Source organism: Thunnus thynnus, chromosome 21 (genome assembly GCF_963924715.1).
Source record: "Thunnus thynnus chromosome 21, fThuThy2.1, whole genome shotgun sequence".
In the NCBI taxonomy this organism is placed as follows: domain Eukaryota; kingdom Metazoa; phylum Chordata; class Actinopteri; order Scombriformes; family Scombridae; genus Thunnus; species Thunnus thynnus.
In genome coordinates this window covers 26414704-26703061 of record NC_089537.1, presented here as the reverse complement: position 1 = coordinate 26703061, position 288358 = coordinate 26414704, and the positions used below count along the sequence as shown (strand labels likewise).

General features: G+C 39.5%; 9 protein-coding genes and 2 long non-coding RNA genes across 23 annotated transcripts; 5 read left to right on the top strand and 6 right to left on the bottom strand.

Moving 5' to 3' along the window:
• Nucleotides 1–694: 694 nt before the first annotated feature.
• Nucleotides 695–27944, bottom strand: cnn3a (calponin 3, acidic a). Its single transcript, XM_067577938.1, has 7 exons — nt 27704–27944; nt 4842–4963; nt 4644–4710; nt 3260–3397; nt 3023–3139; nt 2507–2653; nt 695–1798 (listed from the first exon to the last, which is right to left on the bottom strand). Exons 1-7 carry the CDS (start codon nt 27758–27760, stop codon nt 1457–1459), a joined length of 990 nt encoding a protein of 329 aa, XP_067434039.1. The 5' UTR covers nt 27761–27944; the 3' UTR covers nt 695–1456.
• An 8156-nt stretch (nt 27945–36100) lies between these two features.
• Nucleotides 36101–45210, bottom strand: alg14 (ALG14 UDP-N-acetylglucosaminyltransferase subunit). The gene is made up of 4 exons (XM_067578450.1): nt 45030–45210; nt 44018–44169; nt 43225–43347; nt 36101–36423 (listed from the first exon to the last, which is right to left on the bottom strand). Exons 1-4 carry the CDS (start codon nt 45172–45174, stop codon nt 36193–36195), a joined length of 651 nt encoding a protein of 216 aa, XP_067434551.1. The 5' UTR covers nt 45175–45210; the 3' UTR covers nt 36101–36192.
• Nucleotides 45211–46216: 1006 nt separating this feature from the next.
• steap2 (STEAP family member 2, metalloreductase) lies at nt 46217–58034 on the top strand. Its single transcript, XM_067578397.1, has 6 exons — nt 46217–46778; nt 48354–48805; nt 49698–49864; nt 52919–53446; nt 54617–54781; nt 56617–58034. The coding sequence occupies exons 2-6, from the start codon at nt 48412–48414 to the stop codon at nt 56908–56910; spliced, it is 1548 nt and encodes a 515-aa protein (XP_067434498.1). The 5' UTR covers nt 46217–46778; nt 48354–48411; the 3' UTR covers nt 56911–58034.
• A 4746-nt stretch (nt 58035–62780) lies between these two features.
• mos (v-mos Moloney murine sarcoma viral oncogene homolog) lies at nt 62781–65223 on the bottom strand. Its single transcript, XM_067577715.1, has one exon. It carries the CDS (start codon nt 64751–64753, stop codon nt 63737–63739), a length of 1017 nt encoding a protein of 338 aa, XP_067433816.1. The 5' UTR covers nt 64754–65223; the 3' UTR covers nt 62781–63736.
• Nucleotides 65224–67029: 1806 nt separating this feature from the next.
• On the bottom strand, nt 67030–88768 carry plag1 (pleiomorphic adenoma gene 1). Its single transcript, XM_067577714.1, has 3 exons — nt 88615–88768; nt 77720–78076; nt 67030–77512 (listed from the first exon to the last, which is right to left on the bottom strand). Exons 2-3 carry the CDS (start codon nt 77965–77967, stop codon nt 76321–76323), a joined length of 1440 nt encoding a protein of 479 aa, XP_067433815.1. The 5' UTR covers nt 77968–78076; nt 88615–88768; the 3' UTR covers nt 67030–76320.
• A 319-nt stretch (nt 88769–89087) lies between these two features.
• chchd7 (coiled-coil-helix-coiled-coil-helix domain containing 7) lies at nt 89088–103446 on the top strand. Of its 8 annotated transcripts, XM_067578055.1 has the most exons (8): nt 89088–89402; nt 91909–91968; nt 92073–92171; nt 93682–97292; nt 99180–99290; nt 99956–100055; nt 102150–102284; nt 103186–103446. In XM_067578055.1, exons 2-4 carry the CDS (start codon nt 91915–91917, stop codon nt 93784–93786), a joined length of 258 nt encoding a protein of 85 aa, XP_067434156.1. In that variant the 5' UTR covers nt 89088–89402; nt 91909–91914; the 3' UTR covers nt 93787–97292; nt 99180–99290; nt 99956–100055; nt 102150–102284; nt 103186–103446. The 8 variants fall into 8 exon arrangements, with proteins under 8 accessions (XP_067434156.1, XP_067434154.1, XP_067434153.1 ...); XM_067578053.1 differs by lacking the exons at nt 89088–89402; nt 91909–91968; nt 92073–92171 and having other exon boundaries at nt 97180–97292; nt 99230–99290; XM_067578052.1 differs by lacking the exons at nt 89088–89402; nt 91909–91968; nt 92073–92171 and having other exon boundaries at nt 97185–97292; nt 99207–99290.
• A 4294-nt stretch (nt 103447–107740) lies between these two features.
• Nucleotides 107741–246956, top strand: arhgef4 (Rho guanine nucleotide exchange factor (GEF) 4). 3 transcript variants are annotated; one of them, XM_067577655.1, is made up of 16 exons: nt 107741–108153; nt 115283–115312; nt 172454–177298; nt 177780–177857; nt 179645–179917; nt 180318–180447; nt 224962–225113; nt 236736–236915; nt 237348–237548; nt 238551–238730; nt 238921–239153; nt 240209–240338; nt 240465–240596; nt 241752–241995; nt 242793–242870; nt 245467–246956. In XM_067577655.1, exons 1-16 carry the CDS (start codon nt 107962–107964, stop codon nt 245622–245624), a joined length of 7236 nt encoding a protein of 2411 aa, XP_067433756.1. In that variant the 5' UTR covers nt 107741–107961; the 3' UTR covers nt 245625–246956. The 3 variants fall into 3 exon arrangements, with proteins under 3 accessions (XP_067433756.1, XP_067433757.1, XP_067433758.1); XM_067577656.1 differs by lacking the exons at nt 107741–108153; nt 115283–115312; nt 172454–177298; ... (1 more) ...; nt 179645–179917; nt 180318–180447 and adding an exon at nt 186009–186626; XM_067577657.1 differs by lacking the exons at nt 107741–108153; nt 115283–115312; nt 172454–177298; ... (2 more) ...; nt 180318–180447; nt 224962–225113 and adding an exon at nt 229914–230336.
• On the bottom strand, nt 209851–212171 carry LOC137173690 (uncharacterized). The gene is made up of 3 exons (XR_010925227.1): nt 212091–212171; nt 211567–211674; nt 209851–210372 (listed from the first exon to the last, which is right to left on the bottom strand). It is a non-coding gene; the product is annotated as an uncharacterized lncRNA (long non-coding RNA).
• Nucleotides 246957–256369: 9413 nt separating the features above from the next.
• Nucleotides 256370–262714, top strand: LOC137173628 (uncharacterized). The gene is made up of 4 exons (XR_010925221.1): nt 256370–256789; nt 257699–257759; nt 258664–258792; nt 262592–262714. It is a non-coding gene; the product is annotated as an uncharacterized lncRNA (long non-coding RNA).
• On the bottom strand, nt 257265–263452 carry LOC137173627 (CBY1-interacting BAR domain-containing protein 2-like). The gene is made up of 9 exons (XM_067578529.1): nt 263087–263452; nt 262709–262943; nt 262564–262632; nt 261028–261129; nt 259593–259598; nt 259364–259468; nt 259147–259260; nt 258562–258768; nt 257265–257746 (listed from the first exon to the last, which is right to left on the bottom strand). The coding sequence occupies exons 1-9, from the start codon at nt 263104–263106 to the stop codon at nt 257573–257575; spliced, it is 1032 nt and encodes a 343-aa protein (XP_067434630.1). The 5' UTR covers nt 263107–263452; the 3' UTR covers nt 257265–257572.
• A 2330-nt stretch (nt 263453–265782) lies between these two features.
• frrs1b (ferric-chelate reductase 1b) lies at nt 265783–286603 on the top strand. 4 transcript variants are annotated; one of them, XM_067578226.1, is made up of 17 exons: nt 265786–266109; nt 267006–267100; nt 267725–267919; nt 268005–268156; nt 269321–269415; nt 270628–270763; nt 271701–271889; nt 273539–273637; nt 273740–273887; nt 274939–275052; nt 275755–275870; nt 276029–276115; nt 283558–283655; nt 283819–283877; nt 284734–284877; nt 285667–285734; nt 285870–286602. In XM_067578226.1, exons 2-17 carry the CDS (start codon nt 267076–267078, stop codon nt 285960–285962), a joined length of 1818 nt encoding a protein of 605 aa, XP_067434327.1. In that variant the 5' UTR covers nt 265786–266109; nt 267006–267075; the 3' UTR covers nt 285963–286602. The 4 variants fall into 4 exon arrangements, with proteins under 4 accessions (XP_067434330.1, XP_067434329.1, XP_067434327.1 ...); XM_067578227.1 differs by having other exon boundaries at nt 266951–267100; XM_067578229.1 differs by lacking the exon at nt 284734–284877 and having other exon boundaries at nt 265783–266109; nt 285870–286603.
• The last annotated feature ends 1755 nt before the right edge of the window (nt 286604–288358 follow it).

Here is a 288358-nt window from a genome sequence, read left to right as displayed (position 1 = left end):
ACGACACAGCCAGTTGAGTATGTGAATACGTGATTAAAAAGCGAGTATATCTCCATGTGCCGCTCATGTCCAACTTCCTGTGTGGATTCCCAGTAACGCATCTACATACTGCTGGATAACACTGGAGTTATTATTCCATACCCTGTCTGTGGCACTTAGTCCCTTTGTTCAAACTGAAGATGTAAATAATCTTTAAAAATGCCTCACAAATATATCGTTTCAACTTTTAAGAAGTCTCAGTTGGCAGGTGTTTTTCAAACAAGAGGAAACAGTACATTTGTAGGGGACTATTTTCAGTGGAGGATTAATACAAAATTGATGTGACTCATTGATGTGTTTTTTTTAATGGTTTTTGGACACCACAGGAGCTCTATGGCACAGAGATATATCAGACTTTGATACACACACAATACTTGTTAGTGGCATGCATTCGATGTATTGGACCTGCACAAGATTTGATGTATATTGGGGAAAAGATCGCCAACCTTATTCTTTAAGCTGGTCTCATTTTAAGCAGCTGGACAACTTTTAAAATTGAGTTTTCTATTACATATCTACATTCCACTTTGTTTAAATTATGTCTGGTCATACATTTGATTCCTTTGTCCTTTCAAGAAATATCAGTATGTATTAGTATGCAGCACTGTGAACTTTCTGTGTTTTTAACAATAGTGTGCAGACAGGCTTCCAGAACTGAAGAATTTAAGGCTTTATTTATAACATACCATTTTTCTTAAAGAACCATATAACAGTGGACTGGTTTACAACAAGAGTCGATGCAATAAATACAGATTGGGAATACAAGGGGATACAATATGAAAATATAGGCTGTGTGACGACATGAGGAAGTCTAGCCCTAGGGTCGAGTTAGCTCAGTTTGGTCACCTGCACTATCTGAACAGCCATCACAATTTACATGCTCATCATTTCAAGAAAAAACTAACTCTTCTAGTGATTATTACGAATTTAAAGAATACCAATATCACAAACTGTGGCCGCTTGTTATGAACACAGACAGAACAAAGAGGGGGGATAAGCACATAAATGAGCCTATTGTGTAGGACTACATGGATCATCAGCACAGTTTCAGTGCAGGAATACAAACATTGGAATGCAGCAGCTTCACCTGATGCTACATCATCACTCAACAAAGTTATCACTACTTCAGTGTTCCATCATTAATACATCTTTTAAAAAGTGGGTATTAAAAAGAATGTTGTCAAGCTTAAAAAAAACATTTGTATCACTGTATCTCATTATTCTATGCTACTACAACTTCTTACAACATTTGCTGCTCAAATCAAAGAGTTGAGGTGAAGAAGGAATGCACTCAAGGCAACATTTCATTTTATGCTTCAAGATAATAAGAAGACTATGAGGATAGCAAAAGACTTGCTCTGTTGTGGACTTGATAGAAATACACTCGTTAATACTGCTCTGGAGGTTGAGGTCTCCACTAATAGTCAATGCCCTGATCATTGTAATGGGAGCTGTAGTCGTCATGGTAACCTCCGTGGTACTCCTCCTCCTGGAATTCGACCTGATAGTCACTGTCGCTGATCTCAGAGCCGTTGGTGCCAGTGCCCTGGCTGCCGTTGGTGTGTATGACCGGCTCTGTTGGGGGGGCGCAGTACTTGGGGTCATAGACCTGGCGGCCCAGACCGTACACACTCATACCCCTCTGAGACGCCACCTTGTTGGTGCCCATCTGGAGAGAGATGGTGGAGTTGTCCAGAGGCTGCTGTGCCACCTTCTGGTCGTAGATGTCTCTGCGGGTACCGGGGGCAGACATGCCCGCCTGCAGGAACCAACACACAAACTTTACCACATGATACTATGCATGCACTCATTTTGTGGTGAGTTCTGTCTAATTGGACATTTTGAAAAAAATCCCAGTAAGAATGTTCACAATTCAGCAATGATGGCTTATGCTCATCAATCAAGATTAACATTAAACCTATTTTATTTTCAGTAATGTCAAGTTATTCCACACCTTTACAGACAAAAGTTATGATTTAAGGGGTTTCCTCTCCTCCCTCTGGTGGTTCTGGTTTTATTTGTCCAGGTACTCAGATATCCTATTATGAACGCCTCCACCCCTACACAATAGTAGTGTATGGATTTACATGGAAAAAATTGCAATGAATAATTTCAGCAGCAAAACCTCTTTTCAGACACAAAGTCTGTTACTCTGGATTATCCAAAGACTACACTGGAGACTGTTTTCACTAGAGCTACTTTGACCTGAGGAAGTTTAGTTTCCATGAAAACTGTTGAAGGTGGCTGATGAATTTTTCAAGTACATGACTTTCTGCCCTACAAACAAAACTAATTCTTCCTCCATTATATTCACATAGAGGCAGAAATAAGAGACGGATATCTCAAAACCTCATAGGTAACAACATGGATACCATCAGGTTTTGGATACATATAATACTCGTTAGTGGGATCATTAGTTGATGATACAGATACAACAACAGCAGGTAAAAGCTGAGGGGATTTTAACCTGGCTGGCTCCTTTGTTGGTTCCCATCTGAAGGCTGATGGTGGTCTGGTCATATGGTTTGTCAGTCTGAGTCTTTGGATCATACAGATGTCTTCTGGTTCCATATGCAGTCATTCCAGCCTGACTCGCACACTTGTTTGTTCCCATCTGAGGAAAACAGGCCAACAAAAGGATCTCATCAGATCTAACCATATTTCAGTCTAAATTGTTTAAAATATAGAATCACTGACTTCAAACCTTAATTCATTTTGCAGTAAACTGTTTCTTTATTTACGGATCAGGTGTTTGTCCTGCTTTATAGAGAGGTCCTACAACTGAAAGTATGGCTTTTTAATGAGAGTTTTAGTGTCCCATGACTGTTTAATTGTAGAAGAAATAAAATTCTCTTGGGAAAATGTGAATCTATTTACTTCTCTGGCACCAAGATATTTAAAGCTGCAATCAAAACAACGGCTCTCAGTGACGTCAGCCTAAAGATATCAGTTCAAGTGTAGTGGTGACTGGTTGCATAGTTACCTGCAGTCCAATGACACACTGACCAGCCTTGATCTTCTCATTGTCGAAATGTCGAGCCTGTTTGTCTGCATATTTCACCCCGATATCAATCTTTGTGTCCATGCCTTTGGTCTTTGCCTGAGAGAGAAGAAACACTGGTCACAGAGCTGATGTGACACTGCATTTGGTTTCCTATAACAACAGAAAACGTGCACCTCAGTAGACAATGACCTTGTGTACTGATGAGTGTTCACTCACCATGCTGGCCAGTGCTAGCAGTGTGGTCTGGACTTGAGTCATGTTACCATTTTCAAACAGGTCATTGGCCTCAAAGATGTCATTGGGCTTCAGGCCATAGGCCAGGATAGCTTTGATGAAATTCCCAAGGTTTTCCAGCTGCAGAGGGCAACAGAAAAAAAGTTTAAAAAAAAAAAAAAGGAGTGATGGGGGCTGGGACTGGGACTCAAACAAAACCATGAGGAAGTAGTAATGGCACAAATAAAGCTGTTACTGAAAAGGAGAGCCTGACGTGCTGCGAGTGGTCTGAAAGGAGCTGAATGTCTCCTTTATGATGTTGACTTCTGAGCTGCTTTCTTTATAGGAGTCTTTATTATCAGCAGACGGTGTGACTGAGCTGGAAAAAGTGCAGGGCATTCATCAAGCATCTTAAGACTGGAAATCATTCCTAACTGGTCAGAAATATCAAAAGTCATTGTTTTACCACACACTGAAGACTTGAAAATATGATGACGTGAAATGTAGAAAACAGCAGCATTTTAAAATACAGGCTTTATGTGTATAGGTAAATAAGGTTATATATGCCATAATAAAATGTCTAATTTAATAAATAGCTTAAATATTACAAAAATATTTACCCATAAACCATTTGCATAGGCTGTATCTCTGACAGGATACTCACATGGATTAAACAATAAATTGAAATAAAATACATTTAAATTTGTAGGCTAGATCATCTGATTCACATCAGTCATTCCTGTCCAATCACATCATTTCACACTGCCTTTATTAAAGCCACATCTTGCATGTATTGTGTAATATTGGACATCCAGCAATGATTATGATAAACAGACTATTAACACATGGAATTTATTATCTCTATCATCTGTCCAACTCACCTTTCAACTGCACCTCCTAATGTGTTCTTATAGTTGGGGGAAATGATTTAGAGTGATGCAACGTTGGGAAATGCAACGTAACAATATGAACATATCTTATTAATATTGCCTCACCATCAGTCATTTTAAATAATGAATAATTAAATAATGAATGAATGAATCAATGATTAAACAGGCCAAATAAACCCATGATTTGCATGAATGCTGCTTGTTTTTCCATACTGTCACGCTGAGTGGTGGAACAATGAACGGCACTCCGGATTATCTGCACTGTGTTAGGCCTATTACTGCTCAAACTCTTCTTCCACTGAATGTGCACCTGGAATCTCCTGCCTCTCCTGGAAACTCCTAACAGGCTGGGACTCTTCTGGAGCTCTAAATACTGTCAGAGGTAATGCTTTAACTCCTAAAAGTCAGATTGAATTTGTGTCACTCTGAGAATGATTGGCCAGTTAGGACCAACTTCATACTGTGAGATGCTTGATAAATATGGCTCCAGATCTTACCTTGTGCCAGTTCAGTTGTGAAAGGTTGATTTTCTTTACTGAACCAGGCTGAAGCTTATTAATCAATCTAAGAGAGAAAGAAAAACAAAATGTATCACAACATAATGTGATCAAATATGAAGGATGAATGTTTTGTCAGCATTAACTACAGAGTTCACATAAAAATCCTAACACCACAGTCTTCTGAGACACACTTACTCGCAGAGGATGACTCCATCCTTCAAGCCTTTCTGGAAGTTCTCCCCAATAGACATTCCTGTAACCTCCTCGATCCAGAAGCGAAGCTCCTCCTCCTTCTGTTGGTCATATTTCTGAGCAATCTGAAAGATAAAACATTTCATTAACTCTAAACTGTGGGGAAAAAACCTATAAATATCAATAAGAACTGATAACTTCCAGCTGCACTAGACCACTTAACCAGTCGGCAGTTCTGTATGGTAATGACAGGGAAGTGAAGTTTGAGTTCTTCACGCCCAGAAATCCTTTAAAGTACAGAAATGTCTTTCTGTACTGCCGTTCGTTTGTCTTCAGAAACCCAGCTGGTAGATCCTGACTATGTGATAAGTGATAAGAGTGGGAGTAAGACAAGGTCTGAAGCAGTGATTGCTTTTTAAATATCTCTATTTACTTCTCTGTAGACCACTCTCACAGATGTGTGAAACCAGATGCTTGACCTGGACGGTTTGTGCATTCTGCTGAAGTGTTTGCTCACTTGGGAGACACTTTTACCAATGAATTTGGATTTGTCTCTCCCTGAGTGAACATTACCCACAACAGCTGAATGTCATTTGTGCTAAAAGGATCAATTTATATTTTGCACAGAGAGCTGATGGTAAGCTGAGCTTCAACTCCACTGTTATACAAATCTTGCCTGGACTAAACTGCCCAGCTGCCACTTCTGACAATTTCACATCCAAATATGATCGATACCTAACACAGACCAGACAAAACTCACCTCAAAACAACAGTCTCGGCTAAATAAAACCTCATATTCAACTATTCTGATTCTGAAACATCTGTTGTTAGATGACAGCAAGATAAATAGGGAATCACACAGTTCAATCAGATTATCTGAACCACTTATTATTTGGAAGAGAAAACAAAGGTGACTGATGTATATTTTTTAAAAGGCCAATATTTTTTTTAACAATTAACTGGTAAAGAATCCTCTTTAAACTGGGTTACTGAGACCTCTGGACATTTCTGGGACATATACCAGAAGTAAAATAATGTAAAATAATCTAGTAAATCTTATTTTACTGTCCTCCTCCCATTAGCTCTCTGGACAGTGTAAACAGTCTTTTAGTGTTGGCTGACACTGCATAAACATCCCACAGACAGCTCTGCTCATCCACAGCAGGACAAAGAGCTGCTTCAGTTTATAGTCAGAGAAGGACCACAAGAGACAAACCATCTGCTGTCCAACCTCAGCACAGTCCACTCTGGTTTCCTGTGGACATCCTGCACTTACATACTGTCCCTTTGTCTTTCACACACTAAATATCACAATGTTGATTTCTCTTCAAAGTCTGATGTGTTATTTGGTAGAATTCTTGTGGTTTGACCTTTACAGGCACTAAGGTAACCAGGTTACAGTCGGTTTTCTCCTATAAGCCAATTTCTGTCAAAGCGAACACTGTTAGAGGAGCTTTTCTTATGTGCTAGTGAAATATTACCACCTGCTAACATAGGGGAGTTTTACCATTAAATACCTCCAAAGGGTTAGTGAATGAAGAAATCATTTTTTGGCAGTTGTGATAATACCAACTCATTTTCACTAAAAATACCAGGTTATATTAGAAGCACACATATTGCCCACTTCCAACAGTTGTTGTGTCTCCTGTCCTGCTAGAGAACTCTTCACTTGTGCAATTCTTTTCAGTAAGCAAAGTCTTTTTGTGATGAGCAAACCTCAGTCAGAAATGTTTCTGCTTACAGAGAGTGAAGACACAAATTGGAAGAAGGTCATTAATAAATAAATTCCAAACAAAAATAACAAACACCAATAAATCCCTGGATTTAAACAAAATAAAAATGGAAAGAGAAGACACAATGAGCTGCAGGCTAAATATAAATACTAATCAGTCTCCCAGCTGGGTTTTGCACATAGATACAGAATCTTGTTCTGCACTGCTAAATAGCAACCATACCACAGATCAGCTGTCACTGGACACCACACCACAGCTGAGTGAAAACCTTTTTCTCACTCATCAATTAAGATATTGCCAAATATATTCTTTGCAGAAAGAGACATGCCCTCAGTACTACTGTAGATCAAAGTATAGTGTGGCCATTATTATCTGAATTCATCGTTTAGTCTATAAAATGTCAGAAAATAGTGAAACCTGAGTTGAACAGAAAATCTGAGACATTGGAGAAGATGGAACCAGAAATTTCTGGCATTTTTCCTTGACCTGGACGGTTAATTGATTATAGAAATAGTTGTTAATTGACTACATGATTCACTGACTAATTACTTCAGCTCTAATCAAACCAAAAACTATGGTATTGTCCATTACTACTACTGTGCTTACAACTAGAAATGTGTCTTTAGGTTGAAGCACAATTGTGTTGTGACAATCAGCAAAAGTAAAGTGTGTAATAAACATTGCAGATTATTAGTTTATATAGACTCATTTGTCATTTTTTATTAAGCTACATAAGTCTTGAGGACAAAAACAGCTCTTAACTTTTCTCCATGTCAAAGAAAGGTTGTCTCATGTCCGTCCATCACTAGTCCTCCTACACTGAAGCCTATCAGCAGTCACATCCAACACTCAGCGCCAGTTTCTTCAAAAGCTAAGCCTGTTGTCATCTCATGAACAGACAAAGAATGGAATCTTCATGTGCCCTTCCCTCCTCCCAGTTCCTGTCAAAAGGCAAAGAGGATGTTGTGTTCTAAACTGTGACTCAGTGGAAGGATAGAGTTAAAGGTTACATGTTCTCCGGTCATAATATCAGGGTTGAAAGCTGTGTCATTTAGGAATTAATGTGAGGCGTTTGTGTCTATGGAGTTTGAAAACAGAGAGAACCCCCACTGAGAGGCCAAAGAGCTGGAATGATCGGAGGGAAGGGATTTTTCTCTCTTTACTTCTCCCAGCCGTTATTTTCAAGGAGGTTTGCTAAGAAATGAGCAGGCATTGGAAAAAGGGATCTAATTCTCTTGATGGAACCATTAAAGTGAGCTTCTGAGGGAAAAATCTGGAAGGTTACGGTTCAAGCCTGCTGGAAGTGAAAACCAGACAAACCCTCTCCCCATTTCATCTCTGTACCCAAAAGCATTTCCTGATGACAAGACAAAACTGCAAGCATTTGGAAAATGGGTTGAGTGAAGCCCGTGCTACTGTCCAACACTCTCAGAAGAATGCAGCGTATGTAGTCTGAACTGGTTTCAGCCAGAAATTCAGTCACACATGATCTAACCAGGGTGATTGTAATCTTAACTGAAACAGTGAGTGTGATAACAAAATCATCCAACCACAGTGGTTAGTCAGCATGAAGCTGATTGGCATTTGACTGATTATACACATGACCGAGTACTGAACCAAGGCTGAGCAAACACACCAGCTGCTATTCATTAATATATAACTATCTCTGAGCTTCAGAAAGTCGCAACATACCACATACTGTGGTGAGAGCAGCATGTCACCAACCAGTAGAAAAGCAATAAGTCAGAGTTTCAGGAAAGAAGAACACATTTTCTGCTGCAACTAATCATTATTTTCTTTATTGATTCATCTGTCGGTTATTGCTTTGATAAATCTTTGAGTCTATAAAACGCCATTAGCATCACAACTTCCAATAGTTTGCACCTAAAGTCCAACACCAAAACATAGAAAAACAGAGAAGCAGCATTTCCTCACACTGGAGAAGCTGGAACCAGAGAACCAGCTATTTTTACTTCATCAATGACTTCAACAATTCATTGAGTAATTCTATGTCTATTGACTAATGTCTTCAACATGAAGTAAAGCAGTCAGATGATGCAAACCACAGTCTGACTGAATAAAGACATTTCATCATTTCTTATCATATTATCCTGACTGCAGTACACAGAGAACCCAACACTGTACAGTTTGAGCATACACAGAATCCAATCTGTTAATACCATGAATCTACCAGTCATCTAAAAACCCACATGCTTGACCAGACTAAGACAAAGTGAGATAATGACTGACATTAGAATGGTGGACAGGGGCTGTGTGTCACACTGACTTGACGCAACAATCAGCCAGGTGTGTGCGGTTGTGTGAAAACAACCAGGGTTTGAAGTTGACAGGTTCTCCTTTTTCATTCTTCACACTTCTGTCTCTTTTCACGTGTAAGTGCAAAACTAAGGAAAGACTGTCCATTTGAATGATTTGTCCAATCGAGACGGCAAAGACACAAAGACACAGTTATTGGAGAGAGATCATGGCTGTTTGGCATTCCATACAGGTGGAAACACTTTGCCTTAAGTCATGGTCCGATGGCACGTCACATGGCCTAGATCTTTTTTTTTTTACCCTTAACAGTCTAAAGCCCCACTAGCGTCCCCTAGAGGCCACAATGTTTGTTGTATCCACAGGTGTAGTGTTTGGTATACGCAGGCATACTGTATATACCCACCTATATATCTGGGTGTCATCTTTGACAACAAACTTCACTTTGACCAACAGGTGAAGCTGGTTGTTCAATCGTGCTTTCTGCACCTTCAAAATATTGCGAAAATTAGATCTCTTTTTATCAGCTAATGATCTGGAAACTGTCATTCATGCTTTCATTACATACCGCTCAGATTACTGTGACTTGCTGTATTTCTGTCTCTCCAAACTTCAACTAGTCCAGAATGCTGCAGCAAGACTTCTCATAAAGTACAATAGAAGAGTCCACATCTCTACACTGGTTACCTGTACGCTTTAGAATCGATTTTAAAATTGTATTGATTACTTTTAAAGCGCAGTTGGGGTTGGCCCCTGATTCTGTCACCTACTTACTAACCCCTTACGGGCCTGAATGCAGCCTGAGATCCTCTGGCAGAGGTCTGTTAGTAATTCCTAGGTCGAGGCTAAAAAGCAGAGGAGAGCGAGCCTCGGGAACAACATGCCAGCTCTGTTTCTTTTTTGAAATCTCTCTCTTAAAAACACACTTTTTTAGAATTGCTTTTTCTTAAATCAGTTATTCTTTTTGTTTTTACCCTGTTTCAGTTATTCATACCTCTCTTGTTGTTTATCTGGTCATTTCTCTTGTTTTTATATCTTTGTAAAGCACTTAGTAACTTGTTTTTGAAAAGTGCTATATAAATAAAGTTATTATTATTATTATTTACAGTTACCTCCCTAAAATAGCCAGAGATACCATATACTGTAAAAAAAAATAGATAGAGATAATAGAATAGAGAATAGAGAGATACGCATTCTATTTTGCTGAACCATGCATTTTACACACGTGCAAATTATATCTGTGTGCACAAACCTTTTTCACACATGCACAAAATATTTTTTACTGCTGCAAAACTGAAACTTATTACACATTCATAAACCATTTCACAAGCTCAAAATATTTATGACCCTTATTTGATTCCCTACTCAAGCAGCCCAAAGTTTGACTCTGCTTAGAACTACATTTACACTAGTTGTGAAGTTGTGTAATGGGTCTGGATTGATTTGCCCTTCTGTCCAGATAAGGACAGAGGTCCGGACTTTGAGAAGCCCTGGTCTAGGCTGATAAACATGTTATCATTCCGGGGCTGAACAATAGTTTAAGGAAGGGAATCTTTCCTGTGAATCTAAAATTGGAAGCATCTCGCTGACATCATTACAGACTGGGTAATCACAGAGCTGCACTTAAAACAACACTGAGCAACAGGACTCTGGTGTCAGCACTTTGCATGGGAACTGACATGCTTGACTGCTAAAACTGCAATTCCCATCAGTCAAAGTGGAAATTTAAACCAGGATGGACCTGGGGCTTGTATCATGAAGCAAGTTCAACTTTTTCTTTGGGTTTGATACACTTGAGTCACCAGCTTTGGGGTTCTGGGACATCAAAAGATAACTTCAGGCTGTATTTGGGAAGATAAGACACCAAGGATTAAATATAGAACCTTACAAAGAGACAGGAAGTCAGGAAGCCTGGGAGTTCCAAATTACAACTACAAATTACATACAAACAACTTGTATTTTTGGTCTTTTACATCAGTTACGGCAGCTTGGCACACCATTGAGGAGAATATAGTTAAACCATGGCACAGTATTCCCTTCAAAATCACTGAGGCCAAATTTGTTCAGTTTGTCTCAGAAAAAAATGAAGTCCCTCCCCTGACATCATTCTCAGTTTCTTCTGTTCAGTAACTACAGTTTATCAACTGGTGGAAAGCCTTTTTCTTCCCCATAGTGGAGTGGCTCTGACAACATTTACCCTCTCTCAAAATGTACCAGTAAATTATAAATAAATTATAATTTTGTTTAACTCTACTTCCAAACAGCTGACACTTGGAGAGGTTGGAGTGAGGATATACTACCTTTCATTGCTTCAATTAATGGATGCAGAGTTTGGAAAAACATTCAACTTTCTTTGAGCAACACTCATTATTCATTGATCCATTATAAATATCTAAAGCATATTTTACTCCTTGGATTTTATACCAAACAAAGTTGTTGGCATCTACACAGCGGGAGTTATGCTCCAATGGTTCTACTAGGACATACAGTATTAGCTCACAGTATGAGCATACCAAGAAAAATCTCTGTTATGGAAAGTAGTGAGCATGTAATGTGTATAATTCTTTAGTTCCAAGCTATCATACAGCCGAATGAGTCTTTGCTTCATTTATCATGGTTACTTCACAGGTCTGTCAGCTGCAGTGGTTGCTTTGATGGTTGGACATGACAGTAACCAATGTTCAAAACAAGTAGCAGCCAGGAGACATGGGGCGAAGTCGAAACATTTAAAAAGTATTTGGGGGGCAACTTTTGCCCTCAGGTCTGTTAAAAATATTTGAGGAAATAAAAGGCAGTGTTTCACAAAATGCAAGCTGGTGACCTTACAAACAAATGTTTTAACACAGCAAATTGCTAAAGTAATAACCAATAAACTAAACTATTCAATAAGTCAGTCACAGCAACCAGCCGTACTTCATGGGCCACTTGAGTAGAAGTCATATTATACATGGGTGTCACTGTCAGACTCTGTGTCATCTATTTCCATTGCTGCTGCTGTTGGTGCAGCAAATTTACAGGATGTGCTCCTTCCCCATGCAGCTTTATTGCTGGGTGTCTTTGTATTTTTTTTCCCACTTTTAAACTAGCTTCATCAATAGTCACAGAGCTGGATCAACATCTGTATAAGGTACAGCCGGCATGGCGGGACAGGGAGCTGACTCTGTTGTGTTACACGTCACGCCGCAATGCTGTGTAAAAGCACACACGGTGGCGGCATTACGCCGGCTTTGTTTGGTTCAGTGTAAAAAAGCAAAGGCAGCGTAATGATGGATTCTTCATGTAGGCTGTACATGTGGCTCACTTCCGGCTCCGGAAAAGATGGCGATGTTCAAAATGCCAAACTCACATATCAATGTGTGACGTCACGGTGGCTATGTCCATTGTTTTTATACAGTCTATGTGACCATCACACACCACAGCATTAAACAACTTAAACCAACTGAGATGAAGAAAATAACGGTGCAGTGGAGAGGCTGCTTTCCACTGCTGGAGACATGACGTTAATAACAACACAGCTGAGCACCCCCCCCCCCCCCCCCCCCCCCCCCCCCCTTTGTTATTCTCATACAGGCAGGAGACTGGAAGATCTTTCAAATAAATGAATTCATTAATTAATGCAGTTAAATGTTTTAAAATAAAAACGCTGTGGACCATTTATCTTATCTGCCAGTTATGTTTCATATTGTATTTCAGTGGACTAAGGACAGTGGTGAATGCTTTGGCACATAGTAGGCCTATACTGGACCAAGAGACTGAAGATAGTGCCCCTTTGTCTATTCCCAAAGATTCATACCACTAAAAACACGTCTCTGGTTCATCTCGAATCTACAGTCAGCTAACATAAACCAACCGTGTAAAGCTGAGTTAGGAGATAACAATAAGATAGCTAGTGATTTTTAAATTGTAGGACAATAATTGACAGTTCTTCAAAATGTGCTTAAATGTTTTTAAGCATAGTCAAGTCTTCAAATGTTTAGCTTGAATCAGTTTTCATGTTTATTTGCATAATTATTTGCTTTTCTGACGTTATTTAAAGACTAACTTAACAGCAGCTGAGATGCTTTCTGTTTTTTCACTGACCTCCAGTGGTTCAACTTGTCACCTTGCAGCAGTGATGTAGAAGTGTGCTGCAGGGTGTGTCAGTACAATGTAACATCACCGATGGCAGTGACAACAGACAGACAGCACACTACTGGCCGTCAGTGAGATAAACCAGACTTCAACTTGCACCTGGAGAGGATAGTGACACACTGCTCAGCCTGCTGTTACCCTTTCATTATCATCTCTTAACAGTTTATAACTGCAGTAGGAAAAGGAAAAAAAATAAATTGGTGTTCTGTGTGCTATAATGGTTTGTGTTATCTGGAGAGACCACAATGCCACCCTCTTTAAATCTAGACTCTAAATAACAACATTCAATATTTATGAAATTCTTTTCATAGAAAAGAGGAAGTTTCAGAGTGAAAAGCTGACCATCACCGAGCTAACTGACATCATTTTGAGGTTCAACAATCATAGCTGTGCCCAAAAAAAAGGGCAAAATTGATTAAAAGTTGATTACATTCAGACCTTTTTAGTTAACTGAGTACAGAAGTCTCACAAACAATGATTTGATTAAATCTGTCAATCCAAGTGGTCAGTGTGTGAAAGATAAAAGGCAAATCATTTACTCCTACTCACAGATTTAATATAAGCTAGTAATCATATTTCATTCAGTTTAAAATATTATTAAGGGGGTTCTTTTTATATTGTGTAGTGTATCCTGATGTCGGATGTTAAACATGGTCAAAGTTCCAAAACTTGAGGTGAACATATGTAGAAATGCTGCCTGCAAATCAAAAGCCAGGGCTTCAGCATGCCTGCAAACAACAGTCTGTTCTGTAGCCTTGCTCGCTGAGGTCGTTGTTAAGGTTTTTCCATGTGTTGTTTAATCATTTCCATTTGGCCAATTTCCTAGAATGAATCCTACTTCCATTAAGTTACAAAAGGTACAAATATGCAGTGTTGGGCAATAGCATCATTACAAGTAGCAGCGTTACTAGTTGAACTAGATTTCCCATTAGCACGGTGGTAGCATCTCTGTTTCTGTCTCTGGGTGCAAAAGACGAATTACAATGAATAAACACACATAGGAGGAAGAGTTTAGATTACTCTGAAATATTATTTTTGTAGTTTTTTAACATTGACCAGCAGAGGGTACAACAAAAATGCAATTCTGTACAAAACCAAAGTATGAAATGTATGTACATGTAGCTACTAGTACAGAGTGATCTCTATCTAAGTGATACCACTTTTTAAACTGCCAATCATATCAAATACAACAATAATGAAATAAAAAAAATACATAAAAGTAGCTTTGATGTACCAAACTACTTTTGTCGTGTTGCTGTAGCTTAACTTGCTACATTTCTCTGGGGGATAGCTTTGGTGTAGTGGAGCTTCATTTCATGTAGAGTAACAGGTAGCTTAGCTCACCACACACAAACACAACCTGTCTGCTTGATTAGAAAGCCAGACGCCCACCCAAAGGCAAACTGAACATGACGGCTCTGAAAACAAACAGGATGTATGCTGTGGTTAGTATTTCAAGCCCTTTTTTGAGGCTGTATTCAAATTAGACCATACACACTTCATCAACAGCAATAAGAACACTGTTCAATAGTTTCCCTTTAATACATTCAATGCAAAACACATAACAAATATGCAAAGTTCGGTTGTATGAACAACGCCCAAGCATGCTCCCGCCTTGGCTCATAAACAGCCTATCATATCCCTTGATAATGGAGTGTGCTACAAGTGACACAGCCAATCATTTAACAGGAGTGTTGTTGACATGTGACACAACAACAGAAACAGCGTGGAGTGAGAAAATAAGTGCAGACAGTGAAATTCAAAGTAAGGTGGTTCAATTCAACCTTTTTTTCTCTTGGTCTTCATTAAAAATAGATCATAAAAACTTTGTAGATGGTGATATAATTGTTCCATGAGGCTTGAAGGACACATTAGAGTCTGCTTCCGCCTCTAAGAAGAAGAGACTAACTGGCAGAGCTTGATGAGCCAGTCAGCACGGAGTCCATGACCCTGGTGAAAGGAGCAGACAAGCTGAGAGATTCATGGGAGAGAGCTTTCCAGTTGCCAGACCAGTCAGACCTTTAGCCAACACTTCAACCACAAGTCAAGTGTGACTGCTTGGAAAAAAAGAAAACAACAGAAACGATGGACCTGGAGTGACCTGGAGTTCTTGAGAGGAATGTGCGAAGGTCTCAGGTTTCGCTTTTCTTTTGCACACAGAGCAGGATTAGGTTACTTTACTTCAAGAGCTGGCTTTTAAACTGAAAGTGCATGAATAACAGGACAAAGTCAAAGTTACAAACAGTTAGGCTTTGACAAAATAATGTGTCCTTTCAAAATATTCCGTTAGGCCAGTTTCTAATCGTTGTTGGAGATAAACACTCAACCACTGGAAATCATGCTGCTTTCCATCTCCTCTTGACATCTCAAAAACACACAGACCTTACTCTCCTGAAGGTGAAGACAGACTTTATAATTATTGAAACCTACATAGACTAAACACCCCACAAATAACAACTTATTTCTACTAACATACAACACACAGACATAAGAGTAGACTGTGATAAGAGTAACAATCCCTAAATCCTGCCATCAGTTCACTTTGCATGCAAGAGGCAAAGTGACTGAGGGCACATGAGAGGTGAGTGAACTGTGTAACAGAGAGGTGAACACCTGGACAAACAGCACACTGCACTTTTTTTACTGTTTCATGTTGTTTGTAATGTTATTTCTACAGTAGCAGCGCGTGTGTGCCGTGTCCACACAGACAGAGTTACTGCTGCATAGAGTTTGACTTTGATAATGACCATCAATAACAGAATGTTTCATAATATTTCATTATAAATTTCAACTGACAAAACTGACAACAAATAAGGAAAATAACACCACTGAATCTCTATCTGAAAGCAGGTAAAACAACAAGCAGTTTAAGCTGATATCACAGAGTCGAGAAAAGAAGCTCCGTGTGTCACCGTCTCTCTGTCCCGGCGTGCAACATGCAGGCTGACCCGCATGTGTCTGTGACATATTCTACAGATATAGACAGTGAAACTATAGTGGAGGGTGTATTGTTGCTGGTATGATGTTAATATGACTATCAACAGATCATTTTCACTGTCTATTTTGGATGAGAAGCGTGTGCGTCAAATGGAAAGCTCTGGATGGTGCGCTGCTGCACCCGTGCATTAGGCACCAGGCTGGAGGTTCCTTGACGCACACGCCCTGCTAACACAGGCACATACACACTCCACTAACAGCTAGACAGTTACATGTTCAACACATCAGATCTTCTTTTTGAATGGATAAAGTCCCAGTGTAAAACCAGTGTTGCATTATGGGTTGTTTGTAGCATCAATGTTGCTAGGCTAGCAAGTGTCTTACAGGCTGTCTATAGTGAGTGTGTTAGTGTTTGGTTAGTCCAGTTTAACCTGCAGGACTTTCTGAAGGCTCCTGAAACCTGCTTTTCTGCCACAGAGGAAATAAATTCATGAGGAGTGAAAAGGATCTCTGCTGCAGAAACGGAACATGTCAAGCTGCCAAATACCACAGTCACAGATGATAAGGAGCTTAAAAAGACAAACACGCAGTCTTATAAATCATTGAGAGAGAAAATCATTGATTTTACTGCTTCCTGACAGAAGAGTCTGTGTGTATGTAACTATGATGTTTCTATTCATACCTCCAGTCCGAGTATGTTATATGATCAAGAGCTACTGTGACTAAATGCATTGAAGAACACTTCAATGCATGGAGAAAATGGAGAAAAAGGAAGAGCTAAAATTCAAGCTAATGTTAGCTCTGACCACCTGCTGCTGACAGCTCTCACAAACGCAACATACATCACAACTTTTCTTCAAAATGAACCAGTTAGTTACTGGTTAATGGGTGTGTCTGTTGAAAGCAAAATGAACCAAAACTGACATCCCTAGGTCAAATCCAACATGTTTGATAGAGATGCACCAATCAACTGGGAGAATCTGTTGGAACTCATCATCACTACGTACAGTAACATGAGTCACCTGTCACTAAAAACTCATTGTCCAAATGAATGGAACAGGTAGCAGAAACACTGACTCCTGTGATTACATTTAGAAAGAATCTGTATTTCATGTGGATCAGTTACGTGATAGCCAATACCTGATCCACTTGATCCATTTAACAATAACCAGTTGTTCTTGTATTGTTTTTATTCAACCCTTCAGTGTGGAGGCAGACGTCTCCATCGCAGAAACTTTCCCAGGAACTCAGGAGCTCAACTTTTTACCAGAGGAAACAGGAACAATATTAGTTCCTGTACAATAGTTCTAAACTAGTCTCTCCTTTGGGGTTACAACCTTTTAATAGTTCAGTGACTTTAGACTATTACCCATTGATTATTAATATTAAAAAAAGAACACTTACATTTTTGTTGCATCTTAATTTGAGCCCCCAAGACACAATGAGATTTCAGGCACTACAAACCCAGGAACTGAACCCTCAAAAGAGTCCCTTCTGTCAGCTGGTCCTGAGACTTACTGATCAAATAACACCCAATACTATTCAACCTCAGACCAGCACTGCTTTCCAACCACCAATCACAGTCAACCAAATTATTAAACTAACAAAAGATGCCTATCTGGAACACTGAAAGAATCAAACCACAACTCCAAACAAACTTAATTGCTATCTGGCCCTAAACCATGAGTATAAATTGGCAGAGTATCTCTTTACTGTCAGAGATACAAAGCAGAAACAGATCCTGAGTGACCACAGTGGAGCCACAGAGAAAGCACCATACGACAAGTCAAAGAGTCTGTGGTCACTGCACGACAGGTGAGGAAGACTCAGAGATGCACTTCCTCCTAAAATGTGACAAATATAATAATATGGAATACTTTAAGAAATTTGATTAACAAATCAAATTTATTTGTTAATACCCTCCTTCATCCTCCCCTAAACTTCAGCCCTTCATCAGCGCGCACACACACACACACACACACACACACACACACACACACGCACACGCACACGCACACGCGCACACACACACACACACACACACGCACACGCACACGCACACGCGCACACACACACACACACACACACGCACACGCACACGCACACGCGCACGCGCACACACACACACACACACACACACGCACACGCACACGCACACGCGCACACACACACACACACACACACGCACGCGGACAGTTTTGATGTTGATAGATTGTCTTTTATCTAATATTGTGTTATTGCTAATATTACTGTTTTTGTGTATTTGGTCTGTTTGTTCTTTTGTAACTTTAATGCTATTAAAGCCTTTGAAGTGAGAGAGAGAAAGAGAGCAAGAGCAAGAGAGAGAGCAGAGAGAGAGAAGAGAGAGAGAGCAAAGCCCTGAATTGAGTTGAGAATTACAATGTAGAACATTCAATAAAATAAGGAACTTTAACAAATTCAACTCTAAAATTCCAGATTTTAAAGGGACGTATTATGCTTTTCCATATTTTCAGACATATATAATAATGTCACAATGTCAGATATTCATGTTAAAAGTGGCCGACCTGTCAAATAACAAGATAAATGTATGTAGCAGTAATCCCTGTGAGCAAAAAGCAGCAGCTTCAGACTGCTCTCAACACTCTGTTTCCAACGGTTTTTTCTACTTTCAGCCCAAGCTGATGTCAGTTCGTGATGGATTTCTTGATATGGATCTGCTAGGTGCACAGCGCGCGAGTTTGCTGCTCCGCTCCGGGAGTAGTTATGCCAAGCCACGATGCCATTACACAGCACAGTAAAGTAAAATAAGTATTTTACCTGTTGGAGCTGTGCTGGTCATCTGCAGCTCTTTATAAAACATCTCACTGTGGCTGTTTCTGCTTATACTGTTCCTCCCTGCATTATTTCTAACTGATCCACTGAACAACTAGCTCAAATAGCTCCATATGTTGTTTCCATCGGTTTTTAGCACTGCTAACGAAGCTCCACGACTTTAGTGAGGAACATGATTCACTTCCTGTAAATTCTTCACAATAAAGTCTCCCATTATTTAGTCATTTAAAAGATTTTAATTTGAAGCAGTAAGGCAGGAAATGTTTGGTTTGCTTTGGCGGTACTCTGCTTTGGCACAATTCTGATACGTAAAGCTGGCCAATCAGATCAGAGTGGGCTCATGGGAGGGGGGCCTTAAAGAGACAGGAGCTAAAACCTGTAAAAAGAAACTGTGTACACTGAAGGGCTGCAGTATAAGATAAATAAGGAGTTTTTTGAACTTTGAATCATGCAAAGCTACTCTAGTGGAGTCCAGAAATAAAAATTTAGAGCTGAAATGAGCATAAAAGATCCTCTTTAATGACCTCTCAAAATTAAAAATACTCCTTGGAGAAGGAGACAGGATATATCTTGCTGCCCAATATGTATCAACATGCCACAACCTGAGACACACACACACATATAGATATACTATATAACAGTGTTTCCCCTGTATTCATTCTGCAGCAGCACCAGTGCAAAATTATGCAAATAAAATTTCACACAATCATTAATATCAATGGGCTACTAATGATTTTCACTCACACACAGTGCGAGCACGATAGCACCCTACATTACCATGTTATCCTCCCTCTCTTCATTCTTCAAAGGACATCTACATGAAAGGTGCTGTTATAAGAGCAGTGTAAAAAAGAACATACACAAGGGCAGAACATCAGGGGAACCTTGGTGTGATATAAAGGAGATCTTTGTGGGTTAGATCAAGGTTAGATCAAACCCTGGGCATAACTGACAGGGATCTATATCTCTATGCTATTTATATACCCCCAGTAGATTGTCCTGATTTTGATGAAGATGTTTTTGAAACTCTCCAGTCAAAAAACACCTATTTCCAGGCCCAGAGATACCTGCTGCTTCTAACTGGAGATGTGAATTGGATGAACAGGAAGTGAACCTGATGTCACCGACCCACAGGGCAACAACCATGTGTTTAGTCAGTCTCCCCTGTGTACCACACCAGTCCTCAGCAGTTGGAACAACCTTGACTCTGAAATAAATCAAAGTGGTAGGGTGCTAGTGCATCTCTGTTGGGCCTTAGCTGTGTAGGAAATTTAAAAAATAATTGGTGGGCAACTTTTGCCCTCAGTGTCTAAAACAATGGGGCAATTATAAAATTTGGGGGACACAAAAATTGTCATTAATGCATAAAGTTGCTGTTTTTAAAGTGAAATGAGCCCAGATTAAAATGGATACAGTAATCACCACCTTAAATAAAAAAGCAGAAGTGTGTGTATGATAGATATGTACAGATACCATCTGGATGTGTGAGTGAAATATTATCTCCTAATAGACTTTGTATAATGCATTCGTTTATAGATCAGTCTTTCACATGTACTAGTTTATGGTCTTTTTGAAACATCCTCATTAGAAACTCTAGAAGGTCTATTAAAAATATTTGAGGAAATAAAAGGCAGTTTTTCACAAAATGCAAGCTGGTGACCTTACAATCAACAACATTAACACAATTCTGTTAATGTTGTAACACTGCAAATTGCTAAAGTGATAGCCAATAAACAATTAACTACTGAATAAGTCAGTCACAGCAACCAGCCGTACTTCATGGGCTACTTGAGTAGAAGTCATATTATACATGGGTCTCAAATCGCATACTTCTGAACTTTCACTTAACATTTTGAGTGCATAAGTGCATTCACACTGAGAAGTATGGAAAAATGCAGTGCACTGTAAGTACCCGGATGGTGCACTCAAAACGGTCAAAAAGTTGAGTGTGGAACAACGGACACTTCTCGCTCTCAATGGTCGCCATCTTGGCTACGCAGGTGAACATCGCCACATTATACAAATGTAAGTTATACATGTGTTTTTTAGCACTAAGCACCACTATACTGTTGTCAGATATAAGCAATCAGTATATTTTTTGGGTTAATTTAGCAGTTAAATGATTTGGTAGCGTGAACGATAACATGAATGCTAATGCTAGCAAATGCTAATTTGCGATCATCATTTCCGGTAAGTGCACAATGGCTGTATTTGATTTGAGACGACACTACTCTGTTGAAATTCACACACTACACAAGTAAGTACATAGTGTACACAGTGTACTACACAAAAGTGTACTAACGGAAGTAAGTGATTTGATTTGATTTAAAAAAGCAAAGGCAGCGTAATGATGGATTCTTACCAGATACAACGCAGTATCTCATATATATGTATATATATGAGAGAATGTAGAAAACAGCCTGTATAGAACAGCACTGATCACCCCACCAGTCACACATGTAGGCTATAACATTAACGTTAGCTAGTCAAATTACTTACACTAATGTTAGCTAATGCACCAGAACAAAGACGTTTTAAAGTCTCTAGTGTTAGCGTTAATGTTACTAACCATAAGCAAATCAAAGATGCTTGTTTGGTGACAATGAGCTGAATACTTTTTAACTTGTTTGCTTCCTTTAACAAAGTCGTGATTAGCTTTCAGCTGTCCAAGGCTACGTTTGTGTGGGTGAGCCCTGCATACTTTAGGAGAGTCATCTTATTCACCTCTTCAACACCAGGCCAGTCTATTTACCATTTTTCAATTGTAGAAACAGCAACTTTCTTTGCCATCTTATTTGCCGGGGGTAGTGTTGGTGACGGCTCTGGATTTAGGTTGCTGTCTTCAGTAACAGTTGGAGCTTTTTAATGAGGTACCAGTCCATCGCAGCAGCAGGACTGCATGGCCTCTGCCAGGTGTCATTATAGCAGTGTAGTGTTTGTGTGAGTGTGTGTTAGAGATGTAAACAGAAATTAAATTAACTGAACTGAGATAAAAATGATGGCTTAATGTAGGATTAGGATATTGGTCTAAACTGGTAAATATAAAATAATTTTTTCAAAATCTTGGGGGCAATTTTTGCCCTTCGATCATGGTATTTAGGGGCATTCTGAGGCCTTAGGCCTGTACATAGTTAACAGTAGGTTCAGAGGGGACTCTTTAGGAAGAGAGTCTAGTGTAGTAGACTATACAATCACTGACAGGGATCCCTCCACTATCAGTGCATTCACTGTCAGACAGTAATTCCCCCTTTCAGATCACAACCAAACAAACCTGTTCTTTAAACTCTCAGGTCAAATGAGAGACACAAAAAGGGAACCCAGTAAGCTGTATAAATTAAATCCTACTTGGTGTAAACAAGATCATTGATGATATCAATGATATTTCATAAGGCAGTTATTAAAGCTGACCTTACAAAACAAAAATGGAAGCCTCTTAAAAGGCAAAATGCTGACAAATGGTTTGATGAAGAATGCAAAACCATGAGAAAAGACCTGAGAACAATAACCAAACAATCCGGCCTTACACATTAGATACAATGAAACTTTAAGCAAATATAAACATACAATTAGGAACAAAAAAACTAAATTATACCCACATGAAACTTGAAGATATTGACAACACCATTAATCAAAATCAATTCTGGGATATTTGGAACAACTTCAACACAAAATAACCACAAGCATTACCTATCCAAAATAAAGATATACCAACAAATCTAATTAGTTCAGATCAATGTCTTGAAAAGAAAAACTCCAAACATTAAAAGAAACAATTAAAGACAACCAAAAGCCCCTTGATTTCCCAAGTACTTGGGAAGAATTGACCACACAGATAAAATCTCTCTCCGGCCAAGAAAAGCTTGTGGTCCAGACAGCATTAAAATGAAATGTTGAAATGCAGCACCCCAGAGATGCAGGGTGCAGCGTTGAAGTTTTTCAATATCGTATTACAGTCAGGATGTTTTCCTGACATCTGGTGCAAAGGGCTCATTTCCCCCCCTTCATAAGAGTGGGGACAAATCAGAGCCTGATTGGAGACAAAGAAACTGAATTCTTCATCCAGAGAAGAAGTCTTTGTTAGGGCTACAATTTCAGTCCGACTTTATTTAACGTGTATAGAAATGAACTTACTGTTCAGTTGGATCAATGTGCTGTTGCTAGACAGAGAAGTGAAGTCTCTGTTTTATACTGATGACCTTGTTCTACTGTCTCCTACTGAACAAGGACTACAGCATCAACTGGACATTAGGGATGTGCAGAGGGCCCAGTATTTGTATTTGTATCTGTATTTGTTGAGGCAGCAAAATTATTTGTATTTGTATTTGAATAAAAGTGGAAAGAGGCTTAAAAATCCTGTTTTTGTTTTTGTTTTTATCACGCTCTTAATTTTAGAAAATGAAAGTGTTACAATAAGTGTTCATAATGAAGGAGGTCCCCACACTGGGTCTCTAGCTGGAGTCTCCCAGATCATAGACGACTGCGCTGACTACTGAGCTAAAACTTTACTCATGGCCTCATTGCAGACAGACCTCTAACTTACAAATATTTTTTAAAATATTTGTATGAAACAAATATTTGTATAAAAAAAAAACCAAACATTATTTGTGCTTTGCCGAATAACGTATTTGTATTCGGGCACATCCCTACTAGACATAGTAGGAAAGTTCTGCATGTAGAGCAGAATTAGGCAGATACTCACTAATAATTAACATTCACAAGAGAGCACTCACATTTTTTAAATCACCTTAAATCCAGTCCCCTAGACACCCTCCATTTCAGAGCTCTCCAGACCCAAGAGCTGAGCCTAAAAACAGTCCCCTATGTCAACTGCTGCTGAGACTAACTGGCCCCTCTCAGACACACGCTGACCAGTCTCACACCAACACTGCTTTCTAAAACACCAATCAGAGTAAACCAAATGATAACGCAATGTAAAGAAACCTGTCTGGAACACTGGAAAGGAGAAACTAAAAGCCAAAGCAAATTAGAATGTTAACTAAGATTATGAATTAGCAGAATATCTCTCTACTGTCAGAGATAGGGACAGGCTCAGTGACCACAAACTGGCCGTCCAAAAAGGACGACACAACAAAAAATCATGACAACCAAAAGAAAAACAGAATGTGGTGGATGTTGGACAGGTGAGGCTGAGACAGAGGTACACTTCCTGATACTATGTAAATAATTCAATGAAAGAAGGAACAAGTTCAACTCTGTAACCTCTCAAAATTAAAAAGACTCCTGGGAGAAGGAGAAAAGACATATCTTACTGCCCAATATGTATCAACATGCCACAACCTGAGGGACAGTGAATGACCTAGACACACACACACACACACACACATATGTATATATTAATATATATCAATATTAATATAATTCATATATATATACACACACCAATCTTAATGCTGTGTTGTATGTTCATATTATTGTATTTTGATGCTTTGGCAACATTGTTCTCTAAACTTTCATGCCAATAAAAGCCATTGAATTGAGCTGAACTGAACTGAGAGCAAGAGCAAAACAGAGAAAGAGAGAGAGAGAGAGCTATGGTCGAGCGAGTTAGGGAATGAATGAGAGAGAGGAAGCAGTGATGAGAGAAGGAGAGGGGAAAAAAAACTTTTTTCACTAATAGCTTCATGACAGGAAAAAAAAAACAAACAAACAATAGATTGTCACTGGAGAGCGAGGCATTCTGGAGTTTTCAGTCTCATTTTCCATCTCTGCATGTCTCCTTTTCATTCATAAACGTGTCCTCTTATGTACACAATACCATGTACTGACCTGCTTTCCTTCTCTTCTCTCTTTCTCTCTAGTGTCTCATAAACCCATGTGGGCTGGGCACCTTTGGGTGTATGACACTTGAATAAAGACAACATTCATTCATTCATTCGTTTAATTCATTTCGTGCAACAGTTAATACAAAAAAACAACAGGACGACTGTGTTTCCTCCCAGGAGAAATATGCTTTTCAAACAGTCATTGTTCAATCCATCATGGATCTAATTTGCCTGATTTTCACTGGAAAATAGTGACTTCATTGAAATGATTTAAGATTAAAAACCAATGTATTCATCAAAAAAAAAATCCTTTATATCAGAATACTCTGTCATTTGCACCAGCATACTGTAAGCATGTCTACTATCCAAACTATAAAAACACTGCTACCACAGAGCAGAGGAGAGAGTGAGATGCAGCGGGCTGGTGGATGGGGTCCTCATCGAGGGGTTTGTGCTGAAGAATTTCAGGAATGTAATGTATGCAGCTCGGAGAAGAGCATGGACTACTGATCACACCTTATGCAATGAAACCCAGATGGGCCCCTGCCTGTCCTACTCCTTTTGTGTATGTGCACTCTGACAGAGGAGCTCTTCTCAAATCAACTGGGCCTCTGTAGACTGTAGTTGTGGAAGAAAACTGAGTCATCACACTTCACCGACAGCTGCCTTTAAATGGAAAAGAGGAATCCAGAATTCTTTCAAATGATCATCTGTCATACTTCATACACAAGGATAACAACGGTCAAAGGTCAAAGACTGCTGCATCCAGAGTGGACATGAATACGTCACTATCAAAGTGCTACAGGATGTAGTAACATTTTTGTATTCTCAGTGATCATTTGGTTTTTTTTTACTTGCCTGATAGATTCCATAACAGACATGTTTCCATTTAAAGTATAATGGATGACTGTGTAAGTGGATGTGTTAACACGTGTAGGATGTGAAACTAGTCTTTTGGACTGTGCTCCAACAGCCTTTAACAACAGCTTTCATCCAGTGTATCACACTCTCAGAGTCAAACTTTCCAATCAGCTGGAGTAAGACAATGTCCTAAAATCTGACAAGCCATATAAAAAAAGTGTGTGGGGGGGAGACATGACATGAGTGGGCTTGCGTCAAATCCCCGTACTCATTCTCAGAGACATAACTGTCAAATCTGAACACACAGACATGATACACATATTCCTCCTGAAGATATCATCATCATCTCAGACATGCATCGTGAATAAACACCCAGAAGTCTGCTTACTCGCCTGAGAATCATCACATATGAAGTTTTCTTCAGTATCAAAGTAATCCAGTTACAGTTGTGTGTACGTCCATGTTACACTGCCAACAGGAAGTGATAACACATCATGCAGGATGATTTTAATGTTGCCAATATGCCACAATGTGGAGTGATGATAATATTAACTTTTTTCATGTTGCACTATCAATAATTCTATGACATTACTAACACTCAGAATCTTATATAATCTAATACAACATATACATGTATAGTTTAGCTTCTACATGTAGCCGTGGCTTTCAGGACAGTAGCTTTACCATCCGCATCATCCTCTCATTTCTGTGTGTGAAGACCAAAGAACTCATTTCTCAAGATGCCAGTTCTACTCCTGAAAGTTCAAATGAGTCACTTCCTGTTATGAGAATATTTTCCACAGTGACCTTACACACGCTTGGGGTTTTAAATGGGATAACCATGAACGGGGAAAATCTACTGCATCACTTTGTATCACTCTTCGGTTTCTGTTCCAGCCTGTATTTGTGCTTCTGGCTAAAATATCACTGGAGGTTGAACTTTTAAACACTGGCTGATGCAGCTTTACGCAGCACACACGCCTTCTCTCCTCACTATACTGACATGCCTGTCATGAATGCATGTGTGAAAAGGGTTAGTTGTTTTCACACTTAACATGAAGTGAAGTGAAGTGAAGTGAATGAAATACAGAATTTTCAAATCAACCTGTTCATACAACTACACAACCCTGTGTTGGCAGTGTCAATATAGCAATGACAGCAGATATGCTGTTCCTTGTGATACAGTACCAAACTCAAGAAAACTTCAAGTCACTACATTTCACAATACAGAGAAATCTACAGCAGTCCATGGCTGCTGGGATGATGGAAAAACATTCAGAAATAACTAAAACAACAGCATGCTTTCAGAATGGAGAGCAGTGATGTCAAGTACATGTCATCTGTAGTCAATGACTGATGATAACATGCAAAAACTGTTTTAGTTCTCCTCTAATGAGCTTCTCTAGAGAGAGCTGTAGCCAGTGATGTACATGAGAACATGACAGTGATGCACAGTGAGGAGATGATAGCCCACCCGGAGGAAGATGTTGTACCTGCGCAGTGTGCACTGCTTCTGATGATGTCATCATTTCAACTTTTCCTACAACTCCAACAATCTGCAAACTACAATCACTCTCACATCACTTTTCATTTGTTGATTTTCTTTACTTTGCTACTGTTGCATATTAGCCTTAATTATCATTTTAATAATAGCAAGCGCCTTTAAACTCAGTGTGAGTGAATCAACAGATACAACCCCCCCCCCACACACACACACACACACACCCAACACACACACACACACAAACAAACAAACAATGCAGTGAAGTAGTTTTTTTAAATAAAAGATAAGATTATATCTGTAATGCAAAGATTAACATGAGTGTTTTATCTCTAGAAGTGCATTTTGAACAAAGACTGCTGTGGCCCAAACAAAGAGGACAGAAGGAAAGAATAGTTTCCCATCACTGATGGAAAAAAACGTTGCTTATTTAGTCAACAGATAAACTTTTCTACAGACTTTCATTTGTTTTATCAGCCCAGACAGACCTTCATATTCGCTAAAATCTCTACGTTTAAACTCTGTTCACATTTCTGGCTTTGTTGAGGTAAAGTTAAAGAATTAAAAGGTTGGGAATGGCACTTTTTTTTCCCGAAAGCAGCGCGCATTTCTTTATGTAACAAAAAGGTTCCCAAAATTGGGGAAGCTTTGGAAAGTTTGTGCAGGCTGTGTGAGAGCTGAGAGGACATTAAAGAGCCTCTCTGTGACTCTCTCACTTGGACAAAGAAGCACAGCTAACGGTTAAGACAGCACTGATTTATTTACATGCCCTATGAAGTTCGTTTTTTCCTCTCTGAAACACAAATGTAAAGACAGGACTGCAACACTTACTTTGCTTCTCACTTCAGCAGATAATCCGTAGGCTGGTCCCTTATTAAAATGAGTCATTTTCTTGATTTTTTCGCGTAAACCCAACTTAATATCCTCAGCTACAATGTAGCAAAAAAAAAGCCCGCTGTGGAAAAGTGCTACCAGGCAGCGGCTTCAGACCCTCAAACACTCAGAGCAGGAGGAAAGTAATCCGTAAGCTTCCGTGAGCAGCGGCGCACCACACTCTCCACTATCTGCCGGACAGGCTCAGTTTGCAACAATGTCGTCAAATGATTGACGCTGCCACGAAAGCCAATCAGAGCAGCTTATTTGTATCGGGTTCCTCCCCTCTCCTGATGCTCTGTTCTCAAGGATGGGATACAGTTCAACCTCAAAACCACTGCAAGTATTTATACTAAGTATTACTGATACACTCACTGAGTATTGTTTACTACTAGCTACCATCAACATAAAACTGACTTCATGTCAGTATGCACATATTTGGGTCTGTCTGTGATTTAAGATATACTGAGGTAAAAACAGTATAATAAGCTACAGTATAATAAGTTACACTATAATAAATAAAAATACGTTAATAAACAGATCTTACAAATAAAAAACATTAAAATAATAAAAAAATAAGCATTTCTAAATCATGAATCATATCCCCTGCACCCTCAGTTTGTAAAATGTTAGAATTAATCAGATGTTTTGTGTTTTATTCATTTAGTTTATTTTACCTAAAATATCCATCATGTGTTTATTTTGTTTCATCTTTATTATTTTTCATCTTATTTTTATTTTATTTTATTGTAACTGGCCCAGGTCTCTAAACCCAAATATTCCAGAACCGACATGACCAACTGTCCTCAATGGCTATATCTTTGTTCAGTTAATTATGTGTTCAGTTTTAGTTTCTAAATAGTATCTGTTTATCTATGATTTAAAAATGCTAAAATAAACTTCTTTACAGACGTACATTTGGAAAGCAGTCCAATCAAACAGCTAACCTGGAGGTGGGATGGGAGTTAACGTACAACCTGTCAGACACAAACCGTCAACAGGATTCACTGTTGCAAAGTTTGTAATTGAACTTTTGAGACCTCTGCAGTGACTTTATTTCTCATTTATTTGCATTATATGGTTCATCCCTCCATAGCAAATATATTAATATGCAAATTAAGAGCAATGTTATCCGTCAGAGTGCATATCACAGTGGCCTGTAGTCAGTCATTTTCCCAGAGTGTATGACTCCAATTACACTGGATCAACTCCATGGGAAATTCCCAGAATGCACTGAAAGTGGCAGAGGGCATATTTGAGGTGCTTCAATGACATATTTCCTTTTTCTACTACTTTATATTTCTACTCCACTACAATTAAGAAAAGACATATTGTAATTTTTCACTTTGCTACATTTATTTGTCAGACATAGTGCTTTGCATATTCAGATTTTACAACCAAAATATATAACCAGGTTCTAAATACACAACTAACACAAGACATAAACACATCTTATCTATACATGGAAGAGAAGATTCCACCCTGTTACACTGCAGTAGTATACACACATGTACATACATATAACTATTTACATAAAGACATACATTTCTGACTGCCTCTTGCTTTTTAAATAATATGAATATGAAAGTAACTGATGTTTTTGAGGTAATATTACATATATCCATGTTTACCATGTTTCAAACACAGAGACTTCTTGGCATTCCCAAACCATATGATAACATATCCCCATACAACCACTGAAGCATAGTTTCAACTGTGAAGATGCCGTTGTGGCCAGTATGTTATTTGATTGGTTGCATAATCACAAAAGTACCATTTTATTATAGCAGCTTATTGAGATGGAGCTGATTTACTTATGACCCAACAGGATAGTTCAAATTAGCTCCAACTCAATCAGCTTCAACATGACAATACTGCTTAACTGTTAATGTATCCAATCAAATAATATACAATCTATAATAGTATAGCACTCTGAAAGGGGCCATTCTACATAATGAGTGCTTTTACTGATAAAACTTACAGGACAGGTTCACAATTTTTCAAGTGTGTCTTAAAACAGCAGTCAGGTGTCCATATGAACAGTGAAAGAGGTTTTCCTCACTGTAATCATTCCTCCTGTTCATACTGGATATTAAAAGATCCTTCAAATGTGCTTTCAATGTAAGTGATGGAGGCCAAAATCCACAGTGTGTCCACACAGTCATTTTGTGCAAAAATGCATTTTAAAGTCTCTGTGAAGCTTATATGAGGCGTCAGCAGTCTGAGTTAGTCATATCAAGTGGATATCTGACACATTTTCTTTTTAGCATCAAATTCCCTCTTTGTGTTTCCTCGGACAGTGTTTCCCTGTTGAGCTGCAGGTGGAAGTAACAAAAAGAGGCACTTTGGCACTAAAAAGACTGTAACATTGAAAGATATCTACTTGATTTGACTCATTTGGACGCTGAAGCTTCATATTAACTTCAGATAAACTTTTAAATACATTTTTGCACCGAAGGAGGACTGTGAATATTGTTCCCCATCACTTCCATTGTAAGTGCATTATGAAGGGATCTTCTAATGGTCAGTATGAAGAGGAGGAATGATTACAGCAAGAAAAACATGTTTCAATTGGGTTCCCGACTGTTGTCTTAAGAAAGCCTTAAAAAATTGTGATTCCGTTTTTTAAGTATATTTTTCTGACACTATGTCCATGTATTTACTTCAGTAAGATTGTTCTTTTTAACACTATGGTTAAGTTTTCTTGAATAAATGAACTAAATACTTTGTCTACCACTGCCAATAAAATAAAGTATTCCCTACAGTATATGTCAGCATTGCAATATTTCAGGCATTAGTATATTGAAGTAAAGTAAAGTACTATACTTTTTCTTAAAGAGCCAGTATCAAACATGCATGTTGCTTTCAGTAGGTAGGCTTATCCATTATTATTTTTATGAACTGCAGCTGTGTTTAGCTTCTATGACATACGAATCTGTGATCAGAGCAAACATGGAAGATCAAACGTCATTGAAACAAAGCATATGTTTCACAGTCTGTGGTTTTTCTTTCTATGGCTTTTACACCATCTCCCCCCCTAACAACTCCAGGGAGATACAGTATGTAGCTATGTGACATCCTTGTCTTGCTATGCCTTTGAATTGTGTCACAGGTCACAGAGTCATCAGTTTCCCAGAGTTCACTGAATCAACTTGGCCAGTGTTAGGAATCAAGTTCACTGTAGTGATTCACTACCTGCTGAACCAGTTTCCGTGGGAGATAACCCGGTGTGAGTGCTTCAGTGTGAGCAGGCAGTGAGGAGTCTAACCCTCCTCTGTTATCCTGTGAAGCAGCTGCAGTTCTGTGTTTCTTTTCCACAGATACTCAGATCCAGTATGTCCTATAAATAGCCCCAGATGTCAAGCTGGAGCAGCAACTTTTGCTCCCTCTCTTCTCTCCTCCTCCTCTTTGGTTCCTCCTCCTTTAGTTCAACAAATTGTCCCCATGCTCTTCCCGTCCAGTGCTCCATCCAGGAACAGGAAACACAGCACAAAGAAAGAAAAACAGAGCAGTGACAATGATACCAAAGTAGCAACATTTTAAACAATACCCCTTTACTGGTCTAAGCCAGTAAAAAGCTATTCCTAAGTTCCTATAGGCAGTAACAGTTTTTAAACTCTCAACACACTTTTTAATTCTCAGCCTTTATGTAACTGTGGATTCACAGCAAACAATTCTACATAGATTTGTCTTCATTACAGGGAAATAAAAATTATTTTCTTTTATGGATGAAATCAACATTTTTATATATAACATGAACAAATGTAATTTTTAGAATATCAATGAATAAAATAAATCCGATACTGAAGTTAATTCTCAAGCTTGGGAATAGTTTGACAAAATAATCTTAGCTCAAGGTCCATTTGCTAGCTTTTTTCAGAGCTTTCAACTGCACCTCATGGGTTTCATCAATCAGCAGATGGTATTTGCTGTGTTGTCAGGGAGATGGATCAGTTATTATCACTGGTGTGCTAATAGGTGGAGATGGTAACCTCTAAATGCATCCTGATTCCATAAAGCATACTAATAGCACACAGTATATATTATATACTACAGAAGTGGAATTTTTTCTTTTATTTTTGCATTCACTCTGATCCATAGAGGAAGGCTGAACTGTATTATGATACAATATCATGTATTATGAAACAGTTTAGCTGCTTGTAGCACAGTGCGAGTGGGTGCATGCTCAGCTGTGATTAGCTCAGCTGCAACTCTGTATCATTGAAGCTAATTAGTTAAGATTGAACCTATGTAATATATAATAAAACAGTTGAAATTAAAAAAAAAAAAAAAAAATCTCGAAGCAACACTACCTTTACTATCAACTGACATTTCAATAGATTGTAATAATTTTCTAAATACATGTTTCACTCAAAGGGGGACTTTAGATGTTTAGATTCTTATCCATAATGCAACACCATCAGGGAGGCATCTGATTGGTCCCAAATGTATTGTGCAGCATGACAACGAGCCCAAACATCAGTCAGAGTCATAAAGAACTATCTTCAGCACCAAGAAGAACAAGGAGTCCTGCAACAGATGGTTTTGGGCCCCACAGAGCCCTGATCTCAACATCATGGAGTCAGTCTGGGATTAACATGAAGAGACAGAAGCAGCTGAGACGACTAAATCCACAGAAGAAGTGTGGCAACTTCTTCAAGATGCAGGAACAACCGACCTGCCAATCACCTGAAAAACTGTGTGCAGGTGTACTGAGGAGAACTGCTGCTGTTTTAAAGGCAACGCTGCTCACAGCAAATATTGATTTCATTTAAGTTTCTTCTGTTTACTGAACTTTGTATGAAATGAAATGATGAATAAAACTATTGATTTGAAACATTATTTTTTAAAGCATCCTCACTTTAACTTTTACCTCAAACCTTAATCTTTTGCACATTACTGTATGTTCAGGGTTTGTTTTCACATTCATCTGCTGAAGAAGGAACATTTCTCTGTGCTTACTTTAAATCCAACTTTAACACGTGCACTTACTGACTCAGTTTGTGACATCACAACTTTTTTGGAACTTACACAAGTGCGATGAGGAAACTTGAAGCCTCCACTGCACATACACTGAGAATGGTCTTTTTAGTGTAGTAGGAGACATCTTGTGTCCAGCAGTTTTACAATAAAAAAATATTTTTTTCAATGAAGGAGAAGAAGGAGATGTCAATGTGAGGATTATAACAAGGTAATTGAACTGTCTTTGTGGAAAAACCAAATTAGACATAAATTATTATTCAAAGCAAAGTATTTTTAAATATCTTAAAACATATCTGGAGGGGATCTGTAAAAATAGTCATTCCAGTCAGTAAGTCTTCTGAGACTAAATTACATCAACCATGATTATGTTTGAGAACTTCACCAAAAACACTAATAAACAGAGACGCTTGGGGATTTTGGGGGCAATAGATTACTCAGTAAGGTTGAGTTAATAACAAATGTTTCCACAACATGTCACAGGATGTGGTCAACCAAATGTTTGAACATTCCTTTAAAAGGGCAGAAGCTGGGGTTTTCAGAGTACAGTAAATGCAACCCTGCACCTCGACCTCACTTACAAGAAGACACCAAGAAGCTGATGTGATTTGATGCAAGCAGACAATAATGCTCTTAATTTGTACTTGCTGCTCCCTCCGACACAGACAGGCTATGATGTGTTGTCGCGTAAGAAAAACAAGTTGTCAAAAAGCCAGCAGATATAAAACATGAGAGCATCACCTTTTCATTCACACAGGAGGATCATTCAAAGCACTTCCTGCAGAGTGCTCAAAGTTATTATCTGATGGAGCAGAGAGGTGTTTTTATCAGCCTATCAATCTGCCATCTCGACTTTTTTGCTTGTCGTGGAATTCTCTCCAAAGCTGAACTGTGGAGATGATGTAATACTACCAGCATTCAGAGACTACAATAGGTTTGACAAACAGGCTAATGTTATTCAGAGAGCTCTTTTGAAGATGTGTTGAAGCTCTGCTTTTGAATAGTTCGAGTTATATTGCTCTCTCTATTGACCTTCTCTATTCCACAAACTAGGATTAACATTAAACCTGGATTAAATCATGATTTATTTTATAATCCTACTGCATCAAGCTTTACAGCTAACTTTAAACTCAAAGGAATTCATTTGTAATCTATTTAAATCACAGTTCAGTCCTCTCTAAATCTAGATTCATATCAGCTCTGTTACTCTGACCTTTTCAGCTCCAGTTTAATCTCTCATCACTGACTGACAGACACCCTGCTGTGGCTGCAATGTCCCTTTATAATTAATTATTATAAAATTATGGAGAATTTCCTCGCTGCAATCATTCCTGTTCATACTGACTATTAATGCATAAATGCATTTAAAGTTAATGTGAAGCTTATATGAGTCTTCAGCAGTCTGAGTTAGTCATATCAAGTGGATATCTGACACATTTACAGTCTTTTTAGCATCAAATTCCCTCTTTGTGTTTCCTCAGACAGTGTTTTCCTGTTGAGCTGGAAGTATAGTAACAAAAAGAGGGACTTTGGTATTGAAAGATATCTACTTGATTTGACTCATTTGGACGCTGAAGCTTCATATTAGCTTCAGATCAACTTTTAAATATTTTTTGCACAGAAGGAGGACTGTGGATTTTGTCCCTCATCACTTACATAGTAAGTGCATTATGAAGGGATCTTCTAATGGTCCGTATGAACAGGAGGAATGATTACAGCAAGAAAAACATGTTCCACTGTTCATTTGGCCTCCTGACTTGTGTTAAGATAGACTTGGAAAAACTTTGAGCCTGTCATTTAAGGCCTATTCTTGTGTTTCTATGACTTGAAAATGACATAATCCATATGAAATAAAGACTTGTAAATCTGAAAACTGAAAGTTTAGACACACAACAGCAGTCCCTTCAGGCTATACCAATCATCCTCAATAATAATTACGATAATGTTACTCATTGTGGGCCTAAAAATGCAAAGTTTGTTCTGAGGGTCATTAAAGGACCAGTGTGTAAAATTTAGTGGCATCTAGTGGAACGGACTTAGCAGAAATGGAATAAAATATTCATAAGTATGTTTTCATTAGTGTATAATCCCATGAAAATAAGAATTGTTGTGTGTTTGTTACCTTAGAATGAGCCCTATATATATAAATAGGGAGTGGGTCCTCTTCCACAGAGGCCGCCATGTTGCATGTTTCTACAGTAGCCCAGAACGGACAAACCAAACACTGGCTCTTGAGAGGGCCTTTTGCGTTTTTTTGCGAGTTTTGTGACCACTGTAGATTTTCCTACACACTTGAAGGGGAGGGGTATTCAGTTGGTTGCAATCTGCAACCTCACCACTAGATGCCACTAAATCCTACACACTGGTCCTTTAAGTCATAAGGCTGTACGGTAACTTTGGCATAGAGGCCACAGCTGGAGTTGCAGTATACACTGTTCAAAAATATTTTTTCCATACACAAGAATTACATTTGTAAAAATATATTTTTATGAATGTGACACACCTGTATAGTATGTACATAATAGCTATAATGTTAGCTTATCTTTCTTCAGCTGTTGTCCTTGTTTTGGCTGTATGTCTCTATGCCTCTAATTTGCATGCTCTGTGAGCCCAAAAACACCAAGTCCTAAAAAACATTTTTGATGTATGCACCTTGTGAGCAATTTACAATGAAATATATAGGAATGAGCAAAGTCACTGGAAAAGTAATAGTTCCTTGAAACTGTATGACTTACTGGTAGTTACATTATTATTACATTTTTGTATTTGTTTATTATACAAAAGTTGCTTGAACTTGGACGAATACGTCTACATTATCTGTGATATATCCACATCCATATATGTATGTCTGTGATACAGCCATACTGGTGGGGGGGTTCTTTTGTTTTGTGTTGTTTGCTTGTTTGTGGATGGGCTATACTATTACCACGTACCAGTTTGCATCCATTGCATCTCTCCAGATCTCTCTCGTGTTTTGTATCTCTTTATATAATAAATACTTGATCGCCAAAAAAAAAGAAATAAATGGGAATGTCATCTTGGAACACATTATTCAGTTCTCTTAATCTGTGGGTTTGTCCTTATAGAAGCATGAAGTACCACAAAAGTATCACATTGATATTAGTACTCTAAAATATTCTTTGACTGCAGCTTTTTAAAGACATGTACCCGCAGTGTGAGTCTTAACTCTTCTCCTTTCATCTTATTCAACCAGCAGCAGAAAGAAACCTGTCAGTGTTTAGTGAAACTATCATATGTTCATGTTTTTTGAATGGAAGCCAATATTTTTGTATGTACCTGTTTTGTTGAACCTTGCACTCTGTATGACACACACCTTCATAGATTTTAAATGATAACAATGCATAAACAGAAAGCAACAATAAAAATAGAGCATTTATTCAAGAACATTAGTACATATTAGATTATTATATTTCGGCGTACTTTGTGCCCGCATATAAAGGATGTCTTCACACTATTCTTCCAAGGAAAATGGATTTGGGGTATTTGTCCCTCAGACTGGACCACTGCACAAAGAAATAGTCTGATATGAGGTAGAGGATCTTCCCCGTGAGCGACAGCGTCTCCACACGGCAAATGCTTTCAACGTAAACTATCAGGACTTTCTTCATTCCCAGAATTCCAAGCAGGAGTCCTGCCACGCACAGGGGAACGCAGGTCCCTGGGCCGTTACACAGCACCTGAAACAACACACAAAGAAAGGAGGGTAAGCACAGTTCCAGGAAGCGATAATGTTCTTCACAAGCTACATAGAAAGCAGCATCCAATGCTGTTCATGAAATCTGTGACAGAATTCTCATGTCAAGTGGCAGAAACTGATTAAAAGTGTTTGACTTCATAAGCCCAATATCAATTTAATCACTGTGTGATTTGTTTTTTTTTATCAAGAGATACTATTTCCTTGTTCTCTATGACAAGCAAGAACGCAAGATCCACTGCTGAAGCCTGCAGTTGTCTCCAGCTGAACTGTGGCGTCTCCAAACAACACAAGAATTCACATGAGAAATATTCAGGTTTGCCAAACAACACATACACACACACTTTCTATATGTTCACTTGTTTTCTAGTTTGTAAATCACTGGTTCACAATTCAATACTTTTGTAGTCATGTACCCAACAGATGTCTGACTACTGTTGTATCAATCAGGTTCAAATATTTATTTTTCTTATTACACATACAGAATGTTAGAAGAAAGTTCATTTTAAAAATTGACAAATTGCTATTTGCATCAGAACTAAATGTAGTGACAAGTGGAAAGGATGTAAAAGTGTCTGAGAGGCTGAGGTTGAGCCTTGTTTGCTGATTGTCTGACACGCCACCAAACAAGATGAGCTGAGATCAAAAAATAAGTTTAATAACTTTTATTCATGAAAAAGATCAACTTATTATAACGTGCACAAAGTCTAATCAAAATAATCACAGCGATCAGATGTAAAACAGCTGTCAGCTCTCTCTCTCTCTCTCTCTCTCTCTCTCTCTCTCTCTCTCTCTCTCTCTCTCTCTCTCTCTCTCTCTCTCTCTCTCTCTCTCTCTCTCTCTCTCTCTCTCTCTCTCTCTCTCTCTCTCTCTCTCTCTCTCTCTCTCTCCCAACCATTATTATTATTATTATTATCAATCAATAATAAATAAACCAAAATAACCCAAAATATAAACCATCAAAAAATAACTACTTTGCATCCATTCATGGCTCCTACACTAAACTTTCATTCAACAGTGGCTCCCAGCCTAAAGGTTGGGACCTCCAAAGGTTCCTATGATAAATCTGAGCCACAAGGTGACTTGGGTATAAAATACTTCTGTTATCTGTCACTTCTTGTGAAACACTGGAAAATTTGACCTCTTAACATCCTTCAATTGATACAATCCAAGAACCATCCCTCTTGTGCTCACAGCTTATGTCCACGACCTTTGAAAAGGGGTCACAGGTAGTTTCATTTTAAGGGATCACAAGTCAAAAAGGTTGGGACCACTGAGCTGAGGATAAAACAGGAAAAGAGGCTGTGTTTGTTTGTTGCACTGAGATCTATGTTATAGTTTGCTTCAAGCTAAATATCACTGAGATGAATCTCCCATTAACACTCAGAGAGAAGAAACCTGTTAAATACTTAGTCTGACAATGAAAAAAGACAAAGAGAGCAGAAACTCACAACTCACATTTTGAGAGTGACTCAAGAGGAGCAGTGAAGGCCGTGCAGAGACAGAGTCAGAGGGGGAGGGAACTGGGATGAATGAGTAGCCTCGGGGCTGAAGGAGGCTGAGGGAGTTAAGGGAGTTTGGATTAACAGGAAACCAGACGAAGCTGCTGTGGAGTCTGGAGAAGTCATCATACAGCTCCACAGTGCAGACACTGCAGCAGTGTAATATCTTCTGCACAGTACAGAGCTAAACTCTTCTCAACACACATCCTTCATACACACAGAATGAAATGATTATGCATTACAAATCTTTCACTTGTTAATTGGTGAGATGAGATGGTCTGTGCATTCAATAAAACAAGCTAATCTTGGAGTCTGCCATGAACATCAACAGATTTCACCACTTGATCTTAAGCTCTCTCTGGCTGCAGTGAACTCTGAAACAGAGATGGAAATCTTATTTCTGCCACAGAGCTCCCGGAAGAATTTACACTTATATAACCTGCTCATTGTCAGCTCTCTGCATGAACTCATTTCTTACACTATTCAAAGGAAAAACATAGAAAATGACTAACTAGTAAATAAAATTAGTAATTAGTAACTGAAGAACCCTGATTTCTTGGCCACATATGCACTTAAGGCCAATTCATACTTTGCACATCCACGTGACCGTGAGGGTCTGCGCGGCCCCTCTGCAGACGTCGGTGTGCCGCAGACTATACGCACACAAAGCATGTCAACTGCGCATGTGCTAGAAAAGCAACCAGGAATGCCTGTATCGTCTACAGTAGCTTTTCTTTTTTTGACTTGTTGTTCAGCAACATACAGGAACTCCTCAGCTGCATTCTGACTGAAAACAGTCCTGTGTAAAACAATACAAGGGGCTGTGTTGTTGTAGACGTGTTGTTTAAAGTGCTAGTGAGACAATGAAATGTGATCATGCAAGTCCGGTTGGAGTAACGGATTACTGCATTTAAAGGCTGATTAAAAAAACACTGCACAGCAGTTTGTAATACTCACAGACTGGATTTTACAACTCTGAAAAATTATCAGGCTGCAACCCTGTTTACTGGAGGGAACATGTGGACACGTGTCTGTTTCCACAGACCTCCAAAAACAGTATGGATGGAAGAGCGTGTGCAGCTGTCTGCAGACGCGGAATGCTGAAAGCATGAATTGGCCTTTAACCTGGATCGTTTCTACATGTGTGCGTATGCATGACAACGACAGGGACAGTACTGCAGTGACAACAGCAGTGCTATGTCACTACTTAGTCTGGAGTGTAACATATCTCAAATAAAACAGCTGCATGTGAACACAGGTTTAACACAGTGTTCATGATATTCTGCTATAACCTAAAATCTCTCAGTAAGCTGGTTTCTTTAGCGCTGCAGTGGGCCACTGGAATAATTACAGTTTTACATTGTTTAACTGTAATCAAGTAATACATTGATCAATTTAATTGAAGCTATAATAAATGAAGTTAGAATTCAGTTTATGCATGAATAAACTCTCAAATGAATATTAATATTTGGTTACTTGATAAAAGTTAAAGAATGAAGATCATTTTATTTGCTGATTAATAAAAAATATTCTAGATTTAAATGAGGAGTTCCTCACATACAGTATGTTTGTCATTCTGCTCCTACACAGTGTCATTTCACTGTTGTTTTCTCTCTTCCTGATGTTATATCTGAGATTTCTCCCTGTGAAAGTTTCTTTTTGTTATTTGAAGCGAGGGCTTAACCGTAGACGCTTTTATATGTCGTCCACATTGTGAGGCAAAGTTGTGACTTTGGGCTGTATAAATACATTTTATAAAGGAATTGGGTAATTCCTTTTTTAAACGTTTTAGATCATGGTTTTTGTAATTCCATTTACTAATGAGTGCATGTATTCCATGTATAATTTATAGAAGCCTCTCTTTAATGGAAGACCTGGGAGTAGTGTACAGAGGAGCAGCAGGAGCTCTGATGGGTCTGACCCATATCAGACACATCAGAACCTCTCTGTAAAGCACACCACTTCATGTCTGCATTGTGGTCTTCACTGTGGAAATTCTGCTGGCTTCAGTTGTCTAAAGATGATCTGCTTCCCAGCAGTTGCACCAGTAAAATCCACTTATGACAGAATCAGTACCAAGCTCATGAGAGCGGCTGGGGGGGGGTTATGGCTGTTCTTCAGCCGCGCTGCAGTCATAAGCCTGGCTGGAACATTCCTGGCATGACTGCCCTGGCACTAAGTCCCCGGCTTTGTTTCCAACCAGCCACCAATAATCAGAGGGTTCTGCTGGACAGCCCCGCTGACGTCCAGAGTGACAGCACACAGGTCAGGAATCTGCTTCCAACAGAGCAGAGGCAAGCTGCATTATCTGTACTTTATCACAAGTGATGAAAGATTTGATTTTCCCTGATAAAAAAAAAAGTGCAGGTTGTCTGTCGGACAAAATAAGACACAGGTTGTGTTTGTTGTTGTTGTAGGGAGTACATATGGTGCAGACCATTTATACTGTCACTCAAGTTAGAGTCTAACTACAATACTCAAACACAGTGTCTTTAGCCTTCTGCACTGTGTCTATATTAGTAATGTTGTTGCTATTAAAAAGGTCAAAATCCAGAGAAATTAAGCATGAATGTCTGTTTTTGGCTAATCCAGTAAATTAAATACCTGACAAATATAAGGTACTTACAATGAATTTGCAACATTGCTCAAAATGTTCCAACGCAACCACAGACATTAAACTCCTGACAGTCCACACATATGTTTAAATATGTTATCTTGAATGTATAAATAATATGTTGTTATTAGATTATTATTTCTCTCGTCCCTCTGGTGGTATCCATCTATGCAGATAGATTTGCTTGTATTTGTCCAGGTTGGACATGTCTGCCTCCACACCAACACAATGGAGGTGAAGGTTATTGTGTTTGTGTTGCTCACAGCATTGAAAAATGACATTTAAGAAGTTTAACAGCAATATCTCTTTCCATAATCAGAGTCCCTGTCATTCTAGATAACACACAGAACACAGTCCACTATTGTCACAGGGACTATTTCTTTGGTATTAAGACGTTAAAAAGAAAGGAAAATACTAAAGTACAGCAGTTTTCAGTTGAAGCTACAAGGGGACATGAGATGAACTAACCTCAGAAGGCCAAAACTTTTGTCATAAACTCAGTTTGTACTATAAGATTTAGTCCAACGAACATGTAGTGAGGATGGAGTGAGTCACAGTGACTGAGCCACCCAAACCTCGTGAACAATCGTTGAAACTCAGCATTACAACTGTGACAGAGAGGAACATCATTTTCATGCCTGTGCTGGGTTGAGTGTGTCATCTCCACTCACACTATCACTCACGTGTTTGTCTTGATCAACTGCTGCTTTGCACAGCTGCCCAAAACAAACACCTGCCTCTGACTGTGCCATTTCTGCCTTTATTATATCTGACAGCTGCCGCAGTGTTCCTTTTACACTCTATTCTATTTAAGTTCTATTTAAACAAACAATATGATACAGCATGAACCGTATCTGTATCAGTCAGAAGGTGAACATAGTGCTTCCTTTGATCTACCATGTACAGTATGATGTGACCTTTATGACCACATATGAATGTTACAGATGATCAGAGGTCTGGAACAATGTCAGCACATCACCATTAATCGATGAGATTCATATCATTTAACTGACACATTCAACAAGACAACATGGGGAAAACTGCTGCTGTTTGCCTGTTAGCAGTGTGAGGTATAAGGCTTGGATATATAGGCTACACATTCCTCTCCCATCAAAGCTGTAGCTCTGTCTTTATTATCTCTGGCTTTATTATGTCCCTGTGAGCAATGCTGGAAGTGAATGAGTAGGACTGCTTTATGGCAATATTGGATTTTCAGATCATAAAACATTTGCTAGATCCAGTTTTAAAATATTGTTCTTCACTTTCTCCACACATAAAAAAACTTTGCTCCATCGTGCTACTAGTGGTCTACAACTCCAGAGGGTACCTTTGATTCCACTTCATTTAAAGTGACTATATCACCATCGCAGTCTACCCTGCACTGTGATCAATCATTTTATCCATATTAGCCACTATGAGGTATGACACCACTGGGGCTAGCTTGTTGCTTTCGCTATGTGAAGATAGACAGAGAAATATCACACAAGTCTATTGTGTGTTCACAGTGAAGCACATCAACAAACTGCATTTACAGGTGAAACCCAACAAACCCATTCACCATTTCTTCATGGGAGCCAACAGATGAACCATTCAAATACAGTAAACTGTGCCTTGTTGTTATTTTTTAGGCAACCCTAATACCTCTGAAACCCTAATATGTTCCAGTGGTGGACACCATCGTTAACTCAAACAGAGACATCATTAATAATCCCTCATTGCACAGGAAAGCTACACAGACTGAGAACTTCAACCAGTCTGTACACTGAATGTTTTCAGCAGACAGCTTAGAGCATTCTTGGAATGTTGACCGTCATTTTCTCTGTAAATTTCACTTGTCTAATCATCTGAAAGCTACATGACCTGTTGGACCTGTTGTTTCTGGTGATGTCACCACATCTCACTGATGAAGTCATGTGTACACAAGTGTCTGCAGTTTTTTTCTTTTGCCTCTACATGTTTTAGACACTATTCCACCACATACACTTGTATTCTTATGAACATTAGTCTTCTTCTTTGTCCTGGTGAATGGAATAATAAACAGCATTCTGCACTCATTAAGTTTGCTTGATCTTGGAATGAAATGTCTTTCAGAGGCCAGTCCGTTAACAAGCTGGAGGTTGTGTGATTCAATCAGCATGATCTTGTTATGCTCTCTGCCTTCTAAACTCCTCATAGTTAGCTTTTTATGCTTCTGAACAGCCTCATTACCTTGTAAAGAAATATTCAATGTATTTGTTGCCAATTCCACACATAGTTTTTTAAGCTTCCAGTCTCTGTTTTTAGTTTTGTGATTGACAGTGTTTTTCTCTTTCCCATCTGTTGATCTGCGCTGCTGCTGCTTACAGTTGCTCTTACTGGGATAAATACATGTGTATTGAATTGAACACAAGCTAAAAAGTCAACACTTTTTCAGTGTTCATATCTGTATGTTATCTGCACATACACCCAAAAAGTGCAGGACAGAGTTGGATGGGTTAGTGCTTGTCTGAGTGAAACTAACCTTTAAGGTCTGCTCTGGTGATTTAGTATTGTACATCTATGATTAAGGGGACTAACAAGAATGAAAACTGAAGCAACAGAGGCTGAAATTTCCTGACTTTTGGTTCCTTGTGCGGGTCAAGATCCAAAGTAGCAGCACTATCAGTTCTGTGGAGGAACAGCTACTCACCATGTCAGGTCTGAGTCTGAAGACCAGAGGGAGAGAGTAGCACGTGGCGCTCAGGGTGCTGAGCACAGAGGAGCTCCATGACTGATGTACCTCCCGGCTCCGCGGGATCCGATAGATGGTGAACTGGGAAACAGTGAAACATGTCTGTTACAGGCGCTCACACACACACATCACTGTCTGTATCAGATTATAATGTTCCATGGAGATTTTGGTTATTGACGTGTCTTCAGTTGAGATATAGATACAGCAAAGTCTTCTACTATTCCATATTCTATATGAAATAGAACTACTTTGCCATGAAGATAGTTTTGATGTCATTAAGAAGGTTGTAGTAGGAACTCTCCTGCATTGTAGGATATGATTATTTGGACTATGTTTGATACAAAGGTCTGCCACTTTTGTTTATTTTTATATTTTCATTTCTATTACTGTTCTATTTTTACAACATGTCTCTTTGTAATGTCTGCTTTTATAATATAAATATCTATTTGTAGCTTCAATAGAAGCTGTAACACAAAGATTTTTGACAGTTCATGAAGTTGTTTGTAAAATGTTTGTTCTCAAATGATCAATTTGTATGAAATGTGAGTAATATAGAGCACAATTAGATGATGATATTCAAACAAGTAAAGAAGACCGTGTGTTGTACTTCAGTCACAGGAGAGAAGCATAGATAAAAAGAGTACTCATGCCACCTGCTGGCAGTTATTAAGACACCCTCCACAGTGTCTCCTTCATTTCATCAGCCTGTCATTATCATTAAGTCATTATTTAGACTCAGACGGTTGTGTACCTGTGATTTGGAGTCAGAGTGTTGTTTAGAGTTTTCAAAGGTACAGATTTTTTCCTCACTCATCCTGTCTGTGTCTGCGATGACATAGTGTCGAGGTGTGTAGGCTGCAGACAGGCTCTCCATCAGCCGCAGGATCTCTGTAGTGTGACCACCTGAAAACACAGCAGACTCACACTCACTCAAACACACCGTGAAGATGAATGTGAACAGCTGAGAGACCTTTCTGATACTATGACATTAAGACTTGACTTGGCGGAAGAAAAACTGGCATGGAATAGATTTCTAATCGCAGTCTACATCACAGATTCCTCTGCTTCTTTCCTTACTCCTTATAATGTTTCTATGATGGAAAATGATCAGGTATATGATTTGTCTTTATAAAAATATCAATTATGGCAGAACAAAATCACCCCAACATCAGTGTTGCACCTCACTGATGCTCTTGTGTCTGATGGGAGCAAATCCCTGCAGCCAGACTTCAACAGTAGCCTGGAGGCTGTTACATGTTCAACACTTACATATAGCTGGAATGTTTAGGTGTCTACATACTTTTGGCCATATTGTAAATCTATTCTCATTATTATAATCATATATTCATGTGTTCTGTCTTATTCAGTTTCATTCAGTTCAGGACTGATATTAATGATCACTTGAATGTTTGCTCGTCACAGTGCCGGAAGAGTATAATATATTAAATTATTCATTTCAAATGAATTATTTCTGTAAAAAGCTCCACCCCCAGCCCACCAATGTTTTGATGACGTTATGGCTACAGGCCAGTGGGATAGGTCTTGTTAGCATGGAAGCTAAGGAAGTCAGCTAATGGCAGAACATAACTAATATTCTTCATGTTGGCGCCTGTATGCTAGAATTATAAATAATGCCTCCGCAGTCGGAAAGTAGGGTCTAACATACACTATGTAAGTTAACAGTTAGCTGAAGACATAATAATGGAAGTGTGTTATCAGCAGAGAACAGAACACAGCAGAGCCGCTGCGCTTCATAACGTTACCTGATCCTGCAACGACAAGAGCAGCGACCGGACCTTTGGTTCCAGGTTTATGGTTTGATCCAGTCTTCACAACAATATATAAGCGGATAATAAACAACAAACATATCAGTAAAACAGCTACAACAGCTCCTACGAGGAACGTCATGTCGGCTACGGCAGCTCTGAAGGACCAAATCGGATCATGTAGGCTTGTGTTGCGTCATTTTAACCCCTGAATATAGGCTTTCAGGCACATCCTCTACACAACCCATGTAAGACATGATGATGTGGAGCTCCCCTTCATGGATGTTCCCCTTGCAATATCAATATATCCGAAATCACTACAAGTGGAAATAAATACACTGACGTTTGTCTGTGGTTTTGAAAATATGCTTTATATCCTCCATGTAAATATTGCACAAGTAGCTTAACAAGATTTATATGAGAGATATGCACTTTTTAATGAAGTTCATCCAGCGGTCTAAAATACTTAACTGCTGGTGAAAAAACTCCAACAGTAAAGTAAACTATACAATATAGCATGCAAGTCCAGTTTATACTTGCATGCATTTTCACAGGTTAATATTCATTTGTTATCTCAAGTGAAACTTCTTTTACTTTGCTTGTTAGGAAGAATCATCACAAGCAAGAAAACTTTTCAACTTCTCATACACGAATGAAACAGAGACCTGAAAGGCATATTACAGGGCAAAATACACGTCTCTTCTTCTCTGCCTCAGCTGGTTGTGTGAGTTTTGTACTGCCCTCCACAGTCACTGCAATAATTTCTGTTTCAAGAGAATAGTGTGTAAGTATTTGGATGGTGACTGATTTACTGTCTCTGTACTGCAGAACATTGCAGTTGAAATGAAACTGAGGTGTTGACTTTCAGCTGCAGGGATGTTTCAGTGTGGAAATCGTAACCCTTTTACATTGTGTTCCCCAGGTTCTCAACTAAGGCCCAGGGTTGTTATTATAGTTACCCCAATATTATATAATGAAAAAGTGCTGTAGAAATATAGTATCAGTCAAAAGTTTGGACACACCTCCCCATTCCCTTGAATGAGAAAGTGTATCCACACTTTTGGCTTGTATTATATTCATATATATATTATATATATTATATATCATATTGTATTGTATGCTGTTTTGTTTTGGATTTAATTGACAGAGTACAAGTCAAAAATGTTGTTGGTTCTGTTGTGTGTGTGACTGTAAATTCACAGTTACAAACATTAACTAAACTGGAAAGATCAATAGTTTGTTTGGTGATCAGTCAGTATGTAAAGGATAATTGGCTTATAAACATATTTTCCCACAGTATGATCTACATTAACAGGAGTGTTCAACACAACAGCACGTCTCAGTTCTACACATATAGGTGAATAGAATGGAATGAACATCTTTTCAATGCAAATGGTCATTTACTTACATATATGTCAATATAAGCTAAATACACAATATACAGTGGTTCTTGATGTCAAGGGGTGTTGAACATGTCTTTCAGAGGTTTAAACTGGGTACTTTTGTGCTCTCTTTGTTAAAAATTTATATGTAAGTTCCATCGATAAGAACAAACGTCACTGCTCTTAGTCCCTCAAAAAACAATGCAAGATATTTTCGAAGTTGGTGTGTACGATCTTTGCCACAGTCAGTGAACACAGCATGTGTTCAGAGCGGAGGCTGAGCAGCAGCGGAGCAGGATGGGCAGCTAGCAGCTGGTCTGAATCTCTGCGTTCACAGCAGCATCCCTGAGAAGCTCGATGACAGGTGGGTAACCAGTGTGTCAGGTCTGACTGTGGACGTTTATCTCTCAGTCGTGTGTGTTGTCTTCAGCTTGCCGTGCAGTGTGTGTGTGCTGTGCGGCTCCATGGCAGCGCAGCAGCGGCGGCGGTGCTGCAGCGCTACAGGTGCACATTGCGCTCACACGGCCGCGTCCTTCACTGTCTCTGCAGACAGAAGGTCATAAGAAGACGCAGCTTCTCCCGGAGGACGATGTCCTCTCATCGGCTGAAACCAGCCCAGTGCCGTCCGATGGAGAGCAACGTACAGGACAACGCAACGACCCCCGCCGTCCTGACCCCTCCGCACATAAAGGCACACACGCACGAATCCATACAGTAACTGAGCAAGAAAAACAATTGGCAAGAGAGCCTGTCGTTATGTGGTGTTCTATGATAACTGACAGTGCGTAAAACTAATTAGAATATCACAGTGTTGTGAACTGAAGAGCAACACTGGGCCTTTAGCAGCACAGCATCTGTCCGTAAACATACTGACAAGTTCAAATATAGCATCAGTTGGTAGCCTATACAATTCACCTGCTAACAGGTAAACTGTCTTTTTCAGGAAAAAGCTTCAGAAAAGCATCTTTACTCTGGTCATTTAATTTTAAAGCATTCACTGTTGGACCTACATCCACACCAAAATCCAAATTGCAATTTACTGTAGTCAAACACAGCTGACTGTTTCAGTGTTTCTAATAAGTCACTGTAGTATAAGTTGTAACTAATGGCTTTATTAACAGTTAATAAATTATTTTCATCATAAATCGGTTATAAGCTATGAAAGAAAATTGGGTCGTGAAAAATAATTGCTGTTGAGTTAATAATCAAGTCAGGCCATTATTAGTTATTAATTAAATGTTAATAAGTTCATATTAATAACACTATAAGCATTAACTCAAGCAGAGGTGAACATTAGTCAAACTGAAGCAGCAGAGGCAGAGACATCCTGACTTTTAGTCAAGACAGTATGAGTCAAGCTCCAAAAACATCGGATCCTACATGTCCCATAATGCAGCCAGTATAGCATCACTGGACCTGCTGTCTGGTAAATGCCAACAGCTGTCAAACTCCCCACCCTCAGTTTCAGTTTCTGTGTCTTAAAGCCCAAGCTGAGATAACCCTGATGCCATCACAATGACATCATCAGGGTTTATTTTCAGACTTGACAAAGCTCCTCCAGCCACAGAAGACATTATTCAGCTGTTTACACAGGCTGTGTAGTTGTCGACTCCTCATGAGGAGTAAACTGATCTTCATCTGGCCCTTCAACAGCAAAACCAGACTCTGTCTGTTTATGTGGAATGCAGTTGCTTTTTATTTGTGACAGTTATCCTGATGTTTAACATGCTGTAAAAGTGTGAATTCAGACTTTGAGTGTAGGTGGAAGGCATAAAATCTGAGCATGTGCAGAGCTCATCACTGAAAGATTTGATGTCATCTTTCTCATTAGCGAACACCTAATGTCATGATGATGCGTAGTTATTCTGCCTTTTATTATATGTAGCAGCTCAAGAATAAATTCCCCAAAAACTAATTAAATGAATTCTTCTCCCCTTAGACCCACTGAAATCCTCCTAAACAGAAAACCACAGAAGAAGAAGCGACAGGGAGGAAGGATGGACTCCATCTCTATGATGGGCAGCAGCAGGAGCCCTGTGTTCCTCACAGCGTCCTCCTCCCACCTCCTCCACCAGGGCCAGGCCTGTTTCCTGCCCAACAGCATGAAAAACGGTGTAGCTGGAGACGCTGGGACCACCTGTCTGCCAGCCCAGCCCACAGTGGCCATCCTGGGCTCAGGTGACTTCTCCAAGTGCCTGACCATCCGCCTGTTGCGCTGTGGCTTCCATGTGGTGGTGGGCAGCCGACATCCCAAACTGGCAGCCCAGTCCTTCCCCCACGTGGTGGATGTGACACACCACGAGGATGCTGTAGGGAAGGCCAGCATTGTGTTCTTAGCCATCCGCCGAGAGCATTACTCTGTATTGTGGGACCTCAAGCATTTACTGGAAGGTAGATAACAACACACACACACTGATAATAGAACACTTACTGTTGATTTTATAGTGTACAAAATGAAGGAAACCAATGGCTGACTGAGTAAAGGAATGGTTGGTATGGTTTGGTATGACAGGTGTATAAAGTATATGTGTTTTGTATAAAAGGGATGAACACATGCAAGAACACAGATGATATGTGTCCATTAAAAGGCAGAGACGGTGCAGACTAGTAGTCTGGAAGGCACCCTGATAACAGTAGTGTAGAGCAACAGCGTCATTCCCTGCAGAGATGGGGGTACATGTTCACCTCACTTTTCAAAATTATGTTTTATTATCCACAGTTTTCAGTTTTCAGTGTCAGTTTTTTTGATTTCTCAATGTAAACACTGTCATCTTACTGTCTAGTTGCCAAAATCCAGACGGGAAAGGAGCTTATACCATGTTGATCATTAGGTTGCCTCTAACTGTTACTATGTGCTCTCTGCAATAAGCTTTACCAACAGCAGCAACATTCATCTATTCATTCATTTACAAATACTTAATCTATATTCTGATTTACTGGTGACAATGCATAATTACTGTATAATACTCTCTTAAGTGATGCTACTGATTTAACATGAATTAAAGATAAGGCAAACTAGTTGTCTTTAGAAAAAAGATAGATAGATAGATAGATAGATAGTAATGAATGAGTCAAACATTCAACTGTAGGAACAAGAAGAAAAACACATATTTGAGTGGAGGGAGACTTTAATATAGTATCTTCCAGTCCGTTCTCCAGTAACTCATCATTTCTACCATATAGTCCTTGAAAAATTGTTGTTGGCCCATATTAGAATATTGCTCAGTATATTAATAATGTTTTTACCACAGAAGTCATGTGAGTTTGGCTTGTCGTTGTGCAGGGAAGATCCTGGTGGATGTGAGTAACAACAGAAGGGTGAACCAGTATCCAGAGTCTAACGCTGAGTATCTGGCTTCACTGCTGCCAGACTCTATTGTGGTGAAAGGATTCAACGTCATCTCAGCCTGGGCCATGCAGCAGACCTGCCCCAAAGACGCCAGCACGCAGGTGCAAACAAAACAATCATTCTAACTCAAAGTCCATTTCATAGCTTTTTCTGAAGATTTACAGTCAAATGTTGCCACTTAGATTAAATCACTCTGTTCATCTTAAGTAGACATCATCACCTGTGTTTTCTCGTACAGCTAACACTGTGGCATTGACTGTTCAGTCTGTGTGTCTGTCACATCTCTGACACATTCACTGTCTTATAATTTTAGCAGGGATTATAAAAAGGCCTGTGAGCCTCCACAGCCATAGCAAATTAATTCCCACACAATAATAGAGCATCTCTGACTGACTGATGAGGATTTTTCTCTCCTGAAATAATCACCCAACCAGTCAGCTCTCCTTAGCAGTGGTTTGGATTATAAAACTATGACTTCAGTCCTGCCATTAAGAAGCTTCTTAAACCTAACATCAAAAGCTTAGAGATGGGTTTCATGGAGAAAGCTTAGTAGCAGTAATATTACAGCAGGAATGATTATTCAGGACTCAACTAGTGCTAGTGCATTTGAACAGGTTAGGTCAACTAAAACATTACATGAATATTCCCTGATTGCCCTCACAAGACATTATGAGTATTGCAGTGTTTGGTATTAATACAAGTTCAAACGGTAAATGGACTGTACTTGTATAGCGCCTTTCTAGTCTTCCGACCACTCAAAGCACTTTTACACTACAAATCACATTCACCCATTCACACACTGAATGGGTACAGGTCCCAACCTGCTCATCAGAGGAATCATTCACACACATTCTCACACTGATGGCACAGCCATCAGGAGCAATTTGGGGTTTAGTGTCTTGCTCAAGGACACATCGACATGTGAACTGGAGGAGCCGGGAATCAAACTGCTGATCTGATTAGTGGATGACCCGCTCTACCTCCTGAGCCACAGCCACCCCTTCATGTCAAGGTTAAAGTTCCATGCATTCATTAGATCAGTGTTTTTTTTCAGGGGCCTTTGAGGGGACACAAGAGAAATCTGAATAGGCTGCATTTCAGCTCCACAAAATTGTCCTCCTTTTTTCAAATCTTTGCTTTTTCTTGTGAAAGAGTTTTATTTCTTCAGGACTCTTAAAGGGAACATATACATGCTTTTTGTAATTTTCTGTTATTTATATACAGTAATGATGTCAGATATCTATGTTAAACATGGTCACAGTTCCAAACATTGAGGTTAACATATGTAGAAATGCTCCCTGCAAGTCAAAAGCCAGGGCTTCAACCTGCTCTCCCCAGGTTAAAAATACAGACCTGTATAAATAATCACTTTGCATCTTATATGGAGCTGTCAGACATTTCGTTAAAATAATTTCAAAAAATTTGAAAACTCACCCAAGGAACACTCTTTTTATTCTTAAATCAAACAACATCCTGATTCTTAACATTTCAAAATTTGTGTTACCATTTTCTAATGTGACTGTTGAGAGGATCCATTTAGGTTCAATTAATGATAGGTTCATGCATAGATTACATTATTCAAAAGAAAAGATTTCCGCATGTATCTGATATTTGTGACAGATATAACTTCTCAAAAGGTGCTCCAGGTCATCATTTCTGGTTTTGTCCTAAGATTGTCCCTTTTTGGCAGGATATCATTATTGTAAAATGTATGATTTACAGATTGAACCTGATGCACTAATTGCCTTGTTTGGCTGTTCTCAAGCTTCTCACAGCCACATACCATACAGCAGACCTGATGTTTGGTATATTAATAATTCTCAAGGAATGGAAGGCTACCAGCACTCCTTGTTTCTCCGGATGGTTTAGGGAACTGCCCCTGCTGCGTGATATCCCATTTATTCTTCACCACATGCTTTTCCTTTAATGATAGGCTGAAACATTGTTGTATTTTTCTGTATCTAGTCTGGCTTTTTGTGGTTGTTGAACGTGAGGTGTGTATGTTTGTGAGTTTGTTAGTAGATGTTATTTTTTTGTTTTGCGTAATGAAAATTTATTATAATTTTAAAAAAATTTACAAATATATAGAGACCTGAAAATTTGACCAAATATGTCCCACTGAAATGAAACAATCTGAGGAGGAAACAGTTGGTTAAACTGCCCACAGCTCATAGATGAGGGCAGTAGTGGCCCAAAGGTTAGAGAAGAGGGCTCGTCAACGGTTGCCAGTTCGATGCCAGGACCAGCAGGATAAATGTGGGCAGGGAAGTGAGTGCTTGCTCCTCCCTCATTAGCACCACTTGGATGCCCTTGAGCAAGGCCCTTAACTCCAGCTGCTTCAGTGGAGCTGCTCAGTGGCCAGCAGGTCAGACTGTGGTTATACTGGGCAGCTCCTAGGTGTGAATGTGTGTAACACATTGTGTGGTCAGAATGTTCCTGCAGAAGAGAGCTGGGCTCTCCCTGAATAAAAAAGTGAGGTGATATGGAATTAGCTTGACACAGCTGACCTGACACTTGATCCCAGTGCTGTTTAATAATGATGTAACCTGGGAAGAGTTTAAACTACATTTCACAAAATAACACAGCATACCTCAAGTTACAGTTGTTATATCAATAATATCAGACTAATGACCAAATAAGGTCGGTTAGATAATAGAATCAGATTTTTCCCTCTCACTGTAAACTACATCAACACTACTAAGTCTGAAACACACTGATGTATTCAGATAAAAATGAAACAAAGTCATACTGGCATTCACACAGTATTAGAAGTGAGGTTTAATATCTAACTTGGTCCCTTGAAACCGACCATAAGTCTTTACTTGCTGAGACATTTCCTAAAACCCAATTTAGTAGATCACCAGTTTGAAACAATAATACAGATCAACTTGTCAAATCAAGTCAATATACTGTATATATACTTATATATATTTATATATAATATATAGATATATATGTATGTATTGTTTTTAGAGAATGAAGTGTGTTCCAGGGGCTGTATCTGTAAGCTGACTGTGGTTGGCCAGTCAAGGTGGAAGTCTGGGGCTGTTATTATAGTTGAGATCTGGCTTTGTCAGGCATCCTCCCCTGTCTGTTCCTTCCGCCTTCTTTGTCTTCACTGCACCTTTAACCTCTGTAATCCTGGCTCTGTGTAGGTGTTCATCTGCAGTGACTCTGTTGAGGCCCGTCAGCAGATTATGGAATTGGCCCGCCAACTCAACTTCCAGCCAGTGGATATGGGCACCCTGTCTTCTTCACAGGACATTGAAAACTTGCCTATACAGTTATTTCCTGGCTGGAAGGGCCCCGTCCTCGCTGCCGTGGCCCTCTCCATCTTCTTTTTCGCTTACTCATTCGTACGGGATATCATCCACCCATATGTGAAAAACAAGCAGAGTGACTTCTACAAGATCCCCATAGAGTTGGTGAACCGGACATTGCCCACTGTTGCTATCACCCTGTTGGCTCTGGTGTACTTGGCGGGTCAACTGGCTTCAGCCCACCAGCTTTACTACGGCACCAAGTACAGGCATTTCCCACATTGGCTGGAGGGCTGGCTGCAGAGCCGCAAGCAGCTGGGCCTCCTCAGCTTCTTCCTGGCTGCTGTCCATGTTCTCTACAGCCTCTGTCTGCCCATGAGGAGGTCTGAGAGGTACCTGCTGCTCAACACTGCCTACCAACAGGTCAGTTGGGAACCATGTCCACACAGACCCTCCACTCAATGTGCATTAAGTAGGGAGTGTTTAAGATAGCTTAGCATAAAGACTGAAAGCAGGGGGAAAAACTATCCTGGCTCTGTCCAGAGATCAAGAATAATTATAGGAAGAAAGCAAATAGGCCTATTTCCCCATACTGTTCCTTTAAAGATCCCCTCCAGACATGTATTAAGACATATAAAAATACTCTGCTTGGAACAATATGTGTGTCTGATGTGGTTTTTCCAGAAAAAAAAGAATTACCACGTTAAAATCCTTAAAATGGCATCTACTCTGTCTCCCTCATTAAAAATTCCATAATCTATAAATCTGGCTTCAAGTTTCCACATCACACTTGTGTAAGCTGAATATTGGATCACAATTGGCTTCCATACTAGTTGTGATGTCACAAATCAAGCCCAGAGGTACACCCCTTAAAATCAGATTTTCAGTGAGCACAGAGAATCTTTCTACTTTGAGCAGATGAATGTGAAAACAAACGCTGCACATGCGTCATTCTGCACAGTGAAGCTCAAACATCAACTGTTGGAAGAAGAAAAAAAATCATTTTAGAGTGGAGGGGGACTTTAAGCTTTTAATATACATGAGGCTCTGATTGGATAAGTTAAAAAACACTTGTAATAGTTGTGGCCATCTTTCAGTATAATCAATCATTATTGCTAGCCAATAAAATGACAACAATAATAATTCTTTTCTTAGTTTTTATAAGGTAGTATACATAACTGCACTGCTCTGTACAAGCTTTTGACATGTTCTTTCAACCACTGAATAATGTGTATGTATGAAAAGAAAGTCTAATATACACAGCCCTTTATATACTAAATACATACACAAGAGACGCTGACATCATTATGGACATTGTGACATGTTTAGGCATGGAACATGTCTACGTTCACATATCAGGCTCTCTCTTGAAGAGAGAGAGAAAATACAGTTTTAGGAAATTCATTATTGCAATTTTGTGCTAGGTAGTATTCCAGCATAAACCACTGCAGCACACTGCATTATGGGTAACAGGAGGTTAATAAGGACCAAGCTGCAGTTTTACCTCTCTAGCAGGTTAATGGTTGCCATGCATAAAAAAACAAGTGAAAGATGATAAACGTGATGAATCTTGAACATCCCCTGTGCTGGCAGGTCCATGCTAATGTGGAGAATGCGTGGAACGAGGAGGAGGTGTGGAGGGTGGAGATGTATGTTTCTTTTGGGATCATGAGTCTCGGGCTCCTCTCCCTCTTGGCCATCACCTCTATCCCGTCTGTCCACAGCACGCTCAACTGGAGGGAGTTCAGCTTCATACAGGTACAAACATACTGTATATGCTTAAATGTAACCTTGTTTGTCTTTTGCATTTAGTATAACCCAGAGGTTTTCAATCTGTGAGGCCGCTGATTTGGCTGCTTATCAACACGGTCAGTAGTTGGAGCTGCAGCAGTAACAGTGACACACAGCTCACTGAGGCAATGAAGGTACTTTAAAACCCTTAGTACACAAATGCCACAAATTGCATCAAAATGTGTACACCTTCTCAGGGTCATAAGTCAGTCAAATCTGAACACAAAGACACGATAAACATATTTACGGTTCTGTGTGATTTATACTTTCCAAGATATTATTATCACTGATGTGCATCATGAAGAAATACCCATAAATCTCTGTAGAAATCATAGAAAAAGAGGCTCCTTGTACGTCCAGAACCTGCCTGAGAATCATCACATTTTTAAGCTTTTGTCAGTATGAAAAGAATCCAGTGATAGTTGTCTGAGCATCCATAGCTAACGAACAGGAACTGTTAATAGCTAATTCAGCATATTTTTAATGAAAACATTTAAACCACAAATGAACAGTATTTATCCATGTGATTCTCAGTGAAACTGTGTATTATTCATATTTTGTTACTGTGAACAGGTTTTGCAAAACTTTGTATTTGTGTCTTATTAGCTGCTGTAACTATTCAGACGACCTTGTATGACTAATATTTGAATGAAAAAATGTGAACAAATATAGGTTAAAAAAATGGAGCTCAAATTGTAGCCTTCATATAGCTGAGACATGGTCCTTTCATTTGTCACTAGTCTGTATTCTTACATCAGACAATAAGAAAACAGTGAAGATAAGAAGCAGAGAAACAAAAAGTCAATCATATGTCTGAGAGCCACTCACAGTTTTGTTTTCTGTCAGCCAACTCACACAGATGAGTTTATCTATGTGATGTGGAAGTACAGCAGTGTCGTTAACGTGTGGTGTCATAGCTCTGACCTCATCACTCCCCACAGCATACATCTATGGGTGATTGCATGGTTATGATAACGCATTCACTCCCCTCAAAACTACATCTCATACAGAGTCTGACTCCTGGATTATAATGAGGAATCTTTTCTGCCTGAGCTGATGTGAGTGTAGCCTTTCTCCCTCTAGCACCTCAGACCTTGAGGGCAATGTACTGGGTACATTCAGTTCACTAGATAGTACAATCTGCTGTGAACTAAGATGGATAATCTCAACCTACAGTTGCAGAGTAACATGTTTATTGAGGTGATACAGGAACTCATTCATTTTTGAGCAGACAATATCTTATTCCAATGAAATCTAATCACTCCCTCCAGGAATTCATGCTCTTACTGATTTATTGCAACAATCAACAACATATTGAACCAATATCTGCAATACTTGTTAAAGCATTACTGCAATTTTTCCACATAAAATACTCACACTGGAAGACAGCTTGACATTTTACTAGTCACTGCAGTTTTCCACATCAAATTAAATTCATAAACATTTTTACAAGCCAAAGTTGATGAAAAATTAAGAGTCAGTTTCAACAAACCAACTTCCTTGTAACTACAGTACAGTAGGAGAAGAGTTAAGGCAGAAAACTCATTGAGCGTTTTTAAAGTTACATCACCAAACCAGAACAATCTCTAACCTAAAGCTAACCATTTGTGTTATGGAGCTTGCTGGCATTGATACATATGTGGTATGGTAGCAGTCTCTACCTCTCTGTGTAGGATATGTGTTTGCAGAGAGTGGACTGTGTCACACGTTCCTGAGCAGGCTGTCTTTGCTCTCTTTGCTGAATGATACACAGCAGTAGTGAGCATGTTATGTACCACCATGTCTTTCTTTCTTTGCTCCAGTCCACTCTGGGCTACATCGCCCTGCTCATCGCTACTTTCCACGGCCTGCTGTTTGGCTGGAAACGAGCCTTTGAGGAGGAGGCCTACCGCTTCTACCTGCCCCCCAGCTTCGTCGTAGCCCTAGCCCTGCCAGTGTGTGTCATACTGGGGAAGGTGCTGATGCTGCTCCCGTGTGTGGCCCGCAAGCTCCACCAGATCCGCCGGGGCATGGACAGCAATCAGTACCGGTGTCAGCGCCTGGAGCCAGTGGGCTCAGCTGCCCATGTTTCACCTGAGAGAGTCACCATCATGTGATCACTGCAGCACAAAGCTGTCTGCTCCTTTATTTGGATTTGCACATATACAGTTAACTGTTTCATTGAAGCAAATGAACAATATTTATTCATGTGATTCTCGGTGAAACTGCGTATTATTCTTATTTTGTTACTGTGAACAGGTTTTGCAGACGTGTGAACTGTGTATTTTTCGCCTTATTAGCTGTTGTAACTATTCAGATGACCTTGTATGACTCTTATGTCACAGTTGTGTTCCCATTTAAATTGTAAAACTGAAGATGCATCCCTTGTCAGTATCTTACCAATATACTCCCAATATTGTACCAATATTTTACCAAGACTTTACCCTGAGACACCAATTATTGGTCACTACTTTAAGGGAGGAACTACACTTTTTTTTTTTTTAACAGGAATTGAACTAGTTGAACCTGTGAAAGGAGCTGTATAATGTGTAGTCTGAGAACATAACCCTGATGATGTCAGAGTGATATCAAGGAGGGTGTAGACAGCATTTAGAACGGAAATCTAGTGTTTCAAAAATGTGGGCAGGCGTTTATAAGACATGTTGTTCACTGGGCAGGGTGGATCTAATGAAAAGACACTACTGAGTTGCAGCATTCAGTGCTTATTCTAGGCATAGTAAGGATATATTGGCTTCTGTTGATTGGATTTTTGACCATTCTTTTTTAAAATCTGTCTCTTGTGAGTCCATCAACGTTATATACTAGGTCACTGTAGTACCACTTTAATCACGGATTTCAGTTTATAGGTTGACACATCTACTCAATAAATAATTATAATAGTGTTTTTTGTTTGGTTTGTTTGATGTTTGTTTCGATTTTTGCCTTTTGGGGCTTTTGACCACATCTCATGAGTTTTGGAAGACCATGCTATGTGGTTGAGAGCATTTAGCTTTTTAAAAAAAAAAAATTATCACTAAACTACTAATTCCAAGGTGAAGAATGAACTTTCTCACTCTGTTTCAGTGGTTCCTTTCACAGCCCACAAAATAACATGGAATTGTCAAATATGTACAGAATAAATCATTTATTTATCAGTTTACAGAATATTACTTGTTACTGTTATCTTCTCCAGTGTTTGAAAGCATTCTCATCATTAAAATGTCCCACTTCAAACTGATAACCAATAGGTGTTTTGGTATCTGTTTACCTGTGTTGTTTCTGCTTTGTATTACTGTACTGCTCAGTGTTGTGTCCATCTGTCACACTCTAGTCAAGGAGAGATGGCTTTCATTAAGAATTGAACACATATTTTTTATTAACTGTTACCACTAGTCTTGTTAGTGACATTGCAACATACCTGAGAGCAGAACTACAGTAGCTGATGTAATGATTGAGGTTTACCTGTGAATTAGCACCACATCAAAATCAGTTTGCCAACCTCATTATGCTTAAATCCTTGTCAGTGTATTAGATGTATGTGCACACATTACGTCAGCACTGTGGGTATAAAGTTTCATAGTGGTTTGATTCTGTTCTTTTCAACACGATCAGTCAAATGTTGTATCTTCAAGACAGCCCACACATACAAAACTTTTGAAATCAGTCCGTTCTTTTAATTGCAGAAGCTCAGAGTGATTTTCACTGTGATCTCATGTTTCAACTATCTGCAGGTTCATTCTCAGACTGTACTGAGATGTGTCAAAAGCAATCGCTTCCTGGCTGTCTTAATGTAAAGTATATGTTAATGTAATGAGGACAGTTTGGTCCTTTTTAGTCTGATATTTGATGGAGAAAATGACAAAAATGCTACCAGATTTAGAAAATACAAAAAATAAAAATGATTGTCAGAAACAAAAGGTCCAGTTTTGAGAGATGATGATGGAGCAGCCAATAATGTAATAACTACTGTTAAAGTAATAACTGACAATAACATATTTCCATTCTTAATGTAATTAAAGTTGATAATTTAATAGTTTTCCCATAATGTAATAAAATTTCTAAACCAATAATGTAATAACTTTTTGCACATAATGTAATAAGTTATCAAATTATTAGCTGAGTTTAAAAAAATATAAAATGTAATTACTGGAGCCGATAATGTAATAATATACTTATATCACTTTATTCAAGTTTCTAGGAATTATGACTGTATATTTGTTTGTGGTACTTGATGTTAAGCTGATTTCCAGCCCTGCCTTCCACTCCTTAACCATTTGAGTAACAAATGAAGTGCGAGCACATCTTTGCAAACACAGACAATTATTCTTATGTCATATAATATGAAATCTAAAGCTCTTTGAAGATGCTTTGTCCTCGAATACAAAGATCACCATCTCTTTTCATGAAAAATGTCATCTTTAATTAAACATATTTAAATCACTTTTTCAAGCAAACTGTTTCAACCACACTATTATAACTACTCTAATCTGTAATAATGTGGTTGAAATAGTTGACTTGAAAAAGTGATGAGTGAAATGATTAAGGAGTAGCAGGCAGGGCTGGAGATAAGTCTAACCATCAAGTATCACAGACAAATATATAGTCATGATTCCTAGTGAGAGAGTAGGTGTGTGTGTGTGTGTGTGTGTGTGTGTGTGTGTGTTTATGGAAGTGGGACACTTTATAGCAAATAAATAAAGCTTAAATAAAGTGATACAAGTATATTATTACATTATTGGCTCCAGTTATTACATGTTTTATGATTTTTTTCTTAATCCCAGCCAATAATGTAATAACTTATTACATTATGTGCAAAAAGTTATTATGTTATTGGTTTGGAGCTTTTATTATATTATGGGTAAGTTATTACATTATCAACTTTCATTACATTAAGAATGGAAATATTATTACGTTATTGGCAGTTTTTACATTATTGGCTGCTACAGATGATATAACCACCATAATACATGAAGACAACAACACTAGAGAAAAGAAGAAAAGAAAAAGCACAAACTCCAAATAAAAACTACAAACTGTAAAATACAAACACAAACATTATTTAGTCCACTATTTGTATGTATGTCTGCTGTCCTATCATCTAATGTTCTGCTTTCATTCTTGAGGCAGCAGTGACCTCTGCTGTCTGTGATGAAACCTGCCAGCACTTTCACTTCACTTTCACTACTTCATTTTCACTTCTCTCTCTCTCTCTGTGTATGTGTGTGTGTGTGTGCGTAATTTACACACAAACACATTTCCCCTGGCCTACATATGCTCCTCTCTCATATATGAACCTGAGACAATCTGTCTTCCAAATGATCTTTTAATTCCCCCTCCACTCAAAAATCTCTTTGTCTCACAGTTGGATGTTTGAGCTTCACTGTACAGAATGATGTACGTGCAGAGTTTGTTTTCACATTCATCTGTTGAAAGTGGGAAGTGGAAAAAAATCTGACATCACAACTTGTAATGGCAATTTTTTCAACTTTTCCAGTGTCCTTTTTGCTGTTGCCATAAGTACACTACACAGGTAAGGATGACATCTCATGCAGACCCAGTACAATAGATTTTCCAGTCAGTATCTGTGGTTTAGTTTGTTGTTTATTGAGGTAGCAAGCAGTTGTACAAAGAGATGAACATACCAGATGAAGCTGGTCTGTTCCTGGTCTGGTCAGAATTGTGTGTGCTCTCACTACATGTGCCCACCATTTCACATATGACCCTCCATCTACAACCCTATTGTGTGGTTTCAGCTTCTTGGAGCAGACATATCTTAGTTATCAGTCTTTCCACGATGTTGCTGTTTGTCTGAAGTCAAACTATGTGCACAAAGCCTTGTGCATTTGGTTTAATCTCCAGTATTCTGCCCATTAACCAGGAGCCTTGCAGTGCAGTGGAATCAACCACCACAGCAGCACCTGGAGTAAAGCTTCTTTTTACCTTTGATCATTGTTGTTGTTCTTGTAATAGAGGCAAGCAAATTCTTGTATCCACTGTTTCCAAAAGAGATGTGCCATGTATTGCACTTGTCTCCACTGTGTTTGATGTACAAGTCTTCTTTTACAATGAATGCAGGTGGTGGTATTGGCTTGGTTTTCAACAGAAGACGATGGTTTGGTGTGAGTGCTTCCAGGTCCATTGGATCATCAGACGTTTTGGTAATGGGTCGAACATTTAAATTTGCTTCAACTTCACAAATTAAAGTTTGCCATTCTTCATCGTCCAAAACTTGTTGGTTAAGAACAGAGCGCAGCACATTTCCAACCATGCAGATCAGTCACTCCCAAACACCGCCATGATGGGATCCTGCTGGGGGGTGAAGGTACCACTTTATCCCTTGCTGAAGCATAGCACTCTGGATTTTGTCCTGACTCCTGACTCTGTTCCATTAAGATTTGTTGCATTGTCTGATCTTAAAAATGAAACATGACCTCCTCAACAGATAAATCTTTGTAATGGATGCAGGAGTCTATTTCATGAGTCTTGATATCCTTCAAGTACGGCCATGGTGTCAGGTCTTCTTGTCTGGGAATGTTGAGCTGGGAAACAGACATGGTCTCATGTGTGAACACATCAGATAGTTGAATGAAATGGTCTTTGTCCAGGCTAGGTATTCCCAGACCTGAGATATGATGACTGCTCACAGGCTTCACTTGATTCATGGGATGAAAAAGAATATTGGTCTTTTGACCTGTTATGTTCAGCCTTCTAATCAAGCTGTCAAAAATGCATATGTTTGCAACACTGTGTTTCCCTCGCTCTTTACATATACTGGTAGAATGGAGAAGATACAGGTTTCATCACTGGCCCCAGTACGCCCACATGTATGAGGTGAGAGAACAGCATTACTCCCAATTGGCTTCTCATTCTGTTCTGTATGTTCTGGTTTCTTTTCTTTGTCCTTTTGTACAATGTGAAGTATTTCAGTATGATTTTGATTTGACTAGATTGGAAGCCAATCCTGGTCCAAAAACCTACTTACACAAGTGTGATGTGGAAACTTAAAGCCTCCAGCGCACAAACACTGAGAATGGACTTCACAGTGAAGTAGGAGACATCTAGTATCCTGCAAGAAAACTCCTGAAATGAAATGTATTTGCATATTTATAGATTCTGGAACTTTTAAAGAGGAAGACTGAGGAGATGACATTTTAAATATTTTACAGTGGTAATTGTACTTTTTTTGTGGAAAAACCATATGAGACAAACATTATTGTTCTGAGCAAAGTATTTCTATATGTGTTAATACATGTCAGGAGGGGATCTTTAATTTTAATTTATCAGTCAAAACATTCTTAGTGAAGTCAAACTGAGGAGCTTTGTACTGTATACAGAGTCACTGAATCGGCTCAGTGTGATTCCTGTGCTGGCTGCAGTGTCTCCTCAGTGTTGGACCACAGTCATGTCTACCCACAATGCCCCCTCAAGCACTGAATCAGCAAGTAGCGAGCCTTCAGGATAATGTGTCATGGCACATCACAGCTACACGTCATCAACTTGTGTGGCCATATAAATGTTCAGAGATCTTGGTCTCAGTTCTCAAATCATTTCAGAGAGCTTGAGAGGTCAGTTAGCAGTGACCAGCAGGTGGCTGTGTTACAGCACAAGTCTAACAATTAAACATATATGATTATCATGCATGGTCATTTGCTATACAACACTTGCTCCAACAAGCAGCTTATTTTAGATAACTTTGCTGAGTGAAATTTGGTGCTGGTCAGTCCTTTTTCCAGATTAGAGGGGGCTCTAATCTCAGCAAAGTAATCCTCAGATAACAGGTAACTCTGTAAATATCCCACTGTTGATGTCATTGTGTTCACTGTCTGTCACCATGATGTGATGAGGGTTGAGCCTGCTGGGCTCTTTCTATATGGAGTCTCTGTTCTCCGTGTTGGTTTGACTGGCAGCTCTAAAATGCCTGTTGGTGTAAATGTGTGCTGACCTGTAAACACAATGTGAGGAAGAGCTGAGAAGCAAAACACTAATATAGTATAAAAATAATTTTAATGAAAACCTATCACTCTTAAATCTCATTTTACAAACTCATCATAGTAAATAAAATTCAACTCACAACACATTTGATTTCACAGGTTAAGAAAAAAAATGGCTAAAACTGTCAACTCTCACAATAACCTGAGGTGAGGTGAAACAATGATGTGTTAATGACATGTGTTAAGAACTTCCGTCAGTGGGCTGAAATAATGACACATCTACATAAAGCAAAGTTTGTTGTCTTGATATTCCAGGAGTGATGCCTCTCGCCGAGACATTGATAGCAGGTGACTCAAGTCAAACTTCTTTGGAAACACAAGTGCAAATACATCAGTCTGACGGTATTCATGCAAATAAATCTGTACAACTAAAAAGGGAGAATAAATGAGGAATTTTAGGTGTAGCAGTTTGCAAGCTGTAGTGACTGTTTCAGAGGACTGTGTTGCCTTCAATCGTACAGCATTTTAAAGATACCTTCCAACATGGCACAGCCAAGTAGCCTCACACTGCCGACAACACTACTGTGCAATGTCCTTGGTTGATCATTAGCAGCAACTGTTCAATTAGGCACACAAATAAGTGAACCACATTTACTTGAAGAAAAAAACAAACAAACAAAAACAAAACATCAATCCGGTTAGAGTGAGCGACAGGAAACAACCACGAAACTGGATTTTAGTACAAGTGGTGCTTGGTGCTGGGTTTTATACGTGCCGAATTGTAAAGTGCATCCGGATATGGCGTCCTAGAAATTTTGATTTTGAGGCACACATTGTATTTTCGCCGGTCAACAAGACGCCATTTAACTGCATACTTTCTGGACAGGATTCGACATGAAGGACCATACAAGAAACTTGTAAGTTCACTATCCGGTAAAGCTGACGCTGCAGGACAGAACCCACTAAAACGCTCCTAAAACGAGTCCATTTGACTAAACAGCTGTAAAAACAGTCATATGTGGGAGCGCAGCTGCTCCAGGTCAGGCAGCAGCTCCTGGGCGCTGGGTCTGCAGCGGGGCTCTCCACTCCAGCACCGGCTCAGCAGAGTCCTGCACAGCTGCCCCTGCTGCGACCGGAACACTTCTTGGTCCTGAACCGACGGCCGCAGATGGTGTGCCACAACCGCGTAGAGCACGTGCTGCCTGTCGCCGGTGTAGGGCTGCTCTCTGGTGATCAGCTGCCACAGAGTGATCCCGAAGGAGAAGATATCCGCTTTGACAGACACCCCTTCTCCTTTCAGCAGCTCCGGGGCTCTGTGCGTGTACGTGCCGCCTACGTGGCTCAGATAGGGGCTGATGGCGGTATCCTCGCACCCACGGTCCAGTTTCAGAGAACAGCCGAAATCGGCGATTTTGCAGACGTCCTCACTGGACACCAACACGTTGGCTGGTTTTATGTCCAGATGCACAATACTGTGGGAGTGAAGGAACCGCAATCCGTGAACAATGTCTGAGGAGTACCTGAGCCACCTGTCTGCCTCCAGCGGCTCTGCACAGCCGTAAATAGTCTGCTGCAGATTTCTGCTCCCGACCAACTCCATCAGTACCGTTCCGATGCTGCTTTCATCTCCAAAATCCGCCGGTACGCAGGTGGTCGCCGCGATGACGCGAACGATGTTTTTGTGCCGCAGGTGTGCAGCGTTCAGCTCGGCCCAGAAGCTCTGTCGAGACGCCAGTTTGTTCTTTGTGCACTTTTTGACTTTCTTCAGTGCGACGGTCTCCCCAAGGTACTCCGCCTTGTAGACCGAGCCGAACCCTCCGGAACCCACAGGCTGCACGGAGCGCAGCTCCTTCCAGTAGATCACAGAGGACCAGAGCCGACTGGCGACTCTGCCGTGGAGCCGCTGAGCAGGCACCTGTAAAGAGGAGCCATGAGGGTGTTTGGTCAGCGGGCTGCTGCAGGTCCCAATGTCCACAGAGGGATAGATGTCTTTGGGCAGCAGGCGGGTCACGGGGATTGGAGAGGGCATGATGCGCGTCGTTCTATAGTCCGCACAGTCTGAAGTGTGCTGCTGACTGAACAGCAGCTCTGCAGCCTCAGGGCTTTTCACTACACGCAGACACAGACAGCCACACCGCCGCTTAGTGTTGAGGAGTATGAAATGCTTTCTTTTTGGGTTCAACGGGTTCGTTTAGATGGTTCAACTCAGTTTACTCTACCGACAGTAGGGGAGAACAGGGCAAAATGAGCTACATTTAGTATTTTATGTTAGGAAAGCATATTCATGTGCATGTGTGTTAAAAAGTAACCACCATGTGTATATATGACATGGACGTGATCAGCAGCAGTTTTCTGTAGTGAGCAGTTTCAGAAGTGAACACTGACAAATTTGAGCTGGTAGCTTCAGCATGAGGCTGGGGGAGGGAGCTGCACTGAGCGATATGTTACAGCTCAGAGCCTGTGTTTGTCCTTTTCAGTCTTTCCACCGAGACCTTTCCAGCATGCAGGAACAGACAATCACATTCTAACAACTAGTTCAGTATAAGGTGGTGATGATAACATGACAGCACACAGCGTGCTGCATCACCCATTGATGGTATACTGTATTACTCAGGGCTACTCTTTAGTTCTGTTCCCCTGCAACTGATCAAGTTTTGCTGATACTTGGAACTTCAAATAGGCTTTTGACATCATCTGCAGTGTCTTTTTCCAAGACTGCCTGAAAACTGACCTTGTGGCCAGTTGTGAATGAATTCTGAATTTTCCAGAACCCCCACAAAGGGATTTCAAGCAAACAGACATCATGGTTAAGTGTGAGAAGCATGAATGAAGGTGCAGACAGCAGTGAGAGCAGGACTCAAGGATTAAGTAGCATAGAGTGAAATATATCCAAATATTGTAAGATGAAATTTCAATGGAAATTCTTTTGCCTTTTTGATTGTATTGTTTAGCATTACCAGTAGATTAAATAAACTCAGCATCAAATGAGAACAACAGCATAAAAATAATCACTAACTCACATCCTGGTTTAACCACATCATATTTGCATCAACACTTCCTGAGCACTATAAATGTGTATGTGCCAGAGATGAAACCGTTGACTCCAGTGGGATAGGAAACCAAACTTAAAACCAACATCTGCCAAGTGTAGGCTGCCTGGCTCACATCGGAGAGTTGTGATATGCATGCATACTTCTGAACTGTCACAAAAACGTACAACTAAAAAACAATATCATGAGAAGCAAGAACTGTCAACAACGGTCTGTATGAACTCAAACATCTCAGTTAAATAAGCAGCTTATTATCAGAAACATTATTATGCTACATTTAGCTGAACAGTACGTTCAGAAATCATGTTGCCAGATGTCCATGGTGACACTGAACGGGAAGTTTTTGGAGTGAAGTTTGGTATCTTATGGCTGTAGTGAGTGGATATATGGACATAAGACATATTGTGCACCTCCAGTTCTTGCAAAATATCAAGTTCTGACTTTAACAATGACACTTGTGATATTCTATACATTTTTCTTATACTCATCCGATTTCATGTGCAGAGCCAAACCAACAATAAACTGATCTACTAACAAGTATTGTGTGTGTATCAAAGCCTGATCAGTTTTATTCTTCTGTGTCATAGAGCTCCAAAAACTATTAAAAACACATCAGTGAACCACACTGTTGCACTGGCTGACATGTTCCTTCATCGCAGTGAACACACACACACACACACTGTAGTTTATTTTGACTCAATCCCACACACACACACACACACACACACACACACACACACACACACACACACACACACACACACACACACACACACACACACACACACCATCCTGCTGCCACAAATACTCACTAGAGCAGCAAATGTGGATTCATCCGCCATGGAAAGTAGTCCCCCAACAGATGCACTATTTCCTCCTGTTTGAGTAACATTTGTTAAACTCTACAGTGAACAGCTGTTTTAGGAAATTACTGAGGTTTTAAGAAAACAAAAGCATCTATTTATGAGGCGTTAAAGATTTGCGTCTTTTAGTAGAAGCGGTTTGTATGCATTTATGAGTTTGAGCAGCATTCACACTCATCACATTGTTCAAGGCTGCACAGTTTTCCACAGTCCTAGCCACAAACTCATAAATTGAATGTTACGAGCACTTTCATTGTTGTATTTACTTACAAGTTCTAATATGTATATATCCTCTTCTGTGATAAGAGGCACAACCCTTTCAGATGCCTTCAAAGAACCTCTGACACAGACACACAGATGCAAAGTCATCACCAAACAGACTCGCAGTTGGATCCTTCTCTTATGTTTATTGAACTTTCAGTACATTGCGTAAAAACACTGGAGTTGACGACTGCAGCTCTTCTCTCTTATAGCAGCAAGGTATGTAAATCAAATCAGGTTATTCTGCCAGACAATAAATAATCTGCCTCTTTGGATGATGTCAATGTTTAAAAAAACAACAGATAAAAGCTGCAGCATTTGTTTTTATTTTACACAACCTATAAACATATACATATATATATTTACTTATATATATGTGTATGTGAATTACTTTGCCTATATTTATAAAAATACAACAGTAGTTTGTAAAATAGATTTGAAGTAAAATGTTGAGAATTAGCAATGAGTCCATCATTGTCACAGGATGGCATTGTTGAAATGCAACGAATAACAAAACCAACATGGCTGGAATGCAGTTCGTCTCTGAACTTCCTCAGCTCATTTTGAATGGCATCACGTTGGAGTCATGTTAGTCAGCGTCAGCGCCGACGTCTTCATCTCCGCTGAGTGACTTCACTCAGAGCTTTCTCCCACCATGACTCAGTTTCCCAATATCACAACACACAGGTGGGGCAGGGGTGGGAGGGGTTTGGGGTGGGGTGGGGGGGGGGGCATGTGATATTACAGGCAAGTCTGTAAAAAGACTACAAAAGTCACAGTACAATAAAAATATATGTAGCTATATAGTACAACCAGGCACACACATGCCAACTGTTCAGCTAAACTGGATACTTTGTTTGTACAAACGATACATTTAAGAACTAGAAAAGAGGTCTGTAGCACCTTAAGGAGCTTTAGAAGTATGTTAGCAGCTTGATCCAATACCAAAATATATTGCAGTATTGCAGTGTTTCTTACATACACATTCAATAAAGTTCACTGGTACCACTGAAGCTTATAAAGAAGTTTGACATGAATTGCTGAAGGTCTGTGCCTCTCACTGAAGAGCATCTCCTGTTCACCACATGACTGTGGGAGACATTCTGTTTTTGCTGTTCATCCCAGAACACTTTAGATTAGCTTTAGTTATGAACTTGATCTGATACCACACTCCAAATTTGGATCAACTTTCTTCAATGAGCTTTTTTTTTTTTTTCCTTTCACCTTTGATCCACAGTTTGTTGCTTTTATTCTCCCATTAAATCTCTGGATTCTGTCATATAGTCCATATAAGTTATACATCAAGTTAAATTTAGCTGATTGGAAAAAAGTTGTGTTCAACAGCTTTCAGACAGTAACCAATACGAAATCAAGTAGTATTTTTTTCAAGATGTCACACTGAGGTCAGAGGATGACTGAATAGAACAGACACCATCCTGTGAAACATATATCCTGTTTGTCTTTTTAAAAACTAATTAAACAACCCATGACCAGAGGATTTAAGTAAGTGCTATATAACAGTCCATTTAAGCTTCATTATTGCCTGTGCTCTCATCTAAACCAGCGGTTGAATAGTCAAAGAAGGCCTTATGCAAAACCTTGCCCAAAAAAATATCTGTGTTTAAGGTACATTATTTGTTAAAAGACCCCTCAATGAGATACACAGAACACTTGTGCAAGTAAAGCAAAAATGACACTTTGATAGGAAAAACACTGGCAAAATTGTACCTGTAAAAATAAAACATTTTATATTGTATTTACATGTTATTGTTCTCTAAAAGAGCTAAATATATCATCTATACATTTGTAATAAAGGTTTTAAACATAAGGTATTGGAGGAAATAAAGGCATTCAATTTACAAAAAGTGCTATGATTACAAAAAAAAAAAAAGTAGCGGCTTGCTAACATCTCTTGTAAAACCACAACCTTCACAAGATACAAATAGCAAACTTCCATAAATGCTTTGAAACATTACACATTCAACTCTACATTTCACACAACCCAGAAAATATTGTCTCCATTCAGGTCTCACCCAATCCTGTCATTCAGGAAGGAAAGAGGAGGCAACAGGGCGACTTAACACTTCTAGTTCGTCATCATTTTTGAATCTCCGAGTACAAAAACAAGATGAGTATGTGAGGTAAATGATAACACTATTGGGTTATTTATGCGTCGAGCATCTCATAGAGCTCATAGAGCTAAGATGCACCATCAGTTTACTGTTGTTGACTACAGGGAAGAGTCAAAGTTGGACGTCATTTTTTGCAGCCTGTTAAGTTCACATTTTTGCCATATAGCGTGCAGTCCAATGTCTACTGAAAGACGTAAATATGTCTGTTCCACACGTATTCTTTTTGTTGCTCAGTTACTTTGTTTTAGGGCTGGGTACAGTTTGGTACCAATACCAAAACTAGATAGATTTTGATGTCTTCCTTAAAAATATATAAAACTGGTTTATCAGCAAATGGAGTTTGTTTAGTAGTCATCACTTGACTAAGTGTGAAACTTCAGTCATGTGATAGATGTGACATTTGAAACACAAGTAGCCATACAAAACTTTACGTCTTAAATTGGCAGTTATTTGATTTAAATCATGATCTATCTGATCAAAGAATAAGTGAACGACATGAATCTGATCAGATGTTTGATACCAGCTTTCAGTACTTGACAGTTTTCAATAGTGTGTGCTACAAACACAAGCAGCACTGAGTACTGAGCTTTGATACCCAGCCCTACTTTGTTGGGTAGTGACTGCTAGCAAAATGGTAACTGTAAGAGAAAGGCGACTACAGTCACTAGTCTATCTAGCAACAGCTAAAAAAAACACATAGCTGGATTTAGACTAACAACAAACTCATACTAAGCAGCATTATATGAGCAGCAACAGCTGGAGTAACTACTGAATGCAAAACGAAAAATCTGAATGTACAACACAGGTAATGGCTGTTACTAACATGTCAAAGCAATGATCAGAGCTAAACTGTAGTCTACTCTCTGATTCTGATAACAGTTTGTTATCAAAAACCTCAATCTTCCACATAAAGATCCACTTAATATCACATATATATTCTGGATCTGCTTGTTCCAACACTTCATTGAAGGTACATATGGCATGTACACTGAGACTGGACACATTTCCAGCATGACACACATCAGTGGAAATGCTGGGTTCTTTCATAGAATTTAGAGGTTTGTAAGTGACAAGTGATGCTGGTGGACGTTACTGTAATGGGAAACAATGTATAAAAATGTATGTATTGGCTCCCTGTGGGAAATGACGTATAAAAAATATATATATGCATTTTGCATCTGTTCTGACAGAGCCATTATTTGTGCCATTTTTAAAACGCCCTTTCATATTTTCCATATTATTTTGGAATCACAGCAATAAGCTGATAAGTTAAAGTATGGCGTGAAATAAGGCACAACTTCTGCTTACAATGTATGGGTTCAAAATATGATAGTGTTTGTACTGGTGACTGAGCGCTGCAGCTACTGTTCATGACTTCATGTTGACAGAGGATGAGGTGGAAGAGGACATTTCTATCTGTGTGGACTCATTGAGGACTCTGCTGTTACTACCTGTCAATCTGAGGAGAAATGCAGCTACTGCTCACTGATTCTCTTCACTATTCATGTCCAAACATCAACCTCGGTTTCATTTGCAGTAAATACCATGCTGGATGCAGCTTCATCTCTCAGTTAATAAAAGCCTCAGACAAACCCGAGGAAGCTAACCCTTTTGCTTCTGATTCTCCCACTTTTACATTGAAGAAATGTTAAGAATATTCTAATGTAGATTCATGTGTGCAATATGTTATCTGGTAGAGGTTTTGTTGTCACACACCCCTCTTGATTGGTCAGAGAGTGGAAGCCCTGATTTGACTGCAGAAAATAATAAAAACACCATCTCAAGGATTGAAAAGGTTAAGGTTCAAAAGATATAGATTTCATCTCAATTTTATATTTTTGGAATTAAAAGGTTAAAAACAAACATATTTTCTTTCCTCCCTTAAGTGGCATCTATCAATACAGATAGTTTAGGTTTTATTTGCCCACATTCTGAGATATGTGTCTCTGCCTCCACTCTGATATCATGGAGATGAATGGTCTTATGCTCACTGAGCTCAAAGAATACAGAAATTCAACTTCATTTGAAAAATTCATCATGAAAAGTTTTTTCATTAACAATGTCTCAGTTACTGAGGGTGATCCACAGACCTCAGTTAGGTTATGGGTTATCACAGGTCATTTTTCAGTGGTTTCAGCAGCACAAAACTAATTCCATTCACCTATTGAGGAGGAGGTAGAAGTCCCAGAGGCAGATATCCCAAAAACTCAGCAAAACCACCTCAAATTATCTGCATGATTAGATACAATTCGCGGGACACCTGAGAAAATATGTTTATGTGATTTGAGAGAAGTGACCCTTTCAAGGGTCTGGCCTGAGCCTTGAGGCACGTCCGTGTATTACTGTTCCCAAAGCAGTTGGAACATTCCTCCACCATGTTAAACAATCTATAAACATCCAGACCCTTACACTCTGGGGTTCCCAGTTTAGCTGGAGCCCTCTGCACTGATTTCAGCTAATTTACACACAGTCCTTTAAAGTTTCAAGAAGTAGTAAGTAATGGTATAAATCTACCATACTTTGGCCTAATGGATTTCATTTTGCTGTGCATCTGTGCTCTCTTCCAGCACTGCCTTGCTTCACATTCACACCTGGGAGGAGCCCAGGTCTTAAAATTTAAAGTCAAGTTGTTCTTTATACTACGAGTGTTGCTTCAGAAGCCCAGGACCACTACAGGAAGGAAGGGACAAGGTTGATTATTCCTGCCCACATTTTCAGCTCTCTGGCCACATGCCCCTAAAACAATCTACCATCTTTAACATTTCAGTCTCCTCTAAAGCTAGAAACCACAGTGCTGAGAGCTGAATATATAAACATTGAGGTAAGAGACAATGAATAGTAGACTGCTGATTGTGAGCTTACAGGGATTTCAGGATTTTTATGGCTACGTTTTCTGGGAGATAGAATGGGTTCTGCTATCTTACATATTAACGCTTTGATCTTAAAATATTTTATCTTTACATTTTGTATGTAGGAATATGGTACTAACAACCTTTCAGAGAAGCTTTAGGATGAACACTGTGATGTCTGTAGTTAGTAAGACAGGCCGATATCTAGGAATTATGAGCTTCCATCATGTTAGAGTGCAGTAGTGACACACAAAGGATTTGACTGTAATATCTATTCTAACTTAATATAGTAGATGAAAAATAATGCCATGCAAGCCAACATAACATTTGAAGGTAATGAAAATATATTTTACACACACACACACTAACACACACACACACACACACACACATATATGTATGCTCTGAACTTCGGAACTACTCATCACATTGTTGGAAATACCATTCTCCAGTGGAATAGGTTGCAACATTTGTCTACGTACTGTGAGATGCTAATATTTAATAGCTGTTATCATTAAAGAGCAACTTGACAGCAGCTGAAAAGATCTTGATGTTGACCTCCAGTGGTTTCATTTGTCACCCTGCTGCAGTGACGTAGAAGTGTACTGCAGGGTGTGTCAGAACACCGTAACATCACTGTTGGGTGAGGTTACACGTGCAACAAAGCATACTTCTGACCATGCCCGTCAGTAATGCTGGCTGGGTCAGAGGTGAAACGCACTGTTCAGTTACTCTTTAACTTGAGTATCAACTCTGGATATATTCTGGGAAATAAAATATGAAGCCACATGACTGCAGTTCATGAAGAATGTTGCATATAGCCTGAGGTTTGGGGGCCGCAGGGTCAATTACATAAATCTCTGCATAAATTTGCATGTAACTAGAACTAGAGCTATTCCCTTTGTCCTAATTTTGTATTTCAATGACTATGTAAGTGTAAACAGCATTACAGCATTGTTTCTCCTAGCTCTGTTGTTAACGATGTCATGTTTTTAGCTTTCAGAGAGTTCATGTTATAAAGCTTATAGTCAAAGCTTATAGAGCTAACATGTGTTTTCTCTTTTACTGGGTGACTTCCTCTTAAATCTAAACACAAAGTGGAGCCCTGCCAGAGGAAGTCAGAACACGTGGCTGTGCACATTTATTTTCACCATCAAACCGGTGAACTGATGCTGAACTGTGAAGTATTTTGGAGCGTTTGCATTGTTTCTGCCTGTGCTTCAGGGGACCTGCGTTCTGAGTTTTAATGGCAGCAGAAGCCTCGCTGTAAATGGAAATGACTACAAAGATGTGGCACAGTCACTCAGAAACGATGTTCTGTCAACATTTGGAGTATTTGTTTCACATCCCATTCTTTTGGCTAAATAACCAAAATAGCAGCAAACTGTGGCAGTTCCACATCGCATTACAATGACTTCATTTACTACTGAGGAGTTCCACACTGGATGAGAAAGAACAGAATTTGCTTATTTTATATTTATATTCTAGATGTAAGTGAGTTCAAAGATTGTGGCTGGAATATTTGCTGAACAGGACACTATTTTGTTGTATTTGCCATAAATTAGGCAATTGCTGATATGTGCATATTGGTGGTGCACATTGAGATTAATTAAAGTTTTCTTAAGATATGTCATGTTTAAAGTGGGGTACATCATCTTAAATTCGGAGGATGTGACATTTTTTTCTAAGTCAAGGGGAAGGTCAAATGAAATATGAATAACTCTGGGGAGGCTGCTTTTTGAAAAAAACAAACATTAGGTTCAGCCTCCTTCTCCAACCCAATCATTTCTGCACAGTCTCTAATTTGCATTGATATGGTTGATTTTTGCATACCACCCTGTGCAGTGATCTTTTATGATACGTAAAAAACTATGGTACTATGTACCATATAGAAACACTTTAAGATTATTACTTGCTTTCTCATCCTGTCACTACTTAAGAGAAATTTCAGTCCAACATTCACAAACAAATCAATCTAACTCTTTACAGCCTTAAGCACGAAATGAATCATCAATGGCCAGCCTTTGTATCAGAGGCTCTCTGAGTTGTTTTGGCACTACACTTCTTCGAAGTCTAAATCTAAATACACAGGTGCTTGAGTGAAGACAGGGAAGCAACACGATCACGATCTGTGAGATTATGCATTTTTGCAACTTCTTTTTTATAACCTTAGAGAAATAAAGCACCGACAAGGGGAGAGTGGAAGAGCTCAGTGGACATGTTCAAAACCATCAGCGATGACTCACTGAGCCTGGTTTAACTTGTGTGTGCTGTAGCTCTGTGGTATTCACTCCTACAACAAGACCAATAGGGTAGTTGATATGATCCTTTCCAACTGGATAAGCCTGTGGCACAGAGACAGTGAACGGCTATGTGTGTTTGTGTGTCATGGTTAAGAGCGTAATTTGTCAGTTTTCTTTGTGGAAACTGCTGCCTGTTGACCCAGATACATGCTTGATCTTAACTCTCTAAACTGGGGATGCTGTGTGTGTGTGTGTGTGTGTGTGTGTGTGTGTGTGTGTGTGTGTGTGTGTGTGGTGGAGACAGCACTAAGGGCGGGAAACTTTCTCTATGTGGTTGTTGCACTGATGAGATTAGAGAGATATGTCTATTTCAGCTACCTGAACAGTCTAAAGTAATGTTTCAGCTGCTAGCAGCCAGCTCTGTCTGTGTTTGGTGGACTTTGGTTTGGTTGGTTGGAGAACTAAAAAGCTCCATAAAAGATGCATTTCAGTTGTGATGAAAATGTCCCCACTGTTGGAGAGTTAAGATCAAACCAGCAGAAAAACTACCGACCAAAATGAAATGTAAAATTGTAATACTGTTGCTCAGTAGTTCCTGCTCAGTACTTTGTCTGTAATAAAGTGGATTAACTCTCGAATTTGTGTTTTGATCAAAAGGACCACGCCACTGTTTTTGCATGTTTTAGCCTATTTACCACTAATCACATAGACTTTCATTGATAACATGTTTGAGATGTTTTAATTGAGTTTTTCACCTTCTGGGAAGCTGTTGGTTTCCAATCATTTCTCTATGTAATGGAAATAAACTAGCAGAGACTTGTGTAATCCAACACAGTAAACATCAGGTCTGCTCTTACCGCTGACAGGTGACGTTACTGTACTGCATGGTGACGCAGCTGTAAGCGCATGCGTTACAGTGATGTCATTGACAAAAATACAGCAGACATGATGTCTGTAATGGATTCTGTTACTCAAGTTAGTTGACTTCCATATGGATTAGAAATGAATGAAAAACCTGCCGAGAAAATTCATTCAACAATCTGGTATGCTTTGGAAAATGGTCAGCAGTCATTTAGAGTACATGACCTGCTAAATTGTTGTAAATGGGCTAAAACATCTAAAAACTACAGATTGGTCCTTTAAAATCCTACCAAATATAACCAACATAAAATATAGGTCAACTGTGATGCAAGACAACGTTACAAAAGTTCAAAGTGCTATAAGAATAACAATATACATTGCAAATTCTGCATACTAAGGTCAATCTATTCCAAAAAATGGGGGGTTAGGTATGAAAAGGAAATGTCACTGCAATCTCATTACTGTTAGAATTCATCTAAAACTCTCCAAATCCCAAAAAAAAACCAAATTAATTTATAAACTGACACAGCTCTGGCTGTCATCATTAGCTCTGTTCACATTACTGTGGAAAAACTGCTGTTGCTCCATTATATTGTGTGGCGGTGTGTGTGTGTGTTTTTTTCTCTTCTTGGTGACTGCCCTGTGTTGATGTATGTGGCGCAGTGCACAGAGCAGGGCTGCACTGAAATTCTCATTTTCGTTGCACTGTGAACACAAGCTGTGCTCGTTGTTGGCTGTAAGGCTACTGATTGTGCTGCAATTAAAGACACACTGTGATGGACACTGAAGCCTGTAGGAAAGTCATTTTGTGTGGTAATCAGAGGAGGACATGAGAGGTTATAAAAATTGCAAAGTGCAAGAAACTAACACTAAGTATTTGAAAATTGCCAAAAAAGTTATTTTCCACAGACCACTCCCCCCCCAAGAATCCTGCGCTGAGCAACAATGCACAAACAGTGCGAGAGCTTGTTTCTCTATTACAATGTGAACACAGCTTTAGTGAATAGTGGAGGTGATGATTTGCCAAATTTCAATAAAAGGCCTGATAAGTGAAGAAGACATCCCAACAGCAGCCGTTACAAATCTGACTGAGCCAAATCGTGTGTGTGTGTGTGTGTGTGTGTGTGTGTGTGTGTGTGTGTGTTTGTGTGTGTTTGTGTGTGTTGCTGCTGTGTGTGCTGATCATCATGTTGTCATACTGAAAAGACAGAGGTGCTAATATCTTCAAACATATGTTGCTGGCATCTTGTTGAGGCTGTTGTGGACATGTAACTGGACATGTGTGTCAGTATGTGTGTGTTAAGAGTGCATGTGTGCCAGGCGCAGTACATACTGGATCACTGAAAAGCCTGATGGAAGCGGGGCAGTGTGGTGGGTGTGCTCAGGTTGGATATGAAGGAGGAGGGGAGCCCTTGTAGTGGACTCTCTGCAACCTCTGGGCCTTCGGGGGGCTGGGGGGGCAGCTGGACAAGAGGTGTGGACTCTTCATTGGGTGGGTAGGCAACACCCTGACCCCCACTCCCCCCTGCCTGGTTGTACGGCGGCCCGTTCAGCGGCAGGAAGTTGAAAAGCTGTGAGAAGTCCATCAGAGAGGAAGATGAGGCCAGCGAGTCGCCTGCCGCAGAGGCTGCTGCCACTGATGTGGAAATTTTGGACAAGGACACTTCCTCGTTCGCTTCTTCCAGCACGCCCACATGAGACTCCAACTCAAGTTTGGAGGTGGAGAGTTGGGGTTCTTGGGCTGCAGAGGATGAGGAGGGCATGCTGCTCTGCAGCTCCATCAGGTAGGTCTCCAGTTCTCCCTTTAGATTCTGCTCCCGTTCCTGTGAGGAGACGGTGTATGAGGTAAAGTTGGAGCCCAGCGGGTACTTTAAAGAGAAGGGGTGTGCAGGGTTAGGGAAGGGCTCTGTGTCCAGGACGGGGCCTGTGTACATGTTGAGCTGGTGTGGCCTCGGTGTCAGCATGCCCGGGAGCTCACCCTTGATGCCCCCAGACGCCAAGTCATAGACAACGGGCTCCAGCAAATCAGCTGGCTCAGTTTTTACCCTCAGCAGCTCCCGGGCGTGGCTCTTCTTCACGTGACGTGTCAGGTGGTCCTTCCTACCAAACCGCTGGGCACAGTACTGACAAAGGAAGTCCTTGCGTCCCGTGTGCACCACCATGTGGCGCCGCACATCTTTACGGGTGTAAAATCGCCGCTCACAATGCTCACAGCGATGCTTTTTCTCTTTGGTCCCGCCAGAGGACTTCCCAGCGTGTGTTTTGAGGTGTTCCAGAAGCACTCCGGTGCTGGGGAACGGCTGCAGGCACACTTGGCAGGTGAGGTCTCCACTGTTGGCGGCATGGAGGGCGAGGTGGCGCTTGAAGCCCAGCTTGGTGTTATAGCTCTTGCCACACTCCTGACAGGTGAATGCCTCCTTGTATGGGTCGTGAGTGTGTAGGTGATTCTTTAAGTGATCCTTGCGGTGGAACATTTTCTCACAGTATGAACACTTGTGGTTTTTTTCTGGCGAGTGAGTTGCCATATGCCTTGGAACACAGACACATTCTATGAGCACTCAGAATTGTTGCAATCATGTTTTAAGTAGGCATGCTTTATATTACACTTAAACACAACAACCTGAAAACTAGAATTCATCAACACATACTGTGACTACTACAGAGCACTATGTTATCAAATGTATAAAGAGAAAAGCAACATGCTGCAGCCTGCTATACACTGCTGCTTGTCTGTACCGTAGCAGCTTGTATTTGGAGACGAAAGCCTTGGTGCAGTCGGGGTGGGAGCAGCGGTAGGGTCTTTCTCCTGTGTGAGAGTATGAGTGCACCTTCAACTTCTCCAGACTGTTGAAAGCTTTCTGGCACTCCTGGCAGGGGAAATTCTTCTTCTGCTTCCCCTCTGCTCTCCTGCGCCTCCCTGTGGGTGGTGCGAGCTTGGCTTTCTCCAGGACGTGGTCGCGGTGGCCCTGGGTTCCCGTGGCCATGGCACCCTAAGGCAGACCAGTTACATGGACAGGGGCGCAGTGCCCGACTAGTACTGATGCAATTACTCTATCCAGTTTTATGTGCTCAACACCGCCCGGACTCAGGGGCCTGAGAGAGAGAGAACAGAGAGAAAAAAAGAATCACTATGAATAGTTCAGTTTGTGGTTGTGAACAGAGCTGCTGGAATCACAAAAGACATTGACACCTGAATCTAAATGAATCAACAAAAAATACTATAACTGAATAATATAACAGAATAATCTGTGTTTTTCTTCTTGTTCCTACAGTCGGATGTTTGAGCTTCACTGTACAGAATGATGGATGTGCAGAGTTTGTTTTCACTTTCATCTTCTGAGAGTGGAAAGTTTCTCTGAGTTTACTGGAAATCTGATTTGAAGGGGCAGGCCTACCAGTATGATTTGTGACATCACAATTAGTTTGGAGCCAATCGTGGTCCTGTATTCAACTTACACACATGTGAAGTGGAAACTTGAAGCCTCCGGTGCACAAACACTGAGAATGGACTTTACAGTGAAGGAGGAGACAGGAAAACTTTTGAAATGAAAAATACTCATATTCATACATTCAGAATTTTTGATGAGGGAGAAGGAGTAGATGGCAATTTAAGAATTTTAATGAGATAACTGAAGGTTTTTGTGGAAAAATTATATCAGACACTAACTGAATTATAAGTGGACCTTTACATTATATTAATGTTCCTAACAAAATCAAACAAAAATGCTGGTCTGTAGTTTTCCAAACCTTGACTGTTGTTTTACATGTTTTATGTCCCACTGAGCCAAATCCCACATCTTTAGCAACAAGAACTGCACAAAACAAGACACACTGGCCTTCATCACTCTGGCTTGATAAGCTATAGTGAGATGAAGAGATACTGCCACTTTATTTAAGACACTGGCCTCTAGTTTTATGGCAGTATGTGCTGTCAGAGAGATCAGCAGTGGTATATGCAAATCCAGCGGTGTGTGAGCTGTGGTTGTCCCTCTGTGTCAGCTACTTACATCGTAAACTTCATCACATTTTAACAGATGTTTATCTGTCAAACTTAAGTTCAGCACAGAGATACATCGGCTTCCAGACAAACTAATATTTATCTCCAGCTGCTGACAGAAATCTGAGGAGAAACTTTCACTCCATCAGCTGAATGAAACATTAAAGGGGACATATTCTGCACATTTCCAGGTCTACATTTTTTTTATTCTGGGGTTCTACTGGAATATTTTTGCATGAATTACAGTTTAAAACTCCTTATTTATCTTAAACTGACCCTTTATGCAGCCCCTCAGTTCAGCCTCTGTCTGAAACAGGCCGTTTTAGCTCCCCCGTTTTAGTTTCCCTATTAGTCCCGCCTCCTGATGAGCCCACTCTGTTCTGATTGGTTAGCTTCCAGAACAGTGGCGTAGGCAGAAATTGTATTTTGGGCGGGCCAATACAAAAGTGGGTGGGCCATTTTTTCCCAGAAAAATTGACTTATAAAAAGTTAGAAGAAAAAAGAACAAACATAGACAAACTGAAAAACAAGTGACCAGTTTTCTTTATAATGTTCTGATTCACAAAGCCAAAAACAGCAAAACACTGTCTATCCAACATCCAACCAACAGAGTACACAACAGTACAGACAAAAAGTGCTCTTTTATAGCCTACCCAGCCTAAAATACAGTATATTTGCACCAGCAAGATTGGCTGTGTATTGGTTCTACAGTACACATTACTGTTCAATTAAATTATTATATTAAATTAAATATTTTATTGCACAAAGTGGCAACTAAACATAAACCCAGACAGCAGAAAAGGTGTTAACTTAGACAGAAATCGCACATGTAACATATCCCTGGTGCATTCAGTATAGTCTACAGCCAGAGGGGATTCAGTACCGGTTCGCTCATGAAAAACAAAATCTGAGTTTGAGTTTATGAAATACTCCAAATGAAGAGAGACGCTGTGTGCATTTATGCATAAGACACAGCAGCATAACTTCACTGATTATTTAAATCTCCTGACATGCCGACAGGATTAGTCAGGATCTAATGTTCATTAATGTTCTTTGTTTTTCTACAGAACATTAATGTCTATGTCACACACACAGTCCAGCTTCTTACAGTCATATTTTTTGGGGTAAAGCAGTCTTTTTTTCAAATAACACATTAAAAACTTCATATAGCCATTGTTGAAGCATCGCAGCCTGTCTGACAGCCTGTTGTAGGTTGCTATGGTTACGCTGGGTGTGCCAGCTTGAGATTTAGATGGCACAGGCACATCCAGGCACACCAATGGCTACACGTGTGTTCCAGAGGCTTCGTCTCAGCCAACTTCCAGCCGTGAAACAAACAGTAGTAGTAAGTTTCACTACTTTTTCTTGTTCTTTTATTCAAAATGTCAATTTTTCAAATCCATTTGTACGTGTTCGAGCTGAAATCCGATCCGAAATATGAGAGTGGACAATGCAAATGACACATGGAAAAACCTTAGCGGCAAAGGCCATGGAATGGACGGCCATTTATGGGCATGTGTGTATAACAGGTTGAAGCCCTGGCTTTTGACTTGCAGGGAGTATTTCTACATACATTAACATCAAGCTTTGGAAGAAAAAGCAAAATATGACCCCTTTAAAAAAAACATCATCATCAATCATTATAAATCTGGAGTACAAGTTTACTTATTTATCATTTCAGGACCTGTATAATATTCCAAATTACAACATATCTGACATACGTGGATTTGTGTGTTATTTCTAATGTTACTATTTTCATATTTTAAAATATTTGTATCATATTTCTCTGTTGTCAGTATTACATTTAAGGTTGAATCACCAACTGCATAGAGCAGTCAACTGCCCAGTGGGTCAGCAGACCCCAAGGGGGCCCAAAAATTCCTCATCAATTGGTGTTGGTAATCTGATTAGCAGTGCATTCCCTGATTACATCTGTAATTAAAGTACAATGTTAGTGAAGGCAAGCCTTGCATTATTATCTCATGATATGGCCCTGTCATGTGCAGTGTAATTATTAAGGTCCAGGTGTAGAATTTAGTGGCATCTAGCAGAACGGACTTGGCAGAAATGGAATATAATATTCATAAGTATGATTAAATTAGTATAGAACCCTATGAAAATAAGAACTGTTGTGTTTTGTTACCTCAGAATGAGCCTTTTATATCTACATGGAGAGCAGGTCCTCTTCCATGGAGGCCACCATGTTGCACCACCATGTTCCTACAGTAGCCCAGAATGGACAAACCAAACACTGGCTCTAGAGAGGGCCTTTCATATTTTCCGCGAGTTTGATAGCCACAGTAGGTTCTCCTACATGCTTAGAAGGGGAAGGGGGTAGGGGAGGGGCAGGGGTTGCAATCTGCAACCTCATCACTAGATGCCACTAAATCCTACACTGGTCTTTTAAGATCTTTATCATTTTAGTTCATATTATTCTTAAAAATTATATAATACAACACGCTCAACTCATAATCATAAAGCCGGGTGCTGAATCCTTGAAGTATTGAAAATGAATGAAAAAGGGGGCTAGGACAGCACACCTAGTATACCATTTTTAATTTTTAATTGCCACACGGATGTTTCGGGCTGGCAATCTATTAAATTGGAAGGGCGCCTGGCCCGAAACGTCCGTGTGGCAACTCAAAATTAAAAATAGTATACTAGGTGTGCTGTCCAAGCCCCCTTTTTCATTGAGTTCATATTGTTCACATAGTCCATATTCCTTGATACAGTTGTGTTTCATCAACTGAGGTCAGGTAGTATTATTCACACACACGTACTGTATATTGTCTGTTCTCTGGGTACCTAGGCTTATAATGAAGCTTCCATGTATAGTCTGCACTTAATAGGAACGGGGGACATATACAACACAGAGTTGGAGTGGTAGGCCCCCTTAATGAATCCAACATGGTTGGATTAATTTATTTGGGCGCCCCAAAATAAATTATTCCAACTATGTTTATACCTTGTGATTTGATCCACATTTATCTTCAGTTTTAATATGGACCATGCATCTGTGTGTCCTATAACAAGGAGAGTAGTCAGAATATTTAGAACACACCCACATCAGCATGGACACACCACGCCCAGCAGTCAGAGCCAGCACACACACTTGGGATTCACCAGGAAAAAGTTGCATTTCTTGTTTTGTTGGGGTTTTTTTGGAGGGAGGGGGGGGGGTTGTCATGCTATATCTCTTTTAAACTGAATGGTATATCACCCACTGCAGATATTGATCATGATGTCATACAGATGACAGTGTGGCTCATTAATAATACTGATATGCAGGTAAATTATTTGCATTCCGATTTCAAATGACTCTCACAATTATACTTTCAATTCCTATAGAGTCTAACATATCTGTCATCACTGGACTTAAAGGACCATACCAGTGTGTCTGTGCTGGTCTTATTCTTTTAGTCTTAAAGATGTTTCATCATTGAGAGTCTGAGTGTGGGTCCTTCCCACCATCATATCACATGACAGTCATTGAAGTCGAGGGAGTTGCTGTTGTCACAATATATAGTATAGATCCACAACTGCTCCCAACAAAGAGACAAATCCTCAGGTCTACCTGCATCTACAGGACAATGGACATTTGAAAATGTTTCTATATGGAGACAAGACAGTTGGTCTGAATGAGTGACAGAGTCCATCTATGTGAGGATGGAACAGCTATCCATGAACACAGGATGGCTTAGAGGTCCCTGCTTCACACCCAGCCAGGGACCTTTGTTGCATGTCATCCCTCATCTTTCCTTTCCTGTCATCTCTTTACTGTCCAATATAAAAAAAGTGACCTAACAGCAACACATTTCATTACAAGCTGAACAACAGAGCATAGGAGACTGATCAGATAACAGTGATGCTGCTATCTGTTAGATGAAGGTCAGACACAAACTGTAGGAGTGCAGCAAAACTCCACAGAGGCTGTAACTGTGTCAAAAATCACTTCCTTCTTCACTCCTTCACTTCTCCTATCTTCTGCATCTAATAGAATCTCAGTGGTGTACTCTGTAGTGAGCAGTAACTTGAGATTTGGACACTCATGGATTATCATTTTACATCATCATTGACGGGTGAAGTGATGTCCCAATGTCATTTGCGTGTCTATAAAATGCTCTCTGTCCACTGGTGGAATGTTTGAGAGCATTCCAAGTGATTTCAGACTGAAACTGAACTTACTGCTTAATTGTTTTGCCTGATATATTCTGTTCTGTTGCCTTGATTATTATTAGTAGCAGAATTTTTTCCTACGTAGTTTTGTCATGTTCTGTCGGGCTGGATGGTGGGCGTACAAACAGCAGGAGTTTGACACCGGAGATCCAGGTTCACAAGCAGTATCCCACGGTGATTAGAATGCTTTGTGGAAGGAGAGGGAAAGATGCTGGTTTTGGTTCAATATTGAGAAGGTTAATGCATCCTGTGTGCGATTTTTTCAGTATTTAACCAAGACCACCATCATTCTCTAACCCAAAGCAAGTCCAAAGAGTTGACTAAGCAGAACCATAAAAACACTAATCATGTTTTAGCTGCTAGATACAGATATTGTAGGAAAATGAAATATGTTGTCAGCAGAGATTTTTGCAGATATGCTCTGTATCAACATTTTGCGACTTGACAGATGCTTTCAATAAAAATGTTTCTCATTGTGTTGATAAAACACTTTAAACAATATTTGCTGTTGAAAATTAGAAGCATATAAAGTAGGATTTTTAGGAGGCAGTGTGGTTAGTATACTGGAGCAGCTGGATGAGATGATGGTCGAACGTCCACAACAGTAAATCCAGAATGAAACTTAGTATCTGCATCTGTCTCTGATCTGGATGACTGAGAACCATCAAAAACATGCTGGAGTCTATTTGTCCAGTCGTGCCATTAAAGTAGGAAAATTCACTTTGAGAGACTTGAAGCTCGAGTCAGATAATCCATCACAGTGAACATCATGTCAGAGTTATGACTGAGCTGCATCCTCTCTTCCAGTCAGTGGGTTAGTCACCCACACATCAAGCTTCCAAAGTGTCCAATGACACCAAACAATGTCGGGATGAATTTTGGGGAAATGTGTACAAAACATGAAGAATATTTTATTCCATAATTGTTCACTGCAAACATGGATTCTTGGGTTGAAATGTATAAGCATGATGAAGCTTAAACACACACAGAATGCATGTCAAACATTTTTCATGCATGGTGGCAAGTTTTGATTTCAATTATGAAATATATTTCTTATGTCAACTGTCCAGAAACCACATCTATGTCAATGTATCACACGTCAAATGTTGATTTACAGTAACGAGGTATAAATCAATGTTTCATGTTCTGAAGATGATAACTTTAAAGTGTGAGCTTCTCAGAGAGGAGAGTCTGATGCTGGTGAAAGCAGCAAATCATATGACATGTAAATGAGCTGCTGCATACAGAACACATACATGTCCTGCTTCCTTCAGACAGCTGGAAGGATTTAAACAACTGAAGGAGATGAGTGACACATTCCAGTGACGTCATCCATTCATCTCTTGGCTTATTTTGCATGATGCACTGGGCTTAAAAATACCAAAGAGACAGAACATGTGCATTTCTGAGTCAGGAAAATACCAACGTGTCACAGCACTGCTTACAATACTCTGCTGTGATGAACCCATCAGATCCACTGTGATGGATTACTTTCATTTACTTTATGTCTCTGCAAGCTGAATTTCACACTGTGTGGATATGAATAGAAACATATGGTGCCGGAAAGACAGAAAAAAATGCATTTAGAATGTGTGCTTGGGAAAATGTTCACCAGTGACTGAGAGACAGAGAAGAGAAGAAAAGGATGCTCGAGGTGAAAGAACAACATACAATAAACGCTATTATAATACAACTAAAAAACATATACTACAAAAAAACAGGTATACTGTAGTACATGCTATATGTCATAGATAAATACTAACTGTATGTCTTTTATACATAGAGGCACATACTGGTATATGTAATAATAATAATAAGACAGGACATTTCAAGTATAGTAATACTACAGATACTAATAACATGAAGAAATGCTGTCTCCATCAAAGTTATCTTTCATGTTGGTCCAGTTTTTTGAAATCTCTCTAATGTACTGTTCATTATTTGAAGTAATGAGCTACAACATATGAAACACAGTCATGCTGTGTAATGTTATCTGGTTTTCATTCTGATACACTATTGATGACATAAAGCTGCCTCTATGCACCTGCAGCAGGTAGCTCATACATGCCACATGATCACATGGAGACACACACATGAGCGCTCCAGTTGAAGATCATTCGTACCTCCATGCACCTCTCTTATATATTATGCTTTTTCCAAAAAAGCTTGCAGTGTGACAGGTTAGCTCCTCTGCTGTTACTGCAGCGCCTTGTTCCATTCTCAGTCTAAAGCCCCCTGTTGGCTGATTACTGGATCCCATAAAAGAAATACATAGAAATATAAATACATTAGTAGAGCTGCAACCATTAGTCCATTAATAAATTAGTTGCCAATGATTAAATTAATCACCAACTATTTTGATCATCTATTAATCGATTAGTCATTTTTACGAGGAAAACGGATCAATTCTCTGCTTCCAGCTTCTTGAATGTTTCTTGACTTCTCTATGACAGTAAACTGAAGATCTTTGACTTGTGGATTGTTGGTTGGCACTAAACTAGACGTATGAGGATGTTAGCTTGGGCCTTTCTTACATTTTATAGACCAAACAACTGATGGATTAACTGAGAAAATAATCGATAGATTAATTGATAATGAAACAAATGGCTGCTTGCTGCCCTCTTAATTAGATTGAATTATTTTAGCTTTCATTTCAAACTGTTGTAGCTGCTGCCTTAAAGCAAACAATATCTGAAAGAAACATTTGCATGAAGAGAAGACATTTGGATGAAAGTGTGCAGAATAAGCAGAGGGGAACAACAACAGATAAATAGATCACATCTGCCTTCATGCAGCACTAACAGATCAGCTGTCTGCCAGGTAGTTTCTATCCGCTGCCATCGTTCTCATGTACCAACCAAACATTCTCCTACACATTTTGAAGGAGTAAATTCGCTCCATGCAGCCTCCAGCAAAAGCATTCTAACCATCACAATGTCAGATGAAATCTAAAAAGATAACATATCACTCTCTCTGACTCCTCTTCATCATGGGAAGGACATTTGTGTCTCTTACTGTAAACAAAAATTATCTTAAAAGGTAAAGTGTAAGAAAAAAGCTTTGTGTAACTTGAAAGGCTGAGAGCTGCTAAAAGAATCAATCAAGCATGTGTCTGCAGTCATTCACTAAATTCTGCTAGAAATTAAGAAATTACGGCAAATAACTACACACATAATAGTTCACTATTTGTCAGTAATTATCATTTATGAGTGAATGAAATTTGAAGAACTTATTTCGCTTTTTCTAATCAGTAAAAAAGTCTTAGAATATTTAGCAAAAAACAAAAAACAAAAGCATCAGCAACTATGAATTTATATTTCTAATACTATGAAGAACAGAATTTAAAGACTGTTCATTTAGAAATAAGCTAATTTATCACATAAATGAACATTCTATCTTTCATATTTTGTCTTGTTAAGAAATCTGAGCCTTACACATTTTATTCATTTTGAACAGTAATAACAATAATTATACACTGGATTCATATTGTATCTTTACTGAATTCCCTGAGATTTATCTGAACTTTACCTAATAAATATACTAATTTATGAACAGAAATAAATTGACAAATTATATGTTTTACTCCAAATTCTAGACAATTATTTTCAATGAAGTAAAAGTGCACTTTACCTGAAAGTTCAAACAATTTCAAAACCAAATTCTTGACATGCTATTAATGTGTTTCCTTAGATTTACGTCTAATACTTGATGTTTTCGAAGGCCAGGCTTTCAAACACAGCTTCACAACACACAGTTTCTCTGCTTCAAACACTAAAGTTTCAACAGCAGGATTGAACTGAACATTTCAGTCTAATCACAGTTGCAGTTACTAATCTCAAGACAAGTAATAAAGCTTCTTCAAACTGGCTGCATTCATGTAAAAATAACCCCGGCAGAATAACAAGTAATAGATGAATTATATTATGTCCAAAACAACAACAGCAACGCATTTTAATGTGTCATTGTCAACACATTTAAATTCTTAAAACATCCATGAACAGATGAGAAGAAGAGAATATTTTTATACAAATGATTTCTTTTTAAGAAATTAAAAAAAAAAAAAAACATTTAAGATCAAACTCTCATTTCTATGAGACTCGATTAGTAGTAACAAGATCTGCAACATTTTTCACTCCTGTCTTTACAAACAAGATAAAACATACAGCAAAGTATATTTTAGCCACAGCAGAATAGAGAGATAAAGTGCATGCTGAATCAGAAAGACATGACACAGCTCTCTACTTCTTCTCCAGCATTAATCTTACACATCAAGACTACTGCTAGACTGTATTATTGAACATCACACCATGAAGTACACAGCAATGCAACAGACCACAATCTACATTATTTACATGTCAGATGTAGAGTTTAGGTCTTGCTTTAAGGTATAGGACAGGTGGAAACAGGCACAAAGACTGACAACACTGCATCAACACACTTCCTCTCAGAAACTGTTTCAGTGTCAGCTTTCTAACCACTGACACTAACACACTGGCTACTTCAACTCAACAACAAATCTATGCGATGAAGACGATTGTGATCTCTCAACTGACATAGCTTTCAGAGGCAGCAGCTTGTGTTTAATGACAGACTGCTGTTGTGATATCAGCAGCTATAGGACCAGAGCTAAATGCGAATTACTAATGTACCCAGTGCAACCTGCCACACCAATAAAACTCGACACAAGTTGATTTTTGGTCTTAAAGAGGCTGTCTGCGACATGCTGGGACACAGGCTGCACCAGCAAATCTTAAGCATTGCCTAATTAGTTTGCCTTAAGTTCTCCCTCCATTTTGCTACTTTATTGACAAGCAATTTCTTGCCGTTTCTTGTTTAGTAGCCTTACAGCGGGTCATAGCCGAACTGTCATCTGTATGACATCATTATCAATACCTGCAGTGGGTGAAAATGCGATATAGCATTCAGCTTAAAAGAGATATAGCATGACAAAATGTCATTGTAGCCGCTACATGCTTGCATTTAGCGTTAGAGTTCTGAACAGGAGATGCTGGAATCGATAAAGATATGTTGACATTGCTTATGATGAAGTCTATATGTGAGGCAATAATACATGTGAATGCAGACAAATTGACATTATTGCTGAATTCAAGTGCGTCTGTGCCTGTCGGTGCTCATCGCACTGCCGATGTTATTATATTAAAAAATATACTTAGTGAAGAGGCTATGTTCAACTTTACTCAACTTTCCTTCATTCTACTCGTTCTGTGGTCGTTAATGTTCGTGGACACGCACCGTCACACTAATATCACCAGTGACATAATTTATTTAATTTTTTTTTCAATACTTGTGCCTTCCCTGGGTTTTCTCTGTGGTCCCAAACTGGGTACTGATTAACACAAACTTTTTCCCCAGCTCACCCCTCTCTCATAATTTAAATAACCCCGATATTTTAATTCAACAACTGAGTAACCGTTTACTTAATTTACATCAAACTTACCCCGGACGCTTTAACATCCTTTCTGTCGAGTTTTTCTTGACTTTCAACTATTTTCCGAATTTTTAATAATTTTTTTCTCATATTTTTTGCTAGACGCGGCGGGCCTGAAAATTGTTTGCTTTCCCCTCTTTCGAGCAGCCATTGTGTATGCGCTGCGATGCAACCGCACTAGGATTTAGCCACGCCCATTAGAAGTTCCGCCCACTTGTGCGTTTTGATTTGTGTACGGCGCTGCCACTTTCCCTTCACTGTCATTTACAGTCCCTTTCAATAAAACTCCATTTTTGGACTTGCTAGATGTACTGTCAATCGTTTAAACTTGGTTTAGAGTTATTTACAACGATAGGAAGACCAACATGTCTGCCAAGAAATCCTATTGGCTCACTAGATTGTCAGTCTACGTTGTTAGTATCCTGGGGTTTCTATTGGCTAATGTTGCTGTCAGTTCATGGTGACGATGCGGGTGCTTTTCCTGGTGCGCTGTTGCAGCAGCGAGTAAAGTTGACATGAGCATGACTGAGAGGTTACAGCTTATAGCTTGTGTAGCTGCAGTTAGATAATGTTACATGTCGTGTATAGCCAGCTGTTCTGCGTTTAGGAGCAACAGTCTTGCAAGCATTTCAAGCGGATTTAAATGACAGAGTAATTGCTGGTTCATAGCTAGTAAGCGTCAATAGGCTTTCCACTGTTATTTTGGTCTCTTTTTAAAGACTGGATACCCTTGACTGGTGTGGAAACCAGGTGCACCTACAAGTCTATCGCTGGATATAAGTTGGCTTTTGTTAAAGGTAGGCATTAACTGCGTAAAGCTGCAGCATATCTACGTTCACACCTAACGTTATATAGTCATACCGCTTTGAAAATTCGCTAGTTTCCCTGTAAGCTGTTTGGTAACATCATTGAAGGTCAACATGTTACATTGTAGCAGTGTTACATATAGCAAGAAGGAGCCAGCCGTGCCAAACTCAGTTGAGAAAACTAGCATTTACATAAGACGAGCCCACTGTAAAATGTACACGACAGGTCGATGCGGTTTATTATATTTTTCGACTAGACAAAGAGCAACTTTTCAATTCGGCATAAATTTAAACACAAACTGAAGCAATTTTAATAGTAATAGAACAAAAAACTTTCAATTTCATTATAACTTTACTTTTCTATTCCACCAAAACACAGTGTGGTTAGTGATATCTAGTAAACCTAAGCTGAAGATAAGACTGCTGCTGAAATTGACTGTGGGGTCATGGAGTCTCATTTTTGACATGTTACAGTTGGGACTATGAATATGATGTATCATATTTGATTTTGAAATTATGTATTTTTTGCAACTGATTGCATAGATTGTGATGTGTTTTCTTTTGGGCCCTGTCAGAAATGGAAAGGGTTAGGCCTACATTAAAACATCACCTTTTTTATATGTTCTCCTTCAAAACCTGATTTTGACTTTTTAAACTTTCAAAGTTTAAAAAGTCAAAATCATTTTAAGAGATTTCTTTGATACATAAAATAGCTTAAGAAATATTACATCTGGACGTGTTTCCTAAAATCGTTCTGAAAACCTCATAAGAGAGAATTTCTACTGGTGTGATATCATCCATGAGGTTCATTGCAGTATCATTTTTGCTGCTAGTTTTTCTGCATGGAAATGCAATTAAAAATGCCAAATAAATCTGAGTTGAAATATGACTTACCTAGTCAAAATAGAGCCCAACTGCTATAACAGCTGGTTTGAAAATATCTACTGATATTATCTTCACACAAGATACATCGGTACCAACATAAGAGCCTGCTAACAAATAACAAGAAACTGCAGTAAGGACAAATATGTGTGAAGTAACTCATGAGTTCTGGTAAATGAAGGACACATTAATGCATGAAGATGATGATTTGTCACAGACAACAGGTTATTTTATAAAACTCCACCTTCTACTCCATTTCATTTTTATTTTACTTCATTATATTATAGATCAGATTTTTTTAAGGTTTTATAAGATGCTTTTATATATGACTGAATTTTCAAGAAATGCTTGTATAGGTTTTGTTTTTATTAAATAATGAATGCCCTCTGATGATCAATATGGATATTGGCCTAATAAATCCAGCATCAGTCAGGCTCCAGACAGAACGCTGAAACAGAAACAAGTTATTAATGACATTTATAAATGAGATGATGGAAGCACCAACACACAAGTTTGCAAACATACTAAACATGTCAGGCTGAAGTTTGGGAGAAATCTGTATAGATGATGCACAACATGTGTACAACATGTCCATTGAATGAAATGGCACCACCATAGAAAAAGCATGGTGTCATGGATTCATACATGTAATCATCATTCATGCACATATATCTTCAGTAGTTCACAGGGATCAAGCATGTATAGATTGTTTTATTATGCATGTTGTGTTTCCTGACTTTAAGAACATTTAATATGATTCAAAATTGAACACTTGACAAGCCGTTCTGCTGAGAACATTTTATAGAACAAATTATGAATTACTGAAGAAAAAGTGACCAATAAATGAGCTGATAATAAATCAGTCAGTGTGGTGCTTTACAATCTCATGTCCATCAGAACATGATGAAACAGCTGTAGTTTTTCCCTTCATTTGTATTATTAGTGATAGTAGAGAGACGGCTGGAGGACATGCAGCACCCAGGTCACCAGGATGGCCCTCAGTCTGTCACTCATACTGCTGAGTAAATCTGTGTCATTGATTCATCCCTGTCAGCTGCACTTTTCACCCTCATAAATATGTATTTTTAATAGACAGTATTCTTTTAATGCAAATAAAAAACCCCATCACAGTTTTCCAGATTCCAAGGTGTCATTTTCAAATGTTTTGTTTTGTCCGACCAACAAAGAGATTTCCAGTCATATAAAACAGAAAGCTGTACATCCCACATCCCAAGCTTTATAAATGACTTCAACAAATAATCAGTCATTAAAAGTGATGAAGGTTCATTTTCTACAATAGAACTCTACATCTGTCAGTTCTCCTTCTAGTCTACTGTCAAAAAGCTGATAAACTCACAGGTCTTCATAATCAGCGTGATGAGCAGTAAGACATTCTCTAGTGTATGGAGGACATATTTAGAATGTAAAATAACACATTACAGTTGGTTCAGCAGTTGCCTTCATAACAACATATCTGACTTTCAGAAATATGAAAATGATCTGAGCCGTACAAAGCAGAGGAATATTTCACTTCATGACCATATCAAGCATGACCTATACACACGTTACCTTCAAGAAAAAACTGAACCTGTTCATATTGTCCATCTGTACACAGATTCAAATGGAGAAAAATGCACGAAAAGTTCGGAATCAGGACATTAATCCATGCATCGAAGTAAGCTGACCAACATTGACCTTCTGCATGTTGTCACATATCTGCCTGCTGCTGGGATGTGACGGTGTCTCTAACTCTCTCATGCTGCTGCTTCTCTTTTTCAGGAAACTTCTGCCTCCCAGAAGTGTTTGGATGCCTACAACTATGACAAGAGCATGTGTTCAGCCTATTTCCAGAGATATAGGGACTGTAGGAAATACTGGGTAAGTGTGTTTTACCCAGGAAACAAACTGAGTAGACTGCCAGGAGAAAAGTTCAGCAAGTGTTCAGGACATTGAGTGTGTTCTATTTGTGCATGGGAGAGTACTCACCTGTTGACAGGTGGAAGACGATGAGGGTTGTTGGCTGGAGTATTTGCACTGTTGGTGAGAAGAAGCAGTGAGTGACACTATGGGCTCTTACTTTCATAAACTTAGCAGCACAGCGTGACTCACAGTCAAGTGCAGCCTGCCCAGTCCACATCATAATGACCCATACAATAACATCATCACAGAGCCATATGTAAACTGACAGTAGAGTTTCAATGTGCTCTAGTATTTTTGTACTCTATGCCTCTAAAGGGCTGTAGTTCCAAGTATGGGTCCACATCCAGAAACATATACTTCCCATAATGCAACAAAGAGCATCTTTTCATTAGACGCTCTCTGACACATAAATGTCCATCTGAATCCAAACCTATGCTCTTCCATCAATGTAATGTTATAAGTGTCTCTTCTGTCTGAAGAAGAATCACACAGAGAGAGATTCAATATAACAATATGCTGCAATATTGTCATTTCTAACATTTCTAACTAATTTCCTAACTATTTTAATTTGTTGAGAAGATTCTTCTTATGACAGATTAGTCTTTTTTCTCATTGCAGGTCAAAAGTGAAATTTTAAAAAAAAAATCAAATGAGAGAGCTACTGTGGAGTTTGTGTCCACTAGAAGTGCTATGGAGTTGGACCCCGTTTTATTTTAGAGCTACAGCAATGAATTGATTAGTTGATCGACAGAAAATTCATCTGAATTTTGACAAATAATTGATGTAGTTATTTTTTAAGCAAATATGCCAAAACTTTGTTGGTTTCAGCTTCTCACATGTGATGATGTAATGCTTTTCTTTGTCACTCAGTGTAGTAACATGAGTCTCTTTGGGTTTTGGATTGTTGGTCAGACAAAACAAGACTGACTCTGGGAAATTATAAGTTTGTTATAATTATAATGAAACTAACATTTTTCACTATTTTCTGACATTATATAGACAAAACAATTAATCAGTTAATCAACAATATAATCAGTAGATTAATCAATAATAAAAATAATCGTTGCAGCCCATTTGGTTTGCCAGTGGTGTTACTCCACTGATCTACAGTTGCCAGTAATGTTCCCTCTGTGTACCAGTGGCCGCTTTCATGAGAGCAAATAAAATAAAATAAAATAAAGTTTTAGATACATTTGCAAGCCCTACAGTCTCCCTCTTGTGTGCTCATGCATGAGTCACAAGTATAGTGATGGATTGGATTTGATAAATGTGTCTCAGCTTGCATGTTGCAAATGAATTGAAACAACTGGGCCCCAGGTGCCAAATATCAGCAGGCGTTGTGGCTCTTTCTGTAATGGTCCTGTTGTGGGAATGAACCTGTAAACATTGATGACATCACAATGACACCATCAGGGTATCAGCCAGTCAGTGTAAGATATTTAGTGTTGTTGTGTTTGTTTCCTTGTAGCACAACATCATGCTGCAGAGGAGGAGAGACGGTGTGAGCCCTGATATGCCCACTGCAGCAGAGAGGCAGGAGATGCTGGCTGCCATCGGTGGCAAACCCTACTGACGAGTCATGAAGGTCACACAGAGACACTGTGAAGACCAGAGGACGTGTTCTACAGGTGAACACATTCTGGTGATGCTACTACACTGCACGAGCTGAGTGTACACTGTAATGCAAGGTCTGACCTGTTGTCAAGCTCTGGTCACATGGAAGAGACTGCCTGTAGCCTATAGCCTGGGAGAGGCACACAAGGCAAGACCTGAGATTGATTATTGTTTGAGTTTTGATAATGAAATGATATGAACGGACACAATGTGATAGGAATAAAAGAGATTTTCTGTTTTTGTTTGGAAGAAAAAGTGTATGTTTGATGTGTTATGCTTGAACCCATGTGTTCAACTGTATTATTCACACAACACATACTCAAAGTTCAGCCGGCCAAAAACAACCTATAATTACATTTACGCCGTTATATGCCACTTTCCAAAACAGTTACAAATCACTGTTAAACAATACTGATGTTTTATGATGTGACAGAGCTGTGGTTGAGGTCTGCTGAGGTTCAGGCACAAAAACAACTTGGTTAGGGTTAGACAAAGATCATGGTTTGAGTTAAAATAATCACTTGAAATGTGGTTTATACTTCCTTAAAGTTAACAACCTTTGTTGTCATGTCAACAGTAAACACTACAACGTTACAGTTTTACATGATGCTCATGGTTGAAAATGGAAAGCGCACAATGCTCTCCTGCAGCAAAGTCCACTTTTTGTCATCCAACATCAGCCATCCACCCAACCGGCCTCCTCCTAACAACAAGGTAAAATCATCTTATCAAGTCACCTTATGTTGACGTCATCATCACTATGGCTGCTAGATGGTGTAAACGTAACTATAGCTTGTTTTTGCCAGCTTGAATTTTAGACCTATACAGGACGGGCTGAATTCACAACTATGACATCTGCAGTAAGCTGGTATCTAACTCAGCAACCTGTGAAGGACATCTGTGGGACAACAGACTGTTGCACAGTTTGGTCAATATCAGAATGACTGTGATGTTCTTTAAAAAATAAAAGGAGAACATGTTTTGTATCTATATCGTTGTTTGGTTCATGTTGGATTTGTCATGCTGTTTTTGAATGGCTATATTTCTTGTGATTTTTTTATTTTTATTTTATTTTTTGTTGCATTTTTTGCTATTTTGGTGCTGATATTCTGGACTGTAAAAGTTACAAAAATGATCAGTTCTCTTTTCATTTTTATCAAAGATGTCAGATGTACTGTAAATGTTAGAGGAATAAAATGACTCCATTCTGAGCAGAAATGGAGAGATAGAATTTCATAGTTAAGACTAACTTTGGTAGATATCCTTATTATACTGAATGTCTAACTCAGACTGTAGAAGCCTCCATCAGCTCCAGTTTAACTTCAGAGTGGATTGAGACACAGAATGAAGATCATGCTTTGGAGACATTCTAACACGGGATCACTTCACCACCAGCAGACACAGGAAGAATGATAATGTTGTTGTCACTTAAGGCAAAAAAGTCAGAGTCAGTTTCTAGTGATGAGATAGGTGCATGTGTACACATCATAGACTGTATATAAATAGTTACATACAGGTATTTAGTCAAACATGTATGGCTGTCAGTGGAACTGGCACACTGGCATTTATTGATGATTTCACAGCTGATGAATGCAGGAGCATTCTGTGTGTTCCTGTATACCTCTGCATTCATCTTTCAGCAGGACACCTATCATAAACATATGGCCAAAGCAACCAAAGAGCTTTTCAGGGTGAAGAGGTGGAATATCCCCAACTGGCCAAGTCAACCACCTGATCTCAGTCCCACTGAGCATTGAGCTGCATTATACCTGCTTCAGACCAGAATAAAGGCAGCGCTTGGGTAGTGGTAGGTAGTGAAAGCCTGGGAGAGGGAAGATACAAAGCATCTACTGATGTCTATGGCTCTAAGACGTTGGCCAGTCACTGACTGTGAAGAATTTTCCACTTAATATTAAATATGATGACCTCATGTATCTGTGCAATTACATTGGATGGGCACCATGTGTTAAAAGTCCTATATCTCCCACACATTTCTTTCTATGTTGATGTAAACCTACTCAAATCAAAGCTGAGACTTATCACTTTAATGTAGTATCCATTACTTTATTTCACATCCAATGTGCTGAAGCAGAGTTTAGAACAGAGTTCATGGTGATGTGACAGCTTTGTAGACAGACATGATGTCTGAAACAAGAAAACCAGGACCCAGACTGAACAATGATCAGATTTCATTTGATTTCTTCTGTTTCTCATTCCATTTACTGTTTGTTACTGTCAGTGGTGGGAGAAGTTTCCACGGTGAATAAAAGTAGTAAAACTACTCCCCTACAAGTAAAAGATCTGCATTCACAATATTACCCAAGTTAAACATTTATACATATTTATAGCAACATATACTTAAAGTATCAAAAATGAAAGTACTCTTTCTGCAGCAGAATGGCTTGTCAGGGTTATATTATTACATGTAATATAGTATTATTGGACTATTATTACTAATTAGTGATTACTGATTAGTTGTAAAGTAAACTTTTACTGCTCTTTAGGTAGACAGTTAAATCATATGTTCACAATTTTTCAAGTCTGTCTGAAAACAACAGTCAGGAGCCCAAATAAACAGTGAAACCTGTTCCTCTTGCTGTAATCATACTGACCATTAGAAGATCCCTTCATAATGCACTCACAATGTAAATCCACAGTCCTCCTTCTGTGCAAAAATGTATCTGAAAGTTTATCTGAAGCTAATATGAAGCTTCAAAATTAGTTAAATAAAGTAGACATCTTTCAACGTTACAGTCTTTTTAGTGCCAAAGTTCCTCTTTTTGTTACTATACTTCCACCACAGCTCAACAGAGAAACACTGTCTGAGGAAACACAAAGAGGGAATTTGATGCTAAAAAGACTGTAAATGTGTCAGATATCCACTTGATATGACTAACTCAGACTGCTGAAGCCACATAGAAGCTTCACAGAGACTTTTAAATGACTGTGTGGACACACTGTAGATTTTGGCCTCCATCACTTCCATTGAAAGCACATTTGAAGGATCTTTTAATATCCAGTATGAACAGGAGGAATGATTACAGTGAGGAAAACCTCTTTCACTGTTCATATGGACACCTGACTGTTGTTATAAGATAGATTTCAAAAATTGTGAACCTGTCCTTTAAGATGAAATGATTTGTTCAAAATGAAAAAGAGATGATTTAACAACCTCTATCAAAACAGCCTACAGTAACTAGGTTCACACAAGTAGACCTACTGTTCCTAAAGAAAGATTTGTGGTACGTTATTTTACATTAATAATTGAACATGAATACTGAATACAGGACTTTACTCTATAATGCACACCGCGGTACTGCTACTCTTAAATGAGTAAATGATCTTACACACCTAGACTTGATAGTTTGGTCCCGCCCTTCCTGTCAATCATTCCCGTTAAGCTAATGAGCGTGCTGCAGGCTGACAGATAGTAACGGCACACCGGATCTGAACTCTCGTTTACAGGTAGGTTGTAACATCATGAGCTTCTCATCTCATCTGCACTTTAACGCTAACTCTCTATATGGCGCCCCCCCGCGCGCGCGCTACAGGTTAATAATACTCCTGAAACTACAGCTTCAGGCGCGTGCACAGAGTAATAAAGCATACCACAAAATATGATGATTAACAGTTACTGCTTCGGCTTGTAAGATGCAGTGAAAAGTGAAGTTTCAAATGAATCTGTTAAATGTAACTAAACAGCTAGTCCATCTAACAGTTGTATTTGCCTGATAATGCTGCAGGCTAGCTGACTGTTCAAGTCGACACATTGAAGTTACGTTTTGTTAGTTATTAATATAGTTTACTGTAAAGCGTTAGATGCACCCGAGGAAAGCTACTCAACTGCTATTCTCACTGAGCCGGGATCAGCTGTGAGTTTATCCTTTACACAGATGGCTGTAAAACTGATGGATAATAGGAGATTGACACCAAAGCTGAAACAATTCGTTGCTGAATTGATTTTTTAAATCGAATAATTGCTGCAGATGTTTGATCAAGTAAAAATGGTTTCTCAGGTATGGGGATTGGCTGCTTGTCTGTGTTGAATTCAAGTTTAAACTGAATATATTTGGATTTTGGACAATAGGTCCAACAAAACAAGGCATCTAGGAATTTATAGACTAAACAATTTATCAAAAGTTAATGACAAGTTAAGCAGTAATAAACAACTGTCTTGTTTTGTTCAGATCAAACAGTCCACAACCGAAAGATATTCAGTTTACTGTCATTGAGGACCAAAGACACCAGAAAATATTCCCATTTGAGGAACAGAGACTTTGGGAACCAGAGAATTTTTTTCTTCAAAAATGACTTGTTAGCAACTAATCGATTAATTGACTAATTGTTGCAGCTCTAGTTGTAGCCATAATTCGAGTATTCATAACTGCACAGATGTGAAGAATTCACACATTATTAATCTAATTAAAGCACATGAAATGATCTATATTTTATCCTCTTCCAGTTGATATAATTTCATGTTCTCAGGAGACTGAAGTCATTTGGAGCAGACTTTGTGATTATGAAGTGTGATGCAGTACAGTTTGGGATCACTGCGTGGCAGAGGTGTGGACTTGAGTCACATGGCTTGGACTCGAGTCAGACTAAAGTCAAGAATCTGAAGACTTTTACTTAAACACCAAAGATTTGTGACCTTACATGGACCTTAGTTTTATGATTTGGAATGACTTAATATCCTCCCTAAACCCAAAGACTAAAAATGATGTCATCAATAAGTGTTCCAAACAATGACTTTGTCCCACCTCTGCTGTCTTTATGTTCGGATTGTTATGAACATTCTCAAAGATAGTTGGTCAGACTTTTGAATGTTTGTTTTAAACTGCATCACATCAGATCCTTCTCATTATCTGGGGGAATATCAGCTTTCACATATAAATCACCATATAAAATAGTATCACAGAACTCTGTTATTCCTCCATCTGTCACATTGTTAACTAATACAGGTTCTCAGTGCATGTCAGTGCAGTTAAACTGAATACATTGCAGCACTTTGTCGGTATTATAGATATTGTTAAATCTTGTCATGTATGTGAACTTGTGACACAAGACAATGTTGAAAAATCTGACAAAGACGCTCAATCAAATCCTACTGTGGTGTAACATTCTAGATATATGTAACAATCATGATGATCATCTTGTTTGTGCTGAAGAAGACGTCTCTGTAACACATCTATTAACTCTGTGGAAGACACTGAAGACACTATTTTTATGGTTTTTGGAGGTTGAGTGACAATAGATGAACACATCAGTGCAAATATCATGTATTTTACCCAACTTTGTCATCTGAATTTCATTTCCTTTATTATGTTTAATTGGACTGGAATGGAGAGGCAGGGCTCACACTGTAACTATCACTGTCAGTTGCTTCTCATGTTGACTCACAGAGCACGCTGCCTCCATCAACCCTCTCATGGATGTGTATGTTGATCTCTGCCATTCACTTGGGTAAGATAAAGGTTTCCATCAGCTCTTCCAGTGTTTTACAGATGCAGTGCACATTTCTAAACAACTGGCTTTGTGCAAATAATTACAGAATATAGACCAGCTGGTCTGAAACAGATACCAGAAATGTTGAAAGATCTTGTGATTCAATGTTGTAAGTAAAACTAGTTGAGCATTGAGGTGGAACTGTTAGAAAGTGAATCATCAGTTCAGTGTACCTCAACAGACTGTTGGTTTAAACATCCATCTTCAACTGTGTTATGTTAAAGAGCATCATTTCCTCTGTGTTTTGGTCTGAACCAGGACAATACACACAGAAGCTGTAGTCATGTTGATGTGGGGAGTGAATGTGATAGAAATGCTATGTTTCTGGATAGGTGACCCATGTCAAATAACAGTAGTGTGTAGAAATCTATGTCAAAACCAAAGATGCAGATGTATCCAGTAGTGTATCGATGCACATCAATACACTACTGGCTACAGTGCCTTGATAAGTTGCATCTCATACAAAATGAAAAGGAGTAAAAAAAAGTTCACTTCAATATTTGGTTGGCTGGGATGAGGTAACGTTACTATAGCTTAGTTAATTCTTAGTTAAACAAAGTCATAGAGTGTATAATCAATTTGAATGAATACAGAAACATTTCAGATGTCTAAATCTTCTTCAGGCTTCCTCAGTGGATAGCATCTCTGCTCCACACTGCCAAACGACTGAGAAGTGACCACGCCCGTCGGAAGAAGGTCTACAGGCTTCTGCAGAGGAAACTGGTCAGTATTCTGATAACATGTAAATGTGTTTTACAACCATTTCATTTTTAAACCATACCCTGTGCCTTCAATATGACAAATGTTTTGTTATTTGGAGGACTTGTTGCTGTAGGTATGCAGCTGATTTACTTCCCTACTGCAGACTCGCCTACAACGATAACCAGTGGTGGAAAGTAACTAAGTACATTTACTCAAATACTGTACTTAAGTACGATTTTGAGGAAATATTGTACTTTCTACTCCAGTACATTTATCTGATAACATAAGTTACTTTTCAGATGAAGATTTGACACAATGGATGATATAACAAGCTCTTAAAATACAACACATTGTTAAAGATGAAACCAGTGGTTTCCAACCTTTTTGGCAAAAAGCAGTGTGTAGTCGGGGTCACATTTCACATGTCTATGAGTTGTTAACAGTTCCACCAAATAGTGATTTTTCCCTCTAAACTTCTCACATGCTTTCATTTCAATAAATGTTCAAATGATCCAATATTTCAACAAAAATCAAAGATTAGAGAAAAAGTCCAAAAACTGAAAACAGATTTGTGTATCAGAACTTTGTTTTTTCTTCTTTCCTCTCCCATTAATCATCTCACCACCCCTCAGATTTATCTGCTGACCCTTTGGAGGGGCCCGACCCATAGGTTGGCAACCACTGGACTAAACTAGCTAACTGTGCAAAAAGTAGTTCAAACAGTAACATGCTGCTCTAACACTGATGCTTCAGTATTAATAATCTAATGATGTCATATATAATAAAATATCAGTCAGAGGGACCAAACCACTACTTTTACTGCAATACTTTAACTACATCAAGCTCATAATACTTATGTACTTTTAGAGTCTGAATACTTCTTCCACCAATGAGAATAACACTGTATGTATTTGTAATAGGAGACAGAATGGGATGCAGTGAGACCCACAGCAGGATTTCTCCAGCCTTTCCCATCACTACTCCCCACTGTTTATGGCCACAAGCTTGTAGTGACTGAAAGATTAGAATACTGATTTCAGAGGTTGAAATAAGCTTCCTTCATGGGGTGTCTGGGTTCACTTTAAGGGACATGTTGAAAGGAGCCCGTTGATGGATGTGTTGCACATGATCAGGCTTTATCATGCTTTAATTATATTCTATTTATGTTATTTGATTTACTTTGTGAGTCAGTCTGACACCGGGCTACTCACATATAAGTGGAATTACATCTAGTTGACTTCTATTTCACCTTGTCTCATTAGTGAACAGACTGTTCTATGCAGTTGCTGTTTCATTCACAGTGACAGTGTTGGTGGTGAGCAGGTTTGCAGTGGCATGACTTTGTTAGATGAGTGTTACTGAAGACTACTTCTTTCTCCAACATTCCTCACATCTTCACAACTGTTTATAGTTCTAAAGGAATCAGTCAGACTAGCTACCTCTTCTCACTGGCATGAATCATCTGCCCCTCTTATTCATGCTCTTAAACTTTTGACTGTCCCTAGTATCAACAAACTTTAGAGTTGTATGTTTATTTAATATTTTATTTCAGCTAACGGCTACCTAACACTTTTCATATTTTTTTCCAAACTAATTCAAACATTCATACATATTCTACTAGACAGTCTAAACATCTTCATCTTCCTTTATGTTTTATGTTTATGTTATATTTTCATTTAGATACAGAGACTGTTGGAATTTAAAAAAAAAACATGTTAAACAAACATTGGTAATTCAAGTTGACTGTTGCACAAATGGAATGAGATTTTTTTATATATACATTTTTTATGTTCATTCCTTATTATTTGTATTTAACATAATTATGTCAATATTGTCTTGAGTTTTTAGAACAGGTGTTGGTTTACTTTAAATTCAAGTATAATTGAGTATATGCGGGTAAAAATGTGTTTTGCCTTTTTATATGTCTTTGTGTATATATCAAATCATTAACTCTTCAATAAAATGGTATTGTTTAAATTTGTGAACAAATAAATAAAATAACTTTGTTTATGTTGAAATAAATGTACCTCAACAATGGCACAGCCTACACACATAGCTACGCTGTAACCCCTTGATTCACAGCCACATCTCATGCATTTCTCACTTTTATTCCAGATGTTCCACAAGGTTGGTATAAAGGAGGGAGATGTGTGCCAGCCCACCTATATTTACCCTGAAGAAGTGAAAATACTGATCCGTTCTGTCTTCTCACAGAACATCTGTGACTACCCCGACCCCTGCCATGGACAGGTGAGTGTGTCCACTTACTGTAGCTGAGAAACTAATTACTTCTGCTCTGGAGTCATGTCAGTTATGTATAAATTTAGATTAGATGATCAGTGGGCCAGAAATAGCTCAACATGGGAAAATAACCTTAATCTCTTTATCTCTGAGAGTGAGATGAGAAGATGGATGTCAATCTGAGCTGAGTCAGGATGTGTTACATGTAGCCTAGCTTAGCATAAGGTTTGGAAGTAGAGGGAAAAGGCTTGCAAAATAAACACATAAATACAGTAAAAACACCTACCAACACTTCTATAGCTCACATGTTGTATCACATGTTTGGGTTTTTCCTTTTATTTTTATTGGTTTTAATTCATGAGGGATAAAGTCGTGGCAGTTCACAACTGACTTGTGTCAGAGACGATAAAACAAACCTTTCTGATTTTGTTGTCATCTATAAACACCCTCTGAAATACAAAAAAAAAAGTTCCACATAACTCTTTACACAGACCTGACACACACACACACATACACTCACACACTCCAGTACTAGCTCATATGCACTGTGAAAAAAATACTGACATTTTCCGTCCTTATTGATTATTTGTCTGTGGCTCTGACAACACACATGTGAAGACAAATCAATCGCTTATAGTACATTTGAGAGCTCAATAAAGACTTACATGGATTCCTGTCAGAATAAAAACAAATCACCCCAAATATGGATTTGATTCTAATGAATAGCAACTTTTTTCCTCTGACAGTGTGGAAAACAAGCAGAAAATTCAATGGAAAACTGCACCAAATTACAAGTTAATGTCTATATGTTCCAGTTGAAATGAACCACGGTACAGTGGGTAATGGAAAGTGAGCTGATAAATGCCCAATATTCATAATGCAATGATATATACTGTCTGTGTCTCCTCAGGTGGTGTATGTCACTGTTGAAGATCTGCACAAGATCACCTCCAACTGAAGTGTGTGTCTCTTGAGTTGTCTTGTGAGTTGTTTGTACAACTTAGTTCTGTTATTTCAAGGCACTGTTGGGTTTATTGTGAGCATGTTATTCCAATCTCATGTATGTTTCAGGGTTGAATCATTACTTTGTTTTCTGAGGCACTTCTTTTAGTTCATCATCAGTGAGATCTCTGTAATGTGACAAACAATTAAAATAAAAAAGTAGTACATATTCTGTGTATGACTATCACTCGGCGTGTTTCAGCTGCATATTTCAGTTGTCCGTTGTGTGCATCTGTGAAAATACCAAACAACAGTTAAGTAGATGGAACGACATAGTGCAATATCTGACACAGTGTCTACAGTCATGTGATGCTGTCACGGCGCAAATGAAAATTCTTCTTTTGAATAATACTTAACTCTTTAATGGTCTCTTCCAGTAAAGGAAATAGATTTATTTTTTTCATTTCTTAGTCTTTTGGGGACAATAACAACAACAAATAATGATTTTTGTGGTAACTCACCACACTGTTTGGAATTATACTTGAGATGGTGATTAACAGCAAAAATGCATTTTCAATAATATGCAAAGATTTGTGACCATTAATAAACTGTATCAAAAGGCACCTTTTTTTATAACACTTCTGGAAGAAGACCACTATGTAAAAACCTGAGAAATAAGGCTTTATACATAAGTATAAAAGTTCATGAAAAGATGAATAAATAAAATACAAAATTTTAGGGTAATATAAACATTAAAAAATTATATAATATTCAGTGCACTCTGTGTAGAACTAAATTGGACCTGTTCATCTGTGTTGAGGTGTAACAGAACAAGTTTTAGGTGATGGATACATTCAACCACACTAATAAACTGTGCATGAGTGTCAACTGTTGTTTTTGTGCTTACAATTGACAGTTGTATATTTATTATCAATGTCAGTAGTATAATCATATTATCGGATATAATAATTACAACAAATATACAATGTAATAACATTAATCATACTGACAATAGACTTTCATTAGAAAACTTTGTATTTCATGGCAACATTCGGTTGGTAAAAATGATTAGCAGTTTCACCTTTACTTTAATGGACATTTTAGCTGATTCCTTGAGCATGTTTTTAGATTTAGAATGTGTTCAATAAGCTCTGTGAAATATACAAAATATGCTTATCTTTGAATAATACACCAAAAACAGGCAACATGTCAAGTGATAGTTTTTTGCACTAAACTTTCAGCAGGAAGACATTTGAAGTGAAGACCACAGTGCCACCTGCTGTTTGTTTTGAGTCCATCATACTTCTACAGAGAGCTAGAGGAGACTCAGTCAGGTTGAGTTAAGAATAGCTAATAAAGATATCTCAACTCTAAATGTGGTCAACCAAACAAAGGTTGGACATGTGTGCAGCTTGCAGTGACCAAATGCAAAAAAAAAGTAGTGTATACAAGTAAAAAAAAAAGTCAAAAAAGACACTCAAGATCTAATTACTATTTTTTTTCCCAGAGTTTTCAACCACATTTCACAGTCTTTGTCAGTGCATAGACTTGGCTCAGGTGTCATCATATGAATGTTATTAACTGCCAAAGGTTAATAAAACCGGGTTACACCTCAGACCTGCAATCTCAGCACTGGTCCCATCAATCAGCTGAATTACTTGACAGTGTCACTGGGAGGGATGCACAGAGCATCATATTCAGAATAGTGAGGATCTTGGGGAAAATAAAGGACTTGACAGTACTCCCTCACAGAGGCTGGTGTCATTTGATGTCAGTACTGTTTACCAGCATCCAGACTGAGGAGATGGTTAAGTTCTTTACAACAACTGATACAGGAGGGATACAACCAACCTCAACTTTGATCATCTAACTACTAGAGTTGTGTCTTGACATCATTTATTTCATGTACAAAGGGAATTTTTACAAACAAACCAAAGGAACCGCTGTGCGATCACTAACTTGTAAATGGAACATTTTTCTCATAATCACTTTTTATTGCTTTTACTAAATTCTTTGCTCCTCCAGTGTTCCCACTGTTCTCCAGCCCCAATTGTTTTACAGAAGAGATGTCACCTCATCAATTACAGAAGTCAACATATTGATAGTTTATTGCTTAGTCCCAAACATTCTTCTTATTTATGTTTCAATACAAAGTATATCAAGAAAAAAATAAAACCATTGGATATGGTCAAGAGAATGTGGGCGTTTCCATTGCACAACTTTTTTTGCAACTGTCAAACCAGCAAAAAAAAAACACATGTTTTTGGGTTGATAAGGACAAAGAAGAATCATCATTCAATAGTAATAGTTTGGAGCTACAAGGTAGTTTTATGTTAAGTAAATAGGATAGAGTGGAAGATGCCAGGACACTCCCAGTGCATATGTAAGGAAGTATCAAAGTGGTTGTTCACACTAATATTGGAGAGTGGGAAGGAAGCAAGTTTCATGACAGTTAAATAAATTCTATGTATACATTTAAAATGTATCAATTTATTATCAGAATATAGAAATATTGTGCAATTTGATCCAAACTGTTTTGTCAATCAGTATTTCTGTTTTATAATCAAGAACGCTACTCAGTAACTAATAAATATTATGAGGTCTACATGTTGATTTTAATAAAAATGAGTTTAGAAAACCTTTTATATCAAACAGGTGATGGAGAGGTTCAGATCAAAGTGCTGAATCACACGTTTATTCCATTGGTTTGTAAAGTCTGTCTTAAACGAAGATAAAAAAAAACAAGAAGTTCCTGAAATGTTGCCTTACACAAATCACTGAACATTCTTATTCCTCTGTCATCTCAAAGATCTGATGAAACATGAATCCTTTTGTTCTCCACTGAAAGGTGTGGCACCAGTTACAAGGTTAGAGTTTTGTAAGACTGGACTAGTCATATGCCATGCCAAGAGTGCTTGCAGTTTGTCTGACTGCATCCCATACAGATAGTGCAAATGACATTATGGGACCGAATTCTTTCTATATTCTATTATAATAGGTAATGCAGAATGTATATACAGTACATACATGGAACCTTCTGAACAGATTACTCTGACAACAGCTTGTACCTCACTTGTAATCTGGTACCAGTATGTGGATGGTATTTTCATCAAACTGCACCACTCCAACATCAACAGCTTCACCAGGACAGACACTGTGAGATCAACGAGATGGAGCTCCCTTACATGTGTGGACTGTCTTAAATTTCAGTAGCCTACCAGTTGGAGTTTAGTAAGTTGTATTGACGTAATAAGCAGCTGTTGACTTAGTCAGTTGAGGAATAATAAGAATAATTGCAATCCTCTTTCCAGAAGACATCGGTATCCAGCGGTGGAAGTACTCAGATCCTTTACTAAAGTAAAAGTATTAATACTGCACTGTAAGAATACTTCATTACAAGTAAAAGTCTTGCATCTAAAATCCTACTTAAGTAAAAGTATAGAAATATTACAAGCTAAAATTACATAATGTAGCTCTTAAAGTCACTGGTGGATGTCTCATTAAACTGCATCTAAGGAAGCTACATTGTGCAGACCTTCATCTTTCTTTTTCTTTTCCAGCACCTGTTTGATGTTTATTGGATGTGCGTGTCTACTACACTTTCAGCTAAATTTACTTAAAAATACTAAAATAAAAGTACTCATTTTAGGCTGTGACTGAATTTAACAAAGTATATTATTAATACTGATGAGTTAGTGCAAAAGCACTATTATCATTATTGTTGTAGCAGCTTGAGGTGGAGCCAGTTTGAACTGCGTTGTGAGGGTTACAAGATAAATCTGAGAGGTCTTGAGATGATAGATTGGGTAGGAAAGAAGTAAAAACAAAGTTCTGCTCCATACATGTGGATTCATTTTTCAGAACGTTTCTTTAATCTTTGCATTTTGGTAAAATATTGGAGGGTTTTACCTCTTCGGGCTTCAAATATTTAATTATCTTTGGTGGAACTACAAACAATTCATACACATCTGAAAAGTGACAGACATAAACACACACACACACACACACACACACACACACACAAACACACACACAAACACAGTGTTTATATAAGGGCCCCAAGCCAAAAAGTTTGGGAACCACTGGTTTAATCTTAAATAATGCAGTGAGATTTATAGTCTTATCATTATGTTATTTTGTGTTAAATGTTTATCTGGAAACGAACTAAAGCTGTCAAATAAATATAGTGGAGTAGAAAGTACAATATCTCTCTCTGAAATGTAGTAGAATGGAAGTATCTAGTGGCATCAAATGAAAGTACTCAAGTACAAGTGCCTCAAAATTGTACTGAAGTACAGTACTTGAGTAAATGTACGCAGTTACATTCCACCACTGTCAGTATCTCTACAGTTCTGGCTAACGTTACCTAAAATCAGGCAGGTAACTGTTGAAGAGGGCAGATGTTGAATGATGCTGCCACAGCGGGGCGCTGTAAACCGACGCTCATGATAAATGGAAGTACAAGCAGCTGATAGTGATTAGGAGGGAAGTCCTGGGACTTTACATTTGAGAAGTGAAATGTGTTCATACTGGCAGAGTACCGGACTGATGCAGGTCAGTTGAATCCTCTCAGCTGGCATCACCAGCTTCTGTCAAGTGGCTGAAACGTCAAAGTTTCTGGGATCTGATAGTATGGGAGACTCTTCAAACTTCCAGACACTGCTCTAATACAAGTGGTTGCTTCTTGGTGAGCTGCGAACTCTTCTGAGCCACATCTAACCTGACACAGCGGACCAGTAACCTGATGGATGAGTCGAGGAGCAGCAGGGACCTGTCCGCGCAGCACAGCGGGGCCGCTCGTTCAGAGTCCGAGCCGAGGACCGGAGAGCAGCCGGAGCAGCTCGCCAATCTGAACTGTCTACCGGAGAGATACCGGACCGCCAAGTCCAGCCTGGCGGCGTACCTGCTTTGCTGGGCTCTGCTCCGATGGTACAAGGTAACATTTCCTCCTAAAAGTTGACTGTGACATTTTAACTGTGAATTTCAGTGTAATCTTAATAACAAATACCACAAACAAGACTAATTAAAGCACATTTTAATTAAAACATTAACAAATGGGTAGTTTTAGTTTTAGTTTTGTCTGATGAGACGCGTAACAATGGAACACAGTTCATTGCAGTAAACAAAGATTTTGTATTGTATGCATATTGCCCAGTTTATAGCTTGTACAGTAAGATCCAACAGTCATCAGTGTCTTCAGCTCAGTTTTGGTCACAATCTAATAATCTGGCCAACTAGGCTGCACATAATCCAAAGTTTCAGTTTCAACTGTTCAAATGATAAAACACCTTTTAGAAACAGCAAACTGAGGCACTGCAGACTCCAGTTGTTGAAGGAGCACATTAACTGAACCTTCATCAACAAACGCATTATTACCATGTTTTTATGGCTTTTTGTACAATGTGGCCATAACATATCAGAGATTTTGCCACACTGTGGCATCTGCCCTTTTCATATCTGTTTGTATTGGACTATTGTGCTGCAAATTACTGAGCATTTATGGTATGGTGGATTTTTATATGATTTTCATCAGTGTGATGATATTTGTCAGCTACAGAGACATTCCTGTCTGGTGGTTATTTTATCCATTAGACAAATTCTCAATTGACTTTCCTTCAAAGTAACCATATAACAATACATATAAAGATAAAGAAGTACAAAATTACACATACATTGATAGAGGATTTTATCCACATGGCCCACTGCTTATTGTTTATTGCTGCTTCAGCAGATGTTAATAGAACTTGATGATCCTGATGATGAAAAAGTCCATAAGTTGAATCGGGAGAGAACTTGGTAAATAAATGGTATGTGGTCTGAACTGTATGATCTTATAGAAAACAGACAGTTTTACAGGATAATGACAAGAGGACAGAGTGCACTAATGTTCTCAGTCAGGGCTGACTGGTGTCTGTTTTCTACTCTAGCAACCGTGTTGCTAAGATAGCAAACAGAAACACAGAACACATCAAAGCAGTTTGCAAAGCATTAGGGTATTTGTGAATGAGTCTGTTATATGTTAAGAACTGTGTAAAACAAATTTACACACATTAGACTTCTGGAGGTACTTTATGCCACACTAGTGCACTCATAACTCAGAAATCATCAGTTTATATTCCATGAGTACAGAATGGATATTGATCCTTCCAGAGTATAGCTATGAAAAGAGGAGATTCTGTTGAAATCTTTTCAGATGTTTGGAGTAGTTGACCTGACACAAACCAGCATGTGGAGTTATCAGATGGAATGTTTAATGTGTTTACACATAAGATCTTTATAGCTGACTGTTGCTCTTTTCAGTGGATTAACCAGTTTAGGGCAGTGAGCCTCATCATGACAAACCAGTTATAGAGGCCAAATCAGATCATCTGTCAGAAGTCTTCAAGAGTGTGCACAACATTAGCAGTGTGTCTGTTGCCATGGCTACAGGGCCCATATATGAAACACGAAATGATCGATTGCGTAAGCATTCATTTTATACAGTGGCACTTGAAAGCTCCAGCAGCAACTTAGTCATTTTGTGGCAAAAACCAAATCTCAAAGAAGAATATTCCAAACAAATGTGCAGCAAGGCCAGCAAAGCATGAATGAAATTAATCACTGAGTCTAAGAGATAAAAAATATGTTTTTATAGGTCCTGTGTTCCATCTACAGAAGTCCTGAAAGGTCATAATCTTGTTTGAAGATAACATGTTCACACAAATCATTTTCTTGCGCACCCATGTAATTATCTTGTTTGTACAGAGGCCATATTGCGCACAAGTTATGTTGTGTGCACATGTCATTATCTAGATTTATCTAGATAATAACGTGTATAATCTTTTGGGCTTGTGGGGACTCAGTAATATTCACACCTAAGGTGCTAAGACTCATATGGCAGGCAACATTTTCACAGTGGTAGAAATGTGAATTCCGTTGAGTTGGTACTGCTTTGTTATAACTGTGAGTGTTAACAGAATTCTCTGAACTGTTTCCAACAAATTATTTATATATGCAGCTATTTTTTTTAGTGATTTACATACATTCAATAGCTGCCTTCAGCGGCAAAGCAGGAGGAAGAGATTTTGATATTTACAAACCAGTGCAAAAAAGATGGCGGAAAGGTGTATAACAGTGGTTACCAACCTCTTTTTTTGTAACCCCTGAAATAGAACCAATGTCTGCTTGTTACCCCTCACATCACAGATTATTCCCTTAATGTGGACATAAATTGTAAGCCATTCAACCAAAGTATTCTTCTTCCACAGATTCTTTCATGAAGGATTTTTACAGTACAGAAGAGATACAAATGTCCAGTATTTCACATGAAAAAAAGGAAAAAGTAGGCAGATGTTCACAGGAGTTTTTTCTTCAATCCTCTTGTGACCCATCAAATTCATCTTCACTTCGAGGGTTGGGAATATCCTGCTAATTCAGGTCAGGACCTGAATTAGCCTGTTGCAGGATGTTTTTAAGAATCTGTCATGTGTTTTCATTGCACTGTATTCAGTGATGTCAGCGCTGTAGTGCACCATCAAAGTTTGCCATGACTCACTGCACATTGATTTGACAAAACCATTAGCAAGCTTAATAAGATAAGGGCGTATCAGGTTGAGGGTTGATCCCCAGGGTGAAAAATGTCCATGGACTTGGCTCATGTTCTCATCTTTGCTGTGCTGACTGCAGGGACAAGCAAAGTCATGTCTTGAATCTGCCTGCAGGCTTCACTCTGTTCAGCAGCTACAGAGGTGTTCTGGCTCACATCTAGTCGGACTGATCCACCTCCTCCACACGCTGTTGGATTCCAAGGTTCAGCTCATGGACGTCTGCAGGCATGCAGCATGTACTCTTTTCTTCACTGATATATCCAATTAGGTTTTTGAGTGTGAATAGATCGATCAGTCTTCATTTAAACTGAGCTATTTTTGTTGCTGTTTTTTGTTGTTTTTCTGTTTTTTCACCTTGTAGTAGAACAAAAGTCTTGGTATGCTTCAGAGAAAGTGCTTGTTGAATTGTCAAACAGTGTCTGAAATCTCCTCTGCACACATCTTTCTGATAGTGGAATTAGGGGAGCTGTGTGTGGCACTTTTTGTAACTTTCAGAAACTGACAATCTGAAAATTATGCCCACTTTCCACGGTGATTGGTCAGATGTGTGGAGGTGAGAAAATAGGCAGGATTTTATTTTCTCTCTCAAGTTTCTCTTTTAATTCTTCTCACAACTACTTGTCACTTCACATATAAGTATAGTTTCATGAGTGCATCACCATGAATGCCTTTAAGTAAAGATTGTGCAAAAGTGTGCACATTTATCCCCGTTTGATTAATTATTGCATCTTGCCTCTCTCTAAGATGGCAAGTTTTTCACCCTGCCTTTAAGGTTATCTGCTTTTTTAAAAAAGCATAAACATGTAAGGGAAAAAAAATGTGGATGCTGGGAACAGCTACACTTTTGCCTTCAGACATATTTGGATGACATCTTGTATAAACTTGAGCATTCCTCAGCCCAGAAATTCACAGTCAAATGGAAGTTAGAGTGTTTTTAGCTTCTGTACTCTTACACACCTCCCAGTGAGGCATATGTGGGTGGTGTGCAGAGAGAAACAAAGCTGTATAGGAGTCACAGTAAAGTCATTACAGTGTGCAGTGGTTAATTTTGATTTTCTTATATGTTCCTGTGACCGACCAGCACCTGACTGAAAATACTGGCTGTGCATATTTGGTATATAACAAGAGATAAGAGAACAGAATTAGAACTTTGAAAATGTATTTTTTATTAAGAAGATAGAGTCACATTACTGCAAGTTCATTTTACAATATGAAGTTTAGGTCATAGTTAAAAATCTGAATCATGATTTAAATTACCAAATTACATTTCAACTAACTTGCCAGCCATTGACTCATGAATCAAAATTAATCACAGTGATTCCCACTTTTCCATGTACCAAGAGCCAGTTTCTGTAGATGAGGTTCATCTCAATACCTTCTCATTTGCATTTATCCACTACCTGGCTGGCAACGCAATCGTTGTGGGTGTGATCCCACATGGCAGTGACCACACAGCTTTTTCAGGAGTAGTCCAGCTCTGTCCCATGGGTGCTCTCTAACTCTAACCACCACAAGATCAGTAGTAGGGATTCCCGACACAGAGCACGACATCTTATCAGTGAGGAGGAGGGGGGATGATGAGATGGGGAGTGGGTACAAAGAGTGCATGATGAGAATCCCACTCTGACTTCAGACCAGGACAGACACTGTTAATGCAACAGAGACCACCAGAAACTTCACAGGGAGTCACCACTTACCATAAACCATCTCTTCTGGTACTCCCTAAAGACAGGACCCCCCTGAGAGGAAGATTGGAGTGGTGTATGACATCATCATGACATCACATGTGTCAGCTGTGGGGAACACTACATCAGTGAAACAGCAAGGACTATGAACAAGAGACTATATGAACAGCAGAAACAGACATTAACTGTCCGTGAACACCAGTCCAAAACCTCTCACAGCATCCACTGTAAAGAGGTCAAAGTTCAGGAGATCTGCCACCAGAGACACAGGTCACACATATACAACAACCTGCTATCATGTGGCCAAAGTTCCACACTGAGATCAGGTGATGACAACTGGATAAACTCCATCCTCAGTGTGGTTGAAAGCTTCTCAAAAAGCTAATGAGTGGTTTGATGGGAGGTGTGCGTTCTTGCCCTGTCAGCCTTTGTTATAGTGTTACTAGAGTGTTACGAGTTAACTTGGTGACAAAACTACAAAAATAAGTGTAAAGTTGAAACAAATCTGAAATGTTCTTTAAAGGGAAACTTGGTTGACTTTGAAAGTAAGCTATGCTTTCTGTTCTCCAGCACAACAAAATCCTCCTGGCACTCCTCTCTAACTCTGTCATGGCTGAATATTTAGCTGATTTCAATGATTTTGAAAGGTAACGAAAAACGTTTTATTTCTCTGTATGGTTCTTTCCATAATGTTGTCAGACAACAATCCGAGCCTGTCAGTGGCAAAAACAAGCACTTTTAGTGGACGTACATTGACGGCACTATTGCCCCATTGGATTACATTGCAGCCCGTTTCATGTCTGCTGGCTGAAGCGCTCTCATTCAATATTTGACCAATTCAAAAACTGTTGTCACCATTAGTCACTTAGACACAAAAAGATGGGAAAATAGGGTCCAGGTTGAAAAATACAGAAATTTCCCTTTATATGTATTTAAAAAGGACTATTCCTTTAAATGTTGAAAGCCATAAAACACAATAAAGGGAGTTATTTTACTTTGTTGTTGTTTATGAAATTCTTTTGAAGATGGGGTTTACTTATTAGAGGTCTTTTTCCTAAAAGATAAATATTCACAAGTTGAATCTGTAGTGATTGACTGTAGGCACAGGAATATACAAAGTGAGGGGTTTAGTTCAGTAACGGTGCATGACTGTAAAATGAGTTTTTATCAGGTGCCTTGCCCTGAATAACTGGTGCAAACTTTTAGCTCACTGGCAGCTAGCAAGCTCAGCAGCTTGAGTTAAGGGATCACAGGAGGATACGACTGAGGAGGTCATTGCATTGCTTCTGGACTCGGTAGAAATTCCAGGACATCATGGTTATTTTTTGGCATTGGTTTTTGGATTTATTCACGTTTTTCTAGAAGGACCTCATGAGGCATCAGCTGTGGATTTACTTTGGACAGAATGGTGCAGTGTTGTAACTCTTCCCGTATGGATTCACTCCTCTGAGTACCAACGGATATGCTACATAGACTCTCACATACTGTACACACACATTTTGTGGGCCCAATTCATTTCGTTGTTCATTACATGCCAAACGCTTTGTAAATACACTGAAATTGCCAACTTATATTTGGGTGTCTGGCTGATTTATGGTGGCTGTGAATGTTATCTTTGCATAGGGATATTTCCTCATTTAATGCTATATTTTCAATCCCTCTGGATGAAACCTTCAGCCCTTGGCATTTAGTATTACCCAAATCATAAGCACCCTAGACCTGTTACCCGTGTTTAATGGCCCTTTCACTGTATTTAATGCAGTACGAGCCAATGGAATGAATGAAAGGGTCACACTTAAAAGTACAGATTTGTATTAGCTTTTCAATTGCCCACCAAGGGGGAGGTTCTTCATAGTTAAAGTTCACTGCTGACATCTCTCCCATCGATTCTGGTATTGCCTGGCTCTCCACCGTGCTCTTTTTTGTTCTATATATCATAGCCTTTAAAACTGTGCAAACAGTACCAGCATGGCTTTATAAGCACCAGCTTGAAGTGATGCTTCATACAGACATGTCCTAGAAATACTGTAGTATTTGAGCAATTTATTGCCTGTGACCACCCTCACTTTAAGACATCATATAGTGTTGTGTTCATTTTATTGTGTCAGGGGGCTGCAAGTCTTCCTGATGTGGAATTCTGCTTTCTGTGAACATCAAAGCTCCACAGACTCACCATATGTTACAGTAGCTGCGTCTTAAAAAAGTATAGTGTTTTATAGTGCAGTTTGTAAGAGCGCCAACAAGCCTTTTTATGAGGCTATACTGTTTCTTTAGCTGCTGTTGAAACTTCAAACTGTGACCGGTGTTCATTATGAGACTGTCACCATGTGTTTTCAAAGCAGCTGTGATACAAAGAGGCCACATAGTTAATTAAAGGAATACTCTTGCTAAAACATGCATTTTGAAAATGTAACACCTCTATTAGTTTTGGCTCTGAAAAATTTGTAGCTTGCTCTTCTGACAGCTGTAGTCTGTTTGAATTCGTGGAATAAGCCAGTGTAGCGTAGTTTTGAGTGACAGATGTAATGTGAACAACATCTTGAGCACAATAATGGGCAGAGGAGAAGTGGATTGTGATGCAGAAGTGGTTTGAGAAATTTTTATGGATGTTTTTGATACTTTTTATTGCTGTGAAAGTGGGTTACTATTCAAATTCACTGTAATCCAAATTGAATAATGCATTTGATATTCAAAACAGATTTTTATCTCACTGTTTCTTTAATAGTTAATCTTATGAATGTCTTACAAAAATTATGTATTCATCACTGTGTTTTCCTTTTTTTCCTCTCTCCAGAAACTCCGATGCCAGTCAGCTCCGCTACAGGTAAGACCAAAGAAAGTGCATTATCTTCTTTAAAATTCAGTATCTTAAAGCCTTTGGCTTGCTAGTTTATTGGGATCAGAGTGGTATCTGTAATCTGTAATGTCCCACCTTCTTTTCCTTGGATCTACAGTAGCTGTGCCTGAAATAGCACACACTTTACAGTTTAAACCTCTGTATAAACCTTTTGGCAAAACTGTTTCATTACTGTCGACAGCCACAGACAGTTTTACATTCAAAGCACCAGATCACTCAAAACCATAAATCCCAACATCCCTTACACCTACAAGGTCAACATGTCATCTATTTTTCAGATTTCAATCGCAGTATGTGCTAGAGCCGATAAAATCCAAATTCAAAGAATGTCTAGAAATATTCAGTAAACATTCAGCAGCATGTGCCCTTATGTTATGGCATGTTTACACTGCTCTGCTTTAGCAGCACTGTGCCAAGAGAGTAACTGCACTGACCTGAGCTGTGATGGTCCTGCTTGGTAGCAGGGCTGAGCTGGACTAACCTGGGACAGTGTCCTCCCTCAGTCCAAAGCCATGTCTCATACTATACTGATTGGCTCAACATGTGTATGCAGGGACAGAGAAATCATAATATCTGTTTTTAAATGTTGTACTATGGGTAGCTTTTGTAGCTCCTAACTGAATCTCTGTTGTTTGGAGTTTAGTTTCTCTCTTACTTTCCTGTTCCTACTTTCACATATCTGCCTTTTTACTCTTTGTTGATTGCTTTTGAAGCTGTATTTTCTGTGAAAGTTACGACTGATGCGAACTGCTACAGTTTGCTGCAATTTCCTGCTACAGCTGCTTCAAATTAAAAGCTTTTCACCAGCTAACAACTGAATGGCTTTTGCCTCAGTGCCCTCCATCAGCTGTTATTAGCCAGGTTTACAGTCAATATATTTGTGAATGAACTTTCAGGTTGACAGTTGCACATGGTAACCCAGTCTCTGTTGTCTGTTCTTGCTTGTGGCAGAAGTACTTCCAAGTTTAGATGGAATAATGACATGCTTAAGCTTGTTTGGCGCCTTTGGCCTTGAAAAATGTCTGAGGGGAGTTGTCGATCGTTTTTTATTTTTTTGGGGGGGGGGTTCAAATTAGCAGGCAGTTACACCTTTTTTCCATTTTCTGTTTATCTGTTTAGCGCTCCATGGTTTAGCATCATCAGGTTAGGCTAACCCATTGTTGCTAACTTTGGAGCTAACCCCTTCACTTTTCCAGCAGTTGGGCAAACAACAGACGTGACTTTTCATGGTCTTGACAAGCTGCAGCATTTATTAACTGACACACTGACATACTGTACATTTACTGCCAGACTTACTGCTAACCTTTTCCTTTGCTCCGCTCGCATTCACCGTTATTTTTTTGCTGTTCGCTCTCTCGCTTAACCACTAACTCGCTTACGCTCTGCTCTATCCCTTTAAAGGAGTTACGCTACCTGTAGTTTCCCAAGCAACGACACAGACGTTAACTCACGTTTTGAGACAGCGCTGCTCAGCGGCTCCCAACAGCTATTGATTTGCAAATTAACTCTACTATTATAGGGGAAACACTGTTATTAACAGATCCTTTCCCTCAATCACAGCTAAGCACGCCCTTGGTCATCTCTTCAGAGGCTGTGTTCAGGCCCACAATAACTGCATCAAAAACACTGTTGGCACAGTTTAGACTGACTCAACCTTTGCTTCAATGCAATGCAATAACTTACAGCATGTAAGACATGGAAGTGCACATTTCTGGTAGATTATTTTGTAATGTGAATGGCTTAATCTACCACTTACCTTGTGATTATGGAGGATAAAATGATTGTCACTGTGATAACGTAACAGAGTTGTAAAATCCTGTCTTGTAGTATTATAAACCACTATGCAGTGCTCTGGGGTGTGATAGGCCTTCAAACTCATAGATCTGTTTCTCAAACTGCACTTCCTGTATCTTAATTTATTCTTACATCGTTACCTGAAACAACACATTTTTTTAACACGGTGCTGTTTTCAGTCTGAACACCTTGGCCCTTGGGTGTGTACATTTATGCATTACATTACAAACTACACAGTCACTTTGAAGATTGTTCAAATATGTGCTTGGTGAACATGTAACAGAGACAATTTGTGTGAACGGTGCTGATGGTGTTCCTAGATTCAGTCTTGTTTAATGGGTGTCTGCCTCAAATTCTACAGCCTCACTAACGGTCTATGAGCAGCAGGATGGAGAATTGCACACATTGGCAGCAGATGCTAAAACAAATCCTTACACAGTATGTCAGAGGACTGAGCTAGCCTTTGAGGTTCACCATTTACCTGCTATAATGTTTTCTGGATCACTGCTAATGCGCTTTTTATATGACTTTCAAAGGCTCACATGACTTCAGCTGCCTGCTGAGTAGTTGAAACCATATGGCAACAAAGGCTTCTTATATTGTTGTGGTGCTTTGTAACTCTTTGGTGTTAGTTATGGTACCCTTTGTCAGGAGAGGAAATAATTGATCTAAGGTGAGACTTAACTCTTCCAGAAGATCCTAGCAAGTCAACTGTGTTGTTGCATATTGTTGTGTGTGTGGCCTATTTACACAACTATGTTATTAATAAAAACGTGGAAGAAGGGAACTAAGTTTTATGGTTCTTTATCGGTTGAATCCAAACATAACACAACACATACAGATCAATACGTGCCTAATAGTGCATGTAACAACGTGCTACTACAACATAAAGTAGTCCTTCATTATAATGTAGACTATACAGTACACATATCATAGGAGTCAAAGTGTAGAGTTAGGTGGGATTGACCACAAAAGCCTGAATAAATCCCTTGCGACCCCTCTCTGTGTTGTTGGTGCAAGCAGATGAAATCTCCAGTACTGTGACCCACATTTGAACCTTGATAACCCAGCTCATACAGTGTGTCTGTCAGTGGTCCGCCTGGCAGTTTCCCAGAGGAGTGGAACTCATTGTGTCTTCCTTCAACACTTTGAGGACACAGTGTGAGGAAACGCTACCAGGAGCTCTCTCTGTAATTTACAAGGAGTTAAGTCTGGTTCACTGTGGAGCTCAGAAACCACAGAACACAACAGTAATAGAACTGTGGGTCTGTCTGGACCTGCTGCTTTTACTGCTGCTGTTCAGCTGGTTCTTCAGGATCCCACAATTGCAGACTGGGATCAACATCAAGAGTCTAAACAGTAATATGTAGATACCATGATGCTGTTTGTGTGTGAATGTTAAAAATAAAGACCTCTGATTGGCTGCCAACATCTTTGTTGTTTTCAGCAATTCAAACAGGACTTGTGTTGTACTCATTTTTCCCCAGCTGGGAAAACAATCAGAGCTTTGTAGGTGGGATTAAGAATGGTGACATCATATAACTGACTGATATTATAAAACTGTGTGGATGGGGTATTTGCAACTGTACAGGTTGTTGTAAATTGACTCAGAGAAAAAGTACTCTTAAATTAACATATTTTTCATCCACCTGTCAAACATAAAGTTACTGCTCTGAACAACTACTACCACAGCTTCTGTGTTGACTGAAAATAACATTGTTACGACGGATATATCAGTAGCTATTAAGGGGTTGCTGTTAACCCCTTGTGTCAAGTGTAAATGCAGCCTATGAGTAAAGCACAGTGAAGACTCTTTTGAAGACTCTTTTTCTTGCATTCTTCATCAGATGTAAGAAAATACCTTTCAATAAATAATTCATATTGGAAACATATAAAGCCATTGCTTTAAATCCACTGAAAATGGTGTGGGTGTGTCGATTTCCCACAGCTATTTTTTTTCTTTTTTTTTAACTTAGGAATCAATGCTGGAGTTAAAAAATAGTTTGGTTAGGAAAAACCTCAAACCTAGCAACTATGCAGCGGATCCAGAAGTCTGCACAGACGGGCTTTTTTCTCCTGGTGACTGTATGTCTTCTTTTCAGTGGCAATAGCTGACAGTGCTGCAGTCAGTGCGTTTGTGTCCGAAGGCATCTCAAAGGGCTTTGGGCATTTAACACTGCCAGGATGACACTGGCGCCAAACGCTAACGGCCACCTTCTCTCTGGGCCACTTTAATAGGCCAGCAGGAAGGAGCACAGTGTGGGCCTGTGTGTTTTTCAATCTGCGTCCATCCACAGACCATCCCAGCAGATTATCAGTTTCATGGCTAGTGTGGGACTTCAGCTTTTCTAATGAGAATCAACTCAAGGTCACATCATGCAGCTAGCTGGTGAGCTCAAGCTTTTTTTTGTGCAAACAATTTTGGCACAGTATTTATCTGTGTAATGTGGTTTTGTGTTTGCTTATGATTTCAAATCAGTAATATCAGCTAATCAGTTAATGTCTTAAAGGGTAAGGCTGGCAATTTCCTATGTTTTACCTATTGTCAACAAATCTCATGTGCAGAGCCAAACAAACAATGACGTTATCCTACTTACAAGTATTGTGTATCTGAAGTCTGATATATTGTACTCCTCTGTGCTGTAGATCTCTGTTGTTTCCAAATTAATTATTAAATTAAAAACACATCACCGAGTCACACTGCACTGGGTGACATGTTCCTTGTCACTGAAGATGGTGGTTACCCGAGTTTAGAAATGGCTCCAAAGAGTAATCTGGTTGTATGGGGCCTTTGGAGGCAACATTGCAAATCAATAAGTCTGATTTATTTTTTGCACCACTGCGATGAAGTACCTTCATTTGCCAGATAGTTATTCCATTCGATTGGCCAAAACAAACTCTTTTCTTTTAATCTATAAGTGGTTTTTCAGTTGAAAGTGTACCTTATCACAATGTGTATAAAATTATGTCATAAATGTCATGAGCCCCTTTTCAATTAAATTGTTCCCTATACTAAGAAGCCACAGGAACTTAACTCAGGAACTAAAAGTCCTTTCTGCACATTACTGTTTGCATTTCCAGTATGTCTGAAGAACTGTATGTTAAACCAATAACAGATGACTGATAAAAAATGACAGGGGTTGGAGACTCAGTTTGTTTTCTTGTATGGGGAAACAACATGGTGTCTTGGTGTACTCTTTGCATTTGCTTTGCTTAGTGAATACATGTAATTAATAAATGTTAAGGAGGTGGAAAAGGAGACTGAAAACTCAGGTATCTATCATAAATTCTGACTGTCTAGTGTCATTCCTAACATACATGTGTACTGAAGCTGCTGCTGCTGCTCCTCAAGTGGTTCTTCAGACTGGGATTGAACTCTGACACTTCAAGATTCAAGCTTGCCAGTGTAGCTAATTCAAAGAATGTTTGCAAGAGAAGTCATCTTGCACACACTGGGCTATACTAGTGCTCATAATTTCTATGACAGTCGTCAATGGTCTTCACAGAATTCTAGGATATGATGGCGCCATAAATTTCAAGTCTTTTACTATCATATTTCTAGACTCTGCAACCTTTAGTAAAGTTTAGGATTAGAAAAGAATATGCCTACTTTTCTCTTTAAAAAGCCTCCAGCATAGAGATGATATAAGGGTAACTTTTTATTTGGAATAGGGAGTTAATATCACACTGCAAGAAAATTGGTTTAGCATTATATAGTAAACATTAAACTGTTGGGGAGAAAAGATTTCATTGGAACAATATAAGTTTTTGTCTGATGGATCTAGTGTAAGAAGAGTTCCTCTGTGCCCCTGATGGGATTATAATGTGTTTGTAATGCATCACCATGTACCTCAAGTGAAGTGTTAGCCAGAATTACAAACACAGCTTTACAAACAGTATGGGGTGGCTGGACAGCCCTGCCTTCCTCTGGCCCTCCCCCCATCCTCTGCTCTCTCTCGTGGGCTTCTCTTGTGTGGTTGGATTGCATGAGTTGAGGCTGCTCTGGAGATAAACATACTTGTATGAGGAGAAAGTTGTATTTCTGCTTGCCTGTCAGCCAACACAAGCCACCACAGGATGTTAATATCAGCCCCAACATGGCACAGGTGAGGCTGTTTCTTTCTATTTGAACATGGGAAAAGGCTGTGAAGGAGCAGGAAGAGGAGTTCAGGTCCGTAGAGTCTTTTTATGTGATAACAGTAGGAGTTTGTTATGTAACGACCAGCCTCATTAGTTCCAGTATGTTTGATTTGTGTAGTCTTTGTCTAACTGGGGCTTCACAGGGTCGTGCATGCTATCTGATGGCCAGCTGAGCTCTGAAGTCCTAAAAGCAAAACACATGTTCTGCTTCTCTTCTTAACCCGCCACAGTCACAAGAATATGGGGATAGCACTGAGGCTCTGAACTTTAAACCTTCTCCTATGGGTTGCATTGCATTTTTTTAAGGATCAAGGAATTAGACTAAAAGCTTTTTCTACAGTTGCACTCATTGTGAGCCACTCTGGATTAGGCCCGGCAGCCTATCTCAATAGAGCTGCGAAGTGGGAAGACCCGCTGCTTCCGGAAGTATTTCTCACCACTGTAAATTCCCATTTGAAAGGCCTCTTTCAATGAAATCCTGAATGTTCCACAACAAAGACACACAGGAGTCTCTAGGATAATTTAACAATACTACAGCATAGGTTTATTTTTAACATCAGTTTCAATTATTTTGATCTTGTTTTTGAGAAATACTGTTGGATCAGCCTCTGCTATGAAGAAGAAGCAAGTCAGCAGTGTGAATCAGAGGTGTAGTAAATTCAGAATGCTTTGACATTGTATAAAAACAGAGGAGTAAATACTACTTGGATCTGACAGTGATGCAACTCAACACAAGAAAGGGACTGTCTGCAAGAAAGGGAGTGGATTCCCCCCAAAAATCACTTCTTCACTTGTCACCTGTTCTTTACACTGCTTCAGTTTCTAAATTGTTCGTTACACTGTAGCTTGTTGATTGGATGTTTCCCACCAAAAGGCTCCTTGAAAGTCATAGTTGACATTTCCTAAATGATTTAACCAGTCTCATGCCCTTACGGAGAGCTCCACCTGTCAGTTGCCTAACATTGTCTACGATAAAATACATAGGACTTTTATTTTCAGAATGATGGATGCCCAAAATACTCTCTCCCGCTTTGCAACTCTATACTTTCTGAGTACAGACTGAATTGTGTCTGTACCTACCAGTATGACTGGAATTGATACACAGTGTTTAGTCTGATTCTTAGTGTTATTTACAATGTACACATGCATGCACTGCCATACTGGACCCCAGACATGCTAATGGTATAATCTGTCTGGTGGGTGTTTCCTGTGAAGGACCCTTTGCTGCACAGGAAAGGCAAGAATTAATGAAACAAAGACATCAATGTTTCCCATTTGAATATTTGGAGCATCTATATAGAAAGCATAGGTGACATACAGCTGTCCTCTTTTTCATTCTCCACCTTCTTTCCCTCATTTTGCCCTCCTCCTCTCTTTCTGCCTCTTTCTGACAAGCACACAATCAGAATGTGAGCAGACACACAAGGTCGTCTGCAAACCCTCCTCAGTGCAGATCCTATGTGTTTGTAGTAGTGTGAGAACTCTGGATATACACACACCCACACCCACATAGTCATCAGTAAATCAGCGTCCAGAGGCGAAGCCGTCACATTCCTCTCAGAGGGGTAGGACTGCAATGGGGTTGTTGGGGTGATGGGGTGACGGGCTGTTGTCCAAGCTTTAACACACAGTTGACACAAGAGAGATACTCAGGAATTTGACTCATTTCACATCCAGCCAAGCTAAGGGGAATGGATGGCGAGGAAACACTCAGCCGTCCCATTTCCCATGCTCCCTCATTGTATCCATGGTTATGAGAAAAGCTACAGTCTTCACATTTGACTTACAGTGTCTCGGCTTTGTTCTGGCATGTTCTCCATCTATGGGTTTTTTTCGTGACCTTTAACTTCCTGTTGGAGAATATTTTGCAGACTTCCTTTGAATAATGATTGTTTTATTATTATTATTATTATAACTTAATAAGTGATAAATGCTCGGGTAAATTCCTTTGTCACATTAATTTAGACATGAAGGCATTCGATCAAAATTGGTTCTTACGATGTGTTGTCCAACCATGTCAGAAATCAAATGTGTTTATAGTTGTTCAGAACGGTTTCACTCAAAGGCAGAGTGAAACTGTTACAGAGAGGGGAGGGGGACGGGGGAGACATTTTATCGATTAAATACTGACAAGGTCTCTGCCATCAGTAACCAGTTCTCTGCACCTGACCAACTCAGTCTGCAGCTGCCAGCTTACAGGACCACACTCTCCTTATTCTCCCCTCTGATCGAGGAGGCAATCTCCAAACTTTTGATTGACTCTTGCCCCACTATCCCCGCACCTAACCCCACAGTCACACACTTACAACGGGAGTTGTCCTCGCTGCATTTAAGCAAGCTCGAACCACCCCGCTGCTCAAAAAACCATCACTCAACCCAGCCCAGGTTGAAGACTACAGACTGGTTTCACTCCTGCCCTACCTATCAAAAATACTTGAGCGCACAGTCTTTACCCAAGTCTTTACCCTTTCTGAGAACAACCTGTACAACCCGAATCAGTCTGGTGGGGGCACTCTACCGAGACTGCACTCCTGTCGGTTACGGAATCACTACGCTCAGCTAGAGCTACTGGTCAATCCTCAGTCCTTTTGATGCTAGATCTGTCAGCTGCCTTTGACACAGTTAACCACCAAATCCTCTTCTCCACACTCACTGAGCTTGGTATCTCAGGATCCGCCCTCTGCTGGTTCATGTCCTTCCTCTCACGGAGATATTTTAGAGTATCTTGGAAGGGAGAAGTGTCCATACCACACCGCTTATCCACAGTGGTTCCTTAAGGGTCAATGCTTGGTCCCCTTCTTTTCTCAATATACACTACCTCACTTGGCGCAACCATCACAACAACATCAGGAAGATCAGACCCTACCTGTCTGAGCATGCAGCACATCTCCTGGTATAGGCTCTTGTAATATCACGCCTTGACTAATGCAACTCCTTACTGGCAGGCCTCCCCACATGTATGTTCAAGCATCTACAGATGATCCAGAATGCGGCGGCATGGCTGGTCTTCAACCAGCCCAAAACAACACGTCACCCCGCTGTTCATATCCCTCCACTGGCTCCCAGTTGCTGCCCGCATCAAATTCAAAACCCTGACACTCGCTTACAAAACAGCAACTGAAACTGCTCCCGCCTACCTGAACTCTCTCATTCAGGTCTACACTCCCTCCCACTCATTACGCTCTGCCAATGAAAAAGGGGCCTGGTACCTCCACCACAACAGGGCCCTGAGTTGCCAGCTAGACTCTTCTCCTCTGTTCCCTGGTGGTGGAACAGGTTACCAAACTCTGTTTGATCCGCAGAGTCCCTCTCAATCTTTAAGAAAAGACTAAAGACCCAGCTATTTTGCGAACACCTCTGCACTTGATGGACTGAAGGAAGAGAAAAAACAAAAATACAAAAAGAAAAAAATCTGCTTCCATGCAATGTATGCACTCTATGCATTGCCTCTGTGCACGGCCTGTTGGAATCTACGTCCTATTGGACTCAAACTTAGCTTTATAGCACTTCTCATGTTGTTCTCTCCTGACTAGATCCCTGCTTGTGTTGTATCAACTTTCAGATGTATGTCGCTTTGGATAAAAAACGTTTGCTAAATTAAATTGTAAGATTGTAAGATTGTAAGAAATACAGAGCACATATTTTCAGACAGTCTCTCTTGGAAGGCAGTCATAGTGTTGCATTCGGTTGGTCACATGAAAAGTGACATAAATAGATGTGTCACTTTGGTGGTGATGGTATAGCCAGAAAAAGGAGAGCTAGAGAGAGAAGTTCAAACCCTTCCTACCCCCGCACAGCTGACCAATCACTGTGTGAAGTGGGTGTGAATGTCGGCTCGTCTGTATTGGAGAGTTATAGAAATGAGGGGGTTAGGTATTTGACCATCTGACAGGCATGTCTGTATGAGAATACTAGGCTCTTAAGCATATTAATATTTGCTTATCAGCACTAAACATAAAATACAACAGTGGCTGACGTAATTTCATTACTTAGTTTTGGGGGTATCTGGCCATAAAACTAAGTATTGGACACATTTTGAACTGCTAGTGGTGCTAGATGAAAAGTCAGGTGATCGCTTAAATTATTACAATTCATCCTTGGGGGCAATCCATTCAAAAGCCTCCTGAAATAGAGTCAGAGCTTGCTCAAAGCTAATGGATGTGATTGGACGATTTACCTCTGAATGTTGAACTCTTGATTTGATGCACAAGAGAAAACTCAACATAGAGCGTCAGTATCACATCCTTGGATATGAGTTTGACAATGACTTTTGACTTTTGGGAGTATCGCTTTTTAAATATTGAAGCTAAAATAACATTCATAATCATTATTATACGTGAATTCATAATATTATAGCATGGAAGAGAAGCAGATCTTATGAAAAATTTAATTTTCAGATTTTAGATTTTGGGAAAACCTAATGGTGGCTGAATTAAAGACACAATTACTTTTTACATGATTATAGCATCTTTCAGATCATTCCTCTGGCAGAAAGGTGAGTAGTGAGGTGCGTTGCTGTCTATGTGTCTTTTTTTGATTTTACCACTTCACCATCACCGCCAAAGTTGGATATTTTCTCATTCTACAGTGTCCACATATGGGCTATAAATTACTATTCAAAATACTCTACACAAAGTTTATATTGCATACATCTGAGTCATGTTCAGTTCCACTGTTTTGAATTAGGCTACAAAGCTGCAGGAACATTTTTTGAGTTGGGGGTTCTACACTCTGGATTGACACGCCTGAATAATGTTAGAAACCTGGTTACTGTTGAACCTATTCATCTTGATGTCAGTTAAACAGAAACGGTCATGCTTCTGGGGCTGGGAGAAGTGGGCTGTAATGCATCCAAAAAGAAGATATTACAACAATAGAATAGCTTACCTCAGCCCCTCAGTGGCAGGGATACTGTGCAGGTACTTCCTGCAGGTATGCAGCATGGTTATGGAATGGTGAGATTTAAGCAACTAAACCTGCTTTGTTAAGATTAGGAAAACTATGTCATGATTATTTTTGCAAAAATGTCTTGTTGACAACAGGACATGAACCTGGGACCCCACTGTTGAGTTAAGAGCTTTACTCATTCCCTACCTTGACCTCCAGATACTCACTAGACTATATCAGTGTCACACTACTTCCTGCATTGGTATGAATATTGTTATAAAAAAGGTCTGTAAATTATTTAAATATCCTCTTCACATTTCATGCTGCCGTTGTGTTTGACAGAATGTGCTAATGTAGAAAATTGGCATGTGGATGTCATTTGTAGAAGTTTGGTTGATTGAGAATGCACTTAAAGGAGTAGTGTGTAGGATTTAGTGGCATCTATTGGTTAGATTGTAGATTGCAACCAACTGAATACCCTTCCCCCTTCCCTTTCTAATTATGTAGGGGAACCTGTGGTGGCCGCAAAACTTGCGAAAAACACAAAAGGCTCTCTCTAGAGCCAATGTTTGGTTTGTCCGTTCTGGGCTACTGTAGAAACATGGCAGTGCAACATGGTGAGCTCTGTGGAAGAGGACCAACTGCCTCTGTAGATATAAAGGGTGCATTCTAAGCTAATGAAAACACAATTCTTAGTTTCAGCTGATTATACACTAATTAAAACATACTTATGATATACTTTTCCATCTGCCAATAGATCCCCCTAAATCTTACACACTGGTCCTTTAAAGCACCTGGAGACAACTAAACTATGGTCATAGTTCAGGAAGGAAGCCAACTCAGGTGTGTGTGTGTGTGTGTGTGTGTGTGTGTGTGTGTGTGTGTGTGTGTGCGTGGTTTCCCAGCCATACCAGTAATTGACTCCTCTGCTTCCTCTCAGCAGCTGACCACTAATTTTGGACTCACTGGTCTACAGGCCCAGCAAAAAACAGTGCTTACAATTAGGGAGGACCAAATGTTAAAGGTGAAGCCAGACTAGGAGCAGAGTCAGCCCAGAGAGCATACACTCGGGCCTGGCCCTTTCCTCCTCCGTTCTTATTTTGTACCTGTCCTATTTCAGTGGCATCTGTGCTAATGGAATCCAACCAGTGGCAGTCTGACCACAGAGTCAGAGTTCCTCTGCTTATTTCTTTTCTGTTTGACTTTTGCATGCTGACAAAAACTCCTGCTTTCTCACAGAGCATAGTGTATGTAGTGACTCTTCTGTACTATTCAATGCAGTGTATGCATTTGAATACATGGGTTCATAGACTAACTGACCAAAGCAAGTGCAGAGTGTCTTCTGGATGCTGTGTTTGAAGGACCAACAGATGTCAAAATGCATCTCAACTATCTATAGATATAAAACGATCTTCTAAGAGAAAGATGCTCAAACAATTTTTCTACAGGTGCTACAGATGTTCTGCTGTAAAATGTCTAGAGAGCAATCAAAAGAGGAGGTAATTTTCATAAAATAGCACATTATACCATGTGATGCAGTCTGCACAATTGTTTTCAGTGTTTCCCCTATAATAGTACAAGCCTGGCAGGCCAGCAGGCCAACAAGATGCCCCCGCCAGGCCAAAAAATATTTTCTTAAATGCCTCAAATAACGCCAAATATCCATTCATTCAGAAATCAGTAGCGTTAGGGAGCCTCTGAGCTGTGCTGTTTCGAAACATGAGACAACGTCTGTGTCGTTGCCTGGGAAACTCCTGGTGGCGTAACTCCTTTTAAGGAATAGGGCAGTGCGTAAGGGCGTGAGTGGTTAGACGAGAGAGTGAGCATCAGAAAAATGACGGTGAATGTGAGTGGAGCAGAGGAAAAAGTCAGTAGGAAGGACAGACTACAGTGTGTCAGTTAATAAATGCTGCAGCTTGTCAAGACAAAGAAAAGTCACGTCTGTTACCTTAACTGCTATAAAAAGTGAAGGGAGTTAGCTCCGAAGTTAGCAACAATGAGTTTTGATAATAACGGATGATATTTTTTCATGAGTTTTCATCAAATGATGATAATGCTGACCTCCTGCTCCTATGTGCATAAGACTGAATATATCTTCAATATTTGTGCTGGGTCCCACAGGACCTGCAGGACCCCAAACCTGGATTTACTGCAGTCAGTCAGATAGTCAGCTGGATAAACTCAGCAGCAGAACATTTATTAACTGTGTGACATATAACATACATGTGTCAAGCACATGATACAAACCTATTTGTGTGTGAATGCATGCAGGAACAGGCTGTGAATGTTGTTGTAGACATGCTGATAGGATTACACAGCTGATTTAGCTTTTTTAAATTACACTCAGGCTCTTGATTCTGTTGTCAACCTGCAGTATGACTGATATAATGCAGCTTGACTGAAGACATATTATAGTATTTGTCATTACTGATTGGGTTTTCTATCATTTGGCTTGTCTTTAACCTCAATTAGTATTGCTTTTAATGTGGCATTTTAATATTAAGTACATGACTGCTGTATTACTGGTAAAACACTAATGTTTCTTTGCCTAAAATAGTCATATTTGTACATATAGTAGGGCGTATCATGTGCCTAACCTCCTATGTCTACTGGTTGCGGCTGCATCACATTCCGTTGCTGACTTTCGGAAATAATTAAACGGCTTGCATCGCTTGTGAATGTGTATAAATGCCTATATGATTGATAATTGACTTTAAGTTAATACTTAATAATGAATTTAATTTGTTACTTCAGACAGGTATTCAATTTGCCCATAAAACACAAAAATTTCAACCAAAACAGCTTAAAATAATATTGGAAATATTGCTGCTGAGGAACAGACTGCTTGAAGATGCTCTGCTTCTGAAACCATGACAGAGATATGATGGAAACACGATGCAGCAGCATGCAGTGGGTAGGAAGGATAGACTCTGTCATTCAGCTGAACAGCTTTAAATGATGCCACCTCAACCACCTCCTCCATCCACCAATTTTGGTTTCTTTTACACAGTATGTCAACAACATGGTCAGCAGTGAGTTCAGCAGTCACCCTCACCTAAAAGTGTTCTCTAAAACACCGCTGGTTGCCTTACTGTCTTTAGACAGTATAGTGGCTGTGTAATCTAAAACTCCACAGGTGATATACACTCCCTCTTGACTGAGGCCTTTTCATGAGATTGAAGTGGAACCTGTTTTAGTTTGAAGAGAGGGGCGTAAACTCGATCTTTTGGTTGTGCCAGTGGGGATAAGACTGCACTATAGCTGGCCTAGTTTCTCTGTACAGTGCTGAACACTTACTTTATTAGGTGGTAGCACTGGTGCTAGCAAGCTAAAGATTTTAGTAGCATGAAGACAAATTTAGTAGCACACACAGGTGGACGGTTAACCCTCACATACACTATGCATTCTGACCCTTCATAGTATGGAGTGGATCATTTTTGACCCGGCTCACGTATCCCCTTTTAGTCCCTATACCAAATTTTGAATAACAAATGTATTTTGCATCCATATAAATCTTATAAATCATTAATAAATGGGTGATTAATCCCTCATTAATGTTTCAGTGAGAGTGTTGTCTTTAGGTTTATAGAGAAAATATTCACAATCACATTATATTATGATGTTATGTTATCTAAAACAGGAGAACAAAACAGCCATTATTATTTCTATGAGTGTTATTGAAAGTGAGTGGTGGTTTAATTATAACCATTAACACCATCAATCAACAACATTGCTTGCAAAGTGAAAGCCCACCTTTTCTGTCAGCTCTGCATTAAGTGTTGTAGTCATAAAACAAAACAACAAACTGGTTTGCAAATTTCAAACGAACAAAACTGCAAAAAAACATTACTTTCACAGTCTTTTTTTGTTGTGCAGAAGTTGCATCTCCCTCTCTTTTGTCCCCCTGGGGCAGTTGACTGTAGGACTGCAGACTGATCGGGGCTGTATTTGGACTATTGCGCTGCTGTGGCTGCAGTGTGGGGAAGGTGGCGATGCCCTTGCATGAGAGAAATCATAAGGACCTTTCCTCTATTTTCTCTATGTTGTCCTCTTCTTCTAATACTTACTCTTCCTCTCACTGTCTCCTTTTTCATCTTGGATTAACAGATCCACCAAATCACTCCTTCCACTCCAACAAATCAGTGAAATAAGCACTCAGGTACTTTTTATAGCCCTATGAAAGCTGCCCTCCACTATAGGGGGCTATGTGTAGCAAGGGACACATTGGGAAGGGAACATGGGCAGTTCTTGTGACAGTGGCAAGGTCCCCCTTGAGCTCTGTCCCTACTGTCCCAAAAATACACAGACATGGCAATCTATAGTTTCCGGTACCTCAAACAACACGCCCCCACCACCAAAGCCCCCTGTGTTGTAGTGCCAGATTGCCGGATTTGGTGTGAATTCAGCCTTAAGGGGCCAGTATACTCTTTCAGATCTAGCTTGTTTAGTGGTCAGATCACTTAAGTTACATAAGTGGATCAGTTATATATAATAACAGATTCACTCCAAAGTCAATCTCGCAACCCATCGGCTAACTGTCTAACAACGATTTAGCCTCTGGATGTAACAGCCAATATTTCAGGGGTTCCGGAGTAGCAAGTGGATATCCTGACAACGGTTAACAGATATCCGGGCCAAGACTTCCTCTTCCATGTGCCGGTCATTGTTTACAGTCCAATTAACAACTTGAGGCCGTCCAGACAACATCTCTGTAAACATATATATGCATAGCTGATGGGTTTTGAGATTGTGTTTTAGCCGAAATCCAAAATCTTGTTCTGTTGCCTACAGATTCTGCATTCATATGCAGATATCTGTTTATAGAGATTACTCCAAAGTTAATGAAATTGTTGTCATAGAATCTTTTAGCTCTCCCTTCTCTTTCCTATCAGTAAAGAGCAGCAATGTACAAAACATTCAGCTATGTAGCAGCTTCTCATGTTTAGTCACACTGACAGGTGACTCTCACAGGTTAAAATGACAGAAGTCGCTAGCGGCAGGTCGTATCAGCTGTGTCATTAGTGTTAATACAGTGAGTAACTTGATGAAAAATGAAACTTGTTTGTGTGTCTGTACTCGAACAGAGATAATTTGTGATGGACAAAGCTCCACTCTGTAACACTACTGTACAATCAGAGTGAGTGTTTCTGTGGTTGCCACAACTCCAACAGAGTGAGACGTCTTCTCTAGTAAAACCCGTAAAACTTTCAGTGTTGAACCAGAACCTTCAGTGTGTGGAACTAGTAGTTCTTGAAAAACAACGTGTGCCAAATGTATGTGTCAGATCCATATTTAATCAACATTGCATATCTACTGCTGCTATGTATAGAATTATTAAATTCAGAATGTATCACAGGACTGTTGTATTGGATTACTTTCCAATATGTGGGGGCTTGTATGTTTTTGTCTACTCTGTGGAGGTAAAGACTGAGGGAAGCTGACAGCATGTTATCATGTTAGTAAGATACGTTCAACCATGACATCACTTGTTTGTATGAGTGTGAGCCAGGGCTTTGGGGTAGGACCGGGTTACTTTGATCCACCTCTAACCCAAATTCTTCCTGCAGCTGAAAATAGAGAGGAAGAGAAAGGGGTCGGAAGGCTGGTAGGCAAGCAGAATAGAAAGGGGAGAGCCAAAGAAAGCATTCCTCACAAAGGAGGATGAAATGAGCCAGAGGGAGCGTAATGACTGACTGACTGCTTTTCTTTTTCTGGACCTGTGGTTTGTCTGCCCGGTCATTAGGTTTCTCTGGCCTTCCAGGCCCGGCACAACATCTCAGTGTGTGTATGAGTGTGTGTGTGAGTGACAAAGAGATAGGAAGACAGCAAATGAGCGGGTCTGGGACAGTCAAGGGAACAGAGCATGACTGACATGATTCCTTTGTATCCTTTTGACAAGTTGGCAACAAGACCTCTCTGAGGAGGATCCTGTCCAATGAATCCAGTGAAAGATCAGACTGAGAGTCATTTTTCATGGTTTTAGATGAACATAGATTTACACCCCATGTTAATGAGCTCTGCTCCACTGGCTCTCAGCTTGGCTTTGGAGAGATGGAGCTTCCTCTCTCACCATCTAGGCGCTCTTGACAATGTCCAGCTGATACACACTGTCAGCTCACATTAGAGTTCAGACCACACAGTCTGACCTATCCAGAGAGCACACAAGTGTTTGCATTCTGCTACAGTTGTCTGCATTTCTCCATATGCTGTACATTTTAACAGGAGCATCAGTTTGACAGAATACAAGGGAATATTTTTGTCAAGTATCTCAGAATCTCTCCAAGGAATCACAAAATCTAAATTAACACCCCATTCAGACAGGATTCATGTCTCGGGGAGGTGGGATGATTTTAACATTACCTGACCTGTCAAGTAAAGTGAGGACGCTTTCAAAAATAATGCCATGAGTAGTTTTTATTGATCAATTAACTTATACAAAGTTCAGCAAACAGCAGAAACTTAAGTGAAATCAATATCTGCTGTGAGCAGCGTTGCCTTTAAAGCAGCAGCAGTTCTCCTCGGTACACCTGCACACACTTTTTCAGGTGATTGGCAGGTGAGTTGTTCCTGCTTCTTGAAGAAGTTGCCACACTTTTTCTGTGGATTTCGTCGTCTCAACTGCTTCTGTCTCTTCATGTTAATCCCAGACTGACTCCATGATGTTGAGATCAGGGCTCTGTGGGGTCCAAACCATCTGTTGCAGGACTCCTTGTTCTTGGTGCTGAAGATAGTTCTTTATGACTCTGACTGATGTTTGGACTCGTTGTGATGCTGCAGAATAATCAGATCAGATTGCTCCCTGATGGTGTTGCATTATGGATAAGAATCTCAACATGCAAAGTGCCGAAAACTTTTGCACAGTACTGTATATGGGTCATTTTCGTATTTTAGAAATGTTTTTGCTAATCTGCTAGATGCAAATATGCAAACAACAACATATCGGCCTGTTTGGGAATCAATATGACAACAGGAAAAAATAAAACTATGAGGAGAGCAAGACTCCATAAAAGCTCATCAGATGAACTGTGATGTCAGCTACAGGTAGGTACTGCTGTTCTCTTTCAGACCCGTTTTTAGCCGATATTTTTATACATTTTGTCAAATTGTCTCCATAAAAAGTCTGCTAGCTGTTAGCAGCTCCTGTTTGCAGTGTAGCCATGGATGTAGACAACTATCACTGGATTATTTTGATACTGAAGAAAACTTGTGGTGATTCTCAGGCATGTTCTGAAGCCTCTTTTTCCTCTGATTTCTAAGTGGATTTATGGAGGTTTATTGGCGATATTCAATATGTGTTTCACGTCTGTGTTCAGATTTGACTGGGTTTTGAGTCTGAGAATGAGGGCGATTTTTTACTCTTCTTCACGCAGTATCTTTGCCTCACCTTCAACTCTCTGGCATCCCCCTGGGGAGGCTTTTGCGTTTCTCTTTTGGCCTGCTGAACATCCATGACTATCACAGATCATATACCAGCATTTCCCTGTGGATAAAATGCCATCTGGAACAACAAATTTAATAACCGAGGATCACAGTGGATATTTAATTCTACACCCCCCTGTAACATTAAATTTTGTCTGAATGGGGTCCAAGACTTAAAATACTCCTACCTCAGAGTAGGACTGAGAGTTAAGTACTATATGAAGCTTCCTCAGAAGTATCCAAGAGGGTACTTATGCAGTTACCAGGGAGTACCTAGAAAGGAAATTGAAAAACAAAACAAAACAGAAATTATGATATAATATATGAATGTATCCACATATTGATATAGGAAGAAAATCAACACAGATAGGATCACCAATTGCTGTGAGACAGATTTTTAGTATATATAGTATTATTCTCACCAACATGAGTCAGCTGTAACACCTTAACACTAACTGTTGCAATTGAGGGCACACAGAAACTAGTGAGCAATTTCCACCCAAAATTCAAAATGGATATTATATGGTTGAACTGAACAGTTTCTGCCAGCTCAAGTGGTAATAATATTTCAAACTTGACTTTAACCTTCTAGAAAAAAAGGACCAAAGCTATACATCACCAGTTCTATGCAAACATATGTTGCCAAAGTTAATCAACTGCTTGAATCTTATCATATCACATAACAATATTTCATTTGCTTACTAGGCTGTAGTAAAGGCTTTAAGTAAATACTGGCAAGTCACTTACATGGCTTTGAAAATAAATGTACTGTATATAATGTATAAGATTAGAGTAGGAAATTTGACTCAGCTACTTGCAATTATCTACTGTAAGTCAGCCCGATCAATCTAATTGTTTTACAATTACTATAACAAAACTATGCAGATTTGCTTTAACAATGACTGCACACTGAGTGAAGGGGAAAGATCAGGTTAAAAAATGATTAAATTCATGGATTCAAAGTAGCATCAAATATGTGTCACTCTGAGAACTTCTGACTGGTTAAAACTGATTTCCTACTCTGCAACGCTTGATAAACACAGACCCAGATCCTGCTAATGGGCCCAAATGAAGGGTCTGGTGGTGCATTCTCAACCTTATCAACACACAGTGCTTTGGACAGCTGATTTGCATGTTGCTCTCATCAATAATTCAGTTTGAGAAAACAAAACACAGTGTTAAGTGGCCACTTGCAGAGAGTGGAAGGGGTGGAGAAGACTGGAGGGGCTCTTTGCACAAGCAGTGACACTCTTTTAGGTTCATGGAGTTGGCCCGGGCCTCTGGAACACTTGTTATGCAAATGAGGGAGTGGATGCATGATGATTTCCTCCTGTAACTGTTGGTTACCCAGGAAATATGGAGGGCCCGCTGTCTTTCACTCACATTGGCGCTATTCTTATTCTCTTTGGATTGAATTAGTATTAGCATGGAGGTCTGGTGATTATATGTTGTCTGAGTGGTAATGATGTAAAAAAAAAATGCAGCAAACATTGCACTCTCATTTCATTTTTGTTCTTCCATAGACATTTCCATGACTATTAAGTCTGATTAAACAGTGTTGTGTATAGTGATTATCTGCAGACGTCAGGTCATCATTTAACCATATTATTTGAAATTTGTCCATATTGGTGCCAAAACCCATACCCATGTTTCAATACCAATACCAAAACAATATTTTTTGATATAACAATGTGGGAATATTAACATGTTTGAACCATTTTTTCATTCAAAACAATAAGTCTAGTGTTAGAAAATATTTCTTTAGAACTGATTTGATTCTGTTAAATATACATCAAACCAGCTCTTGACTGTTGATCAAGTGATTCGGAATCTTTAGCTCTTTATTTATAGAAATGAATTTGTGTTAGAGTTGGGGCACCTGTTATACAATGGAGGATCAGATGATAGTTTAATCTGGAGATGAAGTCAAAGATTGAGGGACCCCTGTGTCTACTACATCAGAGTGTATCTGAGTGCCAGCTCATGTCTTAATGTTACTGACATTTACATGTCATCAGAGCCCTGACACACTGAGCTGACAGTGGCAGGTGCTGCTGGGCTGTAGTTGAGAGTGTGTCAAAGACCATTAGCCATAGAGTGGGTCCAGCACTGTTAGCTCTCTAGACCTTACTGGTGGCTATTAGGTTGATTGAAAATGGTGAATTGGTGGTTGAAGCAGTCGGTGAGAGAGAGCTGTCTGATTGGCTGCACAGGCAGTGAATCCATGATCTCACCCATGTAGTGTGTTCTCTCTGCCTCGGAATGACAAATCCAGGACAAATCAAAGAACAAACAACCTTGCAACGTGAGATGAAACTTCTATCTGTTAGTGTTCTGACTTGTTCAAGTTAGATTCACAGTGGCTTGGAAAAGGTAGACTAGTTTGTGACTGGTTTTGTCATGCTTGTTTGGTTTCAAATCATGCAATTCATAGTAGAAACAAGTCTGCCAATTCTTGTCTGCCTTGTCATTCAGTGTGTTCTCCATTAACTGTATCGTTCTGCAGAATGGCTATTGAGCTCATGGCTGCTGTTCATGCAGCAGGGCTGGGTGTCATGTATACTACTGATGGGCTCCTCTCTGGAAAGAGGGAAACAGTCTTTCCTTTACCTCAATCAGTCTTAGCTCCTTTCTTCCAGCATTAAAGCACTCATCTGAATAATCTGTTGCTTTTGTTTTTCTGTTTGTGACAAGGACCAAATAAGAAGGTTGAAGTGTTTTTCCCATGCTCTACAGTCCATTAAAGTCTGCTCTATACACCATCCTCCACCTCACTACTCTTGGAGCCTGTGTTAACATTTGAACACTCATTGTCAGCACACAACTCTTCTATTTTGAATGGATGGCCTGAACCCGTGAGCTTAGCATGTTGCAGCAGCACAGCGCATTGTCATGTATATGTGGAGGCCACCATCTTGTACATCAATGAAAACATTCTAGAAAAAAATACCTTGTGCCCTTCTCCCTTTGACAGGTGTTGTCAGTGCTGTGAAAGACATAGCATAATATGTTTCTGTGGCCCTTACAACTGGCAGACGTGCTGCAGCATTACTGCAGTGAAGCAGAACCCATGATGTCATGTGTTGACAGTCTCCTAAGCTTTGTACAGAGGTTTAACCTGTGACCTGTGGTCACATTGTGTTTCAGATGACACCTGGTTAGGGAGTAGGCCTCAGCTCTTTTAGCAAGTGACCAAAGAGGAAGGCTGCTGATACACAGTGTTGGTATACCTGGCCAGGACTGCAGTGGATGATCAGTGGTGTTCAATGCCAATGTGCAATAAAAATCATTAAGTTAAAGTCAACTTCTATTCCAATTGTGTGTAAATGTTTGTTTTTTTGAAAGCAGACTCCCCTGGTGGTGTACCCCCAAGTAAGGCCAAAAAATGAACTTATTTAAAACAGTATAGACGCTTAGTACCTTAGTTTTGGTACTGTAGGACTCAAAACCAATGAGGACAGTGAAAAGTCTTGGTGGTAACTCTTGTAGTTAGCCTTTGTGCCCACTCAGACCAGAAAGTAGCACTGCTTAATTCATTTGCATGTTCTTAATTGGGAAATGTGTGGTGCTGGAAGCTTGGCAACAGTGTGCTGTTGGGTAGTAACAGGGCAGTAGGGGAACACAGCTAATTCAAGGTAGCTTATTAGTATCTCCTGTCTCATAACTGACTGCAAGCCATGCTGCATCATTTTTGTGGAGAAATATTTACTTTCTGTCAGAGCAGTCATATAAAACTGTTTGGTGCAACCAACGCCCAGAAATGGTGCCTAGCTGCAAAGTGGATTGCAGGTCATGTGACAACTAATGGCCCCACAAAAACCTTTCCTCATATGCATTTATGACAAAAGAGATGGATGTAAAACTATGAACACATTTTCACACAAACACCCTGATATTACTCTTATCATCTGGAGGTCAGTAGTGTCAAGACAGTTTGCTATTCGTTGCAAATTCAATGTGTCAAAGTTCACCAAAGTGAAAATATTGGATGACTTTACTTAGCCTTTGTAAATTAGGCCATTTGGTTTGATTGCAGCAGTTACACTGAAATTAATACATTTTGGTTTGAAATTTAAGTGTTGATTGTGACCAAAAATACCTTAACATTGATTTCTTTACTTTTATGATTGCAAAATGAGTGAAAATCTGATTAAAAACACAACAATATTAGTAAGCTAATAATCCAGGTGGAAATCTAATAATGACATTTTATTTAGTTCAGTAATCAATGACTTAAAAGAACACACTTGCTTTTCATCATACCTGGGGTTAGATATAGGTCTGTGAGGAAACTGCTATTCTTGCTCCACTACAAAGGCAAAGCTGTCTAATTGACATGTTGTATGTATAGTACATAGCTAAAATGATAATGGATCCTCTAATTTGGCCGTTTGTTGGTTTGATGGCAATCAGGTGTATTTCCCAAAATATTGGTCTGTTCCTTTTCATTTTTGAATGAATTAAATCCTAAGTCTTTAAGTGTTTTTTCAGCCTGGTCAGAATTTTATCTGTCACAGATTAATTTAATTCTCTCAGGATACATGAAGCCTCACTTACATTTTCATTTCCTATCAAGATTCCTGGAGACCTTCTTTTCCACAGGAATCACAACATATTCTGAAAACAAGGCATGAATGTGTGAGCTTGTTGGTGCGTTTCTGGCTGACGAGTTCCAGTGGAGGCTAAGACGTTCGGCTGGCACAGAGCAGAAAGGTCTCTACGTGAGCAGGCAAAGCTTTAAGCCTGTATTGTCCTAATTGTGCGCCTGTGTGTTTATCATTAAGAATTGAACAGAAGCTCACATGGTGTGGCTGTTTTAACACTCTAATACAATATCCTCCAATACAATGTTATTGTACTGGATTAGGATTTGAAAAATATCAAATGCCAGTATGATATTATAGTTTTGAAACTAATTTTGTCATTTTTCTTAAGTCAGTCACATAAAAGATGAACCTGCTGATTCTTCTTAGAACAGAAAATAGTGCCCCCAGACTTCCACAGCCCCTGCTCTCTATTGCAGATTTGCTGTACACTGTGCTTTTTTGCTGTTTTGTTCACTGAGTGTCACCAGCTTTTTAGTTGAAACTCTTTTTGTGGTTTTAAAAACCCAAATCTCTCAAATGCAACAGTGCTTATTTCCATACAAGAACTTTGCTTAAAAATACAATATAATGTTAACAAAATTATACTTTATGTGAGGAAATATGTGATTAAAGAATGAGTAAAGAAGACTAACACCTTACCTACACTGGACATGTTTCGGCTTTGTTTCTTAGCCATCCATCACACATGCATCTGACAGAAGAGATACGCTTCAGTTTTAATCAATGCAGCTGTACATCGGCAATATAATGCTTAATGCATGTAACTGCAACGCAAAAGGGTTTTCTTTATGCATTATTTTCTTATGACTTGGGTCAAATTCTGGGGTCACAATGCCCAATATCAGCCAGATAATGGCTTGACCTGACACACATGAGGCTCCCTGAACCTAAATGAGCATCAAGCACGACACTGTATGAAATTAAGCAAGCTATGATTGGTCAGGGTCCAACTTGTAGTCTGCTGTGTCTCTTGGCTGAGGCAATGCAAGAATTTATCACTGTGATTGCCTAGTCTGACATATTATAGTCTGATCAATGTGATAGTGTGACTTAGCATTTGGTTACACTTTCTTATAGTCAGAAAATTTCATCTGTCCTTACAGATCCTCTCAAGCTCCATCAGGTTGAGTGTTGGTCAACAATGAGATTACAGATTTTTAATAGGGCCAAATCCAGCCTTTGGCTGGCCCATTCAGGGATATTGAGACCTATTCTGATTCCATTGTGGTGTTGTCTTGTCTGTGTGGTCAGGTGGTTGTCATGATGGAAGGTGACTTGGAGGTCATGTTTACTCAGGAGCAGGCTTTTTTCATGGAGCTCTGTGTATTTGATTAATTTCATCAACCACTCTATCATGAGCAGGGTCCCTGTGGCTGCTGCTGAGAGTCATCCTCACAACACCATGCTATCTGTCATTCTTCACCATGGTGATGCTATTAGCCAGGTGATGAGCAACATCAGGTTTTTGCAGAATGTAAGACTTCCTCTGTTTTTGTCCATTCATTCTCTTGTGATTTGAACATTTTGTCTCATAAACATAACATTGTATATCCAGCTGTTCAGTCAATTGAGCACATCATTCATCCCAATTTCAAAAGAATTTTTCCACTGCTGACTATCTGGTGACACATGTTGAATCTCTCAGTCACTGTCTGCCTGATCAGTCCACTCCTGTTCTGTTTTGTCCATTTTTTCTGTTGTGCCAAATGTCCAAATGGGACAATCTCGGTCCTTGAACCACAGCAGTGTTTCTCTTCCTCTGTAATCCTGACAGACAGCTGGCAACCTGGCCAGAACACAGCCATTTATTTCAGGCCTTCTGGGAAGTGAAAGACTGGGCTGCCAGAGAATAGCCTGAGTCATGGCTGTAGCTTACTGGGGAATTCTGGTTTTAGGGATGCAACAGACACCAGGCAGCTGCACATTTTCACATAGGCTTTATTTCATTCAGGGATCACCCTGGTTGTCTGTAATAGGACCTTTATCAGAACTGATTCCATACAACATTTTGTTCAGACTTTGAAGTCTACAGTACATAATCCTGGGATTCAGTGGAGTGTTCAGTGCCCCCCTAGGTTTTGTCTTTAGGGTGTACCAGCGGATATCTAAAGATGTTGAAGGTGTTTGTGGTAGGTGCTCCTTGTGATGCCTTGTGACTTGAAGACTCTGATTATATGTTTTGACAGTCCAGCCACATAAGGGAGTCTCATGAGGGAGTCTTACTGGGGGGCTGGTGGTCCCTATTGATTTAGCAGCACCTGATCTTGTCTTAAGTTGGGGCATCATCCACTCCCTCTAGTTGTTGGCCTTCAATGCTCCTCTGACCTGCTGCCCCTGCTCTCTCTATCCTCCTCTTCACTGATAAGATGTGCTCTGTGTAGGAGGGTCCTCACCACTGAACTTTCTATGTTGTAGATGGTGGTTAGAGTTCAGATTGAGTTATTGGTTTGGGTTAGTGGGTTTCCTGTCTTTCTGCTCCTGTCAGCCCTCACATGAACACAGGTGTCTAGGAACGGCAGCTTGCCATTCTCATGTTCACTAGTGAGCTTGATGTGTGGGTTGATGTTATTAATGTGTTGGATTAAGCTGTCAACACTGGAGCAGTGCAGTTGGTAAAAGTGTTGTCCATGAACCAGTACCACAAGTAGATGTCAAGTGGGGTAAAAGCTATTGTCAGGGTAATGTGTTGAAAATGTTGCTTGTATATGTTACACCAGCTACAATGGGGGAGATGGTTGACCCATTGAATGTTGTCAATTTCAAGGCACATCTGAAGTAGTACGCCTTCCGGTGTATGTGATGTGCTATTGTGAGTAGCTTTGTATTTTGTATTATGTGTCCTGTTTTTTTTTTTTTGCTTTGTACTGTTTGTTATTGTTCTGTTATATGTTTTAATTGTAACCTGTGGAAGGGACTGCAGATGAAAATTAGCTATAAGCTAACTCTGGTACAGTACATCAAATGGTAACATTTATGTTTAACACTGTGCATGGTCCCAATAAATAAGTAAGACATTATTGACCTCATGTGGCCCACCAATTTGTTTCATTTTCCTGTTTTGTCTCTTAACCTCCGGGTGCTGTTGCTGGCTATACAGTAGTACAAAAGTCTCACATCGAGGTTTTTGAGGAGATCATGTGACCCAACACCACCACATCCAGTACAGTACAGATATTAGATTAAAAAGACAATCCGTGGTGCAAAGTTACCTTTAGTGTTAACTAGCTTATAAGTAGCTCAAATAGCTTACCTTGTGTGGCACCAGCAGCTCCATGTTTCTCTGAGGGCCACCTTTCAGTCTGATGGTTATTAACACAGTTTACATTCTTCACTATTGGAAGTGGATTTGTTAACATGAATACCAAATATGTGTGTGACTCCCTCTAGTATATATTCTTTAATAATCACAATAATTACACAGTAATAATGGGCTGTGCAGTGAAATAGTGTAACCATATGAGACTCCACTTTGCACACTGTGTTTTGGATGAAGAAATATTGTATCAGCACATGTTTTGAATGGCCAAACTCACAACTTCTGTTATTATATCATATAATTATATACATGCAATAAAACACAAACACTTTGTAAGCACTCACTATGACTCATAACAGTATGAGCAGCTGATCCCAGTGCTGTGTGGGACAAATGATCCAAATAGCACTGCTGTGTAAATAGCACTTGATGTTCGTGACTGGTGGACAAGAAAGTTTCTGATTTTTTTCAAGTATTGAAATCTTATCTTATCCTTTGATGATGCAAAGTGATGACAAGCACCAAAAGTCAACTGACACAACGCCACACATTCCTACTTCTGGTGTAGACAGGAAGTTAAAAGACAAGACAAGAGTAAGTAAGAGTCATGGCCAACACATGTAGGCGGCGTCATGAAGCGTTGCATCAAATGACGTCTATATCACACATTGGGCATGTCAGTGTAGTATGGGGTTGAGGCAGGGACTCAGATTTTACAAGTTTTTTCTGGCACAAGTAGGCTATTGGCTGAGTACTGAGGATTAATATCTGCAGTAGTCTGTATCAGAAAATACTGCAAGTGTGACAACAACCTTAGCATAGATGCTAAGGACACTCTGAAGACACGTTTTCATTTCAGAGAGATGAAGATCGACTCAAAGCAGCTCTCTCTCTCTCCGTCTCTCTCTCCCTCAGTTGTGAGACAGTCTCAAAGTGCATTCACAACAAAAACCAGATAAACGCTGATCCATCACGGGTTGTGTTGTGTTCCTATCCATATATCAGAGTTCAGCAATGCAGTGTAACTAGCAGCAGGCCTTATCCAACATCACACACTCGATTTTTAAACTTCTGCCCTCTGATAAAACACACATAACCACCATCACAACAACAACAAGCAGCTGCTTAACTTGTTTCAACTTGTTTCTACAGTTCTTTACAATAGAGATAGCAATATGAAAACACTGCGGACTGACAGTCTCTTTAAACCTCTACCCATTGAAAAAACACAGCCCATAATATTCAGGAAAATATTAAATTAAAAAAAACAGCCACTTCATCAGACTCTGATGTGAGAGGAACAGACTCTCTAAAACATCATTAGTGTTACTGTAGATCTATCAATAACAAAATCTCTCAAACTTCACAGAACAGCCACAAAGACAAGCCTGTCAAAACGTCAGTATTTTACAGAAAATATCATTAAAACATGTCAGAACATGCCATTAGCATACATGTCTTTTGGAGCAATAGCAAATATGACTATGTGTCTATCATGAAACCCAATCACAGTAACTCACTTCAGAAATACAATCCTGATATTCTTGTTCTGTCTGATAGTGTCCTCACATCTCAGGATTTCCTCTAGCTGTATGGAGTTTAATGAAGGTTAAAGAAGTGATTCACAAAATCTGGATGAGGCAAGAACTGCTCCAGTGCAGCTGGTCAGAGCAGTGCCAGTGGAAGTGCTGGACACCTCAGTATGGATGTGTTGAATGTGTTCAAATGATAAGACATGGTGTTTAGCAGAGTTTCCTTGGGTAGATGAAGCTAAATACGTTGTAGTTCCATATTTTACACAGCAGGGGGTGTGATTTGTCTTTGTCCTGTTAGTATTTTTCCACATTCTGCTCTCTGAGTCTCCAGCAGGTTTTAAATCCATTCAGTGTTCAGGTGTCCAACACAATCAGGAAGTATTTAGAATCTGTTGTTTAGCAGGCACCGCACATTGCCCGGCTCTGCCTGGTGCCATTTTACGCCTGCGTTCACTGTTGACTGTTTGTGTGTGTTTGTATCGTTGTTTTTCCTGAGGTATTTGTGACTGCTCTGTATATTCAGTGATGTGTTGGCGTACTTGTTTCTTGAGATTCATTTGATTCATGATGCAGTTGACTGTCTTGTTTATGCTGCTCTCAGTGGAGACATTTTGGCTCCCATGTCCTCTTGTGTTCAGTACTCCTGCAAAGGCCACAGAGACAAGAGGAAAGTTTAAAATACAATAATCTAAAACTTAAAGTCAACCAGTCTTAGAAACTGGCAGCAGTGGATTGTTCTTCATTCCTGTGTAATTAACAATTATGGAGTAAAAGGGGTCCTCACTAACATATCAAGCCTTTGAGAGGGTTTCACTGGAATGATGCACATTATTTAACTTGCATATTGGTGTGATGGTGCAGCACGGGACCCGCTGGCCTTTTGTTTCCTCTCTAAGTCCTTGGATTCAGACAGTGAAATCATTGTTTCCTCTTCTTCATGTGTTTTTTTATAATGATGTGTGAGGATCATGCATGTGTTTTGTGTAGGGCTGCAACTAACGATTATTTTCATTATCGATTAATCTGTCAATTATTCTCTCGATTAGTTGTTTAATTTACAAAATGTCGGAAAATGGTGAATTGGCTTGTTGATCACAAGCTCAAGATGCGACCTAAAATGTCTTTTTTTGTCCCGACCAACAGTCCACAACCCAAAGATATTAAAGATTATTATCATAAAGGACTAAAGAAACCAGAATTATTCACATTTAAGAAATTATTCACATTTAAGAAGTTGGAAGCAGAGAATTTTGGCATCATTCTTTAAACAAAGATTAATCAAAGGATTAATTTCTAAGGGAATTAATCTTAATTAATTAAGATTAATTGCCTTAACGTTGCAGCTCTAGATTTTTGTATTTTATGCCTACACGTAATTAAAAAATGTATTTATGTATGCATGCAGTTAAAGTTGAACAGTTGAACAACAATCGTGTGTTGTTTATGGTGTATGAATCCAGTGCTGTTCAGACAACTCCTAAAGTTGAATACAGTTATGTTTTATGATCATATCTGTTTGTGGAGTGAGTGTTGTGAAATACTGTGGTAGGAGACAGTCTCACTAATTGGCTATTGAGAAATATTGTTGTGTCTGTCCATGACAATAGCGTCCATACATGAGGGAATTTTCATTGAGGGGTTGTTTTGACCATATCCTGATAGTATCCTGAGGTGTGGTCAAACCTGCATTTTTGTTATCTATATACTGTAAATTTGTTTAAAACGAAAAACAAAAATACTCAACATTATGTTCATTAAGACACCTTGAATTGTGAGAAATGCAAAACTATTCACGTCCTCTGCTCTGTTCCAGACTAAACTACTATTAACAACAACTAACATGTCAAGTCTCATGTTTGTTAAGACTGTAAAACTGGTAAAACCTCACATTTGCACAGTTAAAGAAATAAAAAGTGTGCGTCCTGGTCATTGCTCAGTAAGAGTGCTTCTCCTGTGTGTCTCCTGACAGCTTTGTCAGCCCAAGTGCTGATTGCACTGGACTGCATCTGGTTCATCAATATGGCAAACTTTGCTAGCATTTAATACTAGAGTTCAGAGTAGCAGAGCATCTTGCAAAAATAAGAAAATAAGAGGGAAGAAACAGAGCAGGCATTTTGCAGCCTGAGTCTCGTTCTCACAACACTATATCCTCTTTTCACCTGTTTATTTTGGCTGTTTGGCTAGTTGCAGGACTATTACTAGATGTGCAAGCAGACAACATATTAGCCATAGTGACTTCATTAGGTGATAATAAGTGCCTGTCAGCTTGTTTTGGAGTGCCACTATTAGCCAGAAATTGATAAATACAGCTTTTAGTTTTGCTCTCAGTTTGACTTATAATTGGTGTAAAAATGGATGAAGGTTAGCATGGATCAGCAGTTCAATCCCTGTAAACCAAGATGCCCCAATGATCTCCCAACATGCTGACAATTTTTCCAATTATATAGTGGATTACAAGAACAATTACAAACATGTTGTGCAACGTGGTTGCATAAAAATGTTGCACGCAATGTTTGCTTGCTATGATCTAATTCAACAGGGTCTCATCATCTGCTATGTACCCAGTCAGGGGTCCTTTAAATGACAAAGTACTGGAACTACTTCTATAGACAAGCTTCTTAAATAAATAAATAAATAAATAAATAAATATACAGATGGGTGACAAATTAAAGGAAAAACTGGTACAGGTCTGAATGCTTGACCCCTACAGTGAGGGGATCTGGTGGCTCTGTTATGCTGTGGGGGGCATTTTGCTGGCATGGTTTGGGTTCACTTGTCCCCTTAGAGGGAAGGATCACTGCAAATCAATACAAAGTTGTTCTGAGTCATCACCTTCATCCTATGATGAAACATTTCTATCCTGATAGGAGTGGTTTCTTCCAGGATGACAATGCCCCAATTCACAGGTCATGAGGGGTCACTGAATGGTTTGATGAGTATGAAAAAGATGTGAATCATATGCTATGACCTTCACAGTCACCAGATCTCAAAGTAATTGAACACCTATGGGAGATTTAGGACTGATGTGTTAGACAGCACTCTCCACCACCATCATCAAAACAACAAATGAATATCTTTTTGAAGAATGGTGTTCATCCCTCCAGAAGAGTTCAGAGACTATAGAATCAATGCCAAGGCTGAGGGACACCTGTGTATATATATTATGTATGTATATATATATGCTGGTTAAGCTCTCACTGTTATGTAACTCGTCAGCGCTGGCCTGTGGCAGGACTTCCTCCTCCCTCCCTCTCTCTGTCTCTCTCTGTGATCAGGGCTAAGTCTGTTTAAAATAGCAACAGGTTGTGAAGCTGGAGCTCCTACAGACCCAGAGATCTGGTACAGGAGCCGGGCAGAAGCAAACTGGGGAGGGAGGGGAGAGGGAACACGTCTATCTGTCTGTCTCTCTGACTGAATTCTTCAAGAATGCTAACTGTTATGTATTTCCTCCGCACTATCTTCCAGGTAAGCCTTTTCATTCTGCACAATAGAAATGAATGTCTTAGTTCAACTTCAGTGGCTGACAAAGGGACATAATTCATTTTCATGCTGTATAAAACTCACTGCCTCACTTCCTTTTTTGTGAAACTATTGGTTGTGGTGATCATGGGCACAGTTCGCCTGGGAAACAGTCTCAGCTATCATGTATTCAAAGTGTGACGGCAGTAACAGGCTGTGACAAGTTAGTTGGTTATCAGGATATCAGTACTTAAACACTCCAGTGAGAATTTTTATAACATGTGCTGCTGCCTCTCGTGGTTTGCTTTTATCACATGCACTGAAGAACTGCTTGAATGATTATAATGTGGTCTGATTGGTTACGCTGGTCTAGGATGGCTCTTTGACTCATCCCTGTTCCTGTCCATCCTCAGCTCTTGTTGCATACTGGCAGCTTGTTTCACTGGTGAGAAAAGAGCTGAATGTTCATAGAGAGCTGATTCAGTGATTCATCATGGTGAATGGAGGTAGAGAGGACATGTCAAATGAACATGAGGGTATTATCAGCTTTACTGAGGATGGAGGCTTTGACAGCAGTGTAGACACTTCAGCTGTTAGAGCATCTGCTGCTTCCCACCTGCTGCACACTGAAAACTTCAAAGAACACTGCTTATCAAACACTGCTTATATTAACAGTGCATTTAAAAAAGAACTTCACTGATTTATAAGTGTGAGGTATTGGTACTTTACTTGAATATTTATATTTTATACTTCTATTCTACCTCAGCTATATATAAATATATGTATAGATATATAATTATTATTATTATTATTATTGTACTCCATTTATTAAACAGCTGTAGTTAAAGTGTTTAATTTGCATGTTAAGGTTTGAAGCCAAATTTAAATATCAGCCACCTTGGCTACAGACTGGATGGATGGACATTACATTTTGTACAGATATTGATGGTCCCCAGAGGATATATTCTAATACCTTTGGTGATCCCCTGACTTTTCCTCCACCATGCACCACCATGAGGTTAATGTGTGTGGCTTTGAGTGAAATGTCTCAACAAATGTTGGATAGATTGCTATAAAAATATGGTTCACACATTCATGTTTCCCAGTTGTAATGACTTTGGTGATCTCTGACTTTTCATCTAGCACCATTCTGTCCAGGTATCAAATTAATTAAGGTTTAGTAGGAATATTTTTTGATTGAAATAGAGTAGATTTTAGCTTTTGATATATTAGAAGAAGCTGCGAATGGGTAGAATGTTGTCTTTATATGTGATGATGCAGACAGTGAAAGTATGGATTTGATAATATATCAGGCTTGCCTTTCACTTCTAATTATAATATAATTATAATAATAAAACTAATCCAACTCACAGGTTATTACTCAAATAAAGGAACTGTATGTATGAGTCTTTGTCATGGTGTAATATTCTTCCTTCAGTATTGTTGAAACAGTTGTACAATGTGTAATCCAACTACATCTAAGATCAGCTGTTCTGAAACACAGTAAGGTGGGATGTAAACCCTGCTGCATCCTGGCTGCATCCTACTGCACACACTTTTGTGTGTCTTGTTGTTTAAATGGGGATAACAGCACACACTTTCAGTCTCCTTGAAGGCTTTCATGGTGTTGCACTCAGCTGTACAGACAAAAAGTGATGGAAGTTGTAAAAATTTACCAAATTAAATATATTAAAGGGGCCCTCCACTGATTTTACATATGATCAGTTTACTTATCAGTAAGTGGCAGAATCTGGACATGATTGTATAATGTCTTCTGTGGGTCTGAACTTTTGTCAAGGCAGACCCTCGCACACATAGGCACATGATGAAATGTATGTAATGCGGACTGTCATGCTATGAAGCTTAAATTATACATGGACATATAATTTGAGTTTAAGGAAAGGTGCTATGAAGTTGCATCATGGGAAATGTAGGCTCCAGTGTAGGATCTCGATCTCCACTGCACTGAGTTTGACCATCCTTTTTTTTTTTCTTAATCTGTCCCACATGAGCCCCCTAACTTTATGGAAGTGTATACTAAATCACTGGAGAATCTAGTTGAAGTACACATGTATAGTCACAGTATATCAGAATCCAGCTTGCCTTTCACAGTGAATTTCTAAATATGACAAAGTTTAGAAAGCAATTATCCAAAACATCCCATTTACAGCAGAGCCAGCAGCATGTTCAGTATACAGACTGTGTGTTGATGGTTGGGGGCTGATACTACAGCAGTGTGATTCAGGCCTGAGGTATGTGAGTGGAGCTCAGAGCTGGATTCCAGGGAGTGATCCACACCCTGTGCTTCTGTCCCCTGAGAGCTCAGCGGTCCAGGCTGGAGCTTTCCTGAACAGGAAGCACAGCACACACACATAAACACACTCTTCATGTGTATTGATTACTTTAGGGAGTTTGAAAATGAGCTGTGGGCATATGCTCTTTTAGTGTTATGACAAAGTCAGCAATACATTTGAACAGAAGTTTTATTAACGTTTCCCTCACATGAAACTAAATGCTCCTGGAGCACAAGTGATCAATGAGGACAATAATGCATACAGTAGAATTTACACAATTAATTATTTCTGAACTGCATTATTATTTCAGTAAGAGTCTGACAGAGAGAAGTAACATCAGGATGAAGCTTTGATTTGTGCTCATTTGATATTTTATGTGTTATGTCATGGCAGCTGAGTTTGACCAGTCTCTTGCTGTATCTCACCTGCTAACCCGTAAACAAACATCTTCTCAAAGAGCACATTCACCTCAAATCATCCACTCCTCGAAACACTCATTCAAAACATTGGTGCAATGTGGACAAACGTCAACACGTCAGTTCAATGCAAAATCCTTGCTACAGCACAATATTTGTGCATGGCAACTACAGTGTTGCTAATGTTATTGAAAGATTTCGGTTATAGTTAATGAAAGCGCCAAGATTAGCTGCAGGTTGGCAACGAGATCCTAACTCCACTCTGCGGTAGGGATGCTCAATCAGAACTAGTTTTGATGATGTGTTGTCTGACCACGTCAGGAAACGAAAGTGTTCCAAATGGCCACACTGGAAGGTGGAGTAAAAACTTGTCCTTCACAGAGGGGTTGGGGGCGTTATTGTTTAAATATGGGGATAACTGCTCATATTTTCAGACAGGCATTCGCAGAGTTGCACTCGGTTGTTTACATGAAAAGTGACAGAGATAGTTGCCTCTAGAATTGGAAGGAGAGCTAGAGAGAGAAGTTCAAACCCTGGCTCCTTTGTCACCTCCACACAGCGGCCAATCATGATGTGAAGTGGGTGTGAATGTCTGGCTATTGGTGGTTTTGGAAAGTTACAGAAATGGCCGTACACAGCCCTTGGATTAACAATTCATTATACAAAGAGTAATGATTTACTTTTGAAGTTTGAGGCGTCCTGTTTTACGTCTCTTTTATAATGGTGGTCTATGGGGAAAATGCTTTTTGGGTCACAGGGAATTTTTTTACTGCAATTCACGAGTGGCCGCTGGGCAAAATTGGCAGCAAGGCTGAACAGCAACACTGTATCCAGCTCTTGTAATATATCCATGTTATAAGGGTACATTACTTCCTACCCTGGCACGTTGGCATTAACGTAAATCCTGAGGTCTAGAATTGTAGGTGTTCCTAGGATATCGGGCTGTGTATTCCATGAAGAGAATAAAAGAGGTGTTTTTTTTAATTAACCTGGTTTAATGTGGACATACTCTAAAACAGATCTGCAGGCTGGACACATTGCTTAGCCACATTGTAACACACTGTACCCAGCCTTTGCCCTGGTAACCTTAGACTCCTCTTATCCCACTGCTTGAACCTCACACAAAGACTTCTTTCACAGATTAACCTAACTCCACACATTTGCACAGTAATCAAATTCTGATGGTTTCTGCAAAAAGAACTGGCATTGACTGAACTCAATTAATTAAATCTATAAAATATTTAACTTGCTCATGAATGAAAGTTTAGGAAAGCTGCTGAGAGAGAGGGGAGATGCAACAAGGCTCATCAGACCCCTGTGGTGAGTTCCCACAGTTAGGACATTTAGGTGGAATGTCTGAATTATTAGTCAGTGTGTGTCTAGTTGGTGTGGTGGAGGGGGAATGGGTTTGGTAGTGAGAGTGGGTCAGGAGAGCAGAGCTCTCTCAGGCTGACAGACAGCTCACTTGTCATTGTGAGTGATTTTCTCGCAGGACATGCTGCTCACACAGCAGTTATTAAATCTTTCCTTCATTGTGAGTGTCAGGGAGCATGCAATGAAACAATAAGGAGCCTGGAGTTCACACCATCCCTGTTGTTAACACTAACTGATTAAAAACTTTCAAGAGGCTCCAGGGTGTCTGATGGCTTCTGGCAGACTTTCAGTGACTCTGATCCAAGACTGGCTCTCAGGTCACTCACTGGCTTTTATCACCTGTTGGTACTGATGGATCACCATCTTAAGACTCATTCATATCAGGAGGAGAGAAATCTATTCAGTTCTAAGATACCAAGTCAACTTGTCAGCTTGGGAAGTCTTTCTCTGAGGCTAAACCAGACCCTGACCCGAAAAGAGCTATTGATTTACCTGGTAGTAGGTCAGCAGGTGTTTGAATGTACTGCCACAGTCTGGACTAAAGAGTACTTTGCCTGGTTGTCAATAACATATGCACATCCATATGCACTTCAGATAATGAGACTCTGTAGGCAGAAAACACACTTGGCTACAATGCAGAGATTTGTTAAGTTGTTCAATCTCTTTACCATCAAAGTAGATCAGGCAGTATGTCATGAATGTTAAACAACTGGAAATACACATGTTAAGTTTTCTTAGGCTAATCAGATATAATGTGTGTTTTACTAACATTATTACAGACACAGCACAGCTGTTTCTCCATTAATAAATCTGTTTAAAGCAGCATGAAGGGATTTTTGACTACTAAGGGGCTCCAAAACAACCCTAATAGCCTTTGAACCTTAACACTGCAGCAGGCTTACCAGGCATTCAAACAAAAAAGAGACCTGTGTTGAAAATGTGTACGTTGATGGTGTTTTGTTTCAGGCACTAAAGAGGAAAAACATCCATGAGTTTGAAGGCTTACCAAATGCCAAAACACTGCATAGCCATATATACATAATTTAACTTTAATTTGAGCAGGAAACCCTCCTTGAGATTAAGAATCTCTTTTTTCAGCAATATACTGCCCAAGATGGGTGGCAACAATGAGTACAGACATACAACATAAAACAGATGACACAAAATATGTCTCAAAATGTATCACAATATCTTAGACAAACAATGCAGTTATCGATCATGAATACAATTTCTAATACAGTCATATAAAATATTACATCCTAGAGGTGAAATAAAATGTATTGGACCAGTCTAAAACAATAACTCAAGGAGACTAACACATCTAGATAGTAAACATTGGCAGCCAGAAGAGAGAAGAGACAATCTGTGCAGCAATGATTAAAATTCACAAAGACAAACCAAATTTTACAATTTTAAATCAAGATGCAGAAGGTTCCAGGCAGAGGGAGCAGCATAGTACATAAAAGCTATTTTACCTTATTCAGTGCAGACTTTAGGAACCATTAATAAAGTGATAATCATTTTATCATCCATCTCAAGGATCTTCAGGTAAACAATAGACTATATTGGATGACATCCTATTGCATTGTGTATTTCTTCATGCATGTTTTTTCCAACCCTATTGCCAGACAGAACTTTGATATTGGACAATTCTGCAAACCCATGGATTATGTTCAGTTACACATAGTTTCAATGTCCAATCCCAACTTTTCAAAAATGACCTCTCTCTAATATATATGGTTAAGAAAAGATTGTTATGTCAGGTAAACTCCAGTTGAGGTATTCCTGGAATACATGTTTTTCATGCAGTGCTAAGGTCTGTTTGAAGCAGAATCAGCATATCATGAGCATGCCATTTCAGTCCTTTTTCTATCCACCTGTGAAATATCATATTTTCTGGTATGTTAGGTGTGTTTGCTCCACCAGCATTTGAAAATCCATATCTTCTAAACAATGAGCTGAGAACTGCAGACTGGGCTGAAACCTTTCCCACCCTTCCCTGCCACCTCTGTGCTCTGCCCTCATTGTCATTACAGGTGGTTGCAGCAATACTCTTGTGGTCCTATCAGATTACACTGCAGGTGAATTCCAAATTCCAGACTGTTGCTCGAGTGTTATCAGATAAAAGTCTCATCGAAACAACAAACATACCTGTGTTTTTTTGTCTGTCTTCATTCATCCTGTGAGGTAAATTCATCATTACCATTTCTGAGCAACTCAATGATTTTCTCTGGTTCAGAGTAAAGTTTTGTCTTCCTTATGCTTTTTCTGCAATGTCATTCACATAGTTTCATAGAAAGTCATATTATTCGCACATTCAGAGAGATGTTTCTATAAGACTTCATCCATTCATCCAGACTTCATTGGGGATTTTCATGTCATGACTCATGTTAATTTTTTGTTGGTTGAGATAAATATCTACACTTTGTCTTTTAAAATCCTTTTAGAATTCTCAGAAATGTTGATGGTGAAATGAAAAACATGGCTGTCGAAGAGATGCAGTTATAGACAGTATATACTGATGACAGTTGGATGTGTTTCACTTCTTTGCTAGTTGTGATGGTAACTGTGGTTTATGGACTGCTGGAAGGACAGTTGCCCTTGAAGGAAAGGTCCACCCTCAGTTATCAATCAATGGTATTTGATGTATTCAAGGATAGTGTTGAAATGTTTTAATCAGTCAAAACCTGCTGAGGTCCACCAACATCCTGTTTTTACTCCAGTGTGGGTGCATGTAATTACATCATAACATTTTCCACACAGTTTTAATGTTTAATTTTTTTGGTGTTTTTTTTTTCCTTTACACTTAAGCAATAGTAAATTAACAGTAATGACTCTGGGACGCCAGAACATCCTGTTCAGCTGCTGAAGCAGATTTTTGGACCCAAAAATACAGAAGCCTCAAGAACTTTCTTGCTGTATGCACCCAGTAAGTGCCTTTCTTTGGCAAGAACCAATCTACCAGAGCTGGATCAATCAATCAGCCAGGCTGTTATACCAACCCTATTACTAAACAAGAATGTTGCAACATTCAATGACAGCAGACAGACAGTAATGTAATTTAAGCAACTACTTCTGCTGAAGAGCAATTAGCAATTACATTGTCAATCACTCATAATAAGTATTGAGTAATAGGTTACAGTTTCCAGCTAACTTGCCCAACACAAATTAAAGAGACACTAATGCAACATGTTGTTTTATTAAATGAAATGACAATGATATAAGTAAGGACCGACTTGTATGTTTTGTGAAAAAGCAGTAATCTGATGAATGCAGCTGAGACTTCATTAGATGTTTGCACTTTAGTAAACATATTGCAGTATTAGCTATCCATCATTATAATTCATACTTGAGGGAAGTGTTATTGCATTCCAGTGTGCTGCAATACTCCCCAACAAGTTATTTTTAACCACAAACTCTTCCCTCCATTAATCCTGATAGCACGAGAGTCCTTCAGCACCCAGTCTGGTCCTTATTCTACTAGCAGGGATACGTCCATCGGATCATGTGTTGAACTGAGTTTACAGAATTATCTATGTAATGTGGAAATTGATAAAACTATTGTGCATGTGTGCGTGCGTGCATGCGTGTGTGTGTGTGTAATGAGCTGTTGCAGGAGGAAATGCTGGCCAGAATAATGCAGTCTGCAGGAATCACATGTCATTATTGGCTGCTCCTTTCCCACACTTTGTTATTGGTATTCTAACCCAGATCTCTGAGGCCTGTTTTCACTTGTCCCTCCCTTTGTGCTGTGTTTCCATGGTAGTGTCCTCTGGAGGGGAGAAAGGACTGTGTGTGTGTGTGTGTGTGTATTTGAATCAGTATTTTACCAGTAGGGGAAGTTTTGTTTGCTTTGTTGAGCATGTTATTATGTTATGTCTTTTTTTTTACTACCACAGGGAGGCGCCAAAGTCTGAAATGTACAAATCATGCACATAATGGCTTTAATAAATGAGTGCAAGCCTGCTAGCTCTTTTTTCAGAAGGATAAGGCGATGTTCTGTCTCTGCTGGAACTGTAACGACTCATTCCAGGCTGTTAGGCTGTAGTTGCTCTCCTGGATCACATGACCCAGTGTTGGCCCAGTGCTGACCTGGTCCAACAGTGACTCAGGACACAGAGGGGCTACAAACACAAAGCCTACAATCACAAACTGCGGTGTGGCATGCATGCATAAGAGCAGGGAGAATACCAACAATGAAGAATGGTACATCTTTATTATGTAAACCTTTTCATTTTCATATGTGTGCACAAAAATGTCTCATGAAAACAGGGAATTCTCACTAAGTGTCCTCATGTTGAACAACTACAGTACTGTGCAAAAGTTTTCGGCACTTTAGATGTTCAGATTCCATTATGCAGTACCATCAGGGAGGCATCTGATTGGTCCTGCACCGGAGCAGGTTAACTTCAGAGGATCAGCTCAAAACCTGCCAACAGCCCAACCACTGACCAATCAGATGCCTGGGAACATTGAGTCATCATTCCTACAGGATGGACAAAAGTCCTGAGTTTACAATTACGTAACAAATAAAAAAATAGGAGCTTCTAACAAACAGAGAGAACAACACTTAACACATGATGATGATTGTGGCTGCATTTTAATTGTGCAAAGTTTCTTTCGTTCTCGGAGTGATTGCTGACTGTTATTTACTCCCATCATTATAAATGCACCATTTCGGTTAGATAGACTTCCTCAGGAATGAACTAATGTTCCTCTCCTCTCTGCTTTGGTAGTCTGACATTACTTTAAACTGTATATCAAATATTCAGAATAGTTTATACATCATCTGACAAAAAACAGAAAATACTCACCCTATACTGAAGATGTATATAATTTTAAGTCTAATTATCCCACAGGTATCCAATATTACTGTTTCATCTCATATCATATTAAGTACTTCATTCATGATTCGGATGATGTGACTTTGCCTCTTTCGCTCATACCTGGAAAAGCCAGAGTTGACAGAGTTAGTTGATAACCAGCTTCATGATACCGGTTATCCAGGATCATCAGTGTTAGGCTCAGTGAAGCAGGTAACCCAGAGAAAGCCAGACTTAGTTGAAATTTGAGATACAGGCCTCAGATGTTCTCTTTGGTGACCCTGTTTTTAAACAAGCAGTCTTCTTCACTGTATTCTAACATTTGAAATGAATGAATTGCAGCTCATTAGCTATGCTGGTTTTGTGGCATTCCTCCAGGGGAAGACAGAGTATTGCCTCTTCAGCTTTGTGTGAGTAGTGAATGGATGCTTTGTTATAAACTGGAGTGCTCTGTTTTCATTGCAGGCTGTGGACAGTTAGCAAAGCAAATGTGCTCAGGCAAACTCAATGATAAATGTTGACCTTTTCACTGATTCATGTTGACTGACATCACCTCTGCCCACAAATCATAAGAGTTGCATTGTCTTTTAAATATGAAATAATGATCATCAGTTAGCTGTGCACTGTCACTCAAGCTTTCAGAGTCAAACACTGTCAGTGTGTTAAGAAGCTTCTCTGTGCTGCATTCTGTTCTGCTCTTTAATTCAGCCACAGATTAAACCATAATCCAATAAATCTCAGTATATTCATTTTCTGTGTAATGAGCATTCTGAAATGTATTCAGAAAGAATGGGAGGAGAGTATGAAGTGAATGCTAATAGCTGTTACTCATGCTTTGCTGAGAGACACTGTGTGCTTCTGTTTTTTTCTCTGTGCCTGTTGGCATTGAGGGAGTTAGAATTTGCATGTAAAAGGATGAGGAAAAATAGGATTAGAGAGATTGTAACTGCTAACATTACACACATAAATTGAATTGATTGATTCTGATATTAGACTAACACAATGATGTCAGTGTGATACTCATGTTATATTGTATGTTATCTTTAACATTCAAACATATTTAATTTAAAATTATATGAAACAAAGAAAAAAAGATCAAAACCAACATTAAAATGATCTACTAACAATTATTGTGTATGAAAGCCTGATACGTGTCATTCCTCTAGAACTATTTTACTATTACTAAACAGAAACTAAAACAGTTTTAATAGTTTTTAGTGAGCCACACTGTTGCACTGACATGTTCCTTCATAACCATGAACACACACACACTGTAGTTTATTTTATACTCAATCCCACACACACACCGTCCTGCTGCCACAAATACTCTCTAGAGCACCAAATGTGGATTTATCCACCACTGAAAACAGTCCCCAACAAATGCACTATTTTCAGTGCACAGTAACCAAGTGTTTTAGGGAATGACTCAACCTTTTTAATAAACTATAGCTTATATATTTATGAATCACTTTTAAAGCTGTGAGATTGTGAGGTTTAACTGTGGATGGATACTCAGCTTTGATGCTCAGCAAAAAGTTTGAAACAGAGGCTGCTGAACTGAACGTGCATTTAACGGCATTCCTAGTGCTGTGCTTGTTGTTGACAGTGAAAGAAATGTCCGTTGAGGATTTGAGGGGGTGGCTGATAGCTGTTTGTTCTTGTCAGATAACATCTTTGCAGCCTGGTAGCTAACGCTGCACAGAACAGTACCAGGTTATAGCCTGGTCATTTATAATCACTGTCTTAACCTAGTGTTTTCATCTCCTAACCCTAACCATACCTTCACCGTTCACTAACCTTGACCATACTGTTGCTATCATGCAAGGATTTTTTGGGAGTTGGCATTTGCAAAATTGATATTAACATCTCTTCTGGTGATAGGGTTGTGAAACTAATGTGGATAAAGGATATCACTTTAAAGGAGGTTAATGTAATTCAACGTTAGTCTGTTTCTCTATTTGGAAGGACAGTAAAGCCACACAAACAATAATGGGTGAAATCCATCCTGGTCAAACTGTGGTGTGTTTGTATCCTCAGTATGGCTGCCACCATATGTGACTGTGAACAGCAGCTTGTGTGCTCTTTTCCTCTCATGAATAATGGAGTGACTGATGTAAACGGAGACAGCTGGCTGCTGTAACTATAGACCTCCATTAAGTCCACTTTGTTTCCTGTGTGTAACCACTTTCACAAAATTCATTCCCTATCAATCCTTATCTCTTTGCAGCAGATTCAGTTGCTGCTCACCTCTCCTGCTGACAAGATTGAAGCACAGTTTAAACCAGGGCCACTGTCCTACTCTGATGAATATTACACTACCCTCTGTCATCAACACAATATGGACTTTAAATGCCTTGGGGTCATGATACAATTGTATAGAAGAAGATAAACTTAATGCATACAAAAATTTTATTTTTTTAATGATTGTGATTGATTGCTTTTATTTAAGGGGTCACAAGTGAAAAGGATGCACTGGCTTAATGACCCATTTATGGTCAAACTGATCAATACCTGTCTGTGGAAAGCTCTTAAAGACATTCTCTGACTTTGTACACCCAAAAACACTCCCCAAGTCCCTTAAAATTTCCCTCCTAAACTTGGTTTATGATTGAGTATCTGCCTGCCTTAACTGATACTCACACACTGAAAGATAGAAATATTTTTGACAAATTTATTGCAGTGTATATGAAGAATCTGTGTCCCTTAATGGTGTAAATTAGGCTTGTCCACTACTGTATATAACACCCCATCCATTCCCAATCCAGGGTAAAAGTCAGACACCTGGTCTTCTGTCTGCAACAGGATAAGATGTTGTGCTGTATGTAGGAGGGTCCTCACCTCTGATCTCTGATGTTTTAAATGTTTGTGGAGTGAAAATGAAGGCAGTGGTCTGTGTGAGCAGGTCTCCTGTACACTGTGGAATTTATGCTCCTTGTCGTAGTTTCATTTCAGCCATCAAAACAGGAAATGTCTCATTGCCCAAACACTTCTGAACTGCAAGATACTGGATGAGTTCACCAAACATGGCAGCCCATTAATTCTAATGAAAGCCTGTCACCCAGTGTTAAAAAGTGTTTAGTGCTTCTTCCTTCTGTGCCCATAATGCAGTGCATCACTGTTCTTAGTGACTCCCCTGTTTGGACCAGCATACTGATATGTAGAACAATTATTGCTTTTGAAATGGATGTGTATGGAAAAATGTTTTTTTGCTAAAGGGTGTCATGTGATCTGCAGTTCTGACTGTGGCCACTATGCCAAAATCAATGCACAGCTCAGTGCTGTTCCTGGCTTCTTGGTTAAGACATCTCAACTTCCCTTCAATATTTATTTCATGTTAGCTTAACAGCATAGCAGCTCCAAGCCCAAAGAGGTTTTTATCGACCACGAAATATCTGTTGAGCTTTAGTGTACATGAAGGTATCACATTTGACCCCAGGGACTCCCAACCATCCCCTCCTTTACTCCGAGTACCCTCCACAATAGAGATCAGGTTCCTCCTCCTCTCTGCTGAGGTTCAAGACAGTAGGCGACAATTTGGGGATGACCTCAGATAGCAGGCAGAAGGGGGGAGGGGCAGGGATGGTGATGGTGATGGTAGATGGAGGCAAGACAGAAGGAGAGGAAAATGAGCCAGGAAGAGTCTGCCAGCAGTAACTACTAACACTGCCAACTGAGTGTCACACACTGCTAAAGGTAAGATGGTTTGCTTTAAAGCTCGTAGTATCAGCGTGAATAATTGATGTGGCCCAGATGTCTGTTTTTTCAGTTACATAAAGAAAACATCAGACAGTTAACTCACTGCATGTGAGCGGGTGCAGCAGAAGTCAGGTTCAGCTCCGGGTGTCGTGAGGTGAAGGATCGGTCGCAGCCAGTGAGGCAGAACGAGCAATATTGTATCTCAGAAGAGAAAGATGAGCCTTGTTTCTGTGTGTGTGTGGGTGTGCATGTGTGTGTGTTTATTCACACTTTGTGTGCGGGTGCGCTGCGTGTGTGTGTGTTTGCGAGCTTGTTCAAGCCCTGCTGGCACAATAGCCAGCTGTCCCCAGGGCCCTGACACATCAGCATGGCTGCAGCACCCACGTCCACATTCCCTCCATGCTGGGTGTGGGTGGCGTCTCCAGGCCGTCAGGAGGAAACGTTGGCTCTGTGGAGTGATACCGAGGCAACAGTTGGTTCTAGAGACAGAAAGAGAAAGAAGAGAAAGACAAGGGAGTGGAAGATAAAAACCTAGATCAAAGACTCATCTAACGACAGGTATCCTGTATGTGTGATTGATTGTATGCTTCTCTGTGTAACAGTTGTTGTTTCTAGTAGGAGTGAAACCAGTCTGCATGTTTTGTCCTGGTTAAGTTGTGCAAGTAATAGCGTGTTTGGAGAGGAAGGGGAAGTCCATAGCTGTAAGTTTTTCTGCTCAGATTCTTACTGAAGTGCTTTTAATGCAGTGAGATGTAGAGCTCAGTAGCGGCTGGTGACTCAAACGATTGAGGAGGACAGGAGGGAAACCAGCCTGCAGTGTCATGTTACTTTACACTAGTTGGCCCTCTTACCTCAAGTTGTTATGTTCTTATGTTCAATGCAGGGCCGTGCAGAGACCTTTAGCAGAGCAGGTGCTGAAAGTTAAAAAGGGGCACATGAAACAAGATTTTGAAAAAACATACAACAACATAATTTATAGCATAACCTGTTGAATTATAGCAACCCATATTCAAAGAGAATGTAACATGGAATATTATGACAAACCGCATCATACTATATCACTGTCTTCCACCCGATGAAATCAGACGGGGGGACAGTTTTATATGTCATTCACTGAATGGCATATAAAACAATTTGCTTTCAAAAACAAAAACCCCTTATAGTGGTCAAAAGGCTGCCTCTTTAAAGACATTTATACATATTGTTTCTAAACAGAAAGTGCTCATTCTATCCCTGGAGTGGTTCAGAATGTGTCATTTTACCAACAAAGTTAAACAAAGTTAACTTCAAATTTATAGTATTGTTTTATTGTGACAACAGATTTATGTTTTCATCAAAAACAGAAAACATATCACATGATTTACACATGATTTCTTATTTATTTTCTTAGTATACAGAAATATATAAAGTACCACAAAGTTTATAATCTGGTACAGGTTCAGATCAGTTATGAATACCAGACAGATTGAACACTAAAAACATTCACAGATCTAAAGGTGTAGGTTCACAACAAAAAGTATTAATGCATGTATCACATGTATGACTTACACACTCTTATCTATATGCACGACATACAAAAAATAGCCTACAAAGCTGACATGTTAACACTGTTGTTATTCTAGTTACTCTTAGTATTTAGAAAGTCTTCATTCTAGTTACCTCAGCTTATTACTCAATATACGGCTCATCTTAAAAATGAAGAAATTCTCACAAACAAGCTGCCAGACCTGCTGCACACTCATTCACTAATCACACAACATCAACAGGTGACTGAACAACCAAATCAATTCCAAATGAATCAGACTCTTTCCATGTGAGTCCAGACAGCTCCCTGTAAGTCTTCAACAGCTTCAGTGTCCATCAAACTACCTGCAGCACATTATATGATCTCTGCTGCATTCTGGTTGAGGAGATAAATTCACACAACAGCCAAAGAGACATTTAACCATCAGAGAAGAAATGAGCCACCAAAGAGACAGAGAGAGAGAAGCTGTATCTGACTCACGTTATCTGATGTTTTCTTCTTTCTTTTATGGAGATGAAGTGTTCATGTCATAATGTGCCACTGTATTTGTGGCTGTTGGTCATCTTAACCAGTCTCATATCATTAGCAACAATGACAAACAAGTCAATCAAGCTAACTCTCCTGATTGTTTCATTTAAATTATATTGTTAACTTTCTATTGTTGATGAGAGTAGTTCACTTTAGAGCAGCAGCAGCAACAGCATCCATTCTCACTGTTAGCTTAGCTCAGTCATTCAGGGCTAATGGCTAATGTAAGTAGCTATATACTGCTCGATTTAAAAATGGAAATGTAAATCTGAAAAAAGGACATTTGGACTCTTTTGAAAAGGCCTAAACAAAATGTATTTTTTTAGTGATGTGTTTAAAGGTAGTTCTCAACTGGCACATTATAATTTCTTTTTCTAACATGCTACTGTATGAATTTATCTGTAGCTTTAGGGAGGACGTCCTCCTTTGCAGCATCATTTTACGTGTTTTGGCCAATAACAGATTAGCATGAAAAAAAATGAAGTACATTAAATTGATATGAGATCCCACTTCACACACACTGCCCTTTCAAAAAAGAAAAAAATAATAATTTTATAAATGATACTGAGATTTGGTAATGGTTAATTTAAATCAATTACTGTTTTTTTTATATTTTGGTCTCCCTCTTGCCTCTCAAAAGAGGAGGAGCAACCTCCTCTGTCTCTATGGACGAACCTCCTCTGGTGGAGCTACTGTGAGTGATGATAAGCTCTGCTGATCCTTGAAAAGTCTTAAAAAGTCTTAAGTTTGATTTTCAAAAATAAAAGTGTCCCTAGAAGTGTCGGTTTTTAAAACTGATGATGATGAGACCTGTGAGAATGGATTTAGACTTGCTTTTGTACTACAGTATACGGGGCTTTTTTCAGTGATAGCTCTTTGTCCTTGATTTACAGAGACAGGTGAAGCAGGCATGGGCAGATAAAAACAATGGCCACTCCACTTTTTTCTTTCCTTTTTAATAGAAAGAGAGAAGTAAATCAGTGTGCTTTCAAAGTGTTTATGTTCGGTCTGCCTTTTTCTAACTGAAGGTCAGGACAGCACTATGGAAATATTAGATACTGTACACATTTACAGTAGTATATGTACACTACATACACCACAATGTCTGACAATATCAACAAAAACTGAAACTGTATAAGCTTCATGAAAGTCTAATTTATGGCAGAGCTGTTGTATTGGATTGCTTAAGATTGCACAGGTGTTCCTAATAGTGTTCAGTGAGTGCATACTGTGATGGAAGTTTTTATCTCAAACTACTTGTGCAATTAATTCTGTTTTCCACTGGAATTACTTACTGTATGTTCACACATTATGTAAGCTGTAGGTCGTATTTGTCATTTTAAGAACCATGCTTATGCTGTTCTTGGGAGGACAGTCTCATAAATGAATACATAACACCAAACAAACAGAATTGTGACTGTGCAGTCATTAAACTTAACTTATTGTTCACTGAGCAGTTATTACATGAAGATATTATATATATTATTATATATTATTATTATTATTATTATTATTATTATTATTACATCAACAGACCTGAGTGGAATCATTCATCCAGTTCACTTTGTGTGGGTTTGTGCTAGTGGTGAACTATAACTGACTGTATCCTCCAAGAACTGTGTGTGTGTGTGTGTGTGTGTGTGTGTGTGTGTGTGTGTGTGTGTGTGTGTGTGTGTGTGTGTGTGTGTGTGTGTGCGTGCATGCATGTGTCTAGAGAGAGGAATAGAGAATTACTCTACAAGCTCGTGCGTGTTTGTTTGGGTTGTCTTTACTCTGTCTGAGACTTACACAGCCCCCTGAGGTCAGACTCAGTTCATCTTAAAGGGCAATGCCACTGAAATTCAACACTTGGAAAATCATCTCCCACAGTCAGAAAACTGTTAGGCCTTCATCAAAACCAGGGAAAAACACTGTCTGGAAAGTGGAAGGATGAACAAAACAGATTGTATGATTTCAGAGAGGTTTATATGTGTGTGCCTTCACCAAATAAAGTGACAAAATATTACATAATTGCACCAAGCTTTCGACCCACTCTGAGCAGGCAGGCAGCACCAAGACTGCGATGCACTGCTGGATAGGCATCGCCACACCCTCTACTGCACCTCTCCTCCCACTCTAGTGCACGACAAGTCACCAAGATATCAAACCAGTGCAGTCGAGGATCTAACCTCAGGAAAATAGCAGTTTTCACGGTGCAACACTGCGTTTTGTGCCCTGCTGTGCCACTGTTATAGTGATTGTTAAAGAAAGAGGATATACTGTAGAGATCAGTGTATAAAGTATTCACTGTGCTGCCAGATCAGTGATGTTAGGCAACATATCCTCTTACAATGCTGTCACTGACTGTTAAAACACATGTGTGTGCGTGCATGTGTGTGAGTGAGTGACATCACGGGTGGTCATGTGGACTATCTGTGTGACATGTGTCTGCCACCGTTTCATCTTTCATTTTGAAGCACACATACTGTAGACACACAAACACACACACAATGACAGCCTGTGAATCCTAGGGTTATTGTAATGCCATTCTTGACACAGTCTGTTGCCACGGAGACTTTGGCAAGGCATGCTCGGCAGTAAATAATTTATTCTTTCTCTCATAACTTTTATTGCTCAAAAGGAAAGGGAGGTGGTTTTGAAAGTATTGTTTAAAATATCTGAAATTTCCCATAATGAACTTGGTTCAGTAACAGCTTCGAAATGGGATTAGCATTTGCCTTTGGTTCCCTCAGTCTGTAGGCTTCATGAAACATAATCCAATTTGTGGTCATTAGTGATAAAGTGTCATTTTAAAACAATAGTCTGGAGCCCAAATTAACATTGAAACATGTTTTTCTTGCTGTAATCATTCCTCCTGTTCATACTGACCATTAGAAGATCCCTTCATAATGAACTTACAATGGAAGTGATGGAGGACAATATTCACAGTCCTCCTTCTGTGCAAAAATGTATTTAAAAGTTTATCTGAAGCTAATATGAAGCTTCAAGCATCCAAATGAGTCAAATCAAGTAGATATCTTTCAACGTTACAGTCTTTTTAGTGTCAAAGTTCCTCTTTTTGTTACTATACTTCCACCACAGCTCAACAGGGAAACACTGTCCGAGGAAACACAAAGAGGGAATTTGATGCTAAAAAGACTGTAAATGTGTCAGATGTCCACTTGATATGACTAACTCAGACTGATGAAGCCTCATATAAGCTTCACAGAGACTTTAAATGCATTTTTGCACAAAGTGACTGTGTGGATTTTGGTCTCAATCACTTACATTGAAAGCACATTTGAAGGCGATCTTTTAATAGCCAGTTGAAAAACTGTGAACCTGTCCTTTAATTTGATAATGCAACCACAAACTCACTCCATGAGGAATGCCCTTTTCCACTGCAGGAACTTAACAACCTAGGGCTTCTCCCAATTGTAACATTTAAGAACCTTGTGAGATTTTGGTACAGAATTCTTCCTTGCATTTCTAATGTATTTTTTGGAATGCTTTGGATATGCATCATCAGTATAGGAGAGATTCTTTCCTAAAGTGATTTTCATGTAAGAGATGGAAGATTAAATCCACAGTCCTCTTTCTGTGCGAACATGCATCCTAAAGTTCACGTAAATTGAATATTTTTGGGTTTTGGACTGTTGGTTTGGGCAAAACAAGACATTTAAAGATGTCACATTGGACAAGAATCTGCAAATTTTTTGAAAGTGTATATTATCCTGATCTATACAGATGCAGTATAGTGAATACTGTTGTTTTAATGTGACATCACTTCTGCTTGGTCAGTCACATTCGACAGCACTGCCTGCACAACCTGAAGGCACCTAGAACATGCATTTAGTATCAGAAAAAATATCAGAACCTGTGACAATGGATACATGTTTCATTATGTTCTGTTTACTGCATGCAGTGGAAAAGGGTTATTACTGTACTTCAGATCACTGATATACAAATCTTTGTGTTAAAATCAGCCCTGTTTCAGTGTTTCTACTGGTTCAAATTCATGCATTTAATCTAGATGCTTAAATTGAACATGTCATGCAGTTTTTTAACTGCTGCTCCAGAGTCATATCAAAATCTGTCTGCTTCAAATGATTATCAGTGATTATCTTACCACCATTTCCCATGCACATGACTTTAATATCATGACTGATTTTGAAGATTGGAATACATGTAAGATGTCTTGATGTAATCTAGAAGTTTCTTCAGATCCTCTGATGTTTTGTGGTGAATTAGGAAGAACTAGTGCAGTGCCCATTCAAAATGTGCCTGTTCAGAACGAGCCATGCTTGGCCTCCAGTATTGCTGCTTCAAATATATATAAAAATTAATACAGTTGATGTGAGGTGTGAATGAGTATATACACCAACATGAAAGAAACTAACATTCTATTATGCACAGATGTTATAAAGAATAAGCACTAGTAAATAAATGTTCTTTTCTAATTTCAAGTAGCCCAAAATAAGGGCTGCATTTAAAAATAAAATAATGTGCACCCTAAAATTAGGTGGATCGATCATATTGAGCTCTTAGATTGTTTATTTTCTTTGCCTTCAGTTCTGATTTGAGTGGGTATGTTTGCTCCCAAGTAGAGATGTCAACAGTTAACTGTTAATTAACCGTTAACCACTGAGAATATTTTTGACTGGTTACACACGTCAGTCTATAGATTTGCATACACACTCCGCTAACGGCTAGACAACTATGTGTTCACAACATCAGATATTCTTTCTGAATGGATAAAGTACCGGTTTAAAACCGACTTCCACACAGAGTGTTGCATTATGGGTTATTGTAGCATTAATGTTGCTAGGCTAGCGAGTGTCTGACAGTCTGTTTATAGTGAGTGTGTTAGAGTCAGTCAGCCCTAAAAGTGTTTTGTTAGTCCAGTTTAATCTGCAGGGGTATGGCTCCAGTAACGTGTTTTTCTGCCACAGAGAAAATAAATTCATGACGAGTGAAAATGAGTCCAAATCATCTCCTGACGTCCCTGCTGCAGAAATGGAACATGTCAAGCTGCCAAATACCACTGTCACAGATGATTAGGAGCTCAAAAACACAAACAGGCAGTCTTATAAATGCTAACTGCCAGAGAAAATATTTTTTTTTACTGCTTCCAAGAGCCCGGGAGGAGAGTGTGTGTGTATGTAACTAAAGGTATATTAGAAGATAACATTATTTTTCCAAAAACAGCTGTTGTAAAAGGGGGTGGAAGTATTCTTATGATCAGCGTCACCTTATATTTGTATTATTATTTATATTTGTATCAAGAGCTACTGTGACTAAACGCATTGAAAAACACTTTGAGGAGAAGAAGGATGAGCTAAAAGTCAAGCTAATGTTAGCTCTGATCACCTACTGCTGGACAGCTCTCACAAACAAAAGCTAAATCACAACTTTTCTTGAAAATTAACTGGTTAGTTATTGGTTCCAAAAGTGGGGGACCTACGCTCAACCATGTATGCCAAGTGTGGAGTCGATCAGATGAACAGTTCAAGAGATACACAAAGGACATATAGACATACAGAGAGTCCTTCCTTAAGTAGAGAGATACTTCAGTTGAACCAAGGTGCTCCTCATCATTCATGTGAGGTGCTCCTCATCATTCATGTGCAAAATATTGCAGCTGTATGGAACATGTTGCAGTCACAACTGCCATATAAATCCACTCCTCTGTGTCAACAATTTTAATGAATGAAGAACAAAAAGTTAACATTGGAAAGATTTTTACCTTTTTAAATGACTTTTCCCTGCTGTCCTGCTGAATGTTCCATGGGATTGTTAACAGCCAATAAAAGATCCATTTGTTCCATGCAGACAATAACATATTCAAATAGAATGGCTGTTTGTTTTGAACACTAAAAATAAATTCTTCATACCTGTAGGCTTATACAGAGACAGATAAAAGGAGATGTTAGTGCTGGCTGTTGGGTTGAGATTACATTCTTACAGTTACTCTGAGAAGGATGCAGGCACAACTTGGTGTGAAATACCACTGTTTTCAGAGGAAAACCATATACAGTAATGTCAACATTTTAGCCAGAGGATGACGGCTTTTAGACATTATCTAAAAGGTTTTATGAACCTAACGGAGTTGAATGGCCTCAACCCAGTGGTTCCCAACATTTGTTTGTCTGATGTACTACAACTTTATCATGTTCTAAATTAATTAATTAATTAACACTATTAATGATATAAAACTGAATATTTTTTTCATACAAGACCTATTCATTTTGCAATTGTTAATGTTTACACTTGGGCTCTTTTTTTTTTCTTTTCAGTTTGTTTCATCACATGGTTGGTTTGCATTTGTACTATTAACACTCAGAGCTGCAGATAACGGGCAACTTAACCACTTTTCTGTTGGTTTTACGCGTCTATTTCAATTTGTTTTCATGCACTTTCAATGTTTTCAATGTTATAACTGACTCAGATTGGTGGGAAACTGGGCTGGCAGTTAATTGTAACAGTAAATGTAGTAAAGATCAGCCTCACACCAATGTGTAATCATATTTTGCAATGGCAAAGAAAAAGACCCCACCGTGTTCTCTGAAACTCCTCAGTATGCACGTTGTTACAGACCAGAGGTAAAGAGAGAACTTCTGTTTTCCAGCTTAGTGAGCTGGTTGGTCTTATAGTGAACTGGGTGCTCAGGTAGAAGTACAGGCTCTAGCTCATACTGGGGATAATAACATGGACCGTGTGCACGGTTGGATAACTGTGGTGAGGGGTCGGAGTGTTATGACTCAATCAGCCTCTCCACTATCTGCTAGAAAGGGAGCTCTGCTAATCCTTTAAGCTTCTTTAAGACACTCAACTCTAATTAATTAGCAGAAAATAACACTGGCCACTCTGTGAGTGGAGCATGTTTGGATTAACCAATGATTGGAGTTTTTCTGATTTTGTCCCACCCCTGGGGCACAAGACAGGTTAGGTTTTGGTGGGCAGGTGGGTTCAGGTCGTGGTGGTCAGCTGGTCAGTGAGGAATGTTTGTTACTTTGTCTACCACATGTCCAAGTGAACGTGAACTTGAAGAGACTTTGCTAATTAATTATCATTACTGTCTGTTTTAACCACTTCTTCTCCCATCAGAATGGGTCTCTGTAGTTGAAATGTTGTGGCAAAGACACAGTTTGAAACATATCCTTAATGCACTCTGTTTGTATCATATGTGTCACAGGTGCAAAAGCTGCTGTAGACTGTTGGCAGTTTTTGTTGCTGTGCTTTTTATTTTACAAACCCAGATGATTTGAATTGGGGAAGGCAACAGTCGGTTTCACTTGAATGCAGTGCTGCTATTTAAGACCAAGATTTCTTGCAAATAGTAAAGAGCTGCTGCTGAGCTTGAAATGTTGGTTGAAGAAACTAATCAACATATATCTGAACTGTTAAAATAGACTCCTCTACCCGCCACAAGAAAGGTTCATTCTTGACCTCGGTGACAGCAGTTGACTAAACAAGCTCCAGAACAAGTGAGTGAGTGGACCTTGAATGAACAGATAGTTGTTTTGTTTTTCTTATTGACTAGAATAAGTTTCCTCAGATGCTCTAAAATATGAGCCAAAGTTAGGATAATAGTTAATGATAACTATTCCTTGCTAAGCCACCTTATGCCCTGATTTGCCTTGAAGTGTAATGGCATGTTTTGTGTCATTTAAAGTCCTGTGAGATTTATGTTTGAATATTAAAAGATTTTAACAATCCATATGGGCTATGTAATAGGATCCTAACATATTGATTCATGATTTGAGCGTATTTTAGAAGAATCGATATAAGATATAAACTTCTATAATGATCAAGTATGGCAGTTTGACAGAGATCTTACATTGATAAGGGCCATTTATGTACAACCCATGAGGCTGTTTGTTTCATAATGTGATTTTAGTTAGCTTGCATTAAGGTTACTTGTCCTTGAGTTGAGTTGTCATGCACCCTGCACTGCCTGAAGTTGCAGCTCTGTATTTATAGCAGGGCTTCTTAGTGTCTTTCCTTGTTATCCAGACACAGAGATCACTGTGTACCTGCTGTTTTCAGGTTGGATTAAGCCCTGGCTGCTGTAGAAGGACCACATCTTTAACATGCAGGCAAAAGAGAGTTTGCCTCTTCCTGTGTCTATAGTGATCTTGCTGGGCTTTATGTAAAGGCTGGTCGCTCCAGGTAGATGAAAAAAGGGGTGGATCTGTAATTTAAGACATGCAGCTCTTAGCAAGCACGATTGGTGATCATGGAAGATAAACAGAGAGACAAAAGAAGAAGAGTGCAGGGGGAAGCTAAGGGCATGTAGTACCAGGAAAGAGGAGATCGTGCGATTGTGTGTATGAACTGTGTGGTTATGTGTGTGAGTGTATGTGTGAGGGACGCCATGGGAGCTGTGCTGAGCTGGTTTGCTGCACGCCTTTGTGTTCTGGTGCTGGATACAGCTTGTGCACTGAAACGCTGGAGAGTAAGTAAAATTCTGACTTTGTTGGATTTCATAAAGAATTGTGCATGTACTGGAGGCAGTTTGAATCGTGTGTACTTGTGTGTGTGTGCATTCATATAAAGACAAAAAGAGAGGGGGGAACAGCCTGGTGCTTCAAAGCACAAACTTTTGCTCAAAGCTTAAATATGGAGAACATTTCTGATTATTCCTATTAAGAAAAAGTTTTGTTTGATATCATGTGTCCCTTGTTTTTTCAAGTTAGGAGTGCTCTAATTTACCAATTGCACTGTAAAAAAAATCCTAACCCATTCTTATCATGAATCCAAGGCAGGTAAAAGCAGTTTGCAGCGCAGTTTCTCTTGTTCAGAGAATTTATCACAATATGTTGAAATGTTATAGAACACCATGCAAAAGTAAAAAAGAATCTTAAAGTTGAACTGAAATAGAGACAGAGTGCAATTATGTCCCGCCCACTCTGGTGAGGAAAACAATTCATTGCTCTCCATTGACTTTTATTGAGTGAAGGTGCCTCCTTGTCACATCTGTCTGCTAGCAAACAACAGAAAAATGCCTAAAAGCTGGACTATACCAACAGGGTGAAGAACCTTGAACTAACTTTTTATAATCTACCGAACCAAAAAACTGAGCCTTTAGGAAGACAAAAGTGGATAACAATACAGGGCTGTGTGCCGTGCAGTGGAAGAGACAGACCCGACCTGAGCTACACGGATAGCCTGCAGCTCAAAATCCTCTGTAAAAATGACACATATACCTGGACACGCTGCTAGTCACATAGAACACACATGAAAGTAAAAACAGAACAGCTGTTTAATTGAAAGGTATGCAGTGTTTGTAATAGATGTTCACAGAATAGCTAACCTGCATGCAGCTGAAATGCTAACTGTAGAAACAGCCTGAATGGGAAATGATTGCATGTCTTTGTGTTTAATTTTCCTGCCTGTGTTTACAAGCTGTAGTCCCGTATCAGCTGTGAAATGTGTCATGCCAGCCTGTTATGTGGTGGAGTTTGCTATACAGGTGTGCTATCTCTACTGTAGACATGATGTCAGCCCTTGCATTCATGTATTGCATCTTAGCATATACAATGTAATGGGTTTCAGCACATGCTATAAACTACCTTTTCCTCTCTGGTAGACATAGGGTGCTGAAATAATCTTTTGATATGCTGAAATCTAATGTATTTAGCTAGCTACCGACATTTTGTTAGTGTTTCAGCCCTGGGTTACATATTATGGCGCCGATTTTTTTCCCCTACTGTGGGCGTGTTTTCAGAGTATGACATGTTGCAATCTGTCTCTATTAAAATTCATTTTTGCACAGATGTAACCATGACCAAAGGCGTCTTTCTAATCAAATATTTGGGATTGGATAGCTTTAGAAATTGTTAAATTCCATTTTCACAATCATTGTTTTTAATTAGCTTTAATATTATAGTACATAAACAAAAGTTGCTTTTCTGTATGTTTTTATTCATATTTGCTACACACAGACCACCCCTCTCTGTTTAGGCTACTTGGTTCTTTCCAGATAGAAAGATCTACTAGTGGAACTGTTCAGCTGTGGTTGTGGAATTCCTGTAGAATTGTTGGAAATTGTGGTTGTGTTAAACCATAGACTAGAACAGCAGTGTGAGGTTTGAATTAACAATCACAGCTCACACAGTATGACTTGAATTAATTGGTAAATTACTTTGAGCCTCAGAATTTCCCTATTTAAAGTGACTTTAGCATCAGTGGTTTTAACTATAACCCACAAGTAATTAACATGAGTGTTAGCTTGTTGTCCTTTGCTATTATTAGTAGCTAAATTATTGTTTTTGCTGAAACAAATACAAATTTGCAGAAATGAAGTACATCCAACAAAACAGAGGATGGACATAAGGAGAGTTTTTTACATAGTCAAGAGCGTAATAGTGTAATGCTAAGTAAAACAGTAGCTACATATTTGTGAGCTTTTTTTTTTTTACTTAATGATTGACAGTGCTGGCTAGCTAACCAGCTAATGTTACATCCAAGTTTAAAGCCTATCCCCTTACATTTTCTTGTAGATTACGATATATTGTTAATAAGTGTCATTAGTTACTGCTAGGGGGACTGTTTGATCATAAACAGAAGCCAAAGCAGATAATTACGTGTAACAACTTAGTTTGGTGTGAACATTAACATAAGCATTGTGAAACTTTGCCCCCTCAAAAAAATGAGTGCATGAAGCCCCTGCAGTGCAACCCAACATCATCCAGCAAGGCGTATCGCATACATGCGATATAAGCGCAAATTCCTGGTGGATAATTTTGTAATGTGAACACCATGTTTCTGCTACAATCGTCGCAATGAAAGATAAGACAGTTGCCTCTATGATAACTCAACAGGAATCTGAAATGTTCAGTGCTGTGTTAGGACAGCTTAAATTGCTAAAGGTGGATAGCCATGTGGTTGTGCAGCACATAACTTGACAGCATGTCTCTTAGCAATGCTTGCTTGTTTTCAAGGGCTTCGAGGCTTAGCAGCTGTTTTCACATACTCATCCAAAAACAGTTTTATTCTCTGCATAATGCATAATAACTGTAGTATAATTAGTACTTTATATTTCCAACACAAAAAGTGACTAGAATAAAACATGTAGTTTGACATTTTTGCTAGCTTTAAAAGAATGTTCAACCCTACACTGACTGGCTTCAAACAGATGTTGTGTGAATATTGTATATAATTTTAGCACTTGTTCATTTGTTGATCTGGTTGACTAACTCTGGGATTAAAATCAATAATTGTCATATTGCCTAAGTAATGATTGTGACTTCTATAGCTTGTGAGTGGCTGTATGAGGATTAGCTTTAAGACTCTCACTAGCTCACTAAACCTCCTGCCCCCTGTTGTCACCGCACTGATCTATATCTCTCCTCTTCTTCACTGTCTCCACAGCCCCAGGAAGCCCTTGAAGACTCCCCCCAACTCTCTGACGGATTAGGCTTAGAGGAGGGGGAATTGGGTGCTGACTCCTTGGAATGGTGCGAGAGAAGCATAGGAGGGGGTGACACCTCTGATGAGTATTTTGACTCCCGCTCATGGCACAGCGACACCCTGTCAGATTTGAGTCCGGACGGGGAGGACTCTCTGGATGCCCTGCTGGGGCTGGAGGATACCTGCGTTGGTCGGCGAGCAACATGTGGCAGCTTCCACGTTGGTCAGAGTAAAACGCGGAGGAGAGAGTCAGTGTCAGCTAAGGACAGCCAGAGAGATGTTACAGAGACTTATGTTGGACGATCCAACTGTAACAGGAGGAAAAGCCCAGAGAATCCTGTGGATCCTGATATCCCCTTGAAATTCAGCACCAGAGACCTGAGCCCGACACAGATCCGACCCCATACGAGTACAGAGACACTAAAACTAGACTTGCACCGAGAACAGTCCAGTTTAGAGGCTGTTTGCACAGACACAGAAGTCAATAGCAGCACGGAGCTGTACAGTTTACATGTACAAAGCCAACATAAAACAGACGCCTTTGACATAAAGGTAACTAGCCCACCAGACACTCAGGAAGTGAAAGAAAAGTTACAAACTCAGCTTGAAGAAAGTAATCCCATCATACTGAGAGAATCTACTAACTCAGAAACATGCACAGTACAGATAGATAACATAGATGACAAGGCAGTGGAGACACAACAATGGCAAAGCACACACCAACAAGAGACAAGGTTACAGACAGGAAACACAGATAGAAAACACGTAGAGAGCACAGACAGACAAAGATTAGAAATATGTAATGTTCAGGATGTAGAAGTAGAGAATACAGAACTGCTCAGCACTTACTATACAGATAAAATCCCAGGTTCACATAGATGCAACAGTGACTGTAATGATGGACATCACATACAGAGAGAAAATGTAGAGCATCAGGGTATAATCAATGAAGACAGGAAGATACAGGCCATAAAAGAGCAGAGCAAGGATAAAAAGGACTTGTGCAAGAGTTTGGGGACATACTGTAATGGAACACATTACAAAATACAGAGTAACTGTAAAGATAGCATATGCATAGTTGATACACATTTCAATGATGTAATAAATGCACAAACATCTGACTATAATTGTACAGCCGCAAGCTCTAAATCTGAGACAAAATACACAGACTCTCAGTTAATTACAGAATTTGTTGTAGCAAGTCCAAACATCACAGAGGCACATGGCATAAAGACAAATAGTGTATCACACAACAAAAAGTCAGAGTTCAGAGACACACCTGATACACAAATCAATGTATTAGCACGCAACGTGGATGTTTGCTGTTCACGAACTCTTTGTGAGGAGAGCCCCAACAGAGGACTGTCACAGATCCACCCTCAGGTTTGTACTAGTGTAACAAAGCGCCAGGATAAGGCATGGGTGTCAGGTGTCTGCTTCCAGGCGGAGCAATGTGGATGTGTTGGCACTACAACAGAGAGGACTAAACCACCTGGGACAGTAAATGAAATCTGTTCCTCCATCACATTTTCCACAGAGACCACAGCTTCTTTTCCATTGGATACCTGGGCTACTGAGCTGACTGTAGTTCCAAAGGTTTCTAAACGAGCCTTACCTGTCCCGTTGGCAGGCCCAGACAGGGAGGAGTTCATTGAGAGGCAACCAGATCAAAAACAACCCCAGTGTGCAAGGTTACAACCTTGGCAAATACCTGGTCAAACCAAGGATTTAATCCCTAATCACTTTGATGAGGGGGATGCTGCAATAGAAAAAAACACTCACAGACAGCTTTATTCTGTGGACAAGCATTTGGAGAGGGTACAGTCAGGCTCTGTAGAACCAGGGTCTGATTCAACTCAAATCCAGTCTGACACTGTTAGGGGGTCTGAGGAATGTCTGCCTCATCGCCCCTTCTCAAATAATCTGCTGTTTTTCTCCAGCAACCGAGGAGTAGAGGATACCTCCCCTCTGTTATCAGAGAACTTGAGAGGAGAGAGGAAGAGGGTAGGATCACCCTGCTCTCTTCTCCAGCAAAACAAGGAGCAGGAGGGGGAGGGCAGTCATGATTATCTTGACCAGCAACAAGATGTGGAAGCAGTAAGCAAAGTCAGTCTTGCACAGTCACAACTTGGCACAGCAAAGCTTTCTGTGCAAAGTGAGCAGAGAGTAATTCACAAAGCATTTGCCAGTGATCCAGATGCCTACTTTAATCAGCATGTGCCTAATAAGATAAGAAAAACATCAACATGTCCTGCTGATACTGAGTCTGTTCAGGACAGTAGCACAGAACACCCAGGTGTAGCTCAAGAGGCCATTTCCCTGACAGACATAGAGACTATTGTCAGCACAGTTTCTAGTCTTTGTAAGCAAGTTCAGCGGGAGCCGAAGATCCCTGAATCTCCCTGTGGCCTGAAAGCCTCTCTTTCTCTACTCTCAGACTCCAACAATAACACCAAGGCCAGTATAAAAGGGGTGGAGAGAGGGGAAGGCCTAGGCTGTTTCTTAGGGGGAGCCCAGAGCAACTTGGAAAACAGTGAGAAAATAATTTGCCATCTGGTTCCGCCATCAACAAAGGTGACCCCTGACTCCTTGGAAGATGTAGACAAGCCCCAAGAAGATTCTGGGGTGTTCCTGTCTTCACTGGATTACAGAGCTAACTGGAGCAGTGAGGATTCTGAATCTGGGTTAGTGAAAGACCTTGAAAATCACTGTCATTTAAGCCTAGCTCATGCAGATGAGCTCAGAAAACTAAAGACAGAGAGAAGTATTGAGGAGAACACTGTTGCAAGCAGTCTAGATTCAAAGTACTCTAATTCAGAAAGAAATGAAGGCCTTAAGCACTTAGTGTCAGAGAATAGAGGCCTGTTAGTGGACAGTGAATTTAAAGAAGAGAGGCACTATTGTAGCCAGCCAGGGGATCACAGCTTACCTAACAGAGGAAGAAGCAGCTCATCAGAATCATTTGAAGAATATACTCTGGCTGAGGAGTGCAGAGAACACACACAGGTCATTGTGCCAGCTTCACAGCAAAAGGTGAGGGTAGGAAGGTACTCACAGCCTGATGTCAGCCTGAACCTGCTTTCTATCGGTAGCTTAGAGCCAATTCTGGAGGCTGACCGTTCACTGGAAAACTGTTGTACAGCAGAGGATGATTTAAAAGTAGAAACAAAGAAAGAACACAATATCATGAGGCCTGCTGAGGAAGTCAGGAATACTGTTACCCATTCTGGGGACATCTGCAGTTCCAAGAGTCGACAACTCCTGTCTGAGCAGGAAGAAGAGTCTTTAACCACTGCTGAGTTAGAACCTGAGCTAAACCCAGCAACACCTGTCCTACGAAGTAGTAGTGAAAGGCGCTGTAGACCTATGACTGTTGCCTATGATGCTGTGTCTTACACTTCAACTAGTAGCAACTTCGATGAGATGGATGATCCTCAATTTGCTGTTTCAGACCGAAATGCCAACTCTGACAAAATAACTAAGAGAAACAAAACAAAAGGCAACCAGACAGGAAATAAAGGCTCAAAGTTTTCCGTCTTTACTAAAATGCCTTCTTTTAGGAAGGCTAAGGGCTCAAAGGGTGCAAAAAATGAGGAGGTACCGCAGGAGTTAGCAGTTGGAGGAGGTGAGGGCCTTCTGCCTGAGCAAGGGCCACAGGGAGACAACTCAGATGATGAAGTTTTTGTCAAAGACGATATCCTAAACCAAACAGTCCACCAAGCATTTTCCTCAGTGCGTTATGAGATAGAAGAAGAGGACTGTGGCTTCTTTCCCTCTACCCCCCGCACTCGCCATGTCCGCCAGCTAGTCAGCCAAGGGAGTAGCGGGGAGGGTGACGGAGGACCCAACACAGACAATCCCCTCCTTAGGCAAGTCCAGTCACCTAATGGGCAGACCTACAAGAGAAGCAAGAGCAATGACAGTTTAAACATCCGCATGCGCTTTGCACAGGCACACAAGTCCCTTTCCAGTCTTTTCGAGTCTCGTTCAATGGACAAGGAGAATGAAGAACAGGCTAGTGTGGGTATTGAAGGGGATTCTGGTAAAGCCAAACAATCTTGGAGGAAACTAAAGAAGGCCAGGGAGGCTGAGCTGCTGAAAAGAACTACGTCAGTGACAGATGGAGAATGTAGCAACACTGCTTCTGGGCAGGACCATGGAGACCTTACATCCACTCCACTCCTGGACAGGCTCAGCAATCCAGGATCTCCATCTTCCCTCAGAGCCCTTCGCCACACTGATCCCATTTCTAAACGGGGAGTTCCACAGGGGAGTGGAAAGGAAAACCCCCACGAGTGCAAATCTGAGGGCCAGAGAAGAAAACTTGCACCAAATGGTCTGCCGATCACACAGAGTGTGTCTGGCCTACCACCATTTTTAGATTACTCTGCAGTCCCACAGCCCAGTCACATCAGTCCTGTTTCACCTTTGAGCCCCTGCTCACTAGCCACCTTTACTCATCAGCATTTGCCATCCTGGACCAGGTCCCACCCAGGGGCTAATGAGGGTTTGGTGGAGAGCCCCCTACGGCCAATGAGCCCTAAACCTAACAGCCCTAGGCCAGCAGCTCAGCGCAAAGTTTTTCGCTACCCTCACTCAACAAGGGCCAGTTCTGTCTCTCCTATACTTCTGGGCCAATCGGTCAGTGTGGAGGGGTTGACAGACCCCCCAGAGAGACCTAAGACCCTGAAACCCTCAGCTAGCCCTCTGGGTCTCAGCCTCAGCCCTCTGGACGCAGCCGAGGGCAGAATAGACAGCCAGTCACACATCAGCCTGTATGCCATTGGCTCCATCAATGAATTAGAGGTAAGAAAGAGTCAGTTTGTCATGCACCATGCATATTATTGTAAAATGCAAAAGAAATTTGTAGTTTGAAAGAATATATTTATATAGAAACTTTAATCTTAATACAAAATCAAATGTTTTACTTCAGTCATATTCATATTTCTGATGTGTATGTCCAAATGTCATAAATGTCCTACCGTTCTGGATGTTAAACATCATTATAAAACTCTGTGGATAAAACAGGCCTTGTTCAGGCCTCAGTCCAAATGCCAATGGGGCTCCAGCTCCCTGGGAAAAATGTTTACTCCTCGCCTTCAACTCACACACACTAACTCTGGCTTGAAATGACAAGAGAAAAAGGCAACACCAGTTTATCTCTTGCTCTGCAGTCGATGGTGTGTGTTTGTGTGTCTCAGGGTGGTTGCCAGTGTATCTTAATCTGTCAGTGTCTAGTTTGGGACAGGGAACAAGTCCCTCTTTCTTTGTGTCTATCTGTGAACAGGATGAAGAGGAGGAGAAAAACAGCAGAGTCAACTCTTTCTCTCTCCCGGCCCCCAGCAGTGTGGTAGATTTCCATTCTGTGAGTTAGCTGGCTACTGGTGTCCTACCTCCCTGCCAGTTCTTACAATAGCCCCGTTATACACAGCCAGAGCAGGATAGCTTGAGGTGTAGCCCCCCCTTGTGGCTTTCTCTCACATGGTCCAAAATAGAATGGACCTATAGAGAAGGCTACTTCGACATGTGGTTTTCCCCAATTTAGATACCCACTCAGTACACAATACCCATAAGCCTTGCCAACTGCAAGTTTAATAATCACACAATCAGAACAAGTTGTGTGGGTATCTTACCCTCTCTTAGTTCTTTGTTCTCCCCTCCAATGCCATTAGCAGCCTCATTGGCCTGACACACATAGGCACTGTCACCTCTATTGCAAAAATGTGGTATTCACATGCACTGGACACTTGAAAAAGAACACAGTTTATCTTTTGACTGTTGATGGAGGTTAAATTGACCGACCAGTGAGATACAAACTACATACTGTAGAGTCACTGGCAGATAAAAACATTGATAATCTGTTAATTCTGGCTGTCCCTGAGTCCCCAGTCTTTATGAGATCTCAACACATCTTTATAGCGACATCAGTAAAAGACAGAGACTGCTTTGTTTCCCTACAGAAACTTTAGATTCCCTCCAATTTTATACATCCACTAAAAATAGCAGTCTAGTGACATACTGTAACTGAACAACAGTTCTAAATTTTATGTTATACAGTACCTTTGACACTTGAAACTTAAAAAAACATATATAATACATAAAATATATAGGCATCTAATGACTATTTAAAACTGTTATAACCACATAATCATAACCAATGATTAATAAATCTTTCAAATTATTTTTATGGAATAAATTTCTTTTGGTAGGAAAAAGAAAAAAATATCTCTATAATCCGTGCAGTTTGATATTCTATGTATTGGCCATTATTTAACATAAATACAAAACTTGAACAAACATTTTGATGGATCCCTTCAATTTGGTTATTAAAAAACACTATGGACAAACTATGTGATGAGGAAACTGTTTCTAGATGACTTCAAGGGTCCAGTATTTTTGGCATTTCTCTGCTACAATATCTTGATGCTCATTGGCCGGTATATACACCAGTACTGTGATAAGCTAAAATCTGCCAATAATATCAGCCATGCACATATATCAGTTGGGCTGTAGTGAAAAGATGGACTGAAGTTGTTGTCCTTTTCAGGGTTTAATCTGTTATGTACTCAACCTTTTGCCATTTCATTCTGTTATAGCTTCAAAATGCAATTCAATTTAGTTTTCCAGTACTTTTGCACCATATTTTTTATGAGTGGTTAAATGTGCGAAACCAGCAATTCTGAAATCTGGGTACTACAAATGAATGTCTATTGAAATAAGTGTAAAACAAACAAGGATTGCGAAGAGGACATTTTGTGGAAAGACTGCATATTTGAGGAGAGTCATGAACCCACATTTGTTTATTGCAGTTGGCTTATTAGTTTTTATGTATTAGCAATGACACTAAAACTGTGAGGATATTGGGATTGACTAGCCAGCTCTATTTATCTATTCAATGAATGAAAGTACAAGATCCTGTGATCATTTCACCGTCCATCCTCATATCATATCATGCAAACACATTACATTGACAGTAAGCTGCCCACTTGTCCTCTATCCAAAGTAACTTCTCACTTTTATACTGCAGGATTAGAATCACAAACTAGAGCTATAAGTAGCCACAGTAGTGCACTGTACCTGGATGACTATAAGGGAGTAGAGTTGGTATGGTAAAGGTGACTGTGACTAACCAGTTAACTGTGCACTCAAAAGGGCACAGAAAATGGTGGTCGACCTGCCAGCCAGTCCAGAACAAGAAAGCTGTTGGAGGCGAAGGGCGAAGGGAAGGTCTCTGTGGTCCTTGGTGGGCTGAGGACTGGCTGCTGGGTGGATGCAGGCCATGATGGAGGTGGCCAGCGACAACGCCGAAAGTGTTCGGATGATCTCTGGATTGAGGAACAAAAGAATAACAAACGCAAACTGGCTAAATCCATCAGGGGGAGCCTGGGTCAACTCAACACACTTTTACCTGAAGACATGGACAAAGTAAGATGTAGCCACAGCACCATGAGCTGCCAAAACAAAGATCCAGACCTTGGAAGTCTTTGTAATCTACTCTTCTTCCTCCTCTGCCTTGCCTCTGAGTTTCCGTTCTTCATGGATTGTCTGCTTCTGTCTGGTGGCTTCTGACAGTTTGTCATGGAAACCTGGGTGTCTCTGTCCTCACTTCACTTTGTTTTCTGTTTATGCTCGGCCTCCTCTTCCTCCACTTTTCTACACTTTGATGCATGCATGCACATTCATCTCATATTCATTTCTTTGCAAATCACTCAGTTGCATCCAGTAAGTGATTGTCTTTTAGATGTTCATGTCCAGTCCGTCATAAGTCGATGTTATTGTTATTGATCATATGTGATTTGAACCATTTTCTTTCTCATTCCCACAGACTCATGCTGGAGTCACCTTGGGGCCAATCGAGGCCTTCAGAGGGATGCCCCTCAAGTCCCACTGCTTCTCACAGAGCACCCCCATCGGTCTGGACTGCCTGGGCTGGAGAAGACACATCTCCTACTCCTGTAAGTACCCACTCTAGTTCACTCTTCTGCATGTCAGATACTCCACTGGTGCTCTTATTCAGATTCACCCAGGGTTATTGAGTGGTACACTGGATTTTGGAACATTTGAACCTGTGACACTTTGGTTTCAAGATGATGTGTCTAACTAAAGGATGCTTATTTATTTCATCATGGTGTGCCTCTGTTGGTAGGGTTTGGTGTCGAAACCTCTATGTAATGGGCTGAGCTGTCCAGCAATGCAGTTGGCTGACAGTAGACCATTCAGAGCTCATTCCCAAAAAAACAAAAGAGAAATGACTGGGTGTACTGTCAAGATGTACCTAGTCCCAGTTTCCTTATTTTAATGTCCATCAAGTTAATGCAACTTTAGCAATAGTAGCCATGTGGAGAGGTTGCTTAATTGTTGTTTCAACTCTTGCTTAGTCTACCCCTCTACTTTTGTGACTGGAGCTTAATGGCTGCAAAGTGACCAGCCACTTTCTATCTATTCAAGTGAGTTACTGGTGAGAAATAGTCATTTATGTCCCTAATGTGTATAATTAGCTTGAGGTTTGCTGATTTCATTATTAAGGACATTCAAACGTTCAAATGGAAAATCATACTCTCCCAAAATGAAGTACCATTGTGCTTTGTGCACATGGCCTCATTAACCATGTTTTCACTTTAAAAAGTGTAATTATAATGTAATGACATAATCAGCTCATCTAAATTACGTTCTTCACTGAAGTAAGATAATAAAATGTGGAGTGGATTAATCCAAATGAGTTTACAATAATAGATATCAGTATACAGGACAGTTTAAGGATAATCCACATTGCCAGTGCTTTTCTGAGGTCTTTCTGGAGCATTTAAGACACTGTCTCACAAAACAGATACTCTTTTACTTCTGCAAATTTTTCAGTACATACTGACTATATACTGTATACTGCACACAACCCCCTCCGTTATTTACAGCCTGTGCCTTTTTCTTTTTCCTGACTATAATCTCCATTTAAATCACACAAATCTCCCACTTTCTCTTGTTGTAAACTTTATCCGTGATAGTCAATCAAGGCCCCCAGCTTCACAAAAGATTTCAGGTTTCACTATGGGTGTTTAGAGCTACAGTGGGAAGTAAAATCATTTATTATATAAATAAAAACAATGCTACTTTTATTTTGGGGGTGGTTGCATTTATTGAAATGTGAAGTGCAGCTCAGCAAGTCATGTGGAGCTGGAAGGAAACTGCTGTGTACTGGAGTAGATGAAGGGTTACTTCTTTGAGTTTGTCGTCCATTTTGGTTAAATAAATCTTTCTAGTCTTCTGAGGGGGCAGGACAGATGTGTATGTTCCTTGAATTTAAGTGACCTTCCCACACTTCCTCTAGAACCCACATAAAAAAGATATTATAAAACAACAGACAAATTTTTCCATTGCATAACAGATCACAGACAAAAACAGCATTCTTAAATGAGGAGGAAAATTGTCATAATGTATATCAGTATCTATTACAACTACATACTGATAATGCAGATACTCTTTGCTTTCTACAGTTGACATACCACAGCATTTCTGATGGATGCTGATCTTTCACACCTCAGTGAATCTGTGCTGAACTATTTCTGATTCCCTGATTTACATTCTGCTTGTGCTGTAACCATAAACACACTGTACTACCTATATGGATAGTCTGTGAAGCAGGCAGTAACAGAACATGTGTAGTTCCTAATTCAGCCTGCTGGCTGCAGTAAGTCCTCACTGTAACTAAAAGCTCAGAAAGTAACTCCTGCCATACACAGACTCTGCATAAATTACAGCAGTCGTAGGATTTAGAGGAGATTCTTCCAGCCATGTGCACGTCTGTAGGAAAGCTGCCTTTCACACTATAAGCTCGCTGAGTGAAACAGTTGCTATTAACATTTAAAGAGACATTAGGACATCTGATCTGATTTTATTGGGCTCTTGTGACACTGAGAAGAATGAAATTAGTACATCAGACCTGCTAATCCATCAAAAACAACACACCATAGCACATTTAAATCATGTGACATAACAAATATTTAGGGCTGGGTTTGTTTCACATTCATTTATATGCTATCTGACTTTCTATACAACCACCAAAACAATGTTTTTTATTTAGTATAGCACACAGTGTTACTTTTATATTCTAAAATGATAATTGATTACTTTCATATTCTATTTATATTAGGAAATATCAAACAATCGGACTAATCACTTGGGTGTTTTAACACACTGCTGGCATGTCTTCATTTATCTCTTACTGTTTAAACTTTAAACTTTATTTGTGTTTTGATAAAGAACACAAAAACAAAAAAACAAAAACAAAACAGATACAGTACAATGAAAAGCAGACTAGATCAGCACACAAGTTTATATATACTGATATATTGAATCACATGCCCACTATGGCATACAATTCCTACATCAACCAGTACAGACATTCTTTCCTTTTGTATCATCTTGTATCCTCCATATCTGCTCCACTGACACAGGGGGCCTGGTCATTAGGGATTGGCAGATATTTGCAGTTGGTCTTGGTTTAGAGGAGCTATAAGGGGAACCAGCCCTTCTTTCTCATGCTGCTCACTCCATGAATACTCATCAGAGTGTCCCACATCCTCTCACTCCAGCTTCCCGGGCCAGGACAGAAGCACCTTCAGGAAGGACTCCTGTTAGACACTTCTTGAGGAGTATAATGGGCTTTCAGAAAGAGCTGTTTTATTTTTAGTCCATGCCTGTTAGGTCACTAACTTTGTGTTTATTCTCAGTTACTTGTTTTACACCTAGCACAAACAAATGCAGTCTGATCCAACAGCCCTGCAATGAATCCTACATCCACGAAGGCTCTAATGTTCTGTTTTTGTTGGAACTATTTTAGAGAGGTGTAGATTCAACTTTCTGTTCATTTTTCATTGGATTACATTATACTGAGAGGTGTTTCTAACACTTTGTCCACAACATTTATATCAGTGACAGAGTTTTAATTTGGTTGAACTAAGAAACAGGTAAGTGTAGATTCCAGAGGTGCATAAGTGGTGACAGACTGGCGAACATGCATACATAGCAGTACTGCTGAGAGATGAGATTAACCTCATCATCTCCATTCGGTGACAGTCCACACCTGGGTTGTGGTTCTTAGCATCATAGTGTCTGGGACACTCATGCACATGAGGACATGCCTGCATACACACACACACACACACACACACACACACACACACACACACACACACACACACACACACACACACACAGTCTGAACTTCCAATCTGTCAGACAGCAGATTGCACACTCTCACAGTGAGGTCAGTGGTCTTGCTGCAGATGTCCTCAGTGTAATTAGATTCATTGGACTAAATTGAATTGTGAGCTGAATCATAAGACAAGTGCAGTGCCACCTCTCTGCACTCCCTCTGTGCTGGGCTGTCTGGGACTGAGAATGGGACAGCACACACATAATAAAAGCCACTCTAATCTTTTTACACAATGCTATGCATTGTCAATCTGATCCTCAGCCAAGCAGAGTTCATATGTACAGTAATATATCTATTTTTATCATGTAATCTTCTTTAAGGGGGTATCATTAAGCCTTAGTAACAATAGTGGTCTGATCTTATAAAGTCATACATTCAACTGTTTAATCAGGCTCTGTTCAGCTAAGACTCACTGTTCTACATATAGTTAGTGTTTGTTTATTGACCGTGACTCAACTATGACGGCTTTGTTATTTCAGTGCTGCACTATCATTTGTTAAACGTACTTTGTGGGTGACACTGGCTTTGAGCTGCATATTAAACATGGTTTAAATAAAGTTGTATATAGGCATTTGATTTAGTGAGGAGTGAAGGGTTTTCTAATCAATTGATTTGTCTTATTCCAAATGTGGCATCTACAGTATGTGTTGTTCTGTTTCTTGTTCAGGCTGGTGAGGTTTATTGTTGAGTGTTTAGTGTTAGAAATATCATTGCTCCATCTCTGCATACTTCCCAGACTCTCAGTTTGTGCTTGAAGGGCAGATTCATTTACTGTTTGTCTGTATACATGCACACTTCTAGTGTGTGTGTGTGTGTGTGTGTGTGTGTGTGTGTGTGTGTGTGTGTGCGTGCATGTGTATGCTGTGGCTAATATCTAATGTCTCTGCCTTGGTGTCACAATCCTTTTTGGTTTCACTCCATCTGTTGTTCCTTTCACTGTGACATTTTCATCCTTGGCGCCCTGTATTGTGTGTGTGTGTGTGTGTGTGTGTGTGTGTGTGTGTGTGTGTGTGTGTGTGTGTGTGTGGGTTGATTTAACGGCAGAAAACTCAATCATGAGACTGAATACAAGGAGTACAGTTATTAAGGTTATTATTATCATTATCACAGACAGACAGACATACAGACAATAACAAGACGCAGTTACAATGTATGTGATGATATGATAAGAGTCAAGGAGTTGAGATTAGATAAAGTAGAGTATGTATGGGTAATGAGTGTGTGTGCATGTTTGGATATTTGTATGAGAGAGACTTGCTTAGAGCTGCACTGAGGCCAAGAGGAGGGTGCTGGCCCATTGCAGATCTTGTGCCTTGTCCTGCCTTGGACCGCTCCTAGACCGTTTGGGAGAGAGTGACATTCTTTGTTTTCTTTGTCACGATTGTTCATGTTTTATTTATTTATTTGGGTTTTGTTTTGACTTGATTTGTTTTTCCCCTTCAAAGAGGGAGGGAGGTAGGCCCCGCTGACCCCTACGCCCTCCCACCCCCACCGGAGCCCCTGCTGCACCTCCAGAAACACTGTTTCTGGTGACATATAAAATCAAAGAAATGATCATGAAAATATTCATCAGCTGGAGCCGTATATTTAACTTTTCATTGGTGGCATGGTGACATCACTGATGGGTGTGATGAGGTGCAACAGAGCACACGTCAAAGGGGAAACAGAATTCAAACAGTCAACCAGAGAGGATTGGATTGTACTATACTGTTGTGACCATTTCACTCCTGTCAAATAGTCATGTCATTACATTTTAAAAGCAGTTAAACTGAAAGATATTGATATGAATTCAGCTACTGATCTGACTTAAAAAAACCTGTTAAACCATGATTATCAGTATTATATGTGTTATGTTGATGCTGCATACCTTACAGCTTCTACATAATATACTGCGTATAGAATATACCTCATCTGTTGCTGTCACACACTGGATATGGCTGAAAATGCCTAGAAATTTAATCTGAAAATCTGCCCTGTAACTCACTGTAGATGATTTGAAAACAACCATACAGCGTGAGGTGCGTGCATGTGTGTGTGTGCATGCTTGTGTTTAGGAGGGTGGAGGAAGGGGGGTTGTATTGAGGGAGGATGGAGGGCTGGCTGCTGTCAGTCTCCACCTTAATGTATCCTGCACTGTTAGCAAGCTGTCCATGCTGTTGCTAGCAGGCAAACGACATGGTCGAGCTGCAGAAACCCCCTGCAGGACCCCCACTGATGTCAGCCTGGAGAGAGAGACAGAGAGAGAAAGAGAGCGAGAGAGAGAGAGAGAAAGAGGGAGAGATGGACTCTGTGAGTTAATGTGAGGAAATGAAGCAGTGCAAATGGGTAGAGAGACCCAGAGAAACAGGAGAAGAGAGAGAGGAGGCAGCCGCTGTATGAGAGGCAATCCAGAGCAGAGAGGTGAAGGGAGGCGAGAAGCGCTGCTACAGCTCTCCTGTTCTGTGCATGGGAGGAGGAAGCAGCAAGTTGACAGCTGAAGCTTACCTCAGCGAATAGTGCAGCAGATAGGAGGCCACCTCCTCCTCCTCCTCCTCCTCCTCTGCGCTCTCTCCCAGCCGGGGAAATAAACCACCTGCTCAGTCGCCTCGCCTCCTCTTCATTTCCACTCACCTCTTTACTGCCCACTCGTATTTCCCCCCTTGTTGTTGTGCGTCCGGATCAGGATGCGGACCCAGCAGGGTTCGGAGGGGGGCGTGCCCCTGCCCGGGGGCAGCTGTGGCAGCAGCGGCAGCTGCAGCTCAGGGCTGTCACCAGGGTCCGACTCGGATGGAGGGAGCCCGACAGGCGGAGTAGTGGACAGCATGGTGGACGGAGGTCTTGGGGTGGGTGGATGTATGGGGGGAGGTGGAGGAGGTAGCTTGGGTGGCACTCTGAGGGGGGTCCTATCTCGCTATTGGAGCTTGGAGAGTCTGCACTCCACCACAGGTAAGTACCCCGCACACACGAATATAATGTCTCCTTTTTTCATGCACATGGGCGCATACGCTGAACTGTATGTGACCACACCAGCAGGCTGACATGTTGCCATGAGGTTAGTGTGTTATTCAGGGATGGGTTAGATGTACAGTGTGTGTGTGTGTGTGCGTCATGCCATCCATTCAGCTGACACCCGCTGACAGGGTAGGTGCTGTGTTGATGTGTTTGGGTGGGCCGGCTGCTCGGCTTTCTAGTCATGCAGAAAGAGCCAGAAAATACCAACAGCTTCACCTTTCACAGCACAGTTTCCTACAGTGTCGAATCTGTGTGTTTATCTGCTGCACACAGGCTATATTATGCATGTAAACGTTTGTTTGCCAAGGTTGTGGTCATGTTAGCCCTCAGGAAGAATATACAGAATCTGACTGACCAACAGCTCTCTCAGCTCTCTGGACAAGGGTTGGGTATCATTTCTGGTATCGATGCTGTTGTTTTTTTGAAGCATATTTTCAAGCATTTTGCCATATTTGAAAATGACAGTACAGGAAATGAGTGTAGAGAGAGGAGGGATGACATGCAACAAAGGTTTGTAGGCAGACTCAAACCAACAATATCGCATTTACATGGTCAGTGTATAAAACCACTTGACCACCAGGATGCCTCTATGAGACATTTTTTCAATATCACACTTTAAGAAACATAAAACATTTAAAAATTTAACAAAAGGGGTTTTTAACAACAGTCATTCTCAAACATTAAATGTCCGTACACAAGCTAGCAAGAATTTTGGCAAAATAATTCAAATGAACAACATTTTGATGTGAATCAGGAACTATCTGATCAAAGATCAAGTAAACAACATTATGATAATGACCAAAAATTCAATTTTGGCTTTTTTGGCAGTTCAAGTCTCAGTGCTATAAACATTTTTTGGACTAGGGCTGCAACTAAGGATTATTCTCATCATGGATTAGTTTATTAAATGTTCAAGAATAAATAAAATTTGACCAAAAGTCCAAAACCAAAAGATATGACATTTACAAAGATATAACACAGAGAAACGCAGCACATCCAAACATTTGAAAAACTGGAAACAGCAAATTTTTGCTTGATAAATAATTTGAATGATTAATGAGGTTGGACATCCAGCCCTACTAAGGTCAATAGACAACACTTTTTTTCTAATGTGTAATACTGCACCCTCTGGTTTGTTTATCAGCAGCAGTGTTTTCTCATGGACACTGGCTGCAGGCCTGGGAGTGTTGTATTGTCTTACAATGATGTCCTCTTGCTTGTATTTAGCTTGTTTGTTTGTGTACATGGATACATGGATACATACATGATTATGTACCTTTGCATCTCATAATTTATATGCATACTTTCTACTAACCAGTGTTACCTGTCCGCCAATTTTTGTTGTCATGGGACTGTGTTCACTGCAGCTTGCTGAATTAATACCGAGATGAACAGAAGAGAAACTGACCCATCAGCTCAGGACTGTGTACCGCTGCAAGATGCAAAGCTTGGAGCAGCAAAATCAGTGGAGGGGAGACATATTAGCTCATAACACTGTGGCATTTAGCCAGGATCTGCCTCGCTGCAATGGCATCATATTAGCTTTATCATGTCTCCCAGTTGTTGCCGTTGCAGCTTTGTCAGTCAGGCTGTGTGTGTGTGTGTGTGTGTGTGTGTGTGTGTGTGTGTGTGTGTGTGTGTGTGTGTGTTGAGCTGTGGTTTTGAAGTTGTAAAGGATGGAGTGTGTACATTCCAGAAAGGGAGGGTGGGGGATGAAAATGTACAGTAGAGTGGGAGGAGGGTCGGATGCAACGCCATTGGAACATTAGCAAGTGTTTGTTGCTCAGTCAGAAGTGGACGGAGAAGCATATGTGCTGGCATGCTGTTGTATTCACAAACATTACACACACTTGGAAGTAAAAAGAAATGTGTGTAGTCACATACAATACACTATATATACAAATATGTCCTTGATCAATTCTATTTTTCTCTCTTATTTTTTCTGGGCAGCCATATTCTCACTGCCTCTCTCTCTCTCATATACATATGCACTCCCACACAGCAACCTTTATCTGCTCTCAGTGCCTTGTAAACCTATAGAGACTACCTATTAGAACTACCCATTTGGATGTATCAATGATACACTTAAAGCTGTGTTTCAAGCTGTGGCTTGAAGTGGTAATCCTCCAATGGCAAGGTTGGAGACTGTTCTTACCCAAAAAACAACAGCATTAGTCATTGTTCAAAAACTTTTTCCTGGCATGTGACCTCTTGTGGTGGAGCAAAGGCAGAAGTAGTGTAATGTTGTTATAGCAGCATAAAACCTTGGAGGATCATCAAAAATGTTTGCATTCTGTCTCTTATCAGCAGTTTTGATCTTGACCTTTCCCTAATACTAAACAAATTGCTTAAAGGGTTCAGTATGCTTGAAATAAACTAGTTTGTATGATGTGTCATCCAACCATGCCTGAAGGCAAAGTGTTTATACCTGTTCTGAATGGCTACATTGCATACTTTCACAATGCCCTGAATGCTTAGTTTGCAAAGCTTAAATAACGTCATCTCGACGCACATGTCCATAAACACATAAACAGCTGTCTGATCTGTAATCTTGGTTGCTGAACCTTTATGCTGTTGTCCACTGTCATATTCCAGATCTGATTCTGAATCCAACATGTATGGATGTATTTGGATGTATGGATGTAAAAGCAGTGCTACTGTTGTTTGTTTATGCAGCCCCTGGAGCTGGCCAGTCAGTACAGAGTGGGCTCATTAGGAGGGGAGCTTTAAAGAGACAGGAGCTAAAATGGCCTGTTTCAGACAGAGGCTGAACTGAGGGGCTGCATAAAGAGCTAGCATAATGATAAATAAGGATTTTTTAACTGTAAATCATGCAAAGATTTTCCAGTAGAGCCCCAAAATATAAATATAGACCTGGAAATGTGCAGAATATGTCCCTTTTGAGGAGGGCATGGTCGGTCAGTTATTTGGTCCATCAGTCCAGCAAATTGGTCCAGGAGAATCTTGGCAGAGAGGATGATCCTCAGAGGATGATTCCTAATGATTTTCGTGACTCCCTGACTTCATCTAGTGCCACCATCATGTCAAGGTTTAACCCTGATCAACATGACCAAGATTGTGCCATGAAAGGTACAGTAAGTTCTAAAGTAGTCACCCAAATTAGAGAATTGTTGAGTACATTTTGTATACAACAAATCTTTAACATCAAACCCTCAAGCTGAACTGGGTGTACTGAATCATCAGTGTCAGTGACTGAAACAGTACCACATAAACAATTAATGCAATACAATGCAATAACTCTGCTGCAGAGAGGTGGCTCAGCTAAGCTAATAGCCTTATAAACAGTACTTCTACAGGCTAGGGCCTTTTGTATTGAACTGAAAAGTTCAAACCACAAACAAACTTACTGCTGAATTGAAGACATTCAGAACTGTAATGTCACAGTGCTATCAACAGTGATGCAATTGCTTACTGATGCATGTTTCAACTTTGACATGATTGTTATCATGAAATGGAATATGAGTTGAATCCCTGTTGTATCAAATCTATCAGAATAGGAAGTAGCACAGTGATTTATTAACCCCAGCATGTGCAACTTTACAAATTAAGCGTAATGTCCTGAGAATGGTGGGTATACAGAGAGTGAGAGCGACAGCAGCACTGGGCTGTCTTGTTTTTGCCCTTAACAGATAGGAGAGGGAGTGAAGTAGAGTTTGGGGTTGAGATTTCCTCAGATGGAAATTAGAAGAGAAGTTTAATCTGATTTAGGTTGGATTGTTTTTTTTCTTCTTTTGGAGGGAGCTGGGGCAAATGAAAGTCCTTCCATTTAGTGCTGGCAAAGTGACAAGAACACATCTGTCTCCTGGACAACACTGAGCCCCTGTGACAGACACACACACACGCACATACACTCTGCTCTACTGAACTCATGAAATAAATGGAAGAAGCACATACTATTTTATCCTGTTGCTGATGTTGACCTCATCATTGCTCATGTTAGAGGAAAATGTGTCTTGAGGATGCTCTTCTACTGTTGTTTATCATTCCTGGGTCTATACTAACAAATCTGTCCTTTAGCCTTTCAGATCTGTTTTGGGCATTCAATTGTTTAATTGAAATGGGCACCAGGTGATCTATTGGCAACTAGAAGGCGTTGCAAAACAATCACCACAACTTCTCTACTCCAAAGATCCAATATCCAAGTCATCACTGTTAAGTGCCCAACTGCAACCTTAATGCCTAGTCACACCAGAAAGTGTCAAAGCAAAATTCATAAAATTAAACATTCACAAAACTATTTGCAGGTCTTGCTGTTGGTTGCAGCTGGTTTTGTTTGTGGCAAAATGAATGCTCATTGAGCAGTGCAGGATTATATACAATTTGATTGTGCAACACAACTAATATGACAGCTTCCTCAAAGGTTAGCACTGTCAAAATGCTTTGTAATTGGTGTAATGTTCATGTCAAATAGTTGAACTCCCCATAAAATCACTGCAAACATGTACCTTGCCTCTGCAAGCTAATTCACTGATCATGATGATTCCAATATGATGAATTGATTTTGTTTGAAATTTCACTATTATAAATTTTGTTGTGATGGGGTTCTTACGAAGCATTTTACCTTTTGATAATGTCCATGTCTGCTTATCATTTGTGTTGCTGGTTAATTTTAATGACAGAAGCATCTTGTGAATGCAACTCTGCTCAGCATTCAAATACTGTTTTCTTAAGAACATGAACAGACACACCAACAGACTTCTTGAGCAGAGATTTGCTCCATTCAGCTACAAGAGCATCAGTGAGATCCAACACTCAGGTCAGTGATCTGTGCCGGCCAGTCAAGTTCTTCCACACCAAACTGGGAACACCGTTTTTACAGAGCTGGCTTTGTGCACATTGAGCTTCATGCACAAACCAGTCGTATGAGTAGATTTGTTCTCAACATGCACGTATGAGTGATTTAAGAACATTTGTGGTGTGTAAAATCTGATACAGAAATTATCAGAACAAACGTAGTGAAAAATTAATATTCCTTTTTACCATATTATCATCATCATGGCCGCCAATTTACTGAAAGGTTTGCAGATTTTATGATTTTTTGGCCATATTTTGGTGCAGCAACTTCTACATTTCAGTAGTTGCTAGGAAACTTCTCCTACAGCTGCCTGCGTCTCTCCGCAGGTCTCTGTCCAGTATCATGTTGTGTTGCAGCTGACAGTGTAACATCACCTACTTTAGGCTATAATATTCTCTCCTCTGTCACATGACTGTCACATGACCACCTCTCATCACGCAGCGCTTTGCTTTATAAAGATGTTTTTTTAGCATCTAACTTCATGTCAAAGCACTCTCTCTTTATTTCTGTCACAGTGCAGAGCTGCTCTGAAGACATGTTAGCTGGATTCATATTTACTAATTGTTTGGTGTCTCCTACATTTGACTTGGAACACTTGTATGAGAAAACCTCACAGAAAAAAAGTTGAGCATTTGAGCAAATGTTCTTGCATGAGGCCCGTTGTCTTTTTCATTCATGTTGAAACAGGAAAGGGTCAAACACAAACTGTTGACACACAGATGGAATAAAACTATCGTGTAAAATATCATTGTATGTTGTAGCATTGAGATTTACAGATTCAGAATCAGATTTAGTATTAGTATGTATGTGGACAACTGAACAAACTACAGTCTACAAAGTTGAGACCTAAATATTTCAGCCATAATATCACTGAAACTAAGACACCACACCATGAACAACAGCCCAAGACCCTTAAGTATATGTGGACTGGGGTGTCCACAGACATTTGAACTGTTTCCTCACCCCATGGTTAGACTTCATTCTCATTCGTTTACCATCATACAGCATGACGCTACTCTCTCCCAGCAGTGGCGTGTTGTGTCCTGCCTGACCCCAAACCACCATTACACATGTTACTTCCTCCTCTAAGAGGCTGTGCTGCACAGCCCTAATCACAATAAAAGTAATCAAGATGATGCCATCGTGATGAGGTCGTGTGTGGAAATATGTCTGTGACTGGTCCATGCTTGTATTAACACTTGCCTCTGTGTGGGCGTGTGAATTAAAGCAAGGCCAGCTGGCAAATGTGCAGCACGCTGTGCCACCCAAACACACACAGACACAGACACAGACACACACACACACACACACACACACACACACACACACACACACACACACTGCCAACTGTCCTCATCTGTGGGGCAAGAAACAGTGAGGGGAGGAGGGAAGGATGTCTGAAAGCATCCATCACAAAAAAGGGAGGCACAGGGCTCTCTGGGAAATAGGTCGCTGTGGAACAGCCATTAAGCCTGAGGCATCTTCATGCTCTACCTCTGCTTAAGTTACTTTGTTGAGATGAGTAGAACTCATGCAATAATTCTCTTGGTTTTATCCATTTGTGAAGTACATTCATCATCAAACCCATTATCATAACTCAACAGCAGTCTGCATCAAAGAAAGATTTTCATAACACTGTTATTTGGGGAGGAACATCCCTGCTGGTTATGTTCCAGAGAAGTCAGATACCAGTAAAATCAACTCCTGTGTAGTTTCTCCGTGATTTCCCTGGTTGCCATGGTCATGCGGCGAGTTGTGTCGACACACTGAAAAATGTTCAACCATCATCAATTGCTGTGAGCATTCACAAGAGCAGTGTGAAAGTACCTTTAATGCTAGCATGTCAACTAAAGTGAAACACTTGAGTTTTGTATGGCAGATAGAGAATTCTATCTTTTTAATCAAAAAGAATCTTCAAGTACTTTTTGTACTTTTCAAGTACTTATTTTTTAACTTAAATAACATAACAAGAATCAAAACAAGAATTAAAAAAAAAAAAAAATGATGATAATAATAATAATAAGCATTAAAATTCGAAAAATAAAAAATTTCTTCATTTCTTCATCTCATTTTCCTGTCGTAGCTACAGGTTGTGAACATTCAGTAGGCCACCTCTCAAAAGTGTTTCTGTTCTCTCAGACAACAAAAGATGATACAGATCTTTAAGTTGAAATGATTTATAACTAGTTTCTGGCAGGTGTCAAAAGGTAAACCAAATCAGATCCAATGCTGGATCTCAATTTGATAATATGCTATTGCACCTCAACTTTCAACAGGCTTGACACTAAGAATCACTCTGAAGACCAATCAGAATCCATATTGCACAGTATTCTTCTTCCGGTGTGTGACAATGATCAATATACCAGAGTTAAAGTTGTCCCTGCACTGAGTGTCAAAACAGAAGGGTGATCTAAAGTGCTGGGAGCAATTAGCATGGCTTAATGGCACTGTTGTCTCCAAACAGCCCATTACGTCATGTCAGAGGAGCACAGCGTGTTCCATAAAAGAGATGGAATGCTGTGGTGGTTGTCGTTTAGGGGCGCATGATTTCATGTTGCAATGGAAGTGAGAGGTTTTTCCACAAATCAATGGTCTCCTGTGGTTTTTCTTTCAATGATGATTGATTAAACAGTAAATTATATGGGAAATGTTGGAAGAGTGTTTTTTCCTTTTCAAAATTATGAATAATTTGTTGGATATGGATTACTGCAATGCATTGTTTTAAAATTGATTTATAATGTTCATGATTTATGATTAATAGGATTTAATGATTAAATGTATAGTATCCAGTTTACTTTTGCTGTTTCCCTTCTCTGTTTGTGTCAGGACTAATGTGAATACATTCAGATGACATCCGTAGCTGGTAATGCCTGTGTGGAGTCATTTCAGTGATCATGCATATTTTTATGTTACAGGCCTTGCTGTACTAGAAGGTGAATTGTTTGCCATTAACCTGTGGTGGACTGTTGAAGTTGTTGCGCTGTGACTCAGTTTCTACATTTCAAAAGCAGGTCTGCATCATGGATATGGAAAGTAAGAGTTGTTGCAGCACCCCTGCTATGTACAAAAAAAAGAAATTGGGAATTTGTGGGTAGCATATGCCTTCTAGTGTTTGTGGAAGGAAGGTATGTTATTTTTTATGTTAGTTTTTTCTTATTCATTTATCATCAAATCTGTATCTGCAAGGGCTAAGTTAAAGGCAACTGGATTTCTGGAAAACATTAAACCTTTCATCCAAAAAGCTGAAGGGTTATCTTCAAATGTGGATTCATCCGCTGCTGAAAAAAGTCCCCATGAAATGCTCCTATTTGAGCAACATTTGTTAAAAACTTCAGTGACCAGCTGCTTCAGGAAATGAGTGAGCTTTTTTTTTTTTTTTTTTTTTTTTTTTTTAAAAAGATGAGGAACCAGTGGGCTTGTGGCTGAGAGTCACAGAGAGAGGAGGGAAGTCAGAAAGTACTGAGAGAAAGATTAGTTAGGTAGTTAGTTGTTTTGTTAACAATGAGAGAAATATAGAATAACAACAGTTACTTCCTTGAAATGTTTTTAAAGTAGGGCTGCATTCTCATTTTACACTATATTTTTATGAACTATGATACGTGATACTTTTTGCAATTTTCATTCTTCATCGTTGTGTACTATTGCTGTGGCAACTCAGAAAAAACCTTGCTTTATCTGAATGTTGTGCAGCATTTGATATAACATCACCATATACAATCATTTTCTCTCAGCACCTCCAACTTTGATTATCTCCCCATGTCCCATAGTTTCACAGCATAACATTTAAAGTTAAAACTTTATCAGATCAAGGATCACCAGATGTCATTTCTGTCTTTTGACTCTTAACTTTTCACTTAATAGATAATCTTTAGTCTGGTCTTTTGAGTCTTTAGTTATTCCCAGTGTATCATTTACTAAGTGGCACATGTTACAGCCTCCATACATCTAATGCAGCATTAAAACACTTTATTTAACAGACAATGTGTAATCAACCACCTCCCTGTGGCTGGCTTGGCAGCACCCCAACTATACAGAAAGCTAAAATTATTTCTCTTTGTCTTTGCTGGAGAAAGAGGAGAGGAGGAAGAAAAGATTGCTTCCCTGTCTCTGCTCTCTCATTGGCAGGCGCATAGTGAGAAGACTTCTCCTTTAAATAGATTTCCTCTGATGGCAGGGCAAGCCAACCCCCCCAGGCTGAGAAGAACTGAGGCTGAAACTCTCTCGTACTTTCTCTTTCTGCGACTCTCTCTTCATCGCATCCATCCCTCACTCTCGCCTCGATGCCACTCTGCCCGTCACCGCTGGGAAGGGCAGAGCAGGGTGATGCAAGGTTTGATGGTACAGCTGCCTGCACGCTGGCTGCTCACAATCGTGTTGAATGACAGGGAGGCAGAGAGACAGCAGAGAGAGGATTGGGTTTGGAAAGATGGGGGGAGGCTAGCAATTAAATTACAGGTTGACAAATGCCTATAGCTGCCAGCTGCATCACTTAGACGGTCCTTTTGGTCCTTCATGTCTGCTTTATAGCAAGGCAAGGCTTCTTCTCTGTCCCTGTTTTCTTTCTTCTTCCTATCTAAAGCATCTCCATAGTATCACTAATGTTTGTCTTCAGTGATTATGCAGTACTCATTGAGAGCAGTAGGGCCTAATTTGTTTCACACTTTCATTATATGACTTTTTGTTACATACCTAAACATCAACTGCCAAGATTTAATAGTGTTGCCTTTGTGAGTCGTTGTGAATGATCAGGGGAAACAGGTTAAATTAATGTCCATTGCTTTTCTTTTTCATTCCATGCATTCCTCTTCTTCATCAAAACTTGGCGCCTAGATTACCCATGATGCAACTTAGTTCACGTTACCGTACAGATTCCAGTGTGTTATGCTAGTAGTGGCTAATGTAGCCTCCAGCAGAGATGAGGAGCAGTTACAGAGGACTGGAAACCTCACTTCTTTCTAACTCCACCACATTCTTTCATTTTCAAACTTGTGGTCTTCAAACCCAGCTGACACTGACTCAAGTGACATCACTTGAGGCAATTTATCAGACAAACACAACATTCATGTAACACCTTATAAAGTCGTTATGTTGAACATGCAAACAGTTGCCTATTTACAGATCCAACAGACATAATCATTCATTATCAAGTTGTGTTTGTGTCCACCTGGTGAATATAAGTCCAATATTCACTCGCCTTTTAGCTCTGTTTTGGTCTCCACCAACTCTTGAGAAAAATGTGTCTCTTTAGCTGCTAAATGCTCCACTTTTTTCACCAGTTAGTCTCTAACTGTGTCTGTCTGCTGTTTGCTGCTGGGCAGGTAGTGTAGAGTGGGTTTATCAGAGATTTTTCACTCAAAACAGCTGCCTGCTGCTGCTGGAAACAGCAGATGATGAGAGCGAACCAAAACAGTGAAGTTGCCAAAACTAATAAGAGCTAAAAGAGGCTTAAAGGCTCTTTGGAGCTGAGGGAAACTGCTGAGTTGCTGATAATTCTCTGTGGGTTCAACCCAATATGTGACTCCTCTCATCATCACACATAATCATTTGATGTACTGTTAATATAAACTGTACTGATTACTGCAGCTTTAATGGCCGAACAGATGTTTCACAGCACATGGCTGAAATTAACCAAGACAGTGATTTTTTTTCTTTTTTGTAATTTAGAAGTTTTCATCAGGTTTATAACAATATATTGATAACTTGCATGGGAAGCAGAGAGCCTTAACACAAAACATTTAAACAAGAAGCTATATTTTCCAAATAATAAAAGTCAGTGACCAATCAAACAGTAGAAATTATGAAATTATGAATTATGAAACAATAACAATAAACAATTTGTGTAGATAAACTACATCAGTCATTCTTGGCTGTCCATGCAAGCCCAGACAGGCAATGAATAATAATATTTCTAATAATATTTCTCTGGACCAAGATAGTTCAAAAAGGACCCCATATTTAAATTTAAATTTCAGAAAAATTAAAAGGTTTTTTTTCCATGCTGTAGAGAAAGATTCATTAGGGATCAAACATATTACATTTTGAGTCCACTGAGCTTTTATCAATTATCCACAATTGCAAACAACACTTGTAAGACTTGGAGATATTATTCCTCACATTGTGCCTTCTTGTACTTGTGTTTGGATTGGACCTGTACATATAGACTTGTACAAGTACAAGCACATTAAATTATTCAGCATTTTGTGCTATTAACCTTGCATGAATTTGAATTACTTTAACATTATAACTGTATTTGGTCAGATCTGAAGTCATAATCTGCTTCCTCTCCAGTTAATATGGAAAAACAGACATCAGAGTGCTATCTTTACAGGTTTGTCAACAACGTGATGTTGAAATGCCTCAATAAAACCATGTGGTTATAACACCACAGAGGTGTAAAAGCTGCAGTTTACACCTCATAACTGGTGTTTAAGAGATTTCTAACCTGCATTCCAGCACAGAAAATTAGGAGGAGACAGTCCAACATTAGATGCTACTACAGTATATGAAATGTCTTAGTTGTTCATTTCTTCAGAGTCAGACACACAATGACTAACCAAAGCATTTTGTCTAGCTAAAACCCAATTTACAGAACAAATGTTAAGTCAGCACCAAAGTTGCAAAGTCAAGGCAGAGAGAGAGAGAGAGAGCAATAGAGAGAGATAGAGAGAGACAGAGAGAGAGAGGGAACTTTATTCATCCCAAAGGGAAATTAATGTGTTACAGCAGCCACTTGACATAAATCAAAATTTAAAAACAGTGGGTTAGGTAAAATACACAAATAAAATTAAAATTATATGCAGTAGCTAAATTGACTGACTCAAATATGATAGATAACAGATGTGGTAGTTAGATAGTAGATAATGTAATAAAGTCCAGATGAGCAGTCGCCTCTCTTGAAACAGAGGAGAGAAATCTCTGTAATGATCCATTCCACGGTTAATATCAAATCATAGTTTGAATAGTTTTGGTTTGGATATTAAAGGTATGGTTCACCCAAATTATGAACAAAAAACAAAACAATTTTATCACTCACCCCAAGTAGCATGCAACCATAAAGATAGTTTTGGTATTATTCCACATTCTGTCTGAGATCTCCAGCAGGTGGTGAATGTAACTCAGTGTGTGGTGCTCACAGCATTGAAAAAATCAACTGCATCATCTATTTACAGGACCAGTGTCCCTGCTACTCTGGATAATCCACTGAACTCTGTGCCAACATTTTTTATCAGAATGATTTCTTCTGTCGAAAGTAATTCCATTAAAACTGTCCACAGTGAGGTCTGTTATATCTCAAAGCATGGGAAATCTAGTTCTAGTTGTATCTAGTCACGCAGAAACTGTAAGGCTAGATACCACCAACATAAGTGGAACATGGAGTTCATGGTCAGACACGTTTGAATAAGGCAGGATACTAAAGCATACATGACACAACATGAGCATCCCTGCTGCTTTCTCTCTGATCTGGAGCCTACTCTGGCTCCTGCATGTCTACAGCATGACACCCTTTTAGTGTTCTTGATAGATATCCTACTCTCCTGTACCTCTGTGCATCTTCTCCATGTGACTTCTACTTCTTGCTTCTTTGCATTCAGAGTACTGGCTTCCCCATGCTGAAGGGTGATTTGACAAATTTTAGTGGATGTTTTTGAAATGCTGTCTTAACTAATTCTTGTTTCTCTATAAGATTCTCTGCAATGCTATAAGGCAAATGTTCTGTCTTCCAACCTTAATTCTGTCTCATCCACTGAGCTGCCTCCTTTGCCAAAAGTCAACTTCTTGCTGATGCTTGGTAACCTTTCTGGCTCCCACCATCTTCTGCCTACTTTATAATCACTTTCTACTTCATAGACACAATCATATACTCAGGTATATGTACTTTGTTGTCTATATCTATTTGGCATTTCTCTCAATGTCTCTGCCTGTTTGTCTGTCTTGTCCTTAGCTGCCTAGCCCCTCAGACCCTGTTTCACTTTTAATGTCTGCTCTTCAATTACAGCCCTATTGATAGACTATACTCTGGTTTGCTACTCGTCTTGGGACAGCTGATGTGACAAACTTCTCAAGAAGTACAGATCAATGTCAGTATCACTCTCAGCTATTGAATGTTTTTGCTCTCTGCCTGCCACAAGGGCAGCCTCTGTTTCAATGTTAGTCAGGTTTTCAGTAATGTGCTCTCTCTGTCCCTGCTCAGTCTGTTTTACCTGCCTGTAGTCTCTCTCCTTTACAAACTCATGGGGTAGGCTTTACCTATTATATAGCTTCATAGCTGCTTAGACACACCAGGCTGTGATGGCTCAAGTAAGATGTTGTCAGTTATCTTTTCATGATATGTCAGACACTCTGCTCACAGCAGATGAATCTACAGTGAATGTTAAAATGTTAAAACTGGGGTGGGCTTGAAGTAAACAAGTTCATACACATTGATGTCCAAACATGGCCAAAGGCAAAGTGTTTATCCTTGTTCCAAAAGGCGACAGTCAATTGCCAGGTGCTGTCATTGCTGAGATGCAATGAATCTTACAAAAGGGATAATGGTGCACCCTTTCAGACTGTCTCTACTCACAGGCAGCCATGGTGTTACACTCTGTACACATGAAAAATGACAAATACATTGGTCGTGTGGTTTGTTTGAATTATACTGATGCCTTTACCATTTGCCATTTCACTAAGGTGACTACAGAGCACATAAAACTGCTTTAGATTCAGAGAAAGAGGAGGAAAGCAGGTCATTTACAATTTAGGTCCAAGCCATGGCTTCATAAGTGATAGCTTTACGGTGTAGTGACATTTCTGCCTTATTTCAGAATCTGGTCTGTTTAATTAAGAATATCATTTTTTATTTGGCCTTTATTTTTATGAATCACCTGGCTGTGTACTGGGCCTCCTTCACATAGCTCCAGACTCTTCTCCTTAACATTTGATCTCTGTCCTGCCTAAAAACAGAAGGCAGACCGACTTTGAGAATGCTTGGTATGTAAGATAAGACCCTGCTCCTGTCAGACTCAAGATGATCACACCTCAAGGTGCTGACCCTTACTAAATTAGCCAGGCCAGCCTGTCTGGCAGTAGTGTCTGTCTGATTGGATGGGTATTAGTGTGGCCATTGCCTTCTGTTTGTGGGTTGATGTCACAACACTGATAAGTCTGGCTTGAGAATCTTTCATTTGTAAATATGGACTGAATTCCACTGATTATACATGAAGATCAGTTTACCCATGAGGAGCCTGCAGCCTGGGAAAACAGTTGTATAATGTTTTCTGTGGCTCTGGAGGAGCTTTGTCAAGTCTGAGAAAATAGCACTGATGATGTCATAATGATGTCATTAGTTATCTCAGCTTGGGCTTGAGGACTACACATTTAAGGTGCTTACAGACAGAGACTTGTGGCTGCCTGGCTACGTTGATGCCCTGTGTTTTGAATCAGTGGCAGCAGGGCACAATGCAGGGTAGCAATATAACAACTTTGATATAGTTTTGCCATCTATGTTAGTGTCATAAACATGGTTTATCGTCTCAGAACGGATCATCAGACCTTGAAGCTGATGTTGCTCCAAAACTGTTTCTCTTTATTAATCTGTCTGCTCTCTGCTGGTGCAGAGATGTATCATTCAGAAAACTCAGTAAAATCAGTTGCTGTATCATTGCCTTCAATGTGGGATCTGTGGTTGCCATGGTCACATGGCTGGTCATGGCAGCAAGTTGAAAAAGTTGAACCATCATAAGATGATGATAACCGTTATGAGAGCAGCAGCTGCCCTCCCTGAGCTTCATTGTGGGACATGTAGGTTCCAGTGTTTCACAAGGGACTAAACATCAGGATATCTCTCTGCTGATATAAGTTCAGTATTCATTATCCTGAATAAATGATTGTCATGGTCCTTTTGTTAAAGGACAGGTTCACAATTTAAATCTGTCTTAAAACAACAGTCAGGTGACACACTTGAAAAACTGTGAGCCTGTCCTTTAAGGTGAAACATGGTATCTTAGACTGTCATACACAGGTTTGACTGCAGGTTTCTCTGTTCTGCCATCTGATATGACAAATAACAATACAAATATATCCATCAGCTGTGGTCAGAGAAGTAACATCCTTCATGTTAGAAGCAGACCACATGATAAGATGGTATCTCTTGATCAGCAGGAAGAAAGAGCTCATTGATGCTTGAATGGAGGAACAGCTACTCAAAGCAGGTGAAAAACAAAGGCTCAGAGCAGATGAATGTATGGAGGAGTGTGAGTGGTTTTGGGGATTGTTTAACTCTTTCTACTTCTCTGCATCTCCCATTTCTGTCTCTCTACTCACAGCTTGTCTTAAGTCCCTTTCAGACACACATCTTTACATCTCACTCTCATGTTTTAATACATTTCACTTTTCTATAAAAGTTTCAAAGGTTAGACCTAATAACACTGACATAACAAATCCAACAGACTCCAGCCTGATTTGAATGCTGCAACATTAATGTAAAAGCAACAAAAGCATCAATAGAGATCTCATCATGCTACTCTTAAAAGCACTTTAATAAACTAATGACTTAATTTACTTAATTATCATTTCTTATGCACAAAAGAAAATAAAATCTTTAATTTAATAATCCACAAACCAAAGCAAATGTTAAGTTGTAGAGGAGGTTGTTTTCATGTCAGATCAGTCTGTAAAAGTGTATTTATTCACTTTTTCCTTCACAGTGAACAAAAGAGAAGGACAGTTGTCAGATAAAGCTGTGTAAGGTGGGCTAGTATGACTGTTTCAGAAAGTTGAAGGGGCTTGAAGCATATTGAAGCTGTTAGCTTGTGAACAAACAGGAATGAAGTGAGAAACCCAACCTTGTCATATTTACTTATGCTTAGCTGCTGTAGAACTGAACTCTGTATTCTAAACCCAAAAAGCCAAAGAACACACACTTCTTGATTAGCTCGTGAGCAACACAATTTCACATGTGATAAGTGCAGTATATAAGTACCTGTGATGTTTTACATGTGACAACATCAATTTTATATTTGATATTTCATGTGAAACAGCATTTCACACGTGGTGCATTATCATACAGGCATCATATAGGTTTCTCATGTGCAAACATGACTTTTATATGTGCTTTTTTTATAAGGTATAAATGATTCAAGTTAAGTGAGAGTTTGAGGCCGACCATGTTAACACTGGCCGGTTATACTGCTCTCTCTCTCTCTCTCTCTCTCCAAGCATTTCCTGTCTGTGTCTCTACTGTCACTGTCAAATACAGGCAAAATGCAAGATACAAGATGCAAGGTACTCAAAATGTTCAATGATTAAGGCTTGAACTGCAAAATAAATGATTTAAAATCCATCGCTGATGCTACTCTAATAATCTTATTTCTTCGCATCATTACTTTCCATCTCACTGCTTTCTTTCTGTGACGGTTTTTCAATGTTTAAATAAAGCTCTTGAGGAACACACAGAGACAACATCAGAGACCTACAGTGTGTTTGAAGTCCAAATACCATCACTTTAACAGATAGATGAAGCCAGCAGTGTTACAGATTCCATGTGTGGAGGGGCTTTAGTCTACCTTTTCTTCCTCCTCTTGTCCTTCAATCGCCCATCCCCCCTCTTTCACTCCTCTTCTCCCTCCCTGCCTCCAGTTTCTCTGATAATAATGCAGACGAAGGTGTGCAGCAGCAGGAGGAGGAGGAGGGACGTCAAGGTTTTTACAGACCTGCAGAGGGGTGTGTGTGTTCATTCCATTAGTAGCAGTCAGTGTGTTGGTGTCCTTGTACTGTATACATGCTCACATTCATATACTGGCCATGTATGGCTGTAAACACAGAGACCAGAGGAGGAACTCTGCTCAGCCTGGCACTTCCCCGCACACTCTCTACTCCTCCCCTCTCTTCCCTCTTACATCTTTGTCATTCCTCCTCACTTCACTTGGTCCTCATCAGAGAAGATCAGTCATGTTTGCAGAGTCCACACATCCCCATGTCTACAGCACAGTGGAGCCAGGCTATAAACGTAGCTCTCATTTGTGTAGTGTATGTATGCACTATATTAGAGTCCCATGATTTAATGATGATTCAGACATGTGGTAACTGCTTCCTCTGCAAACCTGTACATCCAGGTGTATGAGATTATGTTCCTGTCTTGTCCTTTAGCTACTGCGTGTATGGTCTTTCATGTGTGGGTGTTAATGTATTCTCTGTGTGTCCATTGTTCTCCTTTACTGAATGAACAACTGCAGCATTTCAGCTTCAAACATTTCCTTTTAGCAGTCAGATTTGTCAGAACACAAATATGGCATCTAGCTCAGGTTTAGAGGCTGTAGATTAATTTATACATCACTAAACAATGTACTAGTTTGACTAGACACAGATGTTTGGATTGATCACAGGTGAAGGTAGTCTGTGTAAATAGGTAGGCAGTAGTGATTAAACCATAGTGGTATCACGTTTCAGAATTTGTCAACTTGCAGTCCATGATTTCTTTGAAAAACCAGATGAAATACCGGATTAAATACAAATATTATTCTATGCAGAGAGTTTCCTTTTGGATGGAACATGTGGTCTTCATGGAGAGGAATTAAAATGAAAATGACTTCATGGAGCAGAGGCATGTGGATTTTGCTGCTGAAGCTTATTGTTGGAGCAGCTGGTATTAACTTGTAGGTGAAAAGACATTTAGATGTCTGCTAAATCTTGGTGAAATATTGGCTCAGTTAAGACGCTGATTATATAGAACCTTTGTTCCAAATGCATTTTGATGACTTTTTCAATAGCAGCAGTTAAACAGGATCTACTGGGTATATTTCTCAGCAAAACTTGACTAAATGTGTTTCAGAAAAATGAAATCCTGGCCATCCTGGGAACCTGAGGGTTAAAGACACATATAATGTACTCACTCTGTCTCTGTTGCATCTCTGCGCTGCACTTACTGTCTCTCTTCCTTGTCAACTGTCAGATAAAGGCCTCATTTTTGAAGTGATAATCCTGTATAGGGCTGCAACTAATGATTATTTTCATTATCGATTAATCTGTTGATTCTTTTTTTTTTTTCGATTAGTAGATCAGTTGTTAATTCCATAAAATGTCAGAAAAGGGTGAAAAATGTCACTGTTTCCCTAAAGCACAAGCTGACGTCCTCAAATGTCTCCTTTGGGTTGTGGACTGTTGTCCCGACCAACAGTCCACAAGATATTCAGTTTACTGTCATAGAGGACTAAAGAAAACAGAAAATATTTCACATTTAAGCATCTGGAATCAGAGAATTTGGAAATTTTCTTTTTAAAAAATGACCCAAAAACAATGAATCGATTATCAGAATAGCTGGCGATTAATTTAATAGTTGGCTACTAACTGACTAATAGTTGCAGCTCTAATCCTGTACAGTAACAGCATAACACAGTTTACAGATGAGAATCCACCACAGTAATGATGTTTACTTTGGCTTACTTCCCTTAATGAGCCTGTGGACAGAAGAGAGCCTACATATAAATATAATGTGGGTCACATGAGAGAGAGACATGAGACATCCCACATGCACACACCAAAAAGACAAAACAAAAGGCATGTAAAGAGACTAATCTGAGGGTTATATTCTTTCACAATCTGTAATGTGCTGGAGAGGATTTGAGAGGTTGCAATAGATGATTTAATAAAAGTTGACCGTACGGAAAGAACTGTGATGTTTGTGATGTTTTCACATCAGAAAGGAAGCTCTGTGGTGGCAAATGTATTGAAATATGTGTTTGACTCTTTCCTACAAATACTAATTTCTTTGTACAGATGCCCAGATGTTTCGATAGGAATATAAGTTTCAGTCAGTTCAGTCAGTCCTCTCTGTCTCTGCTCAACTCATCAGAGTTGAGGGACAGTAAAAGAGGACGGTGTAGACATGAACCATTGAAAAGATCATCATCCATTTATTTGGGAAGCTGATCTGCTTCAGTCTGCAGTGTTTTAACATAATGTCATTCACTGGCTGTAATTACTCCTCTTTGGCCTGTTAATCCTGGTGCATGTGAGGATGTGTACACACACTGTTATTTCAGCAGAGAGGTTAAGCTCAACGTGGATGAAATCCCCTCCACTCAGATAACCCAGCCACTGTTGCCTAAACATCAGACCTGCCACGTGCTCTCCACATCCACTCACATAATAAGAGCACACATAATTCTCACATTAGGCAGACACACACACACACACACAGCTCTTTACCTCTGTGCTTCCACCCTGACCCATTTCCCTTTATTCATTCTATCCTGACAACGATACACTATTGGCTGTTTTAGAAGACCTTTCCTCCTGACATTAAAGGATCATCCTGGTTTTTACAACTTGGTTTTGGTCACTTTTATCAGATTAATTACTGTGATCTGGAAACTCTGTGACATCAAAATATACTTAAAATATATAGATATTGTCGAAGTGTTAGGATGTGAATGTTTATTACTGAAAAGCAAAAAATGTGTATAATAAGTGCATTTATTAGCAGTTGTAAATGTAATCCAGGTAAATTCTCTGTAGGTACAGTCTGGTTAGAGATGCATGTTAATATGAGGAGAAAGGAGGACACAACAGCTCACAGTAACACATTACTCTGCTTTCTCGTGAGGATTCTCTGTCTGTTTGTCTCCCTCGTGGCTCATCTCTTTGGGATAATATCTCCATACTCTCTAACATATGCACACATACACACAGATGCAGGATATACACATAAACTACACATAGACTCACCTTGAGTAAATGCTAGAGAGCTTACACGTTTGATCATACAAAGGATGGAGACTAGAAACCTGTTCCTTGTTACATACTGTAGGTCAGACTGCTTTAGCTCTAGTGTTGCTATGTGATTTATTTTTTGGTGGCATCTGCTCTCTGTTCATACATAAGTTCTTCTTTTTGACACCTTTAAGCAACATTCACATTATAGCAGCATGACCTAAAGGCTACAATGTCAACATTGCTAACAGTAGTTTGATCACTGTACAGACTCAGCGAGTGTTTTTGTAACAGACCTGGTAGTTGAATCTATATTGTACCAAGCAAACATGTCATAGTTTGGTCTCAACATGCTGATTTCTTGTATAGATAAAGTCAGAAACACACGTTATCAATTCAGCATAAGTCAAGTTCAATTTACAACAGATTTGAACTCTCAGAGATGTGTAGCTCCACACGGGGCACCACATGTTTGAGCACAAGGCCAGAAAAAAGAGCTCAGTTACCAAAGTATACAAGGTAATGGTAAAGACTGTGAAATGAGCACAAACCCTAACATGGAGATCATTGTTATGTAGGAAAATAATAATTTGAAAAATGCATTTGTTGAAGGTTGTGTTGTGTTGAATTTCCTAAAATATTAATTCCATTCAGAGTTTTCTTCCATGTTAGAGATACAGTAAATGTGACTGCTCATCAATGTCCCTTACCTCCTCACCCTTTACTGTCCAATGTATTGAATATTTTCAAACATCCTGTACGCTATGAAGCATATTTTAAACACATTCCGCTCATTTCATGAAATCTCACCAGACCACGTTGATCTAAAACTGTGCTGGATGATTCGGGGCCCAGGGGGTAGGGGATAGTAAAAGGGTCATTCCAGCCTGGTTTCCCACCAGTCCTCTGCCCCCGGGTGAATTTTCAGGCTGAGAGGGTGGGGGTCTCTCTCACTTCTGGAGGACAACTTGTCCCACTGTTTCTATTTATAAAAGCAGTAATAACCTAGCACACCAGGGACTCCCCACCAGCGCACATCTGTGTCCTCGCTGTTCCATCCACAGCTTCCCTGTGTGTACATGTCTGTCCTTATGAGAGCCAGATACAGGGACGCTTTTTAGATTGTCACCCTTCACACTGTATTTCCAAAAGATTTACACGAGTCTCCAGAATTATGATCTAATGTATTGTGTTACTTTCTTGATTGGTTTATTGATTTGCTCTTGGATAATAGTCTCTGTTAGCATTAGATTGGAGTTTGGTTATAATAAGCTCTTTGTACTTAAAAATATATATATATATATATATTGGGTTTTCTATACTCAAAGAGCATTTTCTTTTTTTCTATTTTTATAAGTTTTTCTTGTGTTGTACTGTGAATGGTCACTGGATTGTTGACATTAATTGTCATTATGAGAAATAATGTTTTCTGTACATATCGGCTCCCTTATGTCACTGTATAGTATTTTTTAAGTTATTCTTTTTTAAATGTATGTATTTTACATATCATAGTGAGAATTGAAGCCTAGTGTGTTGAAATTGATGTGTATTGGTAATTTACCTTAATTGACCTTAAAAGTACTTTCTCTTCCTCTGCTGTGGTTCCTGTGGTTGGTTGTTCTTTGTAGGTGTGTATGTATGTAGCTCTTCAGCACAGTTACCATAATTGTCGAAAGTGTGCAGACACTGATTTTTGTTACTTGGTCCTGGTATCTTTGCAAAAATGATTTAGAAAATCCAGAAAGTTTTGCTGTTCCTCACTTCCAGAAGTTTAAACTAGGATTTGGATTAAGGGTTGAGGGTGAAATGTGGATTTAATTTAGTTTAGGGAAAGGGTTAAGGGCTTGGAAAATGAAGGAATAGAGGAGGTTCTCTCAAGTGTAGTAATATAAACATGTGGGGTTGGCTAATCAGTTTTCTTAAAGTTTGCTAAAGAGATCCTCTTGCTGTCTCTGTGTTTATGTGTGTGTGCTACTGACTCATCATGTAAGGCATGCATTCAGACCTGGAAGTAATCACTTGTCAGCCTTATCATTCATTCAGCTGGAATGCTTCCACTGAAAGGCTGCCAGGAAATAAACCTGCACTTTTGTGAAGATGTATTTTCCAAGAATGATGAACACCAGCTCTGTGATGTCACTGCATGTTATGAGTTTTGAATCAGGTCACCGTTATTTAAGGACCATGTGAGTTCATATAATTAATGCTGATATGAACGAGTGTGTTTATATCTTGGTGACAGTAGTAGGAAATAATGAACAATTTGTAAGGCATCAACAGCGAAACGCTCACTGTTAATTAGATCTCCTCTGGAAACACACCCACAGAGCAGCTGAGGATAGCTGACAGGTGTTACTAACAGCAGCACAGTTGGCACATCAAGGCGCAGGGAGTGTCTTCTTCTCTTCTAGGAAGGAAAGTAGCACTGACTTTTATTTAAACAGCTGTCTCTGTTGTGTAATGTAATGTAGATTTATATCTGCATGTCTGAACCTTTTAGCTTAGACTAGCGTCAGTATTTCCAGCTTCCACAAAAACAAGCTTCAAACCAAATGTACCAAAATCAATGAAATAGCATGTTTTCATCACACAACATAATCACTCATTGATAAATTACATAATGATTAATGGTACTGTTAAGGATGACCCCAACTCCAGTATGCTCCTTGTGTATTCTTAAAGCAATCACAATAATTAACACAAATTCAAGAAATCTCTGTGTAATTTGCGACAGTAAACTTTTGCGCATGTCATGGCCAATTCAACAGACCGCTTGGTTTTTGGACCAATTGTTGCATTAAGAATTCAGGTGCACATGGAAGATGGACAAATCACTGGACAAAAAGTGATGCTATGGACCGATTCCCAAATGTTTCCAAATGAGGTTTGATTCAATTAGTCAGAAGAATTCCTGCAATTTTACCATGAAAAGAGCTCACAAAACATTGAAATTGTATCTTTTAATTTAATTTTTGAGAAAAACCACTGCAAAATCAAACATTTGTGACTGCAATAATCACAAAAAAATTCAGTGAAATCCTGGAGGGAGAGAATAATAATAATGTATAATAATATATAATAATAATTTCATCAGTATAAAAGACTCATGCCATAATATACTCACCATCCTGCTGCTCTGAGGAATACTGTTTTCATTCACTATTTATTTCAGTATATCTGAAATATTTCAGTATATCAGTTCAACTTTCTACTGCCACTGTGAATTTACCACCATTCCTTTCTTGGTATGCTTTTAAGTTGAAATATGTACAGGAAGTGTTGAGTTTCATTGACAACAGCAATGGAAAAAACAGCAAAGTTGAAGTGATTGGAAATAATCGATTAATGAAAATTTATATCTGAAAATGTATATCTTCATGACTGAAGGAGAGACAATTGTAGCTGATATTTTAATCAGATTTTTTATGTAAATGTATATGGTGTTATAGAATGACTGTGATTGGATGTGTGGGATAGTGTTTTTCATTTTTTGTATGTTGTATAAAATATAGTATTTTAATGTCAATAACGTGCATATACATACATTTATGCCATTCTTTGAAAAGGACATAAAAAACAAATAAAAGTTACAATAAACCAAAACACAAGCAGCAGACAATATATACATTTGCAGTGTTTTTTTATTGGATATTGCATTAAATTGTAAGGTGTTCCTGTTATTTTGTAGCATCTTCATAACAAAGATAATCTGAAAGAACCAATATAATATGGTTTCCTTTGTTTTTCCGGCTTCAGAAGAAAATGAAAATGCTGGCTGAGTGCTCAGTGTGTTCAGAGCACAGCCCTCCCTCTCTGAGTAGCTGGAATTGTAAAAGGTAATGGTGGTGGTGTTTGGGCTGTTTCTAAAATGGTGCACAGGCCCCAAAGTGAGTAAAAGGGGCGAGCTAGAAGGGACTGCTATGAAGAGTGAACATATGAAGGTGAGTCAGACAGGAGTGACAACTGCTCACACAGGAGGAGACACACAGGCAGAGGATGGAGGCTCAGTGCACATAGAAGGTGGAAGAGAGATTTCAGGGCCAAAGAAGCCAGCAGGTCTGGAGGTGGAGTGAGCAATCCCATCAGTATGTGGTAAATCCAGAGCCGCTGGGCGAGGCTTACAGTATCAGAAGCTGTCCCTCTCACTGCAGCCATGTATGGTCAGGAGCTGGTTAGCTGTCCAGCAAAGGAAATGAATTAGCAGAGAAACAAGTGAAGATGACATGAGAGGAATTCAGGGCTCTTTATGATTGACAGATGTATATGAAGCTGTACTACAGGGCAGACAAATGGACAAAAGTCTCAAAAACACATTATATCTAGACTTTTTATTTAAGACTTTTAAGCAAGGCTGGGCAATATGATGATATAAAGCATGAGATGATTCTATCTGCTGTGATAGAGAATTCTATCCATCTTATCCACTCCTTGTATTGACTAACTTGACTATGGAATCCATGAAACAAATGTAAAGAAAAGAGTCAGCGCACCACCAAAATTCACAACACATGATGGCCTGCTATCATTGCCAAACTGGGAACTGGGAGTAGAGCAGAAAAGTTAATTCTTGACCTGGGAAATTGTATCATCAGAATTCTAGGTCCACTTACTAGTTTTTATAGAGCCTCCTTGATCTTTCTCTAGTCAATGACCTTTGAACTCTTCCCAGTGGATGCTGTGACCAGTTTTGGTACAGTATGGTGTTCACAGAGAGCAGATGTTTGTCTGCCTCTGTTTTTTGTTTGTTTTTCACTGTAAAATGTCTCACTGAGTATCTTGGCTCTCTGGGCCAACATACCAATCCAATAGAGTTGACATTTTATACTAGTTTCTTCATAAGGAATCCATCAACTAGAGGAAGTGTTATATACTGAAACCCATGATACAGCCATGCAGGAACACTATTATTGGTTTGTGTCACCCATGTTGTTCATTACAATGGCTGTTAGCACAAGAAACAGTAGTGGAGTTAAAGATAGATGATACTGGAGATAAATATGCTCTGTTTTCATGAATCACTTAAGAAAACCCTCTGATATATCCTCATAAATCTGCTGTCTGTTTGCCATTGAGCCTATGGACTGCTATTATTTCTGTTCCTTGTTTGATGATTGTTTCTAAGTTTTAGCCTACAAGTCAGAGGGAAACAGTAATGAGGCAGAAAATGCTGACACAGATGCTTCTCCGCTGCTTGTTTGTTATCGGCAGAAAATGAGGCCATCTCTCCATCATCAGACTACCACCCAGATTTTATTTTCATATTTTATTGTCAGCGTTTTCGCGGTGTGCTCGCTGTGTCCCACCCCTTCCCAGTGGGAGGACTAGCTGAACAGTTAACCATCTTTTTCCATCCTACAATCACAATCTGACCTTTGCAGCTGTGTTTGTCCATCTTGGGTACAGTGAAGCAGCCGCAGGGAATCAGAAGTTTGTCTTGACCTCTGTGTCAGAGTCAAGGAAATGCCAAGACACAAACAACTGAAACAAATGCATAAACAGGAGACTCTAAATATACAACTGAATTTCCAACAGGAAGTGGTTTTCAAAGGCCAACAATTTTTTGAAAAATGTAATAGCTTTTAATTTGTGTTAATGTTCAATATATCTTTGTTGAAGTTATAGGTCAATATAAATTAGATATAACATGGGAATTACGCTAATTTTCTTTCTCTCTGGCAGTGAGATGAGAAGATTGACATCAATCTCATGTTTGTGTGTTAAGTATGGAGCTGGAGTCAGGATGTGAATAGCCTAGCTTAGCTTTAAGACTGGAAGCAGGATGAACAAGCTAACTCAAGTGCAACACTTAAATCTTTATTTAGAACATTAACCAAGTTGAGCTTAAAGGTTCATTCTTTAACTGGAAAATAGTTGTGTGACGCAAAATTACTCACTCAGTCAGTTTAATAGATGTTTTACCGGAGGTTTCAGCCACATCCCATGGGCTTAATCCGAGTTAGCCAAGTTGGTTTATGTTAATCTGACCATGTCATGTCAAGTTTTCTCTCTCTGAACATGAGGCATTAAGAGACTGACTGGACTGAGAAAAACGACCTCTCACAGTCATGCTTTTGACTGACTTTATCAGTTAGTGACATGAGGTTATGGATACAGACATGTAAGAAACATTACTCAATACTTTGACAAAATAATCTTAACACAAGGTCCACTTCATTGCTTTTCCCACAGCTGTCGAAATATTCTTATTATATTCATCAGTAGATAAAATTTGCTCAGTTGAATACCTTAATAGGTGTTGTGATGTATTTAGCAGTGTCCCCATTCTCTACAATGAAACCTATAAGTAAACTTATCTTAACTAATAATCATGAATCAGTTTCACTAACTTCTAGTCTGTCATGTCATCAGCATCATCTGTCAGGTAGTCTGTTTAAATACACACCAGTGTCTGGTTTTAATCATGATGGGATATGATATTGAACATAACATGGTTATTAATAATTATGTATCCTTGTAATCACTGGTGATCAAAATCTTAATTTGTACAATACTTTGGTTTATGACCAAATACCCGCAAAACTAGTGACATTCCCATCAGCCTCAGCTGCACCAAACTGTGTATAACAAATGTTATTAGGCTAACACACACTAAACTAAGATGGTGAACATGGTAAACATTATACCTGCTTAGCATCAGTATGTTAGCATTGCCAAATGTAGCATGTTAGCATGTAGCTCAAAGCACCACTTTGCATAAGTGCAGTCTCACAGAGCTGCTAGCATGGCTGTAGACTCTTAGTCTTGTTCCCTTGTGTTTTCTGTCTGGAAAAAAAGAAGAAAGTTACATAAAGTTGATTATTATTGTTTTATAGAGGTCAGAGTCACTGGTCTGAGTGCCTCACTTTCATATCCAATAACACCTCAGGCTGTGCTGAGTATAGACCGATGATGTCTGCAGTGTTTTAAAAGCATAGAAAACATGGTATTCTCCCCATAATGCGGCTTCCTTTTATCTGTGTTCATGTTGCCAGTGGCACATATGATTGTAACTCACTATTCTACAATACATGTATAATATGTGTGCATGTGAAAAGGCATCCTGCTTCCTTCTGCAGAATTATTTTTCTCTGTTTTTTATGAGTACGATATTAAGATTTAGCATTTAGCATAGAGACCTCATGATGTATAATATTTATCTTCAGTAACATCTTCACACCTGTCTACACTGCAGAGTGTGTGTTTTCTCTCCTCACACCTCCCTCTATCATCCCCCTCAGGCCTGACTGGCTGAATTCTTCCGAACACAATTCATACAAAGTCTGCCTTGAATTTCAATAAGCACCACTGGGATATATTCAACCAGGCATCAGTACTGCACCATATGGTTACAGAGCTGCAGTTATAAAAAATGCAGCCACTCACTTCTCATTGTGCCTACAAAGGACCAAACCCAAATATGAAAGTGTGTTTGCGTATCCCAGTGTTGGTTGTACATTCAGTGCACACAGTGACAGTGAAGCCGATAAGCTCGCTGTGGTGTCTGTGTGTATGTGGCTGCACCTCCAAAAGTCATTTTGGTGCAGATCAATACACACAGAAATACTGGTGCCTGTGCTGATGATCCTCATTGATCCTACTCTCTGTGATTTAGGACTTGTTTGATGTGGCCAGCCACAACAGAGAACCTATTAACTTTCCTCCAGCCAGCCTCTCTGACATCCCCCTAACAGTACGATGGACGAGCTACCACATGTCTCCTGCTTCTGTAGTTTTACCATCCAGAAACCAGTTCACATCACAGAATTCCTAGTGCATAAGCTGATGAATACGTTACTGTGTTGTGTTTTTGTTTGTACGCTTTATACGCTCAATCATGCTACAGGGTGGAGTAACCTTTGACACAACAGCCTCAGTCATTTATTCTATTATGACATGTGTTTATGTGTTGGAAGTAGCATGGCACTGCAGTGGATGAGTCAACAAAATGTGTAACTTTGACATGGGACACTGCTTTGTTTCTTTCCTACCAGCAGTCAATGTTGGTTTCTTTTCACTGTGACCATGATCTTTCCCTCAACAAAACAGAATAGTCTTTGTGCTCAAGCTTTACCAAAGCCTAACACAGACTGACTGCTTGGCAACATTGTAATTCCAGTTTACAGCACCCAAAGTATAATGGGAACCCTGGTGGCTTAAACTCATATTCATCCCAGATGAATAAAAGGAACAGAAAAGCAATTGGAATGATGAAATACCCCCCAAAATAGCTTTTTGCTGTTGTTTTGGCAGGACTTAGCTTCAGAACGTCACATCAACATGATTCTTATACCCCTGAAATTCTCCTGTCACTTTACTGAGTGTTGAAAACATGTGGCCATACAGGAAAAAGAAGAGAAATGTCTGTGGACATTGTGAGACTGCAGTCTCATCATTAATTCAGCACCCCCCTGCACCTGTGGCAGGATTCTGGAACGTGCATGAAATGTAGAAATATGCCTGTGTCCCAACAGCGGTGCTGCTGGTAAGGGGATTTATTTGTCCTGGTGGCAGGATAGCAGTTTCTCAGCAATGAAATTTGTAAGTAATTTGTAAGTACTTGTAGCCTGATGAGCTTCTGAAAATGCTATCAGACTTTTTATGAATAATTTCCTCTGCACTCCCAACATTTCCCCACCATGAGTAAAAAGTGTGGAAACATGCATGGAATACTTGTGAGAAAAAAATAGTCTTTTCAGTGAGAAGCAACAGGCCGACCCTATGAACCTCATTCTAGCAAAGGGTAAGCTATGGTAAAAACTTGATTAGTGTATAGGGCAGGTAAGTAGATCTGTTCCTGCATTCCCCCAAAGTTTAAAACCTTTTTATTTTTTTTATTTAGGATACTACATATCTATATCTTATCAGGAAAAACTCATGTTAATGTTGGTGTAAATGCACACAGAATACGTTGTAAGCTGAATGTGATTGGATTGTCTAGAGGTGGTCTGATGTACACTGGGTTCAGAACTCAGCCAGGTACAGTGCTCTGATTATTTTCAGTAATGTTAGTGCTCTTAGCAAGCCTTAAGCTGTCTTTATGTGTCATGTGACCCTCACCTTACACTTTTCTTGACCTGAGATGCACCATGTTTGTTGACCTATATTTGCATGTTTAGCTCTGGTCATTCGGTGGAGATAACAAGAACTCTTGATACCAGGTGTCAATGGAAAGGAACATGATAAGTATTCAATATCCAGGTTACACATCAAGATACACATTACATGTGAATACCAGATAGAGATGTGGTCTATGCTCTGGCAACAGGTGATTGCATGTTATGACATGTCTCTTCATGTAGCTGGATCTGTGTTAATTCCGTGAATTCCTAGAGTAAAAAAATGTCCATTTTCATGGATGCTACTGATCTGATTTATCTCTTGGCTGCTTCAAATGATCAGTTGCTGGCAAGAGAAGGCTACTGCCTGATAAAAAGCTACACTCAACAAGGGACAAAATATTCACAAGAAAAGGATATGAGAAATTGTCCCAAAAACTTGCAGGTAAAATTGTATGCTTGAGGAATTTGAAATGTGATGTTAGTTTAGTCTGATCTAGTCAGTTACACCCCTACAACCCTTTACCCCCACCCCACCACCACCAACAGTCACAGACTAAAACACAAGTGGGTTGTCAGGCCCAGCTGGTGGCAGCAGGATGACAGAAAATGGAGAGATGTGGGGAATATTGGATGGAGGAGGAGATGGCCACAGTGGGAGAAATTTGGAATTGGAAAATGTCCATGTGAGACCCCTCCTTGTCTCTTTGATAGTGTCTCTCCTCCAGACCTCCACATCACAGATGTGATTATCTAAAAGCCTTGCTACCTCTCCTGGGTTTCTGCACTTGCTTGTTAGACTTGTGTATTTGTCTATAAACGGTGCTGAAACTGGCCTGCTTCAACAATATCTGCTAGTTGGTGTCCACATCAATACAGGAAAAGTTCCTCCTTGCCCAAGACTCTTCAGTTAGTTTTATTATTCATTTAAGATGTATTATTATTTAGTTCAATATCTGAGTACAGATGTCATTCCAGTCCAGTGTGGGAGACTAGACATCTAGTAATGGGGGAGCTTAATACTTCTTACCATATTGAGTACGTATTTTACACAACAAAATAATGTTAGCACTTCCCAGCTTTTTCTGGAGCTTTCAACTGTATCTCTCTGTCTTTATCAGCAGATGAAGCTTGCTTATTTGTTATGGAGATGGTTCAGATGTTATCAGATGGGATGGTAACTCCTGTCTGTATTCAAAGATGCTCTCTGGTGTCAGATGTGAATGTCCTCCTTGATCTTTCTTCTGACTCCTGTCAGTGACCTTTGACCTCTGTTGCATTAGCAGTGTCTGTTATGGTCAGAAGTCGGAGTGAGATTCTCATCATCCACTCCTTGTACACACTGGCCCCAAGTACTCCCTGAACCTGCTGCACCCACTCTCTCTATCCTCCTCCTCACTGATAAGATGCTCTCAGCAGGCAGGTCCTCCCCAACTGACCTGTCATTTTTAATTGGTCTCACATTGAGATACTCGTCTATGTAAATGAGTTTTCTTTACACATTGGTCTTTATGTCTGTATTTGTGTTTATTTTATGTTTATATGATGGAGCTTTTGGTGTCCTGTGAGAAGCTACAGCACAGTGGGTAGTTTCTCAAGCAATCAGCTATGTTGTTTTGCTACAAACAGAGTTTAAGAGTGAACTTTACCTTTAATTTATCTGCACTGTTGAGAAACACTTCAAGGTCACCCTGAAGGATCCAGTGACAGCTCCTGTGTGTGTGTGTGTATGTGTGTGTGTGTGTGTGTGTGTGTGTGTTTGTGTGTGTATAGCTTCTGCTGCAGAGACACGTATTTCTTCCCTCTGTCTGTGCACAGGTGTTCCAGCTGCTGGCTCTCACAGTAAACACATTACCTCATCACATTTCCATGCATGATGAAAAATTTCTTGCATTTTCAGCCACCTTATTTTCCAATTCCAAATTTGCTCAGCTTTGTTACTGCACTCCTGGAGGAGCAAGGTGGCGAAAATCAATTTTTCTAATTGGATTTTATCCACGTTGGCACATGTGGGTCTGAGGGCACAGCAGGGTCCCTGTGGAGAGGTGAACTTACAACCTTCAGCACTTAAAAAATCCTCATCCCTTCCCATTAACTGAAGCTTGAGATTAAAACCCTGAGGTATCAAAGAATCCTCTTCTCCTCACTTTAGATAGATGGATTTGCTGTTTGAGTAAAAGGGGAAAAGTTCATCTATGAATGTGTGTGTGTGTGTGTGTGGAGTGTGTTAAGAGTGTGAGTAGCCTGCCCACTCAGCTGTAGGGAAGTGGCAGCTGAGGCACTGGCCGGCAGGCATCTCTGTCACCTTGAAGGAACGTTTGGCAAGGTGCCTGACTCCAATCTGTCATTCCCTATAACAGAAGTATTAAGCAGTGGTAGTATTACACTGTACTGAGTGGAGGACACATGTAACACTTTACCCAGTTTCCCTACTGAACTGTTTCTTAAACATATCAGATTTAATGTTACCTTGCGAGGCAGCAGGATTCACGAGATCCATCTTGTCAGGCTTCAAGTTATGCACTTCACAATGCTGATGCTGATTCACAGTCAGCATCGTGAATCCAGCTTCCTTGCAAGGTAAGATGGTGATAGACAGATGGTTCATCCAATCACCTGCCAAGTATTTTTCGAAATCGCCTACCCTTTTCCAATCAGTTTCCAACGATGGCTCCTCAGATGGTTCTGTGTAACAAACCATCTGGCGCATCAAGTTAGATTTAATGTATTCAAGTATAATAAATGAGCTGTAGTACAGCAGGTCAAAGGTGAAGCAGGGAGTCGGTCTGTGAACTGAGATGGATGTTTACAACAGACAGTTTGTGTCGTGATTTTAGTTTCCCTTTCTTTTCTCTTCCAAACAAATAAGCTGGGTGTTTATTTCTAACCTGTTTGATTTGTGCTGAGCAAATCTGAGTAAGAATCTAGTAATGAGTGTAAGGGCATGTTGGTTTACAGCTCTTTGTTTTGTGAGACCTACCAAATGGTGTCATAAACTGGCATATTTGAATTTAGATCATGGTCATAAAATCTGACAGCTATGACAGACCGAAGGAATTCACGTTGCTTTCATTTTGTTTTTAACTTTTAGTAGCATGCGAGGTTAGACGTCTTAAAAGTCTGATCTGTGATGCATCAAGTAGCATTTCTGTAGTTGTTTTGGGGATCGTGTCTGAAACAGCAACATTGTGGACCGGGACTGCTCCCAGGCTGACTCCCCATTACATTCACTTCACTACATATGCAGCATGTGTCAGGCACTGATAAGCATGTAACAGTGTTTTGACAACCATCCAGCCCATATTCCATGCTTATTTTCAATGAAAGGCAAATGACTGTGGGTAAAGCATAAAGTGGGAAATGAGATACAGTACAAGGGGATTTCAGAGTGATAGAAAATCTGTATGGAGAGAGTGAGGTAGTATGAAATGACAGGGAGGGAAAGAGCAGCAGAAAAAGAAAACTCACTGCCGGGACTTTCACTCAGTCAGGTCCAGTGAAGACCAATGAGAAAACGACTACTTTAGAACATGGGGATATATTGAGTGAAATGAATATCAATCTCATACGTATCTGTGTGTCAAATACGGTGGTGGACTCATAAACCCCACACAACATCTAATTAACACATAGTGTATCTTGTTTGTTTAATCTGTGTCTGAACATGGTCTTGGTCCATTTCTCAACACTGTCTGACTTCCCTATCCTGCCTGTGGCTCTCAGCCCTAGGCCCATTGTTTCCTCCTGAAGATGGAAATCTTTAAAAACAAATATATGCTTTCATTTTTAAAAAGGGTCTTTAATTTCCCAAAACAGTTGGTCACTGTAGTTTTTATCAAACATAACTCAAAACAGGAGGACATGGTACAATTGTAGGAAACTGCAGTATTTTCAGTGGCAGAGTAATCCACATTTGGAGGACTTTATATGTTAATGGTAATGAAGGAACATGTCATCCAGTGCAATAGTGTGATTCTTTGACGTGTTATTAGTGGTTTTACTTGTTAATAGATCAGTTCATTGTCGATTTAGCTTTGCATGAGATTTGTTGACAAGGATAAATGTTGTCAGCCTTATCCTTTTAGGTAGAGATATAAAACAGCACAAAGTTAGTTTAGTCTAACATGTAGCCTTGTGACCTTCCATCCATCCACCCTCCCTCCCCCTCTCTCCATCGTCCCGGTTAGCAGGCCAAGTGGTTGGGGGCAGCCAGTCGTACAAGGCTGTCCAGTCACGTGCTGCCAGTAGACACGTGCCACGCTGCTGCCAGCAGCACACACACAACCACTGAAAATGCAACCATTACGCTTGAATTCCTCAGCTCACCACACACACACACACACACACACACACACACAAACACACACACACAAACACACAGGCACACTCGTGCCAGTGAGTATTGAATGTTCTCCATGCAGACAAATCTGATCCATTAATATGGCTAACCCACATCCAGAGGCTCAGGATGATTAAATGCTACAGCCCAAACTCACACACTAACATGCTTTGCCTCAGCTTCAGCTCACTGTGGTTACACACACAAAACCCATTTAAATCAGTACTCTGTTCTGTGATCACATCAGCATCTTAGTCATAACACACACACACACACACACACACATTTCTCAAGGACAGGCTGACCAGCCGAGCGAGAAGCAAACAGTAAGCAGTGCAATTTAGTTCTCCCTCCCTGCTGTGAGTGACATGGTGGCCTGTATGAAGCTGCTGCTGTTCAATAGGTGACACTGATTGCTTTTGTTCTCTGTGGATGATAGTACAGTAGAGAGGAAGCCTTCCATCAAATTGTTTAGTTGCCTTAGCTACATGGCAGGGTTTAGCCTGAATAAATCACAATGAAAAATATAATATTAAAACAAGATCACTCAGGCATGAGTTAAATGTAGAAATGATGTTGTAACCCTGTCAGTTTGGAGAGCAAAACATCTCTATTTTTAAATATAAGGGGCTGTGGTGAATGGCAATGTCTGGAAATGTTAATTTCTTAACATTTTTAAAAGTGCCAGGAAAAAACTACTAAGTGTTGTAATTCATGAACATCTAACAGCTGTGCTTGTCATCAACAGCTGTTAGTTGAGTGTTGCTTTGTTATGATGGAATTGTAGATTAACTGGCAACTTCTAAACTTCTTTTATAAAGTGTGTTGATTCATCAGTGGTTCAGTCTTGGCAACTGCCCTAAAGCCCAAGCTTCACTTCTTCTTTTTTCAGGCTTCTTTTAATTAATTGGATTTTTTTAGGAAGTTTGTGGCACTGAAGTAGTACTAAGTATAGTATCACCTACTATAAGGCAGGTCCTGCATTGTCAGCTAATATTGTGCTACTGTCTTATAGACAGGCCTTATGTCACAATGTACTTGTCATAGCTTGATTATTTTAGTTTATGTATCCTGGATCGAGAGGAAGAGATATCAAATTCCTTTTGAAACAGAAAGAGACTTTCAAAACATGTGAGAATGAATGAATGAAGATTGAAGAGTTTAAGAGTTTTTTGTAGTTATGCAGTAGGTTTTGTTTTTGTAATTGTATTTTGTGTCTTTTTTCGCTGTTTATGTTTTTGTTGTCTACTGTTATTTTGAAGATTCTCAGTTAAAGGGAAAATTCACTGCTGTGAATATGATGGTTTCTTAAAACCAGGTCACCTATGTTGTAGAAATGTGCAATTATTTTTGAAAATGGTGCCTGCTGCTGCAACGTAGCTCCAGTCCGGTGGTCGCTTCCTCTTCTACACTGTGTTGTGTCTGATTCCACAGCTAGATATTTGGCCTGTACTATGAAACTAGTTTTCTTCCAAATATACTGATATTTAAAATTATTTAGTGGTACGATATTTCAGTGTTTACTTTTCCCTTTCGCTGGTGTAACATGGTAGGCGGAGTGTTTTGGGAGACCCACATTTGATCGTCCTTGAAGGCACCACTCCCAATAGCCTGTAGTTCTTCCCTCCCTAACTATTGTATGCCACTGTATGTGTCAAATGACAGTGCTGGTGCTGGAGTAACCACCGATTTTACAGCTGCGCCCCAGAGACACAGGGAACATTAAAAAAAAAACTGTTGTTGTTTTTCACATCAGATAGATAGAGAAAGTGGTCCTTTAATGTTTAAAGGCTGACCAAAAAATATTTTGATCTCAAATCTATATTTTAATGGATGTTACAATGTTCTTGTCATCTTGTTTTCCGGTGTGCATGTGTGGAACATGTTTATGTACACATACTCACAGATTATAGTACCTATAGAAATGTGCGTGTGTGTATGAACAAAGCTTATAGTCACTTTTTACTAACTAAGAAATATTTTCAAAATCTATCTATATTTTCTTCCCCAATCTAACTCAGAGAAATGCATGCATTTGTCATCAGCAGGCCGGACAATCCCTTGTTTATGGGCCTTCCGACTCATATATTGCAACTTATTTAAAACGCAGCTGCACAAGTTCTAACCAGGACAAAAATATCACTCTGGTCCTCTGAAACCTCCAATTGCTACCCGTTGCTTTCAGAATACAATTTAACATCCTCATTTTGGTATACAAAGCTCCACAGTACATATGAGTGCTCTCAGTGCACAATCCCAGCAGATTCCTCCGGTCACAAGGCACCAGAGCATTTTTAATGTCCGGTTAGAGAGATAAAGAATGGAACAGTTTGCCTGCTCATCTTAGCCATACTCCAAAGTAAAGACCATTTTATTCAGTAAAGCATTACCTGAAAGGAATCTACCTGGGCCTCTATATTGTTTTATATATATATATGTGTGTTCATTCATTTTGTTTTATTATCATGTAAAGGACTTTGAACTGCTTTTGTATGAAATGGTGCTTTACAAATAAAATTTGAAGTGAATGATATTTAAATGATGCCATTGCTGTTGAGGTGCCCTAAAGCAGAGAATTCGTGTGGTGTCCCTCCTCTAACCCCTCCATGCCGCTGTAAGCCAGACTGCAGAAAATCACGAATAAAGGCCACCCAATACCTGGAGCTCCTCCATCTCTCCACAGCGTCATACACCACCAGTCAGGGGGTCCTACACTGCCCCCATGAGGGCAGCATTCGCAACTTCCATGGTCCTGATGTTGGCAGTGATGGAAATGTTGTATAGTGTTATATGATGTGTATGATGCTGCTGTATGTGTTCAGAAGAGCACAATACTTTCAGTATGCTGTGGCAGATGTTGACTGTGGAGCACTGCTCATTGTCCTCGTTCAGTGAAGTGAAAAAAAATAGCGTCTGACTCATTTTTAAAACACGTCCCCCCCCCGGCGCATGTAACGTGCGCTCTCTAATAGCCGAGTCTTGTTTTCCAAGAGCATCTTTTCCTCATCGCCCAAGGGGCTCTGTGTGCTTTCTCATTATATCCGTCTCTCTGTCTCCACGGTGATTTGTCACCACGGATACGTCCTCCCTGGCAACAGCTGTCGGCAGGGCAGCTGAGGGTGACGCCTATGATGAGGTGTGACAGCGAGTGTATTTTTAGCTCATCAGCCAGGTAGCCAAAAAGTGTGAATTCAGACACTTCAGAGGATGTTTCTGTGATTAGAAATATGATTAGGAAACACAAAGCCTTGTCTGTGGAAGCCTGATAATATCATGGAATGAGACCGCTCATATTTATGCCCATATTATCTCAAATTTTTCTTATGTCACAAGTATTTAGTTTATATCCATCATATACGGTAGATATGTGGAGTAGATGTTGATGATAATATCTGACATCAAACCTGTACACTGAAGAAGTGTATTGTTTTGTACCTTGTTGTCATCGTAGTCCAAAGTATGTTGTATAGTCTAGTGGATCATGATGAGTTCATGTACCAGGGAAGGTAGTGATGGGAAAGATCTCCATGGTTACAACTTGTAAGCATTTATATGAGTCATGGCAGGGAGCTGCTTGACCCCTGGGTGCTCTGAGACCTCTGACAACAATGCAACAAATGCTGTAAGACTATAAATGTCTATAATCCTTGGAATGATGTTCAAGAGTCAGTAAGCACTGTTAGCAAGTTTGAACTCAGCCTAGTCAAGATGTGATTATCTACTAAGTGGAGATTTCCAGTTAAAACAGGTTGCACCGCTCAAACTAGTTCTTACATAGAGATGAGTAGTTACTAAATATTTTCAGGAACCAACTTGGTATTATTTAATCCTTATCCCCTATATGTTCAACACAACTGACCTCACACTTGATTTGAATGCTGTTTGATTATGATGTAATGAGTGTTGCCAGATTTGAATAGCCCAATCAGAGCCTCAAATCTGCTGAACTGTCATAAAAGTAGCCTTTTTTGTTTAGGACAGTTGTTTTTTGTCTGTTCAATGTATGCTCATATAAAATAATAAAGTCTGAAGTGGGATATGATGATAATTTATCAAAATACTGTAGCACACACACCTGCAGCTTGGTTGCAAATATGTCTGCTTCTAGACAATAGTAAACACTTTACTTTATTAACAGTCCTAAAATACAGTGTTCTGTTTTATCATCTTAAGTTTAGGTGAACCCCAAAGTACACTTATATTAAAAAATGTATCATCTTCAAGTCTTTTGGATAATGTAACATTAATATAAGTGTTCACTTACATGAACAGTGTCCTTATGTAAGAATTTGTCAATCATCAGTGATCTGTCGTTGCATGAGTCTACCGTACTCAGTGTCCTCTCAATCTCGATCATGCCTATTTTTATTTGACGTGAGTAGGGGGTGATTATTTTTTGGGATGCAGTTCAAACACAAAAGGCAGCCAAAATGATCTCAAGGTGCCCAAAACATGGCTAGCCACCCATCACAGTCTGGTCACTCAGTCACACTCAGGTCAAACTGTGTCACCTGAGAGGACCGGCAGGGAAGTGTGATTGATGTCTGTTCAATACAAAGAAATAATAGATATTAATTAAGTTAAGAGGGTGCATTACCCCTGCTCATACAGTACCAAGACACTGAAGTCCTTTCCAGCAGCAGGGGGGTGGTCAGATGATGAGATGATGTCACAGCCTGTGTTAGCCAGTGTGCCTGACTAGGTCAATGTGGTCTGGTTATTTGATGGCACAGTAACATAGAGCCACCGGGTGTCTACCCCCACCCCAAGCTCAGCTCTACTGTCACTGTCACTCAGAGCTGATTGTCCTGGCAGCCAGGGAGTGACAGTAATGACACACTTTTATTGAGCATGGTGAGACCTATTTAGGTGAAAGCCAATTTTTTTTATTTTAGCTATAAATCATGCCTCCTCTGATTTGATGGAAGTTCACTCTGATCCCAGCTATGTTTGCTGTTTATGAACACTGCTACCATTTCTTTTCATTACTGATTCATCTATTGATATTTATTATGGCTTTTATTGTGTCATTGTATGAGAGTTTGTTGTAAATTTCTCTTTAAGAATAATGTTAATTGGAAAAGTACTAACTCTTTGTACTTTTTCTGATATTTTTGGGAAATAGTCCAATTTAAATCCTATGTATGTGAACAGTGTAGTATATATAGTAATCATAAGGACAATGCCGACTAGCATTGATCCCCCACCTGCTTACTCATTTAGTGACTCGCTCAGATGGAGAATGCAATATATCAACTCGTTTAGCACCAGGTTCCAGGCTTAATTAAACACATATGTGAGTCAGTCCATCAAACTGTTTTTTGTCTTTGTCTCTCCTATGTTCTCCCCCTCCCTCCATGTCTCGTCCAGCGGTGGTTGTTCCTGACGGGGCGTCGGAGAAGGCGGGGGCTGGGGACGAGCTGGGCAGTGAAGAGGATTTGTTGTATGAAGAGTTCCGTGGCTCTGGACACCGCTTTGGACATCCAGGAGGAGGTGGAGGAGAACAACTTGCTATCAATGAGGTAGGCAATATTAAAGTCTACAATCTCCCCATCCCACCACCAAATAATGCGTTTCACCAGGGTTATAGTTAGAAACAGTGTGATTGGCCTGCAAACCTGAGGGATTTGGTTTAAATTGAAGATTAAAACAGCTATATGTAGCATTGTGTGATTATATTATTTTTCAAATGATCCTGATGGCATAAGTGTCTTTATCAAGTCTACCACAGAGAGGCACATCTTGCTGCTTGTTGGGCAAAGTTGCTGTGACAACAGAAAGCCATGCTCCTCCAAAACAATTACTGCAGCTTAAAAAACAATTTGGAGTCTCCACTGAGACAGAGGGGCAGAACTGGTGGACTCAGTCCCTCCAGGGAACAAAATAAATTGATTCATTGTTGTGACTAAATACCACAAATTCTTCTAAACCTCTCTCCAACTGTAGGGGAACAATGACCTGCCTGTCTGCAGATGTTGGGCTTTGTTAATGAGGACTGTTAAAATTCTATATGAGATATGAACCAACTTGTCCTTAAATCACTACTGTCACAGGGTAAGGTGAACTGAAGTGACAGGACATAAAGTAAGAAGCCTAACTATGAAATACTGTATTGGGCATATGCAGTCCAAATGCAGTGGTAGCAAGTGAAACAGAGCCCGGCCTCAGCAGAGCGCTGGAAATGGCTCTCATTGCCTTTTGGCTAAGAGGGGTGGCAACAACAAGCTCTGAGGTTGCTGGGTTATTTGGTTGTCATGGATACCTACACTGGATTATGCTGAGGCACAAGCTCAGTGCAATGTGATTTACAGAGAAGATACATGCACTCTTACAGCACCTCAGTAAAGCATCTTAATTCACTGACTATCTGTATCTACAGGTGTATTTGCACTGCGGGACCAACAGTCAACCATATAGTTGAGATGTCAGTATACTGTAGCAACCTCTTCGGGCCAAGAAATGTCTGTGTTACTCTTTCTTGACAAGCGTGGCAAGTTTTTCCCATATCAGTTCAGTCTACTGACATTACAGCAGCTGTGTCAGACAATTATTGTAACTTTCCAGAAGTGACCATCCGACAACCACATCCCTCCACACAGGGATTGGCCAGCTGTGAAAGACGGTGGGGTTTGAACTTCTCTCTCAAGTTCTCTTTTGTCATTCTACATACAACACACAACAACGAATGCAACACCATGAATGCCTTCAAGAAAAGACACTATGCATCATTTTCCCCATTTTAACAATTTCATGCGTGTGGTCCCTCTCTGTGACTGCAGGCTACTCGCCCCGCCTTCAGTTTACAATCACCAAATAATTTGGTAACTATTTATTCATTTAAATATGTAACTGCTTAAAGCTGTGCTAATGAATATTGTCTCATTAACAATGGAAAACTGAGAATTTTCACCAATTCTGGAGTTCCATTCAGTTCTAAGGAGCATTTTATTGTGTTTCACCTCATTGTTTCAGTTTTACAGCACATTTACTGTTTTGGCTTAGTCTCAGTGTTCTCATTAACCTCTTTACCATCAGCAGCAGGGAGCTGTTTGCTAATGTTGTATTGCTATAATATAAAGCTAATGTTGCTCTGTGTTTGCTGGATGTGGCAACTTTTAGCTAAGCTGTTTGTCAGAACTTTAAGATAATAATTAGATAATATTATTAAGATGATAATATGTCAGTGTTGTGTTTACAGTGTATTGTGCTGCCCCCAAATGGCCACAAATTCCATTCATGGAGGTTTAATTATAACACCATCATGTGGTCTATAAAGGCAATATTCACTAAGGACCTTCATACAAAACACTACCCACCATATCTGAAGTCTGATAAATGTAAGCAATAGATGGAGAGTTGGCTCACTCACATTGATCCATTTTGCCCAGACTTCAAGTTTAGATTCAAATAGACCAAACTGAAATCATGTATTTCCCATCCAGTCTTGATCTGGTGATTTTAAACATAAAATGTAGCTTTCTGTCACTGTGATTTAGCAGGTTTGATTCATTTTCAGCAACATCTGATTTTAAATAATCATATACCTTCATGCTAGTTTCAACCTGTCAGTGATTTCAGGCATGAAATCAATTACTTAGGGCCCTATGTTAACGATCTAAAGTGCATGGTCTGAAGCGCATGGCGCAAGTGCATTTAGGGTGTGTCCAAATCCACTTTTGCTATTTTAATGGAGGAAAAATGGTTGATGCGCCAGGCGCATGGTTTTAAGGGGTTGTTATGTATTTCCCTCATATATATTATGCCTAACCATGATGACATGTATTTTTTAAAATATGCTGACTGCATGTTTGTGTGCTGCTGCGCTCCTGTGTGTGTAACAAGCAGAGTGTATGTTGTGAACCTGCCTATGTAGGTGCATATTACTATAATGATAATGCGCCCTCAAAATAACAGTGAAACACTGTGCCATTGACTTCAGACCAGGTATTTGTTGGTTAATAGCGCAATCACTCTCTGCTGCCTCAAGATAGCAATGTGCCAACAACGAGCCTGACCACACCTCATTTTTTTACCAACACACCCATGGGTGCTCTGATGGGCGAAAGTGCATTTGCTATTTAAACAACGTGGTCGCTGGACAGGAAAATGACAACTGCGTCAGTCTGAAACTAACAAAGACACTTGTGCTGCACTTGGCGCCGCTTTGCGCCGGGCATAAAATAGGGCCCTTAGAGTTATTGTCTTCCACTCCCTCTGCCCCACTCTCCCTCACAGTTTTCTTCTTCTTCTTGAGTATTTGGCAGACAGAGTCAGCACTTTGCCGCCATCCTGTGGGTGACTGATGTGTGGTACTGCCTGTTATGTAGAGACAGCAGGGGTTAAAATGTGTGTCAGCAAATGGTGCTGTGTGGTTCTGGCAGATGGTCCTTACTGCACAGAGAGCAGTAGTCAGGCCTCATACAGGAGACTCACAAAGGTTTGATGAAATGTGAGCAGCTTATAAAGAGATCTGTGTGGATCGTTGGTTGTGAGGATTTTCTTCTTCGATCTGTTTCCTGAATGTCTGTTGAACACTGAATATTGTTAAGTTTTGGATGTTGGTAGAACAAAACTGGTGGTTTGAATATGTTACCTCGGGCTCTGGGAAATCATAGGCATTTTCAACTGTTTTCATCTGTCAGCTCCATGCTGTCTTGGCTTCATGTGGAAATGAATGAGTGTGTTGTAGATTAGTTGTGGTGAATCCACCTGCATATTGAGGTCAGGTCCATGGAGAGGTGGAACCTGGGAAAACAGTGGTTCACTGACTTCACCAGGTTAGTTGCTACAAGCTAGTTGAAACACAGGTATGATAATCATGGGAAATGCTACTGATAATCCACTGTAATTGAGAGGCATTAAGGAAAAATTAGAGGAAACATTAATATATAGTCAAGACAGTAAGTATTTGGACAGTTACACATTTTTTGTTCTTCAGGCTCTGTGCTTCAGCACACTGCATTGTAAATAAAGTAATTGATACTACATTAAAGTGAAAAGTCTCAGCTTTAATTTGAGATCAGTGTATACAACTATGTGGGAGATATAGCCTTTTTAACACATAGTGCCCAAAGTTTAGGGTTCAAACGTAATTGGACAGATACACATGAAGTCATATTTAATGTTTTTCTGACTACTATTATTATGGAAAGCACAATAACCAATTTCATCATAATGTGTTATTTGCGAGATGGATATGAATGTATATGAATGGAGGAAATGGCTTTATCTGCCTCCTTCTGAAACCACCTCAACCTTACACCCCTGCACATGTGCACACACACACACACACACACACACACACACTAGTCATTTCCCTTGGGATCGGTCCATTATTCTGCATGGTCTCCACCGCCCCCCCTCCCCATGCCTTTCATTCCAGCACCCCACCCCCACCCCCCCCCTCTCCCCCTCAGTGGTTGCTATGGCCCTGCCTCAACCACTCTCGTATCCAGGATACGCTGACACACTCTGCATCCTGATTGGCTGCTGGCTATACAAGGGTGGGCACACAAAAAAGGAAGGGAAGGAAGGGAAAAAAAAAAGAAAAAAAGAGGGCGATCCTGGTAGTTAGATGGATGGCTGAGGCAGCACAGCTCCAGGCAGAGCACCGAGCACCATTTTAGCAGGAGCTCTTAACGGAGAGAAAAGGTGGGCAGACACGAAGACAGAAAAGCAAGCCAGAGGGAGAACAAATGGCCGATTTGCATGCAAGGTAGAAACGACTCAGCGTATGTAGGGTAGAGCAAGAGAAGAGCGGGCCGGAAAACAAGAGGACAGAGGAATAAAAAGAAGAGACGAGGAAAAGACGGGGAGGCATGAGCCTGAACAGGAGAGACGCAGCATCCTGTCCTCCGCCTTTCATCCTGACATCCTGACCGAGAGAGAGCCAAGAGGAACGAAAGGGGGAAGAAAGACTAAACGTGGTGGAAGACAGATAGAAGAAAGAGAGAGGGGAGGTGCCTGTTTCTCAAAGAGGAGAAAGGGAGTGAAGGAGGAGGGGGGATGCACAGCACGTAACACACAAATAGCTTCACAACGCGCAGATTCACACACACACACACACACACACACACACACATACACATACACTGACACAAATAGGCACCCAGCCTCCACGGGCAGGCCGGGGCACCGCTGGGCATCGGCAAAGTGGCAGGAGAAGCAGAGGAGGCGACCGCCGGAGCCGAGCGGAGGAGGAGAGGAGTGCTAGAGAACAGCGACGGAGATACTCGAGGAGGAGGACGAGGGGACGTGGTTTGGTGTGGAGGCTCCGCGTTGAGGGAAAGGAGACGGGGGAGGGGCGGCGGCGCTGAGGAGGAGGAAGAGGAGGAGGCCAGGGGACTGATGGCTCGTGGCAGTGGCTCGGGGAGGTGGAGCAGGCAGAGGATGGGACTCCTCAACACCATGCTGCGCTGCAACCTCCCCCCAGAGACACAGAAGGTTGTGGTGTTCCTCATCATGATGCTGCTCATCATCATCAACGTGGTGCTCATGTTCCTTCTGGCCTTCCAGTAGAGAACACACACGCACACACACAAACACACACAAACAAACACACACACACACACACACACACACACACACACACACACACACACACACACACATAACACATGTTTCTAGTGGAGGAAAAGACTTGAAAACTGAAACAAAGAGAGACCCGGAGCAGAGGAGGACTGCCCTGTTGATGAGCGGGGCTGCTGGGATTGATGGGTGTCCAGCGTGGCAGCAGCAGAACACAGGTACAACCAGGAGGAGAGGCAAGATCATTTAGTGTGAGGTGGGCTGATGTGTGTACATGTGTGTGGATCAAAACATGTAAACTCTATATGAGCACAGGATCCAAAATATGTGTCTCTTTAGCAGCTTAATGCTCCACTGTGTTCACTAGCTAGTCTCTTACTGTGTCTGTCTGCTGTTTGCTGCTGGGCAGGTAGTGTACAGTGGCTTTATCAGAGCCTTTTCACTAAAAACAGCTGCCGCCTGCTGCTGCTGCTGCTGCTGCTGCTGCTGGAAACAATGCTGATGAGATTGCTGAAACTGAACCAAACATTGAAGCTGTGGGCCGTAAAACCAAAACAATGAAAGGAAAAAGGCTCAAAGGCTCTGTAGAGCTGAGGGGAACTGCAGAGTTTGTGAAAATTTTCACTATGAGTGACACCTTTCACGTTACGCAGAGTCATTTCATCCATTGTTAATATGGAAATATTCATGAGTGCAGCTTTAAGCAGGTGGTCCCTAACCCGCCAAGGAATCACAAGATGAATCTAAGTGGTTGTGAGGTTATTAATGGTGTAGCAAACAAGTAAAAATAAAATTCTGCTACAAAATAACATTTAGTTTCTCAAGTTTTCTCTAATCCTTCCTTTTCTTCTTAATGTGTAGTACAGTAGTGTATAGTCTTATAGGCCTCTGAAATGTATTGAAATGAAACAATTAGGAAAAATCGGTAAATGTATTGAATTTTATTAGACTGATAACAACTCAATGCAAGTAAGCAACAAAGGTTGGGGCCACTACTTTAGCTAACAAACCAAATTCCATTCTCTTACTGTGTATTGGGTTGAAGGTGGAAATCTCACAGACAGATATCCCAAAACCTCAACATATAAAACCAAAACTCCAGTATCTGCATGGATAGATACAACATGAGTAAAGTGAGAATATGAAAACATAATTTGGACGAACTGACCCTTTAAAATCCACACTAGTATAAAGAGAGCTTTCAGGTGATGTAACACACTCTGTGGCGACCCTCTTACAGCTCCTCAGCTCTTAGGTAACTAGCTGAATGTGGTCTGAACAGTTTCAACAGAACTGAATAGACATGATGGATTTGTTTCCTGATCTGACCTGCCTATTTTCTCATTGACTTGTGTAATAATCATGATAATAATTTAATGTAATATATTATGTAATATAAGTTAATATAATAACTTTGCCAACCAGTACAAGCTCAGCTAACCATTGCTGTCTTGTTGTCATCACTACAGTAATAGAAGCTAGTGTTGTTGCACTTTAACATTAGCTGCTGTTGCTAAACTGGTTTGCAGTATAGCACTTTGTTCAGGTAAACAGAGGTGATATCTCAGGATACAGAATTTGAAATGAGAGACTAGAGCTAAAGGCAAGACAGTTTACTGTCACAGTAACCTCCATGTGGAAATAAACAAGATGACTTTGACTGAATGGATCTACTCCAGTCCTCTCCCGTACACTTCTATCTCCAGCCTGGTTCTTCTAACAGATAGATAGATGGGATTATCTTAAAGCTATCATATGTAACTATTCTGCATTAAAATGTCTAAGAACAACTAGACCTATGTTATATACTTTGTTGAGTTGTGGACTTACATTAAAACAAATGTTTCCAACTATTTTCAAACCCAGAGAAATCTGTAATTTTAATCAAGGTAACAGTCCATTTCATTTGGTCATCTGTCAATGGTGTCATACCCCGTCTACCAAAGAGTATACACGCGCAAGGTGCATGCATTGGCGTTATTGTTGTTCGCCACAATGGCGTCTACCAAAGAGTATACACATATAAGATAATAGATCGCCGTTGTGGTTGCCCGCCATAAATTGACTTTTATTCAGTTGTAAGCCACATTTTTATGTTAAACTTTTTAGATCTCGGTTATTTTTAACTGTATCTTTTAACCAGATTAAGGATTTTAGTCATCAGATGTTTAGATCTTAAGTTATCAGAGAAACAAGCTGAGCAAACGTTAGGATCAGCTCGGCTAACAGCCCTTCCCGGACGTCCTCTTTCTGCCAAACAGCATCGGAGAAACACAGATTTTTTTAAGTGAAACTGCTTTATTTAGTGTTTTTATGGTGTTAATCCCCATTTACATTTGTTTTGGAGAGGAGGAGACCTCTGTGGATAATTCGGCTGCGGATAAAAAACATGTTGAATGTCTGTGTCTTAAGTTATCAGAGAAACAAGCAGAGCAAACATTAGTAACAGCTTGGCTAACAGCCCCTGTGTCTGCTGAACAGTGTCAGAGAAACACCGCTTTTTCATGTGAAACTGCTTTATTCAGCTGTTTTACCAGTTTTAATTTCCATGTATGTATGTTTTGGAGTGGAGGAGACCTCTGCGGATAATTCAGCTCCTGGTAAAGACCTGCTCAGAGAAACAAGCTGAGCAAACATTAGCATCAGCTCAGCTTACAGCCCCTACTGGACATCCTGTGTCCACCAGACAGCATCCGAGAAATACAGATTTTTTTACGTGAAACTGCTTTATTCAGTGTTTTTACCTGTTTTAATCACCAGATCTCTTTCTTCTGGAGAGGAGGAGACCTCTGCAGATAATTCGGCTTTCGGTAAAAACATCCTCAATGATGAACACTGAAGCTATCCTAACCCGGAGAGGCTGGTTGTTTAACAATGAAGACAACAACTCCCATGATCCCACGCTAACTCACACATCATCACACTCCGTCTTTTGTTACTGTTTTGATTGAGAGACCCCTAGTGGCAGAAATTACATATTGTGTGTTTGTGTGTCAAAATAGACACTTTGTTTTTTTGTGTCATTTTTGAGCATAAATAACATCAACACAAATACATTTTTTTAATAACAGATGCATCAATTATGCTCATAATGGGAGATATTATCGGGGAAATTATTGATAAATGAATATTGATGAATATCATTTTATGAATATCAATAAACCACTAATTGTTCTTTTCAAAGTTTACATGTAGAGATATTATTTGTGGGCAGAACCTTTATTTACCTTCATTTGAACTTATTTGAAGCAGATTTATATCAGAGACATTTATTATAATTTCCTCTGTTTAGCATATTTGATCATTCTTTTGTAATAAGCCTCCTTGTTTTCTGATTGGGTGGCGTTTAATTTGCTGTTGATGCAAACTCAACGCTTCCTTCATGTTTACCTGTTTCCTTGATTCTTCCTTCCCTTTCCTGGTAGGCTTTTTAATATGAAGCATTTCCAGGTGTTAGATTTCAGACAGTAGATTAACAGCATTCCATAAAACAGCAAATAGAAGCACTTGGAAATAATAAGCAAATGAAAACAGTATTTCTGTTTGAGGAGAGAGAGTGAGTGGTGAGTATAACATGACTTTGTTGTACTGATGAAATGAGTGCTGTGGAAATGTATGTTATGCTGAACTTATGGCCACTGATAATTCTTAACCCTGATTGACTGCCTGGTGTCCTCCTTTATTTTCTTGTAACATACAGTATAATGGCACACCTCTCACACAGATGTTTGTCTGATGTTCTAAATGAAACTGCCAAGAATACACTGCAGTTATAGTATAGCAACAATAGCAACAGTTGTGACAGTTTAGCTAAATAAGGGCTGTTAAAGTCAAATGCCTGTCATACTGGTTCACGTGCTTAATGTTGCTTGAGATTGTATTCCTGGAGAACAGCAGTTTTCTGCTTGTTGGTCAAACAGGAAACAGTCACATTAAAATCAAGAGAAAAGACAGTTGTCTCTTAAAATTGTCTGTGCTCCAGGTCAGCCTGGAGAGCTGATGATATCTCATGGTTATGTTTCTAGTGTTAATAAAATGTTTACAGCAGCTTTAAAGTGAAAGAAAATGTACACACTTTTCTTTTTTCCTTTGGTAAGTGGCTGCAGAGGCCACTCTGCTTCTTCATGTTAATGGCACTCGTCACCCCTACAGTACAGTTGTGTGCATTATTGTCTCATAACGGGACAACTTGTCATACATTGTCTCGTAGTTATTCTACTATAAAGAGCATTTTGAGAACATTACTTAAATACATCAGTTGACTTTACGTTACTAAGATATGAATTAAACCAGTTCATGAGCCCTGCTTTCTTGAGCACAATCCCCTCAGGGCCAGACCTGTTTATGTCCCACTCAGCTGTTCACATCAGGATCAGGGGGAAAGGTGATGGGGACACAGCTGCTTGTGTGTGTGTGTGTGTGTGTGTGTGTGTGTGTGTGTGTGTGTGTGTGTGTGATAATTTACCATTGCTGTTGCCATGGTGACTCTTAGGACGAGCTCTATGAGCAATGTCATGATTTTGGACCTGTTTACATCAAGATGTATTTAGTTGTTTACTATCGTAACATTTAATAACGGGATATTGTGGCGTCATGTAGTCACAGAGCAATCTGGAGAGAAAGACAGCAGAGAAGCACGATGTGTGGGTGTGTTGCTTAGCAACAGCCACATCGTCTGTTTTCCTCATCGCCATGATGGATCAGTGGAGCTGAGAACCAGATCACAGAGAGAGAAATAAAATGACTGTATGTCTTTAACAACACTGGTAAGGTGTTGGGAAAGGCATCCAGCTCCAGGAACAGATCCTGCAGAGCAGAGGGATGCTGGGCTGATGGTCCAGCAGGATTAGTGTTGCCTCTGCAGGAATGAGAGGCTGAACAGTATAATGGATGGTCTCTGAGGGGGCTGGGGCCATGTTGACGCAGTGCAACTGGCGGTGTGTATGAGGCAGTGTGAAATATGACCACTGCATTGTCTACATCAATAACACTGGTTCCATCTCCTCCAGGTCTTACTCTGTTTCTGCCTCCTCTTCCTCTGTCTCTCCCACTTCCTCTTCCTGCTACATTATCTCTGTCTCCATCTTAGTCTACTTAGTCTTCGTCTACCACGCATTGATTTCTCATGCTGCACTCAGACTTCAACAGCAATCAGTGTCTGCTCACCACTGCCTGCTTGTTAACCTGCTTGTTAAACTAAATAATAAAGTTTCAGTGAACAGTAGTATGCTGCTAGCATATGTGTGCTGAATTGAGGGCTTCCCTTTAACCTCATGACATTAAATGGACCTTCACTGTCCCAAAACCAGGTTTGGTACTAACACAAGTTAATACTATATTCCAAGGCACTGCACTGGCAGTATGCTGACTAATCTTACTAATTATAATACTAAATATGAATACTAATACTTTGTACCAAGAGGACATATGACATGTGCACTGATTAATTGCAATTTGGTAACTTTGTTGTAACACTAAATTTAAAAAAAAATGTCACAACTACAAAAATGTTTCTCTTATGTTCAAATTTTTTGCTTACTCCAATTCAGTTCAATTCAAATCAACTTTATTGTCAATATACTTTCACACAAAACAGTAGTTTTGTTCCAAGATGGTGCAACTTGCTAAAAAGAAAAACTGAAGAAGAAAAAAGAAGACAGATTTATTAAAAAAGTAAAATAAATAACTGTAAAAGCTATAATAGACAGACAAAGCTGCTGTGTCAGAGCATGCCACCATCCAAACCAACCTTTTTTTCTTTGTTTTTTCTGAGTACTTGCATGATTATTGCATTCGTTTTTCCAACTTTGAGTGGCTCCCTTATTTCTGTCACACATTGCATTACATGTTTGTGGCTGTGATAGAGTTACTGGGCTGTGTAGTACTTTATGTGTATGATGTTGATGTCACCCTTTAATATAATATATGAAGGCTCATCTCAATCTTCCAGGTGGTACAAAGTCTTCAGCTTTCTCCAGGCAGATATGAAATATATGCAAATTTTATTTCAAAAGCATGTTCAGCTTCAAGTTGCACTCAGCCAACTTCCCAATTAGCTAGCCATCAGTAATGGAACAGTGTTTCTTATATACAGAATGTATTTGAACACACCATTCAGATATATTTTTTTGATTTCTTTCCTTTCCCATGTCCAACTGTCCAAGTTCCCATGTCACTTTTGTCATGCAAAAGGGGGGGTTGCAATCTGCAACCTCACTGCTAGATTCCACTAAATCCTACACACCCACCTTTAAATGATGAAAATGATGTGAAAATGTGTCAGTGGATTCACTGTGAGGGGCGATGGAGAGAATCCCTCACGCTAACTATGGTAATTAATTAAGACTTTCAGCTCCCACTCACATCACGCAAGCATTGTGCCTCTTTCTGTAAATGTCTGAATAAAGCCCTAAAGAACATGAATGTTAAAGAAACCTCTGTCTGAATGACAAAAAGCCATCAAGGGATAGATGAAGCCAGCATATATATATATATATATATATATATATATATATATATATATATATATCTGGTATAAAGTCGTTCCACATGCTGAAACTAGAAATAATCTGAACTGAAGCCTGACCTCTTTTCCTCCTGTGGTGCTTTCTCTGCAGCTGATCAGCGATGGCAGTGTGGTGTACGCGGAGGCCCTTTGGGACCACGTCACCATGGATGACCAAGAGCTGGGCTTTAAGGCCGGTGATGTCATCGAAGTAGTGGATGCCACCAACAAGGAGTGGTGGTGGGGTCGCATCATGGACAGCGAGGGCTGGTTCCCTGCCAGCTTTGTACGGGTGAGACAAACTCTGCCCAGGCTAGTGGAACACACACACACTACAGTCATACAGTTTTTAATTACCCTGCTTGATTAATGGCTGCAGCTGGTGGAGTATTGGCAGACTGAGTAATATGAAGCCAACCTGTTGTGAACCTTTTTGTAATCTGCAAAATTAGGGATTTGGCTTTTTTTTTGTGGATGTTCATTAAAATTTGACTTTTCCTTTCAAGAACAAAAGAAAAAAGCCTAGACAGAATATAGCTTCTCAAAATGTTTGTGCTTTTTTCTCCTAATAAATCACTGGCACAGCTATATGCCAGAGGTTATTACAAAAAAGGAACTGCCTTTAACATTAGATTTTTGTGGAGAGAATTAATAAGAGGTGTAGGATTGATTGTTGGAGTGAAGCTGTGTCAGACAATGAATGTTACACTTGTGTCCTTGTCAGTTGCGTGTAAACCAGGATGAGCCCATGGAGGAGTATCTAGCTCACCTGGAGGAGCCGCAGGCAGGAGAGGAGGACCGGACAGGCCTAGGCTTGCTCTTAGGACCTGGTTTACCCTGCAAGGAACAGATGAGGACCAACGTCATCAATGAGATTATGAGCACAGAGAGAGACTACATCAAACACCTGAAAGACATCTGCGAGGTCTGGTTGTTAAGATACACATAAAACTGCAACTCACTGCTCTCTAAAATACAGAATGTACTCATTATTATTATTATTATTATGCACTACTTCTATTAAACCCATTCCTGTACCATGGCCACAGAGAATACTCTTTTCTGATTGGCTGACAGGTCTCAAACCACTGTTCTACTTACACTAGTAAGACACAGAAATGTCAATATCGATATCAAAAAAATTAACTTTACAATTCAAAACATTGGTTCTGTTGTTCTCTATCTCTTTTCATTGCCATGCTCCCCCTACATACTGTCTACCAAACATCCCAGATAACTAACAGAGGGCTAGTTATATCTCTTCCAATTTAGGTTTTTAACTAAATATAAATGCACTAATTGTTTTAAACATCAACCATGTAGATTAAAGAAAATGAACCAGACTGTATGAGAAACGTGCTGGCATGGCTGATGTTGGCATACTCATGCACTCAATATGACTTTGCCCTGATGTCAAAAGATTCTGGAAAGATCTATTGGCATTCAGGTTAATTGAACAGATTCTCCTCTGTCCAGCTACATGTTAACTTGAAAAGAATATAAAGCAAAAGTAAACAAACAGTGCCTTACATCTGCATTTCTAGCAGTTAACTGGACAAAGACTGTTACGGAATATGATGTGGATAACTGAAAGAGTGAATCCGAAATGGACTTACTGGCAATTGAGCTAGTAGCCAACAAAATGACACTGCTCAAAATAGATTGTAGCAACATTTAAAGACATACACAATCAACAACAAGAAAGCTGTGGTAATGGACATATAGAATATATGATTTCATTCAGGAAGAATAATGGACATTGTCTCCTCCCCATATCTGTCATTGTACTGTTATTGTTATTAAAATCTGCATATTTGTCATGTTCTGTCATGCTCTTGCCTATTGTCTACAAAAACCAGAAAACTAAATAAAACTTAGAAGTCAGTGTTTGTGCAGCAGGTTCTGACCCTGCCTGAATTTCTCTCAGGGTTACATCAAACAGTGCCGCAAGAGGACGGACATGTTCAATGAGGAGCAGCTTCGTACCATCTTTGGCAACATTGAAGATATCTACCGGTTCCAGAGGAAGTTCCTAAAAGGCCTGGAGAAGAAGTTCAACAAGGAGCAGCCGCACCTCAGTGAGATCGGCTGCTGCTTTCTTGAACATGTAAGCAGAGTCTTAAAAGTCAGAAGAAGTTGAATCCACAGGAGGAATTTTACAGTAGTGCTTTTTATAAAGATGTCAGGGGTGTTAGTGTTACCATACATTGTTGTGATTGCACACATTTAACTCTTGGTTGAATAATCTACCCAAACAATTGCATATAACAATTCATATGTCTCGTTGTGAAATGTAGCAAACAGATTTCCAGATCTATTCTGAGTATTGCAACAACCATCCCAACGCCTGCGTCCAGCTCTCCAAGCTCATGAAGGTCAACAAGTACGTGTTCTTCTTTGAGGCGTGCCGACTCCTCCAGAAGATGATTGACATTTCTTTGGATGGCTTCCTGCTCACCCCAGTTCAGAAGATCTGCAAGTACCCACTGCAGCTGGCTGAGCTGCTTAAATACACCAATCCACAGCACAGGTGACTGCAAACTCTTCTAGCTGTTCATGCAGGGGGGAGTTGGTGTACCCATGTGCCGATCATTTTCATTCTTTTCTCTAGAGGTAGCTAGCTGTATCATGGTCAGCATGGATGAATGCAGTTGATATCAATAATGTTGAGTGTAAAATTCTAGATTTTAGAAAGAAAGTGCACCTTGAGTTAAGATTTATTTTTTGTAATGTAGACCTTGTCTAAATATGAATATATAACTTCAGAGGATATGTTTGAATTCAATAATTCAATATTCGAATATAAAACATTGTATATGCCCACATATTTCAAAGTATTTACAGTTTTGCTGTCTATAAACATACAATTAGCACCTATGATGTGTCATAATAATAATAAAAATAACCAGCATAGCTACTCGCCAAATGCTGGTTATTACATAATAATATAATAATACATTCCTGGGCTCATGGAGGAGTACTCCAGTGAATAAATCAAAATCTGGAAACACTTTTCTACTTTTATTATGTTTGATTTGGGAAATTCCATCAATATGCACTTCATTAATAAATTATCTTATGGTATCACAAAAAATCTTATGTTGGTTCAAATTCTGTTTTTAAGGGTGAGGTCAACCTCTCCTGTGCTTCCTGATGCTTCCATTATCATAATATATAAGCAATTTAAATCCTCTTCAGTGGTGTTTTTTTTTAACTTGGGTAAAAAATATGACCTTATTATAGTCATAATATATACATATTTATGTTGTAGCATAAAGGATTAGTATCATGGATTTTGGGGTTGAAGTGAAGTTTAGATTATTAGGCTGCTTTCATTACAGTGTGTTACTACACTGAAAGTGTTTGTTGGATTGTTGAATGTACTTTTATAGGCATTTTTCACAGAAGACACAGAGAAAATAACAGGTATAAATAATAAAACCAGTGATGCCTATATTCCATTTAGCTTTAGTTCAGTTATTAGTAGCAACTGAACTTCTCCTGCCAGTCAAGTAGGTATAGTAAGTCAAAATGTCTTTCAAATGTCAGCTTTAGACCAACTGCATACCTCTGTCTGACCTTTAGGGACTACAAAGATGTGGAGGCTGCCTTAAATGCCATGAAGAATGTGGCCAGGCTCATCAACGAGAGGAAACGGCGCCTTGAGAACATCGACAAGATCGCCCAATGGCAGAGCTCCATAGAGGACTGGGAGGTGTGGCACCAGGCATATTTATTCTAAAACGGTTTCTCAGTTCGTAACATCCAGCACAAGAGCAACAGGGTTGAATAACAAGTAACAGCGGTGTGTGTGTGTGTGTGTGTGTGTGTGTGTGTGCAGGGTGAAGACGTGCTCAGCAGGAGCTCTGATCTCATCTTCTCGGGGGAGTTGACCAAACTGTCCCAGCCTCAGGCCAAGAGTCAACAGAGAATGTTTTTCCTCTTTGACCATCAGATGGTGTACTGCAAAAAGGTGCCTCAGCATTTTACACAATTTACTGATAACTGGATGGGAGAAGCCCTCTTCCTCCATCCTCCAATGGAGGAAGACCCTGAAGTATTTAACTGTGGATATTTGATTCATTTAAATAAGACAGTTGGACTCCTCCCAGGCTTGTTTAAGGTAGTATTTCTCAGTTGATGGGTGGGGCCCTCAAGGTGTGTGCAAAATACTTTTTGAGGGGGCCACAAGGTCATTTGTGAGATATGAACAAAGGTGGCCATGTTGGGAGAGAGACAGAGAATTTACTGCTAATCAACCACAGTTACATGAACACCCAACAGCAGCAAGGCGCAAATTTGTATCAATGTAGACTTTATTCGTGCCCACATTTATGCAAAAAAAAAGGTGAAAATAATGACAGAATACAAGTTACGAGAACCCATAGTGGTGAACTAAAATTACATTTTTGTATAACAGCATGTAGCTCAAATCTTCCTTTTGTTAGGCTACCTGGGCAGACATGAAACAAACCTCAGCATGACCTCAGAGCTGAAACAGATGAAACACATTCATTTTACAGTACCATTACAGTACCAAACCTTTACATTCAATGAATGAGAAAGTGTGTCCAAGCTTGTGACTGGTACTATATATCTGCTTGGGTATCCCAATAAACACATGCCTGGACTCCTGCACTTTTTCAATATGTCTTAGTTTAACTAGCAGCCACAATGTCCAGGGCTGAATTAACACACTAGCAACAATGAACCCAAAGACCCCTCCATGTCTTCAAAACTTTGTGCACTGTGTATTAGTTAGCAATCAGTCATAGCTTGTGGTGACGCATAAATCTATTGAGGGAAAACAAATAACTGAAAGAAAACCTGATGTAAAACTCAGGAAGAAAGCAATCAAATTTCAACAAACTAACTGCCACACATTAAGGGTGAGATGATCTTAGCCTCTTTACAGTACCAATCAAAACTTTGGAAACACTTTATCATTCAAGGGAAACAGGTTCCTGGTCAGTAATCCAGCCTACGATCCCAAACTTTATATTTTATCATATGATAACTTATTATTAACATGATCAATTGTCTGTCAATCAGTCGATGTTGATTGTTGCAGCACCTGAAAGCAGTCAGGTGTTTAATATGGGTGTGTCCACCACCTTCATCGTTACAGGACCTGCTGCGTCGGGACATGCTGTACTACAAGGGTCGGATGGACATGGACCACATGGAGGTGATAGATGTGGAGGACGGCAAAGAGAAGGAGTTCAACATCAGCGTGAAAAACACCCTGAAGCTGCGGTCACTAGCCGGTGATGAGGTCCACCTCCTGTGTGCCAAGAAGCCTGAGCAGAAACAGCGCTGGCTCAGAGCCTTCGCTGACGAGAGGAGGCAGGTCCAGCATGACCGCGAGACAGGTCAGAATACTTTATGCAGAAAAAGACTGCTTTGATAGTTTGCCCTTTTTGGTTAAGTGATGAAAAAACGCTGTGAAAGCCCACATGCATGTCACAGCACACATTTCTGGAGCCGGTGATCTTCAAGATACTACAGCTGAAGTTGTCTCTAACCTCTCAGCCTCGCCCCCCCCCCCCTTAAAACCACCAAGCTGGTTCTATAAACTACTATGAGATCTCCACCCTCTTTTCTACTCCCTCGACTACATCTGCATTAATACTTAAACATGCTTACTTGGCGGTGTGGTAGGAAATGTAGGACTGCCAGCAGTGGATTTCTATGATGCTGATCCAAAGAATAGACAAGCAGAAAATCAGTGATTCCACCTCATCTCCCTTCATTACACATGGCCAGGCTTCTGTCCTGAGTGCTGTTGTTCTGTATTATCAGACTGTGGCAGTTTGCGCTAAACAGTCCCTAAAATTATATGGTTTGTTCTTTCTACAGTCTCTGCAGATAACTGTGAAGAGTAGGTGGAATATTCATGACACACCTACATCAGGTTTAACACACCCAGCACTGATTGGAGAGCACACAAAACCACAGCATTATCCTCTGTTACTGCCAATTTACTGCTGTGAAACTAAAGGCCACAATGTCATATTACCACCAGGACAATGATAAATTATTATTTATCATTCATATCATATGTTAACCTTGTTTTTGAATTAATTCCCTCAGACAAATATCACCACAGATGACAGATTTCTAACTGATTCCATGTTTAAGAAAAAAATATTTCTTTTTTGCTTCTCAGGCTTCTCACTCACAGAGGTCCAGAAGAAACAGGCCATGCTGAATGCCTGTAAAAGCCATCCAGCTGGGAAACCCAAAGGTATGCACCCAAGAATTCAGAGAGTGGCAAATCATTGGATTGCACAGACTTGAGTAGTTGCAGATGAAGCATTAAACACCTGTACCTGAGTCTTCCTCTTTATTGTATTGTATCATATGTTTTATTTTCTCATGTCAGGGAATATAATAACCCTCAGATCATCTAAAGTCTCAGTGTTATACCAGATTTAAGATGTCCTCCTTTTCTGCCTGGACCACCCAACTATGTATGATGCATGAGCACTGATCTATAATGCATACAGCAGCACTTTTTATTGAATTTGTATGTCGCCAGGACCTGTATTCTACAAGCATCTAGGAATCACAGTAAAGGGTCTACTATGACTAAAAATACTCCTCCTCCTTTAGAGCAGGACAGCAGAGTTATTTATGAAGCTTCCTACACACTCTCAGCAAGGAAGAGATCATCTTTAAAATGAAATATCATTTTTTTATGACACTCACTCTCTAGTTCTAACTGCTTCTACTTTGCTGTTTTTTCCATCACTGTCAACACTCCTTCCACTGATATTTACGATTAAAAGCACTCCGGCAGCTGAAAGGAAATCATGCTCCTCTTTCCCAGTAGACTTTCAATATGAGGCATCTGCAGGAAGTGTTGAGTTTCACTGACAGTAGCTTAAAAGTGATAGAAAACACTGCAAAGGAGAAGCGATTGGAAATAAGCAGTGAGTCAAAAGAGTATTTCTGTTAAAAAGAGAAACTCAGAGAAGCTGATCTAAAATGAAATGAAATGATGATGATGATGTAGTGTAGTTTTTGTATGGGGGCATCATCTTCCTGTTCCAAGATAAAACTAATGCAGCTATACAGGTTGTTGTATGTCAGTTTATAGAAATAATAACTTTTCTGCACTCATATGAATTCAGTTGGCATTCAGTTTTTCCCAGCAGTTCTTGTGCTGACTGAAAACAACAGAGGCAGTACAGATGCAGGACTAAACAGAAACGGGCCAACAACACAGTGTCAGACAGAATAATGAAGTGAAAACAAAATGGCAATTCAGTGTGATTATCAGACTGAAGAATTTCAGTAGCTCAAGAGAAATAATCCTCCCCTTTTCTGGTTTTTAACATCAGACATCTGCAGGAAGTGTTTCGTTTCACTGATAGAAGCTTAACAGCAAACATAAAACTGCAGAGCAGAAGTAATTGGATTTAAAAATTGAAAGGAAAAAAAATATTTTATGTGATACATTTTGTTTGTTTGGTTTTGGGTTTTTTTTTACTATTCTTTTGTAAGAAGCATCCTTGTTTTCTGGTGTGATTCTATTTTAGGGCCCTTTCACAACTACCTCATTCGGTCTGGACTTTCAGATTTTTTGATCTGAACCAAAAATACAGGTGTGAAACCTCCACCAGACCACGGTCCGGACCAAACAGCCGAAACTTGGTCTGACGAAAGGAGGTGGTTTCGGTCCGGATCAAACTGAACCATGGTTCAGTTCATTTCTAGTGTGAAAATATTTTTTGGATGGTTCGGACCAATCACAGGAAGTTCCAGCAGGCTATCGTCAGAACCGGGAAAAAAGAAAAATAAGCTGCAGTAGCATATGGGGAGAGGAGAAGACCAAGTTTTTAATGGAAATATGGTCCGATGAAGTTATTAAAAGTCAGCTAGAAAAAACTCATAAAAATGCCATGGTATTTTTGGGGAAGATGAGAGAGAGAGGATATGAGAGGACACGTGAAGATGAAGTAATGCCATAATAATATTATTATAGTGGCAACAAAATGATTAATTCAAACTGTGATAGAGGGCTACCCACCGAATTGACAACATGTCTACATCAGACGCACGCCCGTCTACAAACCAATCAATGTCAAGTATAGGGAGACGCAGCCCACATAGGTGATGATGACAGGATGTAGGTATTTCATGTAAAGTTCTTTAGTGCGAATGTATACAATGTAACAAAAACATGAACATTGGTTCAGACTTTCAGGTGTTAAAATGCTCTTAATGTACTATATGCACACTGCTTTTAGTACTCGTAATGTTATTACTTATTTATTTGTTGTCTCGATAAATTCTTGATAAATTATTTCCACTGCACTAATTCCTTCAGTGCAGCAGAGTATCATGAGTCATACTCACCAATCTGCTGCTCTCACATTCTCTTTTGAACACAAATACTGTTTTCATTCGATAATTAATTCCAGTGAATTCTACTTTGCTGTAGTTTTTTGTTGTTGTTGGTTTATGTCAGTGAAGCTCAAAACTTCATCTTTCCTGTTTCACATTAAAAGCATTCCAGCAGCTAAAAGAAAGCAACCCTCCCTCCCACATCAGCAGAAATAGTTGCATTTCATTGTAGCTCAATTGTGCAAAAAAACCCAAACTTCCCCCCAGCAAAATAGAAGCAGTTGGAAATAATTACTCAATGAAAACAGTATTTTGTGTTAAAAAGAGGAAGTGAGAGCAGCAGAGTGGTAAGTTGGCCTTTTACAACCAATTTCCTTCTCAGAGACTGTTAATAAATACACACCTGAAAACTATCATGAATGCAGCTGTGCCTGAAGTCTCATAAGAATGTTATTAGTAATAATATTCTCTGTTTATCTCCTCTTCATCAGCGGTGACCAGACCCTACTATGACTTCCTCCTGCGACAGAAACATCCCTCCCTCCCCACTGCTTTGCCCCAGCAGCAGGTCTTCATGCTGGCTGAGCCTAAGCGCAAAACCTCCACCTTCTGGCACAACATCGGCAGACTGACACCCTTCAAGAAGTAAAAAAACACACACAAAAAAAAAAACAGAAGGGAAGAGAAAAGCTGTGGAGAGAAGGAACAGAGGAGGCGGAAGAGAAGAGCTCTCTGCTCGTGCCTGAATAGACCCTTTTTAATTCTTCCTCTCTTTTCTTTCCTACTTGTAACATTAATTGATATACTGATTTATTGTATAGATGAGGATGATTATGATGAGGAGGAGGTTATTTTTTGAAAGCACTTTATAGGTTGGTTAACAATCAGACTTGAGAATGGTCTCCTGGAGACACTGAGTCAAACAGAGAGAGTGGACTCTAGCTTAACTTACTACTACTACACCTTCAATCAAGCGCCGACTGGTACTAATACTACTACTGTACTGCTGCAAGTGACCGTGGGACTCCTGACTGTGCTGCCTCTGTGAAAGACGTTGCCTGTCGACAAGACCGTGTCGTTTATTTCCACTGTTCTGTTGTTTTATGATTTGACAGATGCCAACTGTTCACAGTGCCAGATGATTTGTTTTTATATTTGTTTGTTCTGTGTCTGCTTATGAAAAAAAGGGAAAATTCGGGGAGGGGGGGGAGGGTGTGGTGGGGGGTTAAGTTTCTTGTGCTTTTCTCTGTGCAGATGAATCATTTTAGGATCATTTCAGCTGGGTTTTAAGTGTTTTGTGATCTCCATCCGCCAGGATTTGGTTCTCTGTATATCTCTGGTGCATTTGTGGTATTGTGCAAACACTTGATAAAAAGACATCAAATGCAGCCCAAAGAAGATTCAACTCATTGCAGATTAGGATCTTTATTCTTCCAAACAAACAGCAGCAACCCACGCACTCCGGCAACACACATTCCTCGAGTCTGATCCTCGACTCCTGCTTATACCTACCATGTCAATGAAAGTAAACAACTTGTTCTTTTCCTTTTTCTTTTTTTTTTTTTTTTTTTTTGAAGTGCCATTTGAAGTGTGTCATGGATGACTTACAATGACATGCATGGATGTGATGAAAAAATACTGTGAAGACTATTTTTTTATCTCTGAAGAACCCTGCTATATTTAACCAGATTCAGGAACTGAGGTTTCATTGTGCTACCAGGCTGACAACATCATGAACACACACACACACACACACACACACACACACACACACACACATTCTTTTATCTACCTGTACTTCTGATATCCAGTATTCATGCTCTGTGTATCTGGTCTCCAGTAATCTCATTTCAGATCAATGCAGCCCAGTGGTATCGCTCTGTAAGTGCATTCAGTGAAATGTACTCCTTTTACCTTTATGTTCAAATGTTTTAGCTTCTGAGGATATGGAATATTAAACATTCCTAAGCTGACAAATACAGCCATCAGTTGGGGTGATTATTGTTTTATCGTTTTATTTCAAGTAGACAGCTCAATAGAATGCTGCTCTGTCAACAGTTCAGCGGCAGGTTTAACACAGGATGCAACTAAGGGACTGCACCAAACCAACAATGTGTTAGGTTGTTTCTCGATACTTTCTGACTTCTCTGCTCTCAGCCCCAAGCCCATTGATTCCTACTGCAAAAAGCTCACAAATATATAGTTTCAATTTTAAAAATGGCTCAGTTATTTCCTTAATTGCTGATCTCTGTAGTTTTTAACAAATGTTAGGAGGAACAGGAGGAAATGGTGCATTTGCTGGGGACCATTTTCAACGGTGGATTAATCCACATCTGCTGCTATAGTGAGTAGTTGTGGCAGCAGGATGGTGTGTGTGGGATTGAGTCTAAATAAACTATAGTGTGTGTCTTCATGGTAATGAAGGAACATGTCACCCAGTGCAACAGTGTGGCTCACTGATGTGTTTTTAATAGTTTTTGGACAACAATGGAGCTCTGTGGCACAGAGAAATAAGATGTATCAGGCTTTGATACACACACATTACTTGTTAGTAGATCAATTCATGGTAGCTTTTGGTCTTTTCATGAGATTTCATGAATATAGGAAAAATGAGTGTGTTGAGTGTGTTTACATCCTCACTAGTATCCTGGTTATGATCAGGTTTTTGGAGTATCCTGGTTATGTGTTGCATATGTAAACAACTTATCCTAGTTTTGAGAAACCTGGATATGCTACCTGGAGTACTCCAATAGAAACCAGGATACTGTTGCATGTAAACACCTGATCCAGGTTTCTGAATTTTCTTTACTGGTATAGAACACAGAGGCCAAGACGCTGAGGAATCAAGAAACAACTGGACACAGATGATCAGAAACCTGAATACTGTTGGAGTCATGTGAACAGGGAGATGATTAACCAGGTTTCTAATGTTCCATGTAAATGTCATATCCAGAATATGATCAAAACCAGGATAAGACCCAATACAGGGATACTAGTGTACATGTAAATTCACTCAATAATCATTTGAGATTTTATTCATTAATTTCTCCTCTGTTTCAGGCAACCATAGGTTTCTATTCATTTATGTACAGTATGAAGGTCCATTACCAAACTCTTGGCATTTTCACCACACCTTGCAGTCTTCCTCAGTGGATGGAGTTTGCTCAGTGTCATTGAGTGAGATGACATGACTCCATGAAAACTGCAAGATTGGATGGAAAGCCCTGGAAAAAGCTAGGAAGTAAACCTTGAGTTAAGATATTTTTGTGACACTACTGTTCCCAAGGTCAGGAACAAACTATCATGCTTAACAGTAATGTAGTTTTGAAAAAAAAAGAAAAAAAGAATGTAGACCTGATTTTCACTGTGATTATACAAGTCAGCCAAGTTCCTAATTGGTAAGCAAGGTCAGGCTTTTCTGTGACAGATGACTTAGTCTCAAAGTTGTGCCATTTCATTAACAAACTAATCAACCCCTGCCCTGTATTGACTTTTATTCATTCAGGAAATCTATGACTTCCAACGAACTCAGTCTTATGTTTTTTAGTCTTCATCTAGTGTCCTTAGCCAGTTTTTGTCTTGAACAGATCAGTGCTACTTATTGTGTGTTTGCCAGCAGATCAAGCTAACAGACAATCAATCCTTATATGAATTATTTTTTAAAAGAACTGTCTGACATTTTTTGAAGTACACTTGTAAATTCCAGAGTCAGATTAGAGGTAATTAATAGGAGTATCAAGTCTCCAGACGGAAAACTGTTGCTGTGGAATTACACACTCCAGCATCTTTACCCTTGGTTTGGAAGATTTACTGTGAAATTGGACAGTGCTCTACATGTTGAAGGTAAGTGAAACCTATCAAATGTCAGTCACAGTTAGAGGTAGTCTGTTTACATTCAATGTTTTAAAAGGTTTAGGTTTTTATTTGCCAGAAATATCGTACAAAACAGTCAATCTTAATGCTAGTGCTGACTATCATTCACTAGCTATGCTAATGTTATCAGTCCTTAAATATCTTTTTCTGTGTATTAACACCCTGTGTGCACAGCATGTGTTTTGGAGTTGGAAAATTTTTAGAATAACTGCTCTTTTCAAATCCGCATTGAAGGGTAGTGGCTTAAAACGTAGTACTAAACAACCTAACAAGTGTGGGAAAAGGAGCAGCTGTAAAACAGTGGATACAGTTTTTTGAGCATCACAACCCCCGTGAAATGACTCGTTTCACTATCAGAATTTGATCCATTTGGTCCAATCACATTTGGAAAGTCTATAAGAGCCGCATGATTGAACTGGTTTATTCCCTTTCAAGTTAGCAGAGGGCTAAACTGGTAGTGAACCGGCTCGGTCTCTGGTGTGCATGCGGTTGGAAGGGGGGGTAAATGAAACACTAGTGTGCTTGCTTTATGGACCGCATAACACCAAAGATCATGTGGAAGCTGTGTGGAAGATCTGGTCATTTTATACTCAAACTTTTTTGGCTTCATGTGCCACATCCACATCCATAGTCTGCACACATTAACCTTTTGAAAAAAGGACGACACTAATGAAATATAACATTAACCTTACAGAGAAAGGGGAAGATGATGTGTTTTATGACACAACAATAGCCCTACATTTCATGAGTGAGGCAATATGTTAAGACTGCTATAATGTGCTAATGTGGGTGTGCCAGAATCTGTCTAATTCAGCTCAGTTGCTGCTGTAAGTTTGCTTCGCTTTAATTAATTACAGCAGCAGGTTGCAATGTAGGGAAAAACATTGGAAAAGAAAATGATTTTCTCATCATATAAACAGAATGTTGGGGCTGGCTCTGTAAATCTGAGCACCCCAGCAGTGATAAATGGGCCCTCACACCTCACGTGCGTTGGAGTGAGGGGGAGCCATGCTATCACTACTCGAGGTCAGCTGACACAGCTCTAAATTTTGTATCATGCCATGTGTCATTTAGGCCCATAGGCAATACTACTACTACATAAATCAAATATTAATGCAGCAAATACATTTACCAGAGGGAAACTGACATGAATATACTTAGGCTACACAGTACTGTGCAAAAGTTTTAGGCACTAAAAGTAAAGTGAGAATGCTCACAAAAATATTGCTGTAAATTGTTTTAATTTAACAATTAACTTCTTACAAAGTTGAGTAAACAGCACAAACCTAAATGAAATCAGTATTTGCTGTGAGCAGCTTTGCCTTTAAAACAGCAGCAGTTCTCCTCAGTTCACTTTAACACAGTTTTTCATGGTAACTTGCAGGCAGGTTGTTGTAACCATCCTGGAGAAAGAATGGTCTTCTGTGGATTTATTATTTAGGCCATCTCAGGTGCTTCTTCATGTTATCACAGAAGATAACATACCATCTGTTACAGGACCATACCATACCATACCATCTGTTACAGGACTCATCATTCTTCTTGTTGCTGAAAATAGTTCTTTATGACTATCCCTGATGGTATTGCATAATGGATAAGAATCTAAACATCTGGGGTGCCTAAAACTTTTGCACAGTACTATATATATTTTCTAGAATATTTTAAATTGCATGTAGGAGACAACACTTCCTGTGTACACTATGTGGTGCTAGAGAACACCCAATAATTATACTTCATGTTGCTGTATATCATGTGAAGACCATGCCATGTAAATTTAATGTAAATCGGATGATTTGTGTCACATAAAGTTGATGTCCTGTTGTTAGTAGGTGATGCTATGACTAGGGTCAATATTGACATGTTCAGGCCTGGACTCTTATCAAGTATGAGAAATTCAGGGCAGAATGGACAATGTAAAGTCGAGTTACAACAACTTCCTGTTTCGTGTTTCTTGCGTTAGATGTCTTAATTGTACCGAGAAATTTTTGTGCTCATCTGTATGTGATGGGTAACCTTAACTGTTGTTGATGAGGACTCAACACCTTGTAGGCAGCCTGGCATGCTCTGTTTTTGATTTAATGCTCATACATTTGTGTGTTTATAGGCTGTTTTGTTATTTTACCTACCCATGTCTTATTTGTGTTGATACTATAGACTATAGAATATAGAACTATAGAACTATAACTATAGAATATAGGCTAATACTTTAATACATCACTGTGCAGAGTATACTGTGCCGTGTTTTATTTGGCCGTATTGTATCATGCTGTGATGTTTGGTTTTGATACCCATGTGGAGGTCTCATGTGGTCATTAACTGGTTACTATATATTATATGTGCTGACATAAAGCAAGTAAGCCTACATGCTTGCAGCCATGAATGTTTCTCTGCAACATGAGTCACCATAAGTCCTCAAACGACAGCGTAGCTGTTGCAAGTAGGTCTGAGTTACTTATCCATTAAAAATTCAAACACCCACATTTTGGACACACCGTCCACTATCCATGTATGTACTCTATATGTCCATGCACAATTAGGACAATTATGACTCGTACATCAAAGTAGATTGCACTCAATACAAGATAATCAGACACAAAAAGAGATGTCCATATTCAGCTGTCACTTATGTGCATTCAAGAATTTAGTTAATAAAAGACTTTTTTGTTCATATCAACACACATCTGCCAGAAAAAGGTGGACTGCACCCTCTGGGTTGGGAGTGAGTTGTTGCCCAAAGTGAAGAAGTTCAAGTATCTCAGGGTCTTATTAACGAGTGAGGGTAAGATGGAGCGTGAGGTTGATAAGCGGATCACTGCAGCATCAGCAGTAATGCAGGCATTTTACTGGACCGTTGTGGCAAAGAAAGAGCTGAACCAGAAGACAAAGCTCTCAATTTACCAGTCGATGTATGTTCCAGCCCTCACCTATGGTCACAAGCTTTGGGTTATAACTGAAAGAATGAGATTGTGGATACAAGTGGCCGAAATGAGTTTCCTACGGAGAGTGTCTTGGGTCAGCCATAGAGATAGGATGAGGAGCTCGGACATCCAGAGGTAGCTTGGAGTAGAACCGCTGCTCCTTCACATCAAAAGCAGCCAGCTGAGGTGGTTTGGGCACCTGGTTAGGATGCCTCCTGGAATGCCTCCTTCTGGAGGTGTTCTGGGTATGTCCAACTAGTAGGAGACCCCAGGGCAGACCCAGAACACGCTGGGGGGATTACATATCTCTTCTGGCATGGGAACGCCTTGGGATTCTTCATTGCGAAAGTGTTGTGTGGGTGGTACGGTGAACACAGCCTTCAAATTAAGCGTGTCACCGTCTAGAGAAATAAAACTTGTGGCACTGAGTGAAATCACTGACACCTATCCACTGGCCTGTTACATGGTTGGATCAAGCCAGATGGTGACCTTAAAAAGGCATATCATCAGAGTTGGTTTACCACCAAAGTGGTGAGTACATACATGCAATATTTTCAAGTTTGGTTGTGAAGCTATACAAAAAGATATAACATAATGTACATGCTGATTTTTATTTTTTCAAGACATTTGTCTTTGTAGTCTGTCACTCCGGTTACCTGTGTATCATCATGCCTATTTTCTCTCCACATTCTGGGTGTATTTGTACTGCTATGTTACCTCTGAGAGTTTTTGCCTAACATTCTCTGCTGTATGCTGTTTACCCCAGATCCTAAACTGAAGTCAAATATTCTTGAAGGCCTGGTGCAAGAAATAGTTTGGAACAAAGTTTATTTCACCGACAAAGAGTTTAAAACAGTTGGAGAGGCCCTCATTTCAAAGCATCCTTGTCTGACTGAGAAAGGCTCCCTCACTGGATATACTGGATGGAAAACTAGCTTGAAGAATAAAGTGGCAATCTACAACACTACCTGAGAAAGTTTAGGTGTCCTCACATGAGGTCAAGCACAAACCAGAGGGCAAATCAAGCGCTGCAAACCAAGAGGCTCTGAAGTGAACTACTGCCCCTCTTATTCTACTGGAAAATCTGATAAGAGCTTTTAGAGTGAGAGTGGAGCTTCTCTCAGGTGTTAAGAAGAACAACAGGGAGGTGTTGAGAATGGAAATGGAAAAGATGTGCATATAGGAGACATGAAGTGGTTCATGACACACCAATGATACGAGTCTCCTAGGGAAGATGGCCAGCATTCTGAAGTGAGCCAGGTATGTGATTTATGAAATTCCACACACTGACATGTTATGAACAAGCTAAAACCAAAGCTGTCTTTATGAAACCTAACTGTTGAGCTTAGTTGCCACATATCTTAGCATTTGGCTGCTTGGCAGCTCCCCTCCCAAACTAAATCAATTGTAACCCTGTCCTGAATTTATTCTTTTTTAAAATTATATTTTGTTACTTGAACGAGCCTCTGATGAGTAGATCAAATCCACCTGAGTGTCATCTGAACGCATGCTTCAGTAGAAGGGATACAACTCAAGGAAATCTGTCCTTTTGTAGGAGTTCAGTAGGTCAGTGCCACAAATTTGGTTAAATTTGATTGCTGACCTAGAAATAGTGCAGAATCCTAAATATTTCTTCGTCATTTACATGACATAACTTCTTGTGTTTTTTGTATGGTGTGTTCTGTGTGGTTTTTTTGCTTTGTACTATTTGTTGTGCTTTCGTATGTTTTGATTGTGGGGGACTACGGATGCAAATTAGCTTTGAGCTAAGTCCATTGCAGTGCATCTTTAATGTTTAAAACTGCACACTCTCCCAATCAATAAATCAAATCAATAATAAAAAAAAATAATCAAAATGTTTCTGAATCCTTAAACTTTCTGATTATGTCCAGGTTTATGTGAAATATGAGATATTTTAAATGTGGTCTCAGACTTTTGGACCCTACTGTATATATGCGCACTGAGGGGTTTTTGCCTGATTCTTTTTTTTTTCTGGAAAAGTTTATTATGGAGGGAAGAAAACCCAAAGTTTGTTCAAAACCTCACAGTTTCACAGTTTAGAGTCAATGGTTGTGCAATATTGTTAGACCAAATAGAGATATTTTGTGATGTGTGAAGAAATGTGTTTGTTTGTTTATTGCCACATTTGCTTTCTAAAAAAAAACTGTAGTAAATGTTGTACATAAAAGATTAGGTTTGCTCAAGTATAGGGATGTACAAAATACATTACTTATATAACAGAAATCTGCTTACAAAAATAAGTTTGGCATGTAAAATGGATAAACAAAGTATGCCAGAGCTTTATAACTCAGTAGTGTCAGATTTACCTGAGGAGGTTAGGTTGATTTAACACAACACTGTGTGTACTTGTAGTGCACTGTGTCTTACATAAAAAAGTCATGTTGGTTTAACAGATGATAATTGAATATACTTTACATTAAAGAAACACTTAAATAATATAAAAAGTCATGTTGGTAAATATATATTGGTAAATATATATTCAGTGTTTAGTGTTTTAGAACATGAATACATCATTTAAGACTTGTTTTTTATCTCAAGTGTTGTACTTCACTACACTTCCAGTCTCATCTGAGTATGAACATAATCATCACATGAAATATAAACCACATGAGAATGAAACAAAAGAAAGGTCCCAAATCAGCAGCTGCAGAAGGGAAGCTGCTAATGTGCGTGGCTGCAGGAAGACTTGTCTCCATGAACAGCAAGGTGCCACTCTGCACTCAGCTAACATGAGTCATCTGCAAAACATTCAATTTTATTTATATAGCACCAAATCACAATCACAACTAAAGTCATCTCAGGGCACTTTTCATATAGAGCAGGTCTAGACCGTACTCTTTAATTTACAGAGACCCAACAATTCCTCCATGAGCAAGCACTTGGCAACAGCGATAAGGAAAAAGTCCCCTTTAACAGGAAGAAACCTCAAGCAGAACCCAGCTCATGCATTAATGGTAAAAGAATACATACAGATGGAGAAGAGGAGAGAGGAGCTCAGTGCATCAATGGAAGTCCCCCGGCAGTCCAGGCCTATAGCAGCATAACTAAGGGATGGACCAAGGTGAGCTTGGTCAGCCCTAGCTATAAGCTTTATCAAAAAGGAAAGTTTTAAGCCTACTCTTAAACATAGAGAGGGTGTCTGCACCCTGGACTGAATCTGGAAGATGGTTCCACAAGAGAGGAGCCTGATAGCTGAAGGCTCTGCCTCCCATTCTACAAAACATACCTGTTATAAATGTAAATGTCCACTGGCTCACTGGAATTTCAGGGGGTGCAAAGGTGCTGCCCCTGTGCCTGGCCCAGTTGGTGAACAGAACCAAGAATGTACAACAATGTGATAATGTCTTTGTGGGTTGAGGTTAGCATTATTGTGTCAAGGTTGCATCTTTCTTCATTAATCACTGATATTATGCACCACCCAGCTAGCATGCTAAGTGCACTGTCTTCAGAATGCCTATTTTATTGCTGTTTTATAGCATCTTGTTGTCTTCTGTACAGCAACAACAAACTCACTGATGGTTGCAACTCTCCAGAGGAGAATGTCAACAATCAATACGTTGCTATAGAACACATTGTGTGTGTGTGTGTGTGTTGTTTTATACGCAGTGTGTAAGCAGACTCCGTCTGTTTTAATATGTATGTGTGTAGGCTGCAGCCACTGTGGAGTTTATATTGTTTATGCATGTCTGTGTTGCCTTGGTGATGCTGCTGTTAATGATCATTAGTGACAGGTTATTTCATTTATGTGGATCGTTGCACTCACTGTTTTGTATTATTTTCTGGTTGATTCTAGTGAGGCTAGAAGAAGCCAGTTGATATTTGCTAAGAGCCGGACTATAGAAAATGGATTTATTGCAGGTTTGGGCATAAGGGCTTGGTGGCGTGATGTTGTTCCACCAGTGTAGGCTGTTGGCATGTTAATGCACCTTATTAAATTAATAAAAATCAAAGGTGCTCTTTAATCTACGGTAAATTACTGTACACACTTCCTGTTGTCCTGCATACAGCTAAAGGGCTATGAGGCACATCATTAACTAGCTTAACTTCAGTCCATTGGCTAAAGGTTGAAGTGGACTGTACTCTTTGTTGAAGGATTCCTCAAAAGACACCACTTTATATACCAAATGATATTTTGAGTAATTTCAGATTGAGGGTCTTTAAAATCCCCAAACACATAAAAATGTGATTTTCCCTGCTCTGAATGTTGAAAATGATGCTATTATACATTCAGGGCAAATTGTGGAAAAAGTAGCAACATTTGCTGTTTGTTAGTCATAAGCATTGATTGTTTATAAATACAGACAATGCGTCTCCACGTCCTAGTTTCTGGGAGCTGCCATCTTGCTTGTGTGATGTCATTTGGAGCCAGAATCTGCACAGTGCAGACATGCTTTTTTATATCATCAAATAACTAATTAAAATTAAACTTATCAGAAAAATGAGCATTTAAACAAATGTCAGTGAGATAAGAACTATCTAAAATGACAGACACCATCTTTGGTAAAAATGTATTTGACATGTACTTTGATATTTTAGTTTGGCTCATGTCCCATCCGCTAACATGGAGGGGGCAGGATTTATGACCTATACTGTAGCCAGCCACCAGGGGGCGATCAAGATATTTTAGCTTTACTTTTGGGGAGCTGTCATTTCGTCATATTTATATACAGTCAGTGGTCATAAAAGGCAACTTTGATTACATGTAAATTAGAAACCCCCCAAAACGTCATCTACAAGGATTCAGTCCCCACAAAATACCTGACTGAGACACTGTATCACCTGCCTTCTCTCTGGAGACTTGACAGGCTGGAGCTCCTCACCACACAATCCAGATTCTGATAGCTGGAGCTGAATAACAAGAGGATAACAGGAATAGGCAGTTTGTTGTGACAAAGACATTTCTTTGCTCATGTTGTGGAGCAAACTGGAGATCTTCAAACACACCTGAGAAGTAGGCCAGTGGGATGGGGCTTGACAACTCTTTCATTTGCAGCACTGGGATGTAAGTTGGTACTATTCACTGCTCATCAGCTCCTGATAAGATTATCTGGATGAAAGGATATATTATTTGTGTAACTACAAACCATAAAGAGGTGGGTTTATAACATGATATATAATTAGGGTAAAGGGTCTACTAAAAACTAGGAGTGTGCGTGTTCATGGTAATGAAGGATGTATTTTTCCCTTATCTACGGACAGCCATTGGGTTCCATTTGCTTGAATTAAGTAAAGTAGCAGCAACATTATCTGGTAATGCACTATAAACAGAACATTGTTACTGGATTTTTTATATCCAATGTCAATGTTTTTAAAATCCTCTTTATGCATGGCAACTACATTACGGTTAATATTAGAGAGAGAGTGACTACAATTAATGAAAAAAGCAAATACTAATAGCACGTTGGCAATAGGACACAAACTCCAGTCTCCTGCATTAAAGTCAGATATGCAGCACATGGGGCAAACATTCATTCAATTCACAAGACTTCATGTAAAAAATGAAACATACTTCAAATTAAGTTGATGCATCCACGTTTATTTTACTATTTCTGTAGCTGACTCCGCTCCTCCACAGGCCATAAGCAAATATAATATATATCAAATACTGTATGAACAAAGCATCATTTTTATTTTTTTAACATCATTAGTAAATTTCAGAATTCATCTCAGAATAGAAGCATAATAACACAATGTTTTCCTCTACACTTTCACAGAACTGTGTGCTTGCAGTTGTGTCTGTGATTGCTGTTAAGTGTCCCTCCATGATCTGTTACTTTTATTATTTTTATCTGCGCATCTGGGCATATTGAACAGCATATGACTGCCTGCTGGTTCGCTGACCCTCCTCTATCTCTGACTCATACATCTCTTCCTCTTCATCTTCTTCTTCATCCTCTTCTTCTTCCTCCAGCTCTTCCTCTTCCTCTATGCCTCTCTGGCGTTGCAGGGTGCTGCGAGACTGAAAGTAAAAGGTAAGAACTGTCAGGTTCGCTGAAAAATGGAGTTTTGTGACAGGACTTCACCTTCAATCAGAGCAGTATCTTTCTTCTCCGGAACAAGCACTCTCATTGGCACTGGATATTATCAGGTTTTTGGAGCATCCAGGTTATGTGTTGCACATGTAAACTGACTTCCATTCGAAAAGTATCAACTTCTCTCTAGAAATACTGAGTGAACAATTTTTTGTAACAAGTCATTATGGTCGCACTATTGTCGCAATATTTCACTAAGTTTAATGTTACTTGATTATGATTTCTGCCCTGTTAAAAATTTAGCTGAAGTAACTAACGTTAGCCCAAGTGTGCAGTGATTGGTGACCCAAGATAGTTTTAGCTTGGGTCCGAGGTAGCGGGGCATGTTTCCAGAGTTTGAAAGGCAACACCTCGCACTCCTTATTTGGACGGTCGAAATGGAAAAGATGGCGACCATAAACTGGGAGCTTCAAACCGGCAACAATGAAATACCACCTCACTCATCCAGAATAATATACAGTCTATGGATAGAAACGAGGATAATGTGGCCTGTAAACACCTGATCCAGGTTTCTCAACATTCCTTGCTGGTAGAGAAATTAATGGCTGAGATGTAAAGGAATCAAGACACAACAGGATGCAGATGATCAAAAACCTGGATACTGTTGGAATCATCTATACAGGCATATGAGTAACCGGGTTTCTAATGTTCCATGTAAATGCCATATCCAGAATATGATCAAAACCAGGATAAGAATTGAAACCGGGATAGTCGTGTGCATATAAATGACATGAGGACTTACCCTCCTGGCTGTGTCTGGGTACTGGATGTGTTGTTGTCTGAGGTTAGGGTTCGTGGTGGAGGCCAGTGTTGACCTGAAACTTTGTCCTTTGGGGGAGGCCAGAGGAGGACTGGGGTAGCGGTTCGTAAAGGATGCAGAGTGACTGCTCAGAGGAGTTTCCAGGCGCCCAGCCAGAGAGTCAGACATCTTGATCCTTCCACTGAACAGCTGTGGAGGTCAGCAATCATGGAAGTGAGACCTATGACTACAATATCCTCAGGCTGTTAGCCTATCCATATCTTCTCTTTTATTTAATTTTTGGATGCTGAGATCTCTGACTGTTTTCATAATTTACCCTGTGACCATTCCAACTGTATAAAACATGTATTTTATTGTTTATCAATAAAATATATCAATCTCATGCCTGTCAGACTGGAAATGGTGGGAAACAGCTAGCATGACTCTGTCCAAAGTTCAAATATACACCTCTAATGGATGGATAATCTGGATTCTGTAGAACTGTTTTAAGAATACAGTTACATCAGTAATCACATATTGTTGTTTCCAGTGATATCTGTTGTATTTGGGGTCATTAGCATAAGCTACCTCCAGATCCCTTTGAGTGTTCATTGCCTCCAGGTTGTGGTATGTGTGTGTATAGACCTCCAGTGCTTTAGCATGGAAGAGCATCTCCACTGTGATGAAGTCTGTGAAAATCATCTGGCAAAGAACAAAGCAATGGTTGCTGTCAGTTCAACACTGACGCTTTAATGCTGAGGAATGTGTGTGTGTGTGCGTGTATGTGTTTTTGTGTGTGACTGACTTTGACATCCTCCAGTTTCTGTCTCTGGAAGTCTGTGATGGTTTCCTCCAGTTGTCTGCAACTGCGTTGGGCATTGTTGGAAGCCTTCTGGGCATTTACCTCTGCCTGTCAATCAACACACATCCACAGCCAACACAGGACACAAAGCTTTACCTCACAGTCTGCTTGTGCTGCTTGAAGGCTCAGTAATGTGATGATATTCAAGAAATTCATGGAAGAATTCACATACCTGAGACTGAGAGATCTTGTTAAGAAAATATTAGTATAAGTTGGAAACATTTTTAAGATGCTTTAAGATGACTTTTCCATCCCATTTATCATCTCTCCACCCCTCAGATTCATCTGGTGACCCTTAGGAGGGGCCTCGACCCCTTGGTTGGGAGCCACTGGACTAAACTAGCTAACTCTATATAAAGTTGTCCAAACTAGCTACACCTCCAGCAGCTACAACAGTGACTGCTTACAGTAACAGTTTAAATGCTGCTTACACACTGATGAAGTTAGAGTTAGGGTACCTAGCCAATTAATCAGTCAGGCTTTAATCAGCACAACATCATTTGTCAGTGCCTTCCAAACATACAAAGGACTATTTTTAAAACTGCCACAACCACTGTCATACTTAAGATTTGAATATGTTTAAGCCCAAAAGCTGGTTAACATAGATGAAAGAAACCAGTGTTGACTGTTGATAGGAAACAGGATGCAAACATGAGTCACAGGCAAACCACACACCCTGACTCCCTGCGGTTTTGCAGCACCATAACATCACTTAACTTCCACCTTTACTCCTGAGAAATGTCATCATTTATACAACATGACATCACAGCTGCTAGGGTCATGGGGGTATACAAACCTCTCCACAATATTCAGGTGACAATTCTCAGAGAGGAGGTAAAAGTAAACATACTGTATGTCATTTTAGGCGTTTGATTAAATGACCAATGCTATCTTTTGTCTTGTTGGCCGTTGTTTTGTGTGTTGTGTGTTGTGTAAGGGTACTCTAACCCTAACTCTAACTCAGTGTAAGATTAACAATCTAATAACATCATATGTAATAATATATTACTCACAGGCATCATTCTCTTGCATGCATTATTACTCAACTTTTACCTTTGATACTTTAAGTATATTTTTTCTACTACTTCTGAACTTCTACCTAAATAAGGCTTTGCATGCAGGACTTTTACTTGTACTTCTACCACAGCATGTATCATTACAGTGTTCCTTCAACCCCTTAACATACAGTTTTCTGCTTTTATTTTCCCTTAAGTGGCTTTAAATTTGGAAAAAAACATCTTATTCCACATTGTCATATATATTCTGTTTCAGTTTGTTTCAGTTCTTCATTGAACCTATGTGACGTTTACACTAAATGACCATGTTTTTATAACTTCATCAAGTGGAAATATTCTAGATGTTTTGGAGACATTTTCTCAAAAGTTCAGCCTGATGTGTTTTAAATGCTAAATTTTAAATAAAATTCTATGAGTTTGAACAATGTTTGGCTGCATAGCATGAGTGTGTACGGAGCGACCCATTGGTGGTTTGTTGAGTTTTAAACGTTTTCTGATGAATAAAATAATGATAATAAAATAACAAACTTCTTATAAATATGTGGTGATGGAAAGAGTCAATAGTGAAAAGAGTTTATATGTGAAGGATACAATGCTCTGTCGATCTGCTGGGTTCCTTAGTCGAAGTTTCTCCAGTTTCTGCAGCTCCTTCAGCTCTCTGTTCAGATCAGTGCTGAAATTCTTCAGATCTGTCTGGAATGATAGATATACTGTCAGCTTACACAACACACAAAAAACATTCCAGACAAGACAAAAGATAGCATTGGTCATTTAATAAAATTCCCAAAATGATATACAGTATGTTTACTTTCACCTCCTGTCTGAGAATCACCACTTGAATATTGTGGAGGGGTTTGCCAGGGTGGACAAGCCTCTCCACAATAGTCAAGTGTGTAGTCTGGGGCAAAAGCTCCTGGTGGGGTGACCCAAGGCTGGTCCCAGGCAAGGAGCCAGACCAAGAGCAATCCAGAATCCTTACAATGCGGCCCACTGCTAAATAAGACTTGATCTAAGATCCTTTGTTATGGTGCTGAGCAGAAAGCTCTGGTAAAGTTACTATATAATGCAACTTTTATTTTGCACCTGTCTCTCTCTCCCCCTCCATCTCTCTCACTCTTTGTTTCTCTTTGCTATAGTCTCTCTCCCACTTTGTGTGTCTGATAAAACAATGCCGCAGATTTTACACCTGCTTTTCCCAGATGCTAGATTTCAGATGCAGTTTCTCTGCTGTAGAGGTCAGTCTGTGGTGATGAATAGGGTGCAACAAATACTTGAATACATTTCAACGTCCTTCTCCCATGTTTTGCACCTTAAAATACACATCAGATGAGACCAAACACGCAATTTTCCACTGTGCCACTTTGCCAGCCTGAAATCTGGATCCTTAAGTAAATAAGAACACATCATTTGACTGTTCAGTGCCTTAAAAAGGGTTTACTAAATATCCCCCTAAGAGTCTGCAGTCATGCTAGTGGCTCTGTGAGCTTGTATGTGGGCACAGCACTGATATAAGCTAAATGCTAACATCAGCATGCTAACATGTTCAAACAGACGATGCTAACATTCTGATGTTTAGCGGGTATAATGTTTACCATGTTCACCCTCTTAGTTAAACGTGCTAATATTAAGTATCACCAAACATAGCTGACTAAGTACAGCTGAAGCTGATGGGAATGTAGTATTTGGTCATCAATCAAAGTATTGAACAAATTAGAATGTTGGCCAATGAAAGGTTAAGGAATCACAAAAGTAATTACAGCTCATCCTGAACATGAATGACATGGCAATCAAGCAGTAATTTCATCAAGTGAAATGTTGAGACATCTCACTAAAAAACAAAAATATTAACCTCATGGTGACACAAGAAAAAAAGTCAGTAAGAGACCACGAAGTCAGCAAAAAAAAAAAAAAAAAGTTAAGTTGACCAATATATTACTATTTGATATTTTTAAACTCTGAATCAACATCAACAGCAAAAATCCAATATTCAGTAAATACTCATTATGGTTCATTTAAGAGGGCAAGGACACAACATAGTGTGTTGGAGGCTTTGTTGGTATTTGTACTTGTTTTTTTTAGCCATGTCTGTGTGTGTTTAGTAAGAAGAATATATCTGTCCAAACTCACCCTTTTATTTTTGACAATGTCTCCATAGGCTTTTAGAGGAACAACGACTCTTGTCTCCAGTCTCTCCACCTGCAACAAGAAAGTGACAGCCACCAAATTTGAAGATACAGTTCATTTATGCATGGATAACTGCAGTGTCCCTAACCTGAGCCTGCCTGTAGTCCTGCACCATGGCCAGGTCTTCAGCCAGGTTTTTCAGGCCGACCTGGAGCTCAGGGTCCTCTGTGCTGGAGAAGTCAAACAGCTGAGCCACCAGCAGGTCGGCCTTGTCTCTGAGCTTGGCTGTCTTCCTGGTGTAGGAAGCCAGCAGGGAGCAAATCTTCCCCAGGTGCTTCTCAGCATGTTTCACTGTCTGCTCCATGCTCTTCACCTGGACGTCTCTACAAAGCAAGAGGAAACAGGATATGGGCACACTTGGTGGTAGCTTTATAGCTTGTCAGGAATATTGTTGCCAAAGCTACAGAGCACAGGTCTTCTTATTGTCCTCAATGTGAAGAAGCCTCAATGAAATATAAAATCCTACCTGGAGAAGAGGCTGTTCATGTTATGTCGTCTCCTCCACAGCTCCCCTGCTCTGTTGTTGTTTGCCTCGGCTGCTTTTCACCTGCACCAGGTAACAGAGAGCCGTTGCCATGGAAGCACCAACAACAGATGGGTGTAATACCTATGTTGGAAGTGTAAGTGATGCTGTTAGCCACACAGTGGCAGCAGAGTATCAGTACAGCATCTATTGATTTCCTGGAGCACTTATGCTCTGACTCATTCTGTTTCTCCCTTCACAAGAATATAATTATTGCATTAAGTTATGCATTAAAAAAGCTACAAAGGAAAAGCAGTCTGTCAACCATGTCACTTCACTCTTCATATTATGTACACAACAGATGACGAGCTATGTGTTTTAATAACAAAAAGCAAACTTACATTAAAATCACTATGTGTAGAATATTTATGTGAATATAGAATCTTATATTATATTATCTTATATTAGTTGTCAAAGTGTCCCCCACCTCCAACATTTTCATCATTTTCTTACCAATTTCTAAGTATTTACCTATTTAAGGGCTGGTCAGCATTTTATTGTCACCCAACATTTGTGATGTTTTCACCATCATTTCCATCTATATATAAATTATGTATCAGAGCAAAAGGAGTGAACCAGAAACAGGCATTTGGCAGGAAGCAATATAGACAAAAATTCTAAGTATTTCCTTGGAGAAGTCAGTTATTATGCATATTATGCACAAGAAATACAACAGAGTGACTCACAGAAATGGACGACACTTCAGTGCTGAAATTGTTGATAATCACCATAAATCTATCTTTGTCTCTTGGGTATGACACTCTCTCCATCTGTGGGCTTGAAATATAGATGTGAAAGGTTTGCATCTCCCTCACTGAGGGACAACAGCAGCTGTAATGGTAGTAAGTTGGTTACTAAGGAATTCAGATGTGACCTACTGCCATGGCAGAAAAAGATGTATCGTCGGGCCCCAATACATGACTATATATTACTAAGTGGCAAAGCTGCAGGGCTTTGAGGAGGCCAACAGCAAGACACACATGTTGTGTATTTAGGCTTATGTGAATATGTGAAAATGAGTTTCCACATTTGGACTCCATTGTAATTTAAGCCACAAAAAATGATATCCATTTATCAGGAAACAACAAACTTTATGTGTTTTCTTATAGTTCTAAGTTGAACAGTTGTTTACAGCACAAGGTCAGCTAACACAATACACATACACAACTATCACCTGCTTCACGGCCAGATATCAAACTAACAGCCAAATGAAAGTGTAGTCCAACATACTTGTTATTAACATTAGATTTCCCTTAAGTGCATGCATGTTATCAACAGAGCAATACCGCCACCTGCTGGTGCCATACTGTTACTGGTACAACTAGAAAATAAAATGTACAAAGAACAAGTTTTACAGTTGAATCGAGAAAATGAATGACTAATTGCTTCACACATATTAAGCTATTACATATTTACACTTGTATATATCCTGACCATGAGTGTGATGTATGATTTTACCTTGTAATGATCAGTCAAGTGCAGTCCAGTGTAATCTCTAGTGTAATCAGTGAATGCTAACAGGTGTAATCAGCCAGGCTGCAATGAACTGATACCACTGATGGTATGCTGTGGGAACAGTTGAATAATACTTATTAACAATTTTAATGTTTCATATTAGGCCAGAGTCGATACAGGATCAAATTTATGATTCTTTAAGATTAAAATCGTTTAAATATGAAGCTGAGGTATTGTAAGTGCATTTATTCCTAATGTAACTGAATGAATGTTTCATATTGAGACACTTTATTATTCAACGCAAGAGATATGAACATCTATGATGATTTTTTTTTTTTTTTAAATTTTTTTTTTTACAGTTTTTAGTCAGAAACTAAGTATAAAATCGCTAAAATGAAGTTACTGCCATCAATGTCTGTCACATATGGTTCTGAGCCACAAAAATTACATTAAATTAAAGGTAATTCTTACTTATTCAGCCAAGTTAGTCCCAATGAGACTTAACTGCATCTTTTTTCTCCTTACCTTCAAGTCTCATTGGGACTAACTTTGCTGAATAAAGTAAGAATCCCATAATTTAAAATCAGTGAAATGTGACAAGCGCTGCTTATTCTTCTGTTACATATTCATAACTTATATTGCATGTCAGTGTGACGCCCCTCCCACTGTCTCAGAGGCTGTCTTCTGGATATTGGCTGACGGTAGAGGGTTGTCAGTGTAATATGGTTCACCTGGGCCTGCCGAGCTATAAAAACTGGCCCATGTGGTCACTCTTTCTCTCCCTTCTTCCTGCTGACATCCACCCTGTATCATCTTCTTTTGGTTTTGCACTTTGTTCTAAACACCTTGTTGTTTTGCGTTAGCTTTCATTTTAATGAACATTTGTTTTAAACAAACTCCTCTGTGGACTCTGTCCTTGTCACATTCCTGAGCCAGTTTGTGACAGTCAGTCTAAATAATTTGGCGTAAACCTGTTCATCTGCAATTTACATTATTTGTCTATCAAGTAGAATTACTAATAACCATTACCATAGCAACAGCAACAAGTGTTTCCAAATCTTCTACTTTACAAAAGCATAATTTTTTCTCTGTCTTTTACTTTTTAGTTCACTTGAGATAAATTATGATACCTTAAAGTTCATGTTTTTGAGAGAGACATACATTCTAATGTTAAGCATTTACCAAAAATGTAGCAAGCTCTTGTATCCAGCAATGATATTTTAAGTTGTCACCATAAAAGTATTGAAATGAATATATTACTCCCTATACTTATTTCATGTGTCACTTACTGGATATATTTGAAATCAGAAAGTTTGAGAAATTGATTCCATCATTGCCCCAAGTATCAGGAACCTGGAGGAAAATGTTTTCCTAGTAGAGAACTCACATGTCCAATTTTCTTCCATGGGAAGTGAAGGCAGCAGAAGGCTCACGGTGGGGAAGCCCTGCCCTCTGAGGGCCAACACAACCATCTGCTTTCAGGGTTATGACACCGTCAGCACAGGGTGGAGGTAAGCCCAAACACTTTTATTTACTTTTATTTATTCAACCATAAATGAAACTCATGTACAAGTAAACAACTTTATGCTAACTTAAACAACACCTGCAACATAGCTTTTGGCTGTCTGGAGACATTTCTGCACAGGTCACTGCAACTGCACATAAAAATTAAATTTCCCTTTGCTTTTTTTTAAAAAAAACCCCAAAACATAAGAACTCATTCCATGTTGAAAAGGAGTTATTTTTTCTAACTTATTTTCACTTTCTTGGCACCCACTCTCATCTCTCACTGTGGAAGCAAAGATATCAGTTAACAGTTTCTTTCTAAACAGCAGCTTTTGGTTTCACATGAAGCTACTGACTCTGACCTGACTGGTTTGTTATCTTTTGGGGCCTGTTGAACTCGGTCTGATCTGTAGTTTACTGATTATGTTGTAGCAGAGCTGATGACAGTGTGTCAGCCTGTGTCCAGCCTCCCTCTGCTGTCTGCACAGAAATAATGTCAGTGACTCAGCTGCACGTTGGAGGTTCATACTGACTAATTTTTCCTTGAAGGCTTTATTTATTTGAATATTATTATTCTTATTTTTCCCATTATATACACTATTACTTATACATTATATACAGTTAGTCTATATCTGTTTCATTCTATACTTACTGCCATTGTAGAGGACCAGGTTATTGTATTTACTCACTCATCTTTTTTGTGTTTTATGTGATTTTTACATGTGAAAGAATTGATATTATAGTTGTTTTGTTAGTACAGGACCTCTGTTCTATATTGTTATATCCCATTTAATCTTTGTGTTTATGAGCTATAATTTTAACACTTGCAACTCTTTCTTCATATAGGTTATTAAAACACACACATTTGTCAGCACTAAACCTTTGTTTTACATGACTGTAGCAGTGGACTAAAGCTGACTGCCTGAACTAGCTCGCAGGCTTCATTTCATTTCTTCCGGAGCTTTCTCCTGATGAAGGCGACAAGAAAGCTAAGTAGTAAGTGGACCTTGACTTATAATATTTGTTTTAAGGTCAACAATGAATATTTAGGCTCAGTTTCCCCCCGTTGATGAAACTCAACACAGTTCATAATTAAAAAGGATTTAATAAGTCTTCTAAACAATTGCTCTCCAAAACGACCCATATGAATGTTTTTTGATCCTCCACCTTTATGGTTCAGGGTTGGTTAAGTTGAAATCAAAGTTGACTGTTGGTAGGAAGTGTGCAAACAGTGCACTCTGGTGTCAAAGTTTTGTTTATTATTATTATCATTATTATTCTTGTGGGGGGCATTTCATTCTTTCATGGGATAGAAGATAGATGACAGGAAACACAGGGAGACAACCTTAACTCTTAGGCAACCAGGATGCTGCTAAGTAAGATTAGCTGGACATCCATCCATCCTGATGTCATCCCTAAGAAGTTTTGTAGCATATTAACATCACCATTTCTGCTTCTGACAGAGAACAGTCATTATTCCCAAAGAGGTTGGTTCTTAGGAAAGTGGAAACAACTAATTTAAGTGTTTGAACAATCATGTTGTTTTTCTGGTGAAGACTGTTTTGGAGGAGTGGAGGTGCTTTAATAAATGTGGGTATTTCCTCTCTCCTTTTGCTTTAGCAATGTGGCGTTCATACTTTCTGCTGGTGGTGTTGACTGGGTGTGTAGACCCAGTCACAGGGTACAGTAATGGGAAAGTGAGTGTTGCCTGTGGAGATATGGTCCCTCAGCATGGCCATGATCCCAGCCCTGACCCTCCTCCATACAGCATCACTGTGGATAAATCGTCATTCAGTCCTGGTGACCACATCACAGGTACTCCAGGTTTACACTCCACTGCGGTGACACATCATGTCACCCGTTAGCTGTCATCTCTCATCTTCTCGTTCCTCATCCACAGTATCTTTACAAGTGGCCTCCTCCAACCACACATTCTTTAGGGGGTTCCTGATGGAAGCTCGGGATGCTGGGAAACCTCACTCTCCAGCAGTGGGGTCCTTCATCCTGACTGACCTGCATGAGTCCCAGCTGCTACGGTGTGGCCACACTCAGGTACACAGGAGTTTACCCTCCTAAACATGTTGTTACTTTCACTAACTGTTTGGAGATTTAGTGAAGAGTCTTTTTCACACTATCAACTGCCCAAAACACACAAGCCCCACTTTGCATTGTGTGTCAGTTATTTTGTGATAATTAGATTTATTGCACATTTGTCAGTATGCACCATTAAAGCAGAATGTTAGCTAAATATATAAAAAATACTTTGCTTTAATTAATATGTTTTCAAACAAAAGAAGCACAATTAGCCATATTTAAAAAAAATAAAATTCCATCTCCTCCTTCTCCCATTGAAAAGTCCAGAATCTACAAATATGCAAATATTGTTAATTTCAAAAGTTGAACTGCTGGACACAAGATGTCTCATACTTAATGGCAAAGTCCATTCTCAGTGTGTGCACTGCAGGCTTCAGGTTTTTACATCACACATGTGTAAGTTACATACTGGACCATGATTGGCTACAAACTAGTTGTGATGTCACAAGTCATGCTTGTAGGCCCACCCCCTAAACTCAACTCAATTTAATGGGCTCTGAGAAACTTTCCTCCTTCAGCAGATGGATGTAATAACAGTCTTCTAGTTTCAAACTCTGCATATACATCATTATGCACAGTGAAGCTCAAACATCCAACTGAAGGACCAAGAAGAAAAACACATTTATGAGTAGAGGGAGATTTTAAGCAAACAAGGGGTCAACAGAGTTCCATAGATACATTTTCAGCTGGGGTCACCTGGTGGGTTATTCTGGCACATAAGTATGCAGGATTATTTAAATTCTTAGGTGTTGCACATCAAGCACACCTAGTTACACAAAGTAGTATACCAGAAATCTCAGATAGTGGCTGGGGCCATTATTTACCTCAGTTGAGCACCAGGCCTTCATTTGAAACCGGTTTATATTAGAGATGGGCCTTTACTTCTGATTTCCCCTGTTTTATTAGCATATCTCATCATATGTTAGTAAGAGGCCTCCCTGTTTGGTTTTATAATTTGCACCTGTTTTAATTTGCTGAAAACACATGAGGCATTCAGTGTAATGTACATTTCTACATTTTTAAAATTGCTGTTAAAGGACAGTTTCACAGTTTTTCCAACATCAGTATGGATGAACATTGTGTTGTTCTATGTGTTTGTGGTGCTGTCCCTGGCATTTGAAGGGATCTGGGGTGAGCCATAGAAGAAGCTCCAGAAAGACTCAAGTTCAGGCTGTGTGGGAGTCTCCAAAAAGCCCTCCACAAAGAGTCCAGTTTCTGTGAGTACTGAGAATGGGTTAACTGCCTCTGCCATCGTTTTATTTAAAGGCATCATTAGTGATTTTCAAACAAATTGAGACCTACTATCACTGCCAGATTGAATGGAAGCTCTTTTAATACATTCTAGACAACAGCTGACTCCAATTTCATAATGTTTTCTTATGGTTATTTACATCAGTAATGGTTGTAAACAGGAGTAAAACAGCCCTATATTTTTATCTAACTATCTTACTGATCTACATCAGCAGTAAAAGACAAACATTGATCCAAGTCAAACTTTTCAAATATGGATCTGAATTAAGCTTCAGTTTATATGGTCAAAAAATAAAGAATGAACTCTTAGGGGCTCTAATAAGTCAGTAAAAGGTTGGTGTTAGTGTTACAGTATAGTATAGTGTGTTTGGGATTTGAAATTCCTTACTATGGTGTCACCAAGTGGCAGAACAAGAAATGACACAATGTGGTCAACAACAATGCACACTGCTTTCTCAGAATGAACGAACTGAGAGCAACACACAGACTGCACCAATTTTCACTGAGATTGTTAGAGTTTTATACAAACAAAAACTCAAAGAGTTTTATTTGAATAATTTTACAGATGCTTACTATGATCACATACAAAAATCTACATATAATAACATCAAATAAACAAATGTTAATGAGGTTACTTCACAGCATACATCCATTTTCTCTTAAACTGCGTAACACAGCCGCTATAGATCAGGAGCTGTGTCTTACCAATAGAAGTTGGAAGAAATGGAGATTCTTCTTAAATATGATGCTGCTGATAGTGATTTTTACCGAGGGGCAGGGAAAGCTTTGAAGCTAAAGGAATGCCAAGTCAACCATGTTGCTGTTGATGATTTTCGTGAATGAAATATGCTGCTAATTGTGTAAATACAACACTAGTAGATACAAACACTGTTTACAAAGTCACAATGAAGGTGTATCCAATAACTACATTTTAAAGGTAAAACTTTTTAAAATTGAATTAAACCTCATTAAAACAACCAAAAATGCAACATTTTGTTGTAATGCTACTTGATGTTTGTGAGGATGAAGAACCTGATTTCATTAATCAATTTTTTCTTTCATATATGTTTGTTGCTATAGTTAACACTTCTCTTCACACTACAACAGTCTGTCTGATGATATTCTACCCTATTTCATACTTCAGTTTCTCAAGGTTTGTGTTTGCTTTGTTGTTCCAGTGTGACTGTGGTGCATGAGTATAAAGTGTACTGGGTGAAGATTGCAGGTCCTGTGGTGTCTCTGAGAGGAGCGACTGCTGTTCCAACCACTGCTGTTCCTGCTGAAACCACCAGCCCTGCTGCTCTTTCCACACCGGTCAGTGTCTGACACTGTCACAGAGAAAGTAAACAATAATGATTGTGAAAGGTGTTATGTCCAGCATGTTTGCTTCAGACAACAAATAATAATGTTAAGGCATGGAATAATAACCCTAAACACCACAGTGACCTTGTTAGACACAAAATGATTTATACAACTTTTTTTCACATATGGAGTAGTTCTCCCCAACACCTGAAACACACACTTATGTGGAAACGTGGTGGAGTACCCTTTAATGTGAAGCAGCGACAGCAGGAAATGATTGGTTTACATCAGCAGTAACTTAACACAGCTCACTAAATCATAATAAGGCTGACACCTGAGGTATGAACTGGAATAAAAGTGTGAAACTACACACCGAACTACAGAGATTGTTAAATTTTAAAGAAGAACCGGGAGCTGACCACAGAAAGAAAACAGAGCTTTCTCTTTGGTCATTAGCACACACACACATGTTGAGCCATGAGTTTGGTGCATGACATGGCTTTGGTTTGAGGGAGGGGATTCTCCTAGGTTTGCAACTCACCAACATGGCAACTGACCTAGCTAGCCCCACAAGTAATCACCACATCATTAAACTTCCAGCACTACCTATTTTGTGAGAACAAGTGAATGAATCTTGTAGCGTCACTTTCAGATCTGACCGAGGCTTTAGCCTTTCAGTTGACCACATATTTTTACATAAATGCATTTTGGGCTTTTTCCGTGTTTCTCTGTACCTAAACATCCAAGGGAAAATTCTTCAACCAAATTACAAAAAAGCAAATTTTCTCTTCCATGTAGTTGTATTATCTTGTTTCGATAGATGGTTTTTGTCCAGGTTTTTTAGATTTCTGTCTGTGAAATTTTTGCCTCCACAACACAGAGACGTGAAATGAATTTTATTCGTTAAAAATTGACATTTAAAAGCATCTATTGTCTTCTTCCTCCTCAGTTTAGTTCAGAGGGTTGTGGCCATACTAAGTCTTGCCTCCGAGACCCAATGGGCTGTGACCCAGAGTCTGACCCCCACTGTTTCTTCCTGTCATTTACCACTGATGAAGAAGAGAGGAGTGTGATGTTTGAACTCAGTGGGCCTGCCGAAGGTTACGTGTCCTTCGCTCTGTCTCTGGACAAATGGATGGTGGGTTTCATCATGACATGTAGTTTTTCAAAGAACACTGAACACACCAGAAATGTTAGATGGTGTTAGCTGTCTCAAACTGAGGGGCAGTAAAAGGCATAAAATTGAATGTTAGAGTCCAGTGTACCATAGGCTACTACTCATACCAGGGTTTTTACATCTTGCTGCCTTTTTATTTCAAGCGACCCATGCTCTCCATTACTGCTAACATTTTTTTCAAAGATGTGATTTAGATTTTTAAATGTGTTTTCTCCTTCCTTCTTGCCGCAACTGGTTGTCATTTGTTTCAATACAGTATTAAAATCAGTTTGAGGAGACTTGGCTTTATGTTTAATAGTATTGTCCTGCTGCACTGTCTTAAAATGAGGAGACTATCTATAAAAAGTCTTACACTGTTCACCACTGTTACTGGCAGTAGTGGAAGAAGTACTCAGATCCTTTATTTAAGTAAAAGTATCAATATCACACTGTAAAAATACTTAATTACAAGTCCTGAATTTAAAATCCTGCTTAAGTAAAAGTATAGAAATATTACCAGCTAACTTAACTTAAAATAGTAAAGTAAAAGTACTCATTGTGGGCTGTGACTGATATATTAAATGATTTAACAAAGTAGATTATTAATACTGATGAGTCAGTGCAAAAGCAGCATTTTATTATTGTAGCAGCTTGAGATGGAGGCAGTTTGAACTACTTTGAAGGGTCATAAAATAAATCTGAGAGGTCTTGATGATAGATTGGGTAGGAAAGAAGAAAAAACAAAGTTCTGCTAAATAAATTTGGATTAATTTTTGTGAAATATTAGCGAGTTTTACCTCTTTGGGCTTCAAACATTTATTTATCTTTGGTGGAACTGCAAACAACTCATACAATTCTGAAACATGACAAAGAGACATAAATACACACACAGTGTTTATATAAGGGCCCCAAGCCAAAAAGTTTGGGAACCACTAGTTTAATCTTAAATAATGCAGTGTGATTTATAGTCTTATCATTATGTTATTTTGTGTGAAATGTTTATCTGAAAACTAACTAAAGCTGTCAAATAAATATAGTGGAGTAGAAAGTACAATATCTCTCTCTGAAATGTAGTAGAATGGAAGTATCTAGTAGCATCAAATGAAAATACTCAAAGTACAAGTGCCTTAAAATTGTAGTACGAGTAAATGTTCTTAGTTACATTCCACCACTGGTTACGGAAAAGTTTCTGGCTAACAGAGACCACCTTTGAACAGGGACAGGGCACAACATCTCCACTTAGATATGAACACCTGCTATCACATGACTGAAGGCTCATAGGTTATGTGATGACAACCAAGCTCTGTAAAAACCGAGCAAACTCAACTTTCAATTATTAAGTATATAAAAACATATTGTCTACATTGACTATTGTCTATATACTATAGATAGTAGGCTCCAATATTAGGACAAGGTCGTTTTTTCTTTCTGTTTTTTTCTTGTAATGTTCAGAAGAATTCATGGTGATTTTGAACAGTGCTGTTAACTGTAACTGTACTATGAACTGATCAGTCTTTTTCTTACAGTACGAGAAACAGCTTTTGGGAACTAAAAAGTAAATGTCTGAAATGTCGAAATGCATTACCCACATTGCAGGTTTCACAGATATGTTTGTTTTGTTGCTGTTTTAGGGGAATGATGACGTCTATCTTTGTGTGAAGGATGGAAGCAGAGTTACCATCAGTGCTGCATATGTCTCTGGGCGAACACAACCTGAGCTGACAACAGAGGTACATTCTCAAACACTTATTCTGGACATGTGTCTTATCATCATCAACGCATGAATGGTTTAACAGACCGTCAGTCACTAGTTTTGACCTCTCTGTTTGCAGGACGCTCTGTGGGGTCGGGCCTGGAGGCTGGCTGATGGAGTCATCCAGTGCTGTTTCCATAGAAACATCCTCCTCCCTCAGCTGGAGAACAGGTTCAACTTAAACCAGAGCTACTTCCTGTTTCTTGCACACGGTAGATCCCACCAGGGTAAGAAAAGACTGATATTTGAATTTGCAGAAATTCAAATTGGCCAATCATTTATATCAGCAGCCAGTCTGATGCATTGGAGTGGCCAGAAAAATAGAACTGCATACCCTTCAATACATACTGTTAAATATTTCATTTTTGTTGAGATAACTACTGCACTTGTTTGAATGTTGACTCATGATATTCATGGACTGTATTCAGTTGCATACAGTGCATGACGCAGTGTACAACAGTGCACACTCCTCATATTTTATACACAGAGATCAATTTACTAGTCACAAGGAGGACTACACAGCCTGTGAAAATGGTTGCATAATGTCCTCTGCTGCTCTAAATGTTGACTATTATTTTTAAAAATCTTTCTCTCCCAACTTTATGGAAGTGCAATACTAAATCACACTACTATACTTAATATTGTGCCTCAGTGGTTAACGTTAATTTAAATGAAGATCCCACCCCTAATAATTGTTGTTCAGCAAGGACAAGCACCAATGTTCAACCTAGGTCAGGTGTAGGTTTGCAAATTAAAAGTTGGAGGCCCATTTGTTGACCTGTTCAGATTAAGCAAAGACCATCTGAAAGCACTTTAATTCTATTCTATTCTATTCTATTCTATTCTATTCTATTCTATTCTATTCTATTCTATTCTAATGTATTTTATATTGACACTTTATGTATTTAGCTATTTACTAGACTTTCAGAAGTTGAGTACAGCCTGCATGGATCTGTCAGTGCTTTCTGGGTCTGCTGGCTCTGCTCAGGTGTTGTATTCATAGAGACACTTTGAGTAAGGTTGAGGTGGTTTTGCTTGTTCACTCTGTGGGTCATGAGTATTTCAGTCTGATTAGTCATGCCAGCAGTGAGAATACTGGCATGAGTCACACTGCTATGAATAGCATACACTGTTTCCTCTATGTCTTCAACCAACTTCTGAAAAGAAATGCCTTGAACTGATTTGAACCTGAATGTTATTTTATCCAACTTTTTGTGTGTAAAAAAATTTAGTGTAAATAGTGAAAAGTCCATGTTGACAAAACATCTTCCTCCACAGGTTTTATCCACAGACATGATCGCCAGCCTCTCATCTCCACCAATCAGAAAGTGATCAGCGGACCTGCAGAGGATCTTGGCGGATCCCACTCCCCCCTGCTGATCAAGCTCCATGGTTGGTTGACAAACATGCTCACAATTAGACTGATAATGGCTCCAGTATTGGTCAGTCTACCATTTCAGACTCATGAAGATCAATATTGATGCAGCAGAACCGGAGATACCATTGTTTTTTATTCCATGCATTCTTTTTCCTGTCAAAATCTGGTGGCTACATTACCCACAAAGCAACTTGACAACTAATGGTTCAGTCAGAGATTGGGGTGTGTTATGTTAGTGGCGGCTAATGTAGCCTCAAGCAGAGGTGGAACTACAGAGGTCTGCTAACCTCACTTCTTTCTAAATCAACACCCTCAGATTTTTTTTCATTTTCAAACTTGTAGTTGTCAGCCCCAACCAACGCTGACTCAAGTGACTTGAGGTAATTTAGCAGATTTCACACAGCTCCCTCTGGAGAAATATAAGTCTTTAAACTACTTTGTTCATGTATGCAGTAGTACTCCCCAACACCTGGAAAGACATGATATGGAAAATCAGTGGAGTTTCTTCTTTACTTGTTTGGAATCTAAAGTCTCTAATTAGGATACATTCCAATGAAGAACTTCCCACAGACAAACATGACACCTTTGACCAATTCTACGAGGAATGTTGTATGTGATCAAACAGACTGCATCTTACTTACAGATAAGTTATCCATACCACTGTGTGTGTTGACCTCAGTGTTAAGGTTTTTTTTTGTGTACCATTGTCCTCTCAGGTGTGTTCATGCTGACAGCAAGGATGTGGATGGTGAGCACAGCTGTCTTCATTGCTCGCCACTACAAACACCTTTGGCCTGAAAAAACTCTGCTGGGACACCGGCTCTGGTTTCAGGTGAGAGGACCAGTATGTATGTTACAGTGAATTTTAAGACGTCCAAACATGTGACACACTCTGAAATGTCTCTATCAAAGGAATAAGTCACATCATTTTCATAAACAATTGTTTTATTTTTCTACTTTCTATCTATTTCTCTCTATATATATCTGTAGCTCCATCGAACCATGATGGTCTTGGCTGTAGTCCTAACTTTTGTGGCCATCACTCTGGCTTTTATATACAGGAGAGGATGGAGTAAGGTAAGTTTGTGTGTGTCTGTGTGTGTGTGTGTGTGTGTGTACTGTACCCCCTCATGCTTTTCCACCTGTCCCTCCATCTGTCTAGCTGGCTCTTAGCTTCTCTAAATTGTTTGCTCTGTGTCTTTGTGTCAGTCCCACACAAACACATCATGTGTCATCATGGCTTGTTCTTGTGTCTGTGGAGCTGTGTGTGTGATTGTGTACAGCTTTGGGCAGTACATTTACTACAAAGAGGGAAACTACTAGAAAAAAATGTTGTAAAACATTAAACTACACTTTGCAGTAGCAGGAGGTTCCTGCTGGAATTTAAAACAAAAAAAAGTTTTCTGATGGTTTTTGTGACATCCTGACCTTTCCAGATCAGCTTTGCACTGAGAATATCTCATTATCGAACAGCTAAATTGTCATAACATTTGCTTTGCATGTTCATATTTCCCAGTGGATGAGCCCTTTTGCTATTAATGACTCAAATTACCTTTTGTCTAAGGCCACCCTCATGACAAGCTATACATTTGTAGCCCTGATATTAAGGGCTCTAATGGTGTGGTGAAGGTGTTCTGGCTCACATGGCATCCATATAGCGTGACCACATTCTTAAAGAGAGACTGTTGTTGGCATGTTGATATGGTACAGGTGATTTTTAGAGCAATACACATACACATAGAGCAATGCACATACTGTGTGTAAAAACAGCCTTTTGTGCTTAAAACTTGCTAGTATGTGGATTTGAATTTTCAGTTAAGTCAAATTCTGCAGCCCCCTAACCTTGGCAAAATAGCCAAGACTCTGGGTTTATTTTGTATGTTTACCCTCCCAGCTAGTAGCAGTTGCCCCACAACGTATTAGAAACAGAACCATGGCTGACTGCAGTGCTGCCAACTCTGCAACTTTCTTGCTAGGTTTGACGAGTTTTAAGACCCCTATAGTGACTTCTTTCAAAACGCGGCTAGCGACAAATCTAGCAACTTTTTGACCAGACCTTAACTTTTCTCCTTGGAGGGAGTCACCAATATTTCTCATTGAATAAGAGCTAAAGTGGCTCTCTAGACTGACTATGGAGTAGGACAGAGCAGCGGCACATTCAGTGGACCAATCACCAGCCAGACAGATGTGGATGAGCTGTGAATATGTGTACCTAACAACAATTCACTAATCCTCATTGTTTGACTGGGGAACTCCTTCTCCTTTGTTTTGACTTTAAATGGTTTAACTATTTAAGTTTGATTTTGTTTAATCAAAATAGATGAAATTAACAACAGTGAGTTCCATTCCATATCTGGATCATCTTTCTATTCATGATACTTCAGCTACAATGTCTATGAAGCCTGCATGAAAGTGTTTTTTAATATTAGAGGTAGATTTAGATGCATATTGAGGGTATAGTTGCTTTAAAAAATTAGCTAATAATCCAGCTAGTTAGAGTCATTTTAGCTAGCTTCCTTCAACACATCAAACTTTATCTGTCTTGAGGAATGCTTTCCTGTAATTCAGCTTCCTCTGCTGTGAACTAACATGTAGCTAACACTGTAGTGTTTCTGTGTGTTCCTCAAGCTGCACTGTGGTGAGTATGTGTGTGAATGACTCAGCCACGTTAGTCCCATGCTGTTCTGCAGTGTGAGCATCACAGTGTTGAAGCCATCCAAGAGTTTGTTCACTCTGACTCACCACTAAGGCTGAGCTCTCAGGACGGACACAAACAACACTATCTGCTAGTTTGTCCACAGGCTCAATTGCTTCATCATAAAGGTGATGTGAATGTTTTAGGTATGGATGGATGATGCATCCTGCAAATGTGCCGGACTGCAATTGGACAAAGTAACAGAAGCGCAGCATTAATACAGACTTTCAAGAATCTGGGTCATTAAGGCAGCCGCACAAAAGTTCAACATAAGTTTGAGCTTTGTATTATGCATTTCTTTCTGATCTGACTGCTCTTTACTTTTGAAAAAATATGGTAACACTAAAACAAGAACTAATCTCTTATATACTAAAATATAGCCTTGAATTTTAAATTAGAGTCCTTTAAATGTAATTATTGTCCACACTGTATGACAATATCACATATATATTCTGTGTTGTGTTCCAGCTCTTTATTGAAGCAATATGATACGGTAAGAATTTGTGTACACATGGTTTTATGATTTTAAACACACAATATGTAATTTCAGCCACAAAGCGTCTCTCAATCAAAACAATAACAAAAGACGGAGTGTGATGACGGTGTGAAGTAGCAAGGGATCATGCGAGTTGTTGTCTTCATTGTTAAACAACCAGCTTCTCCGGGATAGGATTACTCCAGTGTTCATCGTTAAGGATGTTTTCTCCTCTCCTAAAACAAATGTACACACAGATTTAAACCGTAAAAATACTGAATAAAGCAGTTGCACTTAAAAAATCAGTGTTTCTCTGACGCTGTTTGGCTGGCACCGGACATCCGGTAGGGGCTGTTAGCTGAGCTGCTGCCGACATTTGTTTGGTTTATTTCTCTTATAACTTAAGATCCAGATGTTCGGCAGGTTTCTACCAGCAGCTGAATTATCCGCAGGGATCTCATCCTCTCCAAAAACAAACGTACATGCAGATTAAAATAGGTAAAAATACTGAATAAACTGTTTCACCTAAAAAATCAATCTTTCTCTGATGATATTCGGCGAGCACTGGACTTCCTGGAGGGGCTGTTAGCCGAGCTGCTGCTAACATTTGCCCAGCTTATTTCTCTGTCCACTTAAGATCCAGATGTCTGATCAATAAAATCCTTCATCTGGTAAAAATATATAGTGAAGACAACCAAAAAATAAAACATTTATCATGAAAATGTGACTTAAAACTGAATAAAAGTCAATTTATAATAGTTTCTGTCGAACAACCACAACGCCGGTGTGTTATCTTGCCTGTGTGTAAGTTACTCTTTGGTAGATGCCATTGTAGTGGACAAACACAATGCCGACGCATGCATCTTGTGCACTATATTCTTTGGTAGAGGAGGTATGACACCATTGACAGACGACCAAATGAAACGGTCCGATACCTTGATTAAAATTACAGATTTCTCTGTGTTTGAAAATCATTGGAAACATTTGGGATAATGTAAGTACACAACTCAACAAAATATATAACATAGGTCTAGTTGTTTTTAGACATTTTAATGTGGAATAGTTACATATTAAAGCTTTAAGAGGGAATTATGAATTATTATTGTGCATGACTCAAATATGACCACCGATATAACTCATATGAGGATATATATAATAATAAGGAAATAGTCCTCCTTGTTAGCCACACAAGAGAGGTCAATTAGAATTATGATTGTTATTAATCTTAATTGTGATTTTGTCAGGGTATAGGTCTTTTAAGGTTAACTGACTGAGATGCAAACACAAGAAAACACAAACAAGTTCATTTTAGATTACTGTACGAGTCCTGCTGTTTTTTAATGAAATGTCACAGAGGATCTCAAACTTTGTTTTTCTAAAACGTCTCTCAGGGTAAACTGACCTTTTTCACCTCTCAATAGTGAAGGTGTCAGCATTAACACTGGCCAGACCAAGCACCCTGAATAGTCCAATGCCTAAAGAGATAACAAAATTAATAACAGGATTAAGAGAAGCTTAACGACCCTTGGGTCATGTGAACTGAAGAACATGCAACTCAAAAGAACTCCAGTTAAGAGACTGAAATGCATTTTTTTTTTTTTTACATCAGGATAAAGAAATTCACCCAGATTAAGAAACTACCCTCAAACTCTCTCTCTCTTTCTTTCTCATTCTCTTCCTTTCTCTCTCTCTCTCTCTCTCTCTCTCTCTCTCTGTTAACACACATGCACACAGACACCCACACCTCCCCCTTTGCTCTGTTTCTCTTCTCTTTCTTTCTGAATTTATTCATTTTATTTTAATATTTCATTATTCATAATTTGTGTCAGGATTACACATACTCCAGTAAAACTAGTCAGAGTAGTTGTTTTAAAGGTATGCCACCCACACACACACACTTGATAAATGTATCTTTTTTATATTTTATAATACATTTTTTCTCCTAAAGCATTCTGAAGGGTAATTCTCAGCAGTTTGATACATACTAGCATGTTAGGATTTTGATGATGTCTGTACCTGGAACACTGAATCCCTTCTGTATTTCAGTCACATAAAGGGGACATATTATGCTTTTTTGTGGTTTTAATATACTGTTATGTCATCTATGTTAAACATGGTCAAAGTTCAAAAACTTGAAGTTAATGTATGAAGAAATGCTCCTTGCAAGTCAAAAGTCACGGCTTCAGCCTGCCCTGAAGGCTTCATTTGCAACAGTTTTTTCTACCTTGCTGTTGTCCATAAATGTGGTTATTTATGGGGATACTCTGTAGTCTTGGTTGCTATGGTTGTTGCTAAGGTTTATCCATATGTTGTTTGTGTTGTCCACTCTCATATTTTGGATTGGATTTTGACTCGAAGATGTATGGATGTATTTGAGAGGTTAACATTTTGAGTACAGAATGAGAAAAAGTAGTGAAATCCTACTACTACTGTTTGTTCCATGGTTTGGTGACGTAGCCTCCTGAGCGGCTGTGATGCAACTTCCATAAGCTGGCCAATCAGAACAGAGTGGGCTCATCAGGAGGGGGGCCTTAAGGAGACAGGAGCTAAAACTGCCTGTTTCAGACAGAGGCTGAACTAAGGGTCTGCATAAAGGGCCAGTATCAGTTAAATAGAGAGTTAAATAAAGAGTTTTAAACTGTAAATTATGCAAAGATATTCCAGTAGCGCCCCAGATTAAAAACATAGACCTGGATATGTACATAATATTTCCACATTCACTTATTGTTGAGTGTCCATCATTCTGTTCCTGACCCTGTTGGCAGTTTTTTGCAGTGGCCTCTAGGTGTCTGTCTTTTTCCATGACATAACATCAGGAAATGCTGACAAAATCTAGTACCAATAAATCATCAGCTGCTGCTCCAACATGATTAAATGTTTGGAAAGATCCTGAAATCTAAGAGTGTTTTTACAGAAGAAGTTATTCAATAATTCTGTGTAATCAAACATTGAGTCATGGTTTGTTCATTCTCATGTCTGTGCCATTTTCTGGCTTTGTCTTAATACAAATACATGCAGTGTATGGACAGAGTGCCTACTTGTGTTACTTATTTCCAGTGTTCACCAACAGAAACTAAGTAGTTGTAAAGACTGCAGGAGTATGGAGGATTCTCAGAGCATATGGAGACAGACTTGGTTAATGATGTCATCCTGCTGTTCTGCTGTCTCTGGAGTTCAGATAGATAGATTTTAAATGTGCATTATGTGTTTTTTCAGACATAAGACTGTTATTCTGTACTAACTGGCACTGGCTGTTAAGTGCTTATGACCACAAGTGTGTGACACTGATTTCACTCAAACACTGCTCCTGATTCTTCTGTTATGTCTTGTCTCTGATGCTGTGACAGTGTGATGTTCACATACCACCTGCTGCTTCTCCTCCTGCTGTGTCTGCTCTTCCTCACAGAGCTTTTCAAACTTATTAGGTCTGAAAAAGTTGCTTATGTACTGTTTAAAGTCAAATTACTATCATTTTAAAAACCCATTTGCTGTTCTTGATCTCTTCATTATCTACAATTTCCACACCATCTTCATGTCTCAGTGTATTCAGATACAGTATGTATATCCAGGAATCCAGGGCTGTATTTACTAAACTACATCAATTTTACTCCCACTTGCAAATTTACAAATAAAGCGTTTATCCTTTTTTGAAAAATAGTTAAAAATGAATGAAGATCTCTAGAGGACTGTGAAGTTGACTTAGAGTAGATCCTAGATGAGTGCTGTACAGAAACACAGGTGAGCACACACCTTCTGAGACTTGTTTTTAAGTGACCGTATAAAATATTTTTGATCATGATGAATAATAACTGGAGCAAAATGTATAATTCAGAATTTTTAGCCAATCATTTGCTAAGTCTGCAACTGACCACATAGTTTATTGATTTTTCTTTTTTTAATTGAAAATGTATAATATATTACATGGAAAAACAACATCAGCATAAGACAAACAAATAAGACAAACTGCTTTACTCCAAACAGTATGAAGCTGGACTGTGTGTGTGTAAGCTGACCTATTGAATGTGTAGAACATAGAACATTCATTAACATTAGATCCTGACCCATCCTGTCAGCGTGTGTGTATGTGTGTATATATATATACACATACATATATATATGTTCAGATGTGATGCTACTAGCAAATCAATAGGACGGGAATTTGATTATCTTGAGGGGACACAATGCATTGTATATTTGTTTATCCTGTTATCAAACAAGTTGAACACAGCTTTGAACGGTCCTCCTGCTGGTTAAAGACAACAACGAATTTGACCTTTGCAAGCAGAAATGATGTACGTTTTTATCTGCATATAGAGCAGGGAAGTGAGATCTGATCATAAGTGGTCACTCAAGAGGCATGTGGAGATGTATGTTAATACCAGGTGTAAACAGGGCCAGAGTCCCTTAAGATTGATTGCACATATCTGAATTTGCACTATTAAACTTATTTAACTTAGCAGGAGTTGCAGATGTTCGTATTAACTAGTTGCATTGTATAATTTTAACCAAGTGTTCCAACTGCTCCAGCTTGGTTCTCTTTTTGTTTCCATTTCAGCAAATTAACTGTTATCAAATCCTGTTTGAATCCCTCATGCAGACACACACCACCAATTAATTGATCTACTAACAAGTAATGTGTGTGTATCAAAGCCTGATATATCTTACTCTTCTGTGCCACAGAGCTCCATTGTTGTCCGAAAACTATTAAAAACACATCAGTGAGCCACACTGTCGCACTGGGTGACATGTTCCTCCATCGCAGTGAACACACACACTCTTTAATTTATTTTGACTCCATCACACACACACCATCCTGCTGCCACAAATACTCACTAGAGCACCAAATGTGGATTCATCTGACACTGAAAATAGTTCCCATCAAAAGTACTATTTCCTTCTCTTTGAAAAATGTTGTTTTAGAAAATTAAAGAGCCTTTTTAAAAATAAAACTATACTATATGTGAGCTGCTTTTTTAAAAAATATTTACATCTTCAGTAGGAACTATTGAACTTGGGGCTGAGTGCACAACAGACAGGGTGAAGAAGTCAGAAAGTATTGAGAGACAAACCAACACATTGTTGGAAGAGAAAACCAGTGTGATTGTCTGATTACTTGTGTTTATTGACCGGTATAGGATTTATGTCACAATGTCACCATGTTCCCACATCTCAGCTATTTCAATTATCATTCTTAAAGTAGCTGTAGCAGTAATAGTAAATGTAGTAGAAACAGCAGGTGCATCAAGCATTTGTTGGTATTTTCTTGTCACACATCACCTTAAACTACTCTAATGATCTCACTGCAGCTCCTCTTCCTCTGTGTTTTCTTGTCTTTCCTGTACTCTGCAGCTGGCAGGCTCTCATCCTTACATAGGCTGTACTGTCATGGCTCTGTCTGTCCTCCAGCCAATTATGGCAATGCTCCGACCAGCCCCGGAGTCCCCCCGGTAAGACCTCAAACCAGATTTTAATAACTGCATGACTTGGTCATCACTGTCTCAAATAAGTGGATTTTATGGTTATTCGGTCCTGTGAGAGGCAGTGTTAGGATTTTTAAATTCATCCACAGCAACCGAAATCATGTCAGGTCCTGTCTGTTTGTATCTGCAGAAGGATCATCTTCAGCTGGTTACACTTTGGAGCAGGCACTGTTACCCAGACACTTGCTGGTAAGGAGAGTGATTAGAAAGTCTATTTTCTAGAGACATTGTATGTGATTGCTGCAAGGTGCTGCTGCTCAAAGTGTCAATGATGACATGAAGACTTGTTGCCATGATCTGTTATATATCCATGGAGTATATGTTGGCACAATTATTATTTATTTATTATAAATGATGAATGTTAGTTATTTCAAACAACAAACAAACACAAAGTGTCCAACAATAGCCAGGCCTCTTAAACATTACACTATACATCAACAATCATAGTTGCACATACAATTATTTTGGGAGGTTTCATATTTTAGGGTCTGTTTTGGCATTTTGTATGGATGAATTATGCACAATAACATGTAAATCTGATTTATGGCCACTTAGGTACATGTATTGGTGAAATGCTTATCATATTTGCAGTATAGTGAATATGGATAGGACAGTGTGTGTGGGATTGAGTCAAATAATCTGTAGTGTGTGTTCATAGTAATGAAGGCAAACATCACTGTAGCTCATTAATGTGTTTTAATAGTTTTTGGACAACAACTGAGGTTGCACGAGAAGATATCACAAGATATATCAGGCTTTGATACACACACAATCCCTGTTAATCAATATATTGTTGGTTTGGCTCCAAACATGAGATTTTTTTAATAATATGAAAAATATAGAATATAATTATCATGTCATGATTGTCTCATTAAGATTTATTTTTATGGAACACTTTTTATGCCATGATATATTTAGTCTGTTTCTGTTTCTGTATGAAACACAATGCAATATAATGTGTAGTGTGTCCCATGATGTTATTCTTCCTCCCTGCCTGAAATAGAAATTCCAGGTGGAACACTGACTGCTTCTCTCTCCCTCTCAGCGTTGTGTGTGTTCCTGGGTGCTGCTCAGCAGGCGCTGCTGTTACCTAGCCCCTGGTCTCCTGCAGTGCTAACTGGATGGCTGCTGTGGATTGTGCTGGTAGACCTGCTGCTACTAATCCCCTCCTGCAAATTCAGGAATAAAGGTACCACAGGCCAGTGTTAGTGTGCAATGTCAGGCTGAGAAATGAACTCAAAATGAAATGTCTGATTGTCAGACTGAGTTGCATTCTGTCAAAGCTGAACTCAATTTGGATTTAATCGCTGGTCGATGCTGTTTTAAACGTTGGTGTGACTGGGCTTTAACACATGATGATGCAAGCACTCCAATCAGCCTTGGTAGTACGGGGACATGATCCCTCACTGGCTTCTCACCCACACTTACCGCTGATAGTGTTCGTGGAATACACTCATGTCACCAGTGCGCTTATTAATATATACGTTTAATTTTCTCTCTTGTTAGCTGTGGATTAGTTCTTCATGTCTGGAGTAAACAGTTGGTATTACATGTTTGTTTCAATTAGCAGTGAGTGCTGCTGCTGCCTGCAGCGAGAAAATCAATTGTTCTGTTCCAAAGCATTATGACTAAAGCCACAAATGAATATGATGCGTGTGTGTGTGTGTGTGTGTGTGTGACAGAGGTGGGTGTATTTATGTGGGTGTGTGTGAATGTGAATGCTAAATAGCTTGGAAATGTCAACCCTCTGTATGAATGTTTTAATGACAGACCTAAAATGAACCCTTCCATCAGACAGCAGTGGGAAGGAAGACTGTGTACTTTCACTATCAGTGGTGCACTGATGCACAAGTTCTCTGCTCTGCAGTGTTCCTGAAATTGCTTTATTTGGACTCTAAACCAATATGTGTCATTTTTATAGTATCTTATTCTCTATCCAACAAATATATTTGACTAATTATTGTGTATGTATCCACAGGAAAAAGCAACAGTGAAGACAAAGAGAACATTTTGTTTGCTCAGTTAGAGAGGCAGCAGCATGAAGAGGTGAGACTACAAGCCACACTTTACTCTCTATTTCCGCTTGCATTATTCATTGTGTTGTTTTTTGGGGTTGTTTTTTCCTCTCCTTCATCTCTCCTCCTCCTCTCATTGTTGCTTCTTTTATACAATTTCTTTCAGATTTCTAAAATCAAGAAGATGGTGTTAGTGGTTTTCCTAATAGGAAATACAGGCTTCCTGGCTGCATTTATAAAAGCTATTGTCTGTGTGTAATTGTTCTCTCTACATGTGATCATCATCTGTGAGAATGCTTTGTAATTGTTGTATATACAGAATATATTTCTGTTATTAAAAAATATTTTCTTCACTATGAAGATTGCCCTCGTATTACTTTTTTTCAGTCCATGTGTATCATACTATAGTGTGTTATGTAGTGGCAATATGAAAATCTGTTTCTAACTTATTTATAACATGGTGTTGTTTGATCACAAATAGCTACTTAACATGGGTTGAATTAACAAAGTTAAAGGATAAATTTGCTTTCATGGAGTTTGAGTCTTATTTTTGTAGATTTGTCAATCATTCTTGTGAATAATTATTCTGTACTTACCAGTTAATTACTGAGAGTTAACAGTGTGTCACTGATTTTGCTTACTGTTCAAAAGAAGTCCAACAAACATATTAGCTAAACTTATTTGGAAGAGAAAACAAAGGTGAACAGTAATATTACTAACCAAGCTGTTGTAAGCATCCATCACAGTATACAGACTTCCTGTTCTAACTTTGACCTACTGTAACCCTGTCTCCAAATAAGTATGTTCATTCACTATTACTGCTAGTTCCTTTAGTCAGTGAGCAGGTCTAGGTCTGTATTTATCAAATTGCTACTCACAAATTTAAGAATGAAAACTATTAATAAAATTTCTTTTGACCTCCAGATGTGTGTTAAGTTGGTTCAGAGAGGATCCTAGATGAGTGCCGAGTATGCCTCTGTTATCTGTCATTGGTCATGAAGCAGTATCATTGAAAATAGAGGTGTTTTAGCCTTTTATTTGTATTTGAACATTTGAAATAATGTTACACCTCTTTTTTTCTACTTATTTTTATATTTATCATGGGTGCAAACAAACAAGAATAAATCTGGCAATTATTTTATTTGTAGTCACTTTAAGCATCCTCATTGTCTGCACTCAGTAAATTCTCCTTATATGATTTCTCTGACATATCTTGTCTAATAGTAGGCTGTCTAAAAAATACACAAAAATGAAACAAAATTAAGTATGATGCCATTAGTTCACTTCATCACATCAAGTCACCCAAATCAAATACACCTACAGGGTTGGGTGACCCACAGGTGCATGCTGGGTCTATCTGACCTGCTCTATGATCACTGTGAATCTTCTACCATCAGTGAGGTATGTGACCTGCCAGCTGTTTTTGACTGTTAGTCCTTGTTACAGCTGATGAGCTCATTCACATCAAACTGTTTGAAAACTTTGAGGAGTGCAGTGGGATCAGAGAGGCTGATGGACTGTGTTTCTTATGCACTGAGAATGAATGAGCGGAGAAGCTGAACATAGAACAGATTGTGGAGGACTTTGCAGAGCACAGACTCACAGAATGCTGTTCAGTGAGTACAACAACAAACTCACTGATGGTTGCAACTCTCCAGAGGAGAATGTCAGTAAAGTGTTGTATGGAGACTGTCCTCTCCAGAAAAACAACACAATGGGTTATAATGTCAGTCGCCAAAAATGTTTGAGTGACAGACACCATCTTGCGGCTGTAGTAATTATGACCCGGATAGGTGGTGCAGTTCAGATGATGTCTATACAAGGTGACAAATTTCCATATTCGGAGGTGGCGGGTTGGGTGGCTGGTTAGATCCTAATTTGCAAAAAGTGGACTTTGCTGCAGGAGACCGCTGTTCGCTTCCTGTTTCCAATCGTGAATCAGGATCATGAATACCGGACTAAAAATGGCGCCCATTCAGTCCTATAGGAATTGCTTGGCTGGCGGATATGCCAAAAAAAGTTTCTAGTTTCCAGGTTTGCTTCCGTGTTGTGCGGCCCACTGAATATGTGCAGTAGTTTTTCCCCTGCTGGCCCCACCCGTGAGTTCCTGCTCGGCCCATAGACTTTACACTGTGATGACATCACAGATTTTTAAATAGCTTTTCTCGGCTCGAGGAAAGTTTTACAAATATAAAACCTCCATGGATCAAAAGTTCATAATAGAAAGAGTCATATTTGACATTGTTTGCAGTTCGAGGTGTTCGAGACGTCAGTTTTACCGACGTCTCTTTTACAATGGTATTCTATGGGGAAAATGCTTTTTGGGCCATAGGGGGATTTTTTGCTGCAATACTGCGAGTGACCACTAGGAAAAACTGTCTCCAAGGCTGAGCGGCAGCGCCCCTATCCAGCTGTTATTATACATCTATGGTTGGGACAGTTTTTTTAAAACCATAACTATGATCACCATGATGTGTCCTGTTGCCATGACAACGAAAGTTGCCTAATTTTAAGGAAGTAATAACTTTAACCCACACCACGTTTCAAGTGATCATTTTAACCCAAACCATGATCTTTCCCTAAACCTAACCAAGTGGTTTTTGTGCCTTAACCTAACCAGCGTTGTCACATCATTATTTTTTAACAGTGATATAT

Excerpts from the sequence above, each read along its gene's own strand:
- cnn3a (XM_067577938.1), bottom strand. The coding sequence starts at position 27,760 with ATGACTCATTTTAATAAGGGACCAGCCTACGGATTATCTGCTGAAGTG. Across the intron at positions 4,964-27,703 it reads CTGCTGAAGTGAGAAGCAAA|ATTGCTCAGAAATATGACCA; the intron begins GTAAGTGTTGCA and ends TTTATCTTTCAG. Across the intron at positions 2,654-3,022 it reads AGTGTGTCATTGGACTGCAG|ATGGGAACAAACAAGTGTGC; the intron begins GTAACTATGCAA and ends TGTTTTCCTCAG.
- alg14 (XM_067578450.1), bottom strand. The coding sequence starts at position 45,174 with ATGACGTTCCTCGTAGGAGCTGTTGTAGCTGTTTTACTGATATGTTTG. Across the intron at positions 44,170-45,029 it reads TCTTGTCGTTGCAGGATCAG|GTGGTCACACTACAGAGATC; the intron begins GTAACGTTATGA and ends CTGTGTTTTCAG. Across the intron at positions 36,424-43,224 it reads TCAGACTCAGACCTGACATG|GTGCTGTGTAACGGCCCAGG; the intron begins GTGAGTAGCTGT and ends GTGTTGTTTCAG.
- steap2 (XM_067578397.1), top strand. The coding sequence starts at position 48,412 with ATGGACTCCATCTCTATGATGGGCAGCAGCAGGAGCCCTGTGTTCCTC. Across the intron at positions 53,447-54,616 it reads TCAACACTGCCTACCAACAG|GTCCATGCTAATGTGGAGAA; the intron begins GTCAGTTGGGAA and ends CTGTGCTGGCAG. Across the intron at positions 54,782-56,616 it reads GGGAGTTCAGCTTCATACAG|TCCACTCTGGGCTACATCGC; the intron begins GTACAAACATAC and ends TCTTTGCTCCAG.
- mos (XM_067577715.1), bottom strand. The coding sequence starts at position 64,753 with ATGCCCTCTCCAATCCCCGTGACCCGCCTGCTGCCCAAAGACATCTAT.
- plag1 (XM_067577714.1), bottom strand. The coding sequence starts at position 77,967 with ATGGCCACGGGAACCCAGGGCCACCGCGACCACGTCCTGGAGAAAGCC. Across the intron at positions 77,513-77,719 it reads TCCAAATACAAGCTGCTACG|GCATATGGCAACTCACTCGC; the intron begins GTACAGACAAGC and ends CTGTGTTCCAAG.
- chchd7 (XM_067578053.1), top strand. The coding sequence starts at position 99,256 with ATGGATGTGTATGTTGATCTCTGCCATTCACTTGG. Across the intron at positions 99,291-99,955 it reads GATCTCTGCCATTCACTTGG|GCTTCCTCAGTGGATAGCAT; the intron begins GTAAGATAAAGG and ends AATCTTCTTCAG. Across the intron at positions 102,285-103,185 it reads CCGACCCCTGCCATGGACAG|GTGGTGTATGTCACTGTTGA; the intron begins GTGAGTGTGTCC and ends GTGTCTCCTCAG.
- arhgef4 (XM_067577655.1), top strand. The coding sequence starts at position 107,962 with ATGGATGAGTCGAGGAGCAGCAGGGACCTGTCCGCGCAGCACAGCGGG. Across the intron at positions 225,114-236,735 it reads AACAACTTGCTATCAATGAG|CTGATCAGCGATGGCAGTGT; the intron begins GTAGGCAATATT and ends CTTTCTCTGCAG. Across the intron at positions 238,731-238,920 it reads GCTGCTGCTTTCTTGAACAT|CAAACAGATTTCCAGATCTA; the intron begins GTAAGCAGAGTC and ends TGTGAAATGTAG.
- LOC137173627 (XM_067578529.1), bottom strand. The coding sequence starts at position 263,106 with ATGAACAGCCTCTTCTCCAG. Across the intron at positions 262,944-263,086 it reads ATGAACAGCCTCTTCTCCAG|AGACGTCCAGGTGAAGAGCA; the intron begins GTAGGATTTTAT and ends CTTGCTTTGTAG. Across the intron at positions 261,130-262,563 it reads ACATTGTCAAAAATAAAAGG|ACAGATCTGAAGAATTTCAG; the intron begins GTGAGTTTGGAC and ends CTATCATTCCAG.
- frrs1b (XM_067578228.1), top strand. The coding sequence starts at position 266,085 with ATGACACCGTCAGCACAGGGTGGAG. Across the intron at positions 283,878-284,733 it reads TGTTACCCAGACACTTGCTG|CGTTGTGTGTGTTCCTGGGT; the intron begins GTAAGGAGAGTG and ends TCTCCCTCTCAG. Across the intron at positions 284,878-285,666 it reads CTGCAAATTCAGGAATAAAG|GAAAAAGCAACAGTGAAGAC; the intron begins GTACCACAGGCC and ends ATGTATCCACAG.